The sequence below is a fragment of the Mesoplodon mirus genome, assembly GCF_964341445.2.
Source record: "Mesoplodon mirus genome assembly, chromosome: 4".
NCBI classification, from domain to species: Eukaryota; Metazoa; Chordata; class Mammalia; order Artiodactyla; family Ziphiidae; genus Mesoplodon; species Mesoplodon mirus.
Genome location: NC_138979.1, coordinates 33674928 through 33963285, shown reverse-complemented (window position 1 = coordinate 33963285; position 288358 = coordinate 33674928). Strand labels below are relative to the sequence as shown.

The following is a 288358-nucleotide window of genomic DNA, read 5'->3' as shown; positions in this document are numbered from 1 at the left end:
CAATCCATAGACATACACACCATATGGAATTTCATGAACATGCTTACATGGGAAAAGATAAAAAGGCCTCTCATTTTTACTATGTATTTAAAACCTTTTCTTGGAGCATTTAAAGTGAATAACCCTCAGATGCCCAGGAAGGAATCAACCCCCGTGATACCAAAACCATTTACTGTATCTGAAAGGGAAGATGCTCTGGTGAATCACGGCAGCACCTACATACTAATCCTCAGTCATCCAAACAAGGAGTCCTCTGAAAGCCATGCTTTCTCAGGCCTGTCTTTTGCAGTTATGTAGATGTAACACAAAAGGATGGTGTACTTGGAAAACATCTCTATTGGAAGACAAACCACATCGCAAATAGTTTTATTGAGGATGACAAAGGATGGGGCTTCTGGGTCTGTTTCTAACATTGTGTGGCTTTGAGTCATTCCTCTTAAATAAGGTAATATAACGAATGTGCCTAAATACTGTCCCAGATGCTGAGTCAATGTCTACTAAATCAGGAGTGTTTTACCATCAGACTTGCTAAACCTGACACTATTCTAGACCCAACTAATGAGAGTGTCATCAACAACTTGACCCTATGTGACAATGGTCTCACACCCTCATCTATTATTAGTGCAGCTCTATCAGGTGTTCTGTGGTTGTCCAGGATGAAGCAAGAAGTCCTAGCGAAGTCAAGAATTGCCTGTTTCTAAAAACCATGGTGGGCAAGAAGGTTTGAGTTGAGCTCCAGAAAGAGAAGGACGAAGGAACTGGAACACTTGAGCCACCTGCAAGGATGCATGTTTCAAATTATCTCATATTTCATATCCATTCAGTTCCACGTCAGTTATGTGAGTAATCTAGGTGGAAAAACTTCTATTTTGTCCTGAATTATCAGAGCATTGTGGCTGAGCCACATTGGATTTAAGTCCATCTCCATGGGACTATGTTTGGTCTCTGGTCTCATCTACGCAATGTCCATTGCACAGACTCCACTTAAATTTAGAGAAGTTATCACGGAAATTGGTATGGAGTATATGACTCCATCAAGACAGGTGAAATATCACATGATCTATTTTTGTCGGTTCTATGGACAACTTTCCATAGCATTAACTGACACAAAATGCCTACACACCTTAAAAATTAAGTGCCAAGTGATAATAAAACTAGAATCATATTCATGTTTTTAGAAATATCTTTATCATGGAACTTACCAAAGAAGGAATATTTAAGTAAAACCCAGCCTCCAAGGAAACTTTTAGGAAAATTTTTATACCAAAATTCTATCTGAAGGAAGGTACTGGAATGACTTACCTATTCATTTTAGAACAGGAAGCTGATGGTCATCAAAAAAAGCCGAAATGGAAAGGGCATCAGTAAGCACTAAACTGACCTAGGTTTCCTACAATATCTCTCTACTAATTTCTAGAGGTCTGACATCAATCCAGGTCTCCTATACCCAAGGCCACCAATTTGTGATTTTTCACTTGATCAGTATCTTGAGTGCCATCTAAAACTTAGGCAAATTAGAAAAAAGTCAGAAACTATTAAATATTAACACTGAGGTGATGCATTGCAATTGTGGCAGAAGTTTTTCAGGGCAATATGCTCATTAACCTTGCATGCATAGCATATATATTTCCCTTCCCGAAACAGAGGATTTTTTTTTTTAAAGCTCCCTCTCTGTGTCCCACTTCAGCATAAACCAGGATACATGTATGTTATTAGTGAATACTTAGAAAAGTTTGAAATTAGTACATGGATTCATTTTTAAACTATGCTAACAAATCTAAATTAGCATTTAAACGCTTCCCGGAAGTTTGACATTGTGAAGAACTTAAGACATCCAGTGTTTCCAAGAACCTGGATAGGTCTGCCACATAGAATAACAGAAGACTTAGAAGACAGGGCTATGCTCTTTATTTGGGCCATCCTTGAGGATATCACAATACAGTTGCTGTGTCAAGTTACCGGAAGGGTAAAAGCAAGATCATTAGGGGAAACTGACTTTAACATAAAGTGTTTCAGATAATACTTTTGATGATCTTATAAGTGGACAGATCTAGCCTATGGAGCTCATCACAAGGTCTTGCACTACATGGGAATTCATCATAAATATTTTTTACAATGGGAAAACAGAAGTACAAATGTTTAGGTGCCATGCACAGTGAGTAAGACCTGCCTACCTCACAAGACTGCTCTAAGGACCCAATTACATAACATACATGAACACATTTTATAAATGGAAAAGATCTAAACAAACATAATAAATGCCTAAGTTCCCACAGTAAAGAGTAAAGCAATGATTTGGTCATAACTACTACACAGCGTCTCCTCAAACAGTGCTTCTCAAAGCGAAGTGTGCCCAGAAATCACAGGGAGATCTTGCCAAAGCAAATTCTATCGGGTAGGTCTGGCATGGGGCCAAGATCCTGCTATCTACCAAGTTCCTAGGCGATGCCAATGCCAGCTCCCGGAACCACCCTCGTGAGTATGGAGGCTCTAAAAGACCATCCTAATTCTTGGCGCACGGTTGGCCTTACAGGACATATTTCCTGAGTATATTACAAACTTTGGTTATCCCTAAAATGAGCTTTGGAATAAGCAAATAAGTCTGTATGCTTCATTTGGATCTGAATAGAGTACTTTACAAGCTCAACAGCAAAGTACTCTTTCTTGGGCAGCCAAAGAGCTAAAGGGTTGGTTTTTAATTAGGTTGTCTGCTAGTTCCAGTTTTCTAGGACAAGAGTCAACAGTATTGCAAAAACATAGGAAGCTAAGTTGCCAGTTTACTATTATATGACTTCAGTTCATCTCAAAAAGGAGGTTAAGGACACTGTACTTATAAACACACACACACACACACACACACACACACACACACACACGAAAAACCTGCTAATTCCAAATTGGCAGGAGAGACTAAATTATCTTTTCTAACTGAAGAAAAGGGCTCAAAATATCCAGGAGAAAAAAACCACCTGAGCAAACAAGCAACTTGCAGAAATGCCGCTGCCTCTTGACACAGAAGCACTCTGGTCTTACAGAGGCAGTGGGGAGTACAAAGAAACCAGCAGGCCCTGCAGGCCAGTGGTTCTGCAGACTGGGTCTGCAGCAGAATCACCTGGGAGGGCTGGATGACACTCAGATTGCTCCACACCCTGTGTTTCTGATAGAAACAGGCCTGAGGTAGGGTCCAGGATTATGCTGTGGATGCTACTACCAGTCCACTGACCAAGTCTGGAGCAGCACCGAGTCTCTGCAAGGGGAGGAACCATGACCCCCTCACATCTGGACCCCAGGGCCTGGTACAGTGGCTGGCACCCAATCAATAGTTGCTGAATGAATGCCCATTATAACTTTCACTTCCAGAAACAATTTTACTACTTACTTAGTACACTTGCTGCAGGCATCTTGTACACACATTCATTTAAAAAAACTACACATATGAAAGGCAGGACAGCCCATGACCTGAAGGGGCTTTACAGTTCAATTAAATCAATTCCAATCATAGATACAAGTAACACAATTTTCCCCTATATTATCGCAACGGTTCAATCTTTGAGCCTCTGCCACTGAGGTGGGACCAGACAACTCACCTATCCAAACGACCCTAAAGAAAAACCCTACTTCAGTAAAATAAGCCAATTCACTTCACGCATACTCATGCAGAAAAACGTATTTTTTTTTCAAGACAAGAATTTGCCTGGAGGGAACACAAATATCTGTGTCCACACTGGAAACCCAGAGATGGCCTCCTTCATGGCTCTTCCAGGAGTCGGAAACCTAGGCACCAAGGAGCCAGTGCACTGCCCCACAGGTTAAAGTACTACTAAGGCTTCAGAGATTTCTTCTCTAACTCCTGTTTACCAAGCAAAGCTCAGAAGGGGCTTTGGCAGGCGTTTTTCAAATCCTCTGCCCGACTGGCATGTTACCATAGTCACATTCATTCCGAAAAAAACAGGTGTTTCTGTTAAAATTAGCCGTTTCAAACTGTCAAATATTTTAGATCCCTATGCCAGCTTAAAAAAAAAAAAGTATTTGTAAAATAACCAATCAAGTGTAAGTGATGCTTCCAGAATTATAAACTCTTTAGATATTTTTTGAGAAACATGACCCGAAATTTAAAAAACAAACAAAAAAAACTGGGGTGGAGATGAGGATGGGGGAGAAACATACAGACACACACACACACACACACATATGATTTTTGCATTTCCTAAAATCAACCCAGAATGAATAACAGAAAAAGGCCAAGCTTAAACAGCCAAGACAGAGCTGTGCTTTTTCTAGCTAAGCCTTGTGTTTGAAAGCCTTTTGTCCCATTGACTTTGGTGGACTGTCATAAATAATGGCTTTTGTTCCAAGAACACACAGTCATGATTTCCTTCTCTCATGACCATTCAGAGGAAGCTTTTCAACATCCCTGGTCAGGATGGTGCCCATTAAGCCCGTGTAAGAAAACTTGCCCTCGGAAGTCAGAAGAGCCCAAGGATAGATGTCTTAAATTAACCCGTGTGGTTTAATTTAACAACAACAACAAAAAAAAATCAGGCCACTCTGATTTTATTCCTGGAAACAGTATCTCTGCTGCCCTTATTAAACCCAATGAAATAGGTCTGAGATGTTCCTTTTACAAAATCAGGGCTATTTCAAAAACAAGTTTAGCCACCTGGTACACTGGGAGAAAAGTTAAAATGTCAAAGAGCTGTGCCCAGCTAAGTGAGTGATACACACAGAAACACTGTGCGTTCCTCACTCTGCTTTCCTGAAGCCTGCTGAAAACACACTAGCAGAATTCACGTCAAGCCACCTGCTGGATGAAAAATCCTAAGCTTTATCTTAGAGACAGAAGGAGGAAAAAAGAGGTCAACACATCACTGAAACTTTTAACTTCAGAGGACAGAGATTTTGACTACAAGTCAAAAAACCTTTAATATATAGAAATGTTAAAAGCAACTACCACTTAGCTAAGAGGAAGAGAAGTTTCAAAATTAATTTGGTGACTAGCTAGTTAACTGCATCCAAGTAGATAGGAAAAGTGATTTTTTTGGCTTGCACTGTCCCGAAAATTGCTTCTGCAAGGAATGAGTCCAAGAAACAATTGGCAATTCTTTTTTTCCTAATCAGATACCAAATTTGCAGATTTCTGGCTCTGATTGTATTTTACTTTGTTCCTTTCAGTTGACTCTTTGTGATCTGCAGAGGCTAAAGGAACCATACAATTATAAACTTCAGCATTACTTATGTAAATTCAATGGATAAAAATAAGTAAAAATTCTTATATGCAAGCAGGATTGTCATTGGCACACACGTTAGGCAGGTTTCCTTCCCTCAAATACTTCCTGAACCTGACTGATCCAGACTTAAAGAAGGGCAGGGGGAGAGGAATAAACATGCAAGATCATTTTCATCTTTTAAAGACTTCAGAAATTTAAATCTACCAGGACAACAACTGCTCCCTTGACCGTTTTTAAGAATGTATACACTCGACCACTTGGAAGACTTTTTCAAACTTCAGAGCTCAACAGTTGTAGTAAACTCAACACAGGTTTAAGAGGTTCTATAGGCTGAACATGACCTTCATGTAATAAACACAGCCATTCAAGTAAAAACAGTCACTACAACTTTCCTCTCTGACATATCAGTTGAAAAACCTTTCTTTTCAGATCTGTGCGAACTGCAAAGGCTTAGGCACAACAAATCCCAAGAAAAATGTAAACGGAGCAAATTTAAAGCATGTATGAGTTTTATCCATGTGGCTCTCTCAGGATAAGCACGGCCAATACATTTGCCGTTTTTTCAGTGGGAAAATGTTCAAAACTCAGCTAGGGTCAGCAAAACCATACAGCCCCTCCCCCCAAAGATTTTTTTCTTAAAATTGTCTGCAGAAGGGACCAACTACCTTAAAATAACTCCAGATTTCATTGAACAAAGCATCCTTCCAACATACAATCAACCGGGGCATATCAGATCAAGGTCACAAAAATAAGCCTTTGCCTGCAATCATGCTGTGGGTCTAGCAAATTCTTCTCACACTTTCCAGAATACCTCTCCCTCTATTAAAACAGTCTAGAACACTCCACGCTTTTGTGTTGTTTTTTTCTAAAATCATGAGCAACTGGATCTTGTCTGAACAGACCTGTCTACATACTCTCGCTTGATGTACAGTACTTTTGCAGGTCCATACACAGATTCTCTGACCTGGGAAGGCTGGCATTCCACACAGGATTAGGAAGAGGCTTACCCTGAAAAAGACAGGCGGAACACAAATCATACTGCAGTCAGTCTGAACCCTGTTCATTAGGACAGAAAAATCAGAGGAGACAAAGGAAGCAAAACTACTTTCCAGGAGAAACAGGAAAAAAAAAACCCACTCTTAGCACTATACGTAATCCAACCATAAATGTGTCCCCTGCCTCTACAAGGACAGTGTTACACACAGTTCTCTCTTCTTGAATTCTAGGCTGCTCAAAGAAGTTAACTCTTGACGAAAAAGCAGAAAAGGCTGAAGATTGGGAACCCACCTCATTGCTCCCAAGCAAACTTTCCAGGGCGCCTTTCCATAGATGATGATATGCAGCCTGCAACATTACAATGATTGAAAATCAACAATACTTGCAAAAAGCCATCTGAGAAACATAACATTTTATTAATAGATGAAATAAATACTCCAGTACATGCAAGGTAAAAACTTGACATTGGGGGGGGGAATCATTCTATAGTGTAAATTAAAAAATAAAACACACACTCACAGTAGCTTTTCCCCCCATTTGCAAACACATGGCAAAGTCATACTCTTTCCACACCAAGTATACGCCTAACCCATCACGACGGCTTAAAAAAATAACAACATACAAAAAAGGTAGCTACATCCATGTCTACGGAGAGAAAACTGAGGTAACCTTTCTCTTAATTAGGGGGGAAAAAAAAAGACCAAAAAAGAAATGAACCCATGACCTCCTTCCTGCCCAATTAATAATAAAATTTAGTGGAGGAATTCCGTTAGAGGAGCCGCGGTAGGGGGCAGGGGTAATACTGCAACCAGCAGGTGACACATCTTCCATCTCCTGGTGTGGGCTGCTGGGCACCGGGGGCCCTCCGAGTGCGAGTGCGTGTGTAAATGGTCTGCATGGCCCTGCCTTCTGGAAGATTCCTCTTGAGCATTTAACATGGGGTGGGGGAGTTCACTTTTGATTTCTTTGGTATAAATGGAGAGGGGCAGAGAATAAGTATCTTCCTTTAGCCTGGGGGGGTGGAAGAATGGGATGAGGGTGGGAGGGTGCTAATTCACAGAATTGGAATTCACTGGCGGTAAAGTCCTGGGCGAAGACCTCTCCCTTAAAGCCTGAGATAGCAGGGTGCAGCCTTCAGACACGGCGCAGGCCGAGTTCCTCAGCCTCTCCCTGTGGTCCGACATCTTGGCGCCCCCATCGGGGTGCTGCGCCAGATCCCTGAGGCACTGGGTCAGGAGCACGCAGGCCGACACCACACTCATGGCGCCGCCGAGGATGGCGGTCTGCACCGCCTTGCCCTCGGCGCTCACGGCCGCCGCGCGACCCAGGAACTGCGGCTCGGTGGCGAAGCCCACCAGTGCGCTAACCGCCTGCACCAACGGCCCGCTGAAGAGCGCGCAGCGGCTCCGCGCCAGCTCGCTGGGCGCCGCCTTCACCTCGCGCACGCAGGCCAGCAGCGCCGACGCGCTTGTGCTCATGCACTTGACGCCCAGCTTGAACTGCTCGCGCGAAAAGCGGTCCCGGGACTTGTCGCTGGCCAGGGCGCACGCGTCCGTCAGGAACTTGAGGTTGCGCGACAGGCCCTGCGACACCTCCAGCAGCAGCTGCGGGGTCAGGTCGGCCAGCGGGGTGGCGCGCAGCACTGCGCAGCCCTGCTCCACCTCGTGGCGGCAGCGTGTCACGCGGTAGCGGTCCACCAGGCCCGGCTGCGCGGGCTGCGCGCCCGGCGTGGCCACAGCCGCCAGATAGGCCGCGTGGGCGGAGCACTCGGTCAAGGACACCACCAGGTCGCCCAGCTCCACCAGGCTGTCCCCCGCTTCCCCGAAGCGGCCCATGTTGAGCTGGCTCTGCACGTCGTGGGTGAGGATGGAGAGCCCCTTGGTGCGCGCGATGATGGTGTCCCGGCACTGCTCGAAGGACTCGGCGCCGGCACAAGCGGAGGCGGGGCCCTCGAAGAGCACGGGCCTCGCCTCGCTCGACAGCAGCAGCAGGTCGGCCACCAGCTGCATCTTGCCCTTGCAGTGGTCGCAGACAGACACCAGCCTCTTTCGGGGCTGCGAGCAAGCCCCACCGACGGCGCTCGCTGGAGCCGGAGAAGCCGCCTCGCCAGTGGGCTTCCCAGCGCTGCCGCTAGCCATCGCGCCCGGGGGGCACTGGCATGCCGCTGGGGAGCCCGCTACCACCGCCGCTGCCGATGCCGCCGCCCCCGCGGCCGTCGCGACTCAGCTGGCCAAGGCCGCGGTGCCTTCCCCGCACCATCATGCCATCCACCGCCGCGGGCAGAGGGCACTGGGCTGCGGCGGCCGGAGCCCGGGCGGCGCGGAGCGGGCCCGGGGGCCAGAGAACGCAGGAGGCTCTTCGGGGCGCGGGGAGGGGGCGCAGCGTTCGGCCTCTTGGAGGGCTTGCAGGAACCATGAACCGGGACAGAGCAAACTCACAGACCGCGCTCCTCGTCGCCGGACTGCCAGGAAAGTCCCTTCTGCTGGGCTGCCGCCGCCGCCGCCGCCTTCCTGGGCATGGCCCGGTCCGACTGCCCGAGCGGGGGGAAGGGGGGGAGGGGGCGGGAGAGAGAAGCTGGGAGTTGTCCTTCCTTCCTTCCTTTGAAATCAAAATCCTTTCCTCGGGGAGGAGCGCGGGCGGCGTCTCAGGCGGGCTCTGCTGTCAGCCACCTCGGGCTCGGCGGCGCACGTGGACTTCAGGAGCCCAGACACCGCCAGGCGGCACTTCCCCGCGACGGCGGCCGGGGCTGGCCCTCTGGGACGCGCGGCCACCCCGTGGGCATCTCCTGCCTCCCGCTCTCGGGAAGCGGCGCCGGCGGCGGCGGCAGGGCCGAGGGTGTGGCCGATGCTGGCGCGGCCGAGTCAGAGTCGGGCGGGAGCCTGCACTGATTGCGCTCAACGGCCGCCCCGCTCACGCTCTCGCCCGCCCGCCGCGCCCGGGCGTGCCGGGAGCCGCGGCGGCCCCTTCCCGCCTCGCCGGTTCACAGAGCGCGGCCCGGCGCCGAGGCGGCACGCCCTCCCGGACCGCGCGCCCCGCGACCCGCCGCCGGCTGTCGGCGCGAGTCCATCCCCGTCGCCTCCGCCTCGCCTTGGGCCCGCAGCGGCTGAGCTCTCCCGAGACCCCGGGCCCTGCGCATCGGACGTCGCCGCGCGCGTCTCCCCGGCGGCCCGGCCAACTCAGAAGGTCCCCGCGGCGCTGCGGCAACTCGCCCGGGCCCCGGCTCCTGCCATTTTTGTCAACCTCCAACTTCCGAGCGAGCCGGGAGAAACTGAAAGGAAGGGCGGGGGCCGAAGAGCAGAGGGGAAAACACCCGCTTCCTCTCCCCGCGCGGCTTCACCTCTGAGCGCGGCCGTGGGTGCGCCACCGCCCGCTCGCCCGCCGGGGCTGCTGGAGGCTTTTCCTCTTCCCGGCCGCGCCTCGCCCCCCAGCTTGCCACCGTCGCCGCCGCCGCCTCGGCCGTAACCTCCCTGGAGCCTATAGAAATCTTTTGTGTGGCGTCACCGCCTTTCGTTTAAATCCCGCTTCCTCCTCTCGCCCTTCCTCCCGCCCCCTCCGCCGCTCCCGGATGCTTGCGCGATGCGCTGCTCCTCCCCCGGGAAGCTGGGTGGCAGCGGGGGGACGCCCCAGCCCAACGCGGACGCCGGCGGCGCCCGGCCGGTGGTCCCCGGCGGAGAGGCGGGGGGAGCGGACCGGAGGCAGGCCCGCCCGGGCTGGGGGCTCGGCGCACACCCTTGGGAGACCGGGCCGCAGCCGCCAGTTGGCCATACGTAAACTCTCAGCCCATCCGGGGGGCTCCACGCCTCCTCCCCGCCCGGTGAGCAAGTCTAAAAGGTGGCCTGTGTTCTGGACCGAAGGGAGGAGGACACTCGATACCATCCCCTAGAGGTTTGCTGGGGTCCGGTCATCGCTTTTTGCGGGACGTCGACCGGTTTGCCAAGCTCTCCCCCGCCCTTTGTCGTGTTTGATCCTCTTCCACGGTGGGATTCTGGAGGGGCTGTGCGGGATGAGGAAAGAGCCCTGGAGATGGAGCCCGCAGAGCCGGGCTAGACGCTTCCCGCTTCCGCCCTTTAACTAAATAGCCCTTGTATAGTTAGAGCGCGAACTTTGAACCAGACTTCCTGGGGTCAGTCTTCCCCCAGCCATTTATGAGTTGTGTGACCTTATGCAAGTTATCTCTCCAAGTATTCGTTTTCTCCTTTCGAAATCAGATACTGTGGACTGACCGCCTGAGTACTTGGCTCATAAATGTAGCTCTTAGACTTATGAGCCTTCACCGGCACAGTTTGCCCTCATAACTTCTGTGTCTCCAGCTGTATAATGGAATAATAGTGGCCACAGTGAAATAAGAGAAACAGCCTTTGAAGGTAAACATTATTATTCCCATTTTACAGATAAGGAAAGTGATGCTCAGGTGCCTTACGTGCCTTCCTAAGGTCAAGAAGAGAGCAAATGCATGAGCAGGGAGCCAACCGCCAACCTCATTTTCATTTTACCCAGTCCTTACTCTTCAGGAAGTGGTTGAAGCATCTAGGCTTCCCCCATTGCCCCCACCCAGGGGTCCCCCCACCTCTTAGTCCTGAAACACGTCTAGGTGCCCAGCCCAGCACAAGCTGGGTGTGTTCAGCCAACGGAAAGGTTTGTTCTGCCCCTTGCTCAGACCTGGTGTCACCTTTTTTCAACCAGTTGCAAATGTCACTTGTAACTAGGATGACCTTGCAATTTATTCTCCAACCCGAAACAGTTTTGAGAGTGACTGTGAGACATGTTACTAATAAATTAACCGGTAACAACAGATCCAAACCTAAATGGATAGTCACCCTGCTTATATCAGTAACTTAAAGGGTCCTTATATATCTTTTAAAATCTAAATGAACCCACTTATTTTGCAAACCAAGGCCAATAAAACTGCTGATTTTCTAAACTAGTAGCAATTCCTGTAGGATTAATCCCTTTTATTTTTCTACCAGAGAAAAACAGTTGGATAAGTCAAGGTCTTTCCATGGTAACCCAGGAATAGCATCCTAGTCCGACTTAGCTCTGCAAACATATGAGAAAGTCAGACCCTTCCCTCCATGCCTAGTTTATTCATGAAACTGCTCTGGGATCAGGGGATTTTTTTCCCAAAGCCACTTGGTGCCCCTGAAGTCCTATTTTCCTTTTCTTCTACATAGGCACTTTCTTTGGTTGGTGTTGCTGGAAATCTTGTACCCCAACAATGAGCCGTGTGACACATAAAATGTCTCGCTATGTTCAGTGACGTTTGGTTTAGTTTTAAAAATCGGATAGGATTAGTTTCTTGACCCTCCCTGCTTCATTTTTCAGATATGGCATCCCTTCCTAAACTAATCCTTCCAGATACTGACTCCACCTTCCTCTAGGTCACCTTTACTTTCTGCCATCTTTCATCCACTCTACAAACACTGGGCACCTACCATGTGCCAGGCCCTGTTAGAAAATAAGTAATGTGAGGGCTGTACCTCCTTTGAAGAGTAGAGTCCAGAGAGAGCAACAGGGAAAACAGGGCATCACAACTTCACTATTGGTATAGTGAGAGCACAGAGTCAAGAAACTAGAGTCGAGAGAGTGGTGCTCACCAGATAGTCCAGCTGCAATTAGGCAGGACCATGTCATCAGTTCTGAGCAATGAAATGTAAGTGGTGGTGATGTGCGTTATCTCGGACGGAGGCTGTGGAAAGCCAATCTGTAATTCTCCACTCTCCTCCCCTGCTGCAGCTGCTCGGGAGACTGTTCTAGGTGGTGCAGCTGAAAGATGATGGAGCCTCCATAAGCCTAGGTGACAGTGGAGCAGACCCTCTGCTGACTGTGTGGAACATATAACATGAGCAAAAAGTAAACTCACTGTGAAGCCACTGAGATTTGAGGGTTGTTTGTTGCTGAAGCATATTTTCATCTAACTGGATTAACAGAGGAAGGCAGCATCTACCCCTAGACTCACAGCAGTAAGGGCTTTTTCTGTAGAAAACACCACCCAGTACTTCTTCTAATCCTCTTTTAAAATTCAAATATGATATGAACCAAAGGAACCGTGCAAAGTATTTTTCATTAAAGTGAAAATTGACAGAAGCAAGGTGAAAAGTTGTGGGCTGAAGGACTGGCTGGTGGAAGGTGAATGGGACAGACAGGAGGAAGCTGGGAGCTATACAGAAAATGGCTTGGCCACTGGAGAATGTATTCTCAGTGCTCAGTTCAGGGCCAACATGTAGTAGGCATTTAATAAATAAATGAATGAAGATGCAAATAGAGAGCTGACTGAGGATTTGGGGAGGAAAGGTGGAAATGACAAAGGCCAGATTAGGGAAAAATTAGGGAAAAATCCTGTCCTTCCTTCTTTGCCTATTCCAGTAGGTGCATCCTCCACCTGGACTTTAAGCAGGTATAAGGCAACAGTATGAGCCTCTGATTGTGTGTGTGTGTGTGTGTGTGTGTGTGTGTGTGTTAAAATATTCATAACATAGAATTTACCATTTGGCCATTTTTGTGAACCTAGCCACAGGTCCGTGGTATTAAGTGCATTCACATTGTTGTGCAATCATCACCACCATCCATCTCCAGAAACCTTTCATCTTCTCAAACTGAAATTCTGTACCCACCAAACAATAACTCCTCATTCCCCTGGAAGCCACCATTCTGCTTTCTATCACTATAAATGTGACTATTCTAAGTAACTTATATAAGTGGAATCATATAATATTTGTCCTTTTCTGTCTGGCTTATTTCACTTAGAATAATGTCTTCGTGGTTCACTGACACTGTCACATGTGTCCGAATTTTTTTCCCTTTTAAGACTGAATAATTTTCCATTGTATGTATCTAGCCCTATTGGGTTTTGATACCCAACTTTCACACTGCACTCCAGATTTTAGCAGTCTAACAACCAAGCTGTGTCTGGTCTACAGTGCCACCTGGTGGTCAGTAAGGGGCATTCTCTGCCCTAATGTATCTTTCCTTTGCAGCAGTGTCGCTCTGTTTTGTTTTTGTGAGCTTAGGTGGGCCAGTTCATTCTCAGGCATTCTTTCTTACACATGACCAAGCATCATCCTTAATATCTTCCTTTCAATGTCTCTTCTAAAGGAGAGAAATTTATATCTGGAAAAATTTGCCCCTAACCCTCCTTCTCCCTGATTCACTCATCCCCACAGGTGATGAATGACAGTCTGACATACATTGGACCACAGTTCATTCAAGGAGCAGGGTCACTGTGTGACAGGTCACTCTCCTAACCCAGCATGTCCTCTTTCTTGTGTATTTTGTTTCCATACAATAAGAGCACTTGGGCAGGATCTCATCCATCACTCCCAGATACCACCCTCCCACCCCCCCACCTTCCACCCTCCCTCCCTCCGTGCTGTCTCTCTGTTCACCTGAAGCTGAGTGTGTGAGAGAGGGCTGTGTGCAGGGCCAGTCATAGCATGGCAGGCACACCTGAGCCTTCAAGTCCGAAGATATGGGAGATCTGGAACTTTCTGCGATCTAGTTTACCAGGGAGCCCTACATGGAGGTGAAGGTTGCTTTCACAGATAAATTCTCTACCCCATTTCCCTACTGGTTAATGATCTTTGGATGTATTTTCCATTTTCCAGAGTTCTGTAGGGGAGAAAAAATAAGTACTGAGATCTAGGCTCCCCAAATCCTTTACATGGAGCCTCCCTGACCCCTAGACATACTCAGGCATTTCTGTCCCCTTGTGCCTACTGTGCTGTGTGCCCAGCTTCAGTGTGGCCGTGAGCATAGTGTATTTGTAACTGTCAGCTTAACTCTCTCCCCACCACCCTGTCATCTCTTTAAGGACAGGACTTGATCTGTTCATCTCTTCCCCACACCCAGTGCATTGCGTGGTTGTCAATAAATGTCTGTGGAAGTAATAAATTAATGAATTAATTCATCTGCAGTTCTCTGCAAGGAAGGCATCCTTTCATTGAACCAAAATCCTGTTGCCCGCAGCTCTTACTCAGTAATGGACAGAGAGTCATGGACATTCATGAACCCACAGCAGGGGCGCGGCCTGTGTGTGATCATGATCTACTGCTCACAGCTCTAAGATTGAATGCTTGGCCTTTGCATAGCAAGTGTGTTCACCCCATTTCTCTTACCAGCTTGTTTTGGAGGGTCCAGGAAGCTAATTCTTTGGAAACAGAGATTGTGAGTTCTCTAAACGTAATTGCATATATCTGTGCTGCAACGTATAGGTGATGTTTCAGATAACACAGATAAATTCCTACCTTTTCCTCTTAGGAGAGGAATTCAAATCCCTTCCCTAAATTTTCAAGGCAATTGCAGTATTATAGACAATTTGAATTAAGTGTACTATTCTGAGAATTTCAGTTGAAATTAGACTTTTTTTTCTTACATGTTGGTGAAGAGAACAGTATCAATCAGTATTATAGGAGCATCGGTGCATTTATGTGGGTCCCCCACCCCTTTTAAAATACAACTGATTTGAAATCCCATGCTCAGAGGCAGCCATGATGTACATGTTTGCAGCTATTTTCCCATACAAACATATACATATCTGTATCATTTTAATACCATGTTATAACATTTTGTCATTTAATAATATAAAATAAACATCTTTAATATCAACAAATATACATCTATGACATCATATTTAATGATTGCATTGTTTTGCATTGTAAATGTGCATTTTACAGCCTACTATGGTTGAACATTTAGGGTGGTTCCTGTTTTCTCCTCTTATGGAGAGTGTTACATAAGGATTGTTACAATATGTAAATGAAGAAATACACGTACAGCATTCAGAAGAGTGCCTGCCACGTAGTAAGTGCTCTGTATTATTGCCATTTCTATTATTTTCATTGTCTATTTCCTCAGAATCATTGTTGGCAGTGGAATTACGCATTTTTTTTAGAGTTTTGATACATTTCACCTAATTTTCATGCAGAAAGTCCCCATCCCCATAAGTGAATGAGAATGCTTTTTTACTGAGCCTTGCCAACGATGTACAGTATCTTTATTTTTATTCTGGCCCCACTGATAGGCAAAAAATTATATCTTATTTGAATTTGCATTTCTTTGATATCTCGTGCGATATCACTTCTGCACTTTTTTTATGTATAAATAGGTTCATTTATTTTGGAGAAATAAAAATATTATTCATCTCCTTTCCCATTTTTCAATCAAGGAGTTCATCTTTTTCTTACTGATTTGTAAGCTATTTTTGTCTCTGCCATGTTGGAGTTTTCTTCCCACTTTACCATTTGCCTTTTAACTTTTCTTCATGGTGTTTGGCAAACACAAGTTTTTTTGCTTGTTTGTTTGTTTTTGGAGTATGGTTGCTTTACAATGTTGTGTTAGCCTCCACTGCACAAGAAAATGAATCAGCCATACACATACGGATATCCCCTCCCTTTTGGATTTCCCTCCCATTTAGGTTACCACAGTGCATTACTAGAGTTCCCTGTGCTATAGGTATGTTCCCATCAGCTGTCTATTTTATACATAGTGTCAATAATATAATATGTGTCAATCCCAGTCTCCCAATTCCTCCCACCCCACCCCCCATTCCCTCTTGCAAACACAAGTTTTAAGTGTTAAATTTAATGATACGAGTCCTGCTCTGCTGTTCACAAGTAATGATGGTGACCAGGAACAGACACCCACCCCAGCCTGGGCCAGTCACATACTCTCCTGGAAATTTGTAATTGTAGTCGAAAGATAATCAGTTAGTTGCTACATGTGAGTAAATATAAAGCTCAGGAGATACGTGGTGACTCTTCTTGCACCGAGGTAAAAAGTACTAAAGTAAAGAATCATAAATGGTCATGGCTTCCCCTATCTCCGCCTCAGCCCCAACCTCAGGAACCTCTTCCCATGATTCCCCATGATTCAGTCTTTAAAGTGTTAATATTTGGCACCCCAGAGCCTCCAGAACCGAGCTGTACCCTTCAGGTCGTAGGACTCGGTCCTGAATAGCTGGAAGCTGTGCCATTCCAGTTTTTCAATAGTTTGAATATCATCCCTGCTTGATTACAGATATTGCTAGCCATCCTTGTGTGCTGTGAAGTGACACAAGCCAGGAGGAGCCCAGCTGAAGCCACCTAAGATGGAGAGTAGATGGGGGCTTGATTTTACCATCTGCAGTCACTGAACCACTTAGAGGTACTGTTAGTATTAAACCCCGGGGCAATGGTGGCCGCATTTAAGCCATGACCACACAATCTCTTTCACTTCTGTCCCCTCCTCTCCTGCCCTACTACAGGGCCTCAGATCAGGTTCACACTCTTATCTCATCCCATCTGAGCATTCCCGCCTCCAGACTCCTTTTCAACGGGTCTTCCATCTGGCCTCCAGTTTAACTCTCCTGAGTGCCTTGACGATTAACCCAGATGGAGATGGTGCTATGCTGGGAGAGAGATACACCTCATCATCCAATAGACCTGGGCTGGGATTCTTGCCTGCCACTTCACAAGCTGTGTGACCTCAGACAAATGATGCCATTCCAAAACCAGGGTTTCCTCTTGTTTAGAATAAGGATATTATTATCATCGTATTATCCCTTCAGGTCTTGACCTCCTGCAATCTGCATTATACTTACTGTGTATTGTTTATCTCCCCTGCTAGCTTGCAGGCTCTTTAGTGCAGGGACCTTCTTATAGTAATCTTTCCATCAGTGCCCCCATGTGGTTCTTGATTGACAGTAGACCCTTAGTAAAAATACACTCTCGCAGGGTTGAACTGAATCAAGTTCCAAACCTCAAATTGGTGAAAATGCAATCAATCCAGATGTTTGCACATCACTGGATAATAAACTGAATTGATTTCCTCCTTAGATGAAAGGAGCCCTGGAATTTTGTTTTACAGAACTCCAACAATTTCTGTAAAACACTAAACGCCTTTTTTTTTTTTTCTGTATCACTGGATACTATGGACCAGGAATCCCAGCACTTTTGCACCTTAACTTGGCAGCTGGCAAAATGACCAGGGTGACCCCTCCCAGCAGAGCACATGATCGGCCACAGCTGTGCATGTTTTTTAGCATGACTGCACCAGGACAGGGCACTGAGCCACTGGGTGGAGCAATGCGCTCTGGGGAGAAAGCTTATGACATTTCCCCTATGATTTCAGAAAAGAAAAGAAAAGAAAAAAACTTTTTTTCTTATGAGTTGTTTCTGCTCAATGTCAGTAGGAAATGGCACAGCGTGTTTACATATAGATGTATGCACGATATCAGCCACCCTACAGTGGGAGAGCTTTAAACTTCAATGGTCCTAAGCTTGAAGGTGAGGCAGACTTTGTTAACTAATAGTTACCTGCTCAACGTCCACTTCCTCTTTTCCCTTAATAACAGAATCCCAGTTTTATTTGGAGTGACAATGTAGACAGCCAGAAGACAGCCTCCCTGAGAAGGCTGGGTTCCAGCCCATGAGATGTAAACAGAAGTGCTGTGTGGAACATCCAAGTAAGCTGCTTAAAAGAAGCTGACTCCATTAAAAGGTGTGCTCCTATTGGCTTTCCTTCCTTCCTCCTTCCTCTGGATGAATGTCATCTTGATGGCTAGGGCTCCAGTAGCTATTTAGGAACTTGTGATCTTGAGGATGGAAGCCACAGGCCAGTATGATGGAACAGGATGAGAAAGAGACTAGGTGCCAGATGACCAAAGAGCCAAAATACCAGCCCTAGATGCTTAGTAGCCAACTGTTTCTGTGAAAGAAAAATCAAACAGTAACAACAACACTCTCTTGTCTTGTTTAAGCCACTTTTTTTACAAATTCAGTTTTCTCTTATATGTAGCCTATAATCCTATCCAAGCAAGATATATTAGCTTGCTAGGGCTGCCATAACAAAGTACAGACCAGGTGGCTTAAACAAAAGAAATTTATTTTCTCACTGTTCTGGAGGGTAGAAGTCCCAGATCAAGGTGTCAGCAGGGTTGGTTTCTTCTGAGACCTCTCTCCTTGGCTTGTAAGTGGCCATCTTCTCCCTGTGTCTTCACGTGGTCTCCCCTCTATACATGACTGTGTCCAAATTTCCTCTCCTTTTACAAGGACACCAGTCATATTGGATCAGGGTCCACCCTAACAACATCATTTTAACTTAATTACCTCTTTAAAGATCCTGTCTCCAAATACAGTCACATTCTGAGGTCCTGAGGAGTTAGGACTTCAACATATGAAATTCGGGGGGATACAATGCAGCCCATAACACAAGGCATGAATAAAGAGGTTTACTGTGGCTTTTTTTTTTCTTTTGGTAATAGCAGAAGAATTGGTAGTAAATGCCCATCAGTAGGGTAATAAGGAAATAAACTATTGGCATATTAATACCAAAACATACTATACTACAGTATAAAGAAAGTTCATCACGTCATACTGGTAAGTGGAAAACCCTTAAAGAGCTAATACGCATGCCGATTTGTAGTGTGTTGCCATAAACACACATATAAATGCAACAAAACCATTTCTAGAGACACTTTGATGTTTGTAAATGTATAGAAAAATGTATACAGTATTCGACAGACTGATAACTGTTTGGTGTGAAACAGATTTGTGGCTGGTGTGGAATAGAGCAGAATGTTTTTGTACAATGGTCGAATATTTTACAGTTTCAGTAAGTGATTCGTGTCTTATTTATCCAATTAAAAATTTAAAAGAAGTCAGCAGATCAGCCATTTAAAATCCGTGGAATTTTAAAGCATCTCTGGGCTGAATCTTTTTAAGTAAGAATCAAAAAACAGAGTGATTCAACCTTGAAAAGGATTAAACAGAGCCGACAGTATTAGGTTAAAATCAGAAGAGATACTGAAGCTGTTTTACAGATGAGAAGTAATGATTTTTTAAAAAAGCTTCGTCAAGTTCAAGAGATGACAGTAATATCGAGAGACGAATTGAACTCTGCTGAGCAGCAAAGCCCTGGGCCCGATCTATTCACGATCTTCTGAGAAAGTTGCTCTACCTGCCACTCACTCTTTTTCAACAGGCTGTTTTCAAAGGAAATTGCAGGAGACTGGGAGGAAACGTGTGACCTCGTGAAACCTGCTTTCTTAGAGCAAAGGCAGCTCCTAGAAGTTCCAGCTCTAATTCATTTCACAGGCGAAAACCTGAGGCCTCGTGAGGCGCTGTTTGAGGATTCCTAGAGGCCCTGAGGGAATTTTTGGACCTGGCCTGCGCGTTAAAGAGAAAAACGTCGGCCTCTGGCGGAAAATGAAGGCGAGCACTCGGGTCCGAACCAGCCCCGGGAGAAAGCCTCAGCCGGACCAGCCGGAGAAACCCGTGGGGCGGGGCGGGGCCAAGATGGCGGAGGAGGCGGGGCTTCAGCAGGTGGGGGCTGGAGGAAATGGGCCGGGGCGGGGCCTGGTAGGCTACCGAGGGCAGGGAGGCGGAACCACGGGGGCCTCCAGCCTGTGGAGGCGGGGCTGGAGGCGTGTCCCACGCAAGCGACGGCAGAGGGCGGGCCCGGGAAAGTGGTGGTCTGGGGCGGGGTCGGCGGCCCGCGGCGGCACGGCGCTGCGCGACGAAGATGGCGGCCTCCGGCTGGGCCCGTGCCACCGTGGTCTTTCTCTGTGCCTCTGAACTGCTGCTGCTCCTGCTGCTGCCGCTGAGGGCCTTCGCCGCTGAGGGCCCAGCCGAGACGCCCGGCGAGGCCACCCCACCTATCCGGAAGAAGAAGAAGGATATTCGCGACTACAATGACGCGGACATGGCTCGTCTTTTGGAACAGTGGGAGGTCCGCGGCGCGCGCACACCCTCCAGGCTCTTCTCTGTGCCGGGTCCCTTCCCAGTGACCTCTCACCTCCTCCGTCTTGGGACCCTTTAGACCTCCCTCTCGGAATCTTCCGACCCACTAACCTCCACTCTACGCATGCCATGAGCCCTTACTGACCCACTCCAGCCACCGCTAATCTTCAGTGCCTCCTCTGACCCCCGATCACCCTGCTGACCCCCGTCCCAGGACATTCATCCCAGTGTCCTCTTCCACCTTTCCCCGGGCCACTCCAGTCACGGGTCAGCCTCTCCCTATTCAGCCTTACTTTGCCTTCAGTGCCCTGGTCGCCGCCGCATTGCTCCCCGTGGTCAGTGCGCCCTTCTAATGGGGAGGGAGACCTTTTCCATTACACTCCTGAAGAATGGGGCGAGTGGATGGGAGAGGGGCATGGTGAGGATTATCTTTCAAGAGGGCCGTTTCAGCTTTCATAGTTCTCCCGTGTTCTAAATTAGTAGGAATTCAGAGTGCCCATTTTGGTTATATGTCCCTGCTGAGAGTTTTTGTAATTTTGTGAGTGGCTTTAATTTGAGGGGGGAGGGGGTTGGGAGGCGGTAGCAGAGGCTCGTGGCGCTCTCTCACGGAGCTCACATTTTTCGCTGAAGGGAGCAATGATTTGTTTTTGTGAGAATCAGTTTTCTGATTTGTTACTTGAATGCACTGGAGTGTGTAATTACAGGGAGTGGGTAATAACCTTTTTAGGGAAGGTTGACTAGCCAAAACCACGTTGCTGCCTCTTCCTCATCCAGAGGTGGGTGTCTTGTCCTGGTTCATTTGCACACCTGGCGAACTAGAGTCAGAAGCTTGGGTTCTGCTCACTGTGTAACCTTGGGCAAGTAGGTCTCCACTCTAGACCTCTGGTTCCTTACGTGCAGAATGAAATTTTACTGGATGATTTCTTTCAACACTGATGTTTTGTTATTTTGTGGTTATCTGTGTGTGTTTGTATTGGATAGAGGCTTTCAGACATGAGTTTAAAGTACCATCTGATGCATTTGACTGGAAGAAAGCAGTTTTCATGTTGACCTGAAGCTGAAGGAAAGCTCAGGGTCGATCTGGGTGTTTGCCAACCACTAAGGAAAAAGGAACTTGGTGCAGCAGTTCCTTCCCCACTTTCCATCTCCCTTGCAGTCTCCCAGTCTCTTTTTGGACTCTGGCAAATGCAGTTTTTGATCCACCAAAGTGAGAATCGCATCTCATGCAGAAACCCTAGCCTGGAAACACTCAGACCCTGAGCAAGACAAAAAATGGTGCTGCAGAGGTGTACAAGGGATCCAACCATCAGGAATAGCAGTTAACAGTAAAAATAACTGCAGTACACAGTAGAAATGGCTGAGTGCTATAAAAAGAAAGTGCTGTGGGAATCTCAGAGGGTTTCAGGAAGGAAATGGTGTTTTAGGTAGACCAGGGAGTGTGGGAGAATGGCATTACTAACCGAGCAGCATGAGCTGAGGTGGATGGGACGTGAGGGGACTGGGCAGAATGCTGTAAATATATATATATATATTTTTTGCGGTATGCGGGCCTCTCACTGTTGTGACCTCTCCCGTTGCGGAGCACAGGCTCCGGACGCGCAGGCTCAGCGGCCATGGCTCACGGGCCCAGCCGCTCCGCGGCATGTGGGATCTTCCCGGACCGGGGCACGAACCCGTGTCCCCTGCATCGGCAGGCAGACTCTCAACCACTGCGCCACCAGGGAAGCCCAATGCTGTAAATATTAATAGCCCAGGCTGTGGAGTTGGACTGCCTGGGTTCATACCACTTCAGCTTGGAAATTTGGACTGGTAAAGAGCCTCTCTGGACTTTAGTTTTCTCACCTGCAAAATAGAGGTGTTAGTACCCACCTCAGAGTTGTTGTGAGGATTAACTGAGAAAACTTGGAAAGAACCTAGAATAATGCAGCTCTAACTATTAGCTACGCTGATATAATAAATTGGCTAGGTTGGCTGGAACAGACTTTCTGAAGCCACATAGTGAGAGGTAAGGATGGAAAGGTTAGTGAGAACCAGGCCCTGCTAGGCCTTGAATCCTGTGGGGTTTGGACTTTATTTAGAAGGAAAAATGTAGTCCCTGATGAGTTTGAACAGTTGTGTTACCCAAATGTTATAATACTGGCATGTTTAATCATCCATAACTTCATCCCAAAACATGTGTGTAGTCTTTTGGTTCCCCTTCTGTATTCAGACATAGTTTTTACAGCTGAAAGCATAGCATCAATAGAATTTTCTGCTGTTCTTTTTTTCTTTTGCTATATATTAAGCATTTCCCCAGGTTACTGCATAGTCCTTGTAATATTTTTAAAAAGCTTCAGAGTATGCCCTAGAGTGGTTGTTTTGGCTGTCCGAACGTTTTTGAATAGTGGAATATCATGATTAGGGCTAAAATTCAGGAAAATTAATTGGGCAGCAAAGTTTAAGATGGATGGGCAGGGAGAAACTCTGAAGGCAGAGTCAGCCTAATATTTATTGAGTGTTCATTAGCTAACAAGGCTAAACACTCTTATCTCATTTAATCCTCTTACCTGTTTGTGGAGGGAGGTACTTAGCTCTCTTTTCTAGATGATGATATTGAGGCACAGAGAGGTTAAGTAACTTGCCCAAAGGCACACAGCAAATTAGCTTAATTTCAGATTCGGTCACTTGACTTTAAAGCTTGTTCTTTTAACCATTTTACTACACTGCCATACAGATTGGTGAACAGAGTGCAAACGAAGGGGGATGAGGAGGACCTGGGTTAAGCTAGAAGCTGCAGTAATGGATTAGAAGGGAGAAAGAAATGTGAGAGATTTTATGCTCTTAACACGACTTGGCAGTTGATTGACTGCATAACCAGGAAGGTGACAAGGATAATTAGTGAAAGGACAGAGGTTTTGAACTCAGCCTTAACCCTTGGTAACTGTGTGATCCTCATTTTCTTTATCCGTAAAGCCAGATAACATCCCACTTCACAGGGTTCCTTGCAGATGAAGTGAGCTAATGTTTGCAGACACTTTGCAAGCATGAGCGCCCTTCCCCAGTAGCGGTGATTGTTTTTCCTGTGGGACAGCAGATCCATCTCTGGTTGCTTTTTTTTTTTTTTTTTTTTTTTTGCCCTTACGCCGCGGGCCTCTCACTGTTGTGGCTTCTCCCGTTGCGGAGCACAGGCTCCGGATGCGCAGGCTCAGCGGCCGTGGCTCATGGGCCCAGCCGCTCCGCAGCATGTGGGATCTTCCCGGACCAGGGCACGAACCCGTGTCCCCTGCATTGGCAGGTGGACTCTCAACCACCATGCCACCAGGGAAGCCCTCTGGTTGCTTTTTTGAAGGAAGCAGTGCTTCCTCCCCTGGTGGCAATCCCTGAATTCTTCCCCCACTCCTCTGCTAGTGTGAACATCATCCCCACAGTGAGAAGCCTGCCTCAGGTGTGGAGTGGGGCAGGAAGGGGAGAACTCCTTCCACTTCCACCGTGTTGCAACTGCTGCTGAGTCCTGGTTGGTATAGGAAAACCGAAGGTGATTCCTTCTTATATTACTGTAACCAGGTGCTGCGGTGGGGCAGGTGGGGAGGGATCCAGAGCCAGACTGTGAGTTTGTACTTCAGCATCAACCCCTTCAAGCCTGTGGCCTCGAGTAAGTTACTTACCTTCTCTGAGCCTCATCCACTTTTCTATTCAATGGGGATCTTGCAGAATTGTTCTGAGGTGGGAAATAACAAATGCCCGAGACACAGTAGCTACACAGTCGATGGTAGCTGGTATTATTATCAAGGACCCTGGGAAGAAGAAAAGGGTTTACAGGAAAAGGGAGTTCAGCTCTGTAGCTATTAAATTTGGCAAACAGCAGTGGAGAAGTGGTGAAGCCCGTCAGAAATACAAGACACGCCTGGCGGCAAGCCTGGGTAGGGTGTGGGGAGGGCTGCTTGGTCGTCCCCCCAAACCCTGCTTGGGGGTAAGCGTTTGATTGCTTTCAGTTTAGAGAAAGTGATAGAACAGGTAAGCTTACTCAGGGAAGCGGTGGAACTAAGAATAGACCTAGACAATTGCTTGCATCTAGTGTACAGGTTTTCTTTTCCTTTTTTAACTAAAACTCGCCCTCAAACATATAAAATGGAAATTAAAGGTTCTTGAAACGATCCTTACCTTTGCTGTATGCACTAGACTAATGATTATTTAATTATATTTTCATGAAAAAAAATAGTGCTTGTGACCTACTGAGTTAATATCATGACCATTAGTAGGATCAGCTTGAAAAATAAAAATGTTCTAGGTAATTGAACCAACTAGACGTCTCGAAGTATTTTAAGGCAACCGTAACAGTTGTTATGTAGAAATAGAAGAGAATACAGTCAGAAACAGCCTGTGAATTTGGCCACCGGGAGCTCCTGTGTACTTTGAGAGGGTGATTGCCATAGTCGGCTGGAGGCCAGGTTACAGAGGGCCAGGTGGTACTAGGCAACATGTATTAAGTATTTACTACTTGCCCTTGTGTCATTAAATCCCCCAAACAAGCTTAGGAGGGAGATGCCATCATAACCCTCCACCCCCATTATAGGTGAGGAAAGTGATTTTCCACTTCTCCAAGGCCACACAGCTATAGGGGTGGGACCTGGAGCCTAGCCCAGGTCCCTGTGACAGTGCAGCCCATGCTCCCGCCTGCAGGTCACCAGCAGCTCTTTCAGAGCAAAATGAAGAAGAAGTGGGTCAGCTGAGAGGGTGGCAGAGCTGAGGAAAAGGCTGGCCCTGTGCTGCTAGGGCCTTGGAGATCACCTAGTTCTGCTTTTCCTCTTACTGACGAGGAAACGGGCCTCGAGGATCATGGAGTCTTGTCCAAGGCCACACAGGTTAGTTAGGTGGAGCTGAAGTCAGATCCTAGGTCTGATACAAATATGGATCACCTTCAAACACTGCTTCAGAATTCTTTCATTCTCATCTTTTATTAAAAATATGTTTGCTACAGTACATTATTGTTGGTGTCTTAAGCCTTGGCCCTTCAATGATTTGTCAAGAGGCCCAAGTAGCATATAGGGGCTTTTTGTTTCATTTTAGGTTGGGTCTTTTCGTGTGATTTTTTTCTTTTTTTTGATAACAGCTTTATTGAGTTATAATTCACATGCCATATAGTTCACATTTAAAGTGTACATTTCAATGGTTTTTAGAATATTCAAAGAGTTGTGCAGCCATCACCACAGTCAATTTTAGAACATTTGCATCACCCCAGAAAGAAACTCCGTAGTCTCAGTCACCCCTCCCTGAGTTCCTCCCAGCCCTCCAGCCAGCCCTAGGCAACCTCTAATCTACTTTCTGTCTCCATAGATTTGTCTGCTCTGGACATTCCATATAAGTAGAATCATACAATGTGTATGTAGTCTTTTGTGTCTGGCTTCTTTCACTTACCTTAATGTTATCAAGGATCATCCATGTGATAACATCAACCAGTACTGCACTTCCTTTTTTTTCTTTGGCTGCGTTGGATGTTTGTTGCTATGTGCGGGCTTTCTCTAGTTGTCTCGTTGTGGCGAGCGGGGGCTACTCTTCGTTGTGGTGCATGGGCTTCTCATTGTGGTGGCTTCTCTTGTTGCGGAGCACAGGCTCTAGGCACACGGGCTTCAGTAGTTGTGGCTCGCGGGCTCTAGAGCACAGGCTCAGTAGTTGTGGCGCACGGGCTTAGTTGCTCCGCGGCATGTGGGATCTTCCCGGACCAGGGCTTGAACCCGTGTCTTAACCTGCATTGGCAGGCAGGTTCTTAACCACTGCGCCACCAGGGAAGTCCCTGCATTTCTTTTCGCTGCTGGGAGTAGCCTTTTCTCCAACGAACACAGGTTCTTTTACGTGGTTTTAATTCATTTATCTTCTATTTATTGGTTGGCATTCTACCATTAGCAATTAACTCACTTGTTTATATGGGTCTGGATTCAGTGGTTCTTACTTTACTTGGGAGTTATAAATCATTCTGTCATTATTTTGATTTTCAAATTATTCCAGATTAGGCCCATGAGCTCTGTTTCATGTTGGCTTCTGTGTCATTCTGACACATCCCATAATTCTCCGAGCACTTTCTCACTTTCCGATACAAGAAGATATTCCAGACTCATCTTCTGTTTTCTTTGCTGGAATTAGCCTTTTCTCAGCGGAACCCTGGTTCTTTTAAATATTATTATCTATCTGTCTATCTAAAACCATAAGTTCTGTCTGCTGCCTCCAGTGCCAGCCCAGTACCTCCGGAGCATTCTTCCCCCTTCTGTATTTGTAGCTCCCTTCCCCAAAGGGAAGAAGCTGGTTCTCATTAGCCTCAATACAGTTACTCCTTTGCTCAAGCCTAGAATTCACAGACTGTAGTTCAGAATTGCTAGCTTACACCACTGCAACAACCAAACCTACCTAGAATTGAATATTTGTTTATGGTTCTTATTTTTTAGATGAAATTGATGTACATGAAATGCAGATTTTCAGTATTCAGTGAAAATTCATGTTTTGACAAATGGATACATCTGTTAAGTTATCCACACCCCTGTGAAAATACAGAGCATTCCCATCACCCCAGAAAGTACCCTTGTGTCCCTTCTCAGTCAGTCCCACCTTGTAACCCTCTCCCCCAGAGGCAGCCACTGTTCTCACTTCTGTCGTCCTGGATTAATTTTACCTGTTCTTGAATTTCAAATAAATGAATTGTATAACGTGTCTGATTCTTGTGCCCGGCTCTGTCACTCAATATAGTATTTTTGAGATTGGTTGCATGTATCAGTATTTGTTTTTCTTCATTGCTGTGTAGTATTTAATTGTATGACCAAACCCGAATGTGGCCGTTCTTATAATCTACCATATTGGGTAGATTCTTTGAGGGTGAAAAAGCTTTAGAAACCCATCACGTGGGGTTCTCTGTGACTGGTGACCTGGAGTGATGAGTGCTGCCTGAAATTTAGACTTTGCTTGAAAGTCAAGTGGAGGAGGGGATCCCCTGGGTTTAATTCTTTCTGTTATAATTTAGATCATAAACCTGCACCTGACATCATACGCAGATGTTCTTGCCTTTGCCAGTTGAAATGCACACTTTGTCTGATGCTTTTTTTCCCCCATCCTTATAGAAAGATGACGACATAGAAGAAGGAGATCTCCCAGAGCACAAAAGACCCTCTGCACCTATAGACTTCTCACAGATAGACCCGGGCAAGCCTGAGAGCGTATTGAAGATGACAAAGAAGGGCAAGACTCTGATGATGTTTGTCACTGTATCAGGAAGCCCCACGGAGAAGGAGACGGAGGAAATCACGAGCCTCTGGCAGGGCAGTCTTTTCAACGCCAACTACGACGTCCAGAGGTAAAGCAGCAACAACCTTGCCGAGAAAATGGGGGCTGTGCTGGGGCTTTTTCTGTGTCTGTGTAATGGCATATCCTTCCTGGCAGTACTTATAAGGAAGGGCTCTGGACCTTTCCTGTCTAGGCTGTCTTCTTTTACATTTATTTATTTACCTTTTTTTTTTGTCTTTGAAGAAGAGCATTCTTTTTTTTTTTTTTTTTTTTTTTTTTGCGGCACGTGGGCCTCTCACTGCTGTGGCCTCTCCCGTTGCGGAGCACAGGCTCCGGATGCACAGGCTCAGCGGCCATGGCTCACAGGCCCAGCCGCTCCGCGGCATGCGGGATCCCCCCGGACCGGGGCACGAACCCACGTCCCCTGCATTGGCAGGCGGACTCTCAACCACTGCGCCACCAGGGAAGCCCAAGAGCATTCAGTTTTGGTCAAAGCCAGTAAATTTATTTATTTGTTTGTTTTAATATCTCATTTGATCCTAAAGCTATTTATCTTTGTGTCTTTAACTTTTCTTTTATCTGAGTAAGAAGCTGTATAGCTTAGCCTCTGTGGGGGGCAAATTAGTTACAGTTTGACAGTAGTGTGTGCCTCTTCCTTTAGAAGTCTCTGGTCATCAGAGAATGCTTTTCTGTGTAGCTATATTTACACATAAGCTTGGAGCAGACTGTTACTTTAAAGTGGAGGAGCCCAGTTGTCAGAGGTCAATATACTTCTAAGATGCAATTTTAAGGAATTTCCTTTTTCTTCCCCAAAAACAGTTCTGAAATTTAGGGTCTTCAAATATCTTAGTTCGGGAAATGTAAAAGGAATGAAAAGGAAGGAAGGAGTACTCAGAGTGTCTAGGATGGCAGATTGCTTTTGTTAGCTTAAGTAGACACGTAGGGGAACAAATCAGTGCTGTGGTGGTTACTGGTCCAGAGCTCTCACCGATCTCTGAAGTGGTGGGGCGTTACAAACGGAAGGGTGGTGTCATAGGTGTAGCCCCTCGGGAACTGAAGGATTGTGCCCACTGGCCACACTAGTGGTCCGTCCATCCACACAGGCTCCATTCTGTGCCTCTCTGCTCCTTGGGGCCTGGTGAGTGTGGACGTACTTGGATGCTTGCTTTAACTTCCAGGGTTAGGATTTCTGTCCAGTAGCCGAGCATCCTCCTGAGCCCTTTGTGGGCCTCTAATGACCTGATCTAAACTGGTGTTTTTCAGCCTTTATCAGCAGAGGCCTTCTGTCAAATGAAAACTTAGCTGGGCCCTTCAGAATGTAAAACGGACCCAAATGGCAGCCTCCGCGTTGCTGCCCTGGCAGAGGCCCTGAGCCCCGTCTGCGGCCTCCCAAAGCCTTCTTCCTAATCCCGCCCTTCACACGAGCAGCCACTTCTACATCACCCCCCCCCACCCAGGTTCTCCTTTGTTTTGATCTGAGCCAAGGTGTTAAATAGTTCAGCCGGCTAGTATTTTCAAGCAGTGACTGTCAGACCTTCGAAAATAGAACGTTTGGTTCTGTATTCATGTAGAATTTGAAAAAAGATTTCTCGGTTAAGTGCCCCAGGGCCTCTCTGACCCATTAGCCCTGTACTAGCGGTGAGCTGACTCTGGTCCCGTCTCTCTGTCAAGGTTCATCGTGGGGTCAGACCGTGCCATCTTCATGCTGCGTGACGGCAGCTACGCCTGGGAGATCAAGGACTTCTTGGTCAGTCAAGACAGGTGTGCCGATGTAACTCTGGAGGGACAGGTGTACCCTGGCAAAGGAAGAGGAAGCAAAGAGAAAAATAAAACCAAGCAAGAGAAAGGCAAAAAGAAGGAGGGGGGAGAGCCGAAACCTCGGGCTTCGAAGGAAGGCAATCGAGCTGGGAGTCAAAGGGAAGAGCTGTAGCGGGGCAGCTGCGGGCTCTGCAGAGGAACGCGGGGAGCTCAGCCAGGGCGCGTGGGCCGGGGGCGGGCATGGGAAACCACACAGCCGTGAGTTCTCTGCTGGCAAAGGTCTGCCACATGACCAGTTTCTGGTCAGTGTAAGAGTTGCCGTTTAAAAGGCTTCAAGTCAGAAGACAGAGGTTTTGTAATTAACATGGGACACTGGCAAATTCACGTTGACTATAAAATCACTCTAAATGGAAACCTGGCGGTGTTGCTTTTTCCCATTTTTTTTTTCCTCTGGCCGGACTGTGGCACCGCCCCCTTCGCTGCACCTGTTCTCATCCGGCAGCCTGCTGTATCCATGCTTTTTATTTCTGTTAACTGAAAGGATACCAGGTTCTCATCGGACAAACTTAAGACTCCTGACTTAATTGAATCGGGCTTTCCATGCCACAGACGTCACTTCATTACTGTGAGATTAGAAACGCTCCACAGGAGCACTGCACGTATCTGAATATACAATCAGGACACCAGGATGCGTAAATCCCGAATCTGTGCAGAAAATGCAGAGAACAGAAAATAATGCAACTTGTAAATCCTAAGTATTCACTCTGAGTTTCTTGGACTTGAATCCCTCTCGTCAGTTATAGAAAACTCGTGGTATCTGTCAGGTTTTATGTGCTCTGTAAGTCCAGGGGTTCTGTCAGAATAGAACTTTATTTAGGAAAGAGTAATGCCAGTGTTGAGAGTTGTGTGTTCCATTTAATGTGATGATTTTCAAGGGTGTAAATCGGGCATCAGCAGAGTTCTTTGCAGAGTGTAGCAGAAGACTCAATAACCTCATTCACTTCTAAACATTTTTCTTTGATAAAGTGCCTAAATTTGTTGTGTTTTTGTGTGGTACTAATATGATGTGCTACCTGTTACTGTCTGATGTTGCTGTCGTATGTCAGAGCCTACTCTTAGAGTTACAGAATTTATACACAGGTGTCATTTTTAAGAACTAAAATTATTTGTTCAAAAAGGCTTCCACTGTGATTTTAACAAATTAAAAACAGCACGCACACGGTTAGAGGACGTCATCGTTAAAGAATGGTACAAAGCAAAAAGCCTTGGCCTCCCCTGCTGCCACTGCCTTGTCCCAGTGGAAGCTACTGTTAATTTGTTTTCAAAAAAAAAAAGAAAGGTACACTTGTTTATAGTGATATGTATTTGTTTTGGCCTTACAGCCTCTATTTCCCCTTCTTTTGGTAACTGTTCAGATCTCCCCACGGTCATCCACACCCTCTTCGTTTTCTGTTCTGTGCTGTAGGGGGATGTTTGCCCTGCAGGCCCCCCACTCCAGGGAGGAATTAATCCCAGGGTGAGTTTGCTTAAGCCACCTCAGGAAGAGGCGTTCTGTGTTTCTCATACAATCTGAACCCAGGGAAGTGAGGCTGGAGCTGCTGCTGCCCTCTTGCCCCCTCCAGGGGAGGGCTGTCTGAGGATGCAGCTGGCAGTGGGGAGAAGCAGGGAGAGAGCCGAGTCCTGGTGGTATCGCCTAAGCCCCTGCATCCAGCCTCGTCTGAAACCAGCCCTGTCCCTGGGTTTTTTTGGTTTTTACTTGGGCAATTTGTTGAGTTTCTGTCATCTGTAGCCGTGATGGCCTCGTACATAGGGCAGCCGTCCTGATTGGGTGCTTGTCTTCATTAAACAGAAGGGCACACACCCTCCACCCTGCCCAGGACCTTGTGTTTCCACTTAGCTGGCTTTCCGTGTCACAGTGTACACGTCTGTCTCATTGCTTCCTATGGGATATGCAGCCACATCAGCCTGTATTGACTAAGCTTCTGTTACATGCTGGGCACCACTAGATGCCAGCAACAGTGTGGATACAGCCCCTGCCATCATGAAACAGTGATTTGGTGGGGAAAGACAAATATTAATCCTATACAAAGTGAAATGGCAACCATTGAAATAGGAAAGAAGTACAGTGCCAAGAAGTGGAGGAATCTTGGGATAGGCAGAGGGGACCTCTCTGAGGCAGGAGGAGGGAGTAACCTAGGCAGAGGAAACAGTGCATGCAAAGGCCCTGTGGTTAGACGGAACAGAGGAGGGACAGCGGGAAAGCCAATGAAGAGGCTGGGGCACAGCACAGGACCAGGCTGGACAGGTGAGTTATGGAGGTTTTATGGGGGCAGAGAGCTTGTACAAGTCTCTGGGGTCTCTTAAAGAAACAGTACACCTTTATGAATAAGAATTATGAAAGTGAAGATTTATTTGGAAGATTCCTATGTAAGAGGGGCCCAGTCACTTAGAAAGTCCACCTCTGCAAGCCAGCTGTTAAGGTACGGAACTACCTTACCAGGCGATAAAGCTAAATCCCTGCTGTCCTGACTCCTGTCTCCCTGGCTGTCCTCCCCGCCCTCCCCCCGGGAAGCCCTAGACCTTGTAGGTTCCAGTAATGAGGATGAAAGCTGGAACTGTGGCATCTGTGTGGGGTGCACAGGGTCTGGTAGAGATTCGGGAGGACTGAAGGATTTTAGCTGTGGTGGGGTGGATTCGAGCGGTAATCTGATTTGCACTGGCTACACCAGAGAATTGATTGGAAGTGGGCAGTGGTTGGTGTGAGGGGCAAGTTGGGAGGGTCTTTGAGTAATTCAGGCCTTGCTTGAAGGTGGCGCAGGATGAGCTGGGTGGTGGTGAGGTCTGACCCACGGTTCCCCTGCACGGTCCCTGCTGATGCACGTTGAGTTTTCAGGGCCTCACTAGTATGTACAGTGCTGCACTGGACATTTTAACAGATATTACCAACTATTTTGGTAAACTTGTGTTTATATCTGAGGGGCAAATTCCTAGCAGTGGAATTACTGGAAGAAACAAATTTTAACCTTCCCATGTAGACTGCCAAAGGACCCTCCAATGTGGTTTTGTTAACTTAGCTTTGCTAACAGTAGACCTCAAATCCTGGCCAGCACTGGGCATTACACTTGCCAATTTAATAGATGTGAAAACCACATCTTCATTGGCTACCCTGAAGCCACCCTAGTGGAGAGGCCACGTATAGGAGCCACACAGAGAGAGAGATACTCAGAGAGCCCCACCTGTTCCAGCCCCAGCTAGGAGTCATCCCAGTCCAGGCGCAGACAGGTGAGCAAGTGAGCCTTCAAATGCTTCCAGCCTTCAAGACGTCCCAGCCATGCAGGAAGCAGAAAAGCCACGCCCAATCTGCAGATTCATGAACAGGAGAAATGTCATGTTTAAGGGAGGGGTGGGGGGGTATATAATACATATGCACATGCACATATATAAATTCATTTTTACTTTTTAAATTTTTTTATTTTTTGTCCGCGCTGCACGGCATGCGGGATCTTAGTTCCCTGACCAGGGATCGAACGCACGCCCCCTGCACTGGGAGCCTGGAGTCTTAACCACTGGGCCACCAGGGAAGTCCCCAATTTTACTTTTTCATGTTCGTTTTCATGTCTCTTGATTTAATACGTCACGTGACATCTTTGACTATCAACTATGAAACATGAGAACTTAGTAATTAGACATCCTTCCACCCCCCTAGTTTTTGATAGTTAGGTTGTGGTTTTTAGTACTTGTTTCCTTTATAATGTTAAACCTCTTTTTCTTTTTAAATTAAACCAACTTAGTATGTATTAATCCCTCATCAAGGTGGAGGAATTCTCAAACTTCCTTCCGTCTCCTGATTCTTCTTTAAGGGTGTTATTTGTACACTGACAAGTTGTGTAACACATCCATTGCTCCATTGGAGTGGTCTGAGGCCAGCCTTATCTTTCCTCTTAGAAGCGACTGCTTTTTCGATCAGATTCTGTGGTTCCTGCCTCATTCCTATCATTCAGTAATTTTGCTAAAAAGATTTTTCAAAATCTTTTGTTATTCTCCTAGAATATGGTGTGTCATTTCCAACTGCAATTTAGGTGGTTTTTTCCCCATCATGTGAAAAAAAATTATCTTCTATTGTTAACTTATTTTCAGTTTTGTGTTGGTGTTTTGGGCACCAATTTTTTTCTTAGTTCTGAAATGGGTTTTTAAAAATCTTATTCTGTTTTTAATCTGTTTTTATTGAGCTGTTTTTATTAGAAACCAAGTTTTTATTAAATTCTGTGAATTCAGGAAGTCCAAATGGAGACTCTGTACCTTGCGGATTTTGTTTGTTTGCTTTTCTGCAAGAAACTGCCAACTTTGTTTTTGTATCTCTTTTTTTTTCATGTTTGCTTTTTATTTTCTTTAATTGTATTGAAGTATAGTTGATTTATACCTTGTGTTATATTTTTTCCCAGAATAGAATATTTTTCTGTATTTGTACATATATTCTTTTGTGGTGGTGGTTTTCTAATTGCAGCATGTTTGGATAGATACCACATCTTTGTTTTTTCCCCTCTTGTTCATGCTTTGTAGACACAGCCTTTCCCAGACCTTGGCCTAGACCATCTATCTTTGGTGAATTCTCCTGACTCCCTTCCCTCCTTATCTGAGCATTGTTTGTTTTCCTGGAGCTGCAATTCAAGGCCTGAGTATTGCTTTTTCTCAGCTTTTCTATAACCTAACAGGAAAGGGAGGCGTCAGGCTGTGTGGCCTTGCTTGATGAGTAGGCTGTGCCCTCCTGTGATTTTTACCAAATGTCCTAGACCTTGGTGGGGTCGGGGTGGGGGTGGGGGTGGGTAACACTCTTCCTAGAAGTTTTCCTGTCCAGCCTTTGGAGAGTCCCTCTGATTAGCAATGGACCTCGGAGCCCTGGCTGCCCTCTGGGAGGGTCAGGCTGGAGTGTTCCTCTCTACCTAATAACCATGTTTCTCCCGCCCCTGTAGAAGGAGGAAAGGCCATGCCAAATGCTGCTTTTGGCCAGGGCAGGGCTAGGCATGGGCAGTGAAGCACTTGCTACAGGCACGTGATGTAAGGGGCATCACAAAACTCAGTAAAGAGAAATAATATTTTAATTCTGTATTTAAAAAATCAGGTTAATGTTAAAAAAAAAACTGATGATGAAAAGATGAAAATGTTAAAGACAGGAGCAGTCAGTCAGAGCAAAGATGAGGGTGAGACAGTGAGGCTATGCAGGTATGGGGTCGAATCTAAGGTCTTAAACCAGTGGTCTTTAAGTAGTATTTCTTCATATTTTAAGAGTTCATATTCCCTGACTTACCAAGTTCGTGCTTTCAGAATAAGACTTGAAAGCCTTATTGTACAGATGTTACAAGATCTCCATGAAAGAAAGAAATTCACCCACCTACACAGCCTCCCAGCTATTCAAGCCTTGTTCATTTGACCAAGCTTCCTTTCAGGTTATTATCTCTGAACTTTATAATCACATAGTTGTCATCATAGCAGAAACAGAATTTTATTTTTGTTTTTTTCACTTATCCTTGTATCATAATGAAGTTTTCCTGTTGCTATATGGTCTTCACATTTAACATTTCAGTGGCTGTGTAACAGTCCCATCCTTTTCCTGCAGAGAAAGTTGGGCCAGACCGCAGTGTCAGACGTGGCTCTCCTACTTACAAGGGCATGAGTCTAATCTGTGTCTCATCCGCATCCCCTTCCAGGAGTGTCTGCTTCATCCCAAGGCTGCCCTGTTCACAGGAGTGACCCTACTCCCCTATCCCACCCACCTTGGATGGTCGCAGTCACTTGGACCAGAGGTGCGCACCTCACCCTGGGCACACACCTGGTTGGCAAATCAGATCCTCTCGGCCAGAGATTGAATGATTTGGTAGCTGAGTCATCAACAGTGGGACAACTAGAGTGAAGGTTTCAGAACTTCTGTTGGTGAAATTTCTGGACTTGCCCTGAGTTTCTGACCTCCTGGGTCTTGATTATTCTGGTTGTTCCTGGATTCTGAGAGCTCTAGATCCTTATGAGCTCTTCACTACTTCACTACTTCACTATGAGCTACTTTGAAGAAGTTTCTGCAATTGGTCTGATCTCCCCACTCTAACTTTTTTTATTCTCTGTTTTTATCTGTCTAAACAGGGTATGAAACAAAGCAAAGATGTCAGGACCCTCGTTCTGTGCTGTATCGCCACTCTCTTGACCTCTTCCTATATTGTTGAATATTTGGGTTCTTTTTAGTTACCCACAATTGTCAATTTCATTGAAATTAGTTTTTCTTCTGCCTTAAGATGACTCCTTTAGTATTGTTTTCAAGATTACTGGAACAAAGTACACGTTTTTATTATACGTTGTCATTTTACTTCCAAAAGGATTATATCAGTTTGCACGGTCACCAGCAGTGTATGAGCAGACACATCCATTCTGCCAAAAACTCACTAGAATTGGTCATTATTTTTAATTCATTAATGTATTTATTCATTCAGAAATATTTATTGATCACCTACATGCCGGGCATGGTTTGAGGTATAACATGTTAATTTATTTTAATTTGCATGCTTCTCAATCTCTTGGTGGACTCTGTTAAAGAAAAATTTTGTACTAGGCACTTGTTAAAAATGGCAAGGAAGATTTTATTTACGACTGTTGCAAAAGGGGAAAGAGATTGAATTCAACTCTGAATGCAGTGAGTCAGAGAGCAGAGTGAGAGGTTCAGTGGATGGAAAATTAGGTTAGCTATCAAGGGTAGGGGGATGCTTGCTAAACTGGCTTCACTGGATTCTTACCAAAGACTGGCCCAAGGCTGAGCTTTCAAGGCGGGGGAGGATTAACCTGACCTGGGAGGATTCTTTGCTAAACTGGGCTCAGCAGGCCGAGGTTGAGGCCTAGTTGAGATGAGGCTTCAGAGGACCCTGACTCAAGTTTGCTCAGGGAGGGCATCTTTGTCCACTCCAATTTTTTTTTCATCTCCAATTTTTGTAATCTGTGTGCTCCTTATTGAACATAGAAATTAACCCTTTGACTGAAAGCTGATGAAAAAAATGTTTTCCTGTGATGATGCTGTGAGGTACCTTGTTGACCAGGCTGGGTGAGGCCAGGGCTCGAAGCTGAGGGGCCTTTACAGTAGCCAAAGCTTGGGCTCTTCACTCAGGGGTCCTTGAGGGTGGACGTCTGGGAGGAAAGTCCCGAAGAACAGGCCTGGCTGAACTCATCTGGGGAGCACAGGAGGAAGACGTGGATGGTAATGACTACAACAAACACGTTTTGGACTTGAGAACGTCCCCTGGCCTCCCATTATTATCCACCTTGTGTGAACCTCACACCTGCCCTGCCTTGGAGTTGTGGGCGGTTCCTGTTCACACGTGAAACGGGAGGGGGAGGGGGTTTGCCCCTGATCACAGAACCAGCCAGTGCTCGGCCTGTTTCATAAAACCCCTATCAGGTGAAGGAGCAATGTTCATTCTTTCCACCTCACCGTCCAGAGAACCAAGGCACAGCTGGGGAAAGTGATTTGGCCAGAACCCTCTAGAGCAGGGGTCCCCCTGAAGAGGCCATTAGCATCTTCCTGTGAAAGAAAAGTCAAAAATTAAGGGACACCATCGACATGTCCGTTGACAAAGGAATGCATAAAGAAGATGTGGTACATACATACAGTGGAATATTAGCCATAAAAAAGAATGAAATAATGCCATTTGCAGCAACATGGATGGACCTAGAGATTGTCATACTGAGTGAAGTAAGTCAGAGAAAGAGAAATATATGATATCCCTTATATGCGGAATCTAAAAAGAAACGATCCAAATGAACTTATTTACAAAACGGTAACAGAGAGACAGAGAATGAACTAATGGTTACCAGGGGGGAAGGGTGGAAGGAAGGGATAGTTAGGGAGTTTGGGATTGACATGTACACACTGCTATATTTAAAACAGATAACCAACGAGGACCTACTGTATAGCACAGGGAACTCTGCTCAGTGTTATGTGGCAGCCTGGATGGAAGGGGAGTCTGGGGGAGAATGGACACATGTATATGTATGGCTGAGTCGCTCTGCTGTGCACCTGAAACTATCACAACATTATTAATCGGCTATACTCCAATATAAAATGAAAAACAAAGAAACCAAAATAAATAAATTTTCATTTATTCATTAATTTTAAAAAAGTTAAGGGACATGCCCACTAGGGGGCAGCAGAGACCAGCATGCTTCACGGCATCCACATTGCTGGAAGCTCTGACTTTGCCACCCACCCCTCGGGCAGAATTCTTCAGGTATTATTTTAATGAACAGATCACTCAGTCTGTGCTTGCCAAATATTTGTGAACATCTGCATACGCCTCTCTCTCTGGATTTCTCTTGGAAACCTAAAAGATTATCTGCTCCGTGTGTCCTGTTCTACATAAATTAATTTACGTCATCCTCCTAGCAACCATGTGCAGTCGATACTATAGTATCATCCCCATTTTACACACAGGGAAACTGAAGCACAGAGAAGTTAAGTATTTCTTCCGCGGTCGCACCACTAGGAAGTGTCAAAGCGAGCATTTGAACTCAGGTCGTGGGGCTCTGCCTGGGAAGACGGCTGCTCCTGTCCATCTGGCCTCATTGCACACCCGCTCGCCAAGTATGTACCTACTGAACACCTACAAGTTCCAGGAATTGAGCCGGTGATGGGGGTGAAGGCGAACAAGGCAGTAAAGCCCCTGCCCTCCTGGTGTTTACAAATGGCATTAAAAGATGCTCAATTTCCCTTTCCGTTTATTGAGCATCCACTGTGTGCAGGCTCTTTGCATACTTTATTTCATTTACTCTCCATAGCCCTGCAAGGTTGCAATTTGTTAGCTGTTAGTGTGAGGCCCGTTAGAGCACAGCTTTGGAGTTGCACTGCCAGGTCCTGCATTTTAGGAGCTGTATCATCTTGGGCATATCATCTAAATTCCTCGCTTAAGGCTATGGGCACTAATAAAAGTTCCTGCCTCATAAACGTGTTGTGAGGATTAAATGAGTGAATCCACATGAAGTGCTTAACACAGCATTCTGTACGTGTTAACTGTTATTGTATTTTTCTTTTTTATAAATTTATTCATTTTATTTCCTTATATTTTTGGCTGTGTTGGGTCTTCGTTGCTGCGCCTGGGCTTTCTCTAGCTGTGGCGAGCCAGGGCTACTCTTCGTTGTGGTGCATGGGCTTCTCATTGTGGTGGCTTCTCTTGTTGCCGAGCACGGGCTCAGTAGTTGTGACGCACGGGCTTAGTTGCTCCGCGGCATGTAGGATCTTCCCGGACCAGGGCTCAAACCCGTGTACCCTGCATTGGCAGGCGGATTCTTAACCACTGCGCCACCAGGGAAGCCCTTGTTTGTTTTTTTAGATGATTAAACAGAGACTCACAGGGTTAAGCCTCTGGCCCAAGGTCACTGCTAGCAAGGAAGGAATGGCATCCTTCCCCTCTGGAGGCAGTGCTCCGTTCACTGGAGCACCACAGCCTAAGGAGGGGGATGGGATAGAAGTCTGCATGGGCTGCAGAGATTGTTCTGGAAGGATGGCCATCTGCCTAGTGCAGCATATGGAAGAGCAGAGTGGGTCTGCTTCTGTTGAGGCGGGAACATCCACTGCTCCCACCTCCTTGGCACTGCAGTCCCAGATACCTGCATTGTTGAGGACCTTCACGCTTAGGTCACGTGGCATCACCCTGAAAATGACTAGGGGCAGAGCTGCCCTAGTCCAGGATGGACTGCAGGCTGACTCTGCTGTTTGCTAGGACAAGGAAATTTCCGGGGGGCAGATTTCAGGTCTCATCCAAGTGTCATAAGCCAGAAACTCCAGGGCCCTCTCCACTTGGCCCAGCATCTGGGGAAATCTGCGCTGGCAGCCGGGGCCACGTGGTAGACTCTCCCTAGATCTTGTTGAATTGATTCAAGCCTATCAGTGAGCCCATCACTCAAGTTCTGTCAAACCCTGGATCTGAGCAGCCCCCCTTGCAGGAGTTTTAGATCTTAGTGCACAGTGCCCTAGCACACTCAGAGCAGTTTTTTTTTTTTTTTTTCCCTCCAGAGAAGTCTGCCGAAGTTGCCAGGGTGAAGTTTCTGAGCCCACAGATCTGAGGCCTGGAGTTGGGGCCGCAAGGAGGGCTGCCCTCCTGGAATGTCAGGAATTCCAGGGACATCTGGCCTGCTTTGCATCTGCTGGGCCCACCAACCGGCATTCTCCCTTGTGGGGAGCGAGGCTTCAGTGATGGGCCTGGAAACACTGAGACCTCTTTGATCCCGGCTTTCTGCTGCAGCCCACGCTGGATGACCTTGAGTGCCAATTTGATGTCCCTGGGCCTCACCTCTTCTATAAACAGGGGTGACAAGTTCTGCCAGGCCTGGAATCCACATACCAAGGTCTGGAAGAAACTGAACTAGAGGAATTCATTCCAGTGCCAAGGAGGTCCCTGAACCCCTAGTAGAGAAGCTTCTTTCCAAATGCCCTAAGATCTTTGCTCCTCCTTTAACTTCTCTTGGACAAAGATGGTGTTTTCTGCCTTTGGGCTCCTCCTTCTAATTTTATTTTATTTTATTTATTTATTTATTTATTTATTTTTGTGGTACACGGGCCTCTCATTGTTGTGGCCTCTCCCGCTGCAGAGCACAGGCTCTGGACGCGCAGGCTCAGCGGCCATGGCTCACGGGCCCAGCCGCTCCGCGGCATGGGGGATCCTCCGGGACCGGGGCACGAACCCACGTCCCCTGCATCGGCAGGCGGACTCTCAACCACTGCGCCACCAGGGAAGCCCCTACTTCTAATTTTAAATCAATGTATGCCCCGGGCTAGAATGGATCACCTCTCTGTACCTCAGATGCACCAGACAGCTCTCACCAATGGAATTTAACCAAGGGAAGCGGCCACCGAGGAGGACTTTGCTATCGCAAGCTAGTTCCTTGGGCTTTTGAGAGGCAGGATCAGGAAGGAGGGAGAAGGGGAGGGAGGAGGAGGTACGAAGGCTGGGGGACCAACCTGGAGGCTGTGGCACTGGCACCATCAGAAGGAATGCGAGTGTGGGCTTGGTGGAGGTGGCAGGGCTGGAGGGGTGTGTGTGTGTGTGTGTGTGTGTGTGTGTGTCTGAGAACATCTCTCACGTGCAGAATGCCAGGCCAATTGAGCTCCAAGGTCTTTGAGCCTGTAATATTCTGTGACTTACAGAACCCACAATGATTGTGCAACTGACTGCAAATGCACAGTTTGTTATTACAAGCTCTTTGTCAATATCATTTCAGTGAGGTGTAATAGTTCATCAAATGAGACCGTAATTTATTTAGTCACTCCCGTGGAGTCAACCGTTTAGGTTCTTTGAACGTGTCAAATGATTATACATAATGCCATAAAGAACATCTTTATACCTAAGCTTTGTTTCCTTAGGCTACATTCCCAGATAAATAATTAGTAGGTCAATGAAAAGGACCATTTTTAAGGCTCTTGATCCGTAATGCTAAGTACTTTCTAAATAGTTATTTCCAATTTTCAGAAGTTTTTTATTGAGGAAATATTTTAAATGTACACACAAACATGCAACTAGAGTGAGTGGTATAATGAATTCCGTTCCTTATCACCCAGCATTCATAATTATCAACATTTCAGCAGTCATTTTTAATCTTCATTTTGGGAAAGGGACTGTATCTCGATGTAGCCAGTCTGATTGCTGACTATTTAGATTGTTTCAAAGTTTTCATTATCATATAAAATGCTGCAGTGAATATCCTTGTCACAAATGCTGTGCACTACTGTAAGCTCTTTCTTTTTTAAAAAATCAATTAATTAATTTTATTGATTGATTTTTGGCTGCGTTGGGTCTTCATTGCTGTGCGCAGGCTTTCTCTAGCTGCGGCCAGAGTCAGCTATCGTTTGTTGCAGTGCGAGGGCTTCTCATTGCGGTGGCTTCTCATGCAGAGCATGGGTTCTAGGCACGCGGATTCAATAGTTGTGGCTTGTAGGCTCAGTAGTTGTGGCGCATGGGCTTAGTTGCTCCACGGCATGTGGGATCTCCCGGACCAGGGATTGAACCCGTGTCCCCTGCGTTGGCAGGCGGATTCTTAACAACTGTGCCACCAAGGAAGTCCCAGCTCTTTCTTGAGATAAATTCTTGGGCAGAATTTTGGAGCAAAGTCTGCACACATTTTCAACTCACTTTTACATAATACAGAATTGCTTTATGGAAAAGATGCACCGAATTATTTTCTGTCCTCATCTAAGAATGTCTGTTTCTTCTTGCCTTGTAGCTCTTTGCAATATTTTCAGTTTGATAGGTGATTAATAGTATCTCCCTGTTGTTTCCATTTGCATCTTATAATTACCAATGAGGCTGAATTTTTTTTTTTCTAACTAGAGACTCTTCTATTTTTTTATTTCCCCGCCCCCCGCCGGACTAAAGTTTCTTTCTTTCTTTCTTTCTTTCTTTCTTTCTTTCTTTCTCTCTCTTTCAATTGGAGTAGTTGCTTTACACTGCTGTGAGGCTGAATTTTTTTTTTTTTTTTTTTGCGGTATGCGGGCTTCTCACTGTTGTGGCTTCTCCCGTTGCGGAGCACAGGCTCCGGACGCGCAAGCTCAGCGGCCATGGCTCACACGCCCAGGGCTCACACGCCCAGCCGCTCCGCAGCATGTGGGATCTTCCCGGACCGGGGCACGAACCCGTGTCCCCTGCATCGGCAGGCGGACTCTCAACCACTGCGCCACCAGGGAAGCCCTGTGAGGCTGAATTTTTAAATACATATATTTATTTCCCATTTATATACTTTTTCTGTGAATTGACACCTTCCTGTTTTCTTTTGGTGTTCCCCACCCTCCCTTTACTGCTTTGTAAGAGTATCTCATATATAAAATATCAGCGGAGTCCCAATAGAAAGCAGATGGCATCGTACCAATCCTTTAATGAAGGGACCATTTGCAAATTATGTGAATAAAGTTTAAGGACCCCAACAAGGAGCATAATCCTGCCATAATCCTGGGCTTGCAAACGTGTGTTACCAACGAGGGTTCTTGGCCTTCCCCAAACAGTAGAAATTGATCAGAGGCCAGACAAAAAACTCAGGCAAGGCTTTATTGGGGCCCTGCTGCGGCTGGGGAGTGAGAACAAACAGCAGATGCCCTTGCTTGCTCACTCCCCAAGGGAGGGCAAGCTTCTTTCTAATATGGGGTGAGGGTAGGGGTGTGTCCAGGGGTCGAGCCAGGGGTGGGGCTTAGGTGTTTTGCCCACCCCTTAGGTGGTGGTGTGTTCAGGGGGCATGTGCAGTACCCTGCTTTTGCTCCCGACCTTCTGCTTTTGCTCCAGGCTCTTCAAAAGTGGCAGTTGGGTTTTTTGGTCTTTTTAAACTCATTTCCTCAATTTATTTATTTACAATTTTAAATTTTAATAATTTTATGTCATCCTATGAACGAATCTTGGTGATTTCGCCTTTGGGATTTTGCTTAGGAGAGGTTCTCCATACCCAACATTGTAGCATTATTCAACCTGATGTAGTGTTTTCCCTCTAGAGTCGGAAGGGGAAAAAAAGATCTGTTTAAAAGCTATAAACAAGCAAAACTCTGTCTGAGCAGCTTCCTTCTTCTAAGGGAGTCGACATGATACTTTCCAGGGGAGTATAATCCTTATACTCTTCCCTTCCACTCCTTGTAATTGTTTTGTTGAAGGAGATGATTTTGAAGGATAGAAACTAGCAGAGCTGTATTTTTTCTCAGCGCTGCCTTCAACTCCTTCGCTGAAGCCAGCAAGTACCAGCTTGCAGAACCAGTGGTTAAATAGGAATCTTGGGATCTGGCTATTAAACCACTGTAGCTGGAAATTGTCCGATGAGAGTATTTACACCATGGACATCAGCAAAGGCTAAAAACCAGGGCTCTCTCTTCTTGCCCCTAAAGCAAGTTTACCTGCTCTCCACCTGCTTGGGCCATGTCTGAGCCCCTGCCGGGGAGATGGGGGTGGAGAAGTGGGGCCATTCTTTTTCTCTTCTTCCGCCTTGCTTCCCACTCCACTTCTCCCATCATTCCCCATTCCTGCTGGCTCCTACCGGTTTGGGGCACAGAGGGGGGCGGTTAGAGGAAAAGGGGTAAAAAGTCTTCAGTAATTTGTGCTATTGCAAACTATCCTTAAGTGCCCTCTGTTATGGCAGGTGTTATGGCTCTTTGGCACAGAATGTCTTCTGGTTTCTTCCCAAATACTCTCTTACCCACTTGGATCTGAGCAGTACATTTCCCAGCTGAATACGGGTGGCGCCTCTTCCTTTTTCCAGCCCCTGCCTTTGGAGATGCCCCATAGCCTTTTTCTGCCAGGTATTCCTTCACCTGAGCAGACAGCTGTTTGGGGCAGGGTCCCTTCAAGCTAGCTCACTTGCGCTAAGCTCCACATGTGCTCTTTAAAAAATAAAAAAAAAAATTTTTTTTAATTCATTTTTTGGCTGCACGGCTTGTGGGATCTTAGTTCCCCAACCAGGGATTGAACCCACGCCCCCTTCCGTGGAAGCTCGGAGTCTTAACCACTGGACCGCCAGGGAAGTCCCTCCATGATGTGCTTTTGATGCATGGAAACCTCATGTATCCTTACCCAGCCAGCGGGTGGAGAGGCATTTACCCAGAGGCTGTTCTCCTGGGAACCTTGGGCAGCTCCAGCCTGCATCCACCTTCTGTCACCCCAGGACGAGGGCAGAGGCACCCTTCAGCCTCTACTCTCCCAAATGACGGGGAAGTAAGACACCAGAGAATTCTCATCCCCAGCTCCAGCAGTGGTCGGGTGGCCTGTGAGTCTAGGGGCTCAGTAAGCACTGAGAAGTAAAATGTCATTCTCTTCTCCCTGCAGATACTCCCAATCTCCCCACGAGGGTTTCTGTTGGCCCCCCTCACTTGCTTAGGGATGAGCCCTTAAGAGATGGGAACCCCCAGAGCATACTCCACTCTTCTGAATTTCCTATCTTCCTCTCTTTTTTTTTTTTAAATTGAAGTATGGTTGATTTACACTATTGTGCTTGTTTCAGGTGTACAGCTAAGTGATTTGTTTATACATATATATGTATATATCTATATTCTTTTTTAATTCTTTCCCATTATAGTTTGTTACAAGATACTGAATACAGTTCCCTGTGTTATACAGTAAGCCCTTGTTGTTCATTTTATATATAGTCGTTGTGCATCTGTTAATCCCAGACTCCCAATTTGTCCCTCTGCCGCTTCCCCTTTGGTAACCATAGATTTGTTTTCTATGTCTATGAGTCTGATTCTGTTTTGTAAATAAGTTCATTTATGCTATTTTTTTAGATTCCACATGTAACTGATAGCATGTGCTATTTGTCTTTCTCTTTCTGACTTACTTCACTCAGTATGATCATCTCTAAGTCCATCCATGTTGCTGCAAGTGTCATTACTTCATTCTTTTTTATGGCTGAGTAATATTCCATTGTATATATGTACCATATCTTCTTAATCCATTCCTCTGTCAATGGACACTTAGGTTGCTTCCATATTTTTATGGCTGTCTCCATGCAGACAGGGGCTAGGTGTGCTCACCTTGTCACGTAACAGCCTGGCAGTGACTCCCCTGGGCGTCTGGTGACTGTTGAAGAGACAAGTGTGGGAGGGGCCCCCAGGTCCATCCTCTCTCTCCACTCTGGGCTATCTCTTGCTCCGTGCGCCGTGTGCTGAGCTGGCTACAGTCTCCTGTTGCTCAGCCAACACTTCCTTTGAGCCTGGTCTCCCAGTCCTCCCAAATGCCTCTTCAACTTCACCGACTGAACCAGTGAGCTGTGCACTCACTCAAGCAGCGAAACTGCTGGCGGAGGCGTCACGAGGGACCCCCTCCCATAGTCAAATCCAGGGGTCCCTAAAACCTGCCCAGTGTCTGGCCAACCCACCTTCCCTCTCAGGATTGCTCTCTGGTTTATGCCCGGCCGTCCTCAAGTCCACACCTCTGGTTACTTTCCCTGCCCGCAGGCTGTGCCTCTTATGAAAAGGCCCCATCCCTCGTCTGACCCTGTCTCCCAGGCTGACTCCAGTCCCACCTCTGCTCCCTGACCGCTGACCACTCCGGCTGGTAATTCCTCCCTGCCCTCGGAGCTCTGCCACACCACTCACAGGGCTTGAGGACTACAGGGTCCCCACGGCGCTCCTTTATGCTCCTCTGTGCTGCACTGGCACAGAGCAAGTGCCCGACAATAGCTGTTGAATGAGTGTACAATGTGATCTCTCCCTCCAGGTGAAGTTTCTTGAGGGCAGGGGCTGTGTGTCTTCCACTGCACACTGACCTAGGATGCTCCAGCTGTTCTGCCAGGTGGACAGCTGGCCCTCCACATCTACAGGTTCTGTGTTCGCAGATTCAACCAACCGCGGATGGAAAATACTACACAATCAGAGGCTGGTTGAATTCCTGGATGCAGAACCCACAGAAACAGAGGGAAGACTGTAAGGGATTTGAGTATCCTCGGATTTTGGTATCCATGGAGGTCTTGGAGCCAATCCCCTGTGGTTACCAAGAGACGACTGTATTTGTTTATTGACAATTTGACAGCACCAATCTGGTGCCAGCCACTTTTAAGTGGACTGAACACACACACACACACACATATATTAGGAGCATAGATTTTTTAAAAGTCTAGTGTATGAGCCCCAGAAGCTTTCTGGAAATCATTAAGAGAAGAACTTTCTTTGTTGATGGAAATATTTCACATCTTCCCTGTCTGGTATGGTAGCCACTAGACATGTGAACTATTGAGCGCTTCAAATGTGGTTAGTGCAGCCAAGGAACTGAATTTTTATTTGTATTTCATTTTACTTAATTTCAGTGTAGGTGACCTCATGTGGCCAGTGGCTGCCTTACTGGAGAGCACAGCTCTAAGACCCTCCCATTCACCCCGTTCTAAGCTTCTCACTTTCTCCTCTCCAGGCCCCCCGAGCCCCTCTCACCTCTGCCTAGGTGCTTCTGCCCCTGTTGTCTGGCAGCTTGATTTGGACCTATTTCTCCACCTCAGGCTCCACATTCATCTCAGATACCGTGTTTGGCCTCTGACCAAACTGTGCCCATGAGGAAGAAACAGTCTGGCTTCGAGTCCAGACTGCTGACCCCTGGCTTCCCCTCGGGGAGGGCGCTGCCCTGACAGCTTACTGATGGCTTAGGAGTAAGAAGGACGTAGTCCAACCTGGATGCGGCCGGCCACATGAACGACACATTCCCTCTCCTAGGACCATCTCCACCTGCTCTCGTGGGCGCCCCCTTGGGGCAGGACAAGGTAGGACTCTGACACATGAATAGTTCTTGGAAATGAGAGGCACATGCAAAGGGAGATTTCCTCAATCTTATTTGCTGTAGCTCTCTAGCTTAAAATGAGGCCCACTTTAATGGAAAACAAAACAAGCAGACAGGTGGATGACATCCTTTGTATGTTTACTATGGTACAGCAAGATCTTCCAAACCAGAGCCGATGTCCTCTGCTGCAAGCAGAAGGCCCTGGGTACACCCCTTTCAAGTGGTCCAAAGGACATCCCCAAACATGACATTTAAGACAATTCTTCATTTCTCTGACAACGACTTCTCGAAGTGCACACAGAATAAATAAATAGAAAATATATCTTTGTTCATGGTGACGCCTACAAGAAATGTTTACAGACAAAACACACTATACATCTAATTCCCGAAAAAGGACCAGCTATTTCGGCAACAGGAAAAAGACAAGCATTTCAGAGGAGTGTTTTTTTTTTTTTTTTTAAAGGCCTAACTCATTTTGAGGCTTACAAACAGAAAGAACAACAAGAACACTTTTCTAAGCAGTAAGAAAATTTGTGCTACCAAGAACAAGCCCAGACACGGGCTCTTGGTGAATGGTTTAGGAAGGGAAGTTTTATGCACAGATCCTGCACTGTTAGACATATGTACAACTCTGAGGATTTTCAAATAGATATTTTTTTTTTCCATGAACTGAACCAAAAACAGTCAACATTCCTGGCCATCTGAAGTGATCACATCCTAAGTGGTTCACAGTATGAGACCCTTGCATTAAGAGTTTAGGAAAACTCAACAGAACTATAGACAAGAAGAACGTGAGGTCATTGAACTCTCCTCCCCATGGCCTCTGATCTGCCTGGAAGAGGTCCTTCCTGGGACCTGGGCCTTTGAAGCTGCCAAGTCTTAAGCGGCAGAGTCCCACTGTCACCTCCTAGCAGCGAAAGACCTGTCTAGTGGGGAAGACCTCTTTGGCAACTGGCTCAACCTGGGCAGAGGACTCTTGGGCCGAGTCTCATTGGGTGCAGCTGGGCAGATGGAGCCAAGGAAGGAAAGACTTTGTGGTTGGGGCAGGAAAGGGGACGAGACCCAGAGCGACCCTGGTGTCTCATGAGGGAGTATAAGCCACAGATAGAGTTTTCTTTCTCTGGAAGCTCTCCTGGCTCTCTCCAAGGTGGGCAAAGGAGAGAGCAGGGTATTAGGCAGTGGCTGAGAGTGCCTGGGGTGGACCCAAAGCTCTTCAGACCCCGGAGCCACCTAGCTGGCTCACCGAAAGCGTGTCTGCTGGGCGCGCCTGCAGACCTACAGGAGCAGGTAGCACCAGTGCAGTGACCGCAGCTGCTGGGCGCCGGCTCGGCAGGGCAGGTAGTTTGAGCCAAACGGAGGCTGCAGGACCTCCACAGCCCAGAGGAGGGCGCCCTTGTGCTAGCGGAGGACCAGGAGAGAAACAGTCATCGGCCAACTCTCTTTCTATTCGGATCTTTTTTCCCTTCAAGGGGACTTGCCCCCGTTTCGCGAGGCCACTCAGGCCGGCTGTTGAGGCAGCGTGGTGTGGCAGTGAGTGCGGGGAGTGGGGCTCCTGTCCTGGCCCTGCCCTGGCCGTGTGGTTCTTCCCCAGCTTGGGGTCTCGTGTGTCCCATCCATACAACGAAGGCTTTGGACTAGGTGTTTCCTAAGGTCCTTTCCAGCTCTGAAACCCCAGGCTCACTGAGGTGTGAGCGTGTCCGTGTGGGGCTCCGCGAGGGCTCTCAGGGCCCCCGATGCAGGAGCTCCCCTTTCTCGACTTGACCCCACGCCCTCTCGGAATGGTTGGTGGACCAGCTGACCCAGCGCTCTGGCCTATAATGAGCTCAGCCCATCACCCCCTCTGATGCCCGCTTCTCTATTACGGGTGGCCAGCAAGTCGAGGGCAAAGGGCGACCTTGAAGTCACCCATCTTCGGCAGATGTGGGCAGGAACCACTCCAGAGGCTGCCTCATCTCCACCCACCCAAATGCCCCTGCAGGAAGCTTCCTGACCACCCGAGCGCGTAAAGCTCTTTCGCTCCGGGAACTGCCTCTGGCCTCCTCTTTACCTCTCTTGGCTTTCTCCGTCTGGCATCAGAGGTACACACACCCGACCACCTGTTCCACCAGACTGCGAGCCCCTTGCCTTAGGCAGTGCTTCTCCCCGCTCCATCCTGTACGCCCGGAGCACCCAGCATCATGGATGGTGGCTGAAAGGAACCGTCTCACCTACTGCTGGGTTCCGGGCACAATGTGAAAAGCCACAGCATCGCAGTTCTGGCATCTCAGAACTGAAAGGACCTTGAAAAGTCACCTAGTCCAACTCCCAACCTGGGTGCCAAAGTCTCCTGAGAGGTTGAACCCCTCCGGAGGCAGGCTCGCCCTTCTCCGAGGGTAGCCGGTTCCATCTTGGTGAACGGAAGACGGAATCCCGGTCTACACGCCAGCTCCGAATCCCCCGGAGGTCGGTTCTTGCTTACAGGAATGAAGATTTCCTTAGGACCAGGGCTCTTCCTCCTACACCGACCACCCTAACGTGCGTGCTAGAGAGCATGGGGATCTGTGGAAGACCCAGCACCCCCTCCAGCCTGCCTCCCAGCTGGGGCAGAGCTCCCGCCCAAGTGGACTTTCGCTGCCAGTGCAGCGCAGGTCTCCTCGTACGGTCCTCACACCCCCCACCCCCACCCCACCGCAGAGGCACAGATAGGAGAGAAGCACCCAAGAGGCTGTAGGAAAGAGAAGGTTCCAGCATCAGCCAACACTGCCCCTGGGGCTGCAGGTAGACACTTGAGTGAGGGCAGGTGGCAGCACCGGGGGTCTCTGATACCCTCCCCTTGGCCCATCAGGGCTGACACGTGGCCTTCCCCGGCAGCTGCTGGACAGGGGCTGGGGGACCAGCCAGGCTGCCCCAGGCGGCTGCCGGGAGCCCGCCGTCAGAGTCCACTGTAGGGCAGCGCTGAGGTGGCAGCGGTCCTCACAGCTTCTTCTTCCTCACCACGGGGACGGGCACAACTTGGAAGATTTTGGCATGGTGGTCCTCGGTGTCCAGAGTCACCCAGGTGGGCCGGAAGCTGCCCTTGAAGCCAACGAATGCCATTTTCTCTGAAAAGCAGTGACGTCACATGAGCAGAAACTTCACGAGAGCATGGCTATATGCCACGACCTTCCAGGCTTCCCCATCGCCATTCCCCTGCCCCCACCAGGCACCCCCTCCTCTAGCCACACTGGACTGTCCCCCCCGCCCAGGAAGAGCTTTGTGGCCGGTTACTGGTGGTACCCGGCATTGGTTTGTACGGGGCACACAGGGTCTCACCTGAGCCTCCCAGCCACCTGTGCAGAGTGCTGGCTCTGGTTCCCACAGGAGGCCTCCCAGGAACCCCAGCCACCCTTGAGCTGACCCTACAATTAGCAGCGAGTCTCTGAAGCCCAATGTCCCTATCTGTCAAATAATGGCATTCATCTACGAGATTTCTGCCCCAGCTCCAACATTCTGTGGCTTTAGAAGGGATTTCTGAGAAGTGGAGGAATTTACCCAAGGGCACCTAGTAGATGGTGCAGCCCAGACCAGAACTCTATAGACTCCCGAGCCCCACGCAGGGCCCTCTGTCTCACAGCTCAGAGCTCGACCCCGTCCGAGAGACTTGGGGATCCATGTCTACACTCAGGAACGGCCCGGCCTGGCAGGCAGCACACACCCATCACCACTGGGAAAGTGTCCCTTGACTTAATGTCACCTTTATGTTCATCAACTTTTGGCGACAGGGTCTGAATTTAAAGGACAGAGGCCCCCAAATGCTTTCAGGACCAGGCTGGAGAAGATGCTTCTATTTTCCTATGTTCTCTTTTGGCTCGTTTGAAGGACTTTCACTGTTCCTGATTTTTCTCTGAGAGCTGCCTGGGATTAGCGTCCCATATGATAGATAGGCTGCTAGCTTTTTTTTTTTTTTTTTTGCGGTACTTGGGCTTCTCACTGTTGTGGCCTCTCCCGTTGCGGAGCACAGGCTCCGGACGCGCAGGCTCAGCGGCCATGGCTCACGGGCCCAGCGGCTCCGTGGCACGTGGGATCCTCCCGGACCAGGGCACGAACCCGTGTCCCCTGCATCTGCAGGCGGACTCTCAACAACTGCGCCACCAGGGAAGCCCAGGCTGCTAGCTTTGATGTGTTTTGCAGTCAGGATGGCATGGCCACTAAGGATGGCTGGCTTTGGATTCGAAAAAATAAGGATCCAAATTCTAACCTTAAATTACTTAACTAATTCTGTTTCTTCACCTTAAGTGGAAATAAGAGTACCTGTCACACAGGTTATTAATGAATAACTGAGATCGTTCCTGGATGTTCAGCAAGGTGCAAGGCTGAGCATTCCGTGGTAACTACAATGGACATTATCATTATTATCTGGAGGGTTGCTCGGCCTCGCCTCTCGACCTCCCCCAGGACTCTCCCATCACACAGTCTGTAGTGACGATCATGAAATGCTGACATGTCTGTCCTGGCTGGCTTCTTCCCTAAGGGGTCTGTGCCAGGCTTTATGGCAGAAGAGCTGTGTGACCTTGATTCTCAAATGAGATTCTCACATGAGAGCTTTGCCAACTGCAAAGGGCTGTACAGATGCTGGCCATCAGCCGGAAAGCTGAGAAGACGTAGGGCCCCTGGCCGATTGGAGTAGCAGGAACTGGGTAGGAGGGTCAAACTGAGCCACTTTTCTGCTGATACTTTTGTGGAAAAAACGGGCCACCTGCTGAGTCGACAGGTGAGCAGCTCGAGCAATTTCCTTCCGGTGTCCGGTCACAAGTTGGAATGCTGTTGCTGCGGGGCAGGGATGGGGACAAGGTGGCCTCTTGCCCACACACACCTGCAGACCACTAGTTGTGTTGAGGATTCTGAGACCCCGCCCAGGTTTGGGGGGAAAGTGGTCTGGTCTCAGCAGCGGATGGCAGCAGCCTGCGCACCGGGCATCCGGATCCACGGTCAGGGTAAGGCCCCGTCCACACCCCTTACCTTTCAGTTTGAGGCCCTTGTCTGCCCCGAGCTTTTCCAGCACTCGAGTCCACGGGCCTCTGGGGACGTATCTTCCCTTCGATGCCATGAGAACTATGGAGCTGAGCAAGAAGGGATGGATGAGAGGACTCGACGACAAGCTGGATTCGGGGGTTCCCTGGGAGGGATGCTGGATTGTGCCTGGTGGGACTCGAGCTAGCAGTGGCCAGAGGCCCGCCAGGGACTGGGGAAGGGCAGCCTCTCCCGGTGCCAAGCTGACCGGCTCTTTCCATGTGATGACCCACATCCTGAGCACCCTCCCACACATCTGGCTGCAGTTGGTGCCCATGGCCGCCTCTGCGCCTGCTCTCAGCTCCCTGCTGCTCCCTGTCTGTCCCCACAGAGGACAGAGCAGGTACGCAGAGCACCCCATCTGGGGGCCAGCACCTACGCCGGGGCCGGGCACACAAACGACCGCAGCACGCATCTCTTAACTTAAACACGCAAACCCTGTTTGAGTAGGACAAGATGGAGACATGGTGCGGGAAGAAGCCAGAGTGGGGAGTCACCCTGTGCTCGGAGGAGGGTTAACCCCTTAGGTTCACATCCTCCCTCTCCGCTCAGGCAGGACGGTGTTACTGTTCCATTTTACAAAGGGGGTGATGGAGGCAAATAGTTACCAAGTATCTGAGAGGACCTGCCAGAGGGGAAGCCGTGCCTGGGCGGAGGCAGAGGCCTGGAGCAATGGGTGTGCCCAGCCTGAAGGTCCTGACTTGCAAAAGCCCAGCTTGGGAGCAAAGAGTCTCTATTCCCCTGCCCTGGTTGCATTCAGGCCAAAGTGCTGGGAAAACAGCCGTCGTCGTGGTGGCAGACTCAGCCTGCTGGACCAGACGGCAGGAAGTGCACACCTCCCCCAGGAATAGAAACAGGGGCAGAGGCCCGACTGGGGCTTCTAGTTTGCAGCTCAGAGGAGTCCTGTAACCACAGACCACAGTCCAGACATGGAAGAACTGTATAGGATTCTGGAAGCTGCTGTTACCCCCATTTGGGTCCCATTGGGAGCAGAAGGCAAGCTCTTAAAATGCAAAGAGCTTGTGTGCAGGAGGAACAGAGGGGAAGGGAGCTGGGGACTGCATCTGGCTCTTCAGGAAAGCAGAGGGATTTTGGTGCCTGTTAAGGAGAGAGGGAGCATCGCAAACACATCCTCAACTTTGGATTCGGGCTCTGTTCCCGTTCAGAAGAAAAGCTAACATCCCTTTGGCTCAGTTAAGCCTTCTTGCTGGGCTGGACTCAAACAAAGGTCATGCCCTCCAGACGGGGCTCCCAGGAGCGGGACAGGGAGACAGAACTTCTCGTGCGCCCAGCCTCCTGACAGCACCCAGAAGCTGCCTGCACACTTCAGGTGTCCCTCTCTGTCTCATATGGGCATCTCATGCCCTCCAAGCTCCTGACCTGTCAGCACGGAGGTCCCCACGGGGTGGCTGGGCAGAGACAGCCCCTGGGAACGATCCCTGAAAGTTCGGGTGTGAGCAGCGGCCTCCTTCTTTCCCTGGGACCCTGGGGCAAGGCTGGCCCTGTGGAGGGGGTGGAAGGGGGGGACGGCCTGGCTTGGGCCTGCGGTGACATTGGGGCAGGACCTGCCTTGCCCCATCCCCTGCTGCTTTCCCGGAGGTCAGAGCAGGGTCTGGTGGTGCCCAATTCCTATCTGGGTACCCAGTGCCAACCCAGGGCACGGCTCACACCAGGTACTTGGCAAGGTGCACCAGGGCCGCAGCACGGGCTGAAAGCTACCCTGCATGGGGTAGTCCCACGCCTCTCACCCCTGGTTCTAAACAGAGCAGCTCCGCATTTCAGTTTCTTATTCCAGGCATCTGCATCCTGTTTCATTTCCAGAAAAAGTCCTTTGGCCCCAAAAGGCATGAAAACTAAAAATCTCTAGATGATCATGTATTTCCCCAAACTGGCAAATCTGGTCCTTCTGTATGAATCTGCACGTGAAAATGTCAGGCTAAAGAAGCTTGTGATGGGGGAAGAGAGTGGAGACCAAAGGTGGTTAAGCAAAACCCCATTCTCTGGAATCTCACATAGCGTCTAGTTCAAGTCATGCCCATCATGCGGCATCTTGGAAGTAGTACGTTTGTTTTTGTCAATAAATATTTACCAAGTACCTCCTATATGACAGGTACCACGTTAAGCACTTGGACTGTCTGCTGTGCCAGGTTGTGGCTTTGGAGTGAATTCTCCACCCATTATACTAGGAATGTAAATATGAGTTAGATATGGTCCCCACATCAAGAAGTCCACACCCTAGATGGGGGAGTGGATATGTCCACTGATCCTGCGGGGTACGGGGGGGTAGGTAGAACTCTTTGGTTGGATTGGAAGAGACCTCACCAAAGAGGTGATACATGTGAGTTAGATTTGGAAGGTGGAAGGGGGATTACCAAAGATTTCTAGGAAGGGGGCAGGAGATACAGGTATTTAAGAAGCTCAGCCCCCCAGTATGGTGGGTGGATTCGAGATGGGGAGGCTGGACAAGGGAGCCTGCTGGGTGACTGCCGACAGTGTGGGTGGCAGACAGGGAGGCCCCAGACAGAGCAGCGATGCAGAGGATGCTGCAGGATCCCTAGCAGGAGAGCAACGATGCAGGAAGAGTTGACAGGATGTGGTTATAGAGCGTGGTGGTGGCAAAACAGAAGAAAGACAAGAGCCCAGCATGATGCCCAGACTCTCGTCTAGCTGCCCGGATGGAAGATGATGGTTTCACCGAAATGTGGAAAAGAGGAGTGACTGGTTTGGGGGATTAAAAAAAAAGAAAAAGAAATGATGAGAATTCAGTTCCATAGGAGACATCCAGGTGGCATGGTCCAAGTTGCAGTTGGATTAAAAGTATCTGGTGTTTCAGAGGGAGATCTGGGCTGGAGATTCTCAAAAGCCACCAGCATTTGGATCATATTGAAAGTATGGGAGGGGATGGGCTCATGCCACGAGAGTGGGTCATGATGGGGGCACAGGGCCAGGGCAGGCTTCCCATTTGTAGCTGGGTAGACCGTCCGCCTCAGCCTGACCTACATTCACCGCGGCCCTGGCTCCAAAGGGAGAGGCACCAGGCAGGGAAGCTTCCCAGCCAACACCCATGATGTGTGGGCAGACCGTGGACACTCCCCAAGCCTTCTCAGACCGGACTGTGCTGAAGGTTTCAGGGACAGGGAGGGAGGGGGACTCGCGCAGGGGTCTGCGGTGCCATCGGCCAGTTCCCGAAGCAGAGGTGCACACTCACTTGTCGGGGATGGCCAGCACGTAATTGAAGAGCTGCCACGGGATGCCCTGCAGGATGGCGGTCCTGAAGCTGGCTTGGCTCAACACGTGCCCTTGTCTCCCGTCAATCACCACCACCTGGATGCCATCCTCCGAGCTCGAGTACTTCTTCCCATCCACCTGCAGACAACAAGCAGCACACAGTGTGAGGCAGGGGGTCCCAAAGGCAGCAGAGCCCCCAGGTTCTCCTGCCCCGGGGGGTTCCCACGCAGACTCTGAAGACAGAGGTTGCCAGTGCAGCTTTTCAAAGCATAAAACTCACTTCAGTCAGTTTCTTGCAAACCTCTGTAGTGGGCTGAATGATGCCCTCCCCCAAAGATACGTCTACTGCAACCTGTGAAAGTGACCTTATTTGGAACTAGGGCCTTTGCAGAGGTAATTAAGTTAAGGATCTTGAGATGAGGTCATCCTGGATTTCAGATGGGCCCGAAATCCAGTGGCAGATGTCCTTATAAGGACTAGGCAGAGGGAGGTGTAAGGCTCAGACACATGGGGGAGAGACCATGTGAGACAGAAGCAGAGGCTGAAGGGACGCCGCTGCAGCCAAGGAACATCCAGGGCTGCCGGCAGCACCAGAGGCTAGAAGAGGCCTGGAACGGACCCTCCCTCAGAGCCTCCGGGGGGAACCAACCCTGCCAGCGCCTTGACTTGGGACTTCTGGCTTGTGAACTGCAAGAGGATAAGTTTCTGTTGTCTTCAGCCACCGGGTTTGCGGTCATTTGTGACAAGAGCCCTAGGAAATTAACACCACGTCTCAGTGAGCAAAGCCCCTCTGGGCAGGGGTGAGGGTTGCTTACTTCAATGTAGGCAAAGTCGTTCAGAAGGTGGAAGAAGCGCTGCTTGGCACTTTCCATCTTCACCTCCAGGAAGTGGTCCTTGGTCTTCTGGAAAATAAACAAAACCCAGTGTGGCTGTCAGGTTTGTGGAGTCAAGTGGACGGCCTGATGGGTGGTCATCACCCTCACTGCCCCAGTCATGGGAGACGGTCTGAGGAGCGGAACAGATGTCTGGAGAGGACCCTGATGGGGTCTGGGCCCCCTGGGAGGGCCCGGGCGTGCTGTCGGCCACTCACCAGCTGAGAAGCAAAGAGCTTCTTGGGCATCGGCACGTCCACGACGGCCCTCTCCGCGAACTTGGGGTAGGCTGCGGCCGCGCAGTTGCTGACACCAGCGTTCTTTGGGATCAGAGCTTTAATCTTTATTCTCTCACAGCCTTTCACAGAGCAGAAGGCGAACTTCTCTCTCTCGTTCTGAGCTTTCAGCTTCAGGAAAAGCAGCCTGCGCACAGGAGCAGAGCGGGTGGTTCCCTCTGGTGTCCACAGCCTCCTCTTCCTCCCCCTCCTCCGCCACCCCTCCTCCCCCTCCTCCCCCTCCTCCCCCACCCCTCCTCCTCCCCCTCCTCCCCCACCCCTCCTCCTCCAAAGGCATTTACTCAGAACTACGTGCTGGCCACAGTGATTAGAGCCGGTGGGCCCTACAAAATGGATCTGTGTCTACCGCAAGGCTTTTTGGGTTTTGTTCTTAATTTTATTTATTTTTGGCTGCATTGGGTCTTCGTTGCTGCGTGCATGCTTTCGCTAGTTGTGGCGAGCGGGGGCTTCTCTTCTTTGCTGCATGTGGGCTTCTCATTGTGGTGGCTTCTCTTGTTGCGGAGCACGGGCTCTAGGCACGCGGGCTTCAGTAGTTGCGGCACACGGGCTCGGTAGTTGTGGTTCGCGGGCTTTAGGGCCCAGGCTCAGTACTTGTGGCTCATGGGCTTAGTTACTCTGCAGCACGTGCGATCTTCCCGGACCAGGGCTCGAACCCGTGTCCCCTGCATTGGCAGGTGGATTCTTAACCACTACGCTACCGGGGAAGTCCTACCACAAGGTTTTATGTGGTTGGAGAAATTAAAAACAAATGCATTGAAGAAAAAGCTAACACTGACACTTTTCATTTTCTGAGCACATACTCTATGCCATGCTATGCACATGCCGTCAACTGACATATTATCTCATTTAATCCTCAGACAATCCAGTCCAGCAGGCACTGTTATCATCCCAATTTCTCAGATCCCAATGGCTCAGAGAAGTGAAGTGACGTGCCAGGACCACACAGCACGAAGGGGACACAGCTGGGATTTTCCATCCCAACCCTGTGCCTGGTGAGGAAAATGCTCACCAAGGGGATGTGTGTGAATGTGAGGAGAAAGAGGGAAGCAGAACTGGGCGGGCCATCTGGTCCCTAGGGCTTGGCTGCTTTCAGCACAGGAGCCCAGGAAGCCCAGCTGGGATGACTTCCTGAAGATGCCTGGCTTCCCTCTCAGGAACACACCTCCACTTTGTTTGAGTTCACTTGAGTGGCTTTACGTTTCTTGACATCAAGCAACCCCTGAATAGAATATAGTGTTCATATGGAAGAACTGCTGGGGGATCTCTCTCTCCGCTGAGAACAGAGCTTCTTCCTCCGCATTCCATGCTCTGCATGGGGCGGGGGAGGCTTTGAGCTGCTTAGGAGGAAGGCAGTTCAGTGCTGCCTGTCATCATTTCTCCACCAGAGGCTCCCACACAAGGGCAGAAACCACCCCAGGGGCCAAGGTCATGAGCCAAATCCCGGAAAGAGACCCAGAGACTCTGTTCCTAGGGCTTCTGCACAAGACTATCAGTATTCAGGTTTCCCCTCTGTCATGGTATATCAAATTATCCAAACTGGAGGGCCTGAGAAGACCATCTAGCTTCCACTCCTTATTTTCCAGACAGCAGCTTCCCTCTCTAATCCTCACCTTCGACATGGATGCGTCCTAGTCAGCTGGACCGGGAGGCCCTGGCGTCAGTAAGCCTGGGCTCAAATCCTGGTTGTGACCAGGTAGTATTTCAGAGCAGCCCTACTGATGGCCGTGCACCTGAATACTACACTTCTGTATAGTTCAGCAATATCTCACTTAGGTGGCATCTGACAAACTCCAGGACACAGATGCAGTCACCTGAGTTTTTTTTTTAACCTCGAAGAATTTTTACAGAGGTGACTCAGGGTGTGAAATATATTTCACACTTTGGGACCCCTTCACTTGTAGCCTACTTGCTTTTTCTTTTACCCCCAATTATAACAAGCTGCTTATCAAGTGTCTTAGGCCATAGCAGAATAGAAGGTAGCCATTGAAAGCAGGTGCTCTGAACGTGAGTAAGAAAAAGCAACACATTTGTAAGGCAGAAAGATCATGAAAACAGCCCTAAGAATTCAAAAAGCCCAAGAGTTTGGGCTTTTGCACAGGCAACAGACATCCTGTAACCCAGCTCACAGTCCCTATAAGGCTATCACTGAATTAAAGCGCAGCATAATAATCAATAGGTATGATGATTAAGCTACCAACAAAAAGGTTGAATTAAGCAGCAAAATCTGCTTAAAGGGGAAACATTGAAAATTTTTCAATGTGTTGATCAAAAAGGTTCAACTTGTTTAGTGGCCGTTTCCGTTTGAAAACTTCACACCTTTGCAACATCCCAATTCTCACGATCCTATCGATAAAAGAAGAAATCATGCACAGGTGGTACCATGAAGACTTTCACCTTATTACCATTTTAAAAATCATAATATTGACCGTTTCTGCTGTTGTATGAAGGATATTTAATTCCCCCTCTGGTTTTCACATGGAAGGGTTTTTCTAAACACTCTTGGCCCCGGCTCATCCCCTCACTGACGTCTTCCTGGGGGAAGTGGAGTGACTCGTGTGGTTGCTGGATGGGGGTACATAGGTCAGCCCGTAGAGAGGTGGACTCTGGTCTGCTCCCCCTTGCACCCTAAATTTTGGGAGTTGGGCTCTGAGTGGGGAGCCCCCTGGTTGCTCAGGGCTGCCTGGGACTGGGTAGGTGCACTCGGGGACAGCATTGGGAAGATCTGTTCCCCAGCAGCTCCATCATCAGTAGGACAGACAGTTCCTTCTTCACCTGCTGTCGTGCCTGCTCCACCACTGGCTTAGAACTGATGTGGGAAAAGGGGTGCTACTTCCCCTAACCCCAACATTTTTGTGTGTGTGTGTGTGTGGTATGCGGGCCTCTCACTGCTGTGGCCTCTCCCGTTGTGGAGCACAGGCTCCGGACGCGCAGGCTCAGCGGCCATGGCTCACGGGCCCAGCCGCTCCACGGCATGTGGGATCTTCCCAGACCGGGGCACGAACCCGTGTCCCCTGCATCGGCAGGCGGACTCTCAACCACTGAGCCACCAGGGAAGCCCCCCAACATTTTTACTTACGCTTCTGACTTTCAAATTTGAATTTTCCTTTAATCAAACCGATAAAGCCCTACCTTTATAGATATTTCTAAGCATCTTCTATCTCATTACCCTTGATTTCACTACAAGAATGGAAAAAATGGCCATAAAACAATCCTTTACCCTTAGTCCCTGGAGGGCTGGCTAGCAACAGCTTCCCCGCTTTGGAGACGTGCTGGCATTCTGCACATTAGAACACTCTCTTTTTAGGGGAGGCGACCAAATAGCTCATTGTCTCCGGGGACAGTACTCTGTCCCCATTAGACCCCTGCTGAATAGAACCTACTGCAGTTCTGCAAAAGGGGGAGAATTTTGGTTACAGATAGATGTGAGCTCAAAACTAGCCACGCCAAGTTTGTGCGGTGTCCCCGGAGCAAGTCATTCCTATTTATCCTGCGCCTTCTTTGACCATCTCTACTTTTTTTTTTCGGCCGCGCTGCGCGGCACGTGGGATCTTAGTCCCCCAACCAGGGCTCAAACCTGTGCCCCCTGCAGTGGAAGCGGGGAGTCTCAACCACTGGGCCGCCAGGGAAGTCCCTGCCCATCTCTAAATTAGGAATAATATCATCTGCTCCGACTGAGTTGTATGGAATTGAGGTCCTGTACCACATTTTCTCAGTTTTAAGATTCACTGCTTTCACTTTTTTTCCCCCTGAAACAGGTATATTCACTACAATCCATGTGTATACTCATAGAGTGCTTATTTTACTCCCAAAGCGTCAGAGCTTTAAAAATGTCATTGGTGGATGGCACAAACTGCCTGAGAATAGGAGTGCCTAGGAAAGGATCCTACGTTAACCGGCACCAACTGCATGGCAGGTCTGAGGATTATTGGAAAGGCCGGGGGGCAGCATGAGAATGACCGCTTTCCTGCAGCCAAGAGGGGGCTTCTCACCCCGAGTCCTCGTCCCAGTAATAGTGGCTCTTGCCAGGGTAGTTCTGCTCCACTTTGTCCATCTGCAAGGTCCTCACGAAGATGCCCGTCTTGGACGTTTGCTTCAGCAGGCGATTGTGAACATCCGAGAGGATAGAAAAGGTGGTGCCCCGGGGGTAGCAGAGCCCCACTCGAATCCAGTCGCCCCTAGAACCGGAAGGGCAGTCAGGTTACAAGCAAGGATGTCCAGGCCACAGGGCCTCCTCGGTGTGCCCTGGCCAGAGACCAAAGCGTCCTCCACCAAATGGCACTTCCACTTTTCAGTGGGAATTTTTGAAAGAATGCCTGCTGTTGGTCATGACTGCATCACAAAGTATTCAAGGGGAGAGGGAGAAACAGTGACTGCAGTGAATGAGGGGGATCATTGCAATGGGTCGGTGGGGCATCCCCAGGGCCTGCATTGGATGCTCTATGTGGATCGTTGGCTGGGGGGGAAAAATGAACCTTCTTTCAATAGGGCTGGAGTGAAAGAGCCAGGATCTGTAAGACCTGGATTCAGCCCCTTCCTGGTCCGGCCTGACTGTGGGGCCCATTTCAACTCTTTGGGTATCATTTTCTGCAACTGATAAACGTCTGCCTCACGGGACTACTGTGACAAGTTAATGATGTGCATAGAAAATACGTGAACGTAAATACATGAAGCTCTCTCCAGATGCCCTCAGCTTAATCCCCTTAATACCTCGCAGAGCCTTGCTCCTGCCCCCTTCCCCCCCCATAAAATGGTAACAAGAGCCACCAGGGATTTTTGACCAATTACTGAGCCCTTTGTAAAGCCAGGTCCTGGGTGAAACGCCTGCCACACACTCCCACTCGATCCCCATTGCAGCTCTACAGAGTAAGACTATCCCCATCTCCTAGATGAAGGAACTCAGGTTCCCAGGGGTGAGATGCCCTGCCCGAGGTCACCCACGCCCAGAACGGGGGCTCAGCCCAGGTCTTCTGATTCTTAACCACCGAGTGATGTCACGTCTAGATCCATCCTCGTGCAGGGATGACGTGGGCGAACCTGTGGGTCTGTGAGCGGGAAGCCCGGGGCTTTGCAATGAGGCATCATTAACACTGCTGCTTTGAGCTCAGCCAGAGCAGCTGTCCCCATGTCACACTGCTCCTAGCCAGGCACCCACTCACTTGTTGAAGTTGATGAGCCAGATGGTGAGCTCGGCAGGGGCCGTCTGGTCCCAGTGGATGGTGTAGCCCTTCCGCAGGGTGATGACTGGCTGGTACTGCTGGTAGTGGGTGCTCCTGGTCAGGGCCCCCTCCAGGTAGAGAGGGTGGCTAGGGAAGTCATTCTTGATGATCTTCATTCGCAGATTACTGGTCTTGTAGGCCTGAATGTACATCTTTTAAAGCCCAGAGAGGAAACACACAACGAGGCAATGACAAGGGATTATTCCAAGAGCGTCTGGTTAGCATCTGACTACAGACTACACTTTCAAAAGGACTTTCTCTTCACAGAGCCCTTTTTAGAAAGCTTGAATGAAAGAAGGCCAAATAAGGGGGCATCTCCTTCTGCTGGTGAATGCAGCCTGAGCCATAGTGTGCAATCCAGCTAATGCTTTCTGTACAACTTCAAAAAAAAGTGTAGATGAGAGACCAGTGGAAACTTGAGGGGAGTCTGCTTAAGAGTCAGCGAATTTTGGAAAAGGAGGGGTATCAGGAAAGAGGAGGAAGGGAGAGAGTTTTATTACACTTCTGCTGCAAATGCAACTCCCCTTTCACCGGCTGCTGTCCTGTCTGTATTTGAGAAACAGCCTGATGTGTTGCCTACTTCTCCCTCTGATTCTCAGTGTCTGGCCTGTGTGGCCAGTCCATGTGGCTATCGGTGCACATCGGGGGATGAATGGCATCTCATTTCAGAGACAAATATGAAAGCAAGACTGTCAGCCACTCAGTCCAAGGGACAAAACAAAAGAGCCTGGATGATTTGGGCCACCCTTGGTTTAAAACACTGTGTCCTGATAGAGAACAGACCTGTGGTTGCCAAGGGGAAGGGAGGGAGGGAGAGGGATGGACTGGGAGTTTGGGGTTGGCAGACGCAAACTATTATATTTAGAATAGATAAACAACAAGGTCCTACTGTATAGCATGGGGAACTATATTCAGTATCCTGGGATAAACCATAATGGAAAAGGATATTATAAAAAAAAGAATGTCTGTATGTGTATAACTGAGTCACTTGGCTGTACAGCAGAGATTGGCAGAGCATTGTAAATCAACTCTACTTCAATAAAACATTCGTTAAAAAAAATAAAACACTGTGTCCTGTTTTAGGACCTGTCCCATTTCATTAGGTGACATCCCTGTAGCTGTGGCCAAGAGAGACCATCACATCAAGATGCGATAATGTTGTGCCTTTGGAAAGAAGGGGTTATCTTCCCCTCTAGTTGTATCACATATAAAATGGGAAGAGAAACTTCAACCCTGCCCTAGTATGGCGTTGTCATGGGTATAAGAATTTAAAGGTATAGTAAAGCCTTTTGTAAGCTGCAATGTGGAGGGAGGAGATTATTAATAATAATTCACCAGTAGCCAGGTATGGTAACCTCCAAGCTCTAACTAACAATCTGCCCTTTTCAGCAGAAAATAAGCAATGTATCAGAAAGAAAGGGTGGGAGGGAAGCTCAAGATCAAGGCTCCACATGGGACGTCTCGCCCTTGAATCAGGGATGCTATAATCCCGCAGTGTGCCTGAAAGCCTTAAGGGTTTGGTCAGCCTTTAGTTATTCAGGTCATGACCCCAACCTGTCAGCCCCTTCTGACTCTACTTCCCTTCTTATCTGCCTTAGACCATCAGGTCAACCACTCACTCCCGTAGCATAAAATCCCTTGCCCTGCCCACCCATGCAGCAGATGCCTCGGCCTGGATCATTCCAGGGGTCCACCTCTTCTGCAGGGCTCTGGAGCAGGGCTGAGAAAGTCCTGCAGCCAGGAAGAACGGTGCCCCTTCCATGCTCCGTCTGCAGTCCCCACTGGGTCTGCAGCACCGCCTGGCACTCCTTCCACACGCCTCTGTCAGCATCTTCCAGTCTCCACGGCACCTCTTCCCAACCTGATCATTCTTTGCAGGCCACCCGGCTCAGGCCCACTCTCTGCCCTCTCAGTGCATGACCTCCCCTTCTACTGCGGAAAGAAATACGCTGGACCTCCCTGCCCCTGGCCCCTGCCTTCCTCTTTGCCCCCCTCCTGCTAACGATCCCTCCCGCCTCCGCTGGCACGCGCTCCCTGCACGGCCCCGCCTCCAGGGGCCCACCTCGCCCCCCATGGCCCTTCTCCTTCACTGGCACTAGCCCCTGCCCCATCCCTCCCCAGAGCCGAAATCACTTTTAGCTCTTTTCTCTTTTTTAGGGGAGCATGCCTCGGGGCTTGTGGGATTTCAGTTCCCTGAGGGATCGAACCCAGGTCCCCTGCAGTGAAAGCATGGAGTCTTAACCACTGGCCCACCAGGGGAGTCCACCTTTCTCTCTTTTCTAATGCCCGGGATGCTGATGCCCACAGTGGTGAGAGTAATGCCTGCCTGGGGGATGGTTGTGAGGATTCCTCATTCCTACGTTTTCCTGCCCCTTCGGGGGTCACTGGGCTCACGTGTTTCCCTCCTGATTTGACAGCTCCTCGTTTCCTCGGGGGCTCGCTCCCTTTTTGCTCATCTAGTCCTCAGCTACCCTTCCAAGTAACCTCAGTAACAATACTACAGTAACTCATACTTCCACATTCCAGGCACTGACTCAGCCTGCTGTCCCATGGGGCCACTGGGCACTGGAAATGTGGCCGGTGTGGCTGAGGACCCGAATTTTAAATCTCATTTTAATTAATTTAAATTTCAAACCAAAAGCGGGGTAAAATAGTTTTCCAGCTAAATAGTTAAACATAGCTTTATTGTTTGGGTAGGACTAGCTTTTACTTTAATTGTAGAAAATTCGCATCCAAATTGAGTGGGCTATAAGTATAAAATATGCAGGGAGTTTCGAAGACTTAGAACAGGAAAAAAATATGAATGTAAAGTGCCTCATTAATGATTTTTTTATACAGATTACATGTTGAGATGATAGTATTTTGAATATATCGAGTTTAACAAAGTATATTATTGAAATAGATTTCCCCCATTTCTTTTGCCTTTTCAACGTGGCTACGAGAACATTCAAGATCACCCGGACGGCTTGCATTGTATTTCTGGTGGAGGGGGCTGGTAAAGCACTCTATGTGCTCATTAAAAGGGTTCAACTATTATCCTGATTTTACAGATGAGGAAATTGACACTCCAGAGCTTAGGTAACCTGCCCAAGGTCACACAGTTAGTAGGTGCCAAAGCCTGACTTCTTTTTCTAAGCATTCTGCTTACAAAGTGTTTTCACTTGGACTTTTTGAAAATCCTACTGGGTTACCAGAAAAAAATAAAAAGAAAGAAAGAAAGAAAAAGGAAGAAGAAACATATGTCCCTTTGTGGCCTGGCACAGAGGCAGGCATGCAGTAGGCTCTCACTCAATGCTTGTCCCATGAGTGAGTGACTGGTGACACTGAGGGGGTGTGCCCTGCGTCCCCACCTGTGCATAGCGCCCGCTGCAGATGGCGCCTCTCCAGTCCGGAACGTTGATGCAGTCTGGGTGCCGGACCAGCCAGTTGTCGTCCTTGGTGAGGTAGGACCCAGGGTACTCGGACACGGAGCCATCCACATCATGGAACACTGACGTCTTGTCCCCGTCCATATCCAGCTGATTGAACCAAGGCCCAGGCTCTCCAAAGAACACTCTGGAAGTAATCTAAACAGAGCCCAGGAATGTGAGGCTGGACCAGAAGGTGAAGGGAAGCAGCAGCTGTGGTCAGGCCAGGGTGAAGTTTCTGATTTCCAGACCTTACAAACCAGCCAAACCAAAGATGCTCTGGGGCAGCACAGGAAAGCGCATGGCTGACCTCTCGGATGGAGCCAGAGAAACAGCCAAACGTTCACTGTGCCTCAGCTCTCAGACCCAGCACGTTATTTTGGCCTCTGCTCACTGGAGGGTTGGCTGCTGTGTGTGACCCTGGAAAGAGCTCTAATACGTGGCTCAAAACACTGCAGGGGGGCTTCCCTGGTGGCGCAGTGGTTGAGAGTCCGCCTGCCGATGCAGGGGACATGGGTTCGTGCCCTGGTCTGGGAAGATCCCACATGTCGCGGAGCGGCTGGGCCCGTGAGCCATGGCCACTGAGCCTGCGCATCTGGAGCCTGTGCTCCGCAATGGGAGAGGCCACGGCAGTGAGAGGCCTGCGAACCGCAAAAAAAAAACAAAACAAAACACTGCAGGGATGGGGAGGCAGGCACAGGAGTGTGTGCGTGTGAGAGAGTGTGTGTGTGTGTGTGTGCGTGAGTGGGTGAGAGTGAATGTGTGTGTGCGTGTGCATGCACGTGTATGGGTGTGAGTTGTGTGAGTGGGTGTGAGTGTGAGAGTGTGCGTGAGTGTGTGTGCTCGCGTGTGTGCGTGAGTGGGTGTGAGTGAATGTGTGTGTGTAGGTGGAGAGGGTGGAGAGGGAATGAGGCTGAGTGGCAGTGAATGTATGAGAAAGTACATATACATGTACAATAAATGCACACACACACGTCGCGTGGATATGTGGGAGAGAGAACGTGTGTGTGAGTGTGCGGTGTGTTTCAGGAAGACAGTCTTTCAACACGAGCCCTTGGAGATTTCTATGGCTGACCTCTTTCAGGCCCTCTGTGGCCTGAGTAAAGAAATTCAGTAACCTGAGTTTCACATCTTTTCCCTCAGGCTGCCAGGAACTGGGCGGACAGGCGAAGGGCAGGAGCAGAGGGCTGGAGGAGGAGGGGAGGTCCGGGCAAGCTGTAACCCAGAGGAAAGAAACCAGGAGCTGTGGCCCTGCCTCGTCTCAAAGCGCAGCCCTTTGTCCTGACCTCCTCACCCCCGGCTCCTAACTTGTTGGCTACCTAGGGCTAGGAGGGCCCTGTTTATGTTCCACTCTCCGGGAGAAATTAAACAGAGCATCTTCAGCAACGATTCCTTTGGGAATTGCTGGGGTTTTTTTTTTTTTAGATGAATTGTGCTAACTGAAGTGGCCCGGTCACCAGACTCGGTAGGTCGAACCCAAGAGCCTTGGAGGAACAGAGCCTCAGAACCTTGAGGGCAGTGGAAACTTCCTTCTGAGGCTTGGGTGGGTTCTGAGCAGGGTGAGGGCAAGGGGGCATTTACCCAGACTTGACCTGTGGGGCAAACTACACTTGTACTTTTCCAGTTTGGATGCAGACAGACCTGGGACGTGGCCCAGCCTGCTTGGAGGAGAATGTTCAACCCCTGCGGTGGTGGCAACGGCTCAAACTCCAGGCCCCCCAGGGACTTGTGAATCACTGCCCAGAGTCTGGGTTTGCCGGGAGCTTGCCCTGGCGCCTCGAGGACTCACCGGGACGTCCTCAAAGGCAATGCCGGTTACGTTGTTATGGGGGCAGCTCTGCCAGGCGTTGTTCAGACGGAAAGCCAGGGCGCTGGTGTGCCGGCCCTCCAGGGCTGCAAACTTGCGGAAAGTGCAGTTCTGGATGTTGATGGGGCCGTCGTAGAACTGAATTCCTCGGATCGGGAAATTCCTATGGAGTTAAGGAAGCCAGATGTCAGGCTGATTGCCATGTTGTGCCGCCACATTGTTTACACCCTCCGAGGTGGATGGTTAGAGACCTTCTGGGTAAACCATTCCTGATTCCCACCCCCAAAACTCCCCCTATAACAGAACATTATTGATGCATTAATTAATTCACTGAGAGAGCATTTATGGACACAGTAAATGTCAATAAATTATTACTGGATGAATTATTAGATGGATGGATGGATGGAGGGAGAGATGGATGTCTAGCTGCTGGCTTGGGGTTTGAGAGACGGTCCTCTATACAAACATTTCCCCAGGGCTTCCCTGGTGGCACAGTGGTTGAGAGTCTGCCTGCCAATGCAGGGGACACGGGTTCGTGCCCCGGTCAGGGAGGATCCCACATGCCGTGGAGCGGCTGGGCCCGTGAGCCATGGCTGCTGAGCCTGCGCGTCTGGAGCCTGTGCTCCGCGACGGGAGGGGCCACAACAGTGAGAGGCCCGTGTACCGCAAAAAAACAAAACAAAAACATTTCCCCACATATTCCCATCCTATGAAGAGGCATTGGATAAATACTCTAAATATTACTGGAGAAAGCCAGTATCATGTCCCTTGGGAGAGTAGAGCCATTACTCATTACCGCCTTGGTCTCAGTTGCTATAACAATTTAATTAGATTAAGACCCAGATGAGCCTCCTCTCTGTGAGTAGGCCTTTCGATTGGCAGTATGCTGGGTTTGGGAAACTAGGGAGAGGAAGGACACAGAATGGAAGGTGATAATGAAATGGAAAAATAGCTGCCCGGTGATGTTTCAAGCATCCCTAGAAGGGAGGGCAGGCCCCCCTGGGAGGGCAAGACTGTGAACTGCCAGGGGACCCCAAGAAGGGCCTGATACCCCAGAGGCAGGGAAAGATGGAGGAAGAGGCAAAAGGCTTGGAGCTGGAGCTATAGGAGGGGCCGGAGGAGAACTGGGGACTTGGAAATTCTGCCCTCGGCCCAGCAAGGGGGCAGGGTGCTGGAGATGCCTCTCTCCTTTGCCACGGACTCCTGGGCAGGGCGTGGGAAACAAGGGCCTAGGAGGGGCTGGCTGGGCTGATCCTTTTGGGGCCTGGCCCCAAAGCTAGGCTTGCTCATTCTTCAAGCCCAATGTTTATGCTTTTACTGGTATCTCTACTTCTGGGTCAGGGCCTTCTCCTTCCATGGTGAACATAAAGAAGAAAGGGCAGAAAGAGGGACAAGAAAGCAGATAAAGGCAATCTATGGGGAGAAGTCACATTCCAGCTGGTCCCTATCTTCAGCGCTGAGCTCCCCTCATCAGATACGGTTCCCTGAGGAAGGGCCTGGTAGCACCAGTCTCGGCAATGTGACTTCAGCACCCAGTGTGCCAAGGGCTTCTGGTATTTCTGTATATTTATATTTGTAATTGATTAATGTCATCGCCTTGAATCCTGGCTCTCATGGAGTGGCTCCATGCATTTTTCCATTTAAGGTATTTTAGGGACAGCCCGTTCTCACTAGCTCTATATTTAAACTGTGTGCTTACTTTACCCTTGGACCCCGACCTAGGCCCATACAGGATGAATCCCTCACGATCAGGACCGTGCGGTCCTGAGCCCCTGCTCACAAATGCAGTTTGAGGGACCTGCCTGAGTCTGACAAAGCTGTCAGGCCTCCATAAACAAACTCACCTCTGGAAGTCGTCAGAACATTCTGGCCCTGGGGAGGCTGGTAACCCTCAGCAAAGAAACCCAAATATGCAGACCCAGAGTTGCTCATAAAAATGATCTGAAGGGATTGCTACACCACTTAGGCTAGACAGAAGCAAGGGCTTCTGGATCACTCATGCCAAAGGAGACTGTGGTTCTCTCTGCAAACTCTTTTCAAAGATACCCATCCCACTAGGGCTGGAAGTTTAGGTCTATGTACTACCTGTAGAGGCAGGAAGGACATGTTCCTAGAGAAAGAGAAGGAAGCTCAGAGGGGCAGAAAGGGCTAATCTTAGCCCTCTGCTGCTTGTGGCTCAGAGTCTTGCTCTCTGGCTTGAATTCCTGTCTGAGCAGAAACACCATCAGAAGGAGAGACTTCCTCACCCCTGACCCAAGCTGCAGCTTTCCGAGGAATTAACCAAGTCCCTTTGCTCTGTTGGTGCGTCAGGTCTCCAAGTCACCCCCTCCCTCTCCAGCCACCTGCTTATCATCCAGCAACAGAGAGCCTGTGACCCTCCAGGACAGGCATGCTATTCTGCTGTTTAACAAACCTGACTGCTAGAACATTCTTTCCTGCACAAAACCAATTCTAACCCTAACACAGCGTGAGTTTCATCCTGTATGTGCACAGCAGCCCTGAGAATGTGTGACAGTGTCTCCCGGGCTGTTCCCCCAAGTCTGGTCCCAGCTTCTGGTTGAAGATCCCAATCTGTGTGTGACTATCACTCTACCACCATCAGAGGTGGATGAGATGCTCCGAGTGGGGGTGCTGTCCGAGGAGAGAGGAAGCCACGGTCGCCCATCCTGGACACTCAATTCCCGTTAACGTAGCTCAGCACCACGTTATACATTTTGACAGCTGTGTCTCCCTGTTGACTCATATTCAACACAGTTTTTTGACTTCTCTCTCTGATTCTAGATTTCACCCCCCTGCGGGTTAATCTCAATTGTTTCAGTGATTTCTCTGACCAGTAGAGGACAGAGGAATTCATAGTCAACAGGTAGAAATCACATCCTAGCATCTTTCCTTCCACTGCTGTCGTTCAGGTTAAGCCACACAGAACAAAGAAGCTGCCATGCTTGCAAACCTACTGGCCTATGGGGAGGGTCCTTCCGCTGTGGTCCAAGCCACCTGGGCCCCAGATCCTGTTGTCCATCATCTCTGTCCCCACATTGCCACTCTCGCCAACAAACAAGCTGTTCTTGATCTCCTGCTTGGAGCCATCATCATACGGGAAGGTCCCACCACTGTAGAGAGAAGATGTCTGGAATGAGATGTCCAGAGACAGCAACCCACAGGGTGCCAAGGGCAATGATTGGCTCTTACCTGGCCAGGGTCAGGCCAATGCCATTGTCAGCAAACCTGGGGACAAGAGCAGACAGTCAGTGAAGTCGTGGAGGGAAGGACTCCTCCCTGCCCTGGTGTCATACTGAGGATCCTGTGTAGGGGAGGGGTCTTTGCATAAGCACCAGGTTTGCTGAGGGAGCAGGCTCACACATTCTGCGTAATAAAGGGATCACCTAGATCCCCGCCCACACAGTGTCTGACTCCAAAGAGAAAAGAGTGAATGCAGGGGCTCTCGGCTTTTGGTGCCACGTTGCATTAGCAGCATTCAGACTGGACTCCATGGGCCTCCCTCTCCAGCCCACCCCCATCTGTGATTCCAGGGCTCACTGGGATACTGGACCAAGGGGACGTGGAGGGTCTTGCTACCCTCAGGACCAGCCCGCCCTGGGTAATGGTGGGGGTACATGGATGCAGTTCCATTGCCCATAGCCATCCTCCCTACTGTTTCAGCCACAGCAGGAAGGACCACTGATAGCTGATTTCTAAGTTTCCCAGAAGCCAGGCGGACGTTGGCCCTGAGAAGTCAGTTTGCAATTACACTGTAGCGATCTCATGAGCTCCCTTTTGCCTTTGTCCATTTTGCGGGCCAGGAGGAGCACATTTCTGGAGGGAGTCTGGTTGTGAGTGATAAGGGGTCCCACAGAATCGGAGCCGAGCCTTGGGTCTGCGCTGCCGTGGACCGTGGGTCCAAATATGGCGGCTGCCTTCACTTCCTTTGTCCCAGGGGTGAACATCCCCTCGAAGTGCTACCCTCTGCTTCCTAAACTCTGGTGGCTTCATAGCATCCATAAACCTAAGCCAAATCCTTGGCTTCATGCTTCAGGCCCAAGTGAATGCACTTTCCCTCTGCTCCAGGGAGGGTCTCCCTAGTTCCCGGTTTGCTTCTGCGTACCCTGTTCCCCGTCCTCCGGGACGCGCGCACTTCTCCCTGTCTGAAGCCCATCCAGTTCAAATTCACTGTTCAAGGCCCACCTTCCAGGGCCCTGTGCTCTCTAGTCCTCTCCCAGGACTCCCTGGTTTTTGTTCCCCAGTCTCTTCATGGCTTTTCCTTTACCACTGCTGTGGCCCAGTACTCTGCCCAAGGTCCTCTCATGCTGCACTGTGCCCCTGGGGACAGCATGAAGACTCACAGCCTCCACCCCTACCAGTCTGCTGGTGACTCTACAATCAGCCACCCTTCCCCCCTGCACTTCCAAACTGTGGTGTATTTCCATGGGGTATCTCAAAAGCATCTCAAACTTCACGCACATAAAACAAAACAGTTATCGTCCCCCTAAGCCTGTCCACTCTCCCGAAGCGCATTTTCACCTCAGTTCTCACTGTCATTCCTTCTCCTCTGGACTACTGCCCTATTATTAGTTGCCCCTCCCACTTCCAGGAGTGCCTCCACCCACGGAGTGGTTTGCTGGAGTGACCTTCCTAAGAAATGGACACAAGGGCCAAATGCTCAAAGCTTCTCAAGGGATCCCCATCTTCTGTCAGCCCCTGGCTGTGCCCACTCATGGGACGACAACCTCTGCACCAGCCAGATTCTGGGCTACCTTGGAAGGAGGCTGGTGGAGGGTTAGAAGAGCCACCCCCACTGGCAGGGGCATCCTTCACGATTTGTCTTTCGGCCCCAAGTCTGGCATCCACTCCCTCTACGGGGACATGAACTTCCAACAAGCCAGAATCTAGACATTCATTGGCTGCAGAACACCGCAGAGAATTTTAGCTTTGACCCCCATCTGTTTCCTCTTTCACTCACTTCTTGCATCATTTCTCTCTCAAGTGTCCTTGGGCCTCTATTCTAGGGATGAGCAGCTTATCTCATTGACTAGTGTCTTGGGTTGCGGGAAAGTTCTTCCTGCTACTGAGTGGAAATCTGCCCAGATCTGCAACTTCTGCTCCCTAGAGCCAATCAGAGCAAGCCTGCCTCCCGTCTGATACCCTAACTGCCCTTCAAAAGCCCAGAAGAGGCTCTCTTCTTCCCTTTCCCATCTCCTCAAAACTTTCAAAATCCTCTTCTTTCCCTTCCTCTCTTCTCTGACCCCACAAAAAAACCCGCCCCAGTTTCTTTGCCAGCGGCATTCCCTTTCCAACCCTGTGTGTGTCTGGCTCTCTCCGGGGTCCATCCATGGGTCAGTGCCTGTCTTGCCCAGGCCTCTGCTTTTCTGAGAAGCCTTTACACATGTGACCGTGTGTGTGTGTGAAATCTGTCTCTGTTTCTCTCCTCACACACTCTCACTTCCTCTTGCTCCTTTCACGAGCAAGTCTCCCTTCACTTCTCCTTTAACTGGTCACAATAAAATGGAGAAATACACTTATTTCCCATGTAGAGTTTCTGATTCCCATTTTTTAACACCAAAGGTAGATGAGGAGAATGTTTCATGCTACTCCTTTAGAGGAAGTCCCAACTCAGCTGCCTGTCCCTCTGGTACTTGTCCAGTGGGGGCCGTGGCTCTCCATGGGGACCTTATATCAGAACTCGGGGTTCCTTGTCTTCTTCCTTTGCACCTTGGAATCTGATGTGCTGATATTTGAAGTCCCAGTTCAACTATTCACCCTTCGGAAAATTCATCCAACTGAGCCTCATTGTCTAAGATGGAGATGAGAATTTATATCTCCAAGAAACATGGTAAGAAATAAATGCAACCAAGGATCCAGCACACAGTAGGTGCCTAGAAAGTGCTGGTTTCCTTCCTCCTTCCTTCCTTCCTTTCGCTGACTGGTTATAGGACAAGTTATGTGGCTTACAGCCAAGCCCAGTGACTATTTGGGGGCAAGTCATGCCCCACAGCCCCTGGCATGGTGGGCTGAAGCCACATGCTGCTTCTAGGGGGTTCTCTGGGTCACTGCCCGCTGCCATTCCATGCTTCTGCCTGGGTGGGCGACCAGAAGGTCAAACATCAGTATGTCTGGATTCCTCTCTCTGTCTTGCTCGTGTCTGTCCCCTGCCCAGGGGAGGAGCATCATCCCACGCTGTGCCAACGCCACACTCACCGGCAGCTGTCCAGCCATACGTCCCCGCCACGCAGCCAGGCCCCATGGTCCTGGTTCTTGTAGGCAGTGAAGTGCTTGATGATGGCCGGCTCCCGGGGCTTCAGAGGGTCGGCGTCCTGGTGGGGGCTGTATCTGGAACACAGCATGGGGAGGCACAGGTGGCTGTGTTGGGGGGGACCCCTGAACTGACTCCCTTCTGGGCAGTGAGTTTCTCTCTGCTTATGGTGCCCGAAAGACTCGGCTAAACAGCAACCAACTCGTACCCCCTGGGCTCTGCAGTGAACTTCCTAAGCTTGCTGCGGAATTCAGAGGTCTTTTCCCCAGGGTCCAGCCCCATGCATCCTACAGACATGTCACTTCTCTTGTTATCATCACCACTGGGGAACCCCGCCGCCCCAAGGAGGGGTTAAATCAGAGAAGGAAGTTCTGAGGTGCCCAGCTCTCTACCCCCCTGGGGGTAACCTTGACCTGGTGCCTTTCCTGGGCTTCTACATCTTAGCCACCAAATGGAGCACTGAGCCTGGATGCTCCTGATGTCCAGGCCAGCAAAAGTCTTCCATGTCATGTCTCCATGGACATGATCATGTCATTGGTGTTACCCACTTTTTTTTTTTTTTGCGGTACGTGGGCCTCTCACTGTTGTGGCCTCTTCCATTGCAGAGCACAGGCTCCGGACGCACAGGCTCAGTGGCCATGGCTCACGGGCCCAGCCGCTCCGCGGCATGTGGGATCTTCCCAGACCGGGGCACAAACCCGTGTCGCCCGCATCGGCAGGCGGACTCTCAACCACTGCACCACCAGGGAAGCCCCTGGTGTTACCCACTTTTGACAGAGACCAAGCACTTGGTCTCCTTAAAGGGTACTGATTTTCCTAACTACCTTGAGGTTTTGACAGCATCTCTTTTTTTTTTTTTTTGCAGTATACGGGCCTCTCACTGTTGTGGCCTCTCCCGTTGTGGAGCACAGGCTCCAGACGCGCAGGCTCAGCGGCCATGGCTCACGGGCCCAGCTGCTCCGCGGCATGTGGGATCTTCCCAGACCGGGGCACGAATCCGTGTCCCCTGCATCAGCAGGCGGACTCTCAACCACTGCGCCACCAGGGAAGCCCTGACAGCATCTCTTAAAAGCAGCTCCTGGCCTTGAGCTGAGCTCCAGATGTACTTACAGGTACAACCTGAATGTTCCTTCCTATTAAATTGATAGCAAAATTCCTCCCTTCTTTTCTCTTCACCTTTTTATCCTGGTCCTACCTGCTGGGGCCCTGGCCAGTCCTGTCAACTTATCAAAAAGCAGATATTGGATTCTGCTGATGTTTTTAGAAACCTCTCGGAATTTCTTTTTCCCTTCAGCTGCTGAAGCCTCAACCCTGACTCAGATTTGGCCCTGCTCAGATGTTCACATGGTACCCCCAGCAACGAGCTTGATGTGCAGCACATAGAATTACCTGGCGGAGATAATGGAGAGGAAGGGCCGCTTGTCCTTGGCAGAGGCCTGGGTAGTTTTGACTCCGTTGTCTATGATCATGCCAGCCTGGGGAGAGGGAACATTCAGGGACACATGAGCTTGGACAGCAGATTGCAGGCATCTTCTCACTCCCAGCCTCACTGCGTACTCTTGAATGCTCCAGTGAAACCAGCTTTGCTCTCAGGATGCATTAATAGAAGTAGGGGGTCTGCAACGAGGGAGGTGAAGAACCTGCATTGCTCTGCATTGCTCAAGTCAAATCTGGAATAAGGTGTCCTCTTGGAGGTGCAGATGAGGACCCTGAGGTTTAGAGGGATTAAGCATCTTGTCCAAGGCTGCACAGCAAAGTCCATGCCCCAAACTCACACTGCATTGGGCAGTTATAAGCCCAGGCCCCAAATTAAGGATGACAGATATGCTTTCTTGGGAAATGTGTCTGCAGAGATGCAAAGAAAATGCTGAACTTAAGTCCCGTTTTTACCTTGGGGCAGGGGTCTGGGATCCTTCCCCAGTCTTGTCTTGGTTTTCACCTGACCCAAGGAAAGAACCTTGCTTTCTTATTTGGCTCCAAAGGTGTCCACTTTGTCAGCCATGGGTGAGTGGGAGTGAGGCTGCCCAGTGAGGCCCCGTTCACTCTGCCTTCAGGGCTGGATTCCCTTGGCCTCCTAGGGAGGCTTGGACTCCTTATCTCTTTTTTTTTTTTTTTTTTTGCGGTAGGTGGGCCTCTCACTGCTGTGGCCTCTCCCATTGCGGAGCACAGGCTCTGGACACACAGGCTCAGCGGCCATGGCTCATGGGCCCAGCCGCTCCGTGGCATGTGGGATCTTCCTGGACCGGGGCACAAACCCGTGTCCCCTGCATCGGTAGGCGGACTCTCAACCACTGCACCACCAGGGAAGCCCTCCTTATCTCTTCTTTACAGAACTGGAGGACACTGGCTATTGTGATCTTCAATTGACTTCTAATTAAGCAGTGGTGATGTGAGTCAAGAGAAATGGGACTTGATTCCCAGTTCTTCTCTCATGAGGTAGGACCTTGGGTAAATCCCTTCACCTCTCGGGCCTCAGTTTCAGTCTGTGTAAGATGGGATGATAACACTGAATTCCTGCTGTGAGGACCAAATAAGAGAAGCCAGGTGAAGAGTCTGGGAGCAGGACCCTTACATGGTGGCACGGAGTCAGGGCTCACCAGGTGTGAACACCACGCGCGGGGCTCCTCCTTGGCTCAGAATCCATCCGGAATCCAGGCAGCGGAATCCACCCGGCTTGAGGATCCTCTTCGCTCCTTTCCCACCCTGCCACCCCCGAGGGCCCCTCCCTCCATCTGTGGCCAGGAGTCCTTACCTACTTCCCTGTTGGAAACCATCCTCCCTCACGTATTCCTCCCCTTTCCAACCTCTCCAAACATCCGGGTACTGCGTGGCCCACCTGCGGCTCATAGGAAGGCTTCTCAAGGAAGGGATGTCGACAAGTAGTACTGCCCCCTGCTTCCCACAGCCCCCAGAGCCTTTGCACCTGCTCTGTATGGAGACGGCTCTCCCAGGCCCACGGCAGCCTGAGGCACGCCCACTCAGAGCCTGCGCTAACTCTCTCCTCTGTCCAGGTGACGCTGTTGCCCTCTGGCCTCCACCCTCTGCCCCATGAAACTCTTCTTTCTTGGCCTCTAAGACGTGACACTGCCTGGGGTCCTCCCTCTGCCCACACTGCCCAGTCCTCCTCACAGGCCCACCCCACCTCCTAGCTGTATACACAGGTCAATTCTGAGATTATTTCTCATCTTCATGGGTTTCTCCCTAGTTGAGTCTCTTTGGTTTAGACCCTGAATGCATCCATTCTCCTCTAAGGCCCTCTGTTTCTTCATCTGTACCACTAGGGAGCAGACCAGAAGAACAGCCTTGACATTCGGGCCTCTACTTGCACACTGCCCCTGCGTCCCCAAGACCACCTCTGTCCCCAGCACGGCATCTCTGGTCTCAGCCTCACTCCCCAGCTCCATTCCCGCATGCCCATGACTCTGGTCTGGATGCTGTCCTCAACTGGGGGCCCTTGACACACCCGAGAGCCTGGTCCCTTTCCCCAGCACCTCGCTTGGTGCTGGACACACAGAACTACTGATGAGCAAACGAAGATGACAGAAATTTCTGTTTTCCAACTGCTTCCTTAGCACTACATGGATGGAGGACCCGCTTCCCAGAAAAAAAAAGCGACCAGAGGAGAGGATGCTGATGCTGCCTTCATCTTCCTGCAGAACAAGGTCCTGACCTTCCCTAGCTCACAGATCAGGCCTGGCTTTTCGGATTCACCACCACTCCCATCCCCACCAAGTGAACTGCGAAATCAAACTCAGGGGCCCAGCTCCGGGGCTGCCAGGAGGAGCTGTGGCTCTTCCGGCTCTAATCATGCGCAGGCCTGGGAAGGAGGACCAGTGGGCGGGCGGGGAAGCCTGGAAGGACTTACCCGGTAGTTGGAGTGTGCTCGGTTGTTAAGGAATTTTCCCAGTGGGATGTGCTCTGAATAACCTGGGGAGTACATTCCGGCCGAGGGGCCCGTCGGTACGTGGTGAAAAATGAACCAAAATCCAGTTTCCTGGTGGAGGAGGACATGGGGGGAAAGCCACAGAATTCAGCACCAGGGAGCTTCTTGTTGGGGTGACTGGATGGCCCAAACTAGGGGTGGGCATAGCGCTATCACCCAAATGGCCCCAACGCCCATTCCCAGACACACCCATGGGAAACAGCGAGAAGTTTGAGGCGAATATATTTTGGGTGGTGGGCGTCCATCCTGACTGTTAAAACCCTTCTGTGGTCCTACTGTATCTATGGTCCTACTGTATCAGCCATGGGCGCCAAGTGGCTGGATTTCAGAGTCACTGCCGGGGTTAATCTCCCCCTCCTGACACATAATGGGAGGATTTCCTGAGTGTTCTTGGCTTTACCCTTTCATTCTGCAGATATGGAAGCTGAGGCCCAGAGACGGCACCTGACCTGCTCCCCAGGAAGGTAAGCAGCACGGTGGGGTGGGTAAGGGCAGGGCTGTGTAGACAGAATGCCGTGTTTGTATCCTGTGCATGTCCCTGCCTTACTTTCCTCCCCACCATAGTACAAACCTCATAGGGCTGACGCAAGAATTAAATTATTGGAGCTTATGGGACATCCCTGGAAGTCCAGGGGTTGAGACTCCATGCTCCCAAAGCAGGGGGCACAGGTTCAATGCCTGGATGGGGAACTAAGATCCCGCATGTTGCGTGGCATGGCCAAAAATAAATAAATAAAAATAAATGAACTTGTGCACACCCCAACACACACACAAAATAAACAAAGTGTGAAAAATATAATAAGAAAATTTGAGCTTAGAACACTGATGTGCCAGGCATCTAATAATGCTACGGATTACTCATTAGCTATGATCACCAGTGTGACAAAGGGCCAGAGGCATCACTTAAAAGCAAGTCCATCTGCCTCCCAAGCTGGCTTTTACCTCTTCACGCTAAGCCTGACTGCGTAGATACCTAGACTGGGGGCTCAGGGCACCCATCTTTCAGGGTTGGCCCCGGCCGCCTCCTCTCCCCCAGCCCCACCCAAAAAAGGGATGTTTCTGCTCACCTCGGATCCCGCAGCAGCACAGTTTATGAGGTTGTTGTTGGGATTGGCCATCCAGAAGGTGGACACAGCACTGTGGGCAGGGGGCAGAGATTGAAAGGCGTCAGACAGAGGGCTACTGGCTCCCATCTTGCTGCCCGGGGCGGAGGGGTGGCCCATGTCAGGGACTCTAACATTGCTTTGCTGAGCCTCTTATCAGTGATTTGAGATGCCCTTGATTTGTTGATCTGAAACCCAGTTTTCTCATTAAACTGGGGTGCATTTATGCCTTTAACACGTTCAGAATTTGAATGGGGCATGGCTCTTGAAGGTATAAGCAAGTTTGTGGGTTAAATCTGAGATGGACCCTAGAAGAAATATAAGTCAGGAGAACCCAGAAAAATGGCTGTCTCTGAGGGAGAGGCCCTGGACTCAGAAGGTTGACTGTACAGGAAGCTCTCTCTCTCCCTCTCTCTCTCTCTCTCTCTCTCTCTCTCTCTGTCTCTGACTCTGTCATGTCAAGAAACAGACCAGTGCAGCTGGTGCCCACGTGTACACGCTGTGGGCTCCGAGGTGGCAGCCTGCTTCCTCTCCTCAAAGGAGCACTGTGTGGCCTCAGGAAAAGCCTGAGGATGAGAACAGTGGTTCTTTCTGGCCAAAAACGATGCCCGTGAGGCACACTGAGAAGGGAGAAGTAGAAAACACACTCCTGCCCTCTGTCTGAGCAGCTGAGAGCCTTAGGTGGTTAAGGGCTGTGAGGTCCAAGCCGCTCAGGAACCCAGGAGAAGTCAGATGCTGGGCTGGGAAGTTGTGTGAGCACGTGCACACAGGCCTGGCGCGGTGCAGGGCAGGGAGAGGGAGGTGCTTACTTGCAGTCCTGCCTGGGCTTGGGGATGTACCCCGGGTAGGAGTCTTCTGTGATCATCTTGCACATCTTGCTGTCGCGGTCGGAGGGGAGGAGGGTTCCAGACTTGACAAGGAGGCCGAGGCAGTGCTCAAAGGTGTTGCGTTCCTCTGGCCCATCTTCCGTGAAGAAGCAGTGGCCCAAAGAATTATAGCCCACAATGTCCTTGACCTGCAGGGGTCAAGACAGGGGCGACAGTTCGCCCAGCGTCGTTACTCATGTGCTCATTCATCCATTCAACAAACATTAAACAGCCTGAGCCAGGCACCAGGCTCTGAGAGGGGATCTGGGGGTTTGGAGATGGACCTGACATGGGTACGACAGAGCCGTGACTTTAAAGTCCTTTCCAGCTGGAGGTGCTGCAACTGAGCCTTCGTGGGGTGGGGAGGAGAACAAAATGCTAGAAGTGGGCCCAACTGGAGACAGTGGACGAGGCCTTGTGAGCCTAATCTGGTGAGGACACGGCGAGTCCACTGCTCACAGGACTTTATGTGGAGGCTTTCACCAAGAGGTCCCACCAGAAAGGGGGGTAGGGAGAGCTCTGTCTGAGCCAGGCCAGGGCTGGCTCAGCCAGTAAGACTGGTTCCTCACCATGCCCTCTCCCATGGATCCAAGCCAGCTTTGAAGCCTGCAACTACAACAAGCCACACTTGCAGAAAACCAGAAAATGCTGCAAACTCCAGCTCTTCAATATTCTTCTTGGAATCACAGAGTCAGTGGGCCAAGTGGAGAAACCACTTGAAGACATGGAGAGACGGGGAGTACAGTCTTAGCTGTGCCCACAAGCATCACAGGCTCTTAGACAAGTCTGCCAACCTCTCACCAACACACGTTCCCCACCACACAATGGAGGAGTCCAAGTCCAGGATCTCCGAGGCCCCTTCCGGGTCTGAATGTCTATGAACTCATCAATCTGAGAACGAGAACGGGGGTAGAGGGCCTCTGGCCTGAGCCCTAGCTCCCTTCCTCAAGCAGGACTCTGTTCACGAGCATCCCTGACAAACGGGCATCCTGCTTCACTTGAACACCCCACAGGTGAGATGCTCGCTACCTCCCAAGGTGCCCTGTCCACAGCGGGGCATGAGGATGGTGAGAAACACCTCACTAGCGGTCTGAGATCTTCCATCCTCATGCCCACCCCCGGGGCCCTGACGGCCCAGTGACGTCACCCAACCAGGGAAGCTGCTGCTCCCCTCTGACACCATTCTACCCACACCTATTAAGTACCCACTGCTGCACCAGGCCCTGGAACATTCACACATCATCCCCAAACAACTCCCCCGTCAGCACTGTTACCATTTCGGGGGGCGTCCTGTACCTTGTAGGAAGTTTAGCAGCATCCCTGGCCCCTACCCACTAGATGCCAGCAGGACCTTCTCAGCTGTGACAACCAAAAATGTCTCCAGGCATTCATTGCCAAGTATTCCACTGGGGAAGGGAGGTGACAAAGTTGTCCCTGACTGAGAAGCACTAATCGAGGGTAATCACCCCAATTCCCTCCAGAGCCTTTTCTATGGCAAATCTTACCTACTCCCCAACTCCCAGGCAGACATGCTCTAGAAGCATCCAGAACTAGGACCCTTTATGTCCCAGCACTGGCCTGGGCTCTTATATCTTTTCATCTTGCTGAAATCTTACACAATCCTGTATTAATTTTTTTTCAGAGATGAGGAAAATGAGACTCAGAAAGGTTGAGTGATTTGCCCAAGGTCACACAACCCACGTGTGCAAAGCCAGGGCTGGAACCCCCGTTTTCTGACTGTGTCCATTCACCCAGGAGGACGGAGCACAGACACAACTGCCCTATTCCAGGCAAGCTCTTCGTTTTCTCAAACAAGGATCGCTTCCTTAATCTTTGGTAATAGGCGAGGTCGTGATCTTGAATGCTACTCAGTCCCCCAATAAGCATTTTAGTCAATACCAAGATCATGCAGTGGGACTGCTTCCTTTCCTCCTAGTGAGCTAGGAAAGTTTGTTGCAAATAGCCTGGAAAGACAAGCATGGGAGGAAGGGGCAAGAAAACGTGGGCTGCTCGTGCTGGCAGGGACATCGAGAGCAAGTTCAATGCCTTCACGTTACAGAGGAGGACACTCAGGCCCAGAGGAGGGACATGGAGCGGTATTCAGACCCGGGCCCATAGCTCCTCTGAAATCCTAGGCACCCAGCTGCCCGCTGTCTGGATCACACTTTGGGTGTCCTCTTTGAATGTACGTGAATAATGAATTGGGTACCTTCTTATTCTAACAAATGCCTGAATAAGAAATTCCCTCCAGGCCCCTTGAGTTGTGCTCTGGAGAGAAAAACCCTTTCTTTTGGAAAGGAATAAAAATAACTACTGTTTACTGTGAAATGTTTTACATACATTCTCTCATTTAATCCTTACCGAAACTACTATTCCCTTTCTACCGATGGCACCGAGACTTAGAAAGTTGCCTGAGTCACTTCTCTTGCAAGGACGGATTGAGACTTGCTTCTCCATCTGTCTGATCCAAAACCTGTGTCCTAATCAATTCTCAACAGCACCAGAAAAGTAACCTCCCATCTTGTGTTGCATTTCTTTCTTCTCGTTAGTAGTGGGGTGAGGTGGCATATAGAGTTCAGAGAGACGCATGATAAGGTCGAAGGAAGCCCTGGGCTGGGAGTAGAAGACACAAGTTCAAGTTTGGCTTCATCACAAACTTGCAGTGTCATTTGCCTGAGTGTCCTCAGGGAGACTTCTGAAATCCCTTCCAGCTCTGACACTGTACGATTGTTCTTCCTTAGAACATTTCCCAGAATTAGATACTTAAACTGTGACATAGCTTGAGATGGACAGACAGAGAGAGATGACAGATAGATAGGTAGATAGTAAGTAGCTGGATAGACAGACACATACGTATGGACTTACGGGTGCCCGCTGAATCCCCATGCATGCTACCCAGAAGCAGTGTGTAAGCTCCCTGCCATTGTCTTGCACAAACTGTATTTTCCCTTTGTTCTTCTGGACGTATTCCCTTATGACTGACAGTCATGAAAGCGATTCCTGAGAGCTGTTTTAAGTCTTCAGCTGTTGTTAGGTGGAGTCTAGGCATGACATTGTGAAGGATGAAACTCCCCAGCTCTCAGGAACGGCTTCAATTAGGGTGACCGTTTAGTTTATTGTCTGAACCAGGACATTATCGAGAGTGAAAGGGGGTACCGTTAGTCAGTCATCTGGGATAGCAGGTGTAACATGGAACTGTTCTTTGCAAATCAGGGCATAGAGTCACCCCAAGTGATGACTTCCCCCTGAAACCTGTACACAGTACGAAAAAGAAATTACTGTTTAAAACAAATACACACAGAAATGAACTATATCTCTGATTCTGCCTTCTAGGGTGGGTATGATATAATTCATCTTAGTGAGAAACCTGGCTACAAATAGGATCTTATTAAAAGAAAGACTGTAATTTCTGAGCTTCTGCTGTTTACTTGTCTTTTCTATTTTTTTTTTTTTTTTTTTGAGCTGCTAAAGAAAAGAGCCTTGGAGTAGGTGGTAATTTGCTTTGCAGGGTGTGTTAATGAGTTTCTGAATATGCAAATAGAAGCTGGAAAAGGAAATGGAGAGCCCAATCACTCTGCCTAATAAGGAGAAGGATGTGTTTTTTGTTGTTGTTTTCCCCGCTGCGTGGCATGTGGGATCTTAGTTCCCCAACCGGGGATCTAACTCATGCGCAGAGTCTTAACCACTGGACTGCCAGGGAAGTCCTGAGAATGAGTTTTTAAGGCGGCCCAGGAGCAGCGGGGGAGGAGAAGGAAGGACCCCCGCAGCCAGGTGGAGGGGAGGGGAGGGGAAGGTTTAAGAAGAGGGACCTGTTTCTCCATTTCCAGTTGATTTCTGTGCTGATCTATGATGCACCCCTACCTCCTTCCCATCTCTTTCCCACTCTGCCAGCGGAAGCCCTGGCCAGTTAAACTTTGGGGGAAAACAAGCCCAGGCGTCTGGGTTCCTCATTTGGGCTCAGGAGGGAAGGAGAAATGACAGCAGCTCATGAAGCAAGAAATGAGTGAGACCGAATTCAAGAAACTGGAAAAAGGGGAAATCAGGGAAGACAGAAGCCTCGCCCACAATCCCCAGAGCTCTGAGACTGGGACAGAGGGCACTGAGCTTCCCACCAAAGAGGTAAAGGAGCTCCAGTCCTCTTTAGTGGAAAGCCAAAGGGAAGGTGTCTCCCTAAGGCTGGAGGGCTTGAGGACTGGCTGCAGTCCATGTAGGGCGCCCCCTGCATAGTCAATGTGGCAGCCTGTTGAGGACATCCTGGTTGCTACTGGACGCCTTTATAGCAAAGGTAACACATTTGGAGCAGTGAATGAGGTGAGAAAGAAAGACGGGACATGTTTACTTCTCCTATCCACTCTGCTGTAAAAAAGGAAAAGAGGAGAAAACAGGCAGAATCCATACCGGAGTCTTTTTGTACCTTTCTCAAGAGAACTGGAATGGATTCATTGTCTTCCAGGAAAGAATACTTAGGTGACCCCCGTGTCCTGCCTCAGAGCCCAGAAACGCACAGTAAGATGTAGCGTGAGCCCATCTTACACCCGCAGCTGTCCACCCCGCAGATAACGTGCAGTAGCCCCTTCCTTTGAAGGCAGGCTTTGCCCCCCATCTGCCAGCATCCCGGAGCTTTGGTGCAAACCCCCCAGTTTCAAGAAGGACACCATCAACAGTGTCAGTATCACGAAAGCCATTTCCCAGGCTCTGTTCTGTAGAACACTAACTCTGTGAAAGGCAAAGTTTGTGTGAAAAAAGGGCTCTGCGCTTTAGAATGAGTTTTGACATTGCTAGGATCATCAGCATCAAATGCATTTTTACTGCAACCTTGACAAAGCTGGCATGCATGGTGAATTCCTAAAATGGGGAGGAAAGACACATACTCAATGTTTGCCAAGGTCATGTAATTATCGGGCTTACTCTGTGTGGGGGAGGGATACCTACGACCATCTCATGGAACCAGTGAGGTTTACACAGAACACAGGGAAAGAGGCACAGTGACAATACTATTTAATATCATTGCTAAGCATGTCACATGCGTTATCTGCTTTAATCTTCCCCCAAAGCCTTTGAGATGGGTTCTATCATCACCCTCACTTTACACAGGAGGACACTGAGGCTCAGAAAGTCTCCATCAGTCAAGTTCTCACTGGCAGGCTTAGAACACAGGTTGCTACGACTCTATCCTTTTAACCTCGTTAGTTGACTGATGCGGGCAATCACTGTCACCATGGGAAAGGGTAAGAGTCGGATGAGGAGGGAGGAGGGGGCAGTGGGCTTGCAGGGCAGGAGCTGAGCGCTAGTGTGTGGAGTTACATTACCGAGAGCCGTCACCAGGGCTCAGGGGAACAAAAGCTGCGAAGCTCACATTTTTGTTGGTCAACAGATGCTGGCAGGAATCTCAAGTTCAGACTACTCCTTCCCAAAGTTGGTGGTGAAGAAAGGGAAAGACCCAAGGTGGGCCGCCCCAGGAGGAGGTGGGGATGAGGGAAGCTGTTCTCTGAGGATGGGGGTACCAGTGCGTGTCTAGCAGTGGTGAGGGGGGCAGCACCTCCCAGCTGGGCACACATAGGAACCCCTTTTTCCAACAAGCCAGTGACTGCCTGTCTGGGGTCTAGGGCACCTCCAGGTTGGGGATGGCGTGAGGGAAAAGGCATTCCCGAGGTTCCTGAGTGATCTCTGCTCCCTAAGTGAGAATACGGTCTTTGTCTGCTGTTGGCCTCCTTTCATCCCATCAAGCTAAAAACATCTTTCCAAACATAGCTGTGGGTAAATCCTTAGAGCCAAAATGAAGGAAGCAAATGTGAAATCCTGGTGGAGGGAGTGCAGCTCCCAAGGCAGCATTTCTGAACCTGGAACTGTCTGCCCCAGTGATGGAGCCTTTATAGGGTGAGGTGCTAACCCATAAAACCCCAACGCCCGTCCAGGGGTGCAGCTCTCAGAGAAGGGCACAGAATGCCCTCCGTTATCCTGCCGCCTCTTTGGCTCAGAGATGGAGAGGCCTGTACATCGTCGAGATTCTAAGCCATGGCTGTTTGGTTTCCCCTTGAAAGGCCACAGAGATCTGCAGGCTCCAAATCCTAAGCACCAGCTTGGCTGCCAAGCGCGGGCCTGAGCGGAGTGTGGTGGGAGCCCCGTGTGGCCACCGAGATGAGGCTGTGCTGACACCTCGGCAAGGCCTGTGCAAAGCACCTGGACCACCTGGCGTCTGGATGACACCCAGAGAGCTGATGGATGCGCCCTCCCAGTCTGGTGACTGGCATCCCTGGCGGCCAGACAGGAGGAAGGCTTTGGTAGGCAGGGTCTTCGGGTCCTGAGTTGTCCAAAGCTCTGGCTCCAAAAATCTATCTCTGCCGTGGGTGCAACTCACCCATCTGGCTGTTCCGGAGGCACCGGTTCCGCGGCCACTCCTCGCCTCCTGCCTTCCATGCCACCCCACACCGCTCTCCGTCCGCTGCCCATATCCATGAACTTGGACGCCTGGCCTGTGCTAACTTTCCCCACCTCTCCCCAGCCTGCACGTGCACGGAGATGCTCCCTCTCAGCGCTGCCCTGACGAGGGCCCCAGAGAACAGGCCCTCTGGCTCCCCCCACAGCACTTTTCTTGCCCTGCCTCCCCCTACACGAGCCCGTTCCTGTGGCTGAGACCTGGGATCACTGCTCAGAGGAAGATCTGTATTACTAAGATGGCCCAAAATAACGCATATATAGTTTCTAACTGAACAGCCATGGGGGATTGCCATCCTGTTCTGCACAGCACATATGAGGAAACTGAAGACCTAAGTGACTAAATAGCTTGCCCGAGATCACACAGCAAGCGGGTGGGAAAGCACAGCCATATGTCCACAGGGCAAGTATGCGTGTGTTTGTGTGTGTGCGTGTGTGTGTGCACATGTATGTGATTGCCCAGAGATTCAGAACAGCTTCCACTCAAATCAACCCAGATCTGGAACTACAGACTTCTTGTAATCTTCATATTTTTCTCTTGATGAACATTAGACATAGTCGAATTTAAGTTAAACTTAAGGACAAAACTTTAGAACAAATGCTTCAAGCAGGTCAAGCTCCTAAGGCTCAGCCCTGTGATGTTTCCTCACCAACTCTACGTTGTTCTTTTTAGCACGCGTTCTCAGCTGAGTCACCAACTGCCTTCAGTGCATTCACTCAGCACACCGCACGAGCGAACGGGACCACCAGACGCCTGCTCCCAGGGCCCAACCTGGGCCAGGCCCTCGGCGCGGCATGTCCATGTCCATGTCCTTTGCTCCCCATTTTACAGAAGAGGAAACAGAGGCATGGAGACGACCTGACCCAGGTCACACAGCTAGGAAGTGGCAGCCAGATGGGAACCCACAGTGTCTGGCTCCAGAGCCCAAGTTCATCCTGTGTCTTCTACTGCATCCCTAACCTTCCGAATTTATTCAAAATCCTGTTATCTTTCTGCTTTTGCCAGAAAACATCTTCCTTTGCCTCTTTCTTGGACCCGAAAAATAATCCCATGTCTCCCAGCAACTACTCCAGCTGCAACCCTCTACCCCCCTGCTGGGGGAACCGGCCCTGGTTCCTAGCCAACATTTGCACGTGAGCCCAGCGGGCAGGGTCCCGGGTCTAGGGTCTCCCTCGTGGCGCTGGCCCCTCAGAGCCCTATGTGTTTGGTGTTATGTCCCCAACCTGATGGAGGAGGGAGCTGAGGTTGAGAGAGGGTAAGCAACTTGCCCGAGGTCCACAGCCCATGACCTGTGGACCAGGCCCTTCTAGACTGTGCCCCAAAACCCATGCTCTCTTCTTTATACTCCGTGGGTTTCAAGTCAGAGCATTGAAAATACAGAAACAGCAGGCACTCCTTTGTAAGAGCACACTGAATAGAACTGAAAGTGGCTTCACCCGCCACACACTGACAGGCCTCCTCATCTTCCTATCCCCGCATGCGTGGTGGGAGGCTCCTTATGTTTGGATTAAAGCAGAAGTCACAGACTCAAATGCCCATGGAGGCCAACAGGCAACGAGATAAATGGCCCTGCCTGGGGCATTTACTGTAGGGTACTAGGAAGTGGTGGGCATAGCATAAACCAGAGAGCATAAGCCCAGCTTGGTGGGGTGCTATGACTTTGCCTGAATCCATTGTTGCCATGCAGGAATGTGGGTCTAGTGTTGCCAATTCCAACTACTTTTCAAGAGAAGCCAAGAATCCAGAGTTTTATGTGAAATCTCTACATTTCTAAATGATGAAAACTAATTCAAATGTTTCTTGAAACACTTAAGCCAAACAAAGCACATCTGGCCGCCAGGTTCAGTTTGCTGGGTGCCATTTTGTGACATCCAGTTTAAAAGTTCATAGAGGAGATGAGCTTAGTTAGTGCACTGAAAGAAAGTTCCATTTCGTGTAAAATTATCAAATGTTTCTCTAAACATGATATAAGCTAAACCAAACACAAGCTGGATTCAGCGTGCAGGGTGCCATTTTATAATGTCCAGATTGAAAATTTTATGGAGGATATACGTTGAATTCATTTAAAGAAGGATCGATTTAGTGTAAAAATTATCTGTGCAAATCAAGACAAGCCACATACACACACACACACACACCCCAATTTACTAATGAAGGCGTTTCTCCCAGGAGTGCTTGCTCTGATGACACTTGGTTCAACAGAAGAAAAGGGAAAAGGGCCCACTGCTGCCACGACCTCAAGCCTGTCAGGCAGATGCCACAGTACAGAGTCTGGGCGTGACCCCTGCCTTGTCTGCAGTTAACAGATTTGCCATGGCACACAGTCATGGAATGATCCTTGGGGAAAGCAAGGTGCAGTAAGAGCTAGACTCCCAGGGACCACTAATTGCTCACCCATCTCTGTAGCTTGGTGCCTTTGGCAAAGATACACCCCTATTTTCTCCTTCTTCTTTGGTCAGTGACCTGTTCTCAATTGATACTGTTCTAAAATCTGAGCTAAGGATGGTTCAACCCCCAATGGCCCTGGACCAAGTGACTAGATCTAAGCATCCCATTGCTAACGGTCCCTGGGCCCAGCAGTGAGCAGACTGGCATGCAGGGAAGGGATGAGAGGGTGAAGGGGCTCTGGATCCCTGGCTTTCCCGGGAAGGATGTGCTCACCAACAAGCCATTGGAGCCGTGGACAGTGACGCAGCGAGAGAACGTGTGGTGGATGGAGAGGTCCTTGACATACGTGGGCGGGTCGTAGCCTCCCTTTTCATCCACATCGCCCGCCAGGTGGAAGTGAATTGGGTACTGACCCACCAGCTGCTGGCCCATGTTCTTCAGCTCCACGCCCTCCAGGTGTGCGGCCTTGAACCCCAGTGCAAACTGGCGGGGAGAGGAGAGCCCAGAGTCAGAAGGAGTCCATGAGATGCTCCCTGATACCCCTCACTGCTGCCCACACTCCAGAAATGCACACGTGTTGTCTTCAACGTGCTTTGCTGATCCCCACCTCGCGTACTCAGTGAATCAAAGACATTCTCTGCAAGTGGGTTAAGATGCCTGACTCTTCCCATCTCAAGAGAGACAGGCTGCTGCTAATAACACAGAATGTTGCAAGGCAATGAACTGCTTGGAATCAAGAGGTGCAGTGGGACCATGCAGCGGCTGGGGCTTGCCTCAACCCTCTTTTCCTGCCTCCTAAGCCACTGAGTGTTATGAGAAAGGGATAACCCTGAGGTAATCCGGGGGAGACTGGCAAACAGCATGCCGTAGGACGGTTGGGGAATCCAGGACAGGCTGGACCTTGGAGCAGTAAGAGCCCTTGCTTGGTCCACCATCTGAGGCCCTCTCCTAGTTGTAAGAAGGGGATGTTGAGCATCTGGCAGCATGTGTGTGAGTCGTGGGATGCTCCACATGCTCACGTCATAGTATACCCAGAGCCATTCCTACACATTCCAAAGGAACCACCTGATCACACTCAGTGTCGACACTCCAGGAGCTCACCATAAAAGCACAGTTCAAAAATGATTCCTGTCCCAAGCTGAGTTCAGCTAACTTCTACTAGAGAAGGATGACTTAAGGACATGCTAACCATGCCTTCCAAAAATAGGTGTCAGCTGGAATGCCAACTCCAGTAGTGGCTGCCCTGGAGAGCTGTGTTAAGAATGATTCTGAGGCCTAGTTTGGGCACAGTGGGAAGGAGGGCTCTGATCACTTAGGGATTACTCTCAAAATGGGAAATGGGGTTGCAGCAGCTTGAGTAACATAAACCTGCTATTTTTGCTCTAGTCTCCCTAATGAGTTTCTCAGCTGAAGATTGTACCACCACCTCTGTCCCCATCTCATCCCTTGAAACTGACTGGAAATACGGAGAAGTGTTTTTGGAGGTTGCAACGACGGGGAAGCACTGCTAGCATTTAATGAGCAGGGGCCAGGGATGCTAGAAATCTTATATTAGGCCCGTATGACAGAAAATATGGCCTTACCTATGCCCGTAGGGCCCCCATTATGAACTCCGTAAGTTTCACTCAATTATTCCTTTCAGTTAGATTACCAAAAAGTCTCATCCTTAAAGCATACGATTTTAACTTCTAAAGAACTGTCTCTACAAAACACCAAGGTAATAGGGTTATTCTACCAGCTTTAATCTCAAATCATTGGAAGCAATGGCCTCGTGAAGGACATTGGGGTGTCTTATGATATTTACTATGCCAGATAAAGGCACCTTACAGAGAGATGCAAAGGGAATTCCTCTTTGAGCTGAATGCTAGGAAAACATGAGCTCCAAGGAATTGATACCATTTTCCCTCACTGCGCAATGAGAACTCTGCAGCCCATCATCTCTGTCTTGGTCTTGAGTCTCCACCAGGAAACTCACAGGTAAATGTAATGCTAGAACTTCTAGTTCTTCTCCCCTGCTTCACATCTTCTCTGTTTCTTTGTTTTTGTTTTTTCCTTTGGCCGCGCCGTGAAACATGCGGGATCCTAGTTCCCCAACCAGGGATCAAACCCACGTCCCTTGCGGTGGGAGCACAGAGTCTTAACCACCGGACCACCCGGGAAGTCCCCATCTCATCCGTATTTTAATGGATCTATTGCAAATGCAAGTTTTTGTGAGTTAAATGCCCGTTCTTTTAGGAAGTGGCCAGGGTTAAACAATGAAGAAAGGGAATGAAAGCTATGATTAAAAGTTGAAACTCATGAAGGCAGGGAGCATGAAGGCAGTGTGCCATGTGCCATGTGACTGCAGGGTAAGCGACGTTCCTCTGTCATCTCTCTTGTTCCCAAGTATGGACAGGTGGAATTGCACACAGATGCATAATACATAAGGCTCCTCCAATTTCCAGAAAGGTACCCTTCTCTTGGTCCTACCTTTTGCCCCTCCATACCCTTCCCTACCAAGAATCCCTGCCTATAGGCTGGCATCACTGGAATCCTCCTGGTTGGGTTGATGGCCTCAGCCAGGCAAGACTCATACCTTGATGTGGCCCCCAAAGGTGTCGAAGTCAAAGAAGTTGCAGATGTGGTTGCTGTAGGGGTAGCATTCATCCTCCATCTCCCCCATCACCACGATATTCCGGCTCAGGAGCCCAACCTCGGCCCGCATGTCCACACCATCCACCTCCTCCCCCATGTGCAGGTACATTGGTTTCCCTAGGGCAGAAAGGAGGGAAAGTGGGAAATCAGAGGTACTGTGTGCCCACTGTCTTCCAGGGCCCTGCCAGGTGCTTCCGCTGCTTACATGGTGCATGGTGGTTGGTCCCCGTGGCCCCGAGTCCCATTTTGTAGAAGAATGAAGCCCAGGGAGGTGAGATTACTTGCCTGAATGAAGAGGCAGGATTCACAGGCATGCATGCTTATGTCTGAAGCCCATGGCAAAAATGACTATTTGTCCCTCAGTTTCTGTCCCCTCTTCTTGCTTGTCCATACTAGAATCTTCTATTTTAGCTAGACACAAGGCTCCCCGGGACAACCACGTTTCCCAGCCTCCCTGCAGGTCAGTGTGGTCATAGGGTAGCAGAAGGAATGTGTGCACCCTTCAGGTGCCTCCTGCTCTCCCACAGGGCTGGGATATGGACGCTGTTGGTGGGCAGCCTCACCCGTGTGGGTGCGAACATACCCTGGAGATGGCAGAGCAACGTGAGAGAAGAAACCTGGTCTCTGGATGACCCCACAGAGCTCACGCGCTGGACCGCCTACCAGTTGGGAGTCTTACAGGCACAAAACAAACCCTCTCTTTAAAGCCAATGCTTTAAAGCAGTGCAAATCCATATTCTGCTGAAGTAGGCAAATCTATGTTCTACTTTCCTCAACCTCCTGTAGAGTGTGTGTCTACAGCTGAATTTTCTAGAAAGAACTAGATTGGAGCTTCTGTGTCCAGCACTGCCGGGCTCTGGATGCCACTGTGGTAGCATATAGAGCAATGAAAGAGAGCTTGCACCCCACTCTGTGTCGACCTCACCACGACCTCCCTCCCTCCCGCTGGCCTTGGAGGAGAGGAGGCTGTCTCTCTCTCATACCACTGACCTCAGCCCCAGCCCTTCCAATAAGCTCAAGAGCCTTGAATCCAATAGCCCTCCCCTTCTGGTAGCTTCATTTCATCCCTCATTTGGGTTCATGTTCTGTTTTGAGACTCGTCTAGGCCTTCCTATCTTTATTTTTTTTCTTGATGTTATAATTTTTTTGAAGTTTTTTTTTTTTATTGGAGTATAGCTGCTTTACACGTAGGCCTTCCTATCTTTAAAAACTAACAATCATGGGCTTCCCTGGTGGCACAGTGGTTGAGAGTCCGCCTGCCAATGCAGGGGACATGGGTTCGTGCCCCAGTCCGGGAAGATCCCACATGCCGCAGAGCGGCTGGGCCCGTGAGCCTGTGTGTCCAGAGCCTGTGCTCCACAACGGGAGAGGCCACAACAGTGAGAGGTCCGCATACCGCAAAAACAAAAAAAAAGAACAAAAAAAGAAAGGTGCAGGGTGACACGGGTTTGGAACTTTGGAACTGTCTTTGATCGTCGCCTCCACAACAATCCCAAATTCTTCTCTGGAATAAAGAGACCTCAGGCTGCCTCTAGATTCAGCTGGTCCCTGAGACTGCTGACCTGACTCGTAGGTGCTTTCTCTTCTTTTTGAGGATGCAGTGGTAGAGAGAGCAACAACCTCTCATGTTGATTCGCAGCCTGAACCACTTGGCTTTCACTTGACTTGAGCAACAGGGCACAGCTCAGCCCCGTGACACCACTGGCGCCCACGTGCAAAGGCTGTGGTTATAAAATCCCTGAGCAGCACCCACTGATGGTGACCTCACCCTGCTCTCTCATCCCCAGGGAGGGCTGGCTTTTAAAGAATGTTTGTTGTTTTGGAATTCTGCAGACTCAGGGAGATGGTGGTTTCTTTGAAGCATCTCAGTTTAAGATGTAAGACGAGTACACGGCAAAGCTGAGAAAATATTCCGTTTGGAATCGGTATTCGCCTCTTCTGGCTGCTGTAACAACTTACCACAAACTTAGTGGCTTAAAACAACAGAAATTTCTATTCTGATAGTCCTGGAGGTCAGAAGTCCAAAATCCGTTTCACCGGGTCAGCAGTCAGGGAGTCGCCAGGGCTGGTCCCGTCAGGGGCTCCAGGGGAGAACCCGTTCCTGGACTCCTGCAGACCCTCGCAGCTGCCAGCACTCCTCGGCTGGTGGCCCCTTCCTCCAATCTGTTACGTCATCACATCTGACTCTGACCCTCCTGTATCCCTCCTTTTAAGGACCGTTTTTTTTTTTTTTTTCTTTTTTTTGCGGTACGCCGGCCTCTCACTGTTGTGGCCTCTCCCGTTGCGGAGCACAGGCTCCGGATGCACAGGCTCAGCGGCCATGGCTCACGGGCCCAGCCACTCCACGGCATGTGGGATCTTCCCGGACCGGGGCACGAACCCGTGTCCCCTGCATCAGCAGGCGGACTCTCAACCACTGCGCCACCAGGGAAGCCTAAGGACCCTTTTGACTCCACTGAACCCACCCAGATAATCCGGGTTCACCTCCCATCTCGTGAGCCTTAATCACATCTGCAAAGTCCCTTTTGCCACATAAGGTAACACATTCCCAGTTGCCAAAGATTGGCACATGGACATCTTTGAGGGCTGTTAGTCGGTCTATAACAGAGTCCTTCTTTTAAAAAGTCTCAGGTAATAAAAAAAAAATTAACTTTTCAAAGAGTCTATTTACTGGAATTTACTGTTATCCCCTGAGCTGAAGGTCTGTGTCCCCTGTCAAAGGGATGCCACGGATAGGGGCTGTCAGGCCTTCAGTCTCATCCAGGGTCCTGACATCAACCAGTGGAAAGAGTTTAAAACAAGTTCGTGCTGCAGGATACTGGTGCCTCATCCTCCAGCACATCCCACTGTGGCTTCTGGTTTGGGTCACAGGGCCATGAGTCTGTCCAGTTTTAAGGTCCAGAAGCAGAGTCCCCTCTAGCACCCACGCAGGAGCCTCTCTCCCATCCCTGGCTCGTCCTCTGCCCATTGGCTCTGGGACCTTTACAAGCAGCCAGTTACGAGGCCCTCGGGTTGGGGGGAGGTTAGGGTCTTCTGCAAAAAGAGCTTTGCCCTGGGTTCTGAGTGACCCCAGCTGGACAGAAAGCTGCACCCAGAGCAGCGTCTGATGCTGATAAGGAAAGAGACTCCCATGCATGCCAGCTTTGAACACCCAAAGCCCAGTGACTGATATACTGATATATTGATCACAATTGTATCTAAGGATAGACAGTCAGACCCGGAAGGACCCAGAATGGCTTTCTGCCATCACTTAGGCCAGCTCCCTAACTTCACATTTGAGGAAATGGAAGGCAGAAGGTGCTCAGGGCCGGCCTGGTGGAGACAGGGCGAGAATGCGGGGACACGCCCCCCAGGAAAGGATGCCCTTTCAAGCCCTTATGACTGGTGCTGGGGGCACTTTCTCTTCACCGCCAGGCTCTGGGTCTGGGACCCAGTGAGCGCCATGAGCCTGGACCTTCGCCATAAGCACATGAAACGTGACACCTGTCTTTCCAGCACCTCTTTACTCTCCGTGGACCCTTGACTCTGACTTCAAGGGCTGAGCATGTCACCTACATCCAGGCAGCAGTGATCTCTCATGACAGCCACTGGGGGTGCACTGCCTTCCCTCTCTCTCGGGGAGGACCTGCTGTCAGGGGGTAGTCAGCAGGCAGCCTCCAGCTCAGGAGCCACCTGTGTCTGCTCCAAGGTCATGCTCTGCTTGGGTCCCTCCCAGTGACTAAAGCACAGCCAAGGTCCTGGAGTCCGGCCACTGCTTCCCCACGCAGGATCCCGATAGGCAGGCTGTGCTTGGAGGCACCCCCTTTCCCTAGTCTCCCGAACCACCCAGCTCAGAACACTCCCTGCAGGTAAGTGGGTCAGTAGAAATGGATCCTTCTTTTTTCCCAGAGCTGGGCATCTTTCCCCAAGTACTTGCAGGATCCTGGTCTTCCGGGCCTCATGCCTCTGGGCACGGTGGACCCAGACCTCTTCTTCACTAGTGGACCCCCCAATGAACAGCTCTCCTGGCAACACTCAGAAAAACTTCCAAAGGCTTCCTCAACGGAGCAAAGCCACCCGGGACCGTTCTTGAGGTGCAGAAGGAAGCACTGCCTGCCAGTGCCCTAGAGGCAGTTCAGAGGTGAACTTGCCAAAGCAAGTGATGGGGGCCTGAGGGTCTGGTCCCGAGAGGCACAGCATAGAGCATGCTTCCCAAAGGGATGTTCCCCCCAAGCTCCACCACCCAGGGCTCAGCACGTTACAGAAGAGGTTACAGGGAGTAGCAAGCTCCGTCCTACCAGCCAGAGGCGCAGGAAAGGAGCTTCCCATGCAGCTCCGGGGGCACGGCAGCTGCCTAGCCGCCCGCAGGATGAACAGAGTAAAACCCAAACTCTGGTGGGCTTACCCGCCATCACTCCCACACGTCCCCTTCTGCTGCAGCCAGACCCGACCACCCATGATTCCCCGAGCGAGCTTCTGCTCATTTACATCTCAGAGCTTTTAATGAAGCTGCTCTCTCTAGCTGGGACAGCCTCCTCCATTCGTCCACGGAGCAAATCACTTTGTCCCTCAAGATCCAGCTGTGATGGCTCCTTCTCAGTGAAGTCTTCCCCGACTACCCTCAGCATGAGCCTTTGCATCTTGGGGTCTCCACAGTGCTTGGGAGAGCCAGGAAACCAGGCCAAGCCTCCCCATCTCTAGGCTATGCATCTCCAGATTTCCAACCATCCCTCAAAGTGTATGCATTTCAGAGTTCAGGAGGCTCCTCTCAATTTGTCAGCATCCCCCCGTAAAATATGGTGTCCAGGGACTTCCCTGGAGGTTCCAGTGTTTAAGACACTGAGCTTCCAATGCAGGCCGCGCGGGTTCGATACCTGGTCGGGGACTAAGATCCCACATGCTGTGCGACGCGACAAAAAAAAAAAAAAAAAAAAAAGTGGTGTTCAGGCAGGGTGCTGACCAGAGGCTTCTGTTCCTGTGGGTGGCCAGAGGGCCTTCCTCAGGGATCCAGTCTCAACACAACTGGAGAGGTGGGACAGTGGATGCGGAGGACTGGGGCTCTGTAGCCAGGCTGTCCAGGTGGGATTCTGACTCAGATCATAGCCGTGAGTCCCTGAACACATTATTTAAGCTCCTGAACCTCAGACCCTTTATATATAAAATGGAGATAACAATAGCACACATCTCGAAAGGTAGCTATGGTTGTGAAATGAGTTAATCCATGGAATGTGCCTGGAACAGCCCCGAGGGCATGGTAGGGGGCTAGTGTGACAGAATTGACACATGCAGCTGTCCCCAAGTGAAGGCTGGAACCCAGGGCTCCCACCACTAGCTTCACGCCTATAATGATGGGGAGTTGGAAGATAACAGGTTTGACAGCTTTCTTTGTTCCACGGGGGAAAGCAGCCAGCGGGTAGGGGTGACTTCCAGGTAGATGGACAACTGTGCTGATTAGACTCCTGGGAGCAGACTCAGTAAGACAGATTGAGAGCTGAAAGAATATTCCAGTCCCACCGCCTCCTTCCCCTATGTGGAGCTCCCTATCAGGATTTTACAAGCCTTACAGCCAGTTTATCTGTCCCGCTGCTGCCTTTACAGCCCACTCCCAGGCCACTATCCCAGGGAAGCTGTGCACCCCGCTTTCCCAGCATCCCATCCTGTCTGTGGAATTCTCCCACGCGGCCTTCACCCCTCCCTTCTGTCTCCAGGCTCTGATACAGGAAGGCCAACCAGGGGAAAGCAGACGTGGCTAAGCCAGATTTGTCTCGAATAATCCACAAGGGCCATGAGCTCAGATGAGGGGTGGGGAAGGCGTGGGATGCAGAAGGACTCTGCACAGTTGCCCCGCATAGGAATAAAACATCGACCCTTCCAAGTGCTCATCCTACCGCTGGCCCGGTTCCACAATCCGCCCTCTTCCGAGCCCTCTCTACAGGGCAAGCATGGCACTAAACACTCTGGGGTCGAGAAGGGTAAAACATCAAGGATCTTCCAGTGGGAGAAACAGACCCCTGTACATGTGGCTCAGACCCAGCAGGGCCCAGGGTTTCTGCAGGAGGGGGCAGTGGGGTCTGCCCTTCTCAGACCACGAGGACAATCCCAGAGGGACTTAGGCTAGAGGGTCCCAGAAAGGCAAATTTAAACTACAGAGCTCCCAGATTCCTCCTCCAGTCCAGTCATCTTTGAGAGAAGATGTTGGGAACAGGGTCCCTCCTGGAGGAAGGATGAAGCAGAACATATCACCTTCGAGCCAGAGAGCTCTGAGTTTGAATCCTGGCTCAGATCGACCAAGTAGACTTGCTTGGTCTATACCAGCAGCCCTCACTAGAAAGTTCTGAGATGGAAATGCTCTATTCCGTGTCGTCCAATATGGTAGCCACTAGCCACGTGTGGCCAGTGAACTCTTGAAATCTGCCCTGCAGGACTGAGGAATGGAATTTTTAATTTTATTAGTTTCAGTTAAATTTATACGGCCACATGTGGCTGCTGACTACCATATTGGAAAGCATGAGTCTACACGTTTAATTTCCATGGACATCAGTTTCCTCATCTGTGTCATGGAGAAAACAGTAGCACCCACCTTGTTAGGTTGTCACGAAGAGTGAGAAAGATGGTTTACGTAAAGTGCTTTAGCATATCAACGGAAACTCAAACTACGTTAATACTAATTAGTAGTAGTACTTAAAAGTGTGTGATGGGGGGCTTATAAACAAAGTGGGAAGTTGAGAATGAAAATAGGGTAGAAAATTGAGGGGATTTCTTTTTTCTTTTTTCTTTTTTCTTTTTTTTTTTTTTTTACTGACGAAGGATGTATTTATTTTAAACCATTACATAAGATTCAGCTTAAGAATCATAAAGAGGAGATTTCTAATTGCCACGTCGGGAGGTGTTGAAAATCACACTGTGGTTGGCAAAACTTTGAAATATTTTTTTAGATGATTCACACATTTTCATGACTTTGTTACCCCCATCTGTTTCTCGTCAGAAAATCGTTATGCAAAAAGGCCTGTTTACTGGAATTTGGGGGCAGTGAGGAAGGAGGATCCAGGAGGGCTGCGTCCCTCTCTGCAGCCAGCCTGGGGAGGAGAACACGAATTGGTAATTGGATGGGGGCACAGTTTTGGAAAAGAACAAAGCAGGTGGAGTCCTTGCTCCATGTCAGTGGGGGATGGAGGGCCAGAGAATGGGCTTGGAGCTGAAGAGGAGAAATGTGAGCCTCCCTAGGACAGCCAGACAAACAGAAAGACACACACACACACACACACACACACACCCCTCACACACACCCCTCACAGATACCCCTCCCTGGGGCTTTTCCAATGCTGTCCACCAGGGGGCACTGTTTTCATGTAAGCCCTAAAGCTTCTGAGCAAGATGGTTCCCTCTGAGCCTAGTAACTTTAAGGAGGGAGGGGCTCGGCCGGGTTGGGGAGCTGGTGGAGATACAGACACAGGCAGTCCTAAACCAAGGGCATTTGGAGGGTCCTGAGGGGGATGCATCATCTTCTCCACTTACCCTTTCCTCCCTTGGTACTCAGGGCCCAGAGCAGCCCCATCTCACCCCCTGTCCAGCCTGCACAGCCCTCATGAAGCCCCTGGAACTGTTGGCCAAACATTGCCACCTGCAGCAATGCGCCATCACTCCCACCCAAACCACGCCGTTGGGCGAGGCGGGCGTGCCCCAGTATCGCATGGTTTCCTCATTCTCAGGGTCACTCTTGGCACACACTGCTGCCCTATTAGGACCTGCTCAAGATGAAATTTCCCCTCCAGGCCTAGGGCGCTCAACACTGAGGTGCAGATGAGGGCCAGTGTGAACAAAGTGCCTCTCCCAGGGGTGCCCCTCCTCCTACCTCCCTGCAGGCAAGGCCTTAAAGGCAAGCTTCCACCCTCCCAGAAGCCACAAGGCCAGCCCCAGCTCCATGAGTCACTTAACAGTGAGCAGTGTGGGCTTCCCTGGTGGTGCAGTGGTTGGGAGTCCACCTGCCGATGCAGGGGACACTGGTTCGTGCCCCGGTCCGGGAGGATCCCACGTGCCATGGAGCGGCTGGGCCCGTGAGCCATGGCCGCTGAGCCTGCGCGTCCAGAGCCTGTGCTCCGCAACGGGAGAGGCCACAGCAGTGAGAGGCCCGCGTACCGCAAAAAAAAAAAAAAAAAACAGTGAGCAGTGACATCCCCTCAAACGGTCTGAATGCCATTCCTGACAAGAGTCCCAGAGGACACCTGGCATCCCAGAAGGCCTGTCCACATGTATTATCCTCAGGAGACACAGAAGACACCCAGTGAAGACCCAAGGGTCCAACACTCACTAGGAATTGCTTTGCTTGGTGCTGTCCTGTAAGTGGGGATCTAGGAAGTCTAATAAGCCATTGTACTCAGAAGAAAGCCCCGAGGTGCCATTTGGGGTCTCCGCTTCCTCCAGCCCCCCGTTTCCTTCTCAAGCTACCTGGGTCTTCTTCTGGAGCTGGAGCACTGCCTGCTCTTCCCGGCACAGGGTCTTTGCAGCCCCTCCCCTCTTTCCCGGTTACCTCTCTGCTCAATCATTAATTCCTCTGGGGAGTCTTCCGCGCCTTTGCCAAACCCCCCTTTCCGATGCTCCCATCAATCCCCCATCTTCCTCTTCCATAGCCTTTCTCACATTTGGGATTTCATTTTTATTGGGATGATTCTTTGCTGGATATCCATTTCCACTGCTGCCTAAGGGCAGAGAACTTGTCTATGTGGTTCACCATGGCTTCCCAAAGCCTGGAGCATTGCCTGGCATAGAATATGTGCTCTTTGTTTGCTGAATACATGATGACCTGCTCCTTGCCACCTCCCTGCAGTGTCCTTGTGATGGAGGAGGGAGGAAGCCTGTCCAGTCTGAGGGTGGAGGAAGGGTGGGGCACGCGCATTCACAGGAAGAGCCTCCACACCCAGAAGCATCAGGACACGTAGACAACTGCAGGTCTGGCAGGCCTCGTGTGTCTGTTACTAATAATGACAGAAATGGCTTGCTTCTCTCCCTCTATAACTTCCTTTAAACTGCGTGTCCCCAAAGAGAAGAATCGATAAGCTATAAAATATACAGGTTTCAACCACTGGCCTGGGGCTCCTGCCCCTTCCTTCCTTTCCATCCTTCAGTTCAGTTGCTAACCTACTGCACCTAATACGAACTCTAGTAACAGCTAACACTGATGGAGCACTTACCAGGTGCCAGGCACTATTTTAAGTATCTCTTTAACTCCTCTCATCTTCACAACAGCCCTTTGAAGTAGTTGTGATTATTATCTCCATTTTATACATGAGAAAACAGAGGCAAAGGGAAGTTACATAATTGTCTAACGTCCTTTGGCTAATAACTGCCATTCCTAGAATGTGAATCCTCTTCAAACTATTTTGCCTCTACCAAAAAAAAAAAAGTCTTCCTCAAAATGTCTTCAGAAAATGTGACAAACGGCATGACCCTCCATCTAACGTGATAAATCAAACCACAAATAGCCACACACAGAGAGCATCTTTGCATCAAAGGGTTTCCAGGGTGACGGTTCACGTTGTTGTGCGGTATCCATCACATGAAAGCCCCTATGACAGATTCCCCAGTAGCCCAGAACTAAGGGAAAGTTGCCTCTCTTGGCTTCTGGTCACCTTCCTTGTGTTAGACAATATTAGTTAAGTAATTTGTGAAGTTCCTTTCTCTGCTCTGGCTGCCAGGAAGCTCAGAGATACATTTTATGGTCTATTTCAGTAGCTTCTGTTAATTTCATTTCCCACCCCCCTTTCTGCTGACTTTATTCTCCATCCATCAGTCTTTCATTACTTAGACATGTATCTTTCACTCTGTTGTTCCCCCCCGCCACCCGGGGAAGAAAGATCTACCTGGATTTGTGTTCATTCTAAGAGACTCCAAAACCTTTTTTGAAGAAGGTAGGGGTTTCAAACAAATTATCATTTAAGGTATCATTGTTACCTGGTCAAGGAACAAATGTTGGGTCATCTCAGCCTCTGCCCACAAACAGCTGCCTCCTTCCCTTTCTCTCTCGCCACACCCACCACATCACCATCTCTGGAAACACTTAAAGCCTTCCTTTTGCAGTTCTGAGTCTAGAGTTGGTGCCCCAGGATCACAGCTGCAGCATTTGTGGACTGCCTCAGCTACATGCCCTCCAGGGTCCCCATCCCCATGAATAAAATAATGGCATTGGACTCCATCACAGGTTCTCACTTTTTTAAACCTTTGTGCCCCCAAATTCTTTCTCAAGCACACTTCCACTAGCCAAAAAGATTCTGTTGAATTTTACCTTTTGTAGTTTTATTTCCAAAATAATAGATATTCTGAACATACTGGTAACGCTTTCTCAATTCATAGTCTTCCTTCTACCCCCAAATTCTAATACTTCTCCAGGTGGTTCTGTGGCAGCCAATTTTTTTTAAAATTTTTATTGGGGTATAGTTGATTTACAGTGTTGTGTTAGTTTCAGGTGTACGGCAAAGTGATTCAGTTATGCATATACATATATCTACTCTTTTTTAGATTCTTTTCCCATATAGGCCATTACGGAGTATTAATAGAGTTCCCTGTGCTATACAGTAGATCTTTATTAGTTATCCATTTTATATATAGTAGTGTGTATATGTTAATTCCAATCTTCCAATTTATCCCTATCCCCTTTACCCACTGGTAACCATAAGTTTGTTTTCTATATCTGTAACTCTCTTTGTTTTGTAGATAAGTTCATTTGTACCCTTTTTTTTTTATAGATTCCACATATAGCAGCTGATGTTTTTAATGCCCAGTATTGATTCTCCTTTCTCTGGTAATACATCCCAAGTTTCCTTTGGGGAGTGACTCTGTCCATGCAATGAAGTCTTAGAAGGACAGTCACTGAAGGTGCCCTAGCCAGAGGGTGAGCACATGAGACACCAGCCCAAGCAGTGCCATCTCCCTGGAAGGTAACTTTTGAGCACCATGTCCCAGCATGTGCCAACAGTGATGCCTTAAGGATGCTGCCCATTCGTTCCTGCTACCCAGACCCCTGAAGCTGCCCTGTTCCTAGTCCTTTATTGCAGCTTGGCCACGCAGCTTTTACTTAGTTCTCTAAATTGAATAGCCTCAATGGATTCGTTTTTTTGTTTAAGATACTCAAGTTGGATTCTGTTGCTTACAACAAAGAACTCTAACTGATACATAACTCCCCCAACTAAGAATAATTGACCTGGACTATACTTGAGGTCTCTTTTACCTCTAACGATCTGTAATTCCAGTAACCTCACACAACATAAATGACAGGGCTTCGAGGTCAAGATTTAGGAGAAGAAAAAGGAAAATGTGAAAGCTACAGAAAGAAGAGATTTAAAATTTTGTGGTAGGTTAATTACTGTCTAGCAAATGTTCATTCCCTCCCTTCTATCTTAATGGGAAAAATAGAGTTTCCCATTCATGTTGAGTTGGACCATGTGATCTGTTTTGGTCAATGGAAAGTGGGTGTCAAAGAGTGCTAGTTCTGAGCGCAAGGCCTTAAGAGTCCTCCCATGTTTCGGTTCACTTCTCCCCCGTGAGAAGAGTATGTCCTGGGAAGAATGAGACTCACATGGAGCTGACCTGAACCCAACTCTCAGCCTGGAGCCAAGTTTAGTGTAGAGAAGCTGAACCCTAGACAGCCTGTGGGTGCATGAATAAGAAATAAATGCTTGCCATGAAATTTTAAGGATTTTTTTGGTCATGCAGCATTATTATGGCAATAGCTGACTGACACAAATTTGTTTTGATTTCAGTCAACTTTTAGCCTAACAATTTTCAGTTTCATCAGGCCTAGGGAGGGGTGAAGGAATGTCCTACCTGCTACTTTGACCTGCTTGGAGGCACAGGCTTTGCAGGGGAGCACCTGGAACTCTTCTGCCTGGTACATGGAGTAATCGGTACTGGCAATGACCAGGATATCTCCGGGCTTCCATGATTGCACATTGTCTTCCAGATTCAGGATGGTGCTGTTCACGTTGGTGTCGATGGTGACGGTGAGTTTTGGCCTCACTGTAACCCAAAACAGGAGAGATTGAGAGATAAAGCTTTGCTCCTGGCAAACTTCGGACTCCCCACCTCTTCCCTTCCCCTCCCTAAACCAGTAAATGCCAGGTTTGCCTATCCAAAACCCAAATCACCAGGCTCACCCCATCCAAGTCTTGGTACAGGTTTTTTGAAGTCAACAAAAACCCTACCAGAAAAGAGCCATTCATTAACTCTGGGCAGGGGAATTTTCCACTAACTCCTTAGCTGGAGTTAAATGTGGCTGCCTCACCACACCCATTTTGCAAAAGATGTGAAACAAATATAGTCCCTCTCAACTATTATTTTCAGTAGCTGTAAGCCTCCCCTCCAAAGAACTTCCATCCCTAATGACTGCCTTCTGGAGATGGCCAAGTGCCCCTGAGAACAAACCGACCATTTCCAATCCCTTCTAACGAGCACCTCGAGAACCGGGTTTAAAATGATAGCACCCAAAGAGGCCATGAGCTGCATGTCTATGAAGGGGAGAGCTGCAGGAAGGTCAGCTCTGACCACTGCACCCTGGTTTTCTTGGACCAGGCCCTTCCCCTTCCTGAAAGGCATGTGGGCAGGGTGGGGCTCTGATGGCTCCTGCCAACTCCGAGGACACTCCCACGGCTCCTGTGTCACAGAAGTGCTCTCCATCGCAAACTTGGCAGGAGCACGGGGTCACTGAGATGCCCAGAGGCAGCTGACCCAGCCATCGAAACTCCCAATGCATAGCTGGCAGCTCAAGGAACCGAGCCACGGTTGCATTTCTGCCCCCAGCAAGGAGCTGCTTACCAGGCTTCCCACAGAGGAACCGCACACGGTAGCTCTGGCAGTCTTGGCCCTGGTCATAGCACACAAACCTATAATCCTGGCCTCTTTTGTAGACAACCTCGGTGGTGAGGTTAACTCCATCCACTGTAGTGGCCTGGGAACAGCATGGAAAGTACAGAGCAAAGTCAGTTCTTTTTGCAAAGAAGGAAGGTGATGATTAATGTTATAAACATATACGCACGAGTCTAAAATTGTTCCTGCTGCAAAACTTATTTACAATGGCCTTACATTATTATTCTAACGTTTCCCCTTCTCGATTTTGTATAAGAAAGACAGCATGAAGTCACAGGATGGATAAACATCTTGCCTGGGGTCCTACCATATTTGGTATCCAAACCAGGGATTGACTGCCCTGGTGAACATTTTATGGAGCATTTACAGAAAGCACACACTCTTTTAGGAGCTGGGCTGGCTGCTTTCTTACAACTTGTACCACTCACCACCACGAGCACCATCAAGAGTGGCCAACATTTATTGAAGACTCACTATGATCAATCCACTGGTGCCTAAATGTGGCTCCACATCCTGTGGGGAGTCTTTAAAAATACTCACGCCCTGGCCCCATCTTCGGAGTCTCAGATTTGATTGTGTCCAGGGGGCAGCCTGGGCATCAGAACTTTTAACGGCTGCCCAGGTGATTCCAATGGGAAGTCATGTTTGAGAACCCCTCTTATAGTTATGGAGCTACATACATTATTTCATTTCCTCTTCTTGGCTATGAGGTCTATGAGATTGTTGCTGGTTTTACAGATTTGGAAACTGACGCTCAGAGAGGTTGGGTAACTTGCCCGTTTGAATCTGGATGCATCCAACTATATGGCTGGTGCTTCGCAGCCCCTCCCACTGCTGCCCTCAGGCACTACTGCCTACTGCCCTTGGTTCAGTGTCTGTCTCCTTCCAGTGGCTGGTGGGTTCTGGAAAGGCCAGGTTTTGCCTCCCTCCCTGATCCCAGCATCCAGCCCAGGGCCTGGCACAGAGTACAGTCTCAGCTGATGAGAGCTGATGCGCGAGAAGCTTCAAGGTCAGGTAGAGAATTTAGGGAGTGGGTTCAGAGAAGGGCATGATCCCTGCCAGCTGGGGCTCATCCCAGGGCTGGGGTATGTCTGCATCATGACTGTGGCTGTCATCAGAGACTTGCAATTTAGAGCAAGGCCTGCAGCTGTTGTCCTCTTTGGCACAGAAACCAAAGGGACCAGGGCTGGGCAAATAGGAAGGTAAAATATAGTCAATCTAAAAAGGCAGGGTGGGGGGCACTTTTAGGAAACCCTGTTTTGAACCCAGCAGATAGCCACTGCCTTTGGCTTGGAAGGAGAGCTATGGAGACGTGAGTCCAGCCAGAATGAAAATTCAGCCCTTTCATGCAAGCAACACACTCACAGCCATTATCTGGGGTGGTCTCCGCAGCAGAGAGGCAGGCATTGCAGACTTGCTCTTAGAAGAAAACACTAAGGCTCAGAGGGGTTTAGAAGCAAGCTCAAGGTCACCTGACTGTCAAGCCCATGCCTCTGACCCCCAGATCTTTTCCCCTGAGGCCAGCATGTTTTTCAATGAAGACACCCCTTAATATTGAGAACTGAGCCTGAAAACATCATCCAATGGAGCTGGACATTTTTTAAGGTGCAACATCCAGTAAAAATTTCAGGAAAACATCTACTCAGTTTTGCTGCTTTTCTTTTTTTCCTTTTTCTAACCGTAAGAACAACCTTAGCTTTGGATAAGAAGAGTAAAAAAGGCTTTACCACTGTCCAGTGAACCTTGATCTTCACTTTAAGTAGACACAATGTGATTGTTATTCATGAAAATAATTATAAAATAACTAGCAATATCATAATAAACAATAACATAGGAAAATAATTTTAAAATAATAAAAAAATTATGGGCACTCACTATAGGTCAGACACTTCATGTATTGTTGCATTAAATCCACAAAGTAATCCCAAGAGGGAACAATTATTATCTCCATTTTTGCTTATGAGGAAATTGAGGCACTAAATTAAATAACTTGACTGATATCTATGGCCAGGATTGCTAGTGAGGATGATCCAGGGTGCAAGACTTAAGGCAGCACTCACTCTCAGGGTTATGCGAGTGCAGAGTCGGCACCTGGGAGCGAGTGCCACCTTAAATTTTGTGCCTTGGGCCCCTCACACGTCTAACCCTAGTCCTGTCACTGCTGATAGGCCATAGCTCACAAGTGGCAGAGCTGGATGCAAACTAGGAGCTATCTGGTTTCAAAATACATCTTCCAACCACCAGACTGACCTCCAGCCACTGTGCCGGGGATGAGGGGGAAGAGGGGACTGCCCAATATGGTCTCAGCCCCAAGGATGCGTGAGTCCAGTAGGTCCCACTGGCCTTGAAGGGCGGGTGGGTTTTAAGGGAGAAGGTGGGAGGAGAGGAGATTTCAATCCAGGAGAACCTCAAGAAGGGTGATGACATGGGAACAGGGGACTGTGGTTTTGGTTTTGATTCTGCAGAATCACAAGCTATCGGATCTGGAAAAAATTTCCTTGACTGTGTTAGTCCTATTTCCTCTTCCTTTCCAATTCACCATCCTGCCTAGGTGACAAATGTCCTTAACACCCCCTCCCCCTCCAGAGGATTTGACCGTGTCAGGGTAGAGCAAGTATCTGGGGGACCCCTTGTGTGGGGTGGCCACAGCCCTGGAGAGTCTTCAGGTGCAGTGGGGCCTGCACGGTGGTCAGAGGTGGCTAGTGACCACAGTAACCTGTTATTTCCCATAGTGGCAAAAATGGGCACACGGGCATTTCAGTTTTGTTTCAGTCTCTCTGGTGGGTTAATTAACTAGGGCATTTAGCTCCTGGCTGATGTGTCTGACACTCTATTTATAAAGAGGATGTAATCTTGCTTTTCTCACCTGTGGTAAACATAGGACAAGCCTGGCTTTGCTTTTCTGACTTCAGAAAAACCCGGAGTATATTCTACCTCATTGTCTTTTATGACTAGAAAGAGATGTTCTGGCTAAGTCTGGGGCCACTACCGATTAAAGGCTGATGGTGAGGAGAAAAGGGATGAACCTGGCCTTTCCAGGATGGAGCACTTCCTCCTTTCCTTTAGAGGTGGAGCTTTGATTCACTTTTGGAGGCACGTGACATGTTTTTAGATGACTGCCTCAAGGAACCTTTGTTTTGCCAAGAAAAAGCCAAGATTTTAGGCTGGAATTGAGAGTTTTGAACTAATAAGGGGTTTATAACGCTCAGCAAAATATTGTCAAAGAATGCACTTTTGCGGGAAGGCTGGCCCAAGCTTCTGGGTAATGGGGAAAACTGTTGTTGGGTCTTTTATTCTTCTCTGGACCTCGAATAGTTGAGACCTTGAACTCAGGGAATTCATTGTCAAGGCTATTCCTTTTGTTGGAAGGAAACTGGGCCCTGCAATATGGCGGCAGACTGGTGGTTACAGAGTCTGGGGTTGGGTCCCCGTGGAAGGTCTTGGATTATGGAGCTGGTGAGCAGTCACATATGACTATATATGTAACATATGGAAAAATATGTATACTTTCTCCAATCTCTTCTGCTATCTCCAAGCCTTTAGTAAAGTTTCATTCACTGTGTTAGCCTGGGATTAATCGTGCTTTGACACTCTCAGGGAAGAGCCCATATCTGTGCTGGGAGCAAAGTTACTGAGAGCTAGAAATGCCTAAGGAAAGCTATTTTCCTAGCATGGAGAAGCGGTCTTCTAAACAACAGTGATCTGGAGCCAGGCAGCTGGCAAAGCAAACACCAGGGGGGATTTGCAGAGCATGGAAGCATTCCTCGAGGATTTCCAGAAATACTTGGGCAGGGAGTGCTGGTATAAGACTGGACTTCCTGTAGCCAAGTGAACTGGAGGAATAAAATGATGGCTCTTTCAGAATTAGAGCTGAACATTCAGGGTTGCAAGAGAAAATTAAAATTAAATCTGGGAAGTATGTGCTTTGGGGGAGTCAGAACATTTTGATTCTGTTGGACCCAAGAAGAGTCTCCAACGTGTAACTGAATCTGGGTAAATCCTTCTCAGTAACGCTGGAGCCACGTGAACGGAGAGCCTTAGCCAAACAATGAGAAAGGTTTCCCTGGCCTTTGCTAACTGCAGAATAGAGTGTCCTCTCTCGGAAAAGTAGTCCCTTGTCCCACAGTCCCTCTACGATGCAAGGCAGAGGGCAGAAGTCCTGCCTCAGGGTGGGGGTCAGTGGGTGGAGAGGTGGAAGCAGTCAGATGACCTGGGACCTGCGGTTAGATAATCTGAAAGAAGGTGGTGTACAAATGTTGCTATTTGTATTGGCTGAAAGAGGATAAAATGGGCAGGGATGGTCTTTCTCGAATGACTCCTAATTCTCTATCAAACAGTTAAGTGGCCCCAAACCTTGTTTTGGAAAAAGACCAGGCATAAGGAAATAAACTCCATTTCCTTGCCCATGTCTCCGTCTTTCTTATGGTCCTTTGAGCTCGGAAGCTTACCAGCTGAGCCACTGAATTGTGAGGGCTGCCTATTCACCCCACATTTTCATGATGGAGCCAGCTGGGAAAGTCTAGGTCCCCTTTGGACAGAGTTAACTCCAAGTGAAGATCCCGAGCAAACACCATCCATTCTGCAAACGCCGGCTTTCATTAACTGAGTGGAGAACAAGGCTGTAGGTGCTCTCCACCTGGGCCAGGCTCAGCTTGCACCCAAGTCCCGGCCAGATCCTGTGCACTCGAGGCCCCAAAGGAGACCAACAGAGGAGTGAAGCTGAGTAGGGCAAACCCAACCCCACACTGGACACCCTCAGCTGTGGCTGAAGAAGCAGCTGGGGAGAAGGAAAAGGAACTCAGCAGTAGGACCCAGGAGAGAATTTGAAGCCTAGCTTTGAAACTCACTGGTGGGGAGGCCTGGAGCAGATACACAGCTTCCATGTCAGTCTCTAAAATGAGAACAGTACTCTCTGGCTTTACCAACGTCACAGGAGGGCCGTGAGACTCACACCACCCAAACGGCACGAAAGTCTGTGATCTACAGAGTCTTCTTCAAGACAAAGCCTTTATAACTACTTGGTTACCTGTATATCAATGGGGCGATTGCAGATTTTCCCTGGGTGAGTGGCCCGGAGGTCTGAAATTTTCTCCCCACCTTTAGTGTAAGACACGTGGTCACGTTCAAACCACTCTGTCCATTGCACGTCTGGGAAGAAAGCAAAGAGCAGGGTCAGACGAGCAGGGCGCAGGAGAGCCAGCCACACTTGGTGTAGCCCCCAAGCAGCCTTGGCACAATGGGAATTGAATACCATCTGTCCAGGTTCTCACCAGGCTGGGTACCGGGGGCTTCTAAACCATCTGTCAACTTCCCCACCTCTCCCACCTTTTTAGTAAAAGTGCCTCTTATTGACTATCTTATTTTATAAAAGCAATAGATATTCTTCACTACGGCCAAAAGGAGAAAGATGAAATCCATCCATGAACCCATTATCCGAGGATGGCAGTGAGGATTGCTGCTTTCCGTGCCCCCGTCCCCGTGTGTGTGGGCTCCTTGAAGGCTGGTTCCTACTCCTCCTGTCTGTGTTCTCTGTTCAGTGCCATCGCCTGGCACAGAAGAGGTATTCCCTGAGAGAAAACATCCCTCTGGGCTATTCACCACGGAGCCTTGATTAATTAAAGACAGCTCTCAGCTGCAAACTAAGTCGACACTGCCACAGTCAAGTGGTCCTATTGGTGCAAAAGAAAAGTCCTCATTCTTCAAAGCCCTGGCCTTTTAGCCCCCTGTGACATTTTACCAAGGTGTCCCAAACTCCTGACCTTGAACCCACTCGCTGGATGAAGAGACATTGAAAAGCTCGCCATGCTCCGTCCGGAAGAGTTTGAATACCCGGGCAGCAGCAGAGCCGTGGTGTCCTGTCAAAGAGGAGATCAGAGGCGTCAGCAACCATACCGACCCCCAAATTCAGAAGGATGTGATGCTAATGCAGAGAAAGCCCCCTACACACATGGATCTTGAGTCATTTTGTTAAAAAAAAAATTTCAGGCCAATCATTCCGGAGCAGATTATTTATTGCCCCTTCTTTTGCTTCAGTTTTGCAAGTTTAACTGCAGTGTTCCAACAACGCTATACTTTGGAACCCCATCGTTTCTCGTGTGAATTCCTCTCCAGGATTAGAACCGGCAGTACCTTCCGAAACCTTCCCTGGGCAGAGGAGGCTGGTGCTATGTGGTAACAGCCCATCCAAAGCATCTTTTTTTTTTTTTTTTTTGGCCACACGGCAAGGCTTGTGGGATCTTAGTTCCCCGACCAGGGATCGAACCCAGACCCTCGGCAGTAAAAGCGTGGAGTCCTAATAACTGGACCACCAGGGAATTTGCCAAAGTGTCTTTTTAGCTCAAAATATTACCCTTGCTGGTTCTGTCCCAGTTCTCATCTTTCCTGTGTCACTTGTTTTGGATTAAACCAATGACAATTTCTTTGCAAATGTAAATATTATCTTAGTGATTGGCCTTAAATTAGTATGGACTTCTGTCACTCACGTAACTTGGCCATTAAGCAGCTAGTCACTCAACAGGGTGTTGGGTGGTGGATCAGCCATGTTCTGAGGGTGGAGGGTGGTTCAAAAAGCCCCTGAGTCTCTTGGTCAGAGAGACACTGGAGGGAATTTGGCCTCTCGCCATTTATTACCGTGATACTCAATGTGGTCTTCAACAGAAGAAGAGGGATTTCCTTTCACAGTTAGGAAACTCCAAGGGTGTCTGAAAAAAAAAACAACAAAAAAGTTCTTCACACGTCTGAGCCTGTACTACAGGTAGAGTTGACGCAGAGTGTCACACAGAGGCTGTTTGGGGAAATTCGTTTCCAGGCTGGGCTTCCCTTTCTCCAGAAGAAAAAGAGCCTTTCTCTGCAAGCCCTGGCCTTCCGAACCACTTGGCTGGCCTGATGTTTGTGGACTGTGAACCTCTGCAACTCCATTCTGGCAGTTGACAGGGTATGAATCACAAATAACAAACAAGCCCACAGACCTACGTACCACCTGCCAGGCTCAATTAGGTTCTGAAGCCAGTGCTCTGATTCCTTTAGGAAAACAAGGAAACATGCTCCAAGGGAGAAAGGTTATTTCTCTCATGAGTTAATCTCGAGGAAAATGCCACAGGCAGATGTGACTGAGTACCCAGGAATCGGCATTGGGCCTTGGGAAGGAAAGAAATACCTCTTCTTCCTAATGAGAAGCAAAGGAGGAAAAGAGGGGGTACCATCTTGGAAAGTTATACACTCCTCTTTTCTCCATTGAAGCGTGCACTGCTCTAGGGTGGGAAGGTTTTCTGATCCGTTTTTGTCTTCCCCCTAATACCTAACCCAGCCTCTCGCTTACCATGAGATGTCAGTAGGTCTTGGTCCTCAATAACTTTGATTATTTTTGTTTTGATCTCTTATCTTGGAAAGTAAGTCTTCATCGAGGTTGGGGATTTGACTGTGTCACCCTTGCTTAAAATCTTTCAGTGCCTACCCATTTGCATAAAAAGCAAGCTCCTTGGCCCAAAGCAAGAGGCCCTCCTGTGCCCACCTTGGCAGCTTCACCTCTCACCCCTCCTGTTCTTGTTCTTTCACGCCCCGTCATCAATTCCCATTTCATGTCTGCCTCCTGGCGAGAGCTCAGTACTTCCAGAGGCAGGTCAGAACTTACCATGAGAGCTCAGTACAGCTAGTCCAGCCCTAGTGCCTTATGGCAATATTTGCTCAACAGTCCCTTCCTGGGTGAATGAACAAAGGATGGGTCCAAGTCTCAGATCTTCTACTGATTTTAGGTGCTTTGAGTTTGTCATTCAAAGTGGGTCTATACAAATGAAGGGTAAAAATGTAATCCCTGCCTACCTATCTATCTCCTATACTTATAGAACATAGCACCCATCCTTCCGTGGCTCTTGTTTACAAGGAGAGAATAGTTGCTAATGTTTATTGAGTTCTTATTCTGTGCTACACACAGTGGCAAATATTTTGCTCATATTATCACATTTACCCTCCCCAGAGTCCTTTGAGCTGGCTCCTCAAATATCCCACTGTACAGACACAGGAAGCCTGCAAAGAGATGGTAAGTCACTTGTGCAGTCACCTAGCAGGAGGTGAAGCCCGGACTCAAATTCAGGCCAAATCAGACGCTAGATCTTGGACGTTCTTCTGCTGAGGCCCTACGTAGCCAGTCCCTTTGTGGTTCTGCCTCTCATTGGAAATTAACTAACTGGCCTTTTGGCTTATAACACAATGAAATAGCAGCACCCTTGGTTTTTGTTAACAAAGGAGTTTTACAATACTAAAGTGTCGCTGTCATCTTTGGCTGCTTGAGTTTCCTGCCCAAACCCTTCCAGAAGGAGCAGCCCATGGGCAGTCAGAAAAAGCACCCTGGAATCCAGAGTCCTGTCCCTGCCCAGAGGACCTCTGCCCAGGCAGTAAAATTGCTTTGCTCAGAGCCCAGAAAAGGCTCTGGCCTGCCCCCATTTTGCCCACGGTCTACAGAGCTGGAGGGAGGTGCACCCCTATCTCCAATAGCCACGGGACAGATGATCTCAACTTTCCACTGAACCGAGATCTGATTCAACATGATTAAAAGGTGTGGCTACTGTGGGTAAATGGCTTCCTCTTGGTGCCGGCAGGTGCGCATGCCAAAGTCAGGCATGACACTGCAATCCAAAGCAAACAAAACACGCCCTGGAGCACATCAAAGGGCCCCTTCTGCCGGGGGGCTTGGCTGGGCAGACGCACTTTATGTGGTCTCTAAACAGATGTCTGCCAAGCCCCCCAGGCGTGTTCTGACCCCGTTGCTAAAGAAAGGGAAAATGACCATTAGCTGTACATCTGAGGCACGGCTTTTACACACAGTAGATGCTCAATTAATATTTTGTAAGTGGCCGATTGAATGAATGAGTTCATATACACAGAGACCTGTGGAGCTTGAAGAGTGGAATATGCTTAAAAGAAAAACCAGGCTCCCTTTAAGAACAAGCCCTAATATGTCCAATGCGGATGGATCACACGTCTGCATCCCCCAGGGTCACCACTGAGGGTGATGCCGCCTGGGGAAACGAGCAAGGAAGTTAGGTAAAGTCAGCCTGGGGTAGCGATGCTTCAGTGTTCTGGAGCCCTGGGGAGGTGGAAGTGATGGGTGATACCTAAATCCAAGGTGTAGGAAGTGTTTGCTGCCCAGTTTGGTCATCGCCTTCCTGGCCACATCGTCCAAGTTTCGAGAGCCTTCATCATTCACGGCAACAGAAAGGATCCTGCCGTCGGGCACTGTGTTTAAATACTGGGCCAGACGTTCACTCTCTTTCTTGGATCTATAGGTGTCAAACCTAAAAAGAGCAGAGAGAGGGGATTTTAATAGTCCTAACAGTGGCCCAAAAAGAGAACTCTAAGCACCTACCTGTGGTATGACAACTAATATGCCACCCAAAGATCTCAAGGGCTATGATTTTTCAAGAAAAAAAGCTTTCATTACAGCAAAAATCGATCATCTCAGACTTGACAAAGATAACCCACCCTCATCCATGTACAATAGCTATGAAATATAGATCTCAAAAAACCTATATCACAGGTGACAAGAATTTACAAAGGAAAGACCCAGTTGTGTAATGATCCCAACTCTAAGTATAAAGTGTACTTATTAAGTATAAACATTTGGTACAATGGCAACAGAAATTCCGAAAGCATCTGTCTTAGAACTTCACAAGCAAAATAATTCTAAAACAAGTCTAGAAAAATAAACCAGCATGAATAGCCAAGATTTGGGAAAAGGAAAACAGTGGTGGTATGGGGAGTGGGGAGGAATGTATGGATGCTCCTGAGTCCTCAAACTTGTTTTTTTTTTGTTTGTTTGTTTGTTTTTTTGTTTTTTTTTTTTTCTTTTTGCGGTATGCGGGCCTCTCACTGTTGTGGCCTCTCCCGTTGCGGAGCACAGGCTCCGGATGCGCAGGCCCAGCGGCCATGGCTCACGGGCCCAGCCGCTCCGCGGCATATGGGATCCTCCCAGACCGGGGCACGAACCCGTATCCCCTGCATCGGCAGGCGGACTCTCAACCACTGCGCCACCAGGGAGGCCCCTCAAACTTGTTTTTAATTGTTCCCATAACCTGGTCTGACCCCACCTAGGCCCCTTCCTTCTCCAGTGCCCCGCCCCAGGAATCGTCTGCTATAAGCCTAGTACAGCTCAGGGTCCCATGATCATACCCCATGCCCACTCCTGCCTTCACTCATTCATCCTTACCTTCTCTCCAGCCAGTCAAATACTTCCTACCATTCAAGAGTCGACCTAAGTTCTTGTTTCTCCAGGTAACCAGGTCTCAGGTGACCACAGCCTGCGTTTCTGTGTGTGTTCAGGGTTTATTAATATCCTTACTCACACACATTCAGCTCTCAGATTCTTGAGCCCACTGACTCATACTTTACCCGAAGGAGATTAGGAAGGACGAGGTCTCCTGTCTTTGGAACCTCCACATCAGCTATCGGGATAACATCTCATTATGCACTTCAGTAATGAATTCAACTGCAGGTTGGCTGCTGCAAGTAACCATGTTGTACTACTTATGAAGCAACGCCATATCCGGAGAAAACCAGAATTCAAAAGGATGCATGCACCCCAATGTTCACTGCAGCACTATTCACAATAGCCAGGACGTGGAAGCAACCTAAGTGTCCATCAACAGAGGAATGGATAAAGAAGATGTGGCACCTCTATACAATGCAATATTACTCAGCCATAAAAAGGAGCAAAATAGTGCCATTTGCAGAGACGTGGATGGACCTAGAGACTGTCATACAGAGTGAAGTAAGTCAGAAAGAGAAAAACAAATATCGTATAATATCACTTACATGTGGAATCTAGAAAAATGGCAGAGATGAACTTATTTGCAAAACAGAAATAGAGTAACAGATGTAGAGGACAAACTTATGGTTACCAAGGTGGGGGAAGGGAGTGGTGGGATGAATTGGGAGATTGGGATTTACACTACTATGTATAAAATAGATAACTAATAAGAACCTACTGTATAGCACAGGGAACTCTGCTCAGTGTTCTGTAGTGACCTAAATGGGAAGGGAATCTAAAAAAGTGTGGATATATGTATACCTGTGGCTGATTTGCTTTGCTGCACAGCAGAAACTAACACAACATTGTAAAGCAACTATACTCCAATAAAAAATTAATAATAATTAAAAAAATCAATTGAATATAATATAATATAATTCAAAACAAAAAAGAAGCAGCACCAAGGAGTCAGAACACAATTGAGGAGACTGTTCTCTCTCCAGTGAAGGTAGAGGCTCTCTGATAGATTTTGTGTCAATCAAGCTCAGCCTGGCTTCGTAAACTGTGGTCTGAGGATTGCTCCGTCCCAGGCCAAGCAGGTGGCTGTCAGCCCCCGCGGGGACAATATAGTGGTTTAGGGCCTGAGCAGATCTGGGTTTCAATCGCAGCTCCAACACTCCCCAGCCTTGTGACCGAGCAAATTTAGCCTCACCCAACCTCAGCGTTCTCATCTGTATAACAAGAGAACCCACCCGACAGGGGGTTTATGAAGATTCAGTTATATATGGCAGATAGAGTGGTTAACACAGGGTTTTGCACAAAGTCCAGTGATTGTATTATTGTTACTAATATCCACCAGAGGGCAAGGTTGGCTGTCCTGCGTGCTCCTGCCCACCCTGTCCCATATCACAGCTGATTCCCTGCTGCCTTCCTGTGGATGCTCACAGTTCATGCCCTGTTTTTTGGGGTTTTTTTTTTGCGGTACGCGGGCCTCTCACTGTTGTGGCCTCTCCCGTGGCGGAGCACAGCCTCCGGACGCACAGGCTCAGCGGCCATGGCTCACAGGCCCAGCCGCTCCGCGGCATGTGGGATCTTCCCAGACCGGGGCACGAACCCGTGTCCCCTACATTGGCAGGCGGACTCTCAACCACTGCACCACCTGGGAAGCCCATGCCCTGTTTTTGAGGAGTTCCATATTCCCATCCTCCAGCAGCACCAGGAAAGCTGTCTCTGCTTGCCTACTCCAGCTGTGCCCTTCCTAGTGGATCTTTCTGAGTGGCCTGGGACAGCCTCTGCAAGGCCAGGGCAAGAGCCCCCTGGACAGCCCCCTCAAGAGCCCCCTCTGCAGGATCTGCCAGCTGATACCTGAGCCAGGGCAAGGGACAGGGAGCGGGAGACTTGCCCTATCTGCCTCCGAAATATCTCTCAAGTTCATCCACTTCTGTTGCCACTGCTTCTACTTGAGTCCTCGTCAGCGACCTTGCTTGCCTTGACCATGCAGAAGCCTCCTAACCACCTCTGCTGGCTTTACTTTTGCCCTCCACAAACAATCCACTCTCTACACAGCAGCCAGTTCTTTTAAATCAGATCGTACCCTTCTTAAAGCCCTTCGGTGGCTTTGCATCCCACTAAGAATAAAACCCGCCTCCTCACTGGGCCTCCAAGGCCTCCACACCCGCCCCTGCCTAAAACTCTGACATTATGGCATCTCGTTTCCATCCCTCTGCCCTCCCATATCTCTGCTGGCCCTTCCTCCCTGTGAGAACATCACGCCCTTTCTCACCTCTGGCCCTTTGCACATGCCGCTCTGTCTTGAAAACTCTTTCCCTGACTCAGCCTTACCCAGCGGTCCTCAGCTCAAATGCCGCTTGTTTACACTGGCCTTTCCAGACCACGTGATGCAAAGTGGTCTCCTCTAGTTACCCTGTACCCTCTCACTATGTCTCTTCCCCCTAATTACCGATGATCACAGCCTGAAACTATGCTGTGCTTACATGTGTGTATGTGTGTGCAAACATGCCTGTTCCTGTTCAATTCAGCTTGGATTTCTGTCTGTTTCACTCACTGCTGTGCTCCCAGCACCCTGAGCAGCATCTGGCTAGGACACATGCTCAGTAAGTGTATGTTGAATGAATGAATGTGTTTACATGAAGGCAAACCTTACCGGTCAGAATGGATGACTGTCCCTGATTTGGGGTCAATGACATGAACAATGACTCCACGGTGACCCCAGCTCCTTTCGAAAAAATAACCTCCCTCTTCCATGCCCCCGGGGTGAAGAGTCTTGTTCAGAAACGTCCAAGAGAGCTTCTTCTGTCCATGCAACTCAAGGGTACCTCCTCTGTCGACGCCGATGTACTTGAGGCCAAAGTAAGGGTCTGGTTGAATGTCTTCATCAGCCCTACAAGAGAGAACAGCTCTCCATGGTTGGCCGACACCTCTCTTTACTGGATGCTAAGCCCAGAGGGGACTGCACTGCTCTTGACTCCCACTGTGGCCACCTTAGACCCCGTTACATCTGGTGATTGCTCAAGGTCAGTAGACATAGCATTGGCAACCAAGATTGTCCCACACCAGACCAAAATGTGTCCAACGGGCCAAGCAGAAATACTCATCAATAGTTAACATGTTGGCACTTCTTTCCAGTTCTAAGTATGTTATATTTTGGTCCATATCAGATGTGGGATCACCTGGACCTGGACTGCATACCCTTGTGTATTCTTGGCTACTGATTCTGAGAACTCTCAATTGCTTGAAGAGGGAGCACAGCCAGAGGCAAATACTGCATGGAATTTTTCTTTATCTTGTCCATCATATGCTATTAATAAACATTCACAGAGACTCCCTCAGCCATGACATGATTAGAAGGCAGCTGAAAGGCTGGCAGGGATTTCTGTAACTTAAGTCCGGACCTGAGCCACAATAAATAAAATGCCTCATGCACTCCACCAACTCACCCAAATCGCCACTGTCTGTCTCGTTCATGAGTACCATCTGGCAGGACCTAATGATAATTCCTTTCTTGCACTAAAGCCTTGCTGTCTTACCTCCCTCTCTTCCATGAAAAACCTCCTTCCCGTCAGATCCAAGAGTATCATGTGACCCATGGAAGCTGTCTACCCACCTTCCATACAAAATGATGCTGAAATTGCCCTGGAAAGGGCAGAGGGCACTCCCAGCATGCAGCTCTCCTCTGTTGTCAATCAGGATGTGCCGGGTACGCAAAACAATTGCCTCATCTTGGTCTTTAATGACTAGCTTTCCTGAAGAGGTAGGAATGGAGTGAGGTTTAGGAAGACAAGTCTTAGTGGTGAGATTATAGCAGAGTCAAGGGCAGACCTCCTAAGCCCCTCATGTCATCCCTCAGGCAGGCAAAGAGGCGTGTCTTTCCCATACTTCCATGCTTGCTGTGCTTACGGTGGTTACTTTCCTCTCTGTCTTGTGATGTGTAAATAATGCCTACTTGGTTTACTGCTATCGCTGCATGGGCTGCATTCAATGAGCAAGCATCTGAAGGTCAGATAAGCAGGAATGCTCAGAGCACCAATAAGAAGTTTCCTCTATAAATGCTTCTTTCACTAAGATTGGACCTCTGACAAGCCATTCCTAAGTGCTCAAAGCTGATGGTTATCTCAAACAACCAGATGCTCTGACATGAACCCAAAGCATGTGACGTTTTTTCTGTCCATCTACAGTTATGGCAACCTGCATCCCATCTGCTAGGCTCTGAGGCAGCGGACCAGAGAGAGATGGGGCAGGGGAGGGAGACTGGCTTACCTCCCTCTGAGATGCGGATGGAATGGACCGTGGCAGAAGAGATGAGCAGCAGTGTTCTGCCCTGGCCTATGTGCACGTAGTAGTCTGGGTCATGGCCAGGATTCCAGGGCTGCAGCTCGGGCCACTGATCAGGGCATTCAGCTGCCACTGCAAAGGACAGAGAGATGTCACTGTTACCACCCACCAACCTCCCCAAGCAAGGACTGCCACAGATCACAAGCACGGTGGGGTGGGGAGTCTATCATGCATTTTCATGGCCCTTGCCTTCTCCCTACTAGAGCTCAAAGCAGGGCCCTAGAAAGCAAAGAGAACCCCTGACATAGGAGCCAGGAGGCCTGGGATTTAGTCGAATGTCCTTCATTAGTTCATCCTTTATCTGTGAACAAGTCACTTCCCTCTTCTGGACTCAGTTTTTCCCTTTATAGAATGAAGGGTAGACCAGATGACTCCTCAAGACATTCCAAGATCTAAAGTTAGGCAATGATTTACCCAGATTACTTGTATTCCAAGGCATCCTTTCCCCTGGAAAGCATTGTTTAAAAAGTTGGCAAAGCCTTTTCCCCTTCTGCCTGAGAATCTGATTTTTAGTTAATTTTCTCTGTTTCCCTGGAAGCCTGAGAAAGATGGTATTCTATAAAGCATGTTACCAAGCAACATCTTATAACAAAAGTGACCCCTGTTTAGTAAATGGCATCTAAACTGGGAGGAACTATGCAAAATTTATAATGATCCTGGTGGAGATGTCTTGCTTGGAGGCTTCCCTGAGTGCAGGGACTCGTAATTGTGCAAATCCCACACAGCAACTCTGAAAGTTACATCTATGGAGTTGCTATAAGAGATACTAGCTCTGACGGGGCAACACACACACCTGTCCAATGATAGTCTGGTTTCCTCTCACCTAAGGAGCTGTCACCTGGGGAACAAAAGAAGATAGCTTCTGGAGGCTTGTAGAATGCTTCCAAGACCCCTCTCACGGAAGAGAAACGCCTGACGCTGCTCTGATGGTGGGCGGTGTTTCTGTCCTAGGCCCTTTGAAGTTATCCTGATGCCAAGCATGGCCTGTGGTAGCCTCATGGGTCTGAATGTTTAGTTGAACTCAAAGCCCCCATGGTGGGTGTTGCAGACTTCTCCCCGATGCAAATAGAAGCAGTGGGAGGAGTCTCTCCTCCTATGGCTAAGAAGGCTCTGTACCCCAGTGGGGTACCATGTATGGTGAACCTAGGAGGACTGTCTCAGAAACTGGGAAATTTTCCCTGGACAGCAGGGAAAAACCCAGAGGGAAAGCAACAGGAAGAGGCAACGGGCAAAACAAAATGAGAATGGCTTGCCTCAGTGATGGAGCCCCAGTGCCCTCCTTTATTTCTCTCACTAGAAAGTTGTGAGCAAGCATGAAATAGATTTTTAAATAGCTGGAGCGGGATGGAGGAGAAGGAAGGTGAGGTGTAGTAAACCCATGGCAGGGGCAAGGTTTCAGATGGTGAAGACCCTGGGGAAGGTACTGGAAGGAATGGATGCAAATTCCACCCTTGGGCACCAAGCAAGGGCCACTAAGGGAAGCCATGTCTCTTGAGCCAGGTGGGTGCAGTGGATAATATCCACGACACTGGATGGGACCCCAGAAGGAATTCTGGCTTCAGTACAATTAGTAGCATGTCGGTTCTCAATGTGACTTGATTTCGATGTGGCTGTCTCTAGGGTAAGATCCCATGTTTATATGTTTCAAGAGAACTGGAAGGGCGCTGCTCCTTTATCTACTCAGCATTGCCAGATGTGGACTACGGAAGCCCACATCTCATCACCGTCCCGGCCCATCTGAAAGCAGCGGCTGGCCCTTCTCTTCTCTGCAAGGCACGGTGCAGGCGCTTGGTGCGTGTTTCCTGAGTCTCACTCCATACCCTCCCCTCCCATACTCCATAACATCCTCCATTATGCCCCGTCTGCCTCACTGTCAGCCCTAACTCAGGTTTTGGATCTTTTTCATTAAGAAGAGAATTTCACTGTTTTGGGGAGTTTTGCTAAAGCAGCCCTTCCAAGATTCTGTAAACCCCATGGGACTCAAATAGTGGCAAAACAATGAAAAAATGTGGCATTTACTCATCCGTGGATTTTTCATTTTAATGTAAGAGCAGGGTTGCCAGCAAGCTGCCAGGAGGGGCCGAGGTAGGGGAGGGGGCTGGGGGCCTCTGCCTGGGCACTCAGGAGCCAAGGATGATCACAAGGGCTCTGGAGCCTCCGTCCAGCTGAGGGGCTTCTGAGGGCCAATGCCCATCCCTGGGTTTGCCTTCAGATGGGTCAAGTGTTTGGCTGGCTTTCAGCAGAGGTCAATCAGAGGCCCTGGGCTGCCCTCCACCTAGTCCTGGACCTGAAGTGTCTGTTTCCAAGGTGGTGACTCCTCAGCCATGCAGGGAATGCACGTGGCAACTGGCGAGCCCAGAGATCCAGGCATGGAGCCATGAGCGTGCCGAGAAGGAATCATTCCAATTCCACGGGACAAAGCCCAGGGTCTCACCACCCACATCTCCTAGGAGAATCCCAACTGCCCCTTATTCTCCAACTGCACGCGTTTGTGTCATTCTTTGCGTCCGGATTTGGAGGCGGTCAGCCTGACACTTGTAGGCTCTCCTGTCATCAGGAGCACAATTCCCGGAGCTCCAGCAGCTCTGACCCCACAGCATAAGCACTGCAGTTACAAGACTGGCCGTGGATGAACGCCCCTTCGCTGGAGCTGGAGATTTTGCTCTTGGTAAAAGTTGGTTTCAGTGGCTCTTCATTTGTAGGAATCAGTGAGTAGCTAGCAACGGTCAAGGCCTTTGCTGAGATATCACCACAGCAGCCACCCTTCCCAGGAGGGGCTGCAGGAAGTGGGATTCAGAGTGGATGCAAGCTCTACTTGGAGCACGAATGGCAGGGGGTTGGCTTCTGCATCCCTCTGACGTCAGAGAAAAGCAAGGACCAGAGGGAACGAAAGGCACAGCCTCCTTTCCAAGTGGTTTATAATCAAACAGAAGAGAGAGACCCAGGATGTAAGAGGAAACACCCAGAGACCTCCCCAAGGCCGCGAGGTGATTCACCTTAAAAGAGAACCCTAAACCCAGTTCCTGGCACAGGGTCAGTGCCCCCTTGGTGGTTATTAATTGAATAAATGATGGAAGGACTAAATGAATGAATTCAGGCAATATTGACGATTGTTGCATTGAGAGTGAAAATATTGCTTGCTTGCTATGTCCCCTAAAGACCAAAAAGATTCTAGGGCTTCCCTGGTGGCACAGTGGTTGAGAGTCCGCCTGCTGATGCAGGGGACACGGGTTCGTGCCCCGGTCCGGGAAGATCCCACATGCTGCGGAGCGGCTGGGCCCGTGAGCCATGGCCGTTGAGCCTGCGCGTCCGGAGCCTGTGCTCCACAACGGGAGAGGCCACAACAGTGAGAGGCCCGCGTACCACAAAAAAAAAAAAAAAAAAAAAAAAAAAAGATTCTATAAGGAATCACATTGAAGGGATTTCACTAGTTATGATTAGAGATTACTTCCTTGCACCAGTGGGCTGAGAAAAACAAGATATAATACAATGTAAGGTCCTTTATTCTTATTGTAGAAAAACATTCAGCTCAAGTGATAATAATAGCATTTTTTAAAAAGCAATCCATGGTGGTGGCATTATTACTCAACCTCTATTCAAAATGTTTCAATTGTCCCCATCTCTCAACTTCTACCCCAAGCTTGGTTTATCTGATTGCTTTTTTTGTAGCCCACACTAACTTGCCTTGTGCTTCTGGATTTTAATTCAAAATCACTCAAAGAAAAAGCTGACGATATCGAGATCAGAAAAACAGATCTAAACCTCACCTAGAGCATCACGGCTAACAAGGTGCTTTAATGCACCCAGATCTTATGACGGCAAAGCAGGGAGGGGAACACTGCGATCAGGTGGCTCGGAGACGGCAGGCCGGCTGGCAGATACGTGTTGTTTGCTCTGCTCCACCACCACCCTGAGTGTTCGGTAAAATTTCAATTGGTTGCCATCCTTTAACAAGTAGAGAGCTTTTACATGAAAGTCTAGGTTTCTGACTTCTCTTAAAAATTCAATAGGTCTTGCAACAGGGGCCCCGCCTCCCCACGTGGCAGCAATTGGCCAGGACTGAGAAGTGGGTGTCCCTGAAGAGGGGCCTGAACTCCCCAGGTGACCACATCTCTACCTGGCCAGCTTCACTGCTTTGTGTCATGTGCCTGGTTCCCGTAGACACTGAGTTTGGAACCCCTGAGCCTAGTCTAACCCCCTCATTTTGTGGATGATGAAACTGAAGACCAGGATAAGACTTGCCCAGGATCAACGGGTTAGCAGGGGTAGGCTAGAGCCCAGTCACCCTGACCACCCCCTGCGGCTCCTTCTCCTGGCCTTCCTCATTGAGATGCAGAGGTCTAGCTGCTCTGCAGTGGCTCACCTGTGGATGCAGCACCAGGAAAGCGGGCCAGGACGAACCAGCCGATTGTCAGCAGCACCTTAAAGGAGACGTCCGGACCGTGAGCTGCTCTCATTCTGGCAGAGCGCTCCCTGAAATCAAAAAGCACACTGAGTCAGACCTGCAGCCTTCCCAGGCTGGAGTCGGTGTGTGGGGCAGACACACACACAGAGACAGGGCCACACGCACACACAGAGGCCGTGCCAGTATGGGCATACTCCAGCCGGCCAGTGCAAAGTCCTCAGCTGCCATGACTCAGGGCTGGGCAGATCAGGGCATGAAAGCCCTGTCACTGTCCCACCTGTGTCCTGCAGCTCAGAGACCCGGTGATGGATGGAATTTCATCCTTGGCGCTCGAGCTCACTACCCTCCAGAATGAAGGGTTTTTTTCCCTTAAGTTAAAAAACAGAGAAAAACAAAAAATATTCCCACTGAACATGAGCTGGAAAATAGATGCCACCAATTTGCTGTGTGATCTCAGCTGATTTGATTAACCTCTCTGGGATTCAGTTTCCTGATCTGAAAAATGAGGATGTGGACTAGCTGGTTTCTAATATCAGTCTGTGCTTCTAAAACAAGTCTTGATGATAATATTGAGATCCTAAATATGATGCCTGTGTGTTATAAACCCTTCTAATATTACCCAGCCAAGAGGAAGGCAGGGCAAAGATAGCTAATTGTCCCCTAATATCCATTTTTCCCTGGAAAAGAACCCCTGGGTTTTTATCTGGGCACACAGCCACCTAGAATAAAGGCTACCTTCTCCAGTCTCTCTTACGTTAGTTGTGGTCTTGGAATTAAGTTCTGGCCAATATAGTAAAAGTACAGTGTGTGAGTTCCAGGATATGTCCTTAGGGAAAGCAGGAAGCCTTTCTTCCCTCTTTCCTGCTGGCTGGAATATGGATATGATGCCTGGATCTTCAGCAGCTATCTTTGGCCATGTAATGGGAGCCATGTGCTGAAGATGGCAACACAGAGAGTAAGAACCTAGGCTCTGACCCTGTGGAGAACTGAAACAGCCCTAGACTGTGGGTTTATTTTTATGTGTGACGGAATTAAATGAATTTTGTTACATTTCTATTTTATGAAGCCACTTTTCTCCCCCTTGTACTCAGACAGAAGGTGAATACGGGAACCTGTCTAGATAAACCTCAAGACAGGAACTTGGAAAAAAAAGATGCCTAATTCCCCTTTCATAATATAATGCCCTTGGAGAAACATCTCTGTCTTCAAGTCTTGTGTGCCGCACAAGAGTGCTTAGGTGGGGCTTGGGGAGCGGCCAGCTCCAGCTTCCATGCCCACGTCCCCAGGTCCTCTCCAGAGCGTGACTGTAGTCATGCCTGGAAGCAAACAGATATTCTCCCACACTGAGAAAGGGGCCAAATCTCTCTCATCTCACACAGGCTCCTCCCTTTGAACGAGCTCAGGGACAAATCTGATCATCCCTGACCTTTCAGCTCCTGGTGAAGCACTTTGTGTGAGCTCGGCAAGAGGGTCTGATACAGAGCACCCTGGCCCTGTGCCTGGTCCTTCCCGCACAGGTGCGCTGGGGAGGCCGGGGGAGGGAGGAAAGCATACTCTCAGCGTCAATGCCCGCAGTGTCCTCCTGGCGGGCACCCTGCCTGGCCCTGGCCTGATATGCCGAGAACAACAGGACCCATTCTAGTCGCCTCTGCAGGGCCGCTGAAGTCAGGCGTCACAGCATCTGGGAATGGCGCCTTTCCCATGGCCCCCAGAAGAGGAGTGTCTGCTTTCATGCTCTTTGCAATAAAAAGAAGGGGACACCGGGACAGGAGTGTTTTGTGGTCCTCGGGGAAAGCCAGAGCCCAGCTCTCGAGTCTCCATCTGTTTAGTTTGCTCTTTGCTGCTGAGAAGCCCCAAATCATCCTGGGGCTCCATGAAGGGAACCCAAACTTTTGGGCCGTGAGCTGGCAGAGGAATGTGGCCGGCACCCAGGGTGGAGGTACGGGTGCGGGGGGCAATCCAGGTGCGGGCACCCCTCCCGCCTTAACTGCCGGGTGACCCTCATCCAGACATTCCCTTCTCTGGGCCTCGACTTCCCGTGTGCAGAGTGGAAGGTTGGAGTACAGGGAATTTGTGGCCCTGACATCTTCTGACCATTTCAGAGACAAAAAAGTAATCACTTTCCGGATGGATGTAAAAACAATTCCCACTGTCAGGATAATGCTCAAAACCTCTTTTCCCCAACATTCGAGAGAGAGACCTGCTATATCTGAGTGCCACTGGATACAGAGAGCTCCCCCTGCTCCAAAGAGGTCACGACCCCCCATTGCTGGGGGTGGTCCTCCGTGAGTGGCTTCCTGGGCCTGAGTACAGAAACCTCGAGAAACATTCTGTTGCTGTGAATCCCAAAGCTTCTCAAATTTCACTTGGGAATTCTTCACCAAGAGAGGACAGCTTTCTCAGCTGGCCACTAAAAGCTCTCTGGCAACACAAGTTAGGATTCAGCTTCTCCAGCTGGCAACATGCAGTCTTGAAAGGGTGCCCAGCTGCTGAAGGCCTGCGAAGAGTGCACGGTTGGCTAACAATGCTAGAAGGCTCCGCAGGAAGCTGTTGGCTGGAGGCTGGCTGAAGGCTGCCCTTGCTGGGTCCCAATGGTCCTGAGCTGGCCTCTTCCTTACAGGGTGCGGTGAACCCCTTTGGCAGAGCCATTTGGAAGAGGAAGGGCCGGCACTGCGGGATACTCCACAAGGCTTCACAAGAACAAGCTGAAGTTTTCCAGAAGCTCAGCATCTTCCTGTCCAGCTGCAGCTCCATGCCGTGTTTGCCAGGCCTCACAGGGGCGTGGAGGGGCAGGAGGAAAAGCAGGGACAAGAGGCGTCGCCTGCTACCCTCTGTCTCTGGGTCTCCTCGCTGCTGCCATCACACACCAGGGGCTGAGGCTTTGCTCTTCCTTCAGCTGCCCTAGGGTAGGACCTGTCACCTGCAGAGAGAAAGGACCGCAGTGTTATTCAAGCCTCCAGAGAGGCCCCTACATCTCTGGGGCAGCAGCATTAGCAAGTACGTGCCCCCTGGCATCTCCAACCCCAGAGGGATGTGGGTTCTTGATGCCTGAAGAGCTTGCAGAAGCCAGAACTTTCTTCAGGGATTATCATAAACTACCAAATGTAAAATAGATAGCTAGTGGGAAGAAGCCCTATAGCACAGGGAGATCAGCTCAGTGCTTTGTGACCACCTAGAGGAGTGGGATAGAGAGGGGTGGGATAGAGAGGGTGGGAGGGAGACGCAAGAGGGAGGGGATACAGGGATATATGTATATGTATAGATGATTCACTTTGTTATAAAGCAGAAACTAACACACCATTGTAAAGCAATTATACTCCAATAAAGATGTGGAAAAAAAAAAAAGAAAGAAAGGGAGTAGGGGGTAGTGGGGAGGGTCAGTGTAAGGTCTGAGGCCAGGGGTGAGATGGGACTGCAGGGTGATCCGGAAGCCAGTTTAGGGTAGGAGACAGCACAGTGACAGCCGTCACTCTCCCTGTCACACGCGCACTAAGGCAATTCTCATTTCATGCAAACCTAGACGAGGCTCGGCTCAGACCAGCAGGACACTGTGGTGACCAGGAGCGCAGGCTCCAGAGTCTTCTATCCCAGCCATGCAGTTCACATTGGGGAAAACCGTCTGACCACTTGGGCCTCGCTTTTTTAATCCGTAAAACTGAAATAATTGGGACTTCCCTGGTGGCGCAGGAAATCCGCCTGCTAATGCAGGGGACACAAGTTCAAGCCCTGGTCCGGGAAGATCCCACATGCCGTGGAGCAGCTAAGCCCGTGCGCCGCAACTACTGAGCCCACGTGCCACAGCAACTGAAGCCCGCGCACCACAACGAAGAGTAGCCCCCCGCTCGCCGCAACTAGGGAAAGCCCACGCGCAGCAGCGAGCACCCGACACAGCCAAAAATAAATAAATAAATAAAAACCCAAACTGAAATAATGCATCTTAAATTCCAAGGTCATTGTGAGGGTCAAACAAGATGCTCTGTGCAAAGATCATAAAGCTCTCGGCCTGACCGGTGGTCAGTGCTCAAGCTGTGGGAGCTGCTGTTCTGAAGGATGCACAGCATGATGGGTGAAAGAGCCTGGGAGATGGAGCTGAGAACCTGGTTTGAGTTCCAACTCCGGCCCTCACCAGCTGTGTGACCGAAGCCAAGTGACTCAAACTCTCTGGGCCTTAGCCTTCTCATTTTTTAAATGGGAACAATAGTACTACCCATAACCAGGAGTTACTGTTATGAGGCTCAGCTGAGATCGCTGGCTCTAAAAACATCAACTCATCTCTCTTGGTCTCCAGATTATGTCCTGTGGGTGGTACAGAAAAGAATCAGATATGAATCCTGCCCCCCACCCCCAAGCCCGGAATATCCTACTGTCAAGAGGAGAGAGAGGCAAGAACACTAGGCACTATATTCCAAAATGACCAGCTGCTCACTTCCTGGGCAAAGGGAGATAAAAGAGATGGTACCACTGTCCAGACAGAACAGTCTGGACATTCCGTCTTTGCCTCACTGAGCGGAGCTCAGGGGAAAGATTTGATTTCAGCCTAATGGATCTGGACACTTCCCTTATGATGACACACGTGTATATAGGCCACTCTGTCTCCTGCTGAGACAGAGGGGGCTTTGGAACAACCACACCCTCATGAATTCTCTTGGACGTAGTTTGATTGACTTTTATGCCACTTAATGGTTGAACCTGTTATGGGCTGAACTGTGTTCCCTCAAGAGTCATATGCTGAAGTCTTAACCCCCAGTCCCTCAGCCTGAGACTGTATCTGGAGAAGGGGCCTTGACAGAGGAAATGAAGGTAAAATGAAGTTATGTGGGTGAGTCCTAATGCAGTATGACTGGTGTCCTTATAAGAAGAGGATAGGGCTTCCCTGGTGGCGCAGTGGTTGAGAGTCCGCCTGCTGATGCAGGGGACACGGGTTCATGCCCCAGTCTGGGAGAATCCCACGTGCCGCGGAGCGGCTGGGCCCGTGAGCCATGGCCGCTGAGCCTGCGCATCCGGAGCCTGTGCTCCGCAACGGGAGAGGCCACAACAGTGAGAGGCCCGCGTACTGCAAAAAAAAAAAAAAAGAAGAAGAAGAGGAGAGCAGGACACAGACACATGGAGGGAAGACCACGTGAGGATGCTGGAGGAAGATGCCACCTACAAGCCAAGGAGAGAGCCCTCAGAAGAAGCCAAACCTGCTGCAACTTTGATCTTGGACTTCTGGCCTCCAGAACACTGAGAAGATACACTTCTGTACTTTAAGCCACCCAGCCTGAGGTACTCTGTTACGGTAGCCCCAGGAAGCTAACACAGCAACCTTGAGTAAATTCGTTAATCTGTCTGAAGCTCACAGCTTTCTCACCAGCAATGCCAATCATGATAATCATAGCAAACACTAACACAGCCTTTTCTAGGTGTCAGGCACTGCTTTGTGCACTTTTCGTCTACTGGCTAATTTAGTCTTTGGTAGCTAGGTGTCGTTATTAATCCCTAGTTTACGGATGGGGAAACTGAGGCACAGAGAGTGTCACTTTTCTTTCGGTAGCCAGGGTACACAGCTAGCAGGTGACAAAGTTCAAAGCCTGCTCTCTCCTTTGGAAACTGTGCTTCCAATTCCTAAAGATGAAATGAATTGCAATGTCATCTCAAACTAAGAGAAGGTAGGAGCTGGTAGGATAGTGAGAGAGAAGCCAGCTAGCACTTCTCCAACTTTATTGCACACAGGCATCCCCTGGAGAGCGGGCTAGAATTCAGATTCTGATTCAGTAGGTGTGTGATGGGGCCTGGGATTCTGCTGAGGGTCACAGAGCCAAGCAGGGGGCCCATCCAGGATTTGAACCCAGGAGGTCCGGCTCCAGAATCCACGCTTCATTAAAAAAGGAACAATAACACTACCCCCACCTACCTCCCAGCCGGGCACACTGGAAGAAGGCAATCAATGTTTGATTTGAGCCGTGTGGACAGATTAATGATCCTGACAGCAAACCGGGGTAAAGTTTGGGGAAGGTGGCAAGAATCTCCCTCCAGCTCTCTTGCAGTCAGGAAAGCACTGGTGTTCCTTTTCACTATGACCTAGGCTTCTTGTTCACAGGCCCTAAAATCTGTGCCATGGTTCCTGGAGGGCCCAACGGGGCTGGTGCAGGCTGGGTCACCTGCACAGGCTCAACTCAGATCCTTCTCTGGGTAGGAAACCACAGGGCCACCTCAGTGGCTACCAGAAACCATGGAAACAGGAAGGCAGAGCCCCAAGAGCTCGTTCGCTCTCGACAGAAAGCTCCCCTGATGAATTGCAGAACCCCCTTCGTAACATTCCCTTGCAGGGGCCCCCCCTCCTCTCCTGAACTAAGCAGTGGGCAGCCAACTCCCCAGTCTGCCGGCCACACATCCCAGCCCAGGCCCAGCTCCCCCCGGCAGAGAAAGGCACCTCTCTGGTCACCTGGTCCTGATGCAGCATCCCCAGGGAGAAGAAGGAGGCAGGAGACAGGGCAGCCCAAATATCCTTCTGGATCACAGAGAAACACAGAAAGAGTCCCAAGTCTGGAGAACGCTGGCCGCCCCGAGCCCTTTCTCAGTGTGAGGCTGCTATGCTGGGGACCGCAGGGTCAGGGACCCCACCCCCCTCCTCAGAGAGAAGCATTTAGAAGACCCTTGGCTTCTGCAAATCAGAGCATCTCCCAGGGTACCCCGTGATACATGCTCCGCTGGCACAAGCTACCCCTTTCTTTTGGAAACATACCTGCCCCGACCTCTCTCATTGCTGCAAAGATCAAAAACCCTTCCCCAAAGACCAGGGACATTCCAAAACCTGGTCTCTTCTCCAGAAACTGGGCTTCTAATTCCTCAAGACTAAGCCACTTGCCAGTTAGCATCAGGCTCACAGAATGCAGGAGTTGATGGGAATCGGAGACCCTTTCCAGCCAGCCCTTGGCTGTGCACCTGAACCACGTGGGGGAACTTGTTAAAATGCAGATTCCCATCCCATAGGTCTGGGGTGGGGTCTGATTCTGCATTTCCAACCAGCTCTCAGGTGAGGCTGCTGCTGCTGGGCGGTGGGCCATGCTCTGAGTAGCAAGGATCTCGTGCAATCCCACCCTCCCCATTTTACAGATGGGCAAACTGAGGCCCACAGTGCAGAAGATTGTTGTGCATGATCAGGAGCAGTAAATGGATAGGAAAATTGCCATCTGACTCCAAAATATGGGACATGAGTCGCCTTCCCTGCCACCCTGCTGGCCTAGGAGGAAAGGGAAGAGAGGGGAAGACTGGGCCCATCTGTTCCTGCCCCTATTTCAACTGAGGGTTTAAGTCACAGTTTGGATAGCCTCAGGAACACTTTATACTTCCTTAGAGTCTTAAATTATCTTCCCCAAACAAAATACCTCCTTTGATAGGGGAAATCCCCAGTGGGGAGCCATCTGCAGAGCCAAGGAGGAGAGACACTGCAGTTCCCTGTGATATGAGAAATCCACCATCACGGACCACTCCCATCCCAAAGCATATTTGAACAAATCCTGTCAGGTCCTGCTGTGCCATCAAATCCAAATCTCTCATCTCATCAACAAATCAGCTACTGGGGCTGCTGAGTGTCAAAGCCTTCAACCATTGCAGCTGGGAGGAAGGCAGCTCTGAAAGCAGTCTTCCCTCCTGTTCATGCAACACACGTGGTCTTAGCATCCCATGAGTGGGCACTGTGCTGGTCCTGGTGGAAAAGGAAGGTAAGAACCCTGCCCCCAAAGAGATCCCCGGGTCCCATCGCCCTCTGCATGAGGCATCGCAGTCTAAATGATGAGCCTGACCCTCCAGATGTTTCCTAAGGAAGAGTTTCTCACTTACTCACTTGAGGTTAAACACTGGAGTAAACAGTTTAGCAACAATGACATATCTAACTTGCCCTTTTGTCTAGAGCTATGCTGTCCAATACAGTAGCTGCTAGTCACTCGTGGTTATGGACATTTACATTTAATTAAAATCAGATACAATTAAAAACTCAGTGCCTCGGTCACACTAGGCACATTTTAAGAGCTTGATCGCCATTGGTAGCTCGTGGCTATCATGTTGGGCGTGCAGATCTGGAACATTTCCATCACTGTAGAAACTTCCGATTTAGAGCCTCAATATTCAGAGTGGTTTAAAAAATCAAACTAGAGCTTCGAGACGGTTAGGAGCAACGGGTCTTATGGTGGCATCCCTGACTCCACCTGTTAGAAACTCAGATTCTCAGTCCCACTCCAGACCTACTGACTTACTGGCTCAACCTCTGGGGGTGGGCTCAGCCACCTGTGTTGTAACAAGCCCTCGAGTGATTCTGAGGTTGCTCAAGTTTGAGAACCACTAGTTCAGAGAGTCAATTCAGTCCAGAGACACTTGTCAACCACCAGTTAAGTGTCACTCATGAATACCTGATGGCTCATTGGCTAAGCATGCAGGCTGTGACACAAGATCCAAGTTTAAGTCTCAGATCTCCCACTTCAGAGCCATGTGTGGGGACTTCCCCGGCGGTCCAGTGGGTAAGACTCTGCACCCCCAATGCAGGGGGCCCCAGTTCCATCCCTGGTCGGGGAACTAGATCCTGCATGCATGCCACACCTAAGAGTTCACATGCTGCAACTAAGAGTCTGCATACCGCAACTAAGAAGTCCGCATGCTGCAACTAAAGATCCTGCATGCCACAATGAAGATTCCTTGTGCCACAACTAAGATCTGGTGCAGACATAAATAAATAAATAAATATTAAAATTTTTTTTTTTTAATCAAGCCATGTATGAACTTGTCCATTCATTTAACAGTCCAAGGCTCTGTTTCCTCAGTGGTAAAATTGGGGAATCCTTCCAGCTGCCTTCTAGGACTCCTGGATGGGATGGAAAGATGCATGCCATGCGTGTGACACAGTGAGTGGTCTGCTGGGCCGTAAGGTGCCATAATGTCAGTTTATCACCATCATCCCTGTCTGGTTTCTGTTCACTGCCTGATGCAGCCGATCGCCAGCCTCACTCACTAAATGGGATTTTTAACCTCTTTCACTGACAGATTTGTAGCACTATGCCATCCACTGGGCAGTACCGCAAAACAAGAGATGCTTTCTCAAAAGCTTGACCTAGAGGACTTTACATAGGGAACTTGCTCCCAGTGGGGCAATGTGTTTTTGTAGTGGAGGAAGAAACACAAATATGACTTAATGGAAGCCCCACCCTGGGCTCTGGGCAAAAAGTCCTGCCTGGATAATGTGAAGGGTGGCAGACATGGCAAGCCAGAGTCTTGGGTCCTGAAATAGGAAGCTTTCTTATTAGAAAGAGTACAGAGAGGGTGGAGGGAGAAGATGGGAGGAAGTCCTTTCGGTTGGCAATTTGGTTCCTTGTTTTATTCCACGAGGGCTTGGCCTTTGCCTAACGTTGAAGCAAAACAGAGCTCCCAGGCCCGTGAGCGATGGCCGCTGAGCCTGCGCGTCCGGAGCCTGTGCGTCCGGAGCCTGTGCTCTGCAACGGGAGAGGCCACAACGGTGAGAGGCCCGTGTACCGCAAAAACAAAAAACAAACAAACAAAAAAAACAGAGCTCCCAAAAGGGAAGAGGAGGGAGCTAGAAATAAATAAATAAAAGATGACTTGTGGACACACCCCAGTATTAAATGACCACTTCTCTGGGGGATTCCACGGATGAAGACACGACACCTGTGGGGTGAGGGGGGATGTTAAAAAGGTGGTGAATGGGGAGAAAGAAACAGTACCCAGAAAGCAGATCCATTTTGGTCCCAGACTGTTACACGAACCTCCTACTGGCCCCCCAGTGGACTCGCGCATGCTCTGTTGCTTCCTTGATATAAACATTCTTTCTCTGCCACGGTCCTCCCAGCTGCCATGTCTGACCTTTGGAAATTGGCAGTTTGTTTTAAGATTCCATTTCTAATCCCCCTGAGGAATTCCCTCTGGCCCTAAAGTCTATAGCAATTGCTTCTTCCTCCATTGCTTCTTCCTCTGCATTCACAGCTTACTGATCAAATCTTTCTTTGAACTATCTCCTTCTCTCTTTGGAGCTCCTCAACGTTTTCCACACTTGGGGGCAGCCTCTAGGCAAACCCATTTGTCTTTTCCTGCAGCCCAACACCCGGTGGCTGCCCAGTGGACGTAGACAATGAGCGAATGGGTTTGCCCAACGATCACTGGAGGAACAACCCACTTGGCTATTTGCCTGCTCTGCAACTTTTGGGCTCTGTGTCCAATGCTCTCTGAAAAAAACAGGTGGGAGTATGGAAGCAGAAACTGGAGGCATTTAACAAGCTAATAAGTTTTTAAATCATAACTCTTTTTAAAAAAATCTTTTAAGTCCTCAATTGAGGAAAAAAGAGTAACTTCCCTCTTTTTTTTTTTTTTTGTTTGTTTTGTTTTGTTTTGCGGTACGCGGGCCTCTCACTGTTGTGGCCTCTCCCATTGCGGCGCAACAGGCTCCGGACGCGCAGGCTCAGCGGCCATGGCTCACGGGTCCAGCCGCTCCGCGGCATGTGGGATCTTCCCAGACCGGGGCACAAACCTGTATCCCCTGCATCGGCAGGTGGACTCTCAACCACTGTGCCACCAGGGAAGCCCTGGAGTAACTTCCCTCTTAAAACTGGTTTTCTCCCCCAAGATCACGAAGGAAGAGGGGAAGTCAGATGACTGATGTGGGTGCATCTTCCCAGACTCACCAAGTCCAAGGCCAGCCTGCCTCTGCTGCTGTCTGAGGTGACCAAGGCTGCAGCGAAGGATCCTGGCCCCTTCCACCAACCCCAGCACTCTCTGGAGAGGGCACTGCCTACTCTTCAAGGTAACCCAAGAGTCCCGGCATCCCCTACCCTTAGTCCCAGGCGTTAAACACCTGACACCCCCGAGCCTCCTTATTCACAGGGGAAGTCCGGCCCCTTGCTTGGTTCCTCTTTCCTCCAGGGTGTTTGAGACTCCTCCTGGCCACCTACACGCATCCACAGATCAGTCCTGTCTGCCCCGGGATGTCCCAGCCACTCAGCTCGGGGCTGAGCTGAGCAACAAGCAACATCTCTGCCCCCCGCCGGCTGAGCCCCTCACCGCCCCCTTACACCCCTGCCGCAGGGGAGGCGAGCCCACTGCTGCCAACTTGGTGCGTGGCGCTGGGGCGAGTCCCCACCACGGGAGCTGCCCGTCTCATCGCACAGAGAGGAAGAGTCTGCCCTGTCACACTCCCACAGCCAGCTGCCCAGGCTTCCAAGGTACGTATTAGGTTCTTTCAGTGTACACAGGTCTGGGCAGAGCCCTCTGCTAGGGCAGCTGAGTCCCCCTCTACCCTGTTCCTTTGGCCCCAACATTGAGTCTACAGGGTGCACGATGCTTTCTCCCAGTATAGGATTAGTCTCCCAGGAGCCTTTGGGCATCTGTCTGGTCTTCCCAGTGCATCAGATGGGTCCACAGATAAGCAAGCCTCATCTGGAGAGACAGGGTACGTTCCACCAGTCCACTCCAGCTTCCTCAACCTCTTTAGCCTCCTTACACATCAGTGGATGCAAGTAGGTCTTTGGGGACAGGAGCTGTCACCTGACTTCAAGGACAAGTTGACCTGGGTCCCAACTCTGGCTTTGCGGGGCATGATCCGCAGAGGGCACAGCAGCCCCGCTGGCTGGCACTCCTCTCCTTGCCAAGGGAAAGCGTGTCAGGGAGCCCGGGATGCTGCCCGGCTATGGGGCTTTTATCCCTTGCACCCTGTCCTGGGCAAACGCCGTGAAGCCCAGCCATCAGAGCCCTGTGCCCCCCGCGGCTGGCAGCTGAAAAATCAAGTGATGCTCAGAGCAGCCTGATCACGGAGTTCAGCGACCCTCAGAGGGAAGCCTCTCCCGGGACTGAGTCAGAACTGGGAGCTGCCCAAGTCGAACCATTGGCTGCACACCTTCCCCGCTCATTTTGTGTGCTCTGCTAGTGGCTAGGTGATTGTAGCAATAAACATTTCATCAGTTGTGCTTTTTAACTGAAAATACTAGCATCGGCAGTTGGCTTGGCACTTCTCCTGGCCTGAAGTTGCCCTATATGTGCCCACTTGTGTCTGAGGCTCCAGAAGGATTCCTGTGAAAGGCTCCAGCCCCTTCCTCACCACCTCCTGGGGTCTTCTGCTGGCCCCCTCTGACCCATCCTCCACACTAAGGGGTGCTGGTTCATTCCCACAAATAGCTTTATTTCAAAGAGCATTTTCCCCTGCTAAATAAGAGTGAGGGTGCAGCCAGTGCCAAGGAATGGCAGAGACGAGCAGAGCGCAGGATCCAGTTCCTGAAGCACCTTCGGTGTGAAGTTAAGGAGTTTGGACTTTATCCTAAAAGCTTGGGGGGCCCCTGGCAGAGTGGAGGAGCCAGGGGAACACACGTACTTTATAAAGATGCTGCTGGCAGGGATGGAGGGGAGGGACGGGCAAGATGGGAGTGCAGCCCGGAGGACTCCGCTGGGGTTGGATTAATTCCACACATATTTATTGAGTGCCTACTGTATGCTGGTTCTAGGCACTGGGCCACAGAGGAAACAACTCAGGAAAAGACCCTGCCCTGGGTTAGGTTAGAGCTTAGTCTAGTGGTGGCGGTGGGGTGGGAGTAGAGAAGGAATAAAGAGCAAATAAACACACCCTGTATGTGTCCGAGGATGTTAAGAACTATAGAGAAAAGTCAAGCAGATCATGTGGGGAGAAGCTGCTATTTTATATGGACAGTCAGGGAAGTTCTCACTGAGAAGATGCCACACGAGCAGAGACCTGAAGGGACAGGGCAGGGGTGCTGTGAGGACATCCAGGCAGAGGGACCCAGCAGGGGAAGCATGCCAGGCGGGGGCAGGAAGCCAGGCGCTGGAGCTTAATGGGGAGGGCAGAGGATGGCAGGGGACCACACAGCTGGGGCGGGGGTGATGAGAAAAACCACACCTCTCATCACAGCAGGGCCCACATGGCTCAGTGCTTCATCAATTATCCAATCGAGGGGGGGTTGGCTTAAAAAGGACCTACTATACAGCGCAGAGAACTATATCTTCCCTCAGTCTCAGTCCCCCTGGTTCAAGTGGGGCTGACTCACCCACCTTGGCTCCCGAGGTAGAGGTGTGACCCAGCCTGGCCAATGAATATGTTCCTTTCCCTGGCTGCTGTGATTGGCTCAGGGATGGTCACGTGACCCAAGACAAAGAAAGAGGGCATGGAACTACTGGGAAAGCTGGTTCTCGTCCTACCATGGCTGGCAAGCCTGGAGTTGCTGGGGCCATCTTGGCCTCTGTGCTGGGAGAGCCTGCCTGACAATGAAGCTTGTACAGAGGAAGGCAATGTCTAGAGATGGAGAGAGATGACACTTGAGCACCCAGATCCAACTCTGCCTGAAGCTAGTGCTGTCCCTGGACTTTTCAACTACCCGAGCCAATAACGTTCCTTTTTGTTTAAGCCAGTTTGAGTCGTGTCTTTGACATTTGCTATAGAAGCAATCCTGACTAATAAGGAACAAAAAGGGGAGGGCAAGATGGAGGTTAGTTCTTACAAGTCTTTTTGCTCTCATAAGATGTCCATTGTAATCAATGAGGCCTCAAATTACTTTGTTGGGGAAAGAGACTTCCTTTCTCCAATTGTAGCAGGTCCCCCAAACATGCGTGTCCCTTGGAAAGGTGACCCACACTAGGAAAAATGAAAGTCAGTGCCACCACCATGGTCTAGGACTTTCCTGTAGGATTCCATAAGAACCATCTAGTGGCCTACTCCCCATCCCCACCCCAATCCATCTTCCACAGACCAGCCAGTCTGCCAGATCATGGCACATTTTTGCTTCAAACCCTCTAATGGCTCCTATCACATGTAGAATGAAGTCAGAACTCCTTATCCAGCCCTGCACAGCCTGGCCTCCTCTCCAGCATCCTCTCACACCAGTCTCCACTCCTGCCACGTTGGCCCCTTTATCATCTCCTCTGAAGATATCAAGCTCCTTCCTGCCCCAGGACCTTTTCACATGCTGTCCCTGGAATGCTTTCCTCCACTCCAGCCACCCTCGGGTCTCAGTTAAAGCCCAGACGGAGTCAGCCAAGATGGCAGACCACAAAGACCCTGAGTTCACCTCCTCTCACGAGCACACCAAAATCACAACTATTTGCAGTACAATCATCGATGAAAAGCCCTGTTCTTAGAGATGCTTTTCCTGACAGCTTCTTCCCATCTGAAGAAGGTCCTCTCGGACAGTACCTTTCACAGTGTCCTCTCTTCACTTGCCACAGTTTATAATCATATATTTGCTTGTGAGTTTGCTTATTGTCCATAAGCTTCCTGCAGGGAGGGACTGGGACCCTTGGTAGTGCTGCTCAGAGTGTGGTCCAGGGACTAGCATCATCAGCATCAGCTGAAAGCATGTTAGCCTCGCGGAGTCAGACTTGCTGTTTTCCGTGCATCTCTTTCCGTCTCCCTTTTCCCCCAGGAGCACTAATATTAACCAGTAGGGCTACCAAACTCAGGACAAAGGAGGTAGACTGTGAAAGGTTCCTCAAAGCACCGGGGGCGCCAGAAGGCTGACGTGAGAGCCCTGAGACCAGCGTGTGGCCCACGGGGGAGCCCCCTGGGTTCGGACACAACAAGAAGCCAATGTGCTGGCACCTGCTGCGTCTGGAATGTCCTGAGGCAGGGCCTGGCAGAAGTTCAGAGAGCACAGCCTTCCTCCCCACTCCCGTTCTCAGGCTCACACAGACCCAGGCAGGGCAGAGACAGAGCATGTTTGCACGGCAGATAGACTTTCTCCACTCCTCTCTCTGCCCGCCCGATCAGAGTCAAAAGAGCATGCTCGATTTTGGTTCAAGTTTAGGCCAGAGACCGCCTTTGATCTGAGGGGCTTGTCTTTTCCCAGGTTAGTTGTTTGTAGAAACCACTCTGGTTTCCTACTACTTCAAATACACCTACAGGAAACACCACCAGGCAGAGTCCCAACCGAGGCTTGTTTTACTGCCCTGTGTACCACTGGCTCCTTGCGTCTGGGATCAGTTACCTGTATTCCTGCACATGGGTGTGACTCGCAGCCTTGGGCTATGAAACAAAAGCCTGTGATCTTGGGGGGGAAAACGGGCTCTGATAAACCTGAAGTGACTAGAAATCAGCGGTCCTGGCTATCCTGGGAGACTTTGAGCAAGGCTCCTCCGGGCCTCTGTTTTTTATTTTCTGTAAAGGAAGAGCCAGGGAAATGTGTATTTTCGTGCTTATTCAGAACTGGGTCCCACACAGGGGCTGTAACAGAAGTGAATAAGGATGGACGGTGCCTGCTGGGAGAAGCTCCTGGAACAGCTCTGAGCTCTGGGGACCCCCTGCTTCACCACTAGGGGACCCCAGGGCTCCACATAACTGCTTCCCCCAACACTTTACTATGAAAAATTTCAAGCATACAGCCAAGTTGAAAGAATTTCACAGCAAACACCAACATACCCATGACCTAAACGCCACCAGTAACATTCTGCTGCATTTGCTTTATCCCATAACTATCTATCCATCCATCTCTCTATCCATCCAGAAATCAACCTTATTTTTTGGTTGCATTTCCAAGCAAATTGTAAGCACCAGTACCCTTCCCTCTAATTGCTTCAGCATGCTTATTATTAACTAACATTCAATATTCATTTAATTTTTAAAAATCTTTTGAGGTAAAATTTACATGTAATGAAACACACAAGCCTCCAGTGTACGTTGGCTGAGTTTTGACCAATGCATATACCTGTGTAACCCAAGCACCTATCAAGGTACAAAACATTACCATTATCCTAGAAAGTTCTCTCATGCCCTTTCCCAGTTAATTCCCTCTTGCAAGAGGCAACCACTAGTCTAGCTGAGTAATATCAGAACCATACTGTAGATTCGTTTTGCCTGCTCTAGAACATCATATAAATGGAATTATCTAGTATGTAGTCTTTTATGTCAAGCTTCTTTTCCTCCGCACACTTCTGGGATTCATCCATACTGTTACTTGTATCGATAGTTCACTTCTTATGACTGCTGAGGGGTAATCGATTGCATGAATATACTACACTACATAATTGCTTTAAGAATTTACTTATTTATTTATTTTTTATAAATTTATTTATTTACCTTTTTTGGCTGCGTTGGGTCTTTGTTGCTGTGCGTGGGCTTTCTCTTGCTGCCATGAGTGGGAGCTACTCTTTGTTGCGATGTGCAGGCTTCTCACTGCGGTGGCTTCTCTTGTTGTGGAGCACAGGCTCTAGGCGCAAGGGCTTTAGCAGTTGTGGCACACAGGCTCAGTAGTTGTGGCACACGGGCTTAGCTGTTCCGCAGCATGTGGGATCTTCCCAGACCAGGGATCGAACCCGTGTCCCCTGCATTGGCAGGCGGATTCTTAACCACTGCGCCACCAGGGAAGTCCCCATAATTGCTTTAATATTTCTGTTCTAGGGTGAAATGGAGCTTGGGAGAAAAAGGGAGGAACAACTTTGCTACTATAACACAGCCAGACAATGCTATGCTTGCCACTGTCCTCAAACCCAGTAAGATGCAAAAGAGGCGGGTGTCCTTGGGTCAAATCCCCACTTCGCCACTTAGCAACTGTGTGAAATTTGGCAAGTTTTGGTAGTTCCCTGTTCTCCAGGCTTCGTCATCTGTAAGATGCTGGTAATAATGGAAACTTCCTCAAACGGCTGCGACAAGATATGCAAAGGGATGGGCAGAGCCCGTGGCACAAATAGTAAGTGTTCTAAATGTTACTCTGTGTTGGTGAGAAGGAGCTCTGATTTTCAGATGTGAGTTTGAATCTTAACCCTGCCGCTAAAAGGCTCTGCAATTCTGGGAAACTTCTGTAGGTTCTTTTTTAACCTAGTAGTGGCTTAATAATATTTTATGATAGTATCCTGTGGATTTATTTTTCCTCTTCCTGTTTTTCCCTTTCCCATTCAACTTTTAAAAATGACCTCCCTTCAACACTGTAGGCTAAGATTCCTCTCCAGCACACCAAGCTGTTAGTATCTTCCATCTAAGGGAGATTTTGAGAAAATTGAAAGATAATGTACACAAAGCTTAGGAGAACCCCGGCTATGCAGTTAGCACGCTATAAAAGTTACCTTCCATTACTAGCCGTGCTCCCGCTCTTGGAAAGGGCAGAACAGCAACTGATTCATATTTGCTGAAAACAGCGGATGCTCAAGGAATGCTTTTGAGAAAGTCTTGCCCTGAGAAGTCAGGACACCGGGCATGCGTGCAGATCAGCCCTGGGCTTCCTGCCCGACAGACGCTCTAGAAGATGGGATTCGAGAGGAGGGACTGCACAGAGCCTGAAGCGTTCCCCAGGCCCTTGAGCTCCTGGGGGCTACCGCCCACACCTGGTTCACAGCCAGGAATAGCTACCAGGCAGCTCACAAAGCCTCCACCTCAGGCTCTGGCTTCCTCTGCTGAGCTGAGCTGAGCTGCAGCCCAGGATGCTGGCCTGGGTTCAGCCCAGTTTGGCTGTGCTGCCTAAGATCTTCCAGAGGCTTCAGCTGGAAAAAGTTATTCCTTGCTTTTCACCATTAAATGGGAGAGTGCTGGCTCAGATAGAAGGTGGCATTATCAACTCGGGGCAGGCCTGCCTGACTCACCGAGGGCCTGCAGAAGCTGGGGTGGTGCCTGGCTGGGATGTGAACCCAGAGCTATCTGACTCCAGCTTTTTCCTGCCTCTGACTGTCAGTTTGCCCCTAGGATTAAATCTGGAAGTTGTATTTCCAGCACCTTGGAGCAAGGAAGGACCTTCAAAACCGTGGAGCCCGTGATTTGCCCAAGGTCCCATAATGAAGATTCAAAGCCAGGTCCCCGTGCAATTCAACATATGTGTATCATGTATTTAGTTGAACAATATGAAATCGTTGCTGTTCAACCATTTTGAACCTTAGAAATAGTAGTTTCATATGATTCAACCTATACTTGTATCCAGCCCCTGTTACGTGTACACTGCTGTCCTTGAGTTGGGGAGGTGAGCGTAGGAGCGCAGAGATGAGGGAACAGTGCTTTCCCATAGAGTTTATGTTGCTGTCTATAATCTACACTCTCCATTGCAATCTCTTTCCTAAGTAGTCTTACCTCTTACAATGAGATCCACACCATGTAAATTGAGTCAATTACTTTCTCAGAGTTTCAAAGACCCCCATGTTCTTTTTTTTTTGATGTACAATTTTATCTTACACCATCTATAAAATATTTATCAGCAACAATTTATAATATGAATGTTTGAATATGAAGCACTGGGATACAATATCTTTTGAAATGATAAACAGCTGTTAGTTCATATATCTCTGTTATGTTAAAAGTAAACTCCTAAATGAATACTGCAGAATCATTCAACACCATATGCAGAGTACATCACTTCATCATATTTTAAGACTCCCATGTTCTGAGGCTTCCAAATCTCTGTCTTGAGCCAAGGTCTCTACTCTGTGCTCCAGACCCTCCGTGATCCCATTTCACAGGGTGGGCCCCGCTGGAGCCATGCTTGTTCAATAGAAGTCCTGGATCCTAGGCCAGACTGATTGGACCGGGGCAGGGGGACAACTGACCAAAGCTTGGCTGATTCCTTTTCTCTTGGTTCCAGTCCCTTCCAGAGGCTTGACTTTATATCTGCCTTTTTTTAATTCTAGGAGACAACTTCTGTGTCCTTATAATAAATCCAACCTTCTGCTTTTTTTTCATTTTTGCTAAATTTAACTCAACTTGGTTTCTGTTACTTGCAATAAAAGAGTCTTAGTTCTTCAGCCCATAAAAGAGTGATCTGGCCTTGCTCTCTTAAGGTCTTCAATGGGCATTAGTACTTTCAGAGACAACACATTTTTCTGCATGGATTTCTACCCTATTCTTATTGACTCTCTTATGTGGCTACACAATCCCTTCTCCGGTAGCTACAACTTTGTTAGGATAGAGGATGTGATGCCCCCGACTCACTCCATATCCCAAGACCGGATAGGAGTGAGCTGAGCAGGACTAATGGAGGCCGCACACGTGAGTGAGGGGTGCTGGGGGCATTTCACCACTTGGCTATTTTGGCACCTATTAGGAGCTGCTTTCGTGTGTCTACAATTCAATTCATGTTGGAACAAAAACAAGCTGAAAATCAAATAAACAGCTTCCAGACACTTAGAACAGCACATGCTTTGTCTTCTTTCTCTCTGAGGATTTCAAACGAGATAAGCACCACCTCGTCTGTCTCTTCTCCAGGGCCCTGGCATAAAAGGGTAAAAGGAAGGGGGTGAGAGCATCCCTGAGAGTGTGTCGTGACATGAAAGCAGAGGAGTCAGAGCCTTCTTTGAACGGGGACCAAAGAGTTTTTAAAAATATGCTTCGGTAAAAGGAAGATGGTGCCAGAGGAAATGACCTGTAAGCCAGTCAGAACGTTTCTCGTGCCATGAAAACGAATTGCTGTTCTCGAGACTCAACTCATTCCATTACTGCTATTAGCTGTCATTTGTACCTCTCCGATTTCCAAAAAACAATATTGAAAACAGCCATCGATTCCCAAAAGGTTCCGATTCTGATTCGAATGACACATGTTGAGCGCTTCCTATGTCCCAGACGTTGGGCTATTTACTCACTATCTGGCTTCCCACACCTCCCCATAATCCAGAGGTTAAGCCATTGTCCAAATTCACATAATCAGTAAGTGACACGTCTCTTTTAGGGTACAAATTGTCTGGCTTGCAAGCCATTGCCTTTTTTCCGGCTGCTCCATTATTATAAGGAGCTGATTTTTCCTCAGGAGGATAACAGGGAACTCTCAGACTGGCGCTTCTTCCCCAGCAAACTTTGTCTCCTCCGTGCATTGCTCGTGGATTCATCCCGCCCACGGTGAAGTCCTGCAGTGACCTCCTTCCGCTTCTCCCCTCTCCAGTCGCGAGCATGAGACCTCTATATTGCCTTCCTGCACACTCACGGTGGCCTCCTGACCAGCCTGCCATCTCCAGTCTCTTCCTCCTTCTGATCCATCCCCTGCTCTGCTGCCAGAACAGTCTTACGGCATCTTGTACTTCACACCCTTCCAAAACCTGTGATGTCTGAGGCCCCTCGTGAAGTGGTCCCTAGCCGCCCAGCAAACCTTACCTCTCGCCACTTTCCATCTCCAGCCTTCTAACCTACACTCTGGCGATCCTAAACCACCAGATGACCCCTCTCCCAATGCCCTACACACTCTCATGGTCTGTGCCTTTCCTCATACCACTCCTTCTGCATCACTGTCTGGAGAATCCCTACCCCGCCCATCAAGGGCAACTTAAAGTTCACCTCTTCCTGGAGCCTTTATTGGACTTCCAAGAGGAATGAATCACTACTTTCTTCCTTATTTCACATCTCTGTTTAGTACTTATTTATTATTATTATTATAGAATGTATCATATGTCTCTCCCATGCTAAAATGTGAGCTACTGCAGGGAAGGGAATCTTATTTTTTTTCACCTCTATATGCCTGGTCCAGGGTCTGGCACAGAATAAGGATTCAGTCAATGCTTGTTGGATGAATAACAGAATCGGTGCACCAACAGATCCATGAACAAATGTCTTAACTTGAAAAAGAACCTCATCCAGAGAGGGATTAAGTCAGTCAGCCAATCACTGGCCCATCTCATTGTCTTCTTTATCCTCTTATATTTCTCCCTGTTTTTTTGTGAAGGGGTGCTGGACCCCACAGTTGTCTGCCCACCTCCTCTCTTCCAAAGCCTGGCCCTCCCTCTTCCATGTGGTCACTGCAGGGACTCCTATGACAACTGTCCAGTGCTGGCCCCAGCTGACTGGTCCAGAGGTCAACACCTGACTCAAGCCACCCAATAGGTCGCTTCCCTGGGATTGTGGACTTGGGGCTAGAAATCAAGATGGAGGACAGTCTTGCTGCTATGGGGGAAGCTATTCAATACCAGGCAACAGCCCTGGCAGTGACCTGGTTCCCTATCAGTCCACCCTGAGGGACCCAAAAGGCAACGAGGGGGGGACAGGTCAAGGTCTCGAAAGTATTTCAGCCCTGCTCCAAGTTGTCCCTGAGATCTGACCCCCCTACTATTCTTTTTACCATTTGCTCTTTCAGCTCTACCTAGAATCTTTCGGTGCAAGTTACTTCAAGTTGGGTTTCTGTCACTAGCAACCCCAGAGCCCTGATGAGTGAAGAGGTGAACGGACAGACTAGGAGGAAAGCTGGGCTGAGGCACTGTACCCTAGCCCCGCTGAGGTGCTGAGGGCCTCCCTCCCCGCTCCTGCTCTCCCTCCCCCCTTAGTATCAGCAAAGTTCCTAAAAATATGACTTCTCCTCACCCTACCCTTCAGCACCTGTCTCCTTGGAGGACTGCAAAGAAGACACCGATAAAGAAGCTGCCCCAGAACCTACTGTATAGCACGGAGAACTCTATTCAGTGCTCTGTGGTGACCTAAATGGGAAGGAAATCTAAAAAAGAGGGGATATATATGTATACGTAGAGCTGATTCACTTTGCTGCACAGCAGAAACTAACACAGCATTGTAAAGCAACTACACTCCAATGATAATTAATTTGAAAAAATAAAATTTATGGGGCCTCCCTGGTGGCGCAGTGGTTGGGAGTCCGCCTGCCGATGCAGGGGATACGGGTTCGTGCCCCGGTCTGGGAGGATCCCATATGCCGCGGAGCGGCTGGGCCCGTGAGCCATGGCCGCTGGGCCTGCGCGTCCGGAGCCTGTGCTCCGCAACGGGGGAGGCCACAACAGTGAGAGGCCCGCATACCGCAAAAAAAAAAAAAAAAAAAAAAATTTAAAAAAGGAAGAAGGTGCCCACTCTCTCTTCGAATCACTCCCCCCACCAATGCCCACCAAAACTCCCCCGCCCCTCCCACCCCTGCCGACCCCCTGACCCTGACACGGTCCACGCTCTCCCCGGCCCATCTTACCGCCAGAATCGTCCCTGAACACATATTTATTATGTGTCTGTCTTGCTCAGAAGCGGCCGGTCCTGCCCCATCCGCCACCCTGACACGACCTACAAACTTTCGACGGCTTAGCGGAGCACGGCCCTAACCTAACTCATCACACTCTGTGCCAATTAATCTGCAGCCTCGTGGGTCACACAGTGTCCCACAGGTGGTCCTTGACTGCATCTCCCTCTGTGTCTTTGCTCGCTCAGTCCCTCCTGCCTGGAAGCCCTTCCCACCTTTTTTTTTTTTTTTTTTTTACTTTTTTTTTTGGCCGTGCAGCACCGCATGTAGGATCTTAGCTCCCCGACCAGGGCTGGAACCCGCGCCCCCTGCAGTGGAAGCGTGGGGTTTTAACCACTGGACCGCCAGGAAAGTCCCCCCACCTATTCATATATCTTGCTTACTTCCGCCTATTTCCATTCTGCCTGACTTCGAGGACTTCCTGGTGAGCCTAACTGACACCTCGCTTCCTGATAAACTTTCTCTCTCTCTCTCTGCTGCTCACTCCCCTTAACCGAACGGGACTTGCAAACTAAGAGACACCCTATGCATCCTTCCTGACCTTCCTCCACCGCATTCATCTCGCTCCTGTGTGCACAGACGTTGGGCACCGGCACAGCCGGTAATTCATCCTGTTGCGTGAAGGGGGTGAGCTAGAGGGAGGAGATCAAGATGACTCAGGGGTTTGTAGCTGGGGTGGAGGGAGGGTGGAGGGAGGGTGGAGGGAGGGTGGGCCCCCCGCCAAAAGAATGGGGAGCAGATTTCTCCGCTGGCTGGAAGGGCCTGCTGGATTTGAGATGCCCTCACGTCCAAGCGTCGATGTGCACCAGGCAGCTGCGTGGGTGGGTCCGGAGATCAGGAGAGCGGTGTGGGCTGCAGATGCAGTTTTAAAAAGTCCCTGAAGCCACAGGGTTGAGGGTGTGAACTCATCAGGGGACACATCGACTGGGAGAGCCCTGAGAGCACGCTTCAGCCGGGGTGACCCTGCAAAGTCCGCTTGGGCCCCTCTTAGATGGCTGCAGCCCACACTGCAGGGCTGGCCTTGCTTTCAGAGGCTGGGAACCGTGCTTCTGTTCAACAGCTTCCTCCAGCCCTTCCTTCTGCCCAGGGCCCCCCTTCCCATCCACGGGGCAGTCTGTGCCCTTTGGGCCAGCAAAGCCGTCAGAGGATTTGAAGTCCCTGCCTGTTGCATGCAGGGCTGGCGGTCCAGCTGCCAGCACCTGGCTGCCAGCCAGGCCCACCACCTGCTCGGTCAGGTGCCCCGCCTCCCCTCAGCTCCACTCGGCTATGCTCCCAGCAGCCCCAGGCTGTTGGGACTCAAGGAGGAGTCTCGGACCCTCCCTAGGAACATCAGGAGGTGGCTTCCTTCCTTTCCTGCTGATGCGCATTGAAAGAGTAACCCCAGGAGAGATTCTCCACAGCTCCGGGGATGTGAACTGAACTTCATCTCTCTCCCTGGAAATGCCAGCCACTGCGTGAGTTGGGGCCCGGGAGAAACAGCCCCGTGGGCTTAGGTCTTGGCAGGCTGAGGCTCTGCCTACCCACCAGCTGTTCCTGAGCCAACAGGCCTGTTAATGTGTTACAAGGTGTCATGCAGGTTGTGTGAGGCCAAACCAAGGTGTTGAGCACAGGGCAGGAAGAGCTGAGGGGCGGCTGTCCAGGAACCGAATCTCTCATGGGCGCCTTTCCCAGAACCACAGCCTATACATGGATCCAGCCCCTGTTATGTGTGGTTCCTCTAGAGGAAAGTGGCTGGCAGAGACCAGGTGTCGAGGCCAGAGTAGAAGGAATTCACGTGGCTTGTGGAGGCCAGAATCAGAGATCTTCCCATCAGCCCTCCCAGACCCTGTAGTATCCTGCAGGGCTCTCTCGGAGGTTTTTTCCGAACTTGCTGCTAAATAATCCACTTTCTCTTTGATCGCGGTCATCTCCTTCTTAAAGGTCTGAAGATCATCCTGTTCAACATTTAGAGAGCTCTACGGCCCCCTCTTGGGAATAAAGTCCCCTTTGTCCAGGCAGGAGGTGGGGACACAGGCTAGAGAGCTCTGCGTTGTGGCATCACCATCTCAGGAAAGTCACGGAGGGCATCCCAGGAAGAGTCGTGCGTCTCTGCAGCTCGTGATACGCACTTGCTGCTTTGGGTCCCTCTTGTCTGGGCAGACAGGCTGATTAGCACCTGCCGCTTGGCCGGCGATCATCCTGCCTCGGCATCCTGTCACTCTGTAACATTCTGAACAAGCCCACGGTTTTGCCATGCTGGCAGAAGATGGCCTCTGAGTGGGTCTTCTGAGCACATGGAGTAGGACCTGTCTTCTCAGTAGCATTGCTGGTCGCTGCCCCTGGCAACCAGGATCATCACACAGCCATCAATTGCAGGGGATGATCAAAGGCATCTCGCTGGAGAGGAAGGGGAGAAACTATCTGATGCTGAGGGTCCTACTCCCGGGTCTCACAGTGCGACAAACCTGATCACTACCCACCGTGGCTTCTTAGCTCTCTGGCTCCTCAAAAAATGGTCCTGAGTTGCTGCTGGGGATGCTGGAGCACCCAGGCTCCACCTCACCCTAGGAAGCCTCTGTTGGCTCAGGTTAGCTTTATTGATAGTATTTTTATTTGCACAGAGTCTGAAGTTCACTAGTCACTGGTGCACAAAAGCTACATAATTACCACCTGGGGCACTTTAAAATATACAAATACTTGAGCCCTTTCCTGGAGATCTTGATTCTGTACATCTGGGATATGACCCAGGAATCGATCTTTTAAAAAATGCCTTCAGGGCTTTGGATACACAGCCAGAAAATGGGAATTACCTGTAGCCCCATCCCCCTGCCCAATCATTTCACCAGAGCAAGGATAGTCATTAGGTTTAATATTTGTAGCTGAGTTGTTGAACCAAGAAACAGGGCTTCACACTCATGCTTAGGAACTTCCTTTTCATTTCAGCTGCCTGTGATCTTTCAGATTTTAAGCTTGCCCCCCCAATCCTTCCCCAGCCAATGGCATCAGAACCTCCGGTAGGCAAGCCTCCCTCATTTCCATCTGAGTGTCTGAAAAAAAAGATGAGCTGATCTCCAAGCTGCCGACGGTCACCAAACAGAGACTTGGACAGCCAGGGTAGTTGCATGAAATACTCAGCTCATTGTGTGGAACAGAGTACATGCTCAATAATTGTTAGCTTGTGTGTTGGTTGTTGCCATTATGCATTTGCCAAATATGCTGGTCTCAGAATCCATGAACACCACCACTCCAAGGAGAAGACGAGTTTGGACACATCCTATTTGAACATCGGTTTTACTGGCCCAGCTGGCCAGGCACATGAATATCTGCTCCAAAGGCCCCTGACCTACAACCATGATTAATGCAGGATAAGGCACCACTCAGAGTAATCCACCCAGCAGTCAAAGCACAGGCTAGGTTTAAATCTGTGTGTTCCCTCATTCATAGCTGCTGGGAATGTAAAATGGTAAGGCAGCTTTGAGAAACAGTCTATTTGTTCCTCAAATGGTTAATCGTAGAGTTACCCGCTGATCCAGCAATTCCACTCCTAGGTATATACCTAAGGGAAATGAAAATATATTCCACACAAAGACTTACACATGAATGTGCATAGCAATGTTATTCACAACAGCCAAGAAGTGACACAACCCAAATATCCATCAACTGATGAATGGATAAACAAAATGTGGTCTATCCATACAACGGACTATTATTCAGCCATAAAAAGAATGAAATACTGATATATGCTACGACACAGATAAACCTGGAAAACATTACACTCAGTGAAAGAAGTCAGACACAGAAGGCCACTTATTATATGATGTCATACAAGATGTGAAATACATATTAAATGTCCAGAATAGGCAAGTCCACGGAGACAGAGGAGATGCTGTCTCTGGGTGCCAGGGGCTGGGGAAGCAGAATGGAAAGTGACTGCTAATGGGTAGGGTCTCTGCTAACTGGGGTGATCAAGTGTTTAAAAAATAGATAGTGGTGGAGGGACTTCCCTGGTGGTCCAGTTGTTAAGGCTCCACGCTTTCAATGCAGGGGGCACGGGTTCGATCCCTGGTCAGGGAACTAAGATCCCACATGCTACATGGCCAAAAAATTAAAAAATTGAAAATGATAGATAGCGGTGGTGATGATGGTTACACAGCTCTGTCAATATCGTCAATATTACTGAATTGTATATTTCAAAAGAATGAATTTTATGGTACGTAAATTAAAATCTCAATAAAGCTGTTAGAAAAAAAAAAACCCTAGGCACTGTCGCTTGCTCTCCATGTGCCTTTGGACAAGTCAGCCTCTCTGAGCCTCAATATTCTAATCTACAAAATGGTGATGAGGGGACTTCCCTGGTGGCGCAGTGGTTAAGAATCCGTCTGCCAATGCAGGGGACATGGGTTTGATCCCTGGTCCGGGAAGATCCCACATGCCGTGGAGCAACCAAGCCCGTGTGCCACAACTACTGAGCCTGCGCTCTAGAGCCGGAGAGCCACAACTACTAAAGCCCAAGTTCTCTAGGGCCCGTGTGCCGCAACTACTGAACCCTTGAGCTGCAACTACTGAAGCCCGCATGCCTACAGCCCATGCTCCACAACAAGAGAAGCCACAGCAATGAGAAGCCCGCACACCGCAACGAAAAGCAGCCCCTGCTCACCACAGGTAGAGAAAGCCTGCGTTCAGCAACGAAGACCCAATGAAGCCAAAAATAAATAAATTTAAAAAAAAATAGGGATGAGAAGCCTCTAAATTAGAGCGTGCTTGTAAATCATGGGACACATATGAGCACTCATTAAACACCAGAACTATCATTATTATTATCAATTATTATTATTATAAGAATCATAATATGAAGCTGGGCTCGGTCTACATGATTTACAAGCAGTATCATAATCCTTTCAACAGCACAGCTCGGGGAACAATTTTGCTTCTGTTGACAGGTGCAGAGGGAGGTGACTCTCAGAAAGATGTTCATGGCCCCTCACCTAGGAAATAGCTGAATCAAGATTCAAATCTTGACTTGTCTCACTCCAGAGTCTATCATTCATTCATTCATTCAACAGTCCAGCTCTGAGCCAGGCACTGGGAAATCAATACTCAACAAAACAACCTTGTTCCTCATCCTCTTGAAGTTTACAATCTACTGGGGTGACCAACATTTATCAAAAAGTCACAAAATCAAATGCATAATGACGAACAACATAATGAGTTATGTTCAGTGAAAACACGGGATGCTCTGAAGGAGGACAAGAGGAGAAGTAAATGTAGGTTGGGAAGGGGGTGGGCAGGGAGAGCTTCAGGATACTCAGACCTGCAAGATGCATGTGACCTGCCTGAGGAAGCAGGGGGAGGGTTCTCCTGGCAGGCTGAGCGACTAAGTGAATATGTGAATGCAGGTCCCACACCCACTGTGTGCGTTACTTGCTGGGTGGGGGAGGCATGCACTGATCCAGCAAAAGGGTCAGGCAAAAACTGCTCCATCAGCTGTCCTTTCCGAGGCCCATCCTTCTGGTTCCACCTGGTCTGGCCCAAAGCACAAGGTTTGTATGGAGGTGCAGACTCAGTGGGTGGGGAGAGGAAACACCTGTCCATTACCCTCCAGCAGTGGTTTCAGGGTGGGATGGGTGTAGCCAAGGGCATGCCCACCCAGGACAGGGTCAGACTGAGCTGTCGCCGGGGTGGGTGGGATGAAGTGTTTTACAAGGGCTCACCCAGATCTGGACGGTGCAGGCAGGAGGGGCCAGCCCTGGAACGTCTGCTGGTTTCCCCAGTCATCAGCGTCTACACAAGCGTCCAGGATCACAACCTTCTCCCACTTTCCTGGCTCTAATCCAGCCCCGCCCAGTGACTCAATCTACCTGACCAACAGGACTTTCTATCTCAGGATGGCTCACCTGCGCGATCCCAGGTGACAGCCCAAGTCACCATGGAACTCTTGAAGGCTGTAGTAAGTGCTACCCTGGTCCCACTAAACCAAAGTCAAATTCGTAGAAACATTCAGACACCTGTCTTCCCTGGATGGAGACCAGGGGAAGGAGGGGAGGGAAAGACCAGAAAACCAAAATGAAGAAGGAGGTGGCAATCAGCATTTCCAATCTTTACTCATTTATATATCCCTGAGGTTTCTTTATGACGTGATTATATATTAGCTGTAGCACAACATTTGCTTAACATATGTCCTTTAATTTTTCTTTCTTTGGGGGGGCCATGCGGCATGTGGAATCTTAGTTCCCCGACCAGGGCTTGAACCCGTGGCCCTTGCAGTGGAAGCGCGGAGTCTTAACCACTGGACCGCCAGTGACATCCTGCTTAATATAGGTCTTAAATGTATTCCTCTTCAAATAGTGGCTCCATCCTCTAATAAATCAGTGTCAAATCACTCATTACGTCAAAAAAATTTTTCAAATTTGTCCATGTTTGAAATCATTTCACAAATCGTTCCTATTTGGGACATTATCTACTAGCTGATTTGGACATTCCTTTTAGAGAATGAACAGAAATTGGTTGTGTGTGTGATGGTTCTGGGGCTCTGGGCGCTGCCGACCAGGGCAGCTGGGTCTGGCACCTCACCTGCTCTCCCACCCAGGGCCAGCCCGGCCCGGCTCCCTGCCCCAGCCTCGCTGCGTTCCCAGAGCGGCCTCAAGGGGAGGTGGGGACACAGGAAACGAGGGGCAGCCCCGTTTGGCCTCAGCCCCAGCCCCCTATGGAGCAGCTGCTCAGGTTCAACTGGCTTAAAAAAGCCTCCACTGACAGGAGCAGGCATTCTTCTCTGGGCCGCCACAGCCCATGAGTCATCCTGGGGGTGGCCGTCAGGATCACACTCCCACGTGGAGGCAGTGGCCACCCAAAAGGAGGAAGGAGCGGGGCAAAGCAGTCGCCTGGCTAAATGTGGAAGAGGGGCCTGCAGCTGTTTCCACCCCCTCCTGCCCCTGCGTCCTGGCATTCGGCTTGTTTCACTGCCGGCTCTTCTCCCCAGGACAACCTGAGCCATTAGGGAAGGGGCACAGGCCGCCTGGGGGCTCAGGCAGCTGCAGCTCATCCCCAGGAAGGAGAGGGGGGCACACGAGTGGCAGGGGTCACGTGAGCAGGAAGTCCATGCCCACTGACCAGCTGCTCCTGAGTTGGGCGTGGGTCCCAGGGAGGTCAGCTCCGGCTGTTCAGACCTGCCCCAGTGGTTACTGGTGGGAGCCTTGGGACCCTGCCTTCCTGGGAGGTGAGTGTGTGAGGCCGGCTCCCCCAGGGCAGGCCCCGTGGAGAGTCAATGACCTGAACGAGGGGAAGCCAGGCAAACACAGGGCTGTGTTCTCACCTGCTCTGTCCCGAATTCCCTGGGAGACCTTGGGCCATGCCTGGTTCCTCCCTACCACAGTTTCCCTCTCTGTAAAATAAGGGGAGGTCTCCTACTTTCCCAGGTGCTGGGCCACCGTCATCATAGCTTTTCTCCCTAGTGAGTGGCAGGCCTCTCTCCTGAGCCCTGGCAGGGCTGCTGGGAGCCGGGTGAAAGCACACAGGGCAAGAGTCTCTGCAGGATCGGCTGTCCCTGGTGTGCTGACAACACCCGCCTGCTCTTCCAGCCCAGAAACACCGTCTTGCACACCCAGCCGCCTCTGAGCAGAGTCAGCATGTGCAGTAGAAGAGGACCCACATAAGGGCAGATATTCTTGACTGATAAATCCAAAGCACCAAAAGTGTGCCAGCCTCATAGTAGGTGCTCCATAAATGGCAGTTGAACAAATGCATGAACAAACGGGTGGGAAGATGGGCTGTCTGAGACGGACTCACACTACCGGCTCACTGTGTGACCCTGGACCAGTTGGTTACCTAACATTTCTTTTTTTCTTTTTAATCTAAAAAATATCTTTTTTTAATCTATAAAATAGTTGCTTTACAATGTTGTGTTAGTTTCTGCTGTACAGCAAAGTGAATCAGCTCTACGTGTACATATACCCCCTCTTTTTTGGATTTCCTTCCCGTTTAGGTCACCACAGAGCACTGAGTAGAGTTCCCTGTGCTATACAGTAGGTTCTCATTAGTTAATCTATTTTATACATAGTAGTGTATATATGTCAATCCCAATTACCTAACATTTCTGAGTCTCAATATATATACACCGGAAAAGTGAATCTGGCCCCCCTGGGGCCACTGTGGAGATTAAATGAGAGAGAGCATTGAAGACACTTTGTATTCTGGCTCATGGCAGGTTCACTATTATCACTTACAGGATTGCTCTACCGCATGTCCCACCAACACCTCAAAGGCCGCCTTGCACAGTCTAACTTGACACTTCTCAGGGCAACACTTTTTGTCTGCCGCCCTCACTCTCAGTTGGTGGCATCTACCCAGCCATCTAAACAGAAACGGGGGTTCCTACCGCCTCTTCCCATTGCCTCATCCCTGGCATCTCAGTATCCAGTACCTTCTCCCCATGCTCCCTCTGCAGGTCTCAGGCCTCCGTCTCCTCTCCGTTCCTGCCTCCACAGCTCCGATCCTTTCTGAAGCCTCACTACACACATCACCAGACGTCCTCCCTGCCCCTGGCCCCTCCAGCACCACGAGCTTCCCTCTATCCCCATCCTGGCTACACAATCACCCGTCTGCCTACCTGCCGCCCTCACTGGCTGTGGGCCCCAGGAGAGCAGGGAGCAAGATGTGTGCTCAATAAATATTTGTGGGCTGATGAGTCAGTGAACACCAGAGACCGGAGTAAAGGTCCTGGTGGGTGGAGAGAGGCCAAGTAGGAAGAGAAGAAAAGTGGAAGCCTACTTTATACATAATTTATTACCTTCGGTCCACCATGGTTTTGTTTAGAGGAGATGAAGGTAAAAGATGAAATGGAAATACATCTACAAAACATGGGCAGATGGTATCCAACTTGTTTCTGTTCCAAGAGTGTGTTTATAAGTTGGGTGCTTAGAACCTGGCACTGTATCTTCTGTTAGAAATTCAAATCAAGAAGAGTTGGAGGGCTTCCCTGGTGGTGCACTTGTTGAGAGTCCACCTGCCGCTGCAGGGGACACGGGTTCATGCCCCGGTCCGGGAGGATCCCACATGCCGCGGAGTGGCTGGGCCCGTGAGCCATGGCCGCTGAGCCTGCGCGTCTGGAGCCTGTGCTCCACAAAGGGAGAGGCCACAACAGTGAGAGGCCCGTGTACCACAAAAAAAAAAAAAAAAGAAGAAGAGTCGGAGATCAATGACAGCTATAGATTAGCTCTTAATATATGTGCCAGGTACCGTGCTAGGCACTTTCCATAACCTTTGTATTTAATCTCCTCCAGGGAGAAATTACTATCCCCATTTTACAGATGATGGAAGAGAGTTGCAGGAAGGTTGGATAATAGTCTCAAAGTCATAGAGCTAGTTGGAGAAAGAGTTGTGAGTTGAATCCAGATCCGTCTGATCCTAAATGTTGTCTTTCTTCCCCTACGCTAAACTGTCATTAATTCCCACCAATATTGCCAACTGCTCTGATTGGTTGGCCACCAGCCTCCCAGCTTCGTCAAGGGCCAAACCTCCTAGTGGGAGGGCTCTGGTGGCCACAAGGACTTATGGGGGGGAAGCTGTGGACAGAGAGGGGAGCAGAGTGGGAGAAGGACCCTCCTCGTGGGCAAACTTTATCAGCTAAACCAGCAGAATGAGGTCAGGCCAAGTGCAACTGGAAATGCCTGAGAGAGAAACAAGGTCCAAGTTCTGGAAATCATACCCCTCTCCTCCTGCCCCTATATCTGCACCAAGATGGTAGATGAGAACCAAGAAGAATTGGAGCAGTTCCTGCGCTTTTTGGGGAGTGGGGGCAGGATTATGCCTTTCTTGCCTGTGGACTTTGGGTCTCCTCTTCAAACCTTCTCGCCATCCCACCTCCAACCCATCACCTGTATGGGGACCCTTTGCTTAGGCAGTCCTTGGGTTCTGATGGCCAAGAGCAGAGGTCACTAATTGGCAGCTGAGGGGCCAAGTCTGGCCTGCAGATGTGTAATTCAGCCTGCATGGCATCTTTAAGAATTTCAAAAATTGAGAAATTTCACACAAATTTCTAGATTTTCAGCTTTCCTGGAAGATCTGAAGATCTGGCAACTCGGGTCTAAATTCCCACATGGCAACAATCAGCTGGCACTGAGCTGCACTGCCCCTTCACGTCAGGCACAGTCTCCCCCGCTTCTTGTACGAGAAGGGAGGGGCCCTCAAGCCACCCTTGGCCATGACTCCATGCTCTGGGCTAGCAGCTTGAATGTTTCCAAAATCTGTGTCTTCCTCCACTTGTGGCTGGTGAGGACAGAGAGCGGCTTTGTCAGCTAATGGAGTTGAGGCACGGTGGCCACGCGGTGGGGAGCCAGGCTGCCTCCAAGCCTGCCTGTTTCTTGACCACTGGACTCAGGCCACTCCAGGAAGCCTGCTGCTATTTCTAATGTAACCTAAAACACCTCTGGCTTCCTGGCCTGCACCCCCTGGAGCTCCCTCTCAGGCAGCCAGGCCCCCATGTCCCCAGATGCTCTGTCCAGGGCACCTGGGCAAATATTCAGGGGCAGCAGGGCCCAGGGTCCCCATGCCTCAGGCTGGTGCCCCCAACAATCCCAGTTATATGGCCCGTGCAGCTCCCCAGGGCTCCGGACTGTTTGCTTCCTCAGGGAGTGATGCCAGAGCCAGGCCTGCTGATGGGGGAGCCTGTTTCAGAGCCACCAGGCAGATATTTCATTTCCACTTCAAGGAGCTTCCAGAAAACCCAAACAAATATTTGGAAATGGCTGTCTTTCCACAGTCTCAGAGGCAGCACAAAGGCACAGTGCACAGACAACGTGCCTGGAGGAACCTGGCCCCGGAGGAGGGTCGGGATAGGTCTGGCTGGTCCCAGAGGTTCTGCCTGGCATCCCCTCCGCTTCAAGGGCCCTGGGAAACACCAGCCCTCTGGGGGCCAGCCTCTCACCCCCTCTGAAGTCTCTCTGAGCTCTGAACCCCGCCTTTCTACTTTCCACCTTCTACCAGAACTGAGTGTTTATGATTTTCTCTTCCCTGTTGGCCTGGGCAACCCTTGGGAGGAGGAAATTCCAAAAGACTCAACTTCAAATCCAGACCCCACCCTTACCAGCTATGTAACCTGGGACCCATCACCGCCCCTCTTTTTACAGTTTACATCCTCGTCCCCCTTTGCTCAGCCCCAGGCTGGTGATCTGGAGCAGCCTGAGCACCCCACGGGCAAGCTCTGATTTCTCCATCCCACGTAGACGCTGCAGAAGCCATGAAGGCCAGCGTTCCTCCCCTGGCCGCCCTCCCGGCCCTGCACAGGCTGCAGCAGCCTTGCAGAACAGCCCTCTGCTGCCCAGGGAGGCTGGGTGGTCTGGCCGGCTCTGCAGCCTAAGAAGGTGCTGGCCCCCTGCAGGCCCAGCTTGGGGCAAAGATGTAGGATGGGAAGCAGTGCAGGGAGCCGTTGGTGATTTTGCACTTGACTTTTTCAGACGCTCACATCCTCCAGCTCCATACTTATCTCACCCTCAGTCAGGGACAAGCTTCCCTTCTTTCCTTCTTTGTCTCTTTAACTCACTCTTTCTTTTTCATTTTTTTTTTTTAAATTTTTGGGCCATGCTGCGCAGCATGTGCGATCTTAGCTCCCGGACCAGAGACGGAACCCGCGCCCCCTGCAGTGGAAGCGCAGAGTCTTAACCACTGGACCGCCGGGGAAGTCCCTTTAACTCATTCTTAAGTCTGGCCTCCAGAGAAGACACACACACACACACACACACACACACACAGACACACACACACACACACACACACACACACACACACACACACGAGCCTTGGCTCCTGACACGGCCTCCTTTGAACAGAGGGCTCCTGTGCTGTGGAATGCAGTTCCTGCTGACTGAGGAGAAATGGCATCTGGGCCCCAGGGCAGGGCGCCTCTCACCTGAGTGGGTGTGAGCGGGTGTGGCTGCCCCCACCGCCCATCAGCTGCTTCCCTCCGCCTCCTCCCGCTTGGACAGCCTCCGCTGCAGCCTCCGCTCCCTCCCCCCTCTGAGGGCTCAGCTGCAAACCAAGACGCCTCAGCTCCTGAGTGCCAGACTCTCTTAACGGGTGCCCTAATACCTGGGCACCAAAAATGCACAGACCACTTTTGATGCCCCGAGAGAGCAGGGAGGAGCAGGAAGCACACGTCTTGGAGCCAGGCAGGCCCAGAATCCAACCTTGGCTCTGGCCTTTACTTACTGAGTCACTTAAAGCAAGTTGCCCAACCTATCTGCACCTCAGTGTATTCCTCTGTAAAATGGGAATTCCTGCCCCATGGCCAAAGAAAGGAGGTGGGAGTCCTCTGTGAATGTTAAAGAGCTGTGGAAAAATAGGTTCCCATCGAATAGGACATTGGTATGCATCGTAGGAATACCAGGAAAAGCTACGAGGGGATTCTGCCCTAAAGGACCTCCTGACTAGCGAGGCAGGTGAGAACCATGGAGAAATGCAGAAGAAAGAAAGAAGGCTACTTAGGGGGTCCAGGGGACATGCCCAGGAAGTCAGTCCAACCAAATGCATCTGGGCATGAGGGGAGGTGGCACTGGCCTGGCCTTGAACCTGAGGAGGGTGTGGACAAGCAGAGAGTCCAGGGCAGAGCAGGGAAGAGCAGAGTAGAAACCTGAGGGTGCTGCAGCACAGAGGACGCCCTGGGAACAGTGGGAGGGAACAGAAGGGAAAACTCCTTTGTTGAGTCTGGTGGGAGAAAGAGTCTTCTCACCTAGACACAGAGAAGTTGGCATGCCCGGCTGCAGGGCACAGCTAAGGGCCACGAAGACCACGGTCTGCACAAGGTGCAAGGTGAAACCTCCAGGTGGGGTGGGTTCCCATGAGCAACTCTCTGTGTCTATACCATGAGCTCAGCTGGGGCAACCTTGCTCCTGCCGGCTGGCACCTTGAATGAAATGAAATGAGCACTAATGATGTCCCCGAGATAAATGCAAGAATGCTCAGTTTAGATGCTCTGGAATATCGAGGCACTTCCTCCTGATGGAAGGTAGATGGGAAAGAAGGAAAACATTATCAGATAGTATCTGGCACAAGATTTCCAGCCAACCAGGGGCAACCTCTTGGAGACAATATGGCGGGGGGTGGGTAGGACTGTGAACTCTGCCATTCCATCTGAGTTTTGACTGCATGACCTTGGGCAACCCTTAGTTTTCTAGGCTCCAGCGACCTCTCCGGGAAGTTGTGAGGATGGACAGAGATGGTACCTGGGATGCGCCCTGTACCGGGCTGGTATAGAGAAGTGCTTTCAAGTCTTGGTATAGAGGATTTTTTCAAGTCTTGCCGTTTTGAATGCCTCTTCCCCAGGAACCTGGGAAACCTTCTGCTTCCCTGATTCTAGACGATACCACTGGCTATCTATACCCCTCCCATGTCTCTCGGTCCATTCCATTTGCACATCTATCTATCATTCTGTCAAGCATGGAATCTGGTACAGCAACATTCTCTCACAACCGGCAGCATCTTGAAGTATCTGGTGAAAGTTCTGCTGTTTCTATGAACAGCCACAGATTCCCTGAGGACCCAGGCTGTCAGGAGGGCCTGGCACTGCTCTGAGGTCTTAGCATCTCCACCTGCGCCTCAGGCTGCGGGACCCAGTTAGGGCCAGACACATCCCTTAGACCAGGGGTCCCCAAGCCATGGGCCACAGACCAGTATCAGTCTGTGGCCTGTTAGGAACCGGGCCGCACAGCAGGAGGTGAGTGGCAGGGGAGCGAGGGAAGCTTCATCTGTGTTTACAGCCGCTCCCCATCACTTGCATTACTGCCTGAGCTCCACCTCCTGTCAGCATTATGGTGAGTTGTATAATTATTTCATTATATATTACAATGTAATAATAATAGAAATAGTGCAAATAAATGTAATGCGCTTGAATCATCCCGAAACCATCCCCCAACGCCCTGTCCGTGGGAAAATTGTCTTCCATGAAACCGGTCCCTGCTGCCATAAAGGTTGGGGACCACTGCCTTAGACCACGTTCAGCTGAGGATCGCAGATAGAAAGAGACTGCTGGGCTGGGTCTGTCCCCAAAGAAAGGGAGGGTGATTCCTAGGCCAGCTCTGCAGGATGGGAGCTGCGGGTTGGGAGAAATAGGAAATAACCTTTCTAGAATAGGGCTCAGTGCAGCCAGTGGCTCAGAAATCCTTCTAGGACTTCTCTGCATAGTCCTTCCAGTACTACCTTATTGTTCTCTGACTTGTTATAAAAAGATTATCTAAAACTTCCTACTGCTACGGTTCTGGTAACGGCCTTTTGCTAAAAACCCTGTTGGTTGGAAAATGAACATCTGGGCATGCAATCTGACACCAGACCAAATTTTTCTGCATGATACAGGAGGGGGGCCTTTGGATTTGATGGGGGAGGTGGGAAGGGGATTGGCCGGCAGAATATCCAGGAGGAAAGAGAAAAGAGAAAGGGCTTAAAAGGGTGGGACAATGAGGAAGCAGCAACTATGGAACCCAGACACGTTGGAGAACGGTTTTCAAGCTGTTTTTTATGAAGTATGTGTCATAAAACCCTCCTTCCCCACGAAAACTTCAGTAAAATTTCCACCACGCTCACTAATGCTTTTGTTGTAAGTGAATGAAAAAGTTAATTTAGATGGCCAAGAAGCACATGAAAAGATGTTCAACATCGCTAATTATTAGAGAAGTGAAAATCAAAACTACAATGAGGTATCACCTCATACCAGTCAGAAAGGCCATCATCAAAAAAATATATAAACAACAAATGCTGGAGAGGATATGGAGAAAAGGGAACCCTCCTGCACTGTTGGTGGGAATGTAAATTGGTGCAGCCACTATGGAGAACAGTATGGAGGTTCCTTAAAAACCTAAAAACAGAGCTATCATATAATCCTGCAATCCCACTCCTGGGCATATATCCAGAGAAAAACATGGTTCGAAAGGATACACACACTCCAATGTTCACTGCAGCACTGTTTACAATACCCAAGACATGGAAGAAACCTAAGTGTCCATCGACAGATGAATGGATAAAGAAGATGTGGTACATATATACAAGGGAATATTACTCAGCCACAAAAAAGAATGAAATAATGCCATTTGTAGCAACATGGATGGACCTGGAGATTATCATACTAAGTGAAGTAAGTCAGACAGAGAAAGACAAATATTATATGATGTCGCTTATATGTGGAATCTAAAAAAAAAATGATACAAATGAACTTTCGTACAAAACAGAAACAGAGGGCTTCCCTGGTGGCACAGTGGTTGAGAGTCCGCCTGCCGATGCAGGGGACACGGGTTCGTGCCCCGGGCCGGGAAGATCCCACATGCCGCGGAGCGGTTGGCCCCTGAGCCATGGCCACTGAGCCTGTGCGTCCGGAGCCTGTGCCCGGCAAGGGGGAGGCTGCAACAGTGAGAGGCCCGCCCGCGTACCGCAAAAAAAAACAACCAAACAGGTAATTTGCAGAGACAGGTAGATGTCAGAAAAACATTTTTTTCACCACTGCCTTCATTTCCCACAGAGAAAGTCCTTCTTCTGCTCTTCCGCACCCTGCCTTCAGCTCATGACTAACACCTGCCCCGAAAAGATGCTTTTTCCATTTAAAAGAGAGGAGCAGAACTCAAGGTCAAACAAAGCTCAGCATCTTTAACTCTCCAGCTCAGGAAACGAAAAACCACACCAGCATTGTGAAGCCAGGAAAATACACAAGCGGTGGAGAAGGTGGAGAAATTTTCCAAGCTCTCTTTGGTTTAAAAAGAAACAGAGAGAAAAACTCAATGTGAAAAATCACTTCTCTCTCTCCTCTCTAAATATATTAAGTATGAGCCTCTTTTTATGAGCAGACCAAGTTACACATTGATCTATTTTGATGTTTCCCAAACAACAAAGGGACTTCACATTTTAAAAGGACACTTAAAAATAAACATGTAGATATTTCCATTTTCACCTAGATATTTATTATGTTTTTTCGAAAAGAAAACAAAACAAAACTCCATGGTTCCAGTTGGGACAAGACTCTGATCTGTCTAGAGTAGCCGTGGTCAAGGGATGAGGCAGAGAGGAAGAGAGAAGAGAGACAGCGAAGGGTGTAGCACCACGCCCAAGGTCCCTTGGGATGGGGGAATGCCAGAGAAATCCAGGGTGTCCACAGACCCTGGAAACACAAGGGTACATGCACAACATCTCCATCGATATCTCCCATCTATAGAACAATAAAATAATATGATCTGTTCCCAGAATTTGTGGACACCCTGTAGATTCAGACCCCCAAAGACAGCCAGGTAGATTCCATATGCTTGAGACAAATTGGGCCCTTCTGTGGGCCAGACAAGCATAGACTGGCTGCCCCTGGAGGGTGAGGCTGGCCATGCAGGGCTCTGGCCTTCACCGGGACCCAGGATATTACAAATGTCACAGTTGAGCCAATACTGATTGAGCTCCCACCCTGTCTGCGCTTGGGCTAGGTGTTGATGACACTAGGCATTTCTCTGCCTAGAAACGCCTACTCATTCCTCAAGACTCAGCACTGGTGCCACGTTCTCCTCAAAGCCTTCCCTGACACCGCCCACCGCAGCCCTAACGCCAAGTCCAGTGTTAAATGCTCCTCATCGGTGCCCGCCTGTATCGCCAGGTGTACCGCACGTACTAGGGTTGTCTCTGTGTGTTTGCTAGCTCTTTGAGGGTGGGGTCAATGGTTTAGTCTTTTCTATAACGCAGGAGCCCAGCGCAGGGGCTGGCATTTAGAAGAAACTCAGGATACGATTAGTGAATGAATGAATGTGTGAATGTTTGCCAACATAGTCCCATCCGACACTCGAAGGTGGAGACAGACTAGAACGTCACCAACCCCTACATACAGTGACAAACGCAAGGACGGATGGTGTGACAAGAACCTTAGGGGACACAGAAGAAGGAGCAATTCATTCTGCTTGAGGATGGGGTTGCTCAGAACACTTGACCTCGGCCTTGAAATACAAGCAGGATTTTATCAGGGGGCCACCTTGACAAAAGACATTCCAGGCAGAGGGAACAGCCTGAGCAAAGGCATGGTGAATTGAGGGAATTTAAAGTAGCTTCACAAGACGGAAAAAAAAAAATTAATACATAGGTGGGATAAGGAAAGGCAGGCAGAGGGTGGAGCTGGATTGCCAAACCCACTGAATGCCAGGCTCTCTCTCTCTGCAGTGAGGATTCAGAATATTTTTTGGTCCAAAAAACATAAACTTTGGAAACACAAATAGATCCCTATTTTGAAAAATAACAACGCTTCATTACTACAAGAGGCTCCCTTCCAACCACCCACCCCCCAAGCTTTATTTTAAACCAATGCTTTAGAAACCTGAAGGAGTGTCTGATATGGTAAATTTCAGGCAACTTAGATCAAAGAGTGAATTACTCACAACTATGAGTATCATAAGTCACACCCACTGAAATGTTGCTAAATGCGGAAAGGGCAAAGTTTTTGAACATGATTTTGCAAAACAGGCAGGCCGACTTGGAAGACTGCTTCTCGCTCCGGTGTATGCCCAGCCTCCAGGGCTGCTTCTGCAAACACATTCTTGTCCCTTTGGGCCAGAGCAGGTGATGCCTACTTAACAGGACTCATCTGAATGACAATCAATGGGAGATGTGTGCAACAGGTTCTCTCTACCTGTGACACCCTCGCGGTCACTCCGTTTCTAAATCCACCTTTCCTCCGGAGCTCCGTCTGTATACAGAGCGGAGTGGGGAAGGCCAGGGAGGAGGAATTTGGCACTGAGGCCCTTGGAAGAGTCCTGCGGCCAGCAGCTGTGCCCAGAGGCCCTCTGAGAGGAGGGACAGCAAGCTGTAACTGGTGGTCAACCTGGGGACACCTGACCCTCACCACCAAGCTTTCCCAGCATGAAACCTCTTGACATCCAGAACTGCAGGTCTCTGTAAAGCGATCAAGAACCAGGGAGATCAGGGAGCCCAGAAAGTCCAGCCTGGGCTCTGGAGCCATCAAGGCATGGAGTGTTCAGAGTTGTGTACGTTCTTTACCTCTACATGGGACCCCCATTCAGAGAGGTCGGTCTTTCCTTACCCATCACCTGCTGCTTGGTTCCCAAAGTGGCGTGATTAGCCCAGGCCACAGCTGCCTCCTCTCAAAGATCCTGAGGCAACATCCCCCCAACACATCCTGCCCCCCCCGACTTACCTCTCACCCACACTCCAATACCCCCAGGAGACTAGTGGTATTGATTGTTTTGGAAATGCTGTGATCAGTTGAATCCACCATTTCATTCATTGGTTGGCAACCTTGGATATTTCCAGAAAGGCATTCCCGTAAGCTTTCTGTCCTCTCCCACCCACTCCCCACTGCCCTCCCCCCCAGCTGCCTCATGCTTTTTCTGAGCCTCTCCCCATGGTGCGTTCTGGAGCTCCATCTTGTAATTCACAACCTTACCTAAACCTCAGCACCTTCACAGAATGTTCCTTCCGCCTCCTGCCTGGACCAAGCATGTAAATTTCTTTCCCAAGCACACAGAGTCCCCATCAGCAAAGGCCTCCAATTTCTCACGCCTCCCAATTCCTCTGGGTTGGAAGAGGAGGTCATTGTCCTCTAGACTAGTGATTCTCAAACCTAATGGTACATAATCCCCCCTGTATTGTAACTGCCTCTTGATTTACTTCCCCCTGGACATGAACTCCATGAGGGCCCAGTTCTGGGCCTCACACATGGTTAGTATACACACACAAAAATGCATAAAACACTCATAAATGTTGAATGACTCAATAAACACAAGGCAGACATCACTGCCCCCATTCTACAGATGAGGAAAGTGAGCCTCAGAGAAGATAACAGACAAGCCTAGTCACACAGCAGTAAGGAGCAAAACCATGGCTTGAACTAGGTCATTAGGATCTACCCCACCTTGCTACCTAGTAACATGACTCAGCCTACAGGGTCTTTTTTTTTTAGGATTTTTTTCGGTGTGGACCATTTTTAAAGTCTTTATTGAATTTGTTACAATATTGCTTCTGTTTTTATGTTTTGGTTTTTTGGCCACGAGGCACGTGGGATCTTAGTCCCCTGACCCGGGATCGAACACGCAACCCCTGCATTGGAAGGCGAAGTCTTAACCACTGGACCACCAGGGAAGTCCCAGCCTATAGGGTCTTGATTAGATAATGAAGCTAAAAAAATTAAGATAATTTTGTTCCCAGTTAACACAGCCTTCCAAAGAGTTCACAGATGGCAGAAAGAAACGGTAAGGAATCTCAAAGAAACCAAAGACATCCATCCATAAGGCAACTCCATGGGGCCCCTTCCCTGTCCACACTGCCCTTAAGGCAGGAGGGAGGGGACAGTGGTTGGTCCTGGTAGGTTCCAGGGCCCCCAAGACTGGCCTCAGCCATGGGCAGAATGGGGACGTCAGAAAAATCACAGTTCTAGAACCAGAAAGACACTTGAGGGAGGCCCCTAAGTAAGAGGAGGGGCCTCTACAATGTTGCTCCAACACTGTGACACTAACAAGACATAAAAACTGTTGAGTACAGGCGTCATGATCATAGTTAGTTATGGGCTGATGCTTCACGCTGATTGCAGTAATTACTGCAGGAAACTGAACTGTGATTTGTTGCCAATAGATGAATACGAAAGAACGAAATCACCAAATCTGGAGCAAATGACAAATAGAAATATTGAACAAAGAAAGCTTATGGGTGGATGTGAAAGTGACCAGCCATCAGCCCAAACCGGGAAACCTGGCCCACGTGGGATTGTAAGACAAACAGGCTTCTGTGCAGAGCTGTCCCAGATCCCCTCAGAACACTAAAAGCAGGTCAGAAGTGGCCAGAACTCTGGAACCTGGCTACCCATTGGAAGAATACACACGCACAGGCACACACACACGCAGACCCATACACACATCCCTTCTGCTGTGCTGTGTCAGGATGCATTAATTCACAAGAGGCTCTTAGTAAAAGATAACAGCCTGGAGATTTGTGAGAGGCGATTCATGCACAGTAGGATTTGAGGAAATTTCATAAAGGAAATGCTGGCCTGCCGGCCTTCCCATACTCCCTACAGAAACCTAATACTCCTCGAGGTGTTTGGTCAACCTGCAGAAACCCCTGCATCTGCAGTGCAGCGCCCCAGAGCGGGACTTCCACGTGGGGTCTACTTGGGGAAAGGAGAGGGACATTTCATGTGGACACAACCATGGTTTTCAAACTTTATTTGTGAGCATGAGCGGCAAGGCCCAACTCTCACAAGCTCTTCACAAAATCCCAGTCCTTACAGGTAAGAACTGAGGTGCCCGGTTGAAATGGGATGGGAGCCAGCTGGCCACTCCTCTCCTCAAAACACCTGAGATATGTGTGTCAATCCTAGGGTTCCATGGAACAGCTGATCTAAAATGGGTCCCACCTGGCAGGGTGGTCGAGAAGAATGAAAAACATTGGTGGCTTCGGAAAGAAGCATCTCAGTGGGGCAGTGAAGGTGAAAGTGGGACAGCAGGAGGTCCTGAGGGACTGGAGGATGTGGGACTGACAGTGGCAGATGCAGGCCTCTCATTCCCAAATGTATCAGCGTAAAAAGGGCAGCAGCTGGAGCAGGATGAGGAATCCCACGAGGGTGTTCAGATGTCAGGAGCCCACCTGATGAGAGGAGGTGGTGGGAGGGGCCCAGGTGGGAAGGATAAGTCCTTCTGAGACCGGACGGAAGGACAGGGATATGGGCCATGACAGGGGTTTCAAGGTGGAAGTCTGAGGGCACCTGGGCAGATGGCTCAGGCATCCATCGGGGCAGGCAGGGCACTGGGACAGCAGAGAAGAAGCCACGGGCTGTGCTTGAGAATCCCTCTGGGGGCATAAAGTGTGGGTTCCTCACAGCCATTCTCCACTTTAATTTCATAAACCACTTCCTGTGGATGGAGAAGGGCAGGCTGGGTCATTGCCCTCCATTAAAACAAGAATCAAGAACCAGACTGAAATTCCAGATGCTAGGTTCCTACCCAATTCCCGGCTCACACAGATTCAACTGGCACTGAAACATGGGTGCCATTTTTGAGTCTACCAAAGACCACTCCCACGGAGACCCACTCGTTGGTGTCACCTACTCCAAAGGCTTATTTGTAATTATGGAACCTGCAACCCAGGCTGGGGAAAGTGAGAGGAAGAAAACCATCACCTGTCATCTCAAAGTTTCTGTTACTTTTTTTAGCAGATCCAATTCTGCTACACCCTGCTTTGAGGAAACCCCGTGTGTGAAATTGGTCAATAAGCTAAGGAGAATATATGTACATTTTCGGGAAAATGTTTGCCTATACAAAAAGGGGAGTCCCATTACCAGTGATTAGGATTCCTTTAAAGAGTAAGGTCCAGTGTTCAAGATATGTCCTTCAAATCAAGCTCAGTGATTGAATCATTCAAATCTTTCATAGCCTTATTTACTTTGGACAATTTGACACTTGAGCCAGAACATTTATTTCCAGATTCTGGTACTCGGTGTTCTGAAGAAGGCTTGGGGCAAACCAACGTGCTTTTCTTTGCACGAAATCCTTTTTTAAAAACCTTCAGTAATGCCTTTCTCCTCTATGCCTCACATTCAAACATCTCAACTGGTCCCATCTATTTGGGATTCTCACAGAGATGGCGTAGACCTCTGTTCAAACCTTTTAGAGACAGGGAAGAAGAGATGGGGACCATTTAGATTTATTGTAGAAATGCCCAACAGTCAACTGATAGTAAATGAACTTTGCCAGCTTACAGATTTAGAGATTCAGCTGTGTGGAGGGGATGGAGGAAGACCTCCACTATATCTTACTAAAATCTCTCCAAGTCTCAGGTATGTGTACGCAGCCTCCCTAATTCTCAGTGGCAAAGTGATGTTTCCCATTATAATATGTTTGGTTGTTTCAGTGGGATTTGTCTAGGGAGAGTTTTTTTTTTAACTTTTAATTTCATATTGGAGTATAGTTGATCAACAATGTTGCATTAATTTCAGTTGTACAACAAAGTGATTCAGTTATATGTATACATGTATCTACAGTATTCTTTTTCAAATTCTTTTCCCAATTAGGTTGTTACATAATATTGAGTAGAGTTCCCTGTGCTATACAGTAGGTCCTTGCTGGTTATCTATTAATTTTTATTTTATTTATTTATTTATTTATTTATTTATTTATTTATTTTTGCGGTATGCGGGCCTCTCACTGCTGTGGCCTCTCCTGTTGTGGAGCACAGGCTCTGGACGCGCAGGCTCAGCGGCCATGGCTCACAGGCCCAGCCGCTCCACGGCATGTGGGATCTTCCTGGACCGGGGCACGAACCCGTGTCCCCTGCATTGGCAGGCGGACTCTCAACCACCGCACCACCAGGGAAGCCCTGGTTATCTATTTTAAATATAGCAGTGAGTACATGTCAATCCCAAACTCTAGGGAGAGTTTTTTAAAGTTCTTCTCAGATCATTGTCTTCAGGCAGCAAACTGTCAGGCTATACAATGATCTCTGTTTATATTCAGTTTCCTTAATCTTATTCCCCTCCCTCCAGCGATGGCCTTAGGGGGGCAGGGCCATATTCTCTCTCTCTCTCTCTCTCTCTCATCTCTCACTCAGCTACAGAGAACTGAGTTTATCATATGCTTCAGGTCAGGAGAAAAACTCATCACTGGGGTCATGTCTTTCCATCCCCGTCTCCAGGTCAGACCTGGCCCACTACTACTGTGCACACGTAGTAACAGCCTGTCTAATGGATGAATGAACAGGTTGGAAACAGCAGAGCTGTGTGGAAGAGCAGGGATGTGACAGCAGGAAGACCAAGCCCACCTTCAGTCCCGCTTCTTACTGTGGGACTTTGGGCAAGGTACATAACCTCCAGATGGGCCTCAGTTTTCTCATCTACAAAAAATTTTTCATCAAATTATTAAAAGGACTAAATGAGAATGTTATGCTAATCAGGAGGTGGAGACTCAAACCCATCCGGGAACAGGTAGGTAAGAAACAAGAAGGGAAACTGGGTGAGAGGCAATAAGGAGTGGTAGGGACTGCGGCCAACAGGAGAGCACCCTGGAGCCTGAAGGCCACACTTAAAGACATTCAGATTATAATAACAAAGCCCAAAGGTATTATTTCTGTTGGCCAGATTCTGCCTGGGACTGTGACCTCCATCCCACACTCTGGCATACAGTATGTCTTTAGTAATACTAGCCAAAGGTAGAGGTTCTGTGACTTGAGGTCCACATAATTCAGAAACCAAGAGACCACAGCTCAAGGTCAGACCTTAGTCCTCTGCCAGTCTCACCCCGAGCAGGTAATGAGTTGGGACATAAAGCAGCAACTCAGTTTACACACAGATCACCTGGAACCACTCTCACACTCACCACAAAGCGTTACAGCGCACGCCCACACACACACACACACACACACACACACACACACCGGTGCTCACCAGGCCATACTAAAGTCTTAAGGGAAGGCTGGGAAGCACCACAGAATCCAGGCTGGCCAACATTGACTGTGCAGCAGTAAGGCTGCGGAGATGCTGGGAGTAAAGAACTGCCCACAGAGATCGACCCAAGGAGACGACAAACACATCCCACCGGTAACTTGATGGCAGACGAATTTTGTAAATAATGCAAAATTTGTAGCATCTGAAGAAAATGTGTTATTAAGTAAAAAACAGAGTTCCCTCTTTGAAGGCAGGATCATATGTATACTTTTAATTCTCCTACCATGCATAATTCTCCTACCATGCATAAGCCTGAGCTCACAGAAGGTGCTTGGTTAACTGCAGAAGAATGAAAGTGACTGAAAGGTATTCCTGGGGAAAAGGAAAGACACGCAGACTGTGGAGTTCCCAAGTGATGACTTACACACTTGCAGGCAGGACAGTCTAAGAGGTGAGCCTCTGCCTTTCCCAGCAGCAGGGAGGAAGACCAGGTCACAGTCGTCTTTGCCTTTATCACAGATGTTTTAGTGGCCTGGACAATAACAGGCTTGGATGCACCCTCAGGTGGCCTGCGGGGTCAGGAAGGGGGGAAATGCGGCAGGGCTTTGGGGGAGGACGTTCTGCAGGCTCTGAAGTGCAGGGAGAGCCTTTAAGGTTGACCCTCAAAGCCGAAGGTTCAGCCGTGTGTCCTGTTGCTCCACCTTTGACCCAAGTGACACCGGTGGCTTGGCTCCAACGTGCAATGGCGGATGGAGACGTGGGTTCTCTTACTTTTGTTTCCTTCCCAGATGTTAATGAGAAGGCATGATGGCCTTGCTTACTTGTTTGAACCCTGGCCATTTATGCTGTGGCTTGGCTGGCTCTCAGCACTTGGAGTGGTTTAAACAGCGGGTCAGACAGAGGCCTTCCCAGCCCAGCCCTGTCCTGGAAATTCTTATTAACATTTCCAAGAATAAGAGAAGAAAATAACGCCTGCTTTGCTGAGGGTGGGAGAAAGGGCTCAGGCCTTGGAGTTAGGAATGTTACATTTTCATCCTGGTTCAGGTATGTCCCCTTAGCATGTGTCGTTAGGGACATCATTTAACTCCCTGAGCCTCAGTTTCCTCATATGTAGATTGAAGGGAATGCCACCGTTAGTTGTGAGAGTCATTGAATGAGCTCACAAACACACACACACACACACACACAGAGCATGGTGACACCATCAGTACTCACACAGTACAGAGCAGACACTCAGTAATGGCCTTCATCTGTAACTGGGGACACCAAGGCCTCTCAAACCCATACCACAGATTTGTCACGACAGCCCATAAAATAAACCACGTGAATAGTCTGGGGTGCTCTTTTCTCCTATAGCTGATGGGGACAAACCCAAATGGAGGTCAAAGTGTCCACTTCACTCAGACTCCCTGGTAACAGCTACTCGGAAAATGTTCCAGAATACTACTTGTCCCAACCCAAGTGGATGAAAGCTGGGCCCACAGGTAGGACCAACCTCCTTCCCCACAGGTCCAGGGAGTTCACTTTCTGAGCTGGAGAAAGGTGGGCTGATTCCATCTGCCCCACATGGTCTGCTTACCACACAGGAACTGCCCCCACCCCCAGCTCAAAGGGGTCAGAAGAATCAAAGATAAAAGACAGTGAGTCCTGGGCTTCCCTGGTGGCGCAGTGGTTGAGAATCCACCTGCCAATGCAGGGGACACGGGTTCGAGCACTGGTCTGGGAAGATCCCACATGCCGCGGAGCAACTAGGCCCGTGAGCCACAACTACTAAGCCTGCGCGTCTGGAGCCTGTGCTCCGCAACAAGAGAGGCCACGATAGCGAGAGGCCCGTGTACCGCGATGAAGAGTGGCCTCCGCTTGCCGCAACTAGAGAAAGCCCTCGCGGAGAAATGAAGACCCAACACAGCCAAAGATAAAAAATAAATAAATAAATAAACATTAAAAAAAGAAAAAGACAGTGAGTCCTTCCTATGTAGTAATGGTCTTTCAAACTATTAATGAAGCATAAATCAGTGAAGTGAGACAGGATAAGAGGGCCTGCCGCCCTGCCGAGGAAAGCTGGCCAGGCTGCTGATGTCAGAACAGGATGGAGGGGGAGACTGGTGTGGAGACCTCACCCACCCCCAACACAAACAGAAGCCAGAAGTTCCAGATGTAGTGGCTGGGGACACAGCCAGCTCCAAGTGCCCACGGGGAGAGGCTGCTGGCCTGGAGCAGAGGATGCTGGGGAATGTCCACTCGGGTCTTAGGAGGAAAGGCTGACAGTGACACACAGAATTTTGAGGGCAGATGGCAGGGATGCCAGCTAAGTCAGACAGAGGTGCCTTGCCCGGTGGCAGTTTCAACCAGAAGCTTAAGAGATGGGAATCTGAGGCCCAAAAAAGAAAAGGCCTCATGCCTGCAGAGGCCAAGAGTAGGTGAATGGGAGCAAGAGGAAAAAACACCAGCAGGAGGAGGTGGCTGAGCCAGAGTTGTGAACAGGGCTGTCCGGGATGCTAGACCAGAGTCAGCCAGAGGTAAAGCAAACATCCCTCATTTCCCTTCTCAAGCGCCTGGCAGACATCACGAATCAAACACCACACCCTTTCCCAGGGACCCCACCATCACAATCCTCCCTAGAGTCAATAGGCAAGACGAAACGTAATTGCTACCCCAAGCCTAGAGGAAAGACCTCACAGGAGGGAACGTTCCATGCTTTGGACATGCCAAGTCCATGGTCATGTCAGCCTCATCTGTGTACGCCTACACTAGAGTCTTGGAGTTTGCACATTGGGAGTTAAATTTCAACTCTGCCACTCACAGCCGGGCCCTTCCCGATCTGTGAGATCAGGGTACATCACGGGGGCACGTGAGAATCCCCGCACCTGCCCTGCTGCTCGTGCCCCTAGGATATGTTGAAAGAGGGTCAGTTGTCTCTTTTCTTGTATCCATCATTTCCCCTCTGGAGGCTCCCTCATCTGACCTCAGTCCAAATACAGAGCTCACGGAACATCCTTATCATCTCCCTCTCTTAATGATTATTAAGCCTGCTATGATTTACCCAGACACGTCTTAGCAGGGGCATCCCACAAGGGCCGACATGGAAAAACTGAGACTCCTCAGTCTAGTCACAGGAGACCCCAGGTGATGGCGTGGGCGTGTGCAGATTATAGAAGAGGGCACGGCACGGAATCTCCAGGGCCCACGAGAGGAAGGGGGGCCTCTTGGAGCGTCAGCCTGGGACTGAGAAGTCCTGCGGGGGCCACACGAGGAGGCCTCTGTTGTTGCCAGCGGGGTCCTGAGTCTCCTTCCCTATCCTGAGTAATCCTGGCCCTGGGATGCCAAGATTGGATTCCCCTGGCTCATGGCATCTTCTCCAAAGGCCCTCATATAGATAGATGCTTTGCTACCAGCCAATCCTCTGGGGAGTCCAAGAGTGTCTGAAGTTGGCTGCCATCAATGGAATGACTTGTATTTAACTCAGCGGGAATTAACACATACAAACGTCTGGAAAACCCCACAGGCTGACGTTCCCTAGGGGCGTAAACACAGGCATACTCTCGCTTCAGCAAGGAACTCAAACAAACTGCTTTCCCCAGTTCCCTTCCCAGGATCCCGCTGTCTCCCATTCAAATGTGTGCAAGAAAGGCTCATGGTTTGTCATCGTTGACGTTGTTGTTGCTTTTCATATGCAAGACTGTGGAGCCCCGGAGAGGGTAAGCGATTTTCCCGTGATCGCACCATCAGCTGGTAGCCCAGCCAAGACTGGGTTCTGGCCCCCTGACTCCCAGGCACCATGTTCTCTCTGGGTTTGACAATTCCCCAAACTTGGCTCTGGTTCCTGACCATCTGTTTGAAAAGCTGAAGAGTGAGGTGCCCTGTGCGGTGGCAGATGGAAGTCAGTCAAGGCACAGAAACAAAATGGCACCATGCTGTGGGGAGGGACACTATCAAACTGGGAATGTCCTTACTTTATACCACAAACAACAAGGCAGGAAGAAACAAACCAAACCGTTCGCCAAGCAGCTGTGCTCCCTTCTGCAGAAACGGAGCCCCTTGTCATGGCCATCGTGGCTGAGCAGGTGACTGCTTTAAACGTGGTGTTGACTCTGCTAATGTTGGGTCAGAGCTTTCTGCTCTGGATTTGTCCACAATCTCTTCTGTCCTTCCTGTGGAAAACTGAGGATAGAGACAGGGGCTTGTGCAAACAATCGCCACGAGAACCGGTCAGCGGGAGCTTAAAGGAGCTTGTGATACCCACGCCAAGGGGAACTTGGCCCCCGTTTCAGAGACCTGATGGCTGGCACAGGCTGGGTTTGGCTTGGAAAGCGACAGAGCTGCGCCTGCACACACGAGAAGACAGTCAAAACAGCATGAGGCCATTACCAACATCAATCACCCTCACTTCCTGCAAGGGCTCGGAGGCGGAGGCTCCAAGGGGCGGGCAGCAAGGAGCCGCATATTCTCAGCCAGGCACCATGCCTTGAGAGCCTGCGGGGAGGCAGGCCCGGGCTCGGCTTTGGGACTGAAGGGAAACACCTTTATCAAGGACCTCCTAGGAGCCGGGTAGCCGAGTACAAGGAACATCAAGTTTTCAGCTGTGTCTGGGAGTATCTGTCAAAGCCAACTGGATGCTTCTTCAGGGGCTAGCAAACCCACCAAATATCAGAGACAGGGAAGATTTGGATAAGTGGGTAGACTTTCGTTTATTTTCAACTTGAGGATGAAATACCATCCAATCACTGGACCAGAGTCTCAAGCTGCAACAACCAGGAGGGAAGGGAAACCAGCTATGTCACTCTTCTTGTGCCCAATAATAGACATCAGTCTTCCAACATGGTGGTCTCTAGAAAGTTCGAGAGCTATCAAGACCTCCTGACTTGTAGCCCTTCTAATCCCACCTGGAGACTTCCGGCAGAGGCCCCTTCCGGGGACCCCGGAGCTGTACCTCGAGTTAGTTCTCTGCCTCCTCTCAGCCCCAACTCTGTTCCATGACCCACAGGCACGTGAGAGGGAGCCCATGAGAGGAAATTCCATGGAAAGAAAGGAGACCCAAAGGGATGTAAGTGTCCCTCTTCTCCCCACAAGCTCTCATCCTCACTCCCTCCCACTTCCCCATCTCACACTTTGATTAAGTGGCACCCCGGTCAACCTGTCTTCTTGGATAAAACCTGTTAACTTAATTTCTTATAGACCTCTTGAATCTGTCTCCCTATTTTGGGTCCCTGTTATTTTTACCTGGTTGGTGGAAAAAGCCTCCAAGTGGGGCTCCCTACCTTTATCGACCTTCTCCCATCCAACCCATGTGGCTGTCACAGTCGTCTTTCTAAGATGCAAATGTGCCCATGCCTTTCTCCTGCTCCAACTCTTTCCATGGCTCTCAGTTGCTTATGGGTCATAACTTGTTAGCATGACCCTTTATAAACTGGCCTCTGCTCCCCTTTCTGGTCACTCAAAGCACTAGTCAATGAAACCACTAGGAATAAAATAGAAACCAAACTCCCTGAATACAATAAGCCAGGGAAGAATACGGTCTTCCATGCTCTGGCCACCCCCATCCTCCCATCGCACAGTCAATGGCTGTTTCCCTGTGAGAGGACGCGCTCCAAGGGGCCAGGGGATCGGTGAAGCTCATCTCTAAGTTCTGAGCAACTGGTACAGAGCCCGGGGCACAGCAGGCATCCAGTACATGTTGGCTGAACAGAACTCTGGAAATTGAACAGGTCCTTGCCGACAGCTGCCTCCTTGAAGGTTTCACAGCCTTATAATGGAGACCTAGTTTAACTTTTCTTTTTTGGCCTCACCGTGTGGCTTGCAGGATCTTAGTTTCCTGACCAGGGATTGAACCCGGGCCACAGCAGCGAAAGCACCGAGTCCTAACCACTGGACCACCAGGGAATTCCCTAATTTAACTATTTTGAAGCACGTCTTATATTCCAAACGCTGTATCAGATACTTTCAAATAATTAGCTTATTTGAACTTCACTGCAACCTTGTAAGCTAGGTAATAATAACAATAAAATGGTCATATCCAACATTCATTGAGCATTGCCAGTACCAACGACTGTCCTAAGTGTTCCCATGTTTTAATTCATTTACCATGTGCAGCAACCCAATGAGTTAAGTACTACTGTAATCTCCACTCTGTGTATGGGAAAAACTGAGCTTGCAAAAGGGTGAGGGACTTGCCCAAAGTTCCCTAGTTTTCAAGTCCCTGGGAATCAAATCCAGAGCCATCAGCTTCTATAGCCTATGCCTTTAGTAACAATTATCATCCCATTTTACAGATGAGGAAACCGAGGCTCAGAAAGTTGACGGAGTTGTTTAGGGTCACATGGCTGGTAAGTGGCCTAGCCAGGCCTCCTGACTCCATATCCCTTGCTGAGATCCACCACCACTCCCTCTATCTGGTGATCAGAACTGAGGTTTGAGTAGACTGAGGAAAGAACTTTGACCAGTTGAAAATCAGGTTCCTAAGATAAAAAGACCCCAGGAGAACATGAGAGTCTATGAATACAAAGCATGCACTGTTCCACCAGCCCTTGGGAAATTTATGCAAGCTAGAGGAAGAAGGACTTGGGTTCTTCATGAATATTTCTGGCAGTTGGGGAGACACGTGACTCATGGTATTTATAAGGAACAGGCTGCCCACTTTCCTCCAACTAGCCTGGGTAACAGCATTACCAGGGAATACCACTGCCCAAGAGAATTCCAGGTTAAATAAAAGAAAATCAATCAGGAAGAAGAAACACATACACACATGCAGAAGAAAAGGTGGCATGTTTTTGCACAGCTCCAAAGATGTCTGGAAAGGTCCAGAGCAGGAGCTGAGACTTTAGGGGAGAATGAAGGATGAATAATGAGCAAGAGGGACTTCCCTGGTGGTCCAGTGGTTAAGACTCCGTGCTTCTACTGCAGGGGACATGGGTTCAATCCCTGGTCGGGGAACTAAGATGCTGCAAGCTGCATGGTGTGGCCAAAAAAAAAAAAAAAAATGAGCAAGAGAAGGGCTTAATGAAGCTTCCCTCTCCCACCCGCATCATGCTCTGCAGTTTGGGATGCCCTCAATCCAATTCTCAGGCTACCTGCAGAAGCCCAGGGGTCCCAGACTTGCCTTTGAATCCTGACCCTGCTCTAATGTGACCGAGTTGACCAAGTCATTCAACTTGACTGAGCCTCAGTTTCCTCATCTGCAAAATAGGATAACTGAGACCTATACCTCGGGGATTGTTGTGAGGCTCAGTGAATAATGTAAAAGAAGTGCTTTGCACAGGCCTAGTGCATAGTGAGTGCTCAATAAATATTCATTTATTCTCCGCCCCTCCCTCTGTGTCAGAGGAGATACTTTTCTCTCCCTCATAAAATAATAAAAGAGGCTGAACAAATCTAGCCAATAATTCTCAATTATTCAATGCCCCAATTTCTTGTCATGAATGCTATAGAGCAATAAGGAGGGAATGTACAGGGTGTGTTTCAATAGCCTTGGTGAATATAAATTTGAGGAGTCACACCAGGGCTCCCATTCCAGGTCACATCCTGTCATGAGCAAGACATAAACGGGTATGGCAAAGATCCCAGATGAAAAGCGATTTCTGAATTGCAGCCGCTGGCCTCCTGAACAAAGCAATCATAGGCAAGCTGAACCCAGCAAGACATCTGGGACCATCCCTAAGAGTGACCATCACTCCAGATGGTACCCATCCTTGCCAGGAGTGGAATCAACTTCCTGGCTTACGAGGCTGCAGAGTTCAAATCCTGTGCTGCTCCATGGCTTCCTGAGATCCTAACCATACAGTGACAGCCATGGCATCTATGCAAGAGGGGAAATGGGCGAGGGCACTTTAAGGATTATATAATCCTCTGTTTTTAAAAATAGGAGTGTGTATTTTTGGAAAGAACTGGCTGGTTGAGTTGTAGAGTAGCCTTTCTGGATAGCCTGTGGAAACTCAGAAAATGGCTTTCTCTCTGGGTCTCTAGAAAGATGTGCCACCCAGTGTCACCAAAGAGGAATGAAGATGCCCACGTGGGGTTGAACTATTAGAGAAAGGCATTTTAACTTGGGACCAGGCAGACATAGGATGATCCTTTATAAGCTCTGGACCAGCTCTGGAATTCACACTAAGGAGTGGAGTTTGGAAGCCATCCTCTGGTGAATCTCTGCAGGCAACAGTCTTCACCAGCCACTGTGAAGCCCTCAGAGGGATACAACTGATCCAGAATGATAAAGCCCTGGCGATTGCTCCCACTCCCCACTTTCTGTTCCCATGTTAGACATTACTAATCAATCCCAGCTCTCCTTCTCTCTGAGTCCCTGACCCAGTCCTTTCACACAACTCTTCCAGAAGCCACCAGAACTCACTAAGAGGTGGCATGAGGTGACACTCCTTCACTCTCTCTGCAATAGCTAGTGAGCTGCATACTGGCTTCCATTTGGATCCCTGCTGTATGTATGGGCTGACCTGTGGACATAGCTGAGAAATTCTGACGTCAGGGAGATGCTCCCACCAGCTTACCGGTCAGGGTTTCTGTCGTGATACAAACACAGAAGGCTGAAGCATAGAAACATTCATATTTGTCTGGGGGTCAAATAATAAGTACTTTCAAGTATAAAGCACTTTGCCAATTAAAACCATCCACATAGTAAGATAGATAACCAACAAGGACCTACTGTATAGCACAGGGGACTCTACTCAATATTCTGTGATAACCTACATGAGAAAAGAATCTAAAAAAGAATGAATGTATATATAACTGAATCACTTTGCTGTACACTTGAAACTAACACAACATTGTAAATCAACTATACTCCAATAAAATTAAAAAAAAACAAAAACAAACAAACAAACAAAACCATCCACAAACACTCTGATTTGCCCCTCCGTGGGCCCAGGGTAAGTTTGGGCTTTCCTGCCCCCTGTGAAGTTAGTCATGTGAGTTCATTTGGCCAATCATATGTGAGCAGAAGTGACGTATATCACACATGTGAAGTTTTAGGAACCAGTGTGTGGTCACTATCTTCCCTTCCCTCCGCCTGGTGGTTGTTGAAGCCCGTGTTGAGATAGAGCTTCTACCGGCTTGGGGCCCTGGGTGACTGCAACGGGCAGTCCCTCCTTGCTGAAATTCATATACTCTACTCAGAATATTTCCCAAGAGGTGGGGCATGTAAGCAAGTCATATATCTCACTGAAAAATTAAACGTTATCTGAAAATTGACCCTGAAACACCAAAATTATTTCCAAGATGACCCAACGCAACTGTTTAAGAATAAAGTCAGAATTTACCACCACAGGGACTTCCCTGGTGGCGCGGTGGTTAAGACTCCGCGCTCCCAATGCTGGGGGCCCGGGTTCGATCCTCGGTCAGGGAACTAGATCCCACATGCGTGCCACAACTAAGAGTTCGCATGCTGCAACTAAGGAGCCCAAGAGCCACAACTAAGAAGCCTGTGAGCCGCAACTAAGGAGCCCGCCTGCCGCAAATAAGACCCGGCGCAACCAAATAAATAAATAAATATTAAAAACAATAATAGTAATAAACTCTGTCTTTAAAAAAAAAGAATTTACCACCACAACCTCTTAAATTAAAAACCTCACTCATCTTTTCAACTGTCACCCAAATCCTCCTATCCAGCCACACCTGACCCCTGAATGTTCCCATAATGCTCTCTGCCTCTGCTCACGCGTTATTTATGGAAATCCTATTTTCCTGTAAGCAATATCTAATTCTTTAAGCCAGTTTCCCTCCACTTCTTCTCTCTCAAATGGCAGGTACTACACGCTCCTGGGCAGCCTGCCCCCTGGCCTTCCACATCCCCAGTTCCAAGCTATATATAATCATAATAATTACACTAGCTAATGCATCGTAATTTTAGCTCTTCCTCCTTTTACATGGCTTTCAACTTATGTCTCTGCATAAATAGGCCTATTGTAAACCCTTTACTGTCAGCCAGCTCCATTCTTTTCTGGAAGTAGGCAGAGTATATATTACCAACATAAAAATATAATCGTAGATTTCTCCTTACTCTCTTCAATCATATAAATAATATGTGGTGAAGTCATGGGGAGGGGAGGCCATCTCTTTCACTTGCTTTGTAATTCCTCTCCTGGAGTCAGGGTGTGTGGCAGGTTCCTAATCACAAGTATTAATTGGTCACTCTTCTGTGCTTGGGGCTGGTCAGATACAGGACACGATATTCTCCCCCAATTCACCCCGTCTCCTCTCCCAAGACCCATACCCTCCCTTCCTCATGCAAACAGAATGAGAAGAGTTTAAACCCGGCAGATGGGGCCAGGTTAGAGCACTGGAGGACGTCTCAGCGTTGGCTGCAGTGGAGGCTGTGAAGGAGTCCGGAAAGGACATTCTGAGATCTGGAGTGACCGGGGAAGGCTTCCCAGAGGAGTTGCAGCTTGAACTGGCCTGGGAGGCCTGGCTTCTCTATGGGGCAGTGGGAGGGCTGGCCCAGGTGAAGCAGAAACCAGATTAGGAGGAGGGAGACCGTTACACCATGACGGTGGGCATGGACTTCAGCCTCCTCCAGGGAGCCTCTGAAGAACGAGGCAGAAAGGGGTTCAAGGAACTATCCAAACAACTCTCCTGCCTCCCTGAAGACTTCTGTGGCTTCAGAGCTTTCCCCTCCCAGGAGAAAGAACGGTGAGGGCTATCTGGCCTACCTTGCCTCACCACCATTGAATGGTGATACGGAGAAGGGAAGCATTCAGGGTTAAGGGTTCCTGCTGAGATGGGAAGGTATAGCAGGATTCTTTCACTCTTTCTCTCCTGCCAGCTAGATCAGATCAATTCTTCAGGACGACCATATGCATACTTTGTACCAAAATCCACATGCAGCCATCACACTTTAAAAAAAAAAAATAGCACTGACTTTTCACTGCAAAATAGCATTGCAAAAGACTTGCTTTACAGGGGACTTCCCTGGCAGTCCAGTGGTTAAGACTGAGATTCCACTGCAGGAGGCACGTGTTTGATCCCTGGTTAGGGAACTAAGATCCCACGTGTCACCTGGCCACCACCCAAAAAAAAAAAAAAAAGAATGGAATATAAATGGAAAAGACTTGCTTTAGCAAGTCACATCCTCTCTTAACTCACTTGAATTTTAAGCATAAATTTCAATCTGGAAGAATATTGGAAAGAGGGCACCGGTGATGGACTCATCCCAGGAAAAGTATTTATTCTTGCCTTTCCTTGGCCAAGGAAAGCTTCTATGCTGGAAAAAGTACCTCACTCTCCACTGAGCTGTATGGCAAAGATTATAAATAGAAATAAAGAAGTCATTCTGACATGTTTATCATTTTTCCTTTAACTCCTGGAGCTCCCAGAGCAGAAAAGATCTGGAATTTCTCCCCTCCTTTTGGGAAAAAAAAATCATATTTCTTGAGGTTTCTAAGTTATAGCTCACTAAGAAAACATGGTCTTTTACTTTCAAAACAGGACAGACTCAGTTGCTTTAATTGGAGAATATATAACTCCTCATTTTTATAGCTAAGGAGAAAGAAGGAAGGAAGGAGGGAAGGAGGGAAGAAAGGAAGGAGGGGAGGAAGGGAGGGAGGAAGGGAAGAAGGAGGGAGGGAAGGCTCGTTGAGTCTCTCCTCCATTCCAGACACTGTGCTGTACATTTTCCACGTGGTACCTGATTTCACCCTCATCACCAAACTATCTGGAAAGTATTCGTGGCCTTATTTTCATGATCAAAGAATTTGAGGTACAATGTTTCCCCATGTTTGTTTCCCAAGGTTACACAACTAGATAAGGGCAAGCAAGAAGGAGGGGTAACCTCCTTGACATGTAGTCTAAATTCTAACGTCTGGCGTATTCATGAGTTCTTCAAGGCCAGGCTCAGTCAGCAGCATTCTTGGTTGGCTTGAAGATGCTGTCTTTACCTGAACTCCCAGCTCAGGGATGGGGAGCAACCGAGTTGTCCAAGAGACGATGGCCTACAGCAGAGCGAAGTGATCAGCTCTGTCCATCCCTTAGCTCCTCTGGCTATCCCCGCAGCCCCGGGAGGTGGATCAGGCAGCCATATCATTCCCACTTTACAAATGAAGAAACTGAGTTGCAGAGAGGCTGGGATGGGGGTGTTGCCCATAGTCACGAAGTCAGTGAGTGGCAGAGGTTGGATAAGAACCCAGCTCTCTCAACATCTGCCCACTGTATTTTCGTCAGTGCTACACGTGAGCCTATGGGTGGTGGATTTTTCCTTCCATGGGGCAGGAGAGCGTAGACCAGATACCCCTGACCATTCTCCAGGGAGAGGAAAGCTCTGAAGCCACAGGAGTCCTGAAGGAGGCAGAAGAGTTATCTGGATATTTCCTTGAACCCCTTTCTGCCTCGTTCTCCCAAACAAGTGAATTGCTACTATAATCTCATTGGAAAGACCCTCTCAGGGCTCAGGGAGAGGAGTAGGGGAACTGTCCACTTGCACTGACCACCAGCCAGTTATCAAAGGAAGGGTATAAGGCAGACCTCACCACTGTGCAGGGCCTATGGCCCTTGGTTCAGACCCATGAGTGTGCATATGGGGAGAAGGAAACAGAAAATCAATGCCATTGTCTTTGCCTATCCCCCACCCATAGTCTAGAATTCTGCCACCAGAGTTGCCTTTTTTCCCCCAAGCAAATGACTGTCATTCTCTTAAAAACCTCTGTATAATGTCTGAGTAAGATCATGCACCAAACATCTACCCTGAGAATCCACAGGACTGAGGGCCCTGAAGGCTGAACGCATGCAACAAGTAGAACACAGACACGTACTATAAGCACCCGAAAGAAGGGGCTGACAATCAGAGATTGTACCTGCTAAGGAGGCTGGGCCAAACCAAAAGCAGGATACAGAAATCTGGTCCCTTAGGGTAGGATCCCCCCTGCAGAGAGAAGTTTCCCTGGTGGAGGCTGCCCCCACACCATGCCTCCCATTCCATGCAGCCTGTGAGTCACTGGATACACCCCCATACCCAATGAGAGGTGCGGGCAAAGCACAGCTCACTGCTGTTCAGGCTTAGATAAACCTCCCATTGTTAAAAGTGAGTGAAAAACAAGACAAATTTAAAAGGATCCTATGAAAAAACTCTGCCAACATAAAAGAAGATGAATATCTCACCAGAGGCCAGACACAAGGATAAGCTTAACAACGTGTCTAATTCACAATCTCAACAAATTTTAAGAACACATGGGGGGGGGGGACTCCCCTGGTGGCACAGTGGTTAAGAATCCACCTGCCAATGCAGGGGACATGGGTTCGAGCCCTGGTCTGGGAAGATCCCACATGGTGCTGAGCAACTAAGCCCGTGTACCACAACTACTGAGCCTGCACTCTAGAGCCCACGAGCCACAACTACTGAGCCCGTGTGCCGCAACTGCTGAGCCCGCATGCTGCAACTACTGAAGCTCATGAGCCTAGAGCCCATGTTCTGCAACAAGAGAAGCTACCGCAATGAGAAACCTGCGCACCGCAACAAAGACCCAATACAGCCAAAAAAAAAAGGAACTCATGGGCTTCATGAAACAAAAAACCGAAGATAAGGTGATAAGGCGAGCAAAAGCAAGGCAGCTACTGAAAACAGAGGTAAAAGGGGGACCCTGTAAGGTTATAAGGAAACTGAAAATACAATGGTAGAATTTAAATCTGCATTGGGAGGGGAAAAATCATAGAATTAACACTGGAGAAAATAATGATTTGGAGGCAGTATTGGACGGCTCTCTCAGAACCATGCATTTCTCCAGGTCTGTGCCTTTTGGGTTTTTTTGGGTTTTTTGTGGGGTTTTTTTTGGTCACGTGGCATGCGGAATCTTCCCTGACCAGGGATCGAACCCACGGCCCCTGCAGTGGAAGCGCTGAGTCTTAACCACTGGACCTCCACGGAAGTCGCTCCAGATCTGTGCCTTTGCCATGCTGTTCCCTCAGGCTCAGGTACCCTTCTCATCTTCACAAGCCCAAAGCTGATCCTTTGAGGTCCAACCAAAGGGCCTCAGTGGGTGAGGACATCTTCTAAGGCACCCGTATGTTCTGCCTTGAGGTAAGAGGTGGTGACCTTGAGCAGGTTTTGAAGGACGAACTAGAGAGTGTCAGGGACATATGGAACTTGAAGAGGACCTTTAAAGGCAAAGGACTTAGGGAGGGTGGGAGGGAGGGGATATGGGGATATATGTATACATATAGCTGATTCACTTTGCTATACAGCAGAAACTAACACAACACTGTAAAGCAATTATACTCCAATAAAGATGTTAATAAATAAATAAAGGCAAAGGACTAAATGACCAGAGATTATGTTGAGGGCCAGCGTGCTGCCCTGGCTGGAGCCTAGAGGGAACTGCGGGAAGCAGGCAGGGTTGGCGACAGTGGCCAAGCCCTGAGTTGCTCTGACCGCCATGCCAGAGACAGTGGGCTTTACGGTGCTAGGGTGAGAGGCAGAGTCTCAGCTTTGATCGGTAAACCTTTCCTGCTGCCAGGTAAGAAGCCAGGTCCTAGAGATACTCCAGCAAATGAAACACACCCTCCCGTCCTTGAGAAGCCAGGAGACTAGTGGGTTTTAAGTGAGAGAGAAAACGATCAGATGGGCCTTTGAGAAAGATATTTGTAATTCATATTTGTAAGATAGCAAAATTATCCTGAAACGCATACTTCAGAGTGCTGGCTTTGAAATCACCTGCCCAACTTCAAATCCAGATGAGGGCCCCTTGCTGTCCGACCTTGGGCAAGTTACTTCACCTTTCTGGTGCCTCTGGTGCCTACCATATGACCCAGCAATCCCACTACTGGGCATATACCCTGAGAAAACCATAATTCAAAAAGAGTCATGTACCAAAATGTTCATTGCAGCTCTATTTACAATAGCCAGGAGATGGAAACCACCTAAGTGTCCATCATCGGATGAATGGATAAAGAAGATGTGGCACATATATACAATGGAATATTACTCAGCCATAAAAAGAAACGAAATTGAGCTATTTGTAATGAGGTGGATGGACCTAGAGTCTGTCATACAGAGTGAAGTAAGTCAGAAAGAGAAAGACAAATACCGTATGCTAACACATATATATGGAATTTTTTAAAAATGTCATGAAGAACCTAGGGGCAAAACAGGAATAAAGACACAGACCTACTAGAGAATGGACTTGAGGATATGGGGAGGGCGAAGGGTAAGCAGTGACAAAGTAAGAGAGTGGCATGGACATATATACACTACCAAACGTAAAATAGATAGCTAGTGGGAAGCAGCCGCATAGCACAGGGAGATCAGCTCGATGCTTTGAGACCACCTAGAGGAGTGGGATAGGGAGAGTGGGAGGGAGGGAGACGCAAGAGGGAAGAGATATGGGAACATATGTATATGTATAACTGATTCACTTTGTTATAAAGCAGAAACTAGCACACCATTGTAAAGCAATTATACTCCAATAAGGATATAAAAAAAAAAGTACCACTGCTCCTATCACAAATGATGTTATAGTGGCTAATGCTTACAGAACACTCACGACATGCCCACCGCTGTCCTAAGAACATCTGCGTTCACCCATTCAGTCTTGACGACCACCTTCTGAAGAAAGTGCTAAATTGCTCCCACTTTATTAACCCCTCTGGAACTAGAAGTGACCTGCTTCTGGACACAGAAGGGTCAAGTAACTTGCTCAAAGTCAAGTGGGGATAGGTATTATTGGCTCTCATTTTTATTCTTCATAGTCCACCTTTATTTCCAAGAGACAAAAGCATCCATACAATTACAACGCATCATGCGCTGTAAAGGGAAAAACACGTAGGGATGGAAAACAGCGAATTTCTTCTGAAGCCCATCCTCCTCGATTTCAGCTTGGCTCTGGTGTAGGCTTCTCTGAGCTCAACTCTGTCTTGTATGAGCTGTTTTTGGCCTCTGCCCCAACCCTTTTCACGACAGGGCATGTTAACCTTTCAAGATAAAGTGCACGTGATTATCCCCTGGCCTAACCTAAGTGTTTGCTAACTGCACGATTCATTTCAGTGTTTTCTCAGCCTAATAAATTAGACCCAGCAATTTGCTACCCTGCTGCATTAAACAAAACTTGACCTAACGTTTTTTATGAGTATGGTTTACCGTAAAGCTGATTAGTCTGATCAGAGAGCCAAGTCTGCCTGTGGAAAAATAGGAGAATTCTCAAAACACAACTTGAAAATATCAGATGTCTCTACAAATAACTACAATAACTGAGGACAAAAGCAAGTCCCCTTCTCTGAGTATTTTTCCTATGCTCTGGGCTTTGCACTTCACGTGCTTTACCCCGCATAATCCTCATAACAAGCCCACAAGCAGGCATCACTAGGTTCACTATACAGGTGAGAAAACTGAGGCTCAGTAAGGACAGGTAACTCACACATGGCCATGCACTTGACTAGTGGCAGAGCTAGGATTTGAATCTGAGTCTCTAACTGTCTACGAAACTAATATTCTTTTATACCAGCTTTCAATACTAGCACGGGGGTGGTAAGAGGAAAACAATGACCTTGAAACCTTGAAGCAAAATTAGCTGCTCAGATGGACCTGAAGAGAAAAGCATCTAAGTGGTTCCCAGAACTGGCCACCAAGGTCCTCGTAACACTGCTGAACAACATACACTCGTAAGGGGTTTGCCGAAGTTGGCCACAAACAATCTGTGTTAAAACAGAGGATGTGGAATCAAAGTGAAAGCCACGCCGACTGTGAGCCCTCAAGCACAATGACATGAATTCTCTGGCCCTCGAAGCAGCTGGACAAATTACGCCAGAGAGATCAAGGTGTCTGTGGGTCGTGTTTAAATCAGGCTCCCAGAGAGTGTGATACAGGATGAGACACTCTTCACTGTCGGTTGAGCAAGGTTGCCTCTGGCATGACTCAAGTGTTCATGTCAGTACTACACGTGACCATGTCCGGGAGAGAGTGGAGCAAATGCCACTGATCTAGCCCTCCAGGGCTGGGCTCTGGGATTCCTGCAGGACCTCAATCACACTGGGCACACTCAGAAGGAATTAGAGCACTTGCATTCTCCATGCCATGGGGAAGCAGGCAACAGGCTCTCACTCAGGGTGAGACAACTCATCCTCCAAAGGCCAACGCATATGTCTTCTCCTTGCCTGAGTTCCCCAGACTTGATTAGCTCCTACCTGCTTTGGGCTTCTAAACCACCAAACATATTCTTTTATTAAAGGATTTTTCATGTTGAATTGGAATTATCTGCTTACTTTTCTGTCTCCCTTCCCCACTAGAGTATAAGCCAGTTAAAGGAAGAGATTTTAATCCTAGTATTCTGGTGCCCACTGCAGGGCCTAGCGTGTAATTAGTGTTAAAACAGCTCTAACAAATCAATAACAAAGATGATGTCTGGGTGATGGGTAGGCTGATGGATAGATAGGTGAATGGGTGGATGGGGGGTTGAGTAGGCAGACGGATGGGGGAAGTATAATTGAATAGACTGTTGGAGAGGTGGCCAGATGGACAGAAGGCCAGACGGATGGGTGGGTGTACGGGCGGATGGACGGATGGATGGGTGGATGGACGGACAGACTGGTGAGTGATTTGGTAGTTGGAGAGACGAGTGGATGGGTAGATGAATGGGCAAGGAAAGTAGGTGGATGAACAAGGAACAGACAAGTTCCCAAGAAGCCAAGTCAGTGAACCATTTCAAGAACAAGTTCAAAGAGCACACACGATTCAAAAAAAATGGTAAACTGCTTTTCAGGAGAGTCCAAAATGAATCTTACCCAAATCAAAAGGTAAAACAGTTGTAAGCTATATTTGTAAGACTTCTTTTGCATTATAAGACACTGAGGGTGGTCTCAACAAAGTCACCATGCTGTACATCCATGTCTCTATTAAGAAAGAACTCAATTTATCAATTGTGGTAGGCAGGAGTCTATGATTCCCCCACCAAGATTCCGAGCACGCGCTTGCAGTTATTTAGTCAAACACTAACATATGTGCTGCTGTGAAAGGATTTTGCAGATGAGATTAAGGTCCCAGATCAGTTGACCACTTCTTTAAAGCTGCCCTGAACACGTCCACCCCACAATCCAAACCTCTCACAAAAACTCGTGGTACTTTGTGTTTCTGATGGTCACTTAGTGATCATCAATTCCCTTCCATGGGCTATTTCTTGTGCCGTAAACTGAGGCTCTTCTATTTTAAACAAACGCACCAGAACTTAGACATCCGGATGGTCACTGTCTCATCCCACACACCCTCTGAAGGGACTGGGGACTTACGCTAACATCACTCTTCAGGGAGTGGCCTTTGAAGGCCGCAGCACATTCTCGACACTTCTTAAAGGTGGCAAATTTTTACTCGTTTTAGGATTCAAGTCCTGGAAATGGCCAGACATCATTTGAAAAGAGAAGTGGAAAGTAAATATGATCAAACAGTACACTATTGTGCAAAACGAGTGCCATAACTCTAAAGCTTAGATGTGAATTCTCTTCCGGGGCTTATAGTCTAGTTTAGAGAGCAGTTCCAAAGAGCTTCACACTCTCCCAAGCCACCGTCTAAGGCAGCAGATGTACTTAATTTTACCACTGCCCTCTCTCATATCCCCTACGCTAGGTATATGAAACAGATGGAGCTCCATAAACGACGTAGTGAATAAATGATCAAGTGGGGAAATTCATGCTATTTGCTTTTTCCTGGTTCCTGGGAGAAAACTCTTCTCTTGGACCCTCCTTCACTGTTGGGGAGATCTCTTTACCCTCTATGAGTACCACGGGCTTGTCTCCAGAAGCATAGTTTTCAAAATTGGGGTTCAGAGACCCCTGTGGACATCGTCTCAGGGGCTCTACAACGTAAGTCTATTCAGGATCATCCAGATGGGTACCTTATAATGAAGTGCTGCACACAATCTCAGTGCCAACATTTGCATTACCTGGGATCAAGTCATGACCAAACTGATGTCTAGATGCCCTCTAAGAAGTTTTCACACTCATTAGAATAAGTGGTGGAAGTGAGTCATCACACCACATGTTGGTATGGACATGCCGATCTCGCCCAGATTGTAGGATATTGTGAAGGCTACTGGCAGGTGCACTAGTCGGACCTTGACGTAGCCCAGGCCAACATTCAACTGTTCGTTAGCAGTCAGTAAACACACCATGAAGAACATCCATTAACCAGTATTTGACACTTTTTTTCCATGTTAGATATTGATTTCCTTTTACAGAAACTGACTTAATAAAATAATGGCTTTGTGGCTTCAAATGAGTTCAGTGTTACCATATTGAGGGGGGGTGGGCAGGGGATGACACAAGATAACTCCAACAATGGTCCTTTATACACAAAACCAAATAAATCAAGACACTAACAAGTGAAATACGAGACATTAGCGATAAAGCTTTTTTCCTATGAAGCCCAGCATCAGAAACTGAGAGGCAGCACGTCGAGTTAATGTTGACGATCTGAATTTCATTCATGTTAGAGTTTTGTTTGCATATCATTTGTAAATTTGTTTTAGATTTATGGTTGTATCAGAACTAAGCTGAAGGAATTTACGCCTGGTGTTACGTTTGTACATATTTAAATAACAAAATAATAAAGGTGATTTAAGTCAACACTGGACATCCTTGAGAATGCTTTTCCTGAAAAGGGGTCTGTGTCTTATTCAAGGAAGAGCAACACTGCCCTGGACTTACCAACCACACCGTAACCAACACAGAGCAGGCGGGCTCAGGGGGCTGGCAGAGGCGCTCTTTAAACACTTACCTTGGTGCTGGGCAAGGACGCCAGCATGGGGAGAGCCTGGCTCACGAGGCCATCTAAACCTGAAAAGAAGGGCTTCTTGTTTGCATGTCTGCTTTGTAAATATTGTCCTGGGCTGGGCAGGAAGAGGCAGATTTTAAAAACACCCATAATCATCATCTTCTGTATATTCCTTTGCTCTGGACCTGACTCATACAGAAGGCAAACAGCCTTTAGCAGCTTTGTCAGGATGAAGCTGACCGGTTTTTCCCGGGGTGATAGGATCTCTCAGCTGATTTTATCAGCGTGCCAAGCTTGCTCTTTGGGCTCTTGAGGTAAGAGGTATCAGTCTGCCTCTCCTGCTTTCATGCAGTTGTGGGAGCTGGGGCGGGGTGGGTATTGACACAGAAATTGGGGTTTTCGTACTAGCTGAACGCCTGCCTGCAGGGACAAACGTACACTCGCGGGGCAGCAATGATGGCTCAGCCATGTGACTTGCTCCCGGCATTGGTTCTCCAAGAAACTCAGGCCTGGGCTACCTCCCACGTTAGAGAGGAACTAAAACTTTTCCCAACAACGGCAAAAGCAACATTAAAAATCTTTCTACCCGGCCCTTCTGCTTGCCCCATGGTTTAGGTACTAGGACAAGAAATCTGTCTCAGCTTGTTCTCACCAGAGGGAAGATCTTGGTTTTTTCCCAAAAGGAAGATCCATTTGCTCTCATGTCAGAGTCCTTTCCAGAAGTTTTGAAATGTTCACCTGATGTGAAGAAATCCCAGTCATCCATTAGGGAAGACACAGATGCTTCAAAAGTCTGATCCTGCATGAAAATCTGCCCTCGGATGTCTGGAGGAGCTGGGGAAAGGGGCTGGCATCCCCCTCCAGGGCTCTTAGGGTCCTGGAGAAAATCCCACTCAACCTTCGTGTCTACAGATGGGGAAACTGAGGCTCAGAAGCATCAACCTGTCTCAGGCCACACAGCCACTTGGTGTGGAAGCCGAAAATGAAACTTGGGGTTCGTACTCCTTATCCCAGAACCCTCGCCATCAAATGACCGTTACGCTCTCAACGCTATCTCACATGCTCTCTGGCGATGCAGCAACATCATTGACAAACAGAGCATCCCCAAAGCACCATTATCTTCAGCAAGATGCAAGTCATAGAGATCAGAGTAATTCAGAGCTGAAAAGAGATCTTGGGTCCAACGGATTCATTTTCCAGATGGGATCTGTGAGGGCCAAAGGTAGGCACTTCCCCACAACAGAAAATGAGTGAGAAGCAAAGAAGAGACCTGAGCTCCAACAGCAGGCCTCCCCATCCACCCAGCACCACACACGCGTACAGATTCGCTGTGTGTCTTTGGGCCAGTTGCTTAACTTCTCTAGGTCTCTTTTATCTCATCTAGGTAGTCTGCATAGCACAGACCCAACCTCGTGGAGCTGCTGGGAGACCTAAATGAGGCAAGAAACGCAAATATTGATCATAGTGCCTGGAAGATAGTAAGTATTCAAAAACCAATAACCATCATTATCACCACCTTCATTGCCTTGCTTCCCAGCCCAGGGAATTTTCCATTACTATATTTGCTTCTTGCAAGATTCTTTTTGGTTTTGCTTTTGTTTTTTTACATAAAATCCTAAAATTAAACCTTCTTGGTTGCACATTTCCTAATCCAATTTGGCCTAAAAGTTTGGGTCAAAATTGAACTGAAGGGACTTCCCTGGTGGTACAGTGGTTAAGAATGTGCCTGCCAATGCAGGGGACACGGGTTCGAGCCCTGGTCCGGGAAGATCCCACATGCACGGGCAGAGCAACTAAGCCCGTGAGCCACAACTACTGATCCTACGTGCCACAACTACTGAGCCCACATGCCACAACTACTGAGCCCACATGCCACAACTACTGAAGCCCACGTGCCTACAGCCTGCGCTCCGCAGCAAGAGAAGCCACCGCGATGAGAAGCCTGCGCACCGCAACGAAGAGTAGTCCCTGCTCGCCACAACTAGAGAAAGCCCGCGTGCAGCAACAAAGACCCAACACAGCCAAAAATAAATAAATAAATTTATTTTTAAAAAATTGACCTGAATACTGTTCATACATCTACGGGGAGGACGCCGCTCCTGCCTGGTCATCTGATAGCTGTGTGAAGTCATCCACCTCTGCACTGGGCAAGGAAGGTATGTGAGGAAATACAGAATGAGCTCTCAGGGCAGGGGCAGTTCACGATGGGGCTCAGGAATCACCCTCTTCTTAGGGCTCTGGGAAACATCAGTGGAGAACAATGGCCTTGAGAAGCCATTCTGCGTGGTAAGTCTGTACCCAGTGCATGTGCAAATGGTCTTCTCCTTCCTGCCAGGACCACATAGGCCTCAGAGGCGACCGGAATGTTGGCTCTCCTGGGTGGAAGGCTGGGGAAACTCACCAGAATTTCATAATTGAGAAGATACAATCCCTTACCCACAAGGTATAGTTCAAGATAAAATCAAGGTCGGAGGGATGGAAACACTCCAGTCTCCATGATCCTAATCTGTGACCCCGGAATGACCCTTTCTTACTATTTATAGGTTTAGGATTTAAAGGTCTGTTAAAATAGTAACCAACTGAAAGCCAAAATTGTTCTCTGGAGAAAAACCTTTACCTGATAGCAGTGAGCTTGGGTCCAGTGAGAAAACATCCAGAGGGGAAACAGGCAGGACTGGGCCATCTCAAGGGCATCTATGTGAGTTTCTGGAAGAGGCAACGCCTCTGGGCTGATGCAGCCCCAAGAGTACACAGTCTGGCAAGTTGGGAACACCTCTGTGCCAAGAGAAACGTACCCCTTCCTCACAGCAGACACAGCCCCCCCTACCAGGGCACCCAGCTTCGTGAGCAGAGTGGTGGAGAATTTCAGCTCTCACTTCCCCCCTGTTCCAGCACCTTCGTGCAGTTCACACATCCCAGCGGCTCTGATGGAAGATCCCAGTTCAACCTCACCATTCCTTTACAAAAGCAGGGGTGGATCCATCATTGTACAAATAAGAAAACTCGGGCCTGGAAAAGTGAAGCTGATGGTCCAAGTTCACACGGCAAGCCAGTGACAGAATCTTGAACCCAGGACCTCTGACCTCAAAGCCATCGCTCTCCTGATCACAACAAGATGGAAGTGTCAACATGCCAGAAACCTTCCAGGACACATACCCAACCAGTAGATTCATTTCAGTCATTCCAAGATGTGGTGAAAAGCAGCAGGAACTGATCCAGAATTGCAGCAAAGTGATGTCACCACTCTGGCCAGCCCACACCCCACGGTCATTATTTTAAAAGCGATGAGACCATCCATGAAAGCTGGTGCTGGAGCCATGCCCCTGTCAACATCCGGGTGTGTGGGCAGGGCCTGGAGGAGGTCCTCTGGGGGCTGCATTGCTGACAGGGTGGGTAAGGGCTGGAACCTCAGCTGGCAGAACCTGCCTACCCACGCCCGGCTAGGGCATCAGGAAGGGTGAGCAGGACTTCCTTCGGGCTCTGGGACCTGCCCTGCAGCAGCTGATGGCTTAAGCCAGCCTTCAGGAAATGCAGCCAAGATCCTGTGTTGCATGGTCCCCTTCCCACCACAGGGTCCCCTACCTCCTGGGTACTCCCACTCCCAGGTGCTGGCCTGTCCTTGTTACTGTACTTGGAGGATGGATGGATGGCCAACACATCCCCAAAAGGTTAACTGATGACCCAGGTGCCAGCTGAGATGAATGCAAGTACCAGGACATGTTTGCACAATTAAGGCTCGGAGAGAAATCATGCAAGGTGTCACCATATAAGTACATCCGAGTTGCAATATTACTATGGAGGAAGCAATTCTATCCAAGGCAAGGGTCGTGGATTGATTACAAAAATGGCCCCATTCCCCCCACCCTTTGCTCTTCTCCCTAGATCCGTGTCCTTTGCAATATGGGTTTGTAGCTTCTCCCATCACAAGGTAGAATCAAAATCTTCTCCCCTTGAACATGAGCTGGCCTTGCTTCAGAATGAAGCAGAAGTGATGGGATGCCATTGAGTTTTGAGATCCAGGCATGCGTTCCCTCTGTCTCTCAGAACCGGATCAGTCACCTTAGAACACACCCAGGCTAGCCTGCTGGATGATAAGAGATACATGGTCCAGTGCCCCTTATTCCTTCAGAAGAAAGTCAGCCAATGCCAAGCATGTGGGCAAGGACATCCTAGACCAGCCAGCTTCCAGCCGTTCTGCCAGTTGAATCGAGACACAGATGAACCAGCTGGCTGGCAGGTGCAGTCCGGCCATGGAAGGTCCCGTGCACCAGGCTGAGCTGTTTCCCCTTTGGCCCCCAAACCTCTAGACCAACAGCTCCACTTTCTAACAGGTTTTTGGAAAGTTAAAAGGCGAGGTAAACTCAATGTCTTTGCCCCTACACATCTTTTCAATAGGGTCAGAAACAGCAGGAACCTTAATTACTTTGCAAGTCTTTTTAGAATATGAATCTCTTCTCTAACTTTGATATAAAGTAAGTTTTTTGAAAATATGGTTTGCAAAGACACCCCAAGAGTGTGACTATCACACGTATTCGATGAAAAATAAAGCCTTGGATGAGGAAGAAGTCCTGAAGTACGATGACATTACAGTCAAGGTTTTCCCAGGACTTTAATAAAGAGAAAGACCAGCAGTTTAAAAGCAGTTGCCACCACCAATGTTAACTAGTCCAGCTGTGGGAAGACATGGAAAAGCCAGCCACATTCAATTATTAGTCATTCATTCATTCATTCTATAGAGGTAGCAGGCAGTGACTCTGTCACAACCTACAATAGGCCCCGAGGCTCTATAAATAAATAAGAGGTGAGCCCCCAGGCAGAGGGGGAGAACGGACATCCAACCATTTAACTCACGGGGTCTGTCATAACAGCGATACTCTGGGCACCCAGAGGATGGTGAGGGGATTTCAGCTGCCTCTTCAACATAGGCTAGGAACAAATTTCCTTACGCTATTTGTGCATAAAACTTTCTATTTCGTGGAGGAGACTGCACCCAGGATGCTGGCATTCCTGGACCAGGGCTTCCATAGTCTGGGTAAGCATGGGCACCCCAGTGAGTGGTCTCTCTCAGGCTTTGACTCACTGGGACACAGAGATGACCACCCAACCCAAGGAGGAATTATCCAGCTCCTCTCCCCAGGCAGCGCTGCCCAGGGATTGCCCAGATGTAGAGCTTGCACGCCGGCTAGCAGCCCAGTGTGCCACCAGACTGATCCTCATTTGGCTAAATTCTTAGAGCAGAACAGCCGGCAGAGCTGGCCGTGTCCCTGCAGAGCTTTGGAGACATAGCCAGGCCTGGTCCACTGAGATGGAATCTCTGAAGTCCGCCCAGATGGTCAGATCAAGTGTCTGGCTGAATTCCTGCCACGCTAGCCTTATCACATTTCTGCCATCTTCTACACCGGTAACTGGATCAGCTAAGCTTTCACTGGGAGCGCAAACCAATGGATAAAGGAGAGCCTGTTCAAGAAAACTGTGCTTGGATAACAGGTTAGTTGATTGAGGGGAAAACTAAGTTAGAATCTGTCTTTGCACCACGAACTGAAATAAATTCCACGCAGGTCAAGGAGCTTAAAAATCAATCCACCGGACGACCAGAAGACTCTAGAATTGTACACTGACGGAAGAAATCCAGAAGGAAATGATCAACAGATTGGACTACACGAAAAGATTTCACATATTTTACAAAATCACCCAAAAGGAAGACAGGGAGAGAGAACCGTCTCTGGACATCTCTCACTCCAAAGCTTCATCTCTCGCCCCATTTGGCTTTGTCCAGACACTCCCGCCATATTGACCTGCTGGTAACTCCTTTCATGAAACACATTGGCTGATCTCCCTGTGTCCAAAGAGCCCTTCTCTGACTGACGGACAGATTCTCACTATGTCGCAGGGTTCAAATCAAGCATTAAGTCCTCCAGGAATAACGGAGTCCTCTCACTTTTCTGTGCCTTGCACGAACATAGAATGTTTTACTATTCTCCTTTATTCACATGACCACCCCACCTTGAATTGTAAGGTAGGGGCATGAATTATTGTGTTTTGTATGCTCCGTGTCTGGTGTAGAGTGGTTGATTAATAAGTGTTTGCTGAGTAAACTGGCTAAGCAAATGCAGTATCTCCTGGTTTTATTGATTCACCTGGCACTGACTCAAAGTTTCAAGGCCCTGGTATCTGTTTCGATAAAAGTCAGACTGATAAAAGCACTGCTGACTTATCACCCATGTAAGTGGGACACAGAGCACGCACCAAAAGTCCTGTGATAAGAGCATTTCATCCAGAGTACCTTTAGCTTGCTCATTCATTTCCTGGCAGGCTCCTGTTGAGTACAACTTTGGGTTTCAAGTTCTCAATCAGAGCTATCCAAGACGAAAAATGGATCCACTGAGGATACACCTTAGTGACACTGAATTTCGCCGCAGATCTTATCCATTTGCAAAGCACTCTGTGGTCTAAGTGTAATCAGCAAAGAGAAGCTAACCCAAATCTCTGTTGAAAATCCTTGCTAAGGTCTGTTTCAAAGTGTTTTAAAAGTGTGGTGGGGAGGAAAAAAGCATCTCTTTATGGAAATACTTTCTGGTACAAACTGTGTATAACTGCAATAATAAATTGCAAAATGGAACAGAAGCAATTTCATACCTTACCCTCAGAGATAATCATTAAACACTCCATAGCATTTAAAAGTCACTGATTTTTTGAAAGCAATGAATAACCCCTATTGAAAAGATGCAAGGTTTCTTGCTTGGTCATGCCCCTTGGTGTCGTGAATGTGTATCTCCAACCCAAACCTTCTCCAGTCTTCCCAGCATCCACCTAGGTACTCAGCCCCCCAAATTGGGAGTTTCCCTAGACACCTCCCTCTCCCTCACCTTATGTCCAAACCACCATCCCGTTCTGTCCACCGTGTCTCCTAAACACCAGCTGGATCCACCCGCAGCTCTCCTTCCACCTCCATCTCACCATCTCTGCGCCCCTTGCCCAGCACCAGAGCCTCCTCTGTGTTCTTCCTGCTTTTGCCAACCGCTGCCCACCTCCACCCCCTACCCACAGGAAGTCATCTGAGAGCAGCCAGAGGGCCCTTTTGAAAAACAAGTATCAGACAATGTAACTCCCATGCTTAAAACCATTGAATGACTCCATCGCATTTAAACGAAGTTCACAGCCTTGAACGTGGTTTGAAGGATGCTGCAGCGATCTTCCCTCTGCCCCACCCCCCTCCCCTACCTTCCACTCCAGTTTTGCCTTGCCCCTCTCCTTCCCTGCCCCAGGCAGACTGGGCCTCTCTCAGGTCTCGCCCCAGGGCCTCCATGCACTCCTGCTGCCGGAGGCATCCCTGCCCCACTCTGGGTCTGCCTAAACCTCCACAGCACCCTCCTAGGCTCTGCCTAAATGTTGCTCTTTCAAAGAGACTCTCCTCCCCCCCAACTCCTTCCATTCCCCCCTCCACCACCCAGCTCCCCAGATGCCCTGTTTTCTCTCCTGGTACCTTTTTTTTTTTTGCGGTACGCGGGCCTCTCACTGCTGTGGCCTCTCCCGTTGCGGAGCACAGGCTCCGGACGCGCAGACTCAGCGGCCATGGCTCACGGGCCCAGCCGCTCCGTGGCATGTCGGATCTTCGCGGACCGGGGCACGAACCCGTATCCCCTGCATCGGCAGGCGGACTCTCAACCCCTGCGCCACCAGGGAAGCCCCGCCCCTCCTGGTACCTTTTAACTTCGCTTCATATCATCAACCATGGTTTGCAATCACATACCCGTGTGCATTTCCTTATAGGTCTCTCTAAACCTCTGCTGTTAAATACAGTGGCCACCTGAGGCTAACGAGCACTTCAAACACACTTAGTCCCAACGGCGATGCGTTGTAAGTGCAGAATCACACCGGTTTCAAAGACTTGGTATGAATAGAAGACTGTGAACGACCTTGATACTTTCTGTATTGATTAGCCATGGAAGTGACAACGGTTTGGCTGTGTTGGGATAAAGTATGTTATTAAAATTAACTTCACCTGTTTCTTTGGACTTTGTGTTGATGGGGCCGCTAGACAAATTAGAATTCCACATGTGGCTCACCTTACACGTTTGTTTTTGGGACAGCACTGCTCTAGACTGCAATCTCCATGAAGGCAGAACTCGGCCCATTTTGTTCACTGCCGCATCCCCCGGGGCCTAGTACAGCATCTGGAATAGTATGAGCTGATTCCAGTGAATTGCTAGGTGCATGAATAAACTAGTGAATGAATCCAGGTAAGCAAAGAAGAAACTTGTGGTGGAAAAGACAGTCCTATGGATGTAGTTACGGCAAGTCTGTAAACTTGCTCTTACTTTGTGTCCGGTAATAAGAGGGAGAAATTTCTGATCAGGAACTGTTTGGAGCAACAAGGTAGTACCCCCTCTTAAAAGCGAAGGAGAGCTAATAGACCATCAGTGGTTAAACCAGAGAAAAGTCACCAATAGCAGAAAAGCAGAGATAAACTTCTGAAGGGTCTCTGACCCCTGGTTAGACCATTGTTCAGATCCCCCAAGCCAGGAACCCACTTGGCAACATTTTGTCCCCAAAATAAAATGATAAAGTTTATAAAGATAACTTGACAAAAGCCTTCTGCTCAAATTCAAAGGTAACACCTGTGTTCATAAAACTGTAATTAGTACCAATTAAGGCTTTGGGGGCAGAGGGGCCCAATTACACTCAGTCTTTGTTTTTTATTCTCATCCACTAATCAATGTTGAGCCCAGAATTTCCCCAACACGTGCTCCCCAGCATGTGAGTCTCACCAGGTCCTCTACGGAGAACGCTCTCGGGAAGTGCTGGGTAGTCCACTCCCCTACTGGAGATCCACGCTGCACAGTGGTTTATAAAGGCTTTGAGAAGACCTCTGAGAATAAAAAACGGTCGACTTTTTTGCTTTTTGTTTTCAACTGGCATATAGTTACTTTACAATATTGTGTTAGTTTCTGCTGTACAGCAAAGTGAATCAGCTATATGTATACATAGGTCTCCTCTTTTTTGGATTTCTTTCCCATTTAGGTCACCACAGAGGACTGAGCAGAGTTCCCTGTGCTATACAGTAGGTTCTCATTAGTTATCTATTTTATACGTAGTAGTGTATATATGTCAATCCCAATCTCCCAATTCATCGCACCCCGCTTCCCCCTTGGTATCCATACGTTTGTTCTCTACCTCTGTATCTCTATTTCTGTTTTGCAAATAAGTTCATGTGTACTGTTTTTCTAGATTCCACATATAAGCAATATTATATATTTGTTTTTCTCTTTCTGACTTACTTCACTCTGTATGACAATCTCTAGGTCCATCCATGTCACACCAGTCAGAATGGCCATCATCAAAAAATCTACAAACAATAAATGCTGGAGAGGGTGTGGAGAAAAGGGAACCCCCCTGCACTGTTGGTGGGAAAGTAAACTGGTGTAGCCACTATGGAGAACAGTATGGAGGTTCCTTAAAAAACTAAAAATAGGGACTTCCCTGGTGGCGCAGTGGTTAAGAATCCACCTGCCAATTCAGGGGACACGGGTTCGAGCCCTGGTCCAGGAAGATCCCACATGCCACGGAGCAACTAAGCCCGTGCGCCACAACTACCGAGCCCGTGTGCCACAACTACTGAAGCCTGCGCACCTAGAGCCCGTGCTCCGCAACAAGAGAAGCCACTGCAGCGAGAAGCCCACACACCACAACGAAGAGTGGCCCCCGCTCACCACAACTAGAGAAAGCCTGCGCGCAGCAACGAAGACCCAACACGGCCAAAAATTAATTAATTTTAAAAAATAACTAAAAATAGAGCTACCAACCATATGACCCAGCAATCCCACTCCTGGGCATATATCCAGAGAAAACCATAATTCAAAAAGATACATGCACCCAATGTTCACTGCAGCACTATTTACAATAGCCAGGACATGGAAGCAACCTAAATGTCCATCAACAGAGGAATGGATAAAGAAGATGTGGTACATATATACAATGGAATATTACTCAGCCATAAAAAGAATGAAATAATGCCATTTGCAGCAACACGGAAATGGACCTAGAGATTATCATACTAAGCAAAGTAAGTCAGAAAGAAAAAGACAAATACCATATATCACTTATACGTGGAATCTAAAATACAACACAAGTGAACACATCTCCAAAACAGAAACAGACTCAAAGACACAGAGAACAGACTAGTGGTTGCCAAGAGGGAGGAGGGGAGGGGAGGGAAGTACTGGGAGCTTGGGATTAGCAGGTCCAAACTATTATATATAGGATGGATAAACAACAAGGTCCTACTGTATAGCACAGGGAACTATATTCAACATCCTGTGATAAACCATAATAAAAAAATATGAAAAAGAATATATGTATATGTGTAACCGTCACTTTGCTGTACAGCAGAAATTAACACAACATTGTAAACAACTATAGTTCAATAAAATTTTTAAAAATTAAAATAAATTTTAAATATCATTCATTCACTTATGGTTGCCAAAGGGGAAAGAGGCGGGAGGGATAAATTAGGAGTTTGGGATTAACAGATATACACTACTATATATAAAATAAACAACAAGGACCTACTATATACCACAGGAACTATATTCAATATCTTATAATAACCTATAATGGAAAAGAATCTGAAAAAGAATATAAATATAACTGACACTTTGCTGTACACCTGAAACTAACACAACATTGAAAATCAACTATACATCAATAAAAATTTTTTTTAATTTATTTAAAATGTCATTCATTCATACATGTGTGTTAAGCACCAGCTCAGTTCTGGAGAGGCAGTGGTGAGCCAGGAGGACCCAGTCCCCTGCCCCCGCGGATGCTGAACTTGGCACACAATCTTCTCCTCTGCACTCGACCTCTGGAGCGCATGCCTGGGCCATTCAGATGGTGGCTGCGGGACTGGATACTTCCCCGAGTTTACTGAAGTCCGAACGTGTGAAAATGCCTCCACAAGTTACAGCACTGCCCTCTCCACTTAAAATGTCTACTAATTCAATCAAGTCCGTCAACAAACGGAAGAGAAATGCCATTCTGTATACCTCGTACGTACCAGGTCACAACTCTAAGAAGTTTGCCGTGTATTATTTCACTATTATTTGCCATGGATTAGTCTCAGAATAATACACAATCATCCCGTTTTAGGGGGTGAATAAACAACGAAGGCACCAAGAGGTGAAGTAACTTGTCCACGGTCACAGAGCTCATCAGTGGCGGAGGCAGATTTGCAGTTAGATCTGCGAGGCTCCAAAGCTCATGCCCCCTTTTCAGCTCGTGACACCATCTCTAACATCCTATAATCAAGGAAAATATAAGCTAAAAAGCTTGAAAACATGATGAGGAAGGAATTTAAAAAACAGTTAATTCTGTAGTCAGCAAAATCTAAAGGAGTTTTTCCTGAAATACTTCCTTCATATTTCTCTCCATTCATCTGATTAGAACCCTCTTGGAGATATTGATGATCTGAATCTAAACTAATATGTTTCTGTCAGAGGGCAGAGCCCCAGACCTCGTGACCTCTCTCTCCTCTGGTCATTTGATGGGCCCTCTTAGATTTGCTGTAGGATGAAATACAGTCCTGGGTACAGGAGCAACACTAAGAGAATATCTGTGGATGGGTTTAGTTCACTGAAATCACCTGAATGTCTAATCGCAGCTACAGGGCAGGAAAGAGATGAAGGCTGGAAGGTCACCCTGGCACCTCTGCAGGCCAGACAGCATTCAGAGTATCTGTTTCATCCAGTTCAAGCTGGACTATTAGAACTGGACTAACATCTTTCACAGTGACTGCTCTCTCCTTCCTCCTCAAGGCGAGCCTCTCGTGAAAATTCTGTCCCTTTCACCCACATTCCTTCCACCACTTCTGCTACAGATCAGTCAAACAAAGCAGTTAGGAATCTGCCCAAGAATTTGTGAAGAATTATGAAGGTGCTTACAAAAAAAATCAGCACAAAGGCCACGGGATGAAGATTAGAACACTCTGACCCCACAGTGAGACTGGATACAGAAAGCAGGGATGCATTGGTCTGGAGGGATAATCCCGAAGACTCATGAGTCTCAGAACATTTTTCTCAAAGCCTTGGAGCTCTACCTGCAGAAGGACCAGACCTCACTTTGGCAGGGTCTCGGGCCACGAGATCCCTGAAATATTTCCAATTTAATGTTCTCCCGCTTGCCCTCTTGTCCGGGCACCAATAATCCACTGTAGGCAGTGCAGTTTTCCTTACTGCCTTTGCTGGGCCCTAGGAGCTACATTCTCAAGTGAGAACTGGTATTCTGGAATGGGCTTCCTGCCAAGACCACCCTTAGGACTGAGGAACACAAGCCCAACAAAAGCCACCTGCCACCAGGAACAACAGTCTAATGTCCAACTACTGATGACACCCCCTTCCCTCGTCAAAACCACTTACATGAAAGGCCAAACGTCCTGACTCAGCTTTTAAGGACCATCACCACCTGCCCCCACTTTTACAGTCTCATTTCCAGGGAACTCCTAGACCTTCCCCCAAATATCGGCTTTCTAGATTCTCTAAATTTAGTTCAGGCTATTCCTGCCTTCCTAACCCTCTCTTCTCCGGCCAGCAAACTGGACACTCCTTCAAGGCCCCATCAGAACTTCCCTGGCTGTCCAGTGGTTAAGACTGCACTTCCACTGCAGGGGGAGCGGGTTCGATCCCTGGTCGGGGAGCTAGGATCCTGCATGCTGCGCGGTGCGGCCAAAAATAAAAGAAAAAATTGTTTTAATTTTAAAAAAAGGCCCAATCAAAAAACAGTTCCCCATGATGTCTTGTCTCTTTCCCCAGCAGTTATTTCTCATCAATCTGTAGGGTTTCCACCTTGTCCACACCTGCCTTACAGCACAGACTGTAGGTACCTGAATGCCTGTCTGTCCGTCTCCTCAACTGGGAGCTTCTCCATGGCAGGGAGATGCCACGGAGTCATTTCTGAATCACAGGTGTCCAGAAAGAACTGGTGAATCAACGAGTGTGTTTGGGTGGCCATTATTCTCAAACTGCTTTATTATGAATTACGATATTCCCCTAAACGTGCTTCCTCTGAGTTTAAGAATCAGGCAACATCAGTCATTATTCAGAGCATGGGTTTCTGGACTCACACAGACCTGTGTCAACTCCATGACATCCAGGCAAGTGAACTCAGGTGGATCTCACAGAGTCTCCTCCACCTGATGCCTTGACTTGCCTCAGAGCTGTCAGGAGGATTAACTGAGGTGCTGTATGTAAAGTTCTCTGCATGGTGCCTGAACTTAGTAAGCGCTCAAGAAGCACTGGATATGAATAAACATGATGGGAATAACCACAGGGCCACCAGAGTACACACCTCCGAGAAGGTGACTGGCAGGCTCACGGTTCATTCAATTCCCAGAGCAGAATACACAAGACTCAGCATATTCCACCGCGAGAAAAGCATATGCTTGTGGGGGCAGGGGGGCGAGGGGCGCGGGGGACGAGGGTTGGGACTCAGAGGCAGGACTCATGCATTTGTACATGTAATTCACATTTGAGTACCTACTATGTGCTAGTCCTTGGGAATAGAACAGAACATAAAAGAGTCTCTGCCTCTGAGCCCTGAATGAAGAAATGACTGTCTTATCCTGGGAGCGGCTGAGATGGGAGCCAGCCCCGTGCTCCACACTGAGGGGAAACCCTCGCTTTGCCCCACGCTTCCCAGAAAGTCCACCAAAGGGCCCTGTGTGAAGCGGACATCCCCCATTCAAAGTGCGACTCTACCCCTCTCTGTTCCCCTTGACCTTGGAGAGGTGATGTCCTCAAGCAACCTCAGCAGAGCAGAAGCTCAAGTTCATGCTTATTAAGCAAGATTCAATAGAAGCATCATCTTTTTTCCATGTTAAAAATAGCTTCTTGTTTAAAGTAACTGTATGTGGGGAATGTTGAAAGTAAAAATGAGCTTCACTACCTGGTCATTCTCAGAAAATCCTGGGATATGTTACCATTTGGAACAACATTGCCCAACGATTTTAAAACTGAAAACAGATTTCAGCTCAGCCACCTGGAAAGCTCAAGTGTATGCACAGCCCACAGTTAGGTGGCCAAAGGAAACTCCCAGCTTCTTCAAAGCTGTGAACCAAATCGACGCCACCAAGATTGCTGTGCCTTTTTATTTTTACAAAATCACTTAAATGAGAAGAAATCCTTGAATGTGAAAGTTCCAAAGCCCAAATCCCACAACTGCTTTCTCTTTTGTTACCAGGAACTGAATTAAGAAATCTGGTAAACTCAATGTCTTCTTAAGAAGTCAAAAACAGATAGACCTAGAGTCTGTCATACAGAGAGAAGTAAGTCAGAAAGAGAAAGACAAATACCGTATGCTAACACATATATATGGAATTTAAGAAAAAAAAATGTCATGAAGAACCTAGGGGTAAAACAGGAATAAAGACACAGACCTACCTGAGAATGGACTTGAGGATATGGGGAGGGGGAAGGGTAAGCTGTGACAAAGCGAGAGAGAGGCATGGACATATATACAGTACCAAACTTAGGGTAGATAGCTAGTGGGAAGCAGCCGCATAGCACAGGGAGATCAGCTCGGTGCTTTGTGACCGCCTGGAGGGGTGGGATAGGGAAGGTGGGAGGGAGGGAGACGCAAGAGGGAAGGGATGTGGGAACAGATGTATATGTATAACTGATTCACTTTGTTATAAAGCAGAAACTAATAATAATAAAAAAAAAAAGTCAAAGACATAGTGACACATCCACCCAGCATAACTGGCAAAACATTCTACAAGGGAACACCACAATTCCTTTCCTCTCCAAAAAGGAAGTTAAGGAACGGAGAAGGGAAAATATCGGCTTCAGATCACATGGATGTCTAAAGAGGACCCACATACGTCTCTTCTCCACTTTCCCTAAGACTTCTACACCCCCAGTTCAGATCAACAGGTAGGTTAAGAGCTGGAGGCGCCTTTAGCATCCCCAAAGCTTGTTTGTCTGTCTCTGGCACCGATATCTGCATCAGAAAATATCAGAACAGAACCAGCACTGACGGTAAGGACTTTGACTTCCCAACAGGAATGAGCCCTAGAGGGGGTCGGTCGGGAGAAGGGTGAGAACTCAGTCATCACTATAGCTAATATTGTAATGCAATATTTAACAAACTGAAATTAATGCAAAAAATCTATCGCGAATCAAATATCGAAATGTTAAATAAAGACAGAACCAGTATTACTGATTTTTCTTTTTATCTCTCGTATCTACATTTGCTTGTGTCTCATAAAAGGCTACAGAATCGACCAGCCACAAGCCTGGGGCTCAGCTGTGAGCACCCACTGCGTAGAGTCTGGGGACGGCTGTGGGAAGGAGAGAGAAAGGACCCAAGTACACTCATGGCTTAGCAATGTTGGGCAAATAACAACCTTTTGCTGAGTAACATGGAAATAGATCTGAAACATATGGATTAAATTCCTCCCAAAATAAACACAATTTTTAAAGGAAAGGAAAAGTACTTAGCCACTATGTTTGAGGTTTTCCTGAATCCAAACCTTTGGAAAATTAGCATACGAGTGAATTACTCAGGAGCTGTAACACAGTCAGCTTTGAAACAGGCTCGTCATAAACCACCAGTTTGTTTTTAAAACGAAAAAATTTAACGGTTTGCCTAAATCTGCTCCCCGGCTCAAACCTTTTGAGGTTCATTGTTGTTGTCCTTTACAGGAAGGAGAACAGTTTGGCATGCCCGCTGTCCCCTGGGAGGCTCTGGAGACCCAGCAATCTGGGGGACTCGAGGAGACCAAGCTGGGAATAACGGCCCGCACCACTCAGCAAGGACAAGAGCCCTGGACAGAAGGCACCCGGGTGAGTGATGCATTGGACTAAGAGCTAGACAGACACCCAAGATGTCATCCTGTACCAGCTCTGTACCCTTGGGCATCAGTGTCCTCACTGCCCACATGCAGGCACCAATGCCCCCTCAGGAGAGTGGAGGGAAGGAGGGCATGCAGTGTGGTGAGAGCCGGGCAGCAGCCTCTGCATCCAAGTGGACAGCTCGGGCTCATCACTGGCCACCCATCAGACAGTCCTGTGGGACCTAGGGAACCAGTGTCTTTGGTCACCCGTCCCAGCCTAAGTCCTGCCCTAGGAAGCAAGGGGAAGCTGAATCCCCACGGTTTGGGAGTCAAGGCCATAGTTCCGGGTGTTCCAGTTTCCAAGGCAATGGGGGGCTGATAGCAAGACCTCTGGACACGAGGCCATCTGGATACAGAGGCTGCTGAGCACCAGCTCTCCGGCCTTCCCTGACACTGCCCAGTTCCGTGCGTTGTTGGTCTGGCAGCAGAACAAGCCCCAGACAACTACAGATGCCCGTCCTGGAGGGCACTCTCATCTGCCTCTTCCTTCCATCCGCGTTCCTCACATACCCCGTGGAGCTCTCTGGACTGAACATGCCTTACTTTCATCACCTTAAATCAGTCATATGATGATGTTTTTGGAGCTGGCTCTGTGAACAGAGGGAGCTCTTCAGATCCCTTTGTGAGGACTGGGAGCACCCACCAGTGAGGGGTGGGGCTCTCTTTGGGCGTTGTCCCATTTAGAGTATCCATTTTTCTCCTTTAAGAGAGCTTTGTAAGATGCCCACAGGAGCTCCAGCTCGAACTGAAACCTTCCGCCTCACCCTGCGCCAGTGGAACTTTTCCATTCTTGTATTTCTGGCTCACAGTCCCTTTTCAAAACTCACTCTTGGCTACATCAATGAAAAGGGATGCAAGATCCTGGGTAGAATTTGTTGAGTCTTATACCCTGGAAATATGCTTTTTTTTTTCTTGCCAGCTTTTATAGACTCTGAAAAGCCTTGTAAGATTAGAAAAGGTTGAGTAACAAAGTTGAAAATAAAAAGCCCATTTCTGCAAGAAGTTCACAGCTCCATTTTCCTCCTCCAGTGGTCCTCTACGGCTGGAGTTCTTTGAGACAGCACCTGCCACGTTTCCTTCCCCAGCCACACCCCATATACCCCACGTTTGTTAGAGTGTCACACGGGATAATTCCGGTTTCTTTTCATTGAAAATTGTTGACACAACAACCAGCAAGACATCTAGAATGTGAAGAAGACATAGCAAGACAAACCACGATAAGACTAAGGTAACACTCTTAACGTGACTGCCAAAAGCAAAAGGAAATGCTCCAGACAGAGGTTTCCAAACTGTCTTCCTTGGAACCCATAGAGCTCCGTGGAATCCCTTGGGGACGTCAAGACAAAAACCAAACCCCTACTCCCAGCCACAGCCACATTTCCTCTGGTTTGTACATTAGGATTTAGTAAGATTTTATGGAAAAAATATAGTTAAAGTAATTTTAAACCACTGGCCCAAGAAACAAAAGGCCCCAGAGACCTACAGCTGCCCAGAAGACTCTCTCTCTTTGGTCAGGTGTGGCCCAAGGTCTGGGCAGCTCAGGTACAGAGCTTTGTGCAACTGAGGGGTTGCACGAGGTGAAAGGTTTAAGCCTGTCTATGCTTCTGGATCTTTCCCCATGGCCCCCTCTCTGTGTAGAATGCCTTCTGAACTCCACTCCCTACATTGGTTTCACCAGAAAAATCCCTGTAAACCGCTAATCCTTCTAGACGCACCTCTTCTCATGCCCCTTCTCAGGGAAGCTTCCTGGGATGTCCCCTGGCTTTGCCTTCCCCCGGCAGGCCCCCTGCCCACAACACCTCCTGACCCATCTGTCCTAGCCTTGGTCACACTGCATGGCAACTGCTGACGTTGATGTCTGCTCCCCCCACGGGACCGTTAGCTCTGGGGAACAGAGACCATTTATTCAACTCTGTCTCCCCAGTGGCTAACACAGGGCCTGCCCCGTAGAAGATGCTCAAACCCTTGTACTCAGTTTCTTCCCTGCTTCCAGATGCGGCAGTGGGTGACTGAATGCAACTGCACCCTTGCATCTTGGGCTGCAGGGGGCATCTCTGATTACCAGCTCATCCCCACAGGAAGGCTACAGGGAGGGCAGCTGAGGAAGATAATTGAGCCTTGAATTTCATTTTCAGGTTCCAAAAAAAAAAAAGTTGTGATCTTCAGAGTCAAGTCAAGTTGTTTAAATGTAAACAGGCATTCTCAGTGTCTGGAACCAGAGTGAGATGAAATTCCCCAAGTGATCTCTTAATACCACCAAAATTACATTCAAATGCCTCTGCCAGGCAAAGATAAATTGCCATTTGCACAATGGTCTTGCACTTAAAAGTAACTCGGTCCAGAGAGCTTTGGAAAATTTATTATGACCAGGAAAAGGGGAAACTCAAAGGGGTTCAAGATATTTAGTCTACTGATAAGACAGCTTAGGAGTGACAATAATTATCTCCAAGAATTTGAAGGGTCGTTAGAAGGTCATTAGGAGGACACAGGCCAGCTGGGCCCCATCTACTCGGACATCAGAAATGGACTTAAATTATACCAAAAAGAGTTGAGTTAGTGTCACAGAAGGTCAGCAGTGATGTAAGCCCTGGCGACCCAAAGGGAGCGCCACGAACCAGCACCATCATCTGGGAGCTTGTGAGAAATGCAGATGCTCAGGCTCCACCCCAGACCTACCCGATCAGAACTTGCATTTTAACAAGCGCCCCTGTGATGTGTTTGCCTATGAAAGTCTGAAAAGTCCTGCCCACTGTACTTTCCTCAGTCCCATGGGCTGCGTCCATGCCTTGTAGCCACAAAGTCTCAGGCCAACAGCATGAACTCCTGACCCCAGAAAAGGCCAAAGAGTGCAGCAGCTTCCTGGGGGAGTCTGCAGCCCTCCTGCTCCCTCCTCCAGTGATACCTAGAAACAGGAGAGGCAGAAGTCTGGCACAGATACTTTACATGCCGGAAGGACCAGTTTCTAGACGTGCCTTCCCTGTAACACAAAATGCCTGGTGGCTAAGCTCTTTTATGGACAGCTGAGGGAAAGATACACACAGGGTTTTCAAAAGCAGTTGTCTGGTCAAAGCACTTTAAACCCGAGTTCGATCTATCATGTGGCTGTCCTTGCAGAAGATTCAAACATAATGCCTCAGCAATATCCCCATGCAAGGAGCCAGGCTGTCCGGAGCTAGAGAGAGGAAACCTGTTCTGAGTAAGCGCCAGTGGGGGAGGCCGGCTGCCTGTGCGCTCCCCCACCTCACCCTCCCCTACCGAAGGCTCCCACACCTGCAGGGGGTGGGAAGTGAAGGATGGATTTGGATGCCTGGAACCAAGCTGAGCCTAGAGAGGGGCCCTGGAAAATTACAGGGGCGGGGAGAGCAGCAGCTCCTCTCCCTCCGGGTGGGGAAGTGTGTTTCCTGGCACCGAGGAAACTAAGCAGAAAGCAAATGTATATTTGATGACATTTCTCTGCGTGCAGCCTCTCTTCTGAAGAGCCAGGTTTGAACGAAGCCTCGCACCAAAGCAGACAGAGGAAAAAGAAGGATAGGGAACCTACCAGAGAGACTAGGATGGCCCCTGGAAGTGCAGATAATGAGAGTCACTAAGATAGGCACCAGAGTCCTATCCAATTTAATGAAATATCCACATGCCAGGCCTTTGGGAAAGGAGGCTTAGGGCCCAGCTATCAGCTGGTGAAACAATAAAAGGGAACTCAGTACTGAGAAGTCTCCCTCCAACCCATTACCACCCTAACCTCCTACTAACCTAACCAGATACGAGAGTAAGAATGCAATCCTTTCCTGTTCCCTGTGCAGAGGAAACTGAGTTGCCTCCATGTGATGATAAACACCAAGCAAAAGGAGACAACTGATGCATTACTCAGATGAGAGGATCCATCTGGGTATGTGCCGTCGTGTGGAATGAGAGATGTAGCCTAGATTGATCATGGATATAGGCTCTTGTGAATGCAACCCATAAACACAACTTTGTTCCTTTTAGGAACCCAACACACATGCTTGTATTTCTCTTTTGATTTATAACTACAAGTGCAAAATGTTTTTATCCTATCAACTTGTGCTCCTCTGTCAATACCGCAGAAGGTACTAAAAGGGGGTCACTTAAGCGGCGGGCTTCAAAGGAGGCTGAGAGTAACTGAATTCACCCCTGTCATCCCGCCGGCCTTCCCCCCGAATGCCACTCTTGCCATTTGATCCGTCCGTCCCAGCCACACAGACACTGCTGCAACAGGCAGAATGCCACAGGATCTGTGAAGAGCCTCTTTCTCCCTCTCACGCCAGTCCCTCCCCTCTTTGGCCCCTACACTCCAAAAGTGTTCTGTAGTTCAATAGTTTTCCTACCAGAAAGTCTTGTATGCTGGAAACTGGAACTGCATGGGAGTCCAGAGAAGAGAACCGGGACTTAAACGTCAGCCAGGGCCCACGTCCTCCTGCTCCGTTCACATTACCGCGTAGACAAAAGTCACAGAAAGATTCCCAGCATCTGTGGACTGCATCCTTCAGTTCCACTCCTTTCAGATGGAGGGAGCTAAGATTACTTCTGATCTACTAAAGAAAAAAAATATGGAAAATCTAAGAGCCCCAGAACGTGAAACTGGCAGAAACACACACACACAGACACGCACACATACACACATACATTTTGTGGGGAAAAAAAAAATCTAACTGTAAGATTGGACCCACTACAACTCCATTATCCAAACTTCTGTGGTGTGTCCCATATTAGGGATTTCTACCAGACAGACCCCCGAAGGTGGAGCTGGAGGAAATTTTCAAATCTATCTGAGAACAAATAAGTGGCAATGCACCAGGCAGAGCAAGTGCATGTCTTGGGCAGGGTCTCACAGCCAAGCAAGTCTCAAGCACAAGGGAATGCGCTTCCTGCCTGGTAACCACCACTCAGGGGTTTCCTAGACCAGGTGCTGCCCTAGTGCAGCAACCCCTCACTTCACCCTGCAGGAATCCAGAAATGGAGCTGTGGAGGCCGATCTCCATCAATACCCAAGGGAACTTCACCTTCAAGAGGTCAAAGAGGTCCCTCGGAAGATCCTGCATTCTTTTGAGAGAAGAATCAGGAAGAATTGATCATTTCAACCAGAGGGCTGTGATAAGATTTTGAAAATTACTTACTTTATCTTTTCTCCAAGTGGTACAGGTGGGAAAAACAGGCAACTGATTTGTTTCATGCAAAAATTCTTGCATTTTTCTTTGGTGAACAAGTTTTGTTTGTTTTGTTTTGTTTGTTTCCGCATTGTGATCAACTTCAGCACTTTCATCGATTCCAGTTCTCAAACATGAATATAAAGTGGAGCTGGAGTCCCTATCAAAAAATTACTAGGTTAGGAAAGAGAATAGAGGGCTGGTGAACATAAGTCAAAAGCAGAGCACAACCGTCTTTAAAAGATACCTATAATCGCTACCATTTTAAGAGATTTCTCTGTGCTCAGCACCGGTATAAGTGCTTTACACTGTGCTACTTAATTCTCATCAGCAACTCTGCAAGGTAGATTGTGTTGTCCCCAGTTTACAGATGGGGAAACAGACACAGAACTTAAGTGACTTTCGAAAAGTCACACATGCTGCTCCAAAAATAAATAAATAAAGATGCTTAATTGTTTTTACTCTCCATGGGTCTTCGCCAGTCACAAACAGAAGCAGATCTGAATTTCTTGCAATTTTAAAACGAAGGAAGATACATCTTCTGTATAGGTGAAATTGACAAAAAGAAGAGCCCCAGCCAACGTTATTTCTTATCAGAGAAGGGAGATGTTTAATTTACTCAGATTAACCCCTACAGGTTCTCTCCACCCTGTTTCCAAGCAATCAACTTGAAAAACCCTCTACTGGGCTAAAGAGGAACCAATGGAAGCTTCTTTAAAAGTGTTATGGACCTGGGAGGAAATGATTAGGATCGGAAAACAGCATAGTTGCTTTTGCAAATGCATCCAAACTCATTCTCTATGCACGTGTTCTGTCTGATCCTTCTCCATTCTGTCACTGTAACTGTGAAACTAGTATCGCCTCCCAGTACCACATTTACTAAATAATTTAATGAAATGGAACGTGACCCTATATCATGCGCAGAAAACAATTTGAGGGAGGTCCCTAATTAGGTCTGGCATTATGTCACTGCCTCAGTCAAACGCTCAGGCGTCGCACAGTCGTAACACCTCGGAGGGCCCCGTGGGGCTGCTGAAAAGCCAGAGAAGCCCACCAGAGGCACCATCCCAGAGGTCCTGTACAGAGCTCAGCTGCAGGCTGATCTAGCAGCCGGTCACAAACCACGCAGGCTCCCTTTATCTTCCTTTTGAGTGGCTCACGTCGCCTTGGGACCGGACACCGAGGGCTCCTGCAGACTAGTGGTCCCTCTCCTCCTGCTCTGTGCCGCTACCCTGAGTCTGGGAGGAAAGCCGCGCGACTTCCCCGGGAGACCCAGGGCCACAGACCGGGAGTGGAGGAAGCGGCTGGGAGCTGTCCATGGTGGCTCCGCGCCTGGGCACGCAGAGCCGCCGGCTCCCGCCCCCGGGCGCGCCCGGGATAACGCTCCAGACCGCCGGAATGGAGAGAGAGACTCTCTCCCAGGCTGCAACCAGGCACTGGCTCACACATCAAAAGGTTAGTTTAAAAAGGGAGTTCTCACCTGTGGGCAGCGTTGGCTGCATGAAGCAGGACTCAGGACCTCAAATCGGCTCCTGGCGGCGCGCCGGGGACGGCAGTAGCGTTGGACCCTTGGGGAACGGCGGCCGTCTCTGAGAACGCGGACAGCGAGTCTGCGGCGGAGGACCTCGGCGCACTGAGCTCCTTTCTCAAGAGCACATGCGTCCGGCCGGGTCCATTCCAGAATGTCTCTGGCCCTGGTTCCCAGAGCGGCGAGCTGGAGACCTGGCCACGGCCCTGGCCTGCGCTCCACCAGGTCCCTGACTTTCTTCCCAACCTAATATGACCTTTCTTGGAGCTGACGACCCTTGCCAGGGACCGCCGAACCCTCTTGCAAGGCGATGGCAGGTTGGGCATCTCAGCCTAAACAGCAGTAGGGGCCCTCGTGTCATCTAACATTCAATTGCCTCCACCCGTCGCGTGCCAGAGCGATGCTGGGTGCCTAGCGCCGTCGGGGAGTGCGCGAGCGTGTAGGCAGCGGGAGGTGGAGAGGAACACCAGAAGGAAGACCGTGCTGAAGGCCGAGCAGCAGGGCGCAGACCTGTTGCCAGATGCATGCCCGCTCATGCACAGTGTGAGCCGGCTCCCTGTGGGCTGGACCCCGCGACCTGACCCTCGGAGCAGCTCCTCCTCGGCAAGATACTGTTTGGGGCGCAAGCCCCCCCAAGACATTCAGAACGGGGGAACTCTAAGGAAAACGGGCATCTGCCCCCGGTTCGATGCGCTCCGGGGACACTGGAGCGCCTGGCACCTGCTGCTTCCAAAGGCTCACACGACCTCAAAGAAATCCCACAGCGGACAGAGACAAGGACGTGTGCCCCTCCACAGACACGTGGACAGACAGACAGAGGCGGACCGCACAGCACTGAGTGGACAAACAGAAGCCAATGACGGGTAACGTTTTCCCTATCACTGGTGGAGGCGCCGAAACCCCAGTCTGCCCTCCCCTCTGAGGCTGGGCAGTACGCGCAGCCCTGGCGCGCCGAGCCCGGCCCTCTTACCTCCCGGTCGGTAGCCAAGACAGTGGCACGCCTCGCGGGCCAGAAGCGCAGCGGCCGGAGCGGTCGGTGGCACACTGACGGGCCCTGCGATCTCCCGGGACGTGGGCAAGCGGAGTGGTAGTTCGTCTGGGAAAGCGGGGCTCAGCCCCTGACCGCACTCAGCTCCTCCGGCCCCGAGCGCCCCGCCGCCGACGCCCGCCGCGCCGCTTGCGTTCGCCAGGCTCAGCCGGGTTGCAAAGCGCTGCGCTCGCCCGCGCTCCCCGGCCGCCGGCCAGAGCGGCGGCTTTTATAGCGAGCTGCGGCTTCAGCCGGCCGCGCCGGGCTGACTCCTCCCCGGGGCCCCTGACGCCCGCGCGCCACCGACCCGCCCCCCGCTGAAGCTCCCCCCCTGCCCAAGTGGGGCGGGGGCCCCGCGCCCCGGCCGGACCCGGGCGGGCTCTGGCGGCCGCTCTGGGAGACGCAGACCCGAGCCTGCGGAACCCGGGCGCGCGGAGTCCAGCGGCAGCAGCCGGGTGAGGGCGCTGGAGCCCAGGACTCGGATGGAGCAGCCGCAGCGGGCCGCCCAGAGCCTGTTCTCCGTACTCAGAGGGCTTAGGGTCGCCGGTGTGCAGGGTTAAAACCCAGCTCGCGTCCAGGGGTAGGAGAGTCTATGGAGGAGAAAGTCCCGCGTCTGGAGCAGAATCGCGGGGAGATAAGGTTCAGGGTTATTAAGCCTCAGAATCTTTTTTTGACTTAGGGTGTAATAGGGAAGAACAAATCTGACCCAATATTAGATCTGTTTCTTTTACTTTAACCTGTGTATTCTATTGCCTTTGCTTCGAGTTAACATTGTTGCCTGTAGCCTGAAATATACAGGATAGCCCGTGATAAACCTCTAACCTTTAAGAGTATGACACTTTTTCATGCATAAAGAGATAGAAAGTTGCAGAACAGAGAATAACAGTTGTCTTGTTGGAGATTTACAGGAACATCGTGACCTGACCTGGGTGGACAGCTGCAGGAACAAAGGATTCCTACACCAAGAAGTTTACAATAACCAACCCCGCCCCTCTCTCACCTTGCCTTTAAAAATGCTTTGCTGAAACCCTTTGGGGAGTTCTGGGTTTGGGGGGGCACAAGCCACCTGTCTCCTTACATAGCCCTGCAATAAACCTGTCTCTGCTCCAAATTCCCACATTTCGGTTGGTTTGGCCTCATTGTGCGCGAGGTACACGAGCTTGCATTTGGTAAGGAGACAGTGGCCGTAGAAAGAGATCCTGGCCTAGGACCTAGCATTCCCTCCGAGAGGAAAAGGCGTGGGGCCTTGGGTTGAAACCAGAGTCAGACATGCCAGGTATGTGACTGCCCACATGGATCTTAACCTCCCTGGGCATCCGTTTCCTCATCAGGAAAATGCGTTCTCTGATGCTTCCTTACTGACAGGTAGGATTTAAGTGAGGTCACAATAGTACAGGTACCTAGCACACAGCAGGTCTTCAGTAAGTTAGAATCCTTCCCCTACGTGGGAGAGAGCTCTGTACCTCTCACTGGACAGACTGAGGTCCTCAAGGGTCAGAGCAAGAAGGCATGACTGCTCTAGATATTCCCCTGCCCGGGGAAACAGTACTAGTGGAAAGAGGCCATAGCAGGTCCCTGGGGCACGTGGAGTCTCCTCTCAACTCCGCCACTAACTCACTGTGTGATTTGGAGCCCTCTACTTTCCTTCTCTGTTTGTTGTATTCCCTCCCATTTTTTTGGAGCTTACAACTCAGTCCCTCACCTGTTTAACTGGAGTCCTCCTAGGACATATATTCCTTTCTCCCTTCCAGCCAGTGCCATGTGAAAACTGACCCGGCAGGGACAGTCCTCATTCTAGGCAGCACACACCGCTTCGTGAATCTATGTATGGTCTTTGGGGCCATAGTCAGACAGAAGCTGCTGGAGTCTGTGTCCATGTTTTCTGCACTGGGACAGAAGCCTTGATTACCTGGCTAAGCTAGGGAAGCAATGCATTCTCTCTCCAGGCCTTTCTCAGAAATCTGATCTTGACCGTCAGTAGGTTTGTTATCGGGATTCTCTTTCTTGACTTCCTGACATTCTTGACTTCTTGGGAGGTAATGAGCTGGGTCCTATGGTAGGTTTCCCTCCCCAGCCTTTCCTTTCCAGCAAATTTAGAAGGAACCCACCCAAGTGCCCCATGCCATACCCTAATTCCTGATTTCTTTCTTAAGAGGACCCCCCAGATTCCAGGACCCACAAGCATTTGGAGGATGCTGAGCATTTGGTACAGGTGGAGAAGGGTCAGCCTTGAATTAGCCTTGCTTAGAGCAATGAGAGGATAGGTGGGATTCTCCTCTCTCCCATCAGGAGAGAGTAGATTTGGGGCCTGCAGGGAATGAGGTCTCTGGAGAGAAACCTGCACCACAGGCGTCTGAGAGATGAAATAGTAAAGAAGGATTCTTGTCTGCTGATGGGCTCTGAGAAGTGCTTAGTCATGTTTTCTCAAAGCACAGAAATGCCCAGCACATTCCTTGGTGTCCAGCTTTCTTTATCACAGACCAGTGCCCCGGGGAAAAAGAGCAATGCTGATGAATTACAAACAGGCTCTGCTTGTCTAAAAACAGATTCTTCAGGCAGAGCTCCATTCAGCACTTCCACTCAGCACTCAGTGATGGACGGGGTATGTGGGTAGTTCTTTTTTTGGATAAATGTTGGCAACATGACTCTGGCATAATTAGTACCCATACTTTCCTCATGCCAAGAACTTTCCTCTTATACATGCAGACACCGGAGCTGGTCAAGAAAGGCTGCATTGGGTTTTCTGGTTTGGGGCAGAATCTCCAGATAGAGAGGAAATATTCTTAAATGGTGTGGTCCCACCCAGAAAGCCTGCCCTTTTCCTCCATGTGAACTTGCCTCCAGCCTATCTTCCTCAGGTGACCTGCTGTCCACCTCAACCACATTCTTGTAGTAGAATGGCCTACCTGCTCGCTGCTCCCATAAGCTGCCCAACTGCTGTTTTCAGTCGGCTGGCAGGATACAAGTCTGTCACTTAGAGCAAGAGTCACCGCACTCTAACCTCTGGCCAGCAAAGCCAGCCCCCTGCCCCTATAGCAGCCTGCTTGCGTGATGTTTAAAAGCTGGCCACAACTGTGGCTTCATCCTTCAAGCCCCAGACTTGGTTTTCCCAGGCGAACAGCAGGCAAACCTGGGGCAAGGGGGGGCATGGAAAGTTGGGAAGCAGGTGGGGTAAGGAGCGAGTGGCTGTTGGCTTTAAGGCTTCCAGCAGACCCCACAAAAAAATAAAACCTCAGGGATGCCAATCCTAATAGCAGCTCGCAAATAATGGGCAAATTTCAATTCCACCAACAGGGGTCGCCCTTGGACACCAAGCCTGAAGCTGGCATCCGAAAAGGGAAATTCCCAGCCATGGGCCCTGGGGCCAGATTTCCAAGACTCATAACTTCTCAGTTCCTGTTTTGTTGGATGCAGATGAGGTTGCCCAGCCCGGGAGAGACAAATCCTCAGCTTTTCTGGTGAGTGGAGGTCTGCACTGGAATTTGGGACGGGAAGTCCTAGAACACGGGCCAGCCACTTAGGAGCTCTGAAAATAGATTTCTACATCTTTCTCTGCAGTGTCCTCATTACCATACAGAAAGAACACTCTTTCCTGTGTTTTTTCTGTCTAAAATACATGTAAACTTCTGTGCCTGTACATGATGTTTTCATATCACTTTGTTGTTTTTCCTAAATGCAAAAATCATACGTGTTCTTTGCAAAAAAACTTCGAAAATTCAGAAAATGAACAAAGGAGAAATCAACTAACTGCAAACATAATGGATGTACATTACAAAAAGCTCAGAAAATATAGAAAAGCACAAAGGAAAAATATCACTTCTACTCAAGATCATCTCTGTTAACACATAGTGTATAACCAAGTATTTTTCCATGTATAAATTACATATACAGATGCACAAATATGTACATGTATGTAAGTATTCCATAAGTAGTTCAATGTTTAGCTCAAAATCCTTCTCTTCCACCAGCTCGCACATTTTGGGAGAGCAGGGGCAGAGTCTCCCAAGTTCACCCCTTTACCTACAGTAGCGCCTATAATGTCCAACAGAGAGTTGGGGTGTAAGAAGCATTTACATGATAAATAAATGAATACACAGATACAGCATTTTTTTTTTGGCTGTGCCGCATGGCTTGCAGGATCTTAATTCCCTGACCAGGGATTGAACCCAGGCCACAGCAAACCAGAGCAAACGAGTCCTAACCATTGGACCACCAGGGAATTCCCCAGATGAGCATTTTTAACTAAAATGATATATTTATACATGCAGTTCATGGAAAAAGAGACCCAAATAGTTCATAAACATTTGAAAATAGGCTCAACTTTGCCCATAAACAAAGAAATGCAAACTAATGCTACACTGAAACCCCTATCAGATTGGCAAAAATCCAAACATTTGCTGATACCACCTTTGTTAGGGGATGGCGTGAGGTTGGAGAACAGAGCCTCGCCTCCTACCTTGCTGGTGAAATTTCCATTTGGTACAACCTCTGAGGGCAGTCTGCAAAGACTTTTGAGAATGTACATAATATTTGACTCAGCAGTTCCACTTATAGGTATTTATCCTATAGATAGTGTTGCACCATGTGTGAAATGACATGTGCAGGGTTATACACTGCAGCCCTATTTGTAATCACAAAAAATTAGAAACAGCCTAAATGCCTATTGGTAGGGCTAACTAACGTATGTTACATTCACATAATAGAACACTATGCAGCTATTTTTTCTTAAAGAACAAGGATCAGTTTTATGTATTAAAATGAAAAATCAAAGTGTAAATCAATGTATATAGCAAGCTACTGTTTGTCCAAAAGGGGAAAGGAAAAAGGATGTATATTTGCATTTACTTAGAGATGCATAAGAAATCATCTCGAACGCTATACAAGAAACCAGTAACATGATTTCCTGTCTATTGCTGGTGATGGTTTTGGTGGGGCTGTAGGATGATGAAATAGACAGGAATAAGAAATAGACTTTTCCTTGTGTATGTTTTTGTGCTTTTTCATTTTTGAACCAAGTAAATGTGCTACCTAGGAAAAAAGTGAATAAATTTTTAAATGGCAAAAAAATTATGCCATATATAATAATAAGCCTTTTTTCACTTAATAATATACTGTAAACATTTCCCCAAGTCTTAAATCTCCTTCAACATTATCTTTAAATGGTATACTGTTTCCTAATATGGACATAATTTATATAATCAATCCCCTAATACTGGTTTCAGTATTCTAAATAAGGCTATGATTTTGAACACCTTTGCATTTCTCTCTCATTATTTCTTCTGCATAAATTTAAGTTTGCATCAGCTTATTTATTTATGTATTTATTTGTTTTATTTCTGGCTGCGCTGGGTTTTTGTTGCTGCATGTGGGCTTTCTCTAGTTGTGGCGAGCATGGGGTACTCTTTGTTGCGGCGCACAGGCTTCTCATTGCGGTGGCTTCTCAGGTTGCGGAGCACGGGCTCTAGGTGCACAGACTTCAGTAGTTGCAGCATGTGGGCTCAGTAGTTGTGGCTTGCCGGTTTAGTTTCTCTGCAGCATTTGGGGTCTTCCCAGACCAGGGCTCGAACCTGTGTCCCCTGCCTTGGCAGGCAGATTCTTAACCACTGGGCCACCAGGGAAGTTCCTGCATCAACTTAAAGCCAACTTACCCTCTAGAAAAGTTAGACCAGTCTCCATCCCAACAATCCACACATGAGTGGGCCTCTTTCCCTGAATCCTCTTTAATACCTGGTATTCTTTTTTTTTTTTTAACCCATTGCCAACATAGTAGAAAAATATTATATTTCACCGTACTTTTAGTTTTCATTGCTTCTAGTTATACACTTTGATATGAGCATTTCTAGTTCTTCCTTTGGAAATTGCCTGCTCCAGAAGAGAATATATCACGGGCCGACCACACCAAGCATTTGTGAGCTTAGTAGATGTTACTGAAGAATTGCTGCAGTGAGGGCTCTAAACTGCCTTGATATTAGACAGTATCCTGGCAGGTCACAGAAGCATTGCTCGTTTCTCCAGAGATATACAACTGGCCAAGAAGCACATGCAGAGATGCTCAACATCACTAATCATTAGGGAAATACAAATCAAAACCTCAATGAAATATTCCTTCACACGCATTAGGATAGCCACTATAAACAGAACAAAACAAAATTAGATAATCACAAGTGTTAGCGAGGCTGTGGAGAGATTGTACACTATTGGCGAGAATGTAAAATGATGTAAACACCATGGAAAACAATATGGAATTTGTGAAAAAATTAAAAATAGAACTATAATCTGATCCATCAATCCCACTTCTGGGTCTATAGCCAAAGGAATTGAAAGCAGGGTACTGAAGAGATATTTGTACACTCATATTGATTGCAGCATTATTCACAATAGCCAGAAGGTCCCAAGTGTCCATCAACTGATGAGCAGATAAAGAAAATGTGGTATATCCATACAATAGAATATTATTCAGCCTTAAAAAAGGGATGAAATCCTGACTTGAATGAAACTTGAGGACATTATGCTAAAAGAAATAAGCCAGTCACAAAAAGACAAATACTATATGCCTCCTTTTGGGGGGGTGGGCCATGCCACACGGCTTGCAGGATCTTAGTTCCCTGACCAGGGATCAAACCCAGGCCCCCTGCAGTGCAAGCACAGAGTCCTAACCACTGGACCGCCAGGGAAGTCCCTATACGCCTCCTCTTTAATGAAGTATGTAGTCAAATTCATAGCGTAGAAAGTAGAATGGTGGTTGCTAGGGGCTGGGGGGACAGGGAGCCATCGCTGAACGGAGGTGGAGTTTCCTTTTTGCAAGATGAAAAAGTTCTGGGTATTGGTTGCACAATGGTGTGAATATACTCTGAACACTACTAAACTGTACACTTTAAAGTGGTTAAGATGGTAAATTTTACCACAATTAAAAAAAAAGCACTACAAAGGAATTATGACTAGGGTTTTCCTTCCAACACGGATGTCAAAACATGATCCTTCTCTACTCAAAACCCTCCAATTTACTTCTCACTAGGAGCAAAATCTGGAGACATGATGGGCAAGGGCCCACCTGCTGCCACTCCAACCACAGTCACTAGACATCTTGCTTGCTTGACTCTAGCCCCCTTTGGCGTCTTGCTGCTTCCTCAACACATTAAATATATTCCAGCCTGAGGCCCTTTGTGTTGATACTTGCTGTTTCTTCTGTCTGAAATGGTGCCTCTTCAGCTATGTGCATGACCCCATCCCTGACTTTATTCAGGTCTCTGCTCAAAAATCACACACTCAGAGGCTTCCCTGGTGGCGCAGTGGTTGAGAGTCTGCCTGCCGATGCAGGGGACACAGGTTCGTGCCCCGGTCCGGGAAGATCCCACATGCCGCGGAGCAGCTAAGCCCGTGCGCCACAACTACTGAGGCTGCGCTCTAGACCCCGTGAGCCACAACTACTGAGCCCGCGTGCAGCAACTGGTGGAGCCCGCACGCGTAGAGCCCATGTTCAACAAGAGAAGCCACCGCAATGAGAAGCCCGCAAGCTCGCCGCGACTAGAGAAAGCCCGCGTGCAGCAACAAAGATCCAGTGCAGCCAAAAATAAATAAAAGAAATAATTTATTTTAAAAAAAGACTCAAATGTTGCTGCCATTGGGATACTTTTTCTGCTCTCCCCCATCCTGAGTTCTCATGGAAGCTTGTAGAGAATTCTGTTGTAAAATCACGGCACTGTGTGTGTTTGCGCCCCTTTCTTCCTCCTCCTCCCCACCTCCGGCTGTGAGCTTTGTGGCACAGAGATGCATCTTACCCATCTCTAGCATAATGAGAGACTCAGTAGATGCTCAATAGATGCATTAATGGATAAATAACATTTCTCCACTGAGATTTATACTGTACTCTCAAAGAGAAACTCCTGGCATGGGAAATAAATACATATGAGTGAAATGGTATTTAAATACTCCATGAAATTCCTAGACAGCCAAGAGGAAGGGTTTTGTTTTGTTTTTATTGCTAATACCCTTAGCCAGAACCTGGATACCTCATGGTTTCAGTGGCAACATAATAAACACATTTGATATTTTTTTGTAATGCCATGAAATGTTCTTTCCAAAAGTATAGAAAGTACAGCAGTGTGGGAATGAACTGTATTTGAACTGCCACTAATGTATAAAGTAGATAACTAATGAGAACTTACTGTGTAGCACAGGGAACTCTACTCAGTGCTCTGTGGTGACCTAAATGGGAAGGAAGTCAAAAAAAGAGGGGATATAGGTGTACGTATAGCTGATTCACACTGCTGTACAGAAGAAACTAACACAACATTGTAAAGCAACTATACTCCAATAAAAGTTTTTTTTAAAAGTTAAAAAAATAATATTATATAATTGCTCTTAAGCTTGCATTAATAAAATAACACATGTTCTTGAAAAATAAATAAACAAACTGCCACTAAATCAATTGTTCTTGGGCATTTCCCTTTACCTAGATCACCTCTTGTATAAAAAAAAGAGAAGGGGTGGGGCTTCTCTGGTGGCGCGGTGGTTGAGAGTCCGCCTGCCGAGGCAGGGGACACGGGTTCGTGCCCCAGTCCGGGAAGATCCCATGTGCCGCGGAGCGGCTGGGCCCGTGAACCATGGCCGCTGAGCCTGCGCGTCGGAGCCTGTGCTCCGTAGCGGAAGAGGCCACAACAGTGAGAGGCCCGCGTACCGCAAAAAAAAAAAAAAAAAAGAAGGGGTGGTTTTGGTGTATGTGTCATAAAAATGTGACTGCCTTTCCATGTCACCACTTCTTTACTCAGTACTGCCTCACACCTGGCCCACTTTATGCATTTACGACGCCCTCTTCCCCCATAGGTGTCAGCGGCTGTCATCTCGGACTAAATCCAATTTTCTGCATGGGGTGCTAAAGGAAGAGGCCTGTACTCTATATCTGAAGCAAAAAGCTGGATTCATCGTTTGCAAGGCAGTAAACACGGCAGATTGCGGATCTCCTGTAGAGTATTTGGGAAGTGTGGGGCTGGGGATTAGTAGACTCTTAACAGTGGGAGTATTCAGGCATTAAGTGACCTTTAGCAAAGGCAGCTTGGTCCCTGGAGCAAGGCTGTTGCTGATTGGCTGGCCCTCAGAAGCACGTGTACCAGAGGAAGCTGTCCTTGATGAATTGGGACAGACTGAAAACCTGTTCTCCTGGTTACTTGTTCCAGTGGCCAAAGAACAGCGAGTCTTTTCTTGAACGGGAGGATAGGAACTATTCTCTCGGTAGGATCCCTTTTTTATTTAAGTGTCAAAGAATCCAGCCCAGAGATTTTCAAACTTTAACATGAATCAAATCAGATCACCCGGAGGGCTTGTTAGAGCAGACTCTTGGGCCCCTCTCCTGCAGAGTTTCTGATTAGGTAGGTCTGGGATGGGAGCCAAGAATCTGCACTTCTAATGAGTTCCCAGGTGATGCTGATGCTCCTGGTCCAGGGACCACACTTTGAGAACTACTGGTCCAGCATCATAGGAGTTGTAGTTAATTATTTGCTGTTAAGAAAATATTTAGGGAATTCCCTGATGATCCAGTGGTTAGGGCTCCGTGCTTCCACTGCTGGGGGCCTGGGTTCAATCCCTGGTTGGGGAACTAAGATTCTGCAAGTTGTGCAGCGTGGCCAGAAAAAAAAAAAAAAAAAAAATATATATATATATATATATATATATATATATTTAACACAATAAGTTACTGATGAGTCTAAGAATTCTGTAAATGATTTTGTAAAATAGTTATTAATCACAGCCACATCTATATACATACATGGTAAATACATAGGAGAAAGATAATACTCCTTCTAAAGTTAATGACTAGAAAATATGAATTCCAGGACATATTGCAGGAACTCTGTCCTGTCCCTCCCCTCCTCTTCCTTTCCCAACTTCTCCCTCAGAATGTGTGACCCATCCCGTCCTGGGGAATCCTAGACCAGGTACTTCCCAAGGAACCTCCCAGGTTTGTGATCCTACGTTTGTGGCAGATCGTGGTTTAACACATGAACTTCTGGTCAAGGTATGAGCCATGTTAGTAAAGTGATGTCAACTGAAAATACAGGAGGCAAGGAAGTTTACAAGACAAGTGGGAGAGGAAGAGAGAGAGAGGAAGAAGAAGTAAGAAAGAGAGAGAGAGGCTGGCTGACTTTAGAAATTCTCCTTCATATCACCAAGGAAAACTGTCCCTCTTTATATCCGTGTAAGTGCTGGGTGATATCAGATTGTTGTGGTTCGTTGAAGATAAACCATGTTGCAGGCAGGACACACACTGTCCTCAGAAGGAAAGTTTGGCACGCCCCTGCGTTTCTACTGTGACAATCTGAGGTAGGGCCATTGCGTGTAAATGTATGGAAGAGAAACACTCTGTGTTTCTGAAGAAAAATTTTTACAAGGAAAATTCTGATTAAACAAAAAAACCCCAGGGGATACTAGGACACACAAAAGCCATGGCTCTGCCTGATACGGTGCCGGGAGTGAATGCTGCCATTTTCCCATATCTTCCCAAGAGGCTTTTACTAATGGGTTCATTGGAAAATTCTTTCAGTAGAGACCACAATGTTCTATTTCTACAGGTGGAAATAGCTAGTATTTTTATTGAGAGCTCAGTATGTTCTAGGCTCATACAATCCTCACCTGAGTATTATGAGGTAAGTACTAAGTCACCCTTATTTTACAGGTGAGGAAACTGAGACACAGAGAGGTCACATTGCGTCCCTGTGACACACAGGGAGTAGCCAGTGGAGCTGAGATTCAAGCGCAGGCAGAGGGACTCCCCAGATGCATGTTGAACCGCTAGGTCATAATCCTCTCAAAAGCCTAAAGATTCGATCCCCTTAATCACTTTCTCGGCTTGTTTGTTGTTTCCTTTAGGACACATTATGATTTGATTTTTTTCATTTGTTCACCTGTTATTGTCTGTTTCTCCTCCTAGCATATAAGCTGCAAGAGGATAGGGGCTTTGTTCACTGCTGCATCCCCAGAACCAAGTGTTTGGGCTCGTAAACATTTGTGGAAGGAAAGAAGGAAGGAAGGAAGGAAGGAAGGAAGGAAGGAAAGGGAGGGAGGAATTCTAAGTATCAGTCAGCTTGATAGATGAGGTCTGATTAAAAGAATGCCTGTTATATTTTGTTTTTTCTATCGACCGCTAATTATGCACCGAGCAGTCTTGTTTTTAAAGAAAAGTCCACCTGTGTCTTGCGCTGAGAAGAACAGAGGTCATCTTTAAGGTGACAGCAGGCAGTGCAGAGGGCAAAGCACTGCCCAGCTACATCCATCTGCCCTTTATGTACATCTTCCCTTAGGTTATACTGAGACCCTGAAGGTACTGGCATGGCTCTGTATTGGAAGTCCCAAACTTCCTTCTAGTATGTCACCTGGGTCATCTCTGGTGTGTGGGATTAGTAAAGTAGGAAAGAGGAGGCAAAGAGGAGGCCTTGGGCTTCCCTGGTGGCACAGTGGTTGAGAGTCCGCCTGCCGATGCAGGGGACGCGGGTTCGTGCCCCTGTCCGGGAAGATCCCACATGCCGCGGAGCGGCTGGGCCCGTGAGCCATGGCCGCTGAGCCTGTGCGTCCGGAGCCTGTGCTCCGCAACGGGAGAGGCCACAACAGTGAGAGGCCCGCGTACCAAAAAAAAAAAAAAAAAAAAGAGGAGGCCTCTCATCTTTTTACTTTAAATAATCCTGTATTGTTTGAATTCCACCGCCCCCCACCATGAGCATGTGTTATTTCTGAAATGAAACTCAAGCAATAAACAATATAAAAAGAAGAATTTGTAAGGCAGGGATTGGCAAACTACAGCCCATGAGCCAAATCTGGCCCACCACCTGTTTTTTTTTTTTAATTTAATTTAACTTTTTAAAACATCTTTATTGGAGTAGAATTGCTTTACAATGTGTTGTTAGTTTCTGCTGTACAACAAAGTGAATCAGCCATATGCATACATATGTCCCCATGTCTCCTCCCTCTTGCATCTCCCTCCCACCCTCCTCATCCCACCCCTCTAGATGGACACAAAGCATCGAGCTGATCTCCCTGTGCTATGCAGCTGCTCCACCACCTGTTTTATAAATCAGGTTTTCTTGGAACACAGGCACATCCCTTCCTTTACATACTATCTATGGTTGCTTTAGTACAACAGTGGCAGAGTTTGAGTATGGAGACCATATGGTCCACAAAACCAAAAATATTTACTCTCTGACATTCTGTAGAAAACATTTTCTGACTCTTGATCTAAAATAATTTATTTTAAATTCCTTATAGATTTTTTTCCCCCCCATAGAAACGAGACCTAGTGAAACCAATTAACAGAACTGGGTTCTTTCTGTCTACTAGGAAGGTAATCACTGGCTATATTTTGTTAATTTATTCAACGGCTATGTTCTCTGCATATACAAAGAATATAAGATAATTGCTCAGCTAAAAAAACAAACCTTTCTTAGCATTTCTAGAAATACAAACATCTGTCGGGATATCTGCAAGACTCAGGAACAACTACACTGACCACCCTACTTGACTTTCCCTCAGAGCATCTGGTAACACTTGGCATATTACACATTTATCTGATTATTGCCTGTTGTCCCACTGCCACCAGAATGTAAGTTTTACTACATTAGGGATATAGTAAGCATGATTTCTGTAAAAGAAGCTTGATACTGAGGCAATCTAGATATTTGGTGTTATTGGAATTGATGGTGTTTATCGATTTCTTCTTGTGGTTTTGCAAAAAAGTTTAATGGATTTTGAGTCTACTTAATAAAGTAATAATGAAGCAAAAACCCATTAGGGTTTCCCCGAGTAAAACTGAGAATATCCGTTCCGCAAAACATGTCACAAAGAAAATAAAAAGGCGAGGAACAAACTGGGAGAATATATTTGCAGCACGTGAAAATAAAAGATTTGTTTGAATATCAAGAATATATAATCACCTGAAAAAGAGAGTACTCTATCAGAAAAGTGGGCCAGAGTCATGCACAGACATTTCACATGAAAGAACGTACAAATGGCCCGTGTGTTTTTGAAAAGTTGCTCATTCCCATGCATAATCGGGGATGTAATTGAATTTCACATACACTGTTTAGGCAAAAATTCACAAAGTCAGACGATGTCAAGTGTGAATGACTAGGGACTTCCCTGGAGGTCCAGTGGTTAAGACTCCACACTTCCACTGCAGGAGGCGTGGGTTCGATCCCTGGTTGGGGATCCTGCATGCCATGCGGCACAGCTGAAAAAAAAATGTGAATGACTAGAACTTCTATCCAATGTTGATGGGAGGGAAATCAGTGTCTTACTTTGGAAATGACTTGGCATTACCAAGTGAAGCTGAACAGACAGATCCCCTACTCAAAATGGGGCCATGCAAGTAGCATTGCTTGGGAGCCTCTTAGAAATGCAGAATTTGGGGCCCCATCCTGGACCTACTGAGTCAAGATCTGCATTTAGATGCCCACTGGAGGCCCCTGGGGAGCTTTGAAAAGTCCAGATGCCCAGGTGGCACCCAGACCAGCTAAATTGTAATCTCTGAGGGTGGGACCCAGGCATCAGCATTTAAAAAAGCTTCTCAGTAATTTCAACATGAAACTAGGGTTAAGAAACAGCAACCAGATGTCTCTCATATCATGAGAAATACAAAAATATCTTTAATAGCTAAAATCTGGGAGGTAACCAGTATGTCTACCAATAGTAGATCAGACACACACGCACACCCACATTCTTACTATAAAGAAGAGCAAAGGAATGACTAGTAGAAAATTCAGGATAGTGGTTACTCTGTGGGGTAAGGGAGGAAAAGGCATGTGATTGGAGGAGACGCAGGGAGAAGGTGAGTTTCTAATGTCCTGGTAATATTCTATATCTTAGGTTCAATAACGGAAATATGGGTGCTCATTTTTTCCCCTTAAACTATAAAAATAGGTTTTATCCACTCTTTTGGATAAAATTTTAAAGTCTAAAAAATGTTTTAAGAGGGCATCTTTCATATCCGTTCTTCTGAGCCGCCTTCTTCAAGGCATCCCACCCTTTCCCAGACCTCATCTGCTACTCTCCTCCAAGCTGGTTTTCTCTGCCTTTGCTAAGAAGTCTGAGTCAAGAGGATCCACTGCTCTACCCACCTGGATCTTTTTTATCCCAGAAATCCTGGCCCACTCCAGGTCCCATCTTAGAAAGTTCTGGATGGGCTCGGGATCTACATGTGCCTCCCAGCCCCATCTAAGGGTCATCTGGAAGTCCAGGGAAGGGAGATCTGAAGGGCACTGAAACAGGAGACAGTATCTGCACATGTCTGGAAGGCCCCGGGCCCTCCCACCCTGAAGCAGAGCCAGACAGGGCCAGGTGTCAACAAGTTGTGTCCAGCCAAATGGTAAATCATTTAGCAGCAGAGTAATGATTAAGCTACGACAGGGTAGACTGTCTTAAACTAGAGTTTTCAAAGTGTTCTCTGTTTTGTTCTAAACCCAAACTCAGCCAGCCATTTAATGAGTGGGTCTAAGACCCCACGACCTCTTACAAAGCTTTTCTACCTACAGAATTTCATCTGATCCCACCATGACTGCGGTGGGGATTACTACCATTTTAGAGAAGAACAGGCTCAGAGCAGTTAAGAGAGTTGCCCAAGGTCACACAGTATCATGGCAGAAAAACTCACAGCCAGGCCTGCTGTCTCCAAGATTCTTCCAATGGTCTCAGCCCCTTCTGGGTCTGTAAATGCTTCTGCACTCAACTCCCGCACATCCGGAGATGCCCTCCTTATGCAGAGAGCTCTGACCAGCCCTTGGCCTTCCCTCCCTGGGCCTGCCTGCAGAATACATTCAAGCTCCTTAACCTCCCCAGGAACTCACAGTTCCTAGAATTCAAAAATATTGGCTTTAAAAGAAGCTGTAGACATTACTGTCTAGTTCAGTGATTTGAATCCTTCAGAATCACTGATACCTTTGAGAATCTGCTGAAGTTGTGGAACTTCTCCCCAGAAAAATGCCCATAGGTACAGACATCTCAAAGGGGCCACAGACCCCAAGACTCTTGTTAAGAATTGCAGATCAAGTATTACAATTTTGGTGTTTTCTCCAAAAAGTAAAAATAGAATTACCATACAATCCAGAAATTCCACTTTTAGGTATATATCCAAAAGAACTGAAAAGCAGGGTCTCCAAATATATGTGTGTGTGTGTGTGTGTGTGTGTGTGTGTGTATACATGCCCATATTCATAGCAGCACTATTCACAATAGCCAAAAGGTGGAAACAACCCAAATGCCCATCAACAGATGAATGGATGAACAAAATGTGGTCTATCCATACAATAGAAAATTATTCAGCCTTAAAAGGAAGGGAATGAAATGTTACATGAATGAACCTTGACAACATTCTATTAAGTGAAATAAGCTAGTCACAAAAGGACAAATACTGTGTGATTCCACTTCTGTGAGGTACTTAGAGGAGTCAAATTCACGAAGACAGAAAGTAGAATGGTGGTTTCCAGGGTCCAGAGGAGGGGAAATGAGCAGCTAGCGTTTAATGGGTACAGAGTTGCAGTTTGGGAAGGTGAAAATTTTCTGGGGATGGATGGTGGTGATGCTTGCCCAACAGTGTGAATGTACTTAATGCTACTGAACTGTACACCTAAAGTTGGTTAAAACGGGGAATTTTATGTTACATATATTTTCCTCTGGCTGGGAAGAAATAGGGCCAGGCCTCCTTGTTCCAAGGGCTGCGTCCCAGGCCCTCTGCCTGGGCGAGATCTGTGCAAGCTCCTGCAGGCACGGCTATGTCTTCTTTGCAGAAATCCTGGTAGGCAAGGCCTCAGGGAAGAGGAGGCATCAGAGCTGGACGGCATGGGCTGTGATATTTATATGAACTTCGTCTATTGGCTTAGTAACCCTCACACAGGAGGGAATGAGATGTACTGAGGACGACTTGTTCTTTCTAGCTTGGGGAGTAAGACAGTGCCATCCAATGGATTCCAAGACAAATTATTTTAACAAAAGATCCTACTGATGATATGTTTTATAACCACTTCGCATGAATTCTGAAAGAAGGTTTGGGCTTTCCTCTTTATAAAGACTTATTGACAATATAATTAAACATCAACAACAAAGATGTCCATCTATTACATATCCAGCTCTTGGTCCAAGTTTGAATGTGTGGGGGTGTCAAGAGAAGAATCATACACGGGAACTATTTAGTGATCAGTTTTACCATATAACGTATTTTGGCAATTTTGTCATGCCACTAAATATTGTTCTATAGCATCGTTTTTGATGGTTACAGAATAATGCATTGTACGGACATAATAAAAACGAAATCCCTGTTGCTGGAAACTTAGATTGTTTGCAAGTCTTCACTTTTACTAACAGTGTAGCAGTGATTATCCCATATAAGCCCATGTCATCTTCTTGATTATTTCCTAAGGATAAATTCCTAGAAGCCAAATTGCTAGATTAGGCTTTTGATTCAAAGTATACTTTAGAACATTTGTACCAACTTGGTGTGTAAAATTAGCAATATAATTTTAAAGTAACTGTTTATCCAAACCTTTACCACCAATGGGTATTATAATTCAAATATTTATACCAGCTTATAATTTAAATGGCATTTAATTATTTAAATGTATTTAAAAATATATCTATTAGATTATTTGATTAAATCTGTAAGTGATTATTTTGGGCAATAATCTCTTCAAATAAATATTGAGCAACCTCTTCAAATAAATATTTGTACCAAGTTTATAATTTAAAATGGCATTTCGTTGTTTAAATGTATATATACTTGATATAGTCAGTTGATTATTTGATTGAATCTATGTGATTATTATGGACAATAATCTCTTATGATAGTCTCTTCACATCCTGTGCTCTTTGATAAAGAGTGCCTCATCATTTGATTATTAAATATATTTTTACATTATGTCATTTGCTTTATAATGTCACCCCAGTTTGTCACTAGGTTATGCTATTTTTTCTTTTACTCTGAAAGTTTTTTATTTTTAATAAATCAAACCTAGAAATGTATTCCTTTGTGGTTTCAAGCAGTAATGATATACTATGGTAGGTGAGTACAGAATACTGAAGCAGCTGTTGGCAGGGGCTACAGTCAGGGTCATGAAAAGTTTTCTAGACTCTAGAATCTGAAAGACTGAGCTTTTTCAGTCTTAAGACTTCCCACCTGGAATTCTTCTATCTGGTAAAGCACATGCCTGCATCTTTTTCATCTTCAGTTGCCCTGGCTATTCTTGGCACTTTGTTCTCCCATACAAATTTTAGGATCACCTTATCAGTTTCCTGACAAAAAATCCTGTTGGGATTTTTACTGGAATCATTATTAGTCCTATAGGTCTATTTGGGAAGAATATATTAAAAATGAGTCTTCTTATCCATTAACATGGTATAACCCTCATTAATTTAGGTTTTCTTTAATGTCCTTCAAAAAAGTTTTGATTTTCTCCAGAGTATGTCTAACATGTGTGTTAGATTCCCAGTTACTCAATATTTTTAAAAGCTATTGTAAATGGCATCTTTGTTCTTAATTGAATTTAAAACATTTTTAACTGATTTATAGAAATAAGATAGACTTTTCTATATTGATTTTTGTGTCCAGCAACCTAACTAAATTCTTATTACATCTAATTTGTAGATACTTTCTGGTGTAGCTGTCTGGTGTTTCATCCAGGCATCATAATCTGAGTTTTATTTATTTTTCATTTCTTTAAACATCTTTTATTATGTATAATCTACATACCATAAAATCTACCCCTTTTAAGTGTACATTTCAATGATTTTTGGTAAATTTAGTGAGTTGTGCAGCCACAATAATCTGGCTTTAGAACATATTCATCCTTTTTATTTTTCCATGTCTCATACCTTTTTCATTTCGTTGACTCTACTGCATTTGCTAGGGGCTTTGTGTAATTTTGAGCAGAAGTGAGAATGGTACTATGGCTAATTCCCAATCTAAAATGGAATAATGCTTCCACTGTTTTACCACTCAGTACAATGCTTGGTTTTTGTTTGTTTTGAGAGAATCTGTTCATAAAGTTGCTTTCTAGCCCTAGTTTGATAAAAGTTTGGTTTGGTTTTTAATCATGAATGGGATATTGAATTCCACCAAATGTTTTGTCTGTGTCTGTTGAGATGATCATATGATTTTCCTCTTAAAAGGGAAGCTTCCAATTAGTCTCCCCACTGTGGAGGGTGCTCTAGGGTTTGTGTACTGTCCCCTGAGCACCACCAGACTGGAAAACCAATGCTCAGGTTAACCTAGTCCAGGAAATTCCTTCCAAGAGAAAACTGGCTTCAAAGCTCCTCATCTTTACCTAGTATTTGGCCTACATAGTCTTTATTTTCTTACCAGTTCATGTATCTAAGATTTTTCCATTTTATTTAGTAGTGCTAGTTTGTTTTTGCTTTTTTTTTTTTCCCCACAAGGAGAGTTTGTCCTCACCCCAAGTCCGTCTTACAGCAGAAAACAGAAGTGGCCAGATCTTTCAGGTTCAGTACTAAGTATGTTTTGTAATCTGAAACTGTCATGAATGGGGTGTCTCTTGGGATTCCCACTGTCATCACACACACCATCCTCAGAGAAAAGCTGTCCCCATGTCAAACTCTGCTAAAGAGTAGACAAAACCCCCTCCCCGGTTTTGGGGAAAGAGTCAGGAGTCAGAAAACATGAGCTGCTTCCAATAGATATAAACCACCTACATCAAGTTATAAAAACAATGAACTGAAAGGGCTTTGCCACCTTAGCTTCTGTAATTGTCAATCTTATTATCGTTTCCCACTAACTGCTGAAATTTGGCGGACAAAAGTAAGTTTACTAAATAGTTCAGGTGGGAAAAAAGGGGGAACTGGTTTACAGAAGATGCAAGCAGTAGACAAACGGGATCAGAAATCCGGTCTCTGGAAACCAAGGTTAGCTGCTCTCACACCCCAAAGGCAGGCTGTTGGATATGCTTCTTTCCCTTCTAAGTCTCCTGGACCTCTGGGACAGTACCACCTCTGTAGCTTCACTAATGACTCCCCTAGGTGAGCAAGGCCCCATCCTTCCAAGGTCCCCCATTACAGGTACTGATCTAAGACCAGGAAGTAGCCTGCAATGTGCTGGGACACACACTCACGGGAGCATAGCCCACGCCCTTACACCTTCCCTCCACCACCATTTCTCTTCCTGCGTGCCCAGAAGGGGTGTTCTGAGTTGAAAACAAGCATCCCTCAGTTGCTCTTTTTCTAGTCAGTGATCAAAGGACTGAAAAGACTCAGCTCAGGTTTTCCAAAGAAACAGGCCTGTTCTCCCTCCTAGCCAGGTCACAGTGAGATTGCCTTCATCATTCTTGTTTCATAGCCAGAATCCATTGCCCTCTCTATTTGGATTCCATCTGTACTTTATTGCTACAGGTTTTATATCTTGGCTTCTTCAAAAGTAATCTATGGGGCTTCCCTGGTGGAGCAGTGGTTGAGAGTCCGCCTGCCGATGCAGGGGACACGGGTTCGTGCCCCAGTCTGGGAAGATCCCACATGCCGCGGAGCGGCTGGGCCCGTGAGCCATGGCTGCTGAGCCTGCGCATCTGGAGCCTGTGCTCCACAACGGGAGACGCCACAACAGTGAGAGGCCCGCGTACCACGAAAAAAAAAAAAGTAATCTCTGGTCTTTTACAGAACAAAAACACACACCTTGAGACCTACTGTATAGCTCAATATAATGTAACAACCTAAATGGGAAAAGAATTTGAAAAAGAATAGATACATGTATATGTGTAACTGAATCACTTTGCTGTACACCTGAAACTATCACAACATTGTTAATCAACTATACTCCGATATAAAATAAAAAGTAAAAAAAATATATACACTTTGAGAAAAGTAATGACGTTTGTAAGCTCCAAGGGTTTCTTCTTAAATCTAGACAGATGTTTTCTTTGATGGAGAGATGAAGGAAAAAAACCGCATGAGCCCACACATTCTGATCCATGCATCCTTTATTCCATGACCAACCGCTGTGTTGCATCCAAGCAACAGTACACAAACTGGCAATCAACCGCAGTCCAGCTGTACAACAATCTGAGGCTTACAGTACATTTAAGGCTTTTAAATTTGGAAAAAAATTTTTTTTAATAAAACCAAAGAACCCTCAAGTAGTGTAGCAACTTTAAGCATCTTACACTTCTGATGCTTACTGGCGCAACTCCAGTGTCAAAACCCAAATAACTCCTAAACTAAAAAGATTATTTAGTGAAATTTTAATTACATAAATTTTTCAAAACATAAACTTGTAATTTTTTGTCTTGGAAATGTTATAAAATTTTTTAATAGCAAAACATAGGAATAAAAACGTATTAACAAAATGTATTCAATCATTTACATTACAAACAAGGAATCTGCAGTTCATTGTTGTAGCCTGACAAAAGAAAACTATCCATTAAGAATCTATGCACAATGTAATTGCATATATGTACAGTACTTTAAAAAAGCCTACAAGGAGGACTTTACAGAAGGAAAGTCGGCTAGGTTCTTTGTTAGACCAACCAGACGATCAAAATATTAAAACTCTGTGGACTAGTAATAAATTTACACTTAAAAAAACCCCCAGTTTCCTTTTAAGAATATTCCAGTTATATTTATATGGTTCCAGTTGATGAAGCCGTTCATGATAGTTCCAGTAAATTACCCTTTAATTGATTTGTTTGGGGGAAAGATCGGAGTGTTAACAAAAATTAACGAAGGAATTTTCATCACGATGGTTTCCAGTTACACTATCACAGCTTCACAAATGGATTGGACCCATGTATCTAGTGGCTGAAAGAGAGCTGCAGGTCACCAACTGAGAACACAGGTGGAGAGAGGTTGAGTCCTGCATAAATGAATCCTATGTGGTGGGTAAGGAATAGAAAGGGGTGTGAGCATCTTTTATAGCAGGAGAAAATGGTCCCCCCACTCAGCTCTCATTCCCATTCTGCAAGGCGATGAAGCTGGGAATCACAACTGTTCAGCCTAACATGATGTGTGAGTTAGTAGAACCTCTGGATATGAAAGACCAAGATGCCCTCAGCTCTTTGAGTAGGACACCTGAAAAGCTGGGCACTTCCTCGTGGTTATCCCGCCATGACAGCTATCCAGTTAAAGCATGTGCAAAACCGAGGATTCTTGTGTTCACAGTAGATGAGGTAAAATCAAGTCATCTTCTTCAGGAATTAGGAAGTTCGTGAGATATGAACTGTTTTAGCCTTTCCAGGTATTGTGCATAAAGCTCTATGTCATTATGGCCAGCCCCTTCGACCCAGAGGGGCTCCACGGCCCGGGGACAGCGCTCGTACATGGCCAGGCCATGGGAGAAATCGATGACCTCGTCCTCTGTACCATGAATGACCAACACGGGAGAGGTAACTTTAGATATCTTGTCAATGCTGCAAGACAGGAAAGGGGGAGGGGGAGAAAAAGGACTCCTTTAGTTATGCTCACAGATGACAGACATCACACTTAATGGAACCCAGTCGGTGTTCACAGGCAAGGGAGGTAAGCACGCGAGGGGTTTTCCCCCCTCACTTTTCTAGTAATTCACTTTTTAAAAAATTAATTTTGCATTTTGCAATAATTCTGGATTTACAGAAAAGGTACAAAGATAACACAGAGCTCTGATCCACCCCAACCCCTTTCCTGTAAGGCCAACACCACACGTTACCAATAGTACATTTGTCAAAACCGAAAACCAGCATCGGTACATTGCCAGACTCCGGACTTTATTTGGATTTCATGAGTTTTTCCACTGAAGTCCTTTTTCTGTTCCAAGATCCAACTGAGAATACCACACTGCATTTAGCCATTGTGTTTCCGTTAAAGTATTTTATTAAAAACAGAACTCGTAAATGTCGTCAGACTAGCAATCCAGTAACTAATATTTCTGATATATTCATATTTTGGAGAGAGGATTTTTTTTTTAAATAAACAAGCTAGACCTTAACATACCAGAATGAATGTCTCTTTTGAAATCTGAGCACTGAATCCACAGCCACTCACGTTTTCAGGACTCTTTCCGTGTAAGCCACCTTCGGCACCGATTAACAAGATCCTCAGAAACCTCATTTCATAGAAACAAATACCTCATTTAAAAATAAAAACCATACTGTTTAGCTTGAAAACCTAATGTACAACATCTAGATTGAATTCTGAATGATTTCTGACTGTTTACAAAAATCAAAGCTACCCATAAAGGATGAATATTTGAGCATCTCCAAAAGAATGTGCCGCAGACTCTGAAAGCGTTTCCCAAAGAGGAATTAAGAAGACTGTAAACCTTGTTGGGCTGCGTGTGTAGGCAGCTTCTCTGACAGAGGTAACTGTCATCTCACCTGCAAACACACGGAGACAGGCGACTCTCTGTCCATTCTGGCCTCCTGCCAGAGACCCCCTTACTGTTGACTTTCTGTATCTGATCCTAGCCAGAGTTACAAAGGGATCAAATTGGTACTACCCGTAGGGATCATTTTGTTCAAAGTCACAGCTAACATTTACTCAGCATTGACCACAGCCAGGTTACATAAAAAAACCTCACTGCATCTCCAGTGAGCCACAGTGAAAGAGGAAGGACCATCTCTGTTAAACCAAGGAGGTAACTGAAGCTCGGAGAGATCATGAAAGGACAGACATGAGGCTGTGGTGATGGTACAGAGCTCTGACATCCATCACACATTCCAAAGATCTACAAACAGCTGTCAGAGAGCCTTATTAACAACTCAGGAAGTTGCCAGCCACCTCAAGACATCTGGGAAGACTGCAAAATCTCATCAGCCATGTCATTTGCCAAGATCAGGGCCACTGTGGAAGGGGTCAATTTTGCAGATTAGGAATCTTGTTTAGAAATCTACTTTCCTCTTATATTTAAATTTTAAAGTGACTTCTTCTAAGAATGCAAGAGTCCAGTTATATTCAATTAAAAAATCTATTTACTGACAGCTCCATGCTGCATGAGACTCTCTGCAACCTGGAGGATGGATGTACCTGAGGTTAAATGCCACCATCTGATTCGAAATGTAAAGGAGGTAAAAGAAAATAAACCACCAACCAAATAATAATCAGGACTCCTTATCTCTATTTTTTTAATACTAAAAAAGAAATGGGAAAGTGCCTTCCTTTAAAGACAGGGGCAGGGACTTCCCTGGTGGCGCGGTGGTTAAGAATCCGCCTGCCAATGCAGGGGACATGGGTTCGAGCCCTGGTCCGGGAAGATCCCAAATGCGGTGGAGAAACTAAGCCCATGAGCCACAACTACTGAGCCCATGTGCCACCAACTACTGAAGCCCGTGCACCTAGTGCCCGGGCTCCACAACAAGAGAGGTCACCGTAATGAGAAGCCCACGCACCACAATGAAGAGTAGCTCCTGCTCACCGCAACTAGAGAAAGCCCACACAGCAACGAAGACCCAATGCAGCCAAAAATAAATAAATTAAATTAATAAATTTAAAAAAAAAAGAGAGAGAGAGAGAGGGACACAGAGACAAGTGTGCATTTGGTAGCAATGGACACCGTAAGACAACATTCCCCAAATTCAATTAATGATGAAAGTCCATGTGACTGTTAATGGTTTGAAATCTATCATATTAATACTTTATGGTACTGAATAGGATGAATGGCCTTTTCTGGCTGTTTCCCCTCACCAACCTTAATTAAGCAGCTTAAATCACTTAACTTTCTAAGCCTCAGTTTCCTAACTGTAAAATGAGTCTTGTGAGATAAGAAGCGTGAAATGATTAGCCGTGGACTGGCAGATCAGACAAACCCAGTAAAGACTAGTTGCTGGTTTCCTATTAATGAATAAGCTATAATTAGTTGTCGTGGCTGTATTTTAAGGTATATGCTAATTTAAGAGTCAGGGAACCTATTCATTTTGTTGCCAGGGTAACCCCTAGCATAGCTTCCTGCAAACATGCTAAATATCTCCCTTTCAACAAACTGGCCTCGCAATACCCATTCAGCACCAATAAGGCCACATTTGAATCGCACATGGGCCCTATTTAGCATTCTCAGCCACGCCACTGGAAATTTGCAGTTCGTTCAACTTTCCCATGAAGCTGAACTTCAATGAACCTGGTACAGGGTGCACAGAAATGAAGTTCACCCAAGGTGTAACAGAAAGTTTCTTCTTGTGAAACAAGCCAGTCTGTGGAACAGATGTTTACGTAACCAAATGATGTTCTTTTTCTCTCCCAGCAATAACAGAATGACAGCAATGAATGGGTCAATCAAAATCCGAAAACTGTACATTCTTCTGTTGAGGCTTTTTCTACAATGTGGCCGTGTGAGTCCTGTTGTCAGAATCTCGGCCCGTTTAGCAACGTACCATGGGCAAATAGTTTTTAGTAAATAATACTTCCCTCAGCTTAGATTTTAAAAAACCAGCAGAAGTTTTCAAAGAGACGTATTCAAGAAAGCAGCATGCTCGCTGCTTTTGCATGTAAATACAGCTGCCCATTTTTCTTCCTTCTATTAGGGGACTAGAAAACAGCAGGGACTGGGGTGGCAGGGGCTCTGCTGCCCCTGGGGCGCCGGCAGGAGGGGGCCCGGCTGTGGGCTCCCATGCACATGCTTCTAGCAGAGGGTGCCGGCCCCTCTGCAGGGGAGGGGGTCTTCAGGCACAAGTGGGCGGCAGGAGGAATGAGTGGCTGCACTGGTCTGGGGTGGTGGGGAGGGGAGGGAAGGACCATCCACTCACACGGTCCCTGCAGCCCATTACCAGCTTGCAAGCAGCTCATGTCACTTTTTCTCTTACCTGTTGGCCTGACTGAAAAAGTAACAGAAATTTCAAACTTGGGGATGCTTGCGGTTTTTCTTTGAGTGTCTAGACCACTGCTAATGGCCTCATCACAGATTTTGCATTTAGCTCTCGTGATTCAACAATACATGTCTATCTGAGTAAATGAACGAACGCTGAACTACATGTTCCTTTAAGACATGTGGGCACTTTTTTTTTTATCCTGCACGTCCAGCTAAACCAATTAATCCTGGATATCGGTACAAGCAAGGTCCTTATACATCATCTGGTAGATTGTTTTACAAATGAGTCCAGCCCAGAGGACCAAGTATCTGGCTGGTGTACATGTCATATCCACCTCCACGTTCCCTGAGGAGCCCAGCACAGGGGCTGACGTCTGGCTGCATTCAGGAGACATTTATTAGTAGCCCACAATTAACGGTGGCATCTGATGTGAAGTTGGGTCACTGGACGCCTTAGCACTTGCTGGACAGGAGTGAGCTTACCTGGGGAAAGCATCAAAGCAGTACGTTTTCCTGGTATCGGGAAAAGCCACGCGCAGTCCAGACATCAGAGGCGAATGGAGAATTACGGCTGCACACTCGTACCTGGAGGCCAGGTCTACCGTGGGGACAGTCCCGATGCTCTGACCATACAGGATGATGTTCTCGGGGCTTACTCCATACCTGGAGAAATCAGAGGGCATGGGCCGTTAGCTGATGTGTGAAAGAAAAAGAGAGTGAGACCAACACCACAGTATCATAAGCTCACAAAACTCCCACACCTGCCAGTTTAAAACCACATCATCTCATGGGTACCCTTTAGTTGAAGATGGATGTGAATGCCACAAAAATGTTAGGGGCCTATCTCAGTGCTAAGTGACTGAGATCCTGTCCTCCACAACTTTTGCAAAAATAATGAACATGACATTTTTTTCTGGAAATTAACTATATGAATGCATCATAAACTTCATTTCAGTGTTCCCAGAGTCATTTCATTTCCTACTCTCCCCTCCTGAGTTTCTCTGACCATCCTAAATGTATTTCTGAAATAAAAACAGAAGCGTGTTTGCTAGATCATAATATTATTAGAGTCCTTTAAGTGGGGTTTTAATAAAATACGAAAGAAATTAACATTTATCATCAGGAAAAGGTACGGGGAGACAATTAATTTAAAGGCAAATATATTTTCTATAGCCTCTCCTTGGGGTTTAACCCTTCCGAGTCTTTCAATCCATCAATGGTCTCCCCCTCCAGTGTCTGCCAAGGTTTAGTTGGGTAAACAGCTGTGTGGAATACAGGCTTCATTTCCTGGCCTGCCTGGCAGCCTGGTGTGCAAACAACTAAACTTTGGGCGTGCGCTGTGAGCAAAAGTGACATGTACAACCTGCAGGTCATACTTTAAATTGAAGGCTCCATGCCCTCCCCTTCCCGTTGGTGGGGAGGAGACGTGATGGTGAGCTACCCTGGCCCAAGCAGAAGAACGAGCACCCCAGATGTGATGCAGGAACAAAATAGACGAATCCCAGGAAAACAGGTACGCTACATATGAACCTACAAAGGATATCCAGAATATATTAAGAGTACGTAGAAATAAAGAAGAAAAAGACAGACAAAAGAAATGAAGACATATCGCAGAAAAGAAAACATGATGCCTAACAAACACGTAAAAAGATGTGATGCTCAACCTTGTTAGTACGTGAACATGCAAATTAAATCCACAATTTATTTTTTCCACACCTAAAAGAAAGGCAAAAACTAAAAAGTCAGACAATGTCAAGGGATAGCAAGGACATGGAAAAGTGGAAGTCTGTGACATTGCTGCAGGAGTATAAATTGGTATGAGCCCTTGGGAAGATAATGTGATATTATCTGGTGAAGTTGAAGGCTATAACCCAACGATTCTAACTTCTTTGCATAAATACCCACTGTAGTTTACAGGGCAGTAGGACATGCTTTCTTTTCTTTCTTTCTTTCTTTTTTTTCTTTTTTCTTTTTTTGCTGGGTAATGTAGTTTATTATTATTATTATTACTACATTATTATTTTTAATTGAAGTAAGTTGATTTATAATATGCCAACTTCTGCTATACAGCAAAGTGACAGTTATACACATATACATTTTTTTTATTTTTAAAAAATATTCATTTGTTTATTTTTGGCTGCATTGGGTCTTTGTTGCTGTGCTTGGGCTTTCTCTAGTTGTGGCGAGTGGGAGCTACTCTTCCTTGCAATTCACGTCCTTTTCATTGCAGCGGCTTCTCTTGCTGCGGAGCACAGGCTCTAGGTGCACGGGCTTCAGGAGTTGTGACTCGCGGGCTCTAGAGCACAGGCTCAAGTAGTTGTGGCGCACGGCCTTAGTTGCTCCGCGGCATGTGGGATCTTCCCGGACCAGGGCTCGAACCCGTGTCCCCTGAATTGGCAGGCAGATTCTCAACCACTGCACCACCAGGGAAGTCCTATACATTCTTTTTTTTAAATATACTTTTCCATTATGGTTTATCCCTAGGACATGCTTTCTGATAACAGCCTTCAGTGAAAAGAACTGTCAGTCTAGTAGCTGAGGCGGGTGGCAGGATTTCACTGAGCTGCCTCCCCCTCAGGCTCCCTCAAACTTCACAGGAAAATGGGGGCCCTTAGGAAGGAATCTGGGGAGGGAATGGCTATTTCTGGCTGGTAAGTGCTGTTCCGTGCTTTACAGAGAGGCGACATCTGGGCTGTGCCGTGAGGGGCGGACAGGAGCTGAACACGTGGGGATAAAAAGGACTGTCGGTAAGCAGCATGAAGTCACACAGGGCCGGGGTGGAGTCCAGTGAGCAGCTTGGGGGGCTGGAGGGCTGAGGCGAGGCTGGGCAGGCCAGCAGGGGGAAGATAAGGAGGTAGAGCTTGTCCTGGAGGAGGTGAGGGGCCACTGGAGACGTTCAGGTCAAGGGGACAGGAACAAGGCTGTGCTTCGTGAAGATTCATCTTCCTGCGGCACGCACAGCATGACAGAGCATAGAAAGGTAGCAGGGGGCTTCCCTGGTGGCGCAGTGGTTGAGAGTCCGCCTGCCGATGCAGGGGACACGGGTTCGAGCCCCGGTCCGGGAAGATCCCACTTGCCGCGGAGCGGCTGGGCCCGGGAGCCATGGCAGCTGAGCCTGCACGTCCGGAGCCTGTGCTCCGCAACGGGAGAGGCCACAACAGTGAGAGGCCCGCGTACCGCAAAAAAAAAGGAAGCAGGGAGATAGGTAAGGGACTATTAAGAATCCTACAGGGAAGAGGAAACAGGAATGTAAAAATCGAAGACAAACAAACTAACAAAAAAGAGATGCTCTCTCCTCCCCAGACGCAGGTAGGAAATCATCGCTCAGAACGAGGACGCACCCTCTCTTTCTAAAGGGAAGTTTCTGTGTGGCCCCAGCCCTCTGAACTTTGACACCATCTAATACAACTGTGCCTGTGGAGGAGGGTCCCAAGATGCATGTCTTCTTGTCTGATGTTCTTGCCTGGGCTTCATTTCAGTTGGAAGAACAGGTTATTAAAAAATGGTCAGCAAAAGGAGTTTTGACGGAAGGTTTGAGGAAGGAACTCATGTCTGCAGCATTCTGTGCCTTAAATCCCTATGTCAGAGACCATAGCTTTTAAAACATAAATCCCTTCAATCAGGATGAAATGATGAGAGATGTGAGAAATGAACCCTGTTCTAGTGCGTCAGCAGGCCATCACCCAGGGTGATGCTTTTTTACTGGAGGAAAGTTATCCCAGGGACCTCCCTCCACTGTAACTGCCACTGAATTCCTTCTTTGATGGACTAGGAGGTCCATTTCAGTCGAATTTAACTGAGAGTTCAAAGTCCCTTGGAGGGGGAAGTATAAATAAGATTAGGGGTCTCCTTCTCCCTCCACAATTTTCATCAAAAGTAGGCTATGACATCCCAAAGCACAAGGGCCATCGGATGCTGCATGCGGTGGGGTGTGGGGGTCAGAAGGCACCTGAAGGTAAGAGTACCTCCGAACCTCACATTTGCAGTGGAGGCTCTTTCCACAGGGGCCGTCCCGTGGCAGGATATTTTGCTATTAATTGTAAACAAATAGATCATAAATCAAAAAAGGAAGAGGAAAATGAAAACTGAACGTAGTTATTGAAGGACAGAGGATTAAGAGATGATTAATACTAAGAATCAAAAATAAAGCAGAAGACTTCCAGACTGAAATGGTATCAGACTCGCCCTTACCTTCTTTGATCAAATTTGCGGAATGATGAGAATCACATAGGATAACCTATCACAGTGATGAGTATTATCGTTATAGTCGAAACTATTTTCTCAGCATCTTCTTTTTTTTTTTAAACATCTTTATTGGAGTATAATTGCTGTATAACAAAGTGAATCAGCTATGTGCATACATATATCCCCACATCCCCTCCCTCTTGCGTCTCCTTCCCACCCTCCCTATCCCACTCCTCTAGGTGGTCACAAAGCACCGAGCTGATCTCCCTGTGCTATGTGGCTGCTTCCCACTAGCTGTTTTACATTTGGTAGTGTATATATGTCCATGCCACTCTCTCACTTTGTCCCAGCTTACCCTTCCCCCTCCCCGTGTCCTCAAGTCCATTCTCTACGTCTGCGTGTTTATTCCTGTCCTGCCCCTAGGTTCATCAGAACTTTTTTTTTTAATTCCATATATATGTGTTAGCATACAGTATTTGTTCTTTCTGACTTACTTCACTCTGTATGACAGACTCGAGGTCCATCCACCTCACTACAAATAACTCAATTTCATTTCTTATTATGGCTGAGCAATATTCCATTGTACACATGTGCCATATCTTCTTTATCCATTCATCTGTCGATGGACACTTAGGTTGCTTCCATGTCCTGGCTATTGTAAATAGAGCTGCAATGAACACTGTGGTACATGACTCTTTTTGAATTATGGTTTTCTCAGGGTATATGCCCAGTAGTGGGATTGCTGGGTCATATGGTAGTTCTATTTTTAGTTTTTTAAGGAACCTCCATACTGTTCTCCATAGTGGCTGTATCAGTTTACATTCCCACCAACAGTGCAGGAGGGTTTCTTTTTCTCCACACCCTCTCCAGCATTTATTTTTTGTAGATTTTTTGATGATGGCCATTCTGACAGGTGTTTTTCTCAGTATCTTGATACTGTGTTTTATATCCTGCTCCATGGACCTTGGGGGCCACACTGAATAAGTAAAGGAGAAATGGGCACAGACTCAAGGGGCAGAGGTGGGTGTGTGGTTACTGGAACAGCCTTTTCTCTTGAGGGCCCTGAATCTGTCCATCCTCCGAGATCATGATCTCCTTGAAACGCCTTATGGAGAAGCCTGAGTATTTCACGGAAGGACCCTCAGCTTTCAGCTTTCCACTCACAGGCGCCAGGACACACCCAGTACCAATTTCAACAAATTCCACCTTTGACACACAGACATTCGTAGCCTTAATGACAACAAACACTTTGCAACTCAACGTTTTCACTGGAAAACTTCATCACGTAAAACAGTAGCCATTAATAGGGGAAAATATGACAACTGGTATTACATTAAAATAAAGAACATCCGGTCATCAGAAGACATCAGTAAGAAAGTAAAAAGGCAAGCGGGAAAAGATATTTGCCACACATATAACCAACAAAGAGCTCACATCTACAAAATATAAAGAACACATCAGTGGGGAAAAGACCAAATACAGAAAAGCAGCATTTTACAAAATGGGCATTTCATAAAAGAAGAAATCTAAATGGCAGGGAGGGAAGAACGGGAGGGAGGGAGGAAGGGAAACTCAACTTCATTAGTAAAAATGAAATGAAATTTCACCAATGAAAACCACAATGTGGTACTAACAAAAATTTAAAAGTTGACAATATCAAGTGTTGACAAAAATGTGACCACAGGAACTTTCATTCACTCCTGGTGGGGGTGTTAAGTTGATAGAAGCACTTTACAAAAAGTAAAAGTGACGATATAATAACACGTACCCAGTGACCTAGCAATTCTACTCCCAGGTATATTCACCACAGATTAGAAATGTCTTCAAGACCATTTGTGAGCAGTTGGAGACAACCCTAAGGGGTGTCAACAGCAGGGCGGATAAGTGATCGGGGGTGAAGTCGTGCCACAGAATATCGTAGGGCAACGCTGATGAATCTTAAAGGCTTGCTGTTAATCAGAAGAGGCAGACACAAGAGAATACATGCTATACGACACCATGTGCAAAAAACTTAAACCCACCCAAATTAAACTTTACTGTCTAGGGATACTTAGCTGAAAGAAAAGCAAGGAAGTGAAGCCCTAAAAACCAGGATAGCGGTTAAGGATGGGGGAGGGGAACGGGTTGTGGCTGGGAAGAAGCATGTCATTTTGGGGGGGCTTATGGATCGCTGGTTATAGTCTATGTCTTTTTTTCTTTTTTTTTTGGCTACGCCACTTGGCATGCCGGATCCTAGTTCCCTGACCAGGGCTCGAACCCTCGCCCCCTGCAGTGGAAGCGTGGAGTCCTAACCACTGGACCGCCAGGGAAGTCCCTATAGTCTGTGTCTTGTCACGAGTGTTCCTTTTACAGTTCATTAAGCCAGATATGTACATCTTATGAACATTTCTATCTGGCTACTTCTATCTGTTATATTTTGCAACAAAAAATATTTTTAAAAAGTTCACCAGATATTTCAGATATGGAGACAACCCTCCTCAAAACTGTTAGAACTCATGATAGATTTTGTGCTAAAAACAAATCTCCCAAGGAAACATGAGGCCATTAAAAATTATGTCTCATCAAGAGCTAATGTGGGGAAAACTCACGTTGAAATGTTCCATAAAAAGCAGCCTACAAAAAACAGGGTCACAATTATGTTCCTTCCAACAAAATCTATATATGGAAAAGGGACTTGAAAGTAATATATTAAAATGATAATAATGGTTATCTTCAGGTGGTGAGACCAGGTAATGTTTCTTCTTTCAAATTTTCATTTCTAATTCGGGTAATTATTAGGTAGTGATTTGTTAAAATAAATAAATAAAGGAAGCAGTATTGCTGGACCTTTTTGCATGGAGTCAGCAAGCTTTCTTTACAGTGTCTGTATTTGAAAAGGCTTTGAAAACTGTAACATGCTAGCGAAGTGTTCAGATTTGTCAGTATTACATCAAGGATTTTTCCACTGTTTTTCCCTGTTTATTAGACTGTTTATTATACTGTCTGACAACACATGAGATGCCTGGGAGGTGGGGATGGGGGCTAATTCTTTGAAGGTATGGAAGATTTTCGGGAAAACTCTAAGAGGCCTCTGTTCCAACACCCGCCGCTTGCAGATGAGGATGTTGAAGTGGAGGGTCCTTTTCATGGTACCACTAGGGTGTTGTTTTTGACAAAAAAAAGCTAGAAGACTGATGACCTCTATACCAATGGTTCCAAAATGAGAAGTATCTGAATTTCTTGGGACTTTTTCAAAACGTAAATTCCCCTTACTTAGAAATCTTCCATACGAACGGGTTTGTGGACTTCTCAAACTAACCACTGTTTGATACTGAGTAAAAAGGGTCAGACCAGATCCTACAGACCTTTTAGCTCTCAAATTCAATTAAAAGATAAAGGATAAAAAGAGAGATGGTAGGGGGCTTCCCTGGTGGCGCAGTAGTTGAGAGTCCGCCTGCCAATGCAGGGGACGCGGGTTCGTGCCCCGGTCTGGGAAGATCCCACATGCCGCGGAGCGGCTGGGTCCGTGAGCCATGGCCGCTGAGCCTGTGCATCCGGAGCCTGTGCTCTGCAACGGGAGAGGCCACAACAGTGAGAGGCCCGCGTACCGCAAAAAAAAAAAAAAAAAAAAAAAGAGAGAGATGGTAAAGGGAATCTATTACTAAGTCTGTGTGAAATACAGGGCATTTAAAGATCACAGCTTTTCACAAAAGAGGTGGATTAAGTGCAAAGTATTTTCTTCAAAAACATCAACAATCCCAAAGTCCAAAACCTTTATCCTAAAGTAAAACAGATGTTAAACCCTCCCAACCTGGAACAGGACAGTTTTGTAGCAGGCAGAGATGATACATAGGCAGGCAGAATTTTTTGCATTTTTTACTTAGAATTTGCTATTTTCGGGTACGACGATAGCAAAACATTAAAAGTGATTTCTTCTCGCTCGTACCACCTTTGTGGGCAAGATACAGGGACGGGAGGAACGGCAGCAACGGCCTACAAACAATGTTTTCTTCAATGTGTCCAATCCCCAAGGCAGGCTTTTACAAGTAAACTTCCGCATTGCTCAGCTACAAACACACCAGTCGCTGGGTGGATGACTTCAATCGGGAGACAAGGATGCCGTCCCTCCCGTCCTACGCCTACCAGCTCTCCTTCCTCTGCTGTTTCCCCTTGCTCCCTGGCGTGTCTAGAAGAGGCACTGCTTTTCCATCCCAGGGCTGACCTTCCACCTGAGCACTGGATTCCCACCCTCCCATGACTTTGAGAATTTCATCCCCACCCACGCCGAATTCCAGTCTTATTCCCAACGCAACACAGGTCTCCAAGTCTCTGAATCTAAGAAAGGGCCTGTCTTCACGGGTGCTTCATCCTTTAAGTGACGGCCCCATCACTTACCTCTGCTTCCCTACTGCATCCTCAACCCCAACAAAGGCCTCTGAAACCCACCCTCTCCTCCCACAATGTCCCGAAAGCTGTTATCAGAAGTGCCGGGTCCAACCGCTTTTTCCCACTCCTCATCCAATTTGACTTCTCCTCGGCAGTTCACGCTAAGAATGATGCCTTTCTTCTTCAGCTCCATTCCTGGGCCTCTGAGACACTGAGCCGCTCTTGGTTCCTCCCCCGTCCCCACCACCAGCGGGCTTGGCCCCTTCCCTGACTCCACTCTTCCTGCTGTAGACTTCCTACTGCACTTTTTTTTTTTTTTTTAAATTTTATGTGGCCGCACCACGCAGCATACGGGATCTTAGTTCCCCGACCAGGGATCAAACCCATGCCCCCTGCAGTGGAAGCGCTGAGTCTTAACCACCAGGGAAGTCCCCTTCCTATTGCACTCTTACATCCTCTCTCCAAATGATTTCCCTGAATCCCAGGCCTCAACTATTAACGCTCTGCTGGCGATTCTCAAATATTTACTTCCAGCCCTGGCCTCTGTCCTAAGACAGAGCAGAATGCCCCTCTGCCTGAAGGGAGGGGAGGTGGATCAGATACAATGTCCCTCGAGCCCACCTTTGTTCTCAGCGCTGGCCCTGACCTCACGCCTCATTCCATCTTCCAGTGATCCTGGGAGGGGGACATTCTTGTCCCCGTTTTATATCTGAGGAACTTGATAGTAAAAGTGAAGTAACTTGTCCAAGGTCAAGTGACTGGTGAGGCTATGAATTTAACACTGTTATCTGTGATGGATAAATTCCAAACTCAAAGTGTCTAAAACCAAATTCGTTATTTTCTCCCCTCAAAACCTTCTCAATAACTCAGTCATCAGGTAGAATTCTAAAAACTATATTCCCCTCTGTTGCCAATCCAGTATCCAAAGTCAGGATGAAGACAAATTATGGAAAGGAGTGGACGGTTACATGACAAATTCAGCTAAAGATCTAAACTTACTTCTGGCAGTGACCGATTAGCTTGGTGATTATGCAAGCTGTGGATTAGTTTCTACACCTGGAAGATGTCACCTATTTTTTTAAAATAATGCATTCAAAAAATAGTTACTGAGCACCTCTTTTGGACTAGGCATGGAACCTCTGGGGGTGCAGAAAGATGAATGTAAAACATCTGGGGGTCTCAAGGAGCTTATAGTCCAGTTGGGGAGGCAAGGAATGTTTACAAAAGTATGGGGAGACAAGCAGAAGCCAGGTCTAAATCTGAGTCATTAGGACACAGGATGTCACAGCAGATGAGGCAAGAGATTCAAGGTCAGGCCAGGGTAAAAGCCATGTGGACAAAGGCCTTCATTTGCTACGAGTCAACTACAGCTATATTTGCATGGCAGACAGACACACGTTCTTACCAGACTCTCCCTGGACCTCATGAAATCTGCGGGCCTGACTTAAATATGTAAGTAGGTGTTGTCTGCACATGGATCTCTAGGGAAAAGCCATTCTTAGCCAGTGAGATTCAATGCATTCATTTTATAGCAGAGTCTCAAGTTAGTGCATCATCATCTCCTGCTGGAGTATGTCTAGGACTGCCACAGCTGGCCCTGGGGACCCACGGCAGGTCCCGACACTCAGATCTGACCCTTGGCATGTGGCTATACGGAACAGCTGAGACATGTATTTATACAAGAGCTATAATTGGGCCCGGCGGTCCTGATACTAATGATCAGAATTCCAAGGCTGCCAATGAAGGGGTCCTAGTTTCCCAGCATCTTAAACATCAACATAGGGTTTCCCTGGTGGCGCAGTGGTTGAGAGTCCGCCTGCCGATGCAGGGGACACGGGTTCGTGCCCCAGTCCGGGAAGATCCCATATGCCGCGGAGCGGCTGGGCCCATGAGCCATGGCCGCTGAGCCCGGGCATCGGGAGCCTGTGCTCCGCAACGGGAGAGGCCACAACAATGAGAGGCCCGTGTACCGCAAAGAGAAAAAAAAAAAAAAAAATCAACATCGTAGAAAACAAAGGTCTCCATCTCTAAGAGTCTCCTCTTGAGTACCGTTCCTTAACCCTTCTTTGACTGGATCATAAGCTTTAATCCCTCAATTTCTCTCAGGCTAGAATTCTGATTCTGTAAGTCCCATACCCAAGCACAGTCCATCTGGTCTTCAATTCCCAGTGTTACAACCCCCAGAATCCTTGACCTCCTGACCATCCTGCTTTTATCAATCCCCAGCCCCCAGACTTAGGTAAGAAGAATTGCCAGATGAGAAGGGGTGGGGGTGGGGCAGGCGGTGGGTGGATCCTCTTCCCACCATGGAGACCATGGCTCTACCCAAATGGCCAGAGCACCAAGTACCTTAAGTCCCCTACATATGAACCCTCAAGTTGCGAGCTTTCAAAGATGCGAACCAATCACATACGTTAGTTCATGTGTCTGGTGTACACTGTCACATGCGTGCATCCTCTACAAGTGGCTGTGCTTCTATGTACTTTACTGTACAGTACTGTATAGATTCCAGTAGTACAGTTTCTTTACTTCAAGCCCAGGATGTCCAGAATCAAGCGTAAAAGCAACGGTGATGTAGCTGGTACTACTGTACTTTTCAAGGTATTGTACTGTAAGATTAAAAATGTTTATTTTTTGTTTGTTTTTTATGTATTATTTGCGTGAAAAGTATGATAAACCTATTACAGTACAGTACTATAGAGCCGATTGTGTTAGTTGGGTACCTAGGCTAACTTTGTTGGACTTACGAACAAATTGGATTTACGAACGCGCTCTCAGAACTGAACTCGTTTGTATGTAGGGGACTTACTGTGCAGCCTAAAAGATGGAATCATGATGCTTCTCATCAGAGTCTACAGATGAGCCTGAGAGGGCTCAGAACCCATTAGGTCTTGGAACTAACATTTTTTCTCTCTAAGGAGCTCGAGACATAGCATATGGTGCTGCATAGGGAAGACCAGCAGGGAAGAGTGCCAGAGGTAAGTACTGAGGTCAGGATGAGCTACAGGTCTGAGGAGGTGGAGGGGGTGAAAGCTGTTGGACGTTGTATCAAGGGGTTAGTTAGGCAGCAGAATCAAGAAGTTTGCATGTGTGGGACAGGTAGGACCAGAAAACAAAATAAACAAAAGCAAACCTAGGCACAGATTGGGCAGCAGGGTTTCAGAAGTCAGACAGGGAGCTGGTAGAGCCCAAAGGTGTCATTTGCAGAGGCGTGGATGGACCTAGAGACTGTCACAAGAGTAAAGTAAGTCAGAAAGAGAAAAACAAATATCGTATAATATTGCTCATAGGTGGAATCTAGAAAATGGTACAGATGAACTTATTTCCAAGCAAAAATAGAGACAGGCATAGAGAACAAACGTATGGACTCCAAGGGGGGAAGGGGGGGTGGTGAGATGATTGGGAGATTGGGATTGACTTATATACACTATTGATACTATGTGTAATATAGATAACTAATGAGAACCTACTATATATATATAGCACAGGGAACTCTACTCAATGCTCTGTGGTAACCTAAATGGGAAGGAAATTTTTTAAAAAAAGAGGGAGTATATATATATATATATATATAGAGAGAGAGAGAGAGAGAGAGAGCTGATTCATTTTGCTGTACAGCAGAAACTAACACAACACCGTAAAGCAACTATACTCCAATAAAAATTAAAAAAAAAAATCTGCAGAACACGTATGTGGCACCAGCAGTTTAAAAAGGAGGAAGAAAACGCCCACAGAGGAAAAGACTTTAGTAAAGAGAAAACTCAAGCAACAGCTCACCTGTAAATTTGTAGAAATGCTTGGATGACCCAGAGTGAAGGGGGCAAAAGTCAGGGTGGGTTCTGATAAACACATACTAGAAAACGCAAAATGCAGCGCAGTGACTAAGGCACGCCACGTGAGTTGTTATGTGGGACCCTGGGGGTCAGGACGAGAGAGAGCTCCCAGGTGGGTGGTGGGTTTGGTGGTCGGCGAAGGCTCTGCTGCCTTTCAAGGGATGGTGTGAAGGGTGACGTGTTTCTGCGTCAGGGAGAGGTGCTCAGTCCACTTTAGCGATAGACGACCATGCCGTCCTCTAAATGCTCTTCGCCTGTGGCTGCCCCAGTATCACACTGGCCAGATTCTTCTTCTCGCTCTTCTGTTTCCTTTGCTCACTCCTCTCTCTTCTCCCACACTTACCCGGACATCCCTCAGAGGTCAGTCCTCACCCTCCTCTGGAATCTTTTCCTATGTAAGTCCCTTGTTGAACTCTTCCAGTGCCAGAGCCTAGAACAGCACAGCGTCTCTTCTACAGTAATCGTGCAATAAATACGTGTTAACGGAATACACGGGTGGCGACGGTTTCTACAATGTGTTGATTCACTCCCGGTATCTCGTCTCTGCTCCAGCCCCCGGCCCCTCTCCTTTCCGTTGATATTTCTTCCTGAGCATCCCAGCACTGCACACTCAACACCTCCCAGACCGGCCTCTTCCTGGTCTCTCCCCAAATCTTTCCATTTCTACCTATCACTCTACCCTCTACCTCACAGGCTTAAGAGTTAGGATGAACTTCAGTCTTTGCCTCTCACATAGACTTCGTCACTAAGCCTTGTCACTTCTATCTTGGAGATGGTTTCCAGAGGATCACGTCTCTGACACCACTTCTGTTGCTCTGTGGTGGCATCTCATGGCCGATGGATCAGGAGCTGCCTGTCGCTTCAGTGTAAGAATGAGCACTGCCCCATGAAGAACATCCCCACTGGTACCCAGGGTCTGAACAGGTACCTCTGTTCCCCAGAGGTCTTCCTGGAATCCTCACCACCGCTGACTGTCCATCCCCATGGTGCGTACCCTGCTCCAGTGGGTCCCTGACTGCTCAAACTACTCACCTGTCCTGTCCTATCCTTTTGGTTCCTGTGTATCATTTTATATGGCTGGTGAGGGGGTGGCTATCCTAGTTCCTGACCACTGACCTCGTTTCCACCCACCGCTCACTCTGACTCTCGCTAACTGCTTGCACTTAGCAGCTTCCATCCTGGCCTCTCCCTTCTTCCCAGGGCAGAACCTGGGAGTCTCCAGGCCTAATCAAGTCCCATTTCTGACTTCTCTGCTCTCCCAGACCCGCTTTCTCCCCGGTTCTATCTATACAAGCTGCCACACTCAGGCCACTCCCCATGCCAATCCATCCTGTAACTTCCCATCAGGTAGATCTTCCAAAAAACTTTTATTGTGTTACTTTGCTCATCAAACCCTTCGGCAAATCACTATCCCTGGGATAAAAACCCATGTCCTTAGAGTAACCTCCACAACCTGGCCCCATCTTACTATTCCAACCCTTTACTTTCTCTCCAAGTAAACCTTCTGCTCCCACAATAGACTCCCCACTGCCTCCTCACAGCCCCTGAGCCCCTGTCTGGACTGTCCTCACTCCTCCCCACAACCTAGAAAACCCTGGGGTCCTTCAGGTCCATTCCAGTCCTACCGCCTTCAGACACTTTTCCCAACCACCCCAGTCTACCTGTGGTGTTTTCTTTCCTGAGCCATTCACTTGTGCACCAGGTCAACATAAGGTTGTATGTGATGAACTGTTTTGTGGCATGTCCTATGTTGTCAGTGAGATTTTGAACTCCCCAAAGTAAGCAAAACTGTTTATCTCTTTGGGAACATTAACAATACCCAGGGGACTTCCCTGGCGGGCCAGTGGTTAAGACTTCGCCTTCCAATGCAGGGGGTGTGGGTTTGATCCCTGATCAGGGAGCTAAGATCCCACATGCCTTGTGGCCAAAAAAAACAAAACATAAAACAGAAGCAATATTGTAACAAATCCAATAAAGACTTTAAAAATGGTCGTCAAAAAAAAAAAAAAAAAAAAAAAAGAACTAAAACAATACCCAGGCTCAGGGATCGGTACAATGGAGGCATATCTTGCTTTGAATGGAATGTGATTCTGGCCAAAGGCTGTTTCTGAACGAATTAAAACTAGATCTCATATATAGTTATCATTCCAATAGATAGACAATCCACTCCAAGTTCATCGTCTTCTTGGGGATCTGGATAGGAGCAGAAACGAACTCTTGCCTGCAACCTAGCAAAAATGAGTCAGTCCATGAAGGATGACAATAATATTTCGTAAGCACTAATGTTATTTTAGGCGTTACGTAAGATTTACTTAAAACACGACACAAGGAACTAAAGTCTCCCAAATTTTGCTAGGGGAAAGCCACGACCCTGAATGATTACTTTCCATAACAGGCAATGCCAGGTGTATAGCTACCCCCTTGGAAACCTACAGTTTTTGCTCCCTGCCTCTTCCAAATGTCTAGCATCTTCCTGCAGTCACCAGCTATGCTGAGCTCAGGTTGACAACACAAATTTAGGTTTTGGTTCCCACTCAGCATATAGGACATGTCCCCAGGAGCCTCCACAGCCCGTACCCAAGGTACAGCAGCATCAGCTGCAAGAGCAGGAGCTGAGGTAGGAGGTGCCCACAGAGGAGGCCGGGGGTGCCAGGGGGACAGCGTCCAGTGGCAACGCTCCCTCCACTCATAAGGTAAAACCTGTTGTTTGTTTTTGTTTGAAGGTAAGGCTTGCTCTTCTGTCTACAAACACGGCCAAGCTGAGCCTCCCTAAGACACACTGCATCCTGTTTAAGTTTATGGGCCTTGACTTTGCCCTGTGTCAAGAGCATTTCCATTTATCTTCAGAGGAAGCATGCTTGGCACGGTTCCACTGACTTTGAAGTCTATATTTTAAATATTTCAGAGCTAGAACTCCTAGTGGAAATATCTTTAGACAGAGAACGAAGATAAATACACAAGGTAACGTGAAAGTTAATTGAAGGATGAGGTCTGAGGATACTGGGAAACCCTAATAAACTTCAGAGCAAAGCCTCAGAGTAAAAGGACTGGCTGGGAGGGAAGCAGGTGGGTAAACACGGCCGGCTGAAAACACAGACGGCCTGTGACTCTTGCCTTCAGGCACAGAACTGGGAAATCCATCTTTTACTTTCTGTAGCCAAAGCTTAACAAATGTGTGATTTATATTTTAATTATGAGGAAGATAAAAAAGTTATCAGTCCCCTGGAACATGCTTGGTTTTCCTTTTTAAAAATACATCTTTGTAGGTTTAGACTTTTTAAAATATTATACTGATGTTTCACAAACAGATTTCTATCGGTCGTTAACTCCAGTGGCAAAAGCAAAGGAAGCACATTTTATTTTTTTGGCCACAACGTGCGGCACGCGGGATCTTAGTTCCCCAACCAGGGATGGAACCTGAGCCTCCTGCAGTGGAAGCGTGGAGTCTTAACCACTGGACCACCAGGGAATTCCCAGAAACACATTTTAAAGTGAGTACCTGCTGCATTAGCGCTATTTGAGACAATTAAAAATTTTAAAGGTAAGTGATGTCAGTTGATTGCTTCCTTTTTTCTGACCAAGGGAACTTAGTTAAAAAGGACATTTAAAAGCAAGATAATGATATAACTGTGCAAGTTCCAAAAATCTGAGCATGCTCAAGATATTCTCTCAACACTGCTTATAAAATAAAATGTGCCTATGCAACATTAAAAGTAGCCTCCTTCAACGAAACAGTGCCATTTGCAGAGCGTGGATTGACCTAGAGATTGTCATACAGAGTGAAGTAAGTCAGAAAGAGAAAAACAAATATCACGTAATATCACTTATATATGGAATCTAGAAAAATGGTAGAGATGAACTTATTTGCAAAGCAAAAATAGAGTCACAGATGTAGAGAACAAACTTATGGATACCAAGGGGGAAGGGCGGGTGGAAGGAACTGGGAGACTGGGATTGACATATATACACTATTGATACCATGTATAAAATAGATAACTCATGAGAACCTACTGTATAGCTCAGGGAACTCTACTCAATGCTCTGTGGTGACCTAAATGGGAAGGAAATCTTAAAAAGAGGGGATATATGTATACGTAGAGCTGACTCATTTTGCTGTACAGTAGAAACTAACACAACACTGCAAAGCAGCTAAACTCCAATAAAAATTAAAAAAAAAAAAAAAAGAGTAGCCTCCTTCACCTGAAGCGTCATTGAATGTAATGGGGATAAATATGAGCTCCTGGGTTATTCATCTTTGAGGATATGAAGAAGGAAATGCGATTCAGACCAAGCAATAACACTAAAACCAAGCGTAAGTTTAGGCAACATGAATATTATGGTCAGTAAGTTCATCAAAGCACAGCGAAGGGAATGGTCCAAACTGGGGGCCAGGAAATCAGGAAGCACAGAAGTCGAGCTTGAAGCCAGTCACATGGGAGGGGATATTTGAAAACATCCAGAGAAGAAAGGCAAGAACTGAAGGGAAGGAAGAGCATCCTGCAAACATGGATGGCAGGCTGGCCTGGCTGGGCTGAGAGCTTCACCTTGGGAAGCAGAGGGCCATCCAAAGGAGGTGGCGTGTACTCTGGAAGCATCTGGGAAATGTGTACAGGATCCCTGAGAGGATGGAGACGTGACAAGTTGTGCCGCAGGAAGGAAGAGAACGTCTGGACAAGACGTGTTCCGAGTGGCTCGCATCAGGTGTGTATGTAGCAAGTCGTGGCGGGGAAGGGAGAGACTTGAAAATAATTCTGCAGTTGAGGGTTGGAAAATGGGCACAGAGAGAGAAGTTGAGAGGGATATCATGGGTGGTTGGAATATCGTTTTGTTAGAAAATACGTTCAGCTTGGGAAGACACTGAGTTCCAGGTAACTGTGGAGCAGCCTAGGAAGGCAAATACAAGTCAAACTCTCAGGGTTCCTTATAAGAAAACTCTTCCTGGGACTTCCCTGGTGGCGCAGTGGTTGGGAGTCCGCCTGCCAATGCAGGGGACTCGGGTTCAATCCCTGGTCCGGGGAAGATCCCACATGCCGTGGAGCAACTAAGCCCGTGCACGACAACTACTGAGCCTGCTGCGCTCTAGGGTCCATGAGCCACAACTACTGAAGCCTGCATGCCTAGAGCCCGTGCTCTGCAACAAGAGAAGCCACCGCAATGAGAAGCCCGTGCACCGCAATGAAGAGTAGCCCCCGCTCGCCCCAACTAGAGGAAGCCCGCTCACAGCAACGAAGACCCAACGCAGCCATAAATAAATAAATAAATAAATAAATATATTAAAAAAGAAACAAAAAAAGAAAAATCTTCCTGAATTGTACTGAGGTCTGTGCTAGATAGACAGACGATCCCCTGAGTGCCTCTCACTGTGCCTCCTGCCAGGAAGGCGAGCAGCTGGAAAGAGGAGTCTGGGAATATCTGTCCAGGCCAGCAGCTGCAGGCGTACCTACGGCTGCAGGCAGAGGCTCTGGGGGGACCAAGCGGCCCAGGTCCCATGGAGATGGACAGATCAGACACATCAAAACTTACATCTGTAAACGAAAAGATACTGTGCCCTTTTCTTCAATGGACTGTGATGACAATGACACAACGCTCAGAACAAGGCCATTCCAGCAAAACATAACTCTCCAGGAGGCATGGTATGGCGATGCATGCTCAGTCAATGGAGCCTTTCTTATATTTCAAAACCTATCAAGACATGCATTATCTAATTTTTGTAAAACAGCATCCACCCTCGGGTATGGTGTTTCATTCTATCCTAGGTGTTTGAGAAGTTTCCTTCCAAATGGTGGCACAGGGAAGGGTTTTCTGTGCCAGGTCTAAACCCATCTTCAAAACAACGTCATCAAGACTGTTCTCTCCTCTACAATACTCTTTCTCTGTGTCAAAGCAAAAATAAACAAGACTTGGCATGATTTAATTTTTTTTAAAAATTACTTTTCAGAGGAAAATTACAGTCCTAAAGAATACAAAATCAACTCTCTTTAGCTCTGTTACAATTAAAATAGAATAATTTGCTTGAACTTGTTTGAGTATAATTGTGCATGAAATTGTTCTAATGATAACTGGAGCTCTTTTGGCATTCTGTAATTATCTAACAAGTTGGAAAAGCCAAAAACTGCTACCTTACCCCCTACAGCTGCATAAATACCTGTGAAATGGTTAGAATACCACCTACCCTACAGTTTTTGAGAGGATTACACGAGCCGGCTTATGGTAAATCATCTGGCACAGGCATCTGATAAAAAAGCCATTTAATAAATGTCACTTCCGTCCATACCAAATACAGATTAAAAACAGACACTTGACCAAAGTAAAGCCTTAAAGGATCTCCCTATTTCACACTCAAGAAACACAGCCGAAATTAAGGGACAGAGCTCATGAAATCTCTGGGACAGGGAAAAGCATTTTTTAAAAATCTAATTTAATTATCCACTTGAGGGCCAAGGCTGAAAGTCATTTCTTAGAACTAGAAACCCAAGAATCAATTCCTAATTATTTTATCTCACTGTAAGGTGCATTCTCACAACAGCCGTAGCACACAAGACCTAGATGGTAGGTGTGTCTGTCCTGGCTCACACTGACTTGCAAATGGAATTTGACAAAATCCCTTTAGTTCCAACACTACAACTGCTGAGATGTCCAGTAGAGAGATGTTCTGAAAAGGTACAGCAGGTCAAAAATGCTCTCTGTCCCCAGTAGGTGACCATCCAAGAATGTCCTACTGGAGCTGTAGGTATGAACCCAAGCCCACTCCAGACCCCCTTGGCCAGAGTGACTGCTTCTGGGAGAAGCAGAGTTGGAACCAAGACCGAGCAATGGGAGTCCCTCCAGGATGTCTATGCCCTCTTCTGCCAAGCCTGGGGAAGATCACCTTTGTCACCACACAGAACCTCCTCAAGAATCACTACAAACAGGAAAGCAAAGCCGAGAGAGGGAGCAAGCGAGCTGAGTCCTGAAGCTACCGTTCGTGGTTGGAGACCCGGCACTTGGTCGCGCCTGGCCAGGGGGCTCCCAGAGTTCTGACCTGGGCGGAGCTTACATTGTTCTCTCTTGAAACTGGGCTAACATTAGTCTTTGGTGAGCAACTCCGAGTGTGTAGTCACGACTGTGTGGCTGTGTGGGGGCGGGGACGGAGGGTGGAGATTTGCACAGCGGGTTAGAAGAGTAGGCTTTGAAATCAGATGACTCAAGGTCTGGAGCCCGGCTCTGCCTTGCACGGTGATCCGACCTCTTTGCAGTCCTGTTCCCTGGGCCGGAAAGGGGTGTAAGTTGCCTCAGGCCTGCGGTGAGAATTAAATGAGGTAATGAGTGAAACTCCATGGACTCCCCTCTCCTCCCCCTTCTGGGCTGCTTTCCTATGTCCACATCCAGACATGGCACGACTGGGAATTGAACATGACCCACGACGACACCTAATCTGAAACCAGAATGCTGGTTCGCTCGTCAGCTAGGGCTTGGCACTGTTTGCTCCCTTAAATGTCTTGTGTACACTCGAAATGGAAGTCTGTTAAATAAACATCTGCCTTGGGCAGACCCAGTGCAGTCCTTTGCCCTTCCTTGATGACATCTTCAGTTCCCTTTTCTCTTCAGTCTAATCCCTTCTTTGTGCCTGTCTTTTTTCCTTGTGTTGCCTATTCTTCACTCGGCTTCCAGAACCTTCCATTTTCTCCCCTTTCATCCTTCTTAAAAGTGGGAAAAGTTCACAGCATCGATTATGGAAATAACTCAAACCACAGGACAGGTGGCTGGAAAGGCCCTTGGAGATCACACAGATGGGTCCCTTTAAGATAAGGAAACTCAAGCTTTGAGAGAGGTTAAAACTTAACTCAGAACTGTAATTACCAAGACAGCTGCTGTAAGTACCTTATGGCTCCAGAATATGGAAAAACTGGCGGAAGAATTATGAATCCCACGAATTACAACCAAGCTAGCAAAAGCATCACTTAGTGGAGGGGGAGCAGCACAGCTTCAGAATCAGGAGGAACTGTCAGAATCATGCTCTGGGTTTTAGTTGTCTCATGCGTCAAATGAGGCTCCTACCTATCAAGGCTGGTGTGGTGTGTAGCTGCTCGATCATGTTAGTTAACACCCCCTTGTAACTCAAAGGTAAAACAATTTGGAATTAGCACGTCCGGAGCACCAACCTAAGCATGTCTGATATAAATACTGCTTTAAAAAGTGAACATTCTGTTTAATGGGTACATAGTTTTCATCTGGGACAATGAAAAGTTCTGGAGACAGATGGTGGTGATGGTTTCACAGCAATGTGAATGGACCCCATGCCATAGAACTGTCCACTTAAAACTGGTTCAAAGAATCAATTTTATGTTATATATAGTTGGTCCCAAAAAGAGGGGAAAAAAAGTGAACAATCCTCTTAAATCTGACTTCTACTAATTATTTCCTTATTACAGAGTACAAGGGAGAAATTCTAGCTCTCCTGAATTCAAAATGAGATTTTTAGGGAATTGCCTGGCAGTCCAGTGGTTAGGACTTGGCGCCTTCACTTCTGGAGCCCAGGTTCGATCCCTGGTTGGGGAACTAAGATCCCACAAGCTGTGTGGTACAGCCAAAAAAAAAAAAGAGAGAGAGAGAGAGAGAGAGATTTTACTACAAAAATAAAAATAAATAGTAAATATAGTTTGCTTTTTTTAAACTATCAACTCTCTAGAATCCAAAGGCATTAAAATCTATCAGTAACATAAAAGAAAAAAGATTCTAAAGATATGCATGTCACTAACACTGTGTTCTTTTACAAATCTGGTAGAATATTCTACTCAAGATCCATCTTCAGGGAAGCTTCAGGGAAGCTCAGTGGCTATTACGAAGCTGGGATCCAGTGACAGCTTGATTCTATTTGACCACAAAAACTAGGCACAAAGACCTTGTTATCCTTTCCATTTTATCTTTCCACCTCGCCTGGATTTTTTTTTTTTTTTTTTTTTTAAAGCAAAACAAAGAATAACCACTGCTTAGCACAGCCCAACAGTTCTGCCATCCTGCTCTTCTGGACATGAAAGGCCTCCCTCGGGAACATCACGAAAGGACGCCAGTTCGGGAGGTGGTGATGGAAAGAGACCCCTCTCTTTTTAGCTGCACCTTTCATTTGAATAACACCGGGACAGAATTCCAATTCTATATTTGAACACTCAAGGGCTGTTGTTAGAGAGGTCGCTGCCTTCTGAAATATCACCCCCTTGTCTGTCAAGGACAGAAGATTTGGGATTGTAGGTGCCGGATCCAGCCTCGTAGCCTCCAAATAGCAGACAGCGTCTGTGTGACTCAGAGGTCTTACCCACACAGAGTCTTCATTTCCTTTCTCAAGTCAGCCTAAAATACGGCCTGGAGGTAACGTCAACATTACATTTTAATTAAAATACTATGTAGCATATAAACATAGAGGCAAATGCCATGTCCTTATTTATCGTAAACAGGAAGCCTACATTTGGCCACGACGAACATTGTGTACTGTAACATTACTAATTCAAAAATACCCAGCTCGGGACTTCCCTGGTGGTGCAGTGGTTAAGAACCCACCTGCCAATGCAGTGGACACGGGTTCGAGCCTTGGTCCCGGAGGATCCCACATGCCACGGAGCAACTAAGCCCGTGCGCCACAACTACTGAGCCTGCGCTCTGAGAAGCCCACACACTGCAACGAAGAGCAGCCCCTGCTCTCCACAACTAGAGAAAGCCCACGCGCAGCAATGAAGACCCAACGCAGCTAATAAATAAGTCAATAAATAGTTAAAAAAAAAAAAAAACCCAGCTTGCCACATTCCATTCCATACACTTCATGGTGATCTGTTCTGATATCCTTATAACCCAGTCTTTGGAGTTCTTTTTGCAGGCCACACAAGCCCGTAATAACATGGGCTCTGAAGTAAGAAATTCGCAAGTTTTTTCCCCTTAAACCCACATGTCAATCCATATTCTCTACCTCGGTGTCCTACATTTTTCCCCTTGGGGTCATGGCTTGTCTTTAGCAGGATATAAAATACTATGTGTCTCTTATTTTAGATCACTTCGGAAACACACAGACTTCATGCAAGCTGCATGCCAAGGATGTTTCAAACAGGGACAGATGTGGACCCGGGTTTTCGTTCTGAAATGCAACTGTTTGGTCATTGCAGAAACTTCAGACTATAACAACTCGATGCATTTATTATACACAGTAAGGAGCCTGGTGGGGGTGATCTCTATCCCCATGCAGCCAATGGAAATTCAGGGAGGGCAGAGCAGGCCAGGCCACCAGAAGAGGTGGATCCCCTGTGCTATGTGGGGCATAGGACCTCAGGACCCACCGGCGGACACTGGGATTAAGATGCTAAAACAAAGGATGGGAGATGAAGAGTGGAGGATCACACACAGTTAGGGGTACCCCTAACTCAGGCAGTGCTCCTAGAACCTGCAGCTGGATCCATCTTCCTTTCCTTTGTTCTGAGCATAAGAAATGTATTCCATCCCTCTGAGCGAGGCTGATCTATAAGCTCCATATGTCTGCTCCTAGGCACTTACCGTGATTCTCTCCTGTTCCAGTTTTTATCACCCCATCATGCCAGTGGTCCCCTGTTCCAAACTGGCTTATCTGGCTGGGTTCTGTCTTCTCTCTAAGCCCACTGGACCTCAAACAGTCCCCGTCTCTCTAAAATTCCAACCAAGACACTGACAGGCAATCTCTTTCCTCAGTCCTGGAATGTTCCTACGTTATTATTTCTAATACATTTGACTCCCTGCTGACAATTTACCACGGTTTGTGATTTCCCGTCAAGTCAAGGCAATTTGGAAAAGGAGAGTTTTGACTACAGAATTGCAAAGTTAATCAAAAAAATTTTTCACTCAAGACTGGAAAGAAATCAAAATGATACAAATCTTCTAAAACGTATTAACCATGCTTTCGATACTATAGCTCTGTTTGTATGCATTTTTATCTTGAAAAAGAAGCTAATTTTTTCCCTCTTTTACAACATATCAGAATTCCTCAGGTCAAAAAAAAAAAAAGTGAAAGAGTATAGCCAAAATGTTTATGAAAATATTAAGATTTTATTACAGTTTCAAATTTGCTACTTCTTTGGCACAAAGCAAAATTTATGGGCAAGGTTATAAGTTTTCATAAAATGAATATTTGAATCGAGTATTGCATAAGAAATATGTCAGTTGAGTGGCCCCCATTCCCACTGGTTACATACATACATGCTGACCCGGTTCTATCCCAGGACAGACATAGGGAAGAGGGGAATTTATTCCTCAAATAATCACTGAGGGACCGCTATGCATCTATGGTGCTCCAAGCTAAGGGTATAAGAATGAACAAGAAAGTTTTGGGTTTTGCCCTCGTGGGGCTTATAGTCTAACGGTGTGATTATGTAGGTTCTCTTCATTCTAAAGTAAGAATGCCTGATTTTAAAGATCTGGGGGAGGCAGATCCAGGCCTAATTCATTCCCTTCAATTGACAGATCAGAAATCCAAAGCAGATCACCCGATTGCTAATGTCCCCACATGGTCAATGCCTCCAGGCATTTTCATGGGGGCATTTCAGGGCCTTTGACCTCATTTTCCAAGGGGATTAGGCCCATATTTGCCTCCTCCGGTGAGTCCCCCAATCAGGCCAGACCAGAGGTGCTTGCTCCAGGGGAGGTTGGCATCTCATCTACCTGTGAACAACAGCCAAGAACCACTGGGGGGCTGGCTGCTGTTCAACACTAGAAGGTACTTGGCAGACAACAGGAGGACCCAGGATGAACCATGGCGATGATGATGGGGGGGGGAGGAGTGGGGGAGGAAGAGGAGGAGGAGACATACCTTATCTCTCAATCTCACAACAACCTGCATGGTGCCATGAAGGTGCTATCATCAGTTCTTTTCATCTATAGTTCTGGGGGTTTAGTGGCTTTCACCCAAGGCCATGAAGCTTGTAGGTCGTAGAGCCTGGCTCTGAACTCACATCCAATGCTTGCCTCCAAAGCTAAGCCCCTCTGCCCTGAGCCCCACAACAGCTAGAGAGGAGTGGCAGCACCCACACCGTCCCGTGATGGCCGGATGAAGTCAGGAGTGCAAGAGGCCTAACGACCCTCCTCCTTCACCAAGGTACTTAAGGATGTCACCTGGCCCTTCCCCTAACTCCACACTCATACCTTTAAATCATGAAGCACCAGAACCTTACTGGAAGCCCCAGAATTCATGGTGCAGCAGAAATCAGCACACACATTGCCAGCCCGGCCCCGGTTCCACGACCTCGGGAAGTCTCAGACCCCACTGCAGGTAGACCTGAGAATTATAGGCTTTGGACCACTGTTCTCCCAGGTGCTCTTTCATTTCCTCCCTCCTTTCTTACCCAATACCTTCCCAGTTCTCTCAGGAAAGTTACCTCTATTTATGGAGACTGATTCTATTCTAATTTTTAAAAGAATGCTATATTAGGACATTGATTGTTAAAGGATTGGGAGTGACTCAAAAGAATGCGTACTATTCAACCCTTCCAGGGCAGAGGCTGGCTAAGCCTCAGAGGACATTCTTCAGCTAAGGTGCAATGAACACAGGAGGTGTCACCTGCCAAACAACCAGATAGTTGGAATTTCTCAACTCAAATTTTTCAAATAACCAGATACTACAACCCATCCTCCGCTGGCTAACTGCCCAAATCTCTGCCTAAGTGCTGCACGGACCCACCAAGCCACACAAAGCAATTGAGATCTCTTGCCTCGAGGGAGAAGAAAGAATTAAAGCTGAGCTCTTCCAGGACCTGGAGAAGACACCAAGGCAAGTCTTCCTAAGAATTCATCGTAGCCACGAGAACGTTTCCAAATGAGTCAATGATATTTTGATTTTGCACTTTAAATGTTTCTCTCTGCCTTGGACCACAAGATTTGAACAGGGTCACATATGACCTCTGATAGAACTTATTTCAACTCCTAATACCAGGCCACTCTAGACACCCTGAAGGAACAGGCAATCAGAGGAAAATCACTAGACATATGAAGAAAAGCTATAAGTTCTGAAAAGGGACTGATTTGAGGGATCAAAGTAAATAAAAGCTATAACACGTTGTTTGACTGCAATACAAATAACAACAGAAATAGAAGCAATTAACCAAGAGAGGAGGAACAGTCCATGAAATTAAAAAAATATATATATATATATAATATATATATATATATAATTTTTCTATACAGCTCCTGAATCAAGGAAAAATCAAAACCACAATGATAGACTAGGTAAAAAATAATGAGATCACCAGGTATTGAAAGGCAAAATAACAGTAAAATCATCATCGTTGTCTTCCCCATCAAAACAGCCGAATCTATGGTAATGCTAAACTAGCGTATGGAATTCAGAGCTTAAAGAATATGCAGATGGGGCTTCCCTGGTGGCGCAGTGGTTGGGAGTCCGCCTGCCGATGTAGGGGACACGGGTTCGTGCCCCGGTCCGGGAAGATCCCACATGCCGCGGAGCGGCTGGGCCCGTGAGCCATGGCCGCTGAGCCTGCGCGTCCGGAGCCTGTGCTCCGCAACAGGAGAGGCCACAACAGTGAGAGGCCCGCGTACCGCAAAAAAAAAAAAAAAAAAAAAAGAATATGCAGATGTCCACACTTGCTAACAGCGTGGAGCAGGAATTCGTGGCCTTTCCAGGTCTGCAGGAGCCCATCATTCCCAGAGAATGTCTGAGGAAGAGATCACAGATACTCTCCGTTCCCAGTCTGTTAATGCGTAGAAACTGCAGAGAATATTTTCTGCATATATGGGTTAAATGTTTGGGGCAAGTTTCGGTTGGCTAGGTTTTGTTTCTTCTTGAGTCCCCTACTTGCCTAGGGCCTTAAATCCAGTAGCACCTGCACCTCTGAGTGAAACTCCCCCACAGACTAAACAGTGCTGGGGAGACACACCCCCTTCCACCTCTGTGCCTTTTCCTTGTAAGTCTTTGACTGTTTGCTTATTCTCCAAGAAACTAGAGTATAAGAACATAATAACAGTGGTTATATAACTAAGCTAACAAGGAAATACTATTTGGTACAGGATTTAAAGACCAATAATGGGACTTGTCATAAAAATTGGCAAAGTAAAAGCACGCTTCTCTATTCTCCCCCCTTGAAGCCCACTCAAAACAAAAAGTTTTTAAATAAGAAGGAGATGAAAAGAAAAAAGAAAACACTGCAGAGAGCCCAGTGTAGGAGCATCACAATCCCCACAGACCCACCAAGGGCAAGGACACTCAAGCACAGAGCAAGCAGAGCCTGTGGAAGGCATTTTAAAATCTCATTTCTAGCTCCATTTTCTGTTTCCAGCCATGTTTTTATTTTTCCCTTATTATAACTTATCTCCCTTTTTATTTTATAGAACATTCTAAGACAAGGTATAAATAGATCAATCAATCAAAAGTCACTGTATAGTACAATACCCAATTTCCATATTGATGACCGTGGGTCATCAAAATGATGTATTTTCTGCTTAGGATGGAAAAGTACATAAAATATTTTAGAAACATTTCATCACAAATTGTAAGTTTTGGCACTGAAAATAACGCACACCAGACCACTCTGAAGTTCTGCGGCCCAGAACCAGATTGTGGATCCCGTCTCCGCTGTCTCTGACCAGTGCCCAGCACACACCCCTCAAATGCCTTCTGAGCGAATGGATCCCCTTAAGAGTCCCAGGTAATCCAAGAGGACAGGCCTCCCTGACGGCAAATATCATCTGTGGGACTAAATTAGGAGGGACGAATACTATTAACTATTCAAAGTCAAAGCATCTCCTTCTGTGGTGAGTTCAGGTGCCCCAAGAAACCTTTGGTAATCTAGCTTTCTCTGAATTTCCCCTACATGGAGACAATGAGTTCTGACAATGCAAACATCAGCTTTACCTAACAGTTCTTATTGACAATTAATAAAGTGTCTCATGAGAGTCTTTTAGTGTGCCCTGGCTGAGTCTGATCAACTCTGGAAAACTGGTAAGATGTCCTTCTGGAGTCCCCAGTGTGATGTGACCCATGGCAAATTCTCTTTGGACTGTGGCAGTTCAACAAGATTCAATGAGCAGACGCCCTCACTATGTGACCTAGTCAGTTCCTGCACAGTAAAAGGGCTGTGAGCATTGACAAAATTACAAGAGAGTCTCGCCTGTGGGGAGGCTCACCTACAGCTGCACGGGCTGTATTCAGGGCAACACTGACAAAATTACAAGAGAGTCTCGCCTGTGGGGAGGCTCACCTACAGCTGCACGGGCTGCATTCAGGGCAACTCTGGGGCCACGTGCACGGGCTACAAAGTGAGTGGTGTCCCCGGGGTCGTGTGATGGGCAAGCCCTGATCACTAGCACAGGTAACAACGCTGGTAGCTCAAAGGAAAACCCCTGGTTTATGAAACTGTGATGAAGGAGATTCCTTTGGCTTCTAGTTTAAAATGAGGACCCAAGCCCACGTGTCTGCTTCTCAACCCCACCGAAAAGGAGTTCGGAAAGGAATAAACCCACAACAGCAGAGACAAGAGGAAGATGGGGCAAAATCAAGACACAGAAGATTTCCATACATTTCTAGTGACAGGAGAATGGAAATGTGTGGTAGAGAAAGTTGGCCAGAATACACTACAAGAGGGCTGCAGGGAAGGCGGGGGTCACCTGAGTCACAGGAAGGTTTCTGGTTCAAAATTAGCATGAAACTAAGAATAGATAAGTTATAGAAAGTCTGCATAGGGAATTACACAATCTACTCCCCTCCCTAACAAAGAGTTTAAATCCTCTGGGTGAGCTAAGACTTCTAGTTGGTGCTCCCAAATCAAGTCATCCTCATCCTGGCATTGGAGGTCTCCTTCACCTGCCCAGGCTGACTTCCCTCTCAGGGGCGAGGCTGAGAGGGGAACAGATCTGCTCACACCATGTGGAGGAAACCCAAGCTGATTATCCAATCTTTCCTCCTTCAGTAAGAACAGATAACCAAAAATGATGATGATGATGACAGCTAACATTTACTGAGCATTTACTATATCCCTGGCACAATTCTAAAAACTTTATACGTACTGACTCATTCAATCCTCAACAACAGCCCTAACAGGGAGCTACCATTATTATTATTAAAGTGTTTTATAAGGACCAAAGGCAAAGCCAGGATTCAACCCGAGTCTGAGCCAGAGACCAAGCTCTTAACCACTAAGCTAAACTACCAACATATAAGGAAAGCAAGCAGCACAAAAGACCCAAATGTGTCCTCAGAAGAACAGACAATTATGGGACCAGCATTTAAGGCTTAAAAAAAAGAAGAAAGATACATTAAAAAAAAATTCACAAATCTGAGAAAATATATCCATAAAACAAGAACAGTATGTTAACAAAAAAGGGAAAGTCAAAGAGGAAAAATGAACTCAGAGATGAAAAACGATGGCTAAAATAGAAAATTTAACTCAGAGGCTAGAAAATAAAATTGAAGAGACCTCCCAGGACATCAAAGTAGACAAAAGAGGTGGAGACCATGAGCAACAAAGAGGAAAATAAAATCCAGGAAGTTGGAGTAACAGAAGCTATACTCAGAGGGAACTAGGACAATAGACAACCTTGACACTATAGCAGTAAAGGTCAAACTGACAGTAAGCGGGAGCTGAGGGTAAAGGAAGGTGAATAGAGTTCAGATACTGACTAAAGTGGATGGAGTTGGACGTAAAGTTTAAGTATATTATTTAAAATCATGAACACTGCCAATGAAGAACCAAAAATAACTACCAAACACCAAAACTAGCAAAAAGAAGTCATCAGGACTGGATAGCTAAAAAAATTCCCCGTGTTTGTTAGCAGGAAATCAATAAACACTGTCTAGAGCTGCTCCTGGGTGCTGGGGGTAAGGAGGAAGAGGAGTCACTGTTACTTTCCACCATAATCTCTTCTCTCTCTCTTTTTTTTTTTTTTTTGCGGTACGCGGGCCTCTCACTGCTGTGGCCTCTCCCGTTGCGGAGCACAGGCTCCGGATGCGCAGGCTCAGCGGCCATGGCTCACGGGCCCAGCCGCTCCGCGGCAGGTGGGATCTTCCCGGACCAGGGCACGAACTCGTGTCCCCTGCATCGGCAGGCGGACTCTCAACCACTGCGCCACCAGGGAAGCCCCAATCTATTCTCTTTGATTTATACTGTCTGCATATGTTATTTCAGTAAAAAGGTTAAATTCTGTCATTAAAATGTCATTCACTTCTTATGCCATGCATTACTAAGTTTTCTCACCAGCATGCTGGCATAAGTTGGTGCCTAACGATATATCCTACCGTATTTACTGTGGCATACTCTCCCCGGGTACTCCGATGGCACTTGCTTTAGAATAAATGAGGGGCGCGGTTTGAGGAAATGAAACGCAGGCTTTATTCGGACTGATTCTCAGAGTTATTCTGTCCCCTCCTGTGCCTCTTTCTGCCCTTCACAAATCAACTACATCTCCAGCTGAAGCAAAATGACGGCACTGGGTTGGCCTGGTGCCACAGTTCTCCAAGTCACCAGAGTCTAATTTGCTGTCGTTGCATTTAAGAATCGGATCTAAAAATCAAGACTGAATATTAACAAGGTCAATGGCAAGGAGATACCATGGGCAAAGCATGGGGCCTAAACTTACAGGAAGAAACAATATGTTTAAAATCTTTAAAGGTGGTGTAAGAAAATTAAACAACAAGCAAGAGATCTGATTTGGCAACAGTGCATGTGTGTGGAAAAAAAAATTGACGGGAGGGTCTTAAAATTGACAAAAAGGAACTTCCCTTGGCGGCCCAGTGGTTAAGACCCCATGCTTCCAATGCTGGGGGGCGTGGATTCGATCCCTGGTCGGGGAACTAAGATCCCACGTGCTATGTGCTGCGCACTGCAGCCAAAAAAAAAAAAAAAAAATCAAAAGATTGGAATGAGGCAAAATTCTGAGTGGGCTGTGGAGAACGCTTCTGAAGGCTATGTTCGGTTCTAGGAAAACCCCACTTTCCTAACCTAAGCCACCTTCCTGACAGACCACCCATGTGGACTTCTGTGTCCTATGGTGATGATGAACCAGCTGGTGGTCCCAGTTAGGCCAGCAGCAGCCTTACTCAGCGGTGTGTGTGAAATCATCTGAATATTTTATTGCAACCATTTAAGGACTCTGTTCTAGGGCATCTTAAGCTCTTCAGGAAACCAGACATGGGGAGAGGGTGGGGCTTCCTACTTGGATTCAACTTAATTGCTCTGAAGAAAAAGGGGTCAACTGCCAAATAAGGATTTTCAAACCTCTGTTTAAACACATTTTGCTCATATTTTATCAAATGAGTGGAAAATGGAAAAAATGAAAAGAGCTAACATTAATAAGCGCAAGTCTCATAATCTTAATACAGTTGAGGCAAGGATGAAAAGTATTCGATGGACCAAAGCTTTGATTTTTTTTTTTTTTGTCTCCATCAAATGCCCACTGGCCTCTGACTGAGAGTATATGTTCAATTGTAAAGGAAAAAAAGAACACTTACAGAGCAGGCATGGGGCTTCCCTGGTGGCGTAGTGGTTAAGAATCCACCTGCCACTGCAGGGGACATGGGTTCGAGCCCTGATCCGGGAAGATCCCACATGCCGCGGAGCAACTAAGCCCGTGCGCCACAACTACTGAGCCTGCACTCTAGAGCCCGTGAGCCACAACTACTGAGCCTGTGTGCCACAACTACTGAAGCCCACGTGCCTAGAGCCTGTGCTCCACAACAAGAGAAGCCGCCGCAATGAGAAGAAGCCTGCACACCACAACGAAGTACAGCTCCCACTCACCGCAACTAGAGAAAGCCTTCATGCAGCAATGAACACAGCCAAAAAATGAATAAATAAATTTTTTTTAAAAAGAGCATGCATGAAAAGCTAGCAATAAACGGAAATTGAGATATAATTCGGGAATTAAAAAAAATGAATTTTCAAAGAATGAAATCTTCCATATAACACAGAAGTCTATCATTGCGCTTGATCCGATATTTTCAGACGTGTGCTGCCTGTTCATAGTTAGGCTGTACCAACTGGTGGGTCTAGGCCCTGGGAGGGACAGTTCCATTGCACTTCCCTCTGGTCAAACCACATCCAAAGTACTGCTGTTATAACTCTAGGCCTGTCTCAGAAATGTCGCTAAACAGGAATGCATTCAGAGGAGGACAAGGATGGTGAGGAATGTGGAAGCAACTCACACAAAGCGTGCCCCAAGGAACTGGGGATACTTAGCCTGCAAAAGAGATGAGCAAGTGTGAGAAGAGTTTAATTCAGCTGACACTTACTGAGACTCCACCTGTGTTCGACGCTGCAGGCAACTCAGACCTGAAGCAGATGCCATCACTGCCCTCATGGAGCTTACCTGATAGTGGTGTCCAAATATCTGAGAAATGTTGTGTGGAATGACAAGCAAGAATTGGGACCAAGGAGAGAAAAGTAAAAGACAGAGTGGAGCTTAACAGAAGAAAAACTGTTCTTCTTGGAAGGACTCGACTGCTGATATGCAGATATTAATTCAGGTATTCATTCAAACATAAAAAAGGAATTACTGGCAAAGATAAATTCGGGATTCGGGTGGTTGGCTACCTGGGAATTGGAGGTGGTTGCCAGGGGTGGGCGAGAGTGAGACAGGGACCAGATGGTTAGAGGTAAATTACTGTCATTTCCCTAGCTTTTACCCTTCAAGGTAAAGCTCTGGGACACTTATTATTAAAACAAACAGTAAACAAACTAATTAACTGATAGCAGATCATAAAAGTGTACTAAGAACCTAAGATTATGATGAATCAAATTTTGCACCTGATGTTAGAAATTAAAATAAATTCTTAAATAATGTATGAGTTAGACTAATTGAGCAGCTCCTAGACTTCTAGATTTCAGACACCAGGCAAACTGCCCCTTCCTTTCCTACTCCAGTAAAATGGGGAAATGATTTAGGTTGCCAAATAAAATATTTTTCAAGATGATTTTAATAACAAAAGCAAGAGTGGCAAAAGCCTCAGAATATCCAAACTCTGAATAATCCAGCTTCAGGAAACCTGCATTGCCTTTATTTTTCTTATTTTGCTGTGAAAAATAAGTCAAAGTGTCTTCTTACACCATGGATTGGCATTAGGGGTCCACCAGATCACATCAATTCTCAGGTCCCTTCCGAGGATCATCTGACTGTATGCCCTGGCAATGGAAGGTCAATATCTTATAATCCATTGATAAATATAATGGACTTACACAGCACAGGTAACTAGAGAAATGACCATGCCCTTTAATATCTCTGGCCATAATTCAAGAAGACCAAACTTTAGTGGGGTGGGAAGAGAGGGGAAGGATTTAAAATGATTTTCTTTATGAATGGTGTCTTATGCCAGGGATCCATTCTGCCGAGAAACCTCTAGATGCCCTGGACATAACTCTTCTACTGCAAGAGCCTCTCCTTTTAGGGTTAAAGAGACCTTCTCACTTCCAAGAAACTGTAAGGGACCTAGAGCCTGATAAGAACCCACAAAGCAGAGAGGTTTCCAACAAGGTCAGAGGACTTACCTTACTTGTTGTCCCATGGTTGTTGAGACAGAAGCATGTCCAGATCCAGTCTGGGGTTAAGTCAGTAAATTCTTATTGAAAACTGCCAAGTACTAGGCTCTTTGGGCAGCTGGGTATGATAAACACCCTATATCCATGGAGGGGACATGACTCCAGGAAACCATCTGCAGTGGTAATTCAAGTTCTTGAGGATAAGAACCCCATTCTTAAGTTATCCCTCAAGGCCAGGTCCATAAATATCAGATGGCTTTTTAAAGATTTTCACTTCCCATCTAAAAAGAGAACTCCTGCAATTCCATAGGAAAAACTGGTCCAACTTAAAATGCTCAGGAATAAAAACACTGCTCTATTATTTAAAATAGGTCATAATGGCTCCGTAAAACCAATTTTGGGAATGAAAAACAGACGAATGAGAAAGAAAACTCAATTGCACTTTAAAAAAAATAATAAAAATAAAAGGGTCAAATACGAAAAGACTATGTTCCCGGACCATTTGTACACGACTGCTTTATTTACAGACTGACAAAATCATTAGAAAACAAACTACAGAAGTAATTACTAATGGCAACAAATTAAGAGAGGCAGCCCTGGAACATTTTTTAAAGTCTAAAGAAATACACTGAAGCCTTGCACTTACTACTTAACAGCCACATGGGGTGATGTGAGTCATTTACTCTCCCTCCACTTCCTTCTACGTTTGGATCAAGTCGGGGTAACAGTATCTGTCCTATCTTTCTCACAGAACTATTCCCAGGAACAAAGACAGTGTCTGTGATAGTGCTTTGGAGATTATAAAACCCTTTAGAGATACAGTAGGCTGCTATTTTTCAAATCTTTGAAGGCTATCTACTATAAACTTTTTCATTTCTTTCCCTCTTTCTTTTCAGCTTTTTAAAAACCCATTTGCTCTAACTTACATATACGCACTTTACACTGACTCATTTATTATTCATAACAAACACTACTACATATACTATCATTTCTCCATTTTACAGAAGAGGAAACTGAGGCACAGAGGAAACAGCACAGGCAGGATTCAAACCCAGGCAGTCTGGCTGTACTGTTCTTGCTCTGCACCATGCAGCCCACCTAAAGTTATCAAGCGTTCTATTTACTAATCTTCAGCCATCTTCATTTCATCAGGATCCATAAAACAAAAGGCAACTTCGTGAAAACCATCCAGTCCAAGTGCTGAAAGGAATCTGAGTAGACATCTCAGTAGAAAAGAATCATTTCAATTCTTCCTTTCATTTGATTTCCAAAGGTTCAGGAGACATTTTTTGTCTTCAGAATACTGTTACACAAAAGTACAGAATTGTGTGTGTGTGTGTGTGTGTGTGTGTCGGGAGTGGGGCAGTGTCACCTCCCTAAGGGTATTCAAAGTCATCTTTTATTTTTTTATTTTTTTATTTTTTTTTTGCTGTACGCAGGCCTCTCACTGCTGTGGCCTCTCCCGTTGCGGAGCACAGGCTCCGGATGCGCAGGCTCAGCGGCCATGGCTCACGGGCCCAGCCGCTCCGCGGCATGTGGGATCTTCCCAGACCGGGGCACGAACCCGCGTCCCCTGCATCGGCAGGCGGACTCCCAACCACTGCGCCACCAGGGAAGCCCCAAAGTCATCTTTTAAATGCAAACTAAAAATTTTTTGGTACTATAGAAGATCTGGTAACAAGGCAAGACTGTACCAAGCATCTAGCCCAGTACCTGACACATCAGGCAATTTGTCGAAGGATTGTAATTTCTGAAAATATTAATTTCTCATCATGCTCAGATCCTTTAATTCTGAGAAAAGAAATAAAAAAAATTAGCTAACGGTATTAATCTAGAGCACTGGTGTCTAAACTTTTCATCATGCACCCTTTTTCATAAAAATGAGAGCATGTACTCCTGATGTGTGTGTGTGTGCGTAGACAGATAAAAATTTATATGTACATTAGTGCTTTAAAACACTGTATAAAATCTTATGAACATTTAAAACAAAAACATATATTGAAAAATAGTAAATAATGAGCAGAAATATAAGTTCTGGTATTTTCTTTCTGCATCCCAATGTACAGTCTTGAGCACCTTGGAAGATGCTCACCCCCTATCCACCCCATCACCTTGGGAGACTAGTTACATAGGGAATATTGTGTGATTTTAAACAGGAGCTCCAGGGTCAGGATGCCTGGGGCCACATCTTGGCTCACCTTTTAACTCTGTGTGAGCCTGGGCAAGTCATTCATCTTTCCTGGTCCTCAGTTTTCAGATCTTTAAAATGGAGATAACAGTCCCCACCTCACAGATACATTGATGATTAAATAATGTAATGTGTGAAATATGCTTAGCACAAAACAGCCAATCAATGAATGATGGTTAAACCAGAACTGACATTTAATGCAAACCTCCTTTTTATAAATGGAGAAAATGAGGCCCAAAGACATTACCTGACTATCCAGGCCACACAGCTGGGTATCTCAATGGTTGCCTAGAAGCCACATCTCCTAGCCCCACACCAGTGATCTTTTAACCGTACCCCACTAATTCTAGATAAATGGAACATACCCCTGGGGGTCCCCAACTTATTCTATCTTTACAACACTGATATTGAAAACACGGGCCAAGGCTCCAGGGCCTTGCCTTTGATAACTATTGGATATTAAATCTATTTAATATCTCCCTTAAACCTGTTCTCACGCTGCAGTCCATACTCCGATGGTGTGACACCACAGCACATCAGGAAAAGCTTGAGTCTGCAGTTAGCTCATCACACGCCTGAGTGCTGATACAGACAGCAGGAAGATATTGCTGGGGAAGCAGACAGCTAAGATTTGTGCATTTCAATGATGCAGATTTTTTCTTAAAAAAAATAATAAGACGTATTATAAAGTAATAATAAAAGAGTAAGGATGGGGCGTGGGTTGAGGAACAGGTGCTACAAGAACGGCAGAATGTTGACAGCTGTTGACGGTGGGTGATAAAGACATGGGGTTTATTTTAATATTTTATTTGCTTTGTATATCATAATAAAGTTAAAAAAAAAAAAAAAACATGGCAAGGGAAAAAAAGTAGCTGGTGTAGAGGCCTCAAGGGCCATGAGGAAATGAAGGCAATGGAGAGGCAGTCAGTGGACTTCGAGAGACATTTTTTTCCAAGTCTGCATTCTCTTAATTGTCAACGGAGATGAAATATACAAATATTCCTCAATAACAATAACCACAACCACCTTTTCCAAGTCTTATAAAAGCATGAGATGGCGGGCTTCCCTGGTGGCGCGGTGGTTGAGAGTCCGCCTGCCGATGCAGGGGACACGGGTTTGTGCCCCGGTCCAGGGAGATCCCACATGCCGTGGAGCGACTGGGCACGTGAGCCATGGCCGCTGGGCCTGCGCATCCGGAGCCTGTGCTCCGCAACGGGAGAGGCTGCAGCAGTGAGAGGCCCGCGTACCGCAAAAAAAAAAAAACCAAAAAAACCAAACAAAAAAACCCACATGAGATGGCCATCAATACAGGCATGGAGGACTGTGGGAATTCACTTTGATAGTAGACAGACTTGCATCCACTCTTGGCCCATCAATGACAAAAAAGACAAACATCCCCCCATTGCCTCTAAGTACTCCTCTACCCTTCTTGGAATGGTCCCACAGACAGGTGTCTCTGAAGAAAACAGCTGTCTTCCAGAAGGAGGGCCGGCCATGCTGAGGATCGGATGGGGGGCTGCCAGGAGGATCTCAGTTCCCAGGGTCCTTTATTGCCCCTCTCTCTCCCCTGGGCTGGGGTATACATTCACACCCAACCCAGGAAAGAGACTTCAGCAGGAAGCTGGGGTGGCCATAGATACCTGAGGCCCAATCAAAGGAGATTAAGACTCTGAATCTTCAACCTGAAAAGAAAGAGGCCTCAGTACAAACACCACCCCTCAGTCATTCTCACCATTCCTTTGGCTGACACTCAAGGGTCTTCTGTACAATACAAGGGGTGTTGTACTGGGGTCTCAGTGTGAGCAAAAAGAGTCAGAGGCTGGCCCTGTCCTCAAGGAGATGGCATTCTTATACAAGAGTCAGACAGAACAAACCAAAAGACCAGGTGATAAGAGCTAGAGCAGACATATAATCAGAGCTCTGGGAGCGGAGGAAGGGTCAGCCGCCTGGATGGCAAGGCTCTGTAGGGGAGACGTGTCACTGGGGGCGGGGGGTGGGTGGGTGGCGCGGGGGGGCGGATCCTGAACAGCCTGTGCTGGCCAGAGAAGGGCATTCCAGGTAAAGACACAGAAAGGCCAAGGCATATTTTTCTTTCATAAGCTTACAGGCAGCAGTCTTTTACTCCAAGTAGCACTTTCCAGAAAAGAGGTTCTGATGGAAGAGAAAAGCTCCTAAGAGGTTTAGATTCCAATTGTCTGGGCTGTTAATTAATTAACTTTGCAATCCTTTAGTAAAGGTGAAGATGGGAGGATAACTCAAAGATAATAAAAGAGTGGATTTTAGAAGATACAGATGCCTATAAAAGTCCCCTAGAAACTCTTGCCCCATTTTCGGTTCAGAGAGAAAACACGTGGAAATAGACAGGCAGGAGGAATTATGCAAATTAAAACTGTAATCTTCACCACACTTAATCCTGCAAAAGTAATTATGGTGCTCTCACATTTTACACATCAAGAAACGCTGGTCCAGGATTAAGACTGGTGGTCCAGTGGTCCAGTGGTTAAGTGGTTAAGACTCCGCACTCCCAATGCAGGGGGCATGGCTTTGATCCTAGGTTGGGGAACTAAGATCCAGCATGCTGCACGGTGCAACCAAAATTTTAAATTTTTAAAAAAAATTCTAAGGAGGAAGCAATTATGATACAACTGCAAGCCATTCTGGGGGTCCTCAAGCAACTTAAATGTCTCAGTATTCCTCAAATACAGACAACCCACCCTTTGTACCAGGCCTGCTGACATAAAATGCTTTAATCCAGATCTACTATATCAGAATCTCTGAGGGTGGGGTCCAGAATCCATTTTAGCAAGGGCCCCCAGGCATTTCTTACACTAAAGTCTGTAAACTCATAATCACCAACTCATCCATTTATTTACTCAACACATATTCCATAAGCGCTCATTACTGGCCAGACAGCGCTGTCCCAGGTACGCACAGATGTAAGCTACAGCTGGGCAGTGGATGGAGCGTATGGAGAAGGATGTGAGGTGCGGAGAGCAGGCTGTCGCAGGAAGCCCAAGGAAGCCCTAAAATGATTTTTAAATGAACTTGGAGTCATATGTTTAATTGGAATACATTAGTTTTTCCTACTAAAAACATCAAGAAAACCCTAGAAAGGCGTATTAAGAGCAAAGGAAGCTGGGCTTCCATGGTGGCGCAGTGGTTAAGAATCTGCCTACCAATGCAGGGGACATGGGTTCAAGCCCTGGTCCGGGAAGATCCCACATGCCGCGGAGCAACTAAGCCCGTGTGCCACAACTACTGAGCCTGCGCTCTGGAGCCCGCTATCCAAAACTACTGAGGCCCACGCGCCGAGAGCCCGTGCTCCACAGCAAGAGAAGCCACCACAATGAGAAGCCCACACACCACAAGGAAGAGCAGCCCCTGCTCACCGCAACTAGAGAAAGCCCGCGCGCAGCAAAGAAGACCCAACACAGCCTAAAATAAAAAATAAATAAATTTATTAAAAAAAGATTTAAAAAATCATTTTATGTAGCCTTGTTATATGAAATGTTTAGAAATGATTAAACACGTGAATGGTTACATGTATATATACATGTATGTAAATTTAAGTGGTATGAATGTTATGACAATAGTAATCATTAAAGAACATAGCAACCAAAAACAGAGATTCTGAAATATCCTTGCATTATTTATGACAATAGGGATAAATCAAATTGTTTTAGTTAAACCAGCGTACAAGAACCTTGTTCTGGTATCACAGACCTTTGCAGTCAATATAATTATCACTGCACATGGTCTGGTTCTGTCTGTGACCATCACTAAGAACAGTTTTGGGTAAGCTGGAATTCTCATGAGATTACCAACTATAATAACAGAGGTGTTGGCCAGCAGAGTTATAATTACCGTCTGGAAACCCACTCTTTGTAGATATATTCTGAATACAGGCTTCCTTTATGTTTTTCCCCCAATGTAACTGCCCAGGTTTCATTTTAACCATTTAAAAATGTAAACTGAAGGAACAAACTAATAATCAGCACTGGAGGTTCCTTGTGCTCCTTTTTCATTTGACTCGGTTAACAAGTAATCTTGAGGTAGGGCTCCTCTCAGTGATTCAGCAAGTCAATGTCATGCAACAGTTAACAACAGTCTGAGCATTGAATGTGAATGACCTAGACTTCCTGGAAACAGAGGTTTCCAGTTTCACCATGGTGCCATGGTCCTTTTAACACTCTGAAGTAAATCAATATTGTAGAAGTTATCAATGAGCTCCATTTCACACAGCCTTGAAAACTCAACAGGGATCTGAGGTACAAGGCATCACGGAGCATTCATATTTTAGGAGGAAATGTGCATTCAGGTCCCTGGGCCAACTTTAGGAAAAAAAGAAAACTCTTATCTACTGAAGGTTGTCCCATTAAAAAAGAGCAACCAGAGGGCTTCCCTGGTGGCGCAGTGGTTGAGAGTCCGCTTGCCGATGCAGGGGACACGGGTTCGTGCCCCGGTCCGGGAAGATCCCACATGCCGCGGAGTGGCTGGGCCCGTGAGCCATGGCCGCTGAGCCTGCACGTCCGGAGCCTGTGCTCCACAACGGGAGACGCCACAACAGTGAGAGGCCCGCGTACCGCAAAAAAAAAAAAAAAGAGCAACCAGAATGTCCTGAGTGGTGGAGAAAGGGGGAGTTTCGCTTCTTCGTTCTCCCCATCCCTGACTCTATGTCTGAGGAAGTCTCTGGTTCCGCCCAGAACACAAGCTCAGCTCCTGAGCAGCTAAGCCTGGAAACAGCAGGGCGGAGGGAAGGGAGCAAAGCAGGAAGGGTTTGCAAAGTAAGTGCAAGGTGTTGGATTACAGGTAAGGTTTCTTCTCCTTTTAAGATCTCCTTTGGGGATATAAACACCTTGGTAGATGAAGTGCTATCCGATTTAAAATACTAATGCACACCACTCCCCGAAGCCAAAACATCTTACATAGAGCCCTCGAGGTCAGAGGAACAAATTCAAAGAGTCTCTTCCCCCTTAGCTGCAAATAAAACTAAAACTCCTTTACAGTTCCTCTGTAGCCACACCCATCAAGCTCCCTCGCCCTGGGTATTATTTACATGTATGGAGAAGGGGGAAGGGAGCAATTTCTTTAACACCTGATCTAAGCCTCTGGTCTACAGCATGATCTGAGCGTTTGGTGATTACAGCTCTGATGCTCTCAACGATCTGAAACAACAACAGCTTCCCATTTGTTGTCCTCTGACTATGCGGAAAGCCTTGTGCGCTAGAGCATCTGACATGAGGTCGTTGTTGATTATTATTATTAGCATGTAGGGGCAGAAAAGTTTTCCCTTCTTCCTTTCTAGGGTCTTTGGCTGGTCTACTAATTAAATTGATATAAGACAGATTAACAGGAGAAAAGCAAACACAAGTTTAATAACATGCATACATGGGAAAGACCCAGGAAAACTGAGTAAGTCTCTGAAATGGCAGAAGTCTGCACCTTAAATATCATCTTCAGCTAAAGCAAAAGAAGACAGCGGTGGGGATCAGCTCTGGGAGGTCACCAGGAAATGCAGAGGAAACAAAGGTGAGGTTGTTATGCAGATTTAAGTCCTCACCTTCTGCACTGATAAGAGCTTCTAGAGATAAGGTCATACCCCCTCCCCCCCACCTTCCTGGAGCAGCTGGGGAGACACCCTTACAAATGGAGATTTCCCTTATACATGTAAATGTCTCTTACAGAAAGGTAACTTCTACTCGGGTTTTCCAAAGCCTCTCCCGTGGCTGCAGTTTCTTAAAATAATCAGCCTCAAATAATCCTTCTGCCAAAGAGACACACGTTGCACTGGCCAATTTTGCGCCCCTACGACCACCACTGTTATTACTTTAACTGAGGTTCAAAAAGGTTAGGAAACTTGCCTGAGGTCAAGCACTTAATAAGTGGCCCAGGCAGGACCTAAACTCAGGTGTGTGACTCCAAAACCTCTGCCCATGACCATTAAAAACATCAGAGAAAGTGAAGGCTGGCAGCCACACTCCTCTTCAGGTTACCCTTGAGGTTAACCTTGCCTGAGCTACTCTGATGTAAGAGCCACAAATCGGTTCCAGCTATAAATCATCTCAGTGAAGAACTGAATCATTAAATCATTTCAAGGTGGGGATCTCTTGTGACTCGGTGACACAGGAGTCCGCTGGCCCCTGTAGAGTTGGGGGCCTCCCTCTCCCCGCCCCCTTCACCCACCGCCTCCCTGTCTCCTTTGCCCCAAGGGCGGTGCAGAATTCCGTCCACACCACAGACCGTTTGCACAGCAGCCCCAGTTGCAGGGCGGATGGTGCATCTGCTGTAGGGCAGACAGGGGGGAGGCGACTCGAGAGGAGAGCCCTACTTTTCCACAATCTTCCGTTTCCAGGCTGACAAAGGGAGCCACACGCCGGTCAAGAGGCAACCATGTCACTGGTCTACTGACCTGGTTTAAGGTCTACTCATTATGGCCTATTCTTCAAGGTCTGTGCTCTCTGGCCAGTCACAGGCTGGGGCACACAGGGGCTGAGTGGAGAGTGGAGACGGCCCCGGGCAACCCCCTCCAGAAGTGCTAGTGATGGCTGTGCGGGGTAGTGCTCATCCCAGCCACAGCCCCACCTTATCTCCAAGGAGGGAGCCTTGTTCACTTACACCACCTCGGCCCTGGCCATCACTATCCCGGGGTACAACTGGGGGAATCAAGAATGGGAATGACGCTACTATATATAAAGTAGATAATGAATGGGAACCCACTGTATAGCACAGGGAACTCTACTCGGTGCTCTCTAATGGCCTATATGGGAAAAGAATCTTTAAAAAGACTGGATATATGTATATGTATGGCTGATTCACTTTTCTGTACACCTGATACTAACACAGCGTTGTAAATCAAATATACTCCAATAAAAATTTTTTAAAAAAGAAGAAGAATGGGAACGAGGTATCTAGAAGCCAGAGAGAGACCAGCTCCTGGGCAGCTGAGTCGGGGGTAAGCACATCTGGGGTGAAGTGATGCGCAGAGACCAGGAACAGGGAAGAGGCTTGTTCTAGAAAGAGCAATGGACCAGGCATGAAGAGAGAAGGAGCTGGGAGGCACCAGCTCACCCAGAGGAAGCTGAGAGCGTGAGGGCCGAGGGCCAAGATGGCTTTCAGGTCCCCAACTTCAGTCCCCGGGAGGCTCAGGAATCTTGCAAGTATGAACATGGCTGTGTCCTCTCAACAACTACTCCCCGACTTGGTCCACGCTAGCGGGTTCCTGGCCACCAAAGACCTTCAACTAAAACCATCTACAAACGAGTATAAAAAAATCTTCCCTAGCATACTCTTTTCTTCAAGTGTTAACCAACTGTAATTGTGGCCAATCTTTAACTGTAGTTTCTAGGTGAGTGCATCTCAACCTTGGCTGCACACGTGCACGCACAGATGCACACACACGTGAATGAATACATGCTCACTTATATATATGCACACACAGACACACACATGCACGTGTCTAGATACACACACACACACACACACACTCTAAGATAAAATCTACCTAGAACTGCTGACGGGCAGCCAGGGTTGAGATCCACTGTAGAGACTTGAATCCACCAAGTTTCTCCGTGTAGTCAGGGAAAGCAAATTCAAAAACATTAGGCACTTCCTCTGAAAATCATGAAACACAGCCTTACTTAAAGAAGGCATCTCAGAAGCCATGTACAATAAGTCCCCTACATATGAACCAGTTCCGGTCCGAGAGCATGTTCGTAAATCCAATTTGTTCGTAAGTCCAACAGAGTTAGCCTAGGTTCCCAACTAATACAGTTGGCTATATAGTACTGCACTGGAATAGGTTTATAATACTTTTCACACAAATAATACATAAAAGAAACACAAAAAATAGAGAAAACATTTTGACTCTTACAGTACAGTACCTTGAAAAGTACAGTAGTACATTACAGGGGCTGGCATGGAGTGAACAGGCAAGAAGAGTTACTGACTGGAGGAGGGAGAGGAGGTGGGAGATGGTAGGGCTGAAGGATCGTCAGCAACAGGAGACGGAGGGCGAGCTGCAACGTCACTCACACCTGACGTGGATGGCACAGGTTCTGGTTCCTTGCTGGAACCAGATGCACATTCGCATCTTTGAAAGCTCTCAACTTGAAGGTTCTTATGTAGCGGACTTACTGTAGTTGAATCCCTTGCTTTTAAAACAATGGAATGTAAAGCCCAGAAGTGTGGAGCGTCTCCCTGCATGAAGTGACATCATGGATTAGAGGGACTGCTGGAATTAGAACTAAGTTCCCTAGTTCAAAAAGTTTTGTGTACATCTAATTTTCGCAAATTAAGTCTTTTACAAATCAGCAAGCCTATTATTTAAAGCAATCCTGAAAAAAAAATCATTCTGATATCCAGTTCATGATCTCCTAAGTGTATCTGTTTTGAGACTTTGGATTCTTGTACCTGAAGCTTCTTCTTCTTTTTTTTTTTTTTTAACATCTTTATTGGAGTAGAATTGCTTTACAATGGTGTGTTAGTTTCTGCTGTATCACAAAACGAATCAGCTATATGTATACATATATCCCCATATCCCCTCCCTCTTGCGTCTCCCTCCCACCCTCCCTATCCCACCCCTCTAGGTGGTCACAAAGCACCAAGCTGATCTCCCTGTGCTATGCGGCTGCTCCCCACTAGCTATCTATTTTACATTTGGTAGTGTATATATGTCCATGCCACTCTCTCACTTCGTCCCAGCTTACCCTTCCCCCTCCCCATGTCCTCAAGTCCATTCTCTATGTACACGAAGCTTCTTAAAATAGAGCAGATTTATGGCCTCCAACACTAGCGTGAGCAATATCCAATAGAGAAGGTAAATCTGCTACCACGATGAACAGTAAAATTCCTGAAGCCAGACTCTGGAGTCTTATGCAGGGTTATTAATATGGGTACAGTAGTTACTAAATTTGGAGAGAGGGAGGGAAGTGCAAGCAGTAATAGAAGGTCGGGAGTGAACTTAAGGGTTTGCTCTAAGTGACCTCAGGATAGTATCATTCTAAAGACTTCTTCAGAAAATTAAAAAAAACAAAAAAAGAGGGGTCTCTTCCACCAATATGCCATTGCACTAGTAGAGTTTCCAGACTGAGTTTTAGAAAACTGAGCCTCCAAGATTGCCCTAAATAAAAACAGGAAGAGAAAACCCATCAAGGCGTTATTGACCATTAACACAGAAACATGGAAAGGCTTGTCAGATCTTTGGCATCTGGGTTACTAGAGGAAAGTAAGGCCCCTCAAAAAATAGAACCACGGGAAAGTAAGCTTTGGTGGGATAGGGGTGACAGCGCAGAATCTGGTTGTGCTAGAGAAAGAAATCCTGCCTGATGGCATGGCGAGGGCAGCCTGAAGAACCAGGTACAGGCCGAGGGCACTGGAGAAGGGCGGTGGGGACATTAAAGAAAAGGGAACCCCCAAAACACACTTCACCTATGTCAGTTTCAAAAGGTCTCTTCTTAGGAGGTGCGTTCTTCCTAATGGGATATTTTCACACTGACTGCCTTGAACTGCAAGCTGATATTCTATTTCCATTCTAGAAAGATCGTTGTGCATTCACATAACACATTATTTATAACACATTCTGTTTTCCTGGTCACTAATCAGTCAAACTCAGGAAGAAATCATGAGCCTTCTTCCTTTAATGGCACCGTAGAATTAATTCCCTCTGAGAAAACTGAGAATAAAGAAGTTAGTTCATTAAATTCAACAATCTCAGGAAAGTAGTAACTGTTTTGCTGCTCCCAGGAGAAATCCATCCCGAGTCATACTGTAAACAACATTCACAACCAACAGAAGAAGGTGCTTTTCAAGGCTCTCACTACCTGAGGATATCCACGACAGCCTTCCCATGACGTAGGGATTTTCCAATTATGGACCCTATGAATCACAGATGCAAAAGTTATAAAAGGGCAACACATGGCAACATATTCAAAACGCCTCTAAAATTTAGTCCAACCTTTCACAAAAAAAAGAAACAGTTTGAGATTAACGATACTCAAGCAAACCTTAGGGTCTGGTACAATCACAGTATCAATATATGTGTTCAATGGTTAATGGTTTATTAGTTGAAAGAATGAATGAGTGAAAGAAATAGTAAGTCTCTTGTAACTTGCCTTTTGTACCTAGGCATTTAAAGTTCTTTTTTTAACCCCAGCCTCTCGGCTTGCGGGATCTTACATCTTAGTTCCCTGATCAGGGATCGAACCCCAGTCCTGGCAATGAAAGCGCAGAGTCCTAACCAAGAGACGGCCAGGGAATTCCCTGAAAGTTCTTATTTACCTTCCTCTCTCTGCATTTGCTTTCTCTGATTAGGTCAGTTTCTCTGCCAGTGTTACCAAATGCCTCTCCCGTGCACAGTCTTTGCACAAAACAACTTCTGTGAATGCTGATGGGAAACACTAATAACATATTGAATCGTAAATGCCTCTACTCTCCTGTTCCTCTAGATTAAAATGTTCCAGCCAAAACTCTCTCTGTCTAACTGACACCTCATTCTCTGGGTTATTTGCTTGTTTGGGTTCACACCTTCAAATCAGCTTGATTCACTCCCTCTTGAATCACAGGTCCCAATTCTGCAGCCTAAATCAGCTCACCTCCGAGAAGACCCCTGAAGGATGTGTGCTGAGGAGGCTTAATCCGCCTACTTAATTCCACCTTAACCAACAGGCAGCCTTTACTGCACAAATTAATCACACCAGCTCAAATTACAACACTACTCTCCGATAAGGCTATACTGATTTTCACAGTGTCCTTTCTACAAATATTTCTAAGTGATTCCAATTCATTCCCTCAATTGCTTGGATTCACAACATGCTTATAAGGTGTATTAGTAACTCAAATGTAAAACATGCCCTAACCTTCAAGGCCTCCACCATGTTTAGATTCTCAGCTGTCTCTCTCTGTTCTAAAACCAACTGCCGAGGGGCTTCCCTGGTGGCACAGGGGTTAAGAATCCGCCTGCCAATGCAGGGGACACGGGTTCGAGCCCTGGTACGGGAAGATCCCACAAGCCACGGAGCAACTAAGCCACTAAGTTGTGCACCATAACTACTCTAGAGCCCACAAGCTACAAGTACTAAGCCTACGTGCCACAACTACTGAAGCCCGTGCGCCTATAGCCTGTGCTCTGCAACTGCAACAAGAGAAGCCACTGCAATGAGAAGCCTGCGCATCACAATGAAGAGTAGCCCCCGCTCGCCGCAACTAGAGAAAGCCCGCGCACAGCAACCAATGCAGCCAAAAAATAAATAAATTAATTAAAAAAAAATAAAATAAATAAAACCAACCGCCGGTAGGCTGAATAATGTGTTTGTGTGTGTGTGTGCGTGCGTGCACGTGCACACGTGCATGCATGCACGTGTCCCATATGTTGAAACCTAACCCACAGGGTGATGTTATTAGGAGGTGGGGTTTTTGAAAGGTGACTAGGTCATGAAGGTGGAACCCATATGAATGGGATTAGTGCCCTTATAAACCAGCCCAAGAAAGCTCCCTTGCCCCTTCCACCATGTGAGAAAACGATGAGAAGTCTGCAACCAGAAACAGGGTTTTCACCAGAGCCTGACAATGCTGGCACCCTGATCTCAGACATCCAGCCTCCAGAACTGAGAAATTTTTGTTTCTTTTAAGCCACCCAGTCTATGGTACTTTGCTACAGCTGTACGAACCTAATAAAACACCAACTTACTTCTTCTATGCTGAGTCCATGCTCTCCCTGGCTCTTTCAAATCCTACCTCTCTTCTACACCCTTTTCAGTCATTTTTCAAATGCTTAAAATAATCATCTATTGGCCAAATAGCAATGACCACCTTTTTTGCCTTCGAATTTACTTCCTCCCCAAACCCTTATTTTAGATTACTGGCCCACTCTACTGCTCATCATTTAGGGAATTTGCTACCTTTACCCATGGAAATACTAGGTAGTATTTGTGTTTGAAGTCCTCCATCAAGGACTGGGCAGCTCACTAGAGCATGCACAGATAGTAATGGAGAAAGGATGAAGAGAAACACAAAAGGGTTACTGTTACTCTTCTGTTCAATACAGATACTTCAATGTTGCAAACATGGGTATATAATAGATACAAAGTGGATCAGACCTCAAGCCAATACATTGTAACCCCTTTCTATGCCTATAGTTATGCCCATGGATACCAAACCCTAGAGGTAAAATAGATGCAACTCTCTAAGAAAATTAGGAAAATTTGAATCTATCCCATCTATTTAGGGGGCACCCATATGTGCAACCCATTAAACAAACATTTAATGAGTGTCTCTTATCTTAAGGCACTTTGCCAGTTGTTGGGAAAACAGAAGACAGGGAGTCCTTGCCCTCAAGGAACTTTCAGCTTAGTGGGATGCAGTCACACAACAGGACACAGCAACACAGTGTGATAAGTGCAGGTAAAGGAGCTGAGTACCAGGTGCACAGGAATACCAAGGGTCCCGGAACCCAGTCAGGATCCAGACAGGATACAGAATTCAGGGTATAGGAAAGGGGCATATACAAAAGGCCGGGTGTGAGTATGAGGAGGGAGGGCAAGTACTGGGCTGGGTACTTTGGGGGATGCACAGCACTGACACACACACCTTACATTCCTCCTGGAGGAATAACACCTGAGTGCAGAGATGGAGATGATTTAGGATAGGGTGGGCTCTCCAATCAGTGTTCGGAGCAGTGTTCTGAGTGTCTCTTCTCATCAGGAGATCAGAAAAGAGAAAGATCCCCAAGGAAGACATGAAGGCTGGGGGTGGAAAACGGGATCTGAGGCAGCCGCGGAACAATGGGTACATGGGGCGGGGGGTGGGGGGGAGGTCCTGCTGCCGTGGCAATGACCTGAACGGAGCTGTACATGGGCAGAGAAGAGGGCATCTTCCAGGCAAGGTTAGAGCAGAAAAACTACAGAGAGCAGAGAGGAGGTGGTTAAGGGACTGCTTAGCTTCTGAGTCAAGTACTCCTAGCCTATTAGAATAACTGAGACATGTAAATGCACCTCTAGAGAAATCTGATAAATAGGACTGCATGGTGTGGAAAGAGTACTAAACTAGCAGTCAAGAGACCTACTGCTCTTCCCCAGTCCTCTGTCAAATGAGGGTGCACAAGGACAGTGTCCATAAATGATATGGGAAATAAACTTAGTCCTTCACAACCAGCATTCTTTTTCTTCTTCTTTAAAAAAAAAATAATAATATGAAATAAAACAGAACATAGTGGGACTTCCCTGGTGGCGCAGTGGTTAAGAATCTGACTGCCAATGCAGGGGACATGGGTTCGAACCCTGGTCCGGGAAGATCTCACATGCTGCGGAGCAACTAAGCCCGTGCACCACAGCTACTGAGCCTGCACACCACAACTACTGAAGCCCGCGTGCCTACAGCCTGTGCTCCTCAACAAGAGAAACCCCCGCAATGAGAAGCCCACGCACCACAACAAAGAGTAGCCCCCGCTCACCGCAACTAGAGAAACCTCACGCACAGCAACAAAGACCCAACGCAGTCAAAAATAAATAAATTTATTTAAAAATAAAAGAACATAGTCTGCATGTGTATTGCCCACAGGCAAAAATATTGGTTTGTGAGACATTTGCGTCTGATATATAGACACAGATGTGTATGTGTGCGCTTAATCTAGATGTAAAATGTGTTTCTTATTGTGGGGTCACAATCCAAAAAAGTTTGAAAAGCACAGGACAAGAAGATGTGAAAGGTTTCTTCAAATCCTAAGATTCTCGTTTAGCCTTTAAGTTCTAACCTATTTTACAGGTGAGTAACTCAATCTAGACATGAGTTCTGGTATAAAATTAAATAAATCCTGGGCAAAGTTAAGCTATACCAGCACATAATTCAAAGTTTAACCTTATCTAAAACAACGCCCTTAATTAAATTAAATATGACAAGTCTCCAGGAAATAACTATGCCTCACGTATGTTGTAACACAGACACACCTGCATATTCAGGGCAAAGGGTTAGCCTTACATCTGAAAGGATTTCATTCTAATCCAGACACGCATATCTGAAAGGATTTCATTCTAATCCAGACAGGCACATACAGGAACAGTGTTCTGCAGAAATTTTATCATAAAACCTACTCAAGGTAGGATTTTAATGTTTCACTTTAAAAAGATCTAATGTCAACCCTTATTTTTAATACCTTTACCAACAGCAAATTCTAGCAATCTATTGATTGTGTGTGACACACATACTTTTGAAACCCTTTACTGGAACAGGTGGCTTTTTAACTTGTAGATTCTGACTCAGTGTCTCTGCCTATGGTACCATCTCAGCCTAAACCACTTTCAAAAAGCTATCATCCAAAATGAACTCCTTCAGGACTTCAGGAGAACGTGAGTAAGCAACATATTAAATCCTAAGTACTTCCCTATTGGAAAAGTCATTTTCCCAGAAAGTCACAGGGTAATTTATGAGCATATGTATGAACAGGAATGGAGACAAAAATCACTAATGTTGGCAGTCTGTATGAGCCGAGCAAACACATTTTATTGTTTGTTTTTGTTTTTTTTGTTTTGTTTTTTGCGGTACACGGGCCTCTCACTGTTGTGGCCTCTCCTGCTGCGGAGCACAGGCTCCGGACGCACAGGCTCAGTGGCCATGGCTCATGGGCCCAGCTGCTCCGCGGCATGTGGGATCTTCCTGGACCGGGGCACGAACCCGTGTCCCCTGCATCAGCACTTATTCTGGGGACTCTCTCATCTGAAGCAATCGGATGTCACAGGAGACATGATCTCAGGTATTTTCACCATCCCTGCTACCAGGTGGCTGGGGCAAAATCATAGATACCCAAACCGGAGCACAAACAGGTGACTCGACTTGCCCACTTACCAGACTTCTGCCTCACTCGGACTAACACTCAAGTTTTGTTTGCTGGTCTTACTAGGTCTAGCCCCGAAACCACGCCCCCAATTTCTGCCTTGCACATAAAAGGCCCTCCCTCGATAAAATACTTTGTAGTTCTCCTGTGAATGCTAACTCAAGGTCAAGAGATTCCCCAAACCCTGTAACGTAAGATTCCAACTCATCCTGGGTTTTTACTGAGGCTCTGAGGAAGATGCCAGGCCCACAGGCACGAGCTAACTCCCTGCCCGCAGTGCCAGCTACTCAGCCCCACCAGGAGGCAAACTTCACACCACCCGACCCTCCGGCTACCTCCACGGCTGCCCCGACACGGCTCCGCCGAGCACTTTACAACCGGAACGTCTTTGGGAAGTCTTCCCGACTCGCCCCCTGATTTTACAAGGAAGGAAACAGAGGTATGAGACTCGCGCGCCTTGCCCAAGGTCACTTCAGCCTGAGGACCTCCAGCCTCTGGCTGCCAGCTCACACAAACTAAACGCGAACCAAGCTATTTCTGCCCGGTATTTAAGCACCCCGACGTTGCCACTTGCGGTGACCAGAACCACAAAAGACCCAGCCGGTGGATCGGGGGCACCCGGGCGCGCCAAAGCAGGCAAAATCCTCCGAATCCGAAATCTCCAGGAAACCGAGGGCTGGAGGAGTTTTTGGAGGGGGTAAGAGAAAGCCAGGGAGCGAGAAGAAAAGAGAATCCACGGCGGCCGCGGGGCGGCGGGTGGGGTGGGGGGGTCTCTGCTCGCCCACAGCCCCGGACGAGGGGCCCCTTTCTTCTCAGGCCGCCCCAGAGGCCCCCAGGGGACCCCCAGCCCGCCTCCCCGCAGTGGCAGGCCAGGCCTGGCGACCGCCGCCGGGCTCACCGGGTGCGCAGCGCCTGCCACGCGGCGTCGATGTCGGCGTAGAGGTTCTTCTCGGAGGGCTTGCCCGAGCTGACGCCGTAGCCCGAGTAGTCGTAGGAGAAGATGTTGCAGTTGATGCGCGAGCCGAGGCCGATGTAGAAGCTGCACATCTGGCCGAGGTCCACGGCGTTGCCGTGCGAGAAGAGCAGCGTGTAGCGGCTGGAGGGCGCGCAGCGCACGAACATGCAGCCGAGCCGGTTGTCCCGGGCCGTGCGCGAGAAGAAGACCTCGACGGCGTCCAGCTCGCGCTGCGAGTACTGCCAGTCGGCGCGCTCGCTCAGGTGCAGGCTGCACGCGCCGGGCCCCGAGCCCGCGCCCTCCTCAGGCTGCTGCGGCGCCGGCTGGGCCGCGGCGGCGGCGGCGGCGGCGGGCGCCGAGGCCGGGGCGGGGGCGCCGGGGCCGCGCTGCTCGGGCGCCAGCACCGTGTAGGTGGGCTCTGGCGGCAGGAAGGCCAGCTTGGCGGCGATGCGGCTTGGGCAGGGCGGGCAGCAGAAGAGCCAGCACAGCTCGCCCAGCGAGAAGCCGTTCATCCTGGGGCCTGGCTCGGGCATCGGGGCGGCCTCGAGCCCGCCGCCGCCGGTACGGCAGGCAGGCAGGCAGGCTGGCTCGGGTGCGAGGGCGGGCGGGCGCGCGGCGAGGAGCGCGCGAGCAGAGCACGGAGGGCGGCTGCTGCCCGCCCGCCCGGCGGCAGGAGGACGGGGGGAGGGGAAGTGCAGGAGGAGGGAGGCGGGGCCGGCCCGGCGGGCGCCGAGCTTAGAGTCGGGGCGGGTCAGCGGCGGCCCCGCGGGCCGGGCGAGGCGCGGGCGGTTGGGGCCCGCGCGCGGCACACAAAGCGGGCGGCGGCGGCGGCGGCGGCGGCGGCGGCGGCGGCCATGCCGGCTGGAGCGCACCGCCCCCCGGCCCCCGCTCCCGCACGCCCGCCGCCGCCACTTCCGGGTTACCGAGAGCCCGCTCCCCGGCCGGGCCCCGGCGCAGGGCTCGGCATCTGGGCGGGGCTCCCCGGCCACCTCCCCCGACTCCGCGTGTGAGGGCGCGGGCACCTGCTCTGGCCTGGGAAGCGAGTCCTCCTTCCCGGGACGGACCGGGGCCCGGAGCATGGGGCGCCCGGCTTAGGTGTCTGCGTGGGGGGCAAGGGGGCAGATCCCCAGAGGGGGCCCTGGAGGAGGCGCCGGCTCCTTTAGCCCCCTGGGAAGCACGACCTGGGGCCGACAGGGGCTCTCCGGGAGCGCAGGGACCCGGAGGAGCGGGGCACCCGGGCTTAGGCACGTGGGGCAGGTGGGCCGATCCCCAGGCCGGACAGTGGAAGTGGCGCGGGTATCCTCCCCGATCGGACCATTCCCCTCTCTCCCCTCCCCCTGGAATTCCCTTCCTCAAATCCAAGTTTTCTCATGCATGGAGGTTCTTGGGAATCTATTGAAAATTTAACGAGTGGAAGAGAGTTGGAATGAACCTGAAATACTTGACTCTTTGGGTCCATGGTGCTTTCTGAACTGCCTCTTCCCGAAGTCTCAGGACCATAAAGGGTACCGGTGGTGTAGGACAGAGCGGCGATCGCTGTATTTCCCTGTTACAGGAGGCTGTTTCTGCATATGTAGCCACAGTATTGCTTTCCTAGGGGCATGACTGGGCCTTTAGTAAATCCCTGTATCTATAAAAGTCAGCTACTATAACAGGGCCGCACTGTATAGTTAGCAATATATCACGTGGCCGTTGTCATTTCTAATCCCACGGGCAGTAGGTTTTCTAGTAGCAGCTAGGCGTCCTTTACAGTGCTAGTTCCTCAAAGCTTGTTTCTCGGGTCCCGGATTTTTAATAGTCTTAATCAGGAAAGGTTTTATAATGATTTAAATCCATTGTAATCTTGGCATGCACCTTTAAGTGATTTTTTTCCCCCTCCAAATATTACTCTCAGTGCCTTGAGACTGAGTAAGCTCCAGTGCCAACTTCGCAGAGCCTTCTATCCTTCCTTTCTCCTCCTGAATTGGCAGCTAAATTCCCTTTCAGGAATTGACAGGAGATACCCTTCCTGGACTGCCAGCAGGGCAGCTAAACACAAGGAGGTTGCCAGCATCACCCCTCTGGATCCGTTGTTTTAACTCACAGACATCCAGGAGAATTTAAACTATCGTTGTGGCTTTTGTGGAAGGTGTGTTTTTGAGCACCTTCATCTAAATGAATTTACCCATACTGATTTCTTTTTTCTTTCTTTCTTTATTTGGCTGTGTTAGGTCTTCACTGCTGCACACGAGCTTTCTCTAGTTGTGGTGAGCGGGGACTACTCTTCGATGCAGTACGCGGGCTTCTCATCGTGGTGGCTTCTCTTGTTGCGGAGCACGGGCTCTAGGCGCACAGGCTTCCGTAGTTGCGGCACACAGGCTCAGTAGTTGTGGCTCGCAGGCTCAGTAGTTGTGGCTCGCGGGCTCAGTAGTTGTGGCTCACGGGCTCTAGAGCGCAGGCTTAGTTGCTCTGCTACATGTGGGATCCCAGACCAGGGATCGAACCCGTGTCCCCTGCACTGGCAGGCAGATTCTTAACCACTGCACCACCAGGGAAGTCCCCATACTGATTTCTATAACCTTCAGGACGTGCTTTTAAAAGATTATTTCTTCACTAAAATATTAAGTTTTTAAATGTTTTTGAAACTGTCCAAAAACTTGGGCTAAAGAAAACTTGGTTGGCAAAGCCTGTTCAGACTAAATATTTGAAGTCTTATTTTAACATTATTTGCACTTGGTGATGTTTCACCCCAAACCACATTTTATCTTCTGGAGATTAGGTTTCCCTTTCTAAAAAGC

General features: G+C 48.0%; 4 protein-coding genes across 5 annotated transcripts; 1 reads left to right on the top strand and 3 right to left on the bottom strand.

Annotated features, from left to right (window-relative positions):
- Positions 1-6619: 6619 nt before the first annotated feature.
- TLNRD1 (talin rod domain containing 1) lies at positions 6620-8509 on the bottom strand. The gene has a single exon (XM_082617712.1). The coding sequence runs from the start codon at positions 8360-8362 to the stop codon at positions 7274-7276; it is 1089 nt and encodes a 362-aa protein (XP_082473838.1). The 5' UTR covers positions 8363-8509; the 3' UTR covers positions 6620-7273.
- An 11153-nt stretch (positions 8510-19662) lies between these two features.
- MESD (mesoderm development LRP chaperone) lies at positions 19663-29353 on the top strand. Its single transcript, XM_082619587.1, has 3 exons — positions 19663-19925; positions 27019-27251; positions 28853-29353. The coding sequence occupies exons 1-3, from the start codon at positions 19719-19721 to the stop codon at positions 29109-29111; spliced, it is 699 nt and encodes a 232-aa protein (XP_082475713.1). The 5' UTR covers positions 19663-19718; the 3' UTR covers positions 29112-29353.
- A 19519-nt stretch (positions 29354-48872) lies between these two features.
- CEMIP (cell migration inducing hyaluronidase 1) lies at positions 48873-210327 on the bottom strand. 2 transcript variants are annotated; one of them, XM_082619585.1, is made up of 29 exons: positions 209968-210327; positions 121453-121562; positions 117015-117161; positions 116362-116500; positions 115402-115638; positions 111607-111786; positions 109127-109197; positions 108256-108351; positions 107523-107644; positions 102446-102578; positions 101459-101650; positions 89604-89779; positions 87302-87511; positions 78148-78353; positions 77303-77372; positions 76158-76286; positions 73682-73767; positions 72238-72369; positions 69235-69270; positions 69000-69155; positions 66028-66208; positions 64182-64397; positions 60772-60983; positions 59605-59790; positions 55538-55742; positions 55263-55349; positions 54428-54585; positions 51169-51269; positions 48873-49271 (listed from the first exon to the last, which is right to left on the bottom strand). In XM_082619585.1, the coding sequence occupies exons 2-29, from the start codon at positions 121544-121546 to the stop codon at positions 49144-49146; spliced, it is 4086 nt and encodes a 1361-aa protein (XP_082475711.1). In that variant the 5' UTR covers positions 121547-121562; positions 209968-210327; the 3' UTR covers positions 48873-49143. The 2 variants fall into 2 exon arrangements, with proteins under 2 accessions (XP_082475711.1, XP_082475712.1); XM_082619586.1 differs by having other exon boundaries at positions 55263-55346.
- A 19631-nt stretch (positions 210328-229958) lies between these two features.
- ABHD17C (abhydrolase domain containing 17C, depalmitoylase) lies at positions 229959-287795 on the bottom strand. Its single transcript, XM_082619596.1, is given in 5 exon segments — positions 229959-231401; positions 235250-235429; positions 285525-285906; positions 285909-285964; positions 285966-287795. Coding segments are annotated over 5 exon segments (1533 nt in total). The 5' UTR covers positions 286661-287795; the 3' UTR covers positions 229959-231181.
- Between the last annotated feature and the right edge of the window lie 563 nt (positions 287796-288358).

Bases quoted from the DNA above. Each gene is read 5' to 3' on its own strand.
- TLNRD1 (XM_082617712.1), bottom strand. From the start codon at position 8,362: ATGGCTAGCGGCAGCGCTGGGAAGCCCACTGGCGAGGCGGCTTCTCCG.
- MESD (XM_082619587.1), top strand. From the start codon at position 19,719: ATGGCGGCCTCCGGCTGGGCCCGTGCCACCGTGGTCTTTCTCTGTGCC. The intron at 19,926-27,018 runs GTCCGCGGCGCG...CCATCCTTATAG, and splicing joins GTCTTTTGGAACAGTGGGAG to AAAGATGACGACATAGAAGA. The intron at 27,252-28,852 runs GTAAAGCAGCAA...CTCTCTGTCAAG, and splicing joins GCCAACTACGACGTCCAGAG to GTTCATCGTGGGGTCAGACC.
- CEMIP (XM_082619585.1), bottom strand. From the start codon at position 121,546: ATGAGAGCAGCTCACGGTCCGGACGTCTCCTTTAAGGTGCTGCTGACA. The intron at 115,639-116,361 runs GTGGGTAGACAG...TCTCTCTTGTAG, and splicing joins AGCATCATTTTGTATGGAAG to GGCTGATGAAGACATTCAAC. The intron at 77,373-78,147 runs GTAAGCACCTCC...CCCTGCCCACAG, and splicing joins AAGCCCAGGCAGGACTGCAA to TGCTGTGTCCACCTTCTGGA.